The sequence below is a fragment of the Bombyx mori genome, chromosome 21 (genome assembly GCF_030269925.1).
Source record: "Bombyx mori chromosome 21, ASM3026992v2".
Lineage (NCBI taxonomy): Eukaryota > Metazoa > Arthropoda > Insecta > Lepidoptera > Bombycidae > Bombyx > Bombyx mori.
In genome coordinates, this window is record NC_085127.1 from 2,872,492 (window position 1) to 3,093,262 (window position 220,771).

Genomic DNA, 220,771 nt, shown 5'->3' on the forward strand with positions numbered 1-220,771 from the left:
ATTCAATTTTTTGTATATCAAAATATTAAACTTGGAAAAGTTGTTTAATGTAAGGTATACTTCGAATAAATCGAGCTCAAATATGTAATGTTTAAGTAAGTTTAGTGTTGTAATAAAATAAACATTTTTAGTCTCATATAAATTAAATGTTTCGTGCAAACGTCCTCAATGAGAGCCGGACATAGTAGTTGTAATATTGTGGAATAAATAGTATTGAATATATAATTATCATATTTGATATCTGCGTACTCGCGTAGAAAATAAAGACAATATCGAGAAATTGACGAAATCTGTTAATTATAGATACCCTATAACTTTAATATAAGGGAATGTAGATAAATAAAACAGTATCGCCTAGTCATCGATATGATTAATTAAGTATTGACACATTATCATATTGCCAAGGTAGGTAATAGTTTCACGTCGCGACGGTGATATTATTTAACAAGATGAATATGTAAAAGACAATTGACTGCCAATTGTAAATTAATTTTTTATATTATGTAAAGATCGATATTCTTAGATAGTTCGGTAAAATTGTTTTATTAGATTTTTTATACGGTGTGCCAAGTTTTGTCATTTATAATGAAGCAGTTATCTTAAAGGACTCGAACTAATTAGGGGCTAATTTTCGTAACAGGACTTTTGTATTTTGCTTTTGATATGCTCAGTTAGAGATAAACTAATGCTTGCTAAACAAAGGACTGAAGTATCACTTATAATTTACTTCCTGCCTGATGCTGATGCTGTTATTGAAATTCACTTTGTCTTCACTATAGTTTATATTACATTTAAATCACGAATAAATCCTAGAGTACAGGGTAAATTTAGTACACGGATATCTTCTGGTTTATATTTCTCACAATTTTTCACCAAAAATTAATATCTTTGTAACACTAATCAGCACTTTGCCAACATCTTTAGGTAATAATATCGTTGAGGTTTGTGACTTGTTGTGTAAATTACTTAGTGTCACGTTTATTTATATATTTAGACTAGTAGCCTTTTAGGAATATAATTAAGTTCACGATTTTTGTTCATTCGTAACTTTCTTAGATTAGTGTATTGTTTTTTTTTTGGTAATTTAACCTTTTACCTCCTTCGTACCCATTTGTAGGGTAATGTAGCAAACTTAATAATATTAATAATAATAATAAAAATTTCGAGCCGCGTATTTGATATGTCAAAGTAATTCATGATAATGTGTATTAGATTATTACTAAGATAACTGAATAAATTATTGGTGTTTAATTAAATTTCACAGCGAGCAGATAGGAAAACAGGGATGGATATTGTAAAATTATTCTGGGGAAAAAATAATGTTTTGTGTGGAGGTGGGTTCGACTTCGTAATTATAAGTGTTGTTGAATATGAATGGATTTTGGGAATGCATTCACTGTACTAGTTTAGTGAATTATTGAAAAATGTAGCTTAATAAGAGGACATAAGGATGTAGAGAAAGAAGCTCGCTAAAAGGTTGAAAAAGAATTAGCTTTGTCAGTTTCCGGAGACGATACTGACCTTGAGATGGTTGTCGATGGAATTTTCGCGAAGGAATTGTAGGTGACGTAATATTTCTTAACATACACACACACACTTTATTTGATAAAACAATACAAAGTAGGAAAGTGCTATTGCACGCAAAGAAACACACCAATTTAGAATTTAATTATGTACTATTGGATAATGTTTGGTTACATTCACAAGACTTCCGTCATCATCCGAACTCTGTTCTAGATTCTAGACTTCCAGTGGTCATTTCATATTTTGTTGGAACACCACAGAACTGCGAGGATATTTCAAGGATAGGTTAAGTCGATTTGTTGAGTGAACAAGTATGACAAAGGAAGATGTAAGAAACGTCACTAGCGTGTATGTAAAGTATTTGGGGAATTTTTGGGAAATGTGAAATCTTTAAATGCACTTTCTCTTATTTATCTTAAATTATTGTTTAAGAATTTCATAACGAAAAGAATTGTGACAAATGTAGAATATATAAAAAGTGTGCTATTATTAAAATCTTTGAAACTGGAAGAGCTATGTTGATACAACGACCCAAGCAAGACTTGGTAACACGGTAATTAAAAATAATATTACGACTTTTTTTTACAAATACTATATTAACACTTCAAGTTACTATAGACGTAAACAGTTGGCTCAAACTATTGCTTCATTTAAAAAAATGTACGACAGTTTAAAAATCAGTATTATTATCCTAATTTCTGGCTTAATGAAAAAATCAAAATTATGTTCACGAATCGTTCTGAAAATTCACTGTACTTTTATTGATTAAAAACGAAACTAATTATGTAAAGTGTAATTAGTTAAACTGTCGTGTCATATCAATGTTTATGTAAATACTTTTATATATTTAAGTACATAACATTTTATTATAATAACACTGTCAAAGTTCGGAATCTTCACTCACGAACTACTCACCTATGATTTCGGTTTGTTTTATATTCAGTTACTGTCTAAAAGACATGTTCATCTAAAGTTCCGTTGCTGCTTTATTGTTCATACAAAATCTAATTTCCAATTTATGTTTCTAGCTACCTGTTTCTCGTTAATAGCAGGAATCGCGTCAGGATAAATAGCTTAAAGATTTGGGTGATAAACGGGTAAGGAATGTAGTGTCATTTATATTGTCGTAGATAGGCTATGAAAATATTAACAATAATCACAGAGGAGCTAGTGTTTATCGTGATTAAGATAATATGATTTTAGTATTAAGGAAAAATGACTTAGGTTAAATAATTAGCTTTTCAGTGTTTTTAGAGTTAGTCGACATATGGGTTAACTCGATAGCTCGCTGTTAGATAAATTTGTTATGGTTCTATCTGTTTGTTTGTTAGATTCGATATAGTTTTGTTTTATGTTTGTTATCAGGCTTTGTTACAGAACAAGGAATTGTTTTTAATGTTATTTCTTTGTAATATACGTAGTTTTTGGTAACGTTACGATTTTAAGTTTAATTTGAAATCTACTAGCATATTTGGACATTTGGACGAAAGCCCGATTGTCGAAACTGGCGATCCAAAATTTTCTTGGCACCAAAATTATATCGTAACAGTCCTCGAAAAAAAAAACATGGTCGAATATTAGAATTTAAATACAAAGCTCACTTAAATCTCAATTGCAAATAAAACAGGTTTCGCGGTCTAATCGTGAGCTACATTTTCTTTTCACCATATGATCAGCGAAAATTCGAATACTTGATCGTCCGTGAATGACCACGAAAACTATAAATGATAAAATTAAAATGATAAACGCAAAATCGAACCATAAATATTAATCGCGACCCCTAATATCTAACAGTTTTGTTACATTTATTCTTTGCATTAACAATTAAAATTATTTTTACATTTATTTACTATAAATATATTATTTATTCCTTTGGTTTTTAGTGTTTTAAGTTGATAGCAGATTTGTCTACCCCGGGTTCATGGGGTTTCGAACTCATAGTCAGCTATCACATGGCTGTCAATAACTTTAAGGATGAATACACTGGAATGTTGACGTGTACATATAGTCGATCAACATGTTAAGTAATTTTATATAATCGACAAGTTATTTTTCTACATTAATTTCGTGTCTATATTTAATGGTAGTGCCGTAGACGTAGTTGAGATGTTTAATATTAACGTAAGAAGTTCTTATTTGTATTTTATTTTAACTTTTTTTTTTTTTTGTAATTGGTGCGCTTTTGTTACGGATCATAAAAATATTTGAATTTGGCTTTTGCTTGTAACGAATACAGAGATAATTTGTTTTTACGCGGTCATGAAATTTTGAAGTAATTAATATTGTAATAATATTAACAAGAGGATATTTAAATCGTTCTGAAATACCTACATCTTATTTATACCTTACTGATATTTCACAATGTATAATATTAACGAATTGATAGAGTGTGAAGTGTGAACCGTCTTTAATCCAGTTCTGTCTTTTAACCCCAAAACATTCTAAGCTGAATGTTCTTAAATCAAATGAAATAAATAGAAAAACATTCATATTCTCTCCCGTTTAACCTTATCAAAGATGGAACTACCATCACCTCTGATAACGTAACCACTTCTTAACAACCAGCGTTGCGTCGCTCTTTCATTGATATTATTATTTTAAAAGACGCGGTTGACAAAACATATTATAAATAAATGAACGACATCACTCAAGAGTACCAGCTGAAACGTCTTGCGTCATCAGTGAGACGAGTAGAATGCAAATTTTAGGGTAGCAACTCCGTCAAACAGTCGCTTAGACTATTTTGCACAGTAAAATGGCACTTTGAGAAATTCGTTACAGTCTTATCTCTAGATTTGAATATTGTTTATATTATACATACATAATTCTCCGAATTTATAACCAGACTCGTCAGAAGAACTAGATTTCGTTATATTTGTATATTTCTTTTTTTCTTTTTGGTATATTTAAATAGTTCAATCTACCATAGATACAATTCAGTCTTCACAACAAATGTTGGTAACACTTTTACATGGTTTATAGTCGTAATTATGGTATTTTCGATATCGTTAGTGAAGTGTAAAAGCCATTTTTATGATCCGAAATGAATGTTAACGAAGATCCTTGTATAAAAATTAATTCGGTGGTATCTTTGAACGAGAGTAATCCGTAACGCTTTATAATTAGGTTCGATCGAAATGTTATCTAGAATAAATTTAACAAAAAAATAAAATAAAATTATATCACTTTTAACAATTGCTTTCGTGCACATTCTCGTATTCTTTGCCTATTTTTTTATTTTTTTTTTAATTAATCGATTACTTAAATAAATTTCATTATTATGATACTCGTCTTATAAGTAAATATTTAATTAATTAATATGTAAGTTTAGAGATTGCCACATTTAATCGAACGTCTTCCAAAGTGACGTAAGGTATTGTGTTTATTTGCTCATTATTTTAAGTGAAACTTTATTAGTATAGTTAATATTTCCTCTTCTCGTGTTAACGTCCCATATTTTTTCATATGGAGGGTTCAGGTTATGATATTCTGGGTTTTAGATATTTCATGAGGTCAATTATATTTCACGACTGTTACTCGATTAGGGATTTACGTTTTCGATTCTTTATGTTTTTTTTTTTTTTAAATAAGTAATACGTGACGTAGCGATTTATATTATAGATAATAACGTAAACAATAGAAGAGCTCATCCATAGCTTTTGGTTATAATAATAAGCTTTCTCCTTCAGTTTTTTCATAGAACTATAAGATTGGCTACTTTTTAAAAAGAGCTCTGAAGCTCTGAAGAGAATCCGTTGCTGTAGTTGGTGGCTTCCCTGTATTTCTTGGCTGATTTTCATGAGCGGCGGTAATTTAGTAGTTTTGTTTAATTTAGCATAAAATAGTGGAAGGTTTTATACCTTATACCATTTACCTAAAGTTTTCTAGTATTATATACAAAACTCTATCCGTTGGACCTGTTTTTTGTCATGAACAAACATTTTAATTCACTTTGCAATTATTTTCGAAGATAGATTAAAATTTATCGTTTTTATTTATTTTTAAGGCCTGTTAATTTAAATGTCATGACAATCTATTCCCATCCTTTCATATTACTTTTTATCCAGAATTTCAGACACCCGAACTTGTATCCTGTAATTTAATACGTAGCTTTGTTTTGAAGCTATATTATGTCTATAGAATACTTATTAAGGTACTAAATAATATATTTAATCGAACATACTTGTATATATGTAGAGAAAACACGGAAAAATTTGCGTTGAGCTTCCAACACGGTTAGGTGTAAATAAATCTTTTGAATAGTATTCCACTATCTTACTCTGAGACTATCCATTTCAAACATGTTTTTCAACTAAAGAGGGAATTAATCGTGCCAGATTTTTTTGACGTCACAACGTCTTATAATTCGATGGAGCCGGCTGCACGCACGAAAAAACATGACTCATTGAGGCGTTCTATTTAAGGCTTGAAGTGCAAGCGAGAGTGCGCAACGAGCGACAAAGAGGCACAATCGGCCTCCGCGTTCGGCAGCGTTCGACATCTGTCTCTCTCCTACTTGAATGAGCGATGCATCCGCGTGGACAGCTGCTATACATTAATACATTTACATGTTTTCGTCAAGAATAAAGTTCAGTGAAAAGTGAATGTGGTGTCAATTGTCCATACAAAATATCTATCAAACAAATAAAATTAAAATTTTCTTTTGAAAAATGAAACCATTCCATCAGTATTTTCTTATGACGTTGTCACGTTCAACTATCATCGATTTTTTTTAAATAACCTACTTATATTTGAAGAAACAATGTATTTTCGAAGTCGTTTCAGCATTTATTGACTATAATATGAAGTTATTGAAAACAAATTTCTTGTAATATATAATATTTATTTGCTAGTTCCCCTACCACTGTTTCAAAAGGCAATTTGACGACTAAAATCAATTAAATTCAGTAAAAATAAATCATGTACATGATGAACTAAAAATTGGAATCAAATTATTTGGCATGGGTAAATCCCTTTTAACTAAAAAATACTTTATATATAATATGAATATTGCACGTTTTGAATGTTTTCCATTGCCCGTAATTAGCGTAATGCGGTTGTTTTAGTATTCTATTTTGTGCCTTATTTTATTAGACGTTTGATGTAAGTACTTTTTTCGTGTCTGCCACAGTGGGATCAGTGTTAAAAATAATTAATTAATTACTGTTTAATTTTCGGAAGATTATAACAAGCATTCGCCAGGTCATTGATAATATTGCATGTACAATCCAACTAACGACATATATGTATAAAGCTTAAACTAAAATTCAAGTGACTTGTTATCAATCGACTCCTTCTGTAACTATAATAACATCTTACTCCCCAATTTCGCACTAACCATGTATTTTTTCAACATTACCAGCATTACTCCAAAATCTTGAACTTACAAGACTATCAACTACCTTTTACTGAAGAAGGCTACCAAACAGCTTAGCACTGATTCCTCTGCGGCTTAACAATTTAATTACTCATATGTTTTTTTAAATTCCTTAAGCGATTAGTATATTCTGGTCAGTTGAGTAGATACGGCAAGAATGAATTTGTATTTGTCTAGTTTTGTAAGTTTCATTGTGACTATTATGTATTGATTCAAAATGATTGAAATTGAGAAAGGGGCATAAAATTGTTGTGACCTTACTGCTTTTGGTACGTGTTTATCGGGATTTTATGTGAAATAATCTTGTAAATTAACAAGACTCTGTATTAAGCAATAACCACGTAGTGATTTATATAAGTTGTTGTGTTAAAAATTCGAAAAAGTTGGAAGCATTTTTGCGGTTGTATTTAAAAAGGTTAACCTTGATAACTTTGAATCGGTATAATATTTTGATAATAGTTTAATAAGCGTGTTGTCCTTTGTGTTATATTGAAAGCAATGTAAGGTAAGTTTTACTAATATCGTATGTGTTATTATTGTGAACTGGTCGCAACGACATATTATATTTACTGTAGGTTTAAGATCAACGTACTTTTGACTTTCGATCTTGCTGTCATCGATCAGGTATTCCGAAGAACACAAGTCAATAGAGACTTTCAAAAGTACAATGAAAGCTCTCTAAGTGGAAGGCGTAAAGCGTTGTATGCGACTGTTCGTATTAAATTTAGTAGGTAAATTTACGAAATATCTGATCGATGTTTTGCGTCTTAATATAAATATTCTCTATTAATAATATGTTTTGGTTCGATTATGATTTTTATTTTCACCTTTCTAGTCACGAGTAACGACGAATGTTTTGTTGTCATTGGAAATGTTTTTCTAAACAAATAAACATGCGTAAGATATTTAATTTTGTCCAATATGTTTGTTGAAAATAATTAAATATTAATTAAGCAATACCACATAAATTTATTCAGTATCTTATGAGAGGTTGCAACACCAAACTGGGTCCCGTAGTACTTACTATCTATACTATTTTTTACCGGGCCCTTAAATTATGGTTGAAAATCGTATGTCATTGTTAAGGCGTCTGAGCTAATATTATTTTGATGGCTTTCATCGATATAACCAAAATCTATTAATCAAAACTGGACATAATAAAAATTAAGGCTTTGGTACAATTAACGGTAGGCAGCGACTTGGCGCTAGGCAGCAGCTTGGCTCTGCCCCTGGAATTGCTGAAGTCCATGGGCGACGATAACAACTCACTCGACATCAAATGAGCCGTATGCTCGTCTGCCTACGAGGAAAAAAAAAGATAAAAAAAAAAAAATCGTTGGTAAAGATAAATAATTATTCTATTCTAAAGATACATAAACGGAATACGTTTGCTGTCCGTATTTCTTCGAGTTGCGTACACTCTGTCTCAGGTATAATTCTGATAACAGATACTAATTGCTGTGTGGACACAGGTTTATTTTTATTACAAGTAAAATCGGTGCACGAGCCCACCTAGTGGAATAGTTTTCTGACAACACAAACAACAGAACGTGGCACCCACGGAATTTGAAGTCCAAGTTCAATTATGTTCTGTAACTGCGGCCTTAGCCATTAAACCGGAATGGATAAATCCCAGGCCACAGAAATAAGCAAGATTGTGGTACCTACCCGTGCTGAATACGCCATAACAGTAAGTGCAGGTTAAGAGCCCATCTAGTGGAATAATTTTCTGACAACACAGAATGTGGCACCCATGGAACATGAAGTCTAAGTTCAATTATGTTCTGTAACTGCGGCCTTAGCTATTAAACCGGAATAGGTAAATCCTAGGCCACAGAAATAGGCAATATTGTGGTACCTACCCGTGCTGAATACGCCATAACAGTAAGTGCAGGTTAAGAGCCCATCTAGTGGAATAATTTTCTGACAACACAGAATGTGGCACCCATGGAACATGAAGTCTAAGTTCAATTATGTTCTGTAACTGCGGCCTTAGCTATTAAACCGGAATGAGTAAATCCTAGGCCACAGAAATAGGCAATATTGTGGTACCTACCCGTGCTGAATACGCCATAACAATAAGTGCAGGTTAGAGATCCCAATAAGCCTTATTACTGATGGTAGGATCTCTTATGAGTCCGCACCGGTAGGTACCACCACCCTGCCTATTTCTGCCGTGAAGCAGCAATGCGTTTCGGTTTTAAGGGTGGGGCAGCCGTTGTAACTATACTGAGACCTTAGAACTTATATCTCAAGGTGGGTGGCGCATTTACGTTGTGAGTGGCGCATTTACGTTGTAGATGTCTATGGGCTCCAGTAACCACTTAACACCAACTGGACTGTGAGCTCTTCCACCCTAAACAATAAAAATAGCTGGTAAACTCAGAAAACGTTGCTGCCTATTCTCTGATATATCTCTTGGTCGCTTTTTATAGACACCCACGAGAAGAGATCGCGCGATAATATTCTAGAGCTACCCCGTAGAGCCGTTCGATTCTATTCGATGTCGGAGTTAGGTCTAGTTTTACTGGTCCGGTTCTTTTGTCTCACCGTTTTTTCGCGAAACCAATAAAACGCAACAGAAAATCCCAGATTAATAACGAAGAGTGTGGTATTTTTGATATACCTACTCGTAATACGTGGATTTTTATAAAAAAAAATTGAGATTATTAGTAGAATAACATTTCCAATCAAAACAAAAACAATTCGATCGATGAAATGTGACAAAACGCGAACGAACACCATACTAATATTAATGTTTAGCGTATCGATAATAAGAATGAATTCCTATAATATTATTAATTGTAAGTCTATGTAATATGTCATACAATAATAGAGTTTTATTGATATTAATAAAAAAAATATTTAGATTCGCAAATAAAATACCGTACGTTTGCCACGGATTATGATTAAGATTGTGCACTATGCAAAACAGTAAAATATATTCTAGTCTCTAAGTCATAGCTCAATACATTATGAGTTTGTAAAGCTAAACAGTAATGATATAAATTAGCATTTAAGTTTATAAATGTAAGTTCCATTTTGTAATGTTAACATAATAATTATCTAAGGATTAATAAAAATGAGCACTACTATAATTATTATAAATACACTAACGACTTCTCGATGCTAATATTGGAATGTATTATAAACATGAACTATAAATATTAAATGTTACGCGTTAATAATAAAATTGAAGTGTTTTATTTATTCTGCTATCAGAGTCTTGAAATCCTTTTGTTCTAATCTAGTTCGTTCTCACCCACAGAAGTTTTTTAAAGATGCCTACACATAATTATGTTTTTCTAAATTCTAAATCGAGATAGAAATGAATTAATCATCTAGATTAATAAATAAATAAAAAACTCGGGAATTAGAATTAGTTTTATGAATTTGGGTCCTACTTAAGACATTTAAAGAATGATCGGAATTTGAAGGATGATATGTCGTAGCGTTCAGAAAACATAACTTTCATTTCATAGCACGATAGCACGTAGCAAAAATTATCACTGGCTAAAAATTATCATTAATAAAATCTATTTTAAGTCAAGAGCTGCGTAGGCATAAAGTATATATCTCGATCATCCTTATAAAAATCTCTTAATAGTACAAGGAGGGATTTAAGCTAAAATATCAATCCAACCTTCTATTCTTGAGCGAAATTTCTATCGTTAAATGCTATCACATGTAACCTAGGAACAAAATTTTCAGTCAATTACCATTATATTTAATTTCAAGGTATAACAATTTTAACTAAGAAAATAAAATAACAAAACAGATTTAGTCTTTTGTAATTTTAACACAACCAATCACAATATTTTAACACAACCACAATCACAATATTTACTAATTCAAACAAACGATCTCATTGATTTGATGAATTCCTCTTCAAATACAGATAGGTATTCCAGTTTGACGTCTACAATAACACAGTGATCAGAAAATTCAATAATTGTAATTTTGAAAACTCCCATTAATTTTGCATTTAGTTGTCCGTGATCGCGTTACTCTTTAATGAAATAATGGATACGACGAAATCGATATCAGGAGCCATTGTAACAATTACTCCATCAACCCTCAAAGTTATCCTAGATTACTATATAAACCAAATTCTAGACTTCTGTTTAAATAAAACTACTACTGAAAAGGGACCACGGATTTAACCCTGTATCCACTTTCGGCGCTGGAGCGTTATAATAACCTTGAGCTAAGTCCACTAAGGATATAGGGCATTCGTAGATGTCGCAGTTTTGCAGCAGCACTCCTAGTCGATGCGCTGAGTCGTAAACAGCGTGCTCTATTGGCTCCGTTGAAAGCACTTTTGACATTGGTAAACTGAAAAAAGGTTTTTTTTGATTTTCAATTGTTTTAAAATTTGAACAAAGAAGCCGTGTGCGAGAGCGGTTGTGTCCTATGTAAATGTTCTGTGACCCATAGCATTGGAATCAACAGTATTCTATTAATTTCTTAGAGTAGGAAGTAAACATAACACGGCCCAAACTGAGATAAAAGCTTGGCTTTTGTTGCAGGTGAACAATGACTTTTAAACAAAATCAGCTCACACGACTACTTATTAACTGATATAGTTAAGACAATAGTAGCACGAATCCGTACTCAGAATATAACTAGTCAGGTCATAAGTATTGTCACACAGTAAAAACTTTTCTTTTAGAATGCTGGCCACAAAAAAGTTTATTGAATTCGAATTTCGAATTGTTCTTGAAAATAAAAATGTATACTTTTAGAATTTTACTCATTTTTAAATATGGAGTGGACGCTTAAAGAAGACCGTGTTGCAGTTATTGCGTTGCATCGTTGCGGTTACGCGCCAATTCAAATTTTTAACATACTGAAAAATTTGAATATAACCAAAAGATTCGTTTATCGTACCATCAAACGATACAATGAAGACTCTAGTGTAGATGACAGGTCAAGAAGTGGTCGCCCTCGGTCTGTTACGACTCCAGCAGTGATAAAAGCTGTGAAGGCGCGAATTCAAAGAAATCCCGAACGTAAGCAGAAACTGTGGGCCCTTCAGATGGGGTTAAGCAGAACCACGGTGAAAAGGGTGTTAAATGAAGACTTAGGGCTTCGGGCATATCGAAGAAAAACAGGACATCGTTTGAATGCTCGACTAATGGACCTGAGACTGAAGAGATGCCGCGCTTTGTTGAAGCGGTACGCGGGAAAAAAATATCGAGAAATTCTTTTTTCGGATGAAAAAATTTTTACCGTAGAAGAGAGCTACAACAAACAAAATGATAAGGTGTACGCACACAGTAGTGAAGAAGCGAGCAACCGTATTCCGCGTGTCCAACGAGGTCATTTTCCATCCTCGCTCATGGTACGGTAGGGAGTTTCTTATTGAGGCTTAACAGAGGTACATTTTTGTGAGAAAGGTGTAAAAACGAATGCAGTTGTGTATCAAAATACAGTCCTGACGAACCTTGTGGAACCTGTTTCTCATACCATGTTCAATAACAGGCACTGGGTATTCCAATAAGATTCGGCGCCAGCTCATAGAGCGAAGAGCACACAAGACTGGCTGGCGGCGCGTGAAATTGACTTCATCCGGCATGAAGACTGGCCCTCCTCCAGTCCAGATTTGAATCCGTTAGATTACAAGATATGGCAACACTTGGAGGAAAAGGCGTGCTCAAAGCCTCATCCCAATTTGGAGTCACTCAAGACATCCTTGATTAAGGCAGCCGCCGATATTGACATGGACCTCGTTCGTGCTGCGATAGACGACTGGCCGTGCAGATTGAAGGCCTGTATTCAAAATCACGGAGGTCATTTTGAATAAACTTTAGTGTCATAAGAATCTATGTTTTGTTAAGTTCATTTTGGTATATGAATGGTTACATAATGAATAAACTTATTTCAATTATTTTACATTAAACATGTGACAGAATTTATGACCTGACTAGGTATAACTAGTAAAATTATATTAAAATGATCACATGCTCAGTGAGAAAGTGGTTACTGGATCTTTAGATGGAATAGCTCATTAGAATACCAGCCAACAGGAGGGAGGGAAAACTGGAGCTCATAGGCACATATGCTGTTATCTAACTCGAAATAAGAGACCAAGGTATTAATAATTGTGTCGTGAAATGGCTGGCCCACCATTAACGTCAATGATATACTTGTTTTGCGACAGAAATCCGTGTATACTTGGAATCTTATCTTTATGGGATGTAGAAGCTATCACTTCAAATTATGCTTAAAAAAATATATTTATACAACTAAAAAATAATTGAGAATCTATTTTTATTTGAAAATTAGCCAAACGGACTGTCCGTGGCGAGGGTCAATGATTTGACAACACCAATATTTTCGTTAGGTAGGCTTAGCGATACACTATTTGCTTTTAGTGGTGACCAAAACAGACCAGTTAAGGTTTTTACTTACGTAAATAATGCTCTAAACATTTCTTCTATCATGTTCTCTCCATGTGGCACTATCCTCTGTGTTGTTTCACATAACGTTTTCAAAATACAACTGCGACCGTTATAACCCATTCTGTTAAAATGAAAAATCCAAAAATGCAACATTTATCTGGCCAGAACTTTTATAGCAATAAATTACCTCACATCTATCATAAGCCAAAAATCTTCAGAAATTGATAGGCAATGTGGTTTAATTGATTTTTTTTATAGTCACGAACCGTTGTTGATAAAAAACAAATTGTTTTTTTTTTATTTCCTAAAGAATACAATGGGTCGTCTAAAACTGAGTCCTAACCGCTTAGCGAAAATCCAATAAAAAGAAACATTTGTGTCGCTAGAATGTCCAACAATATATTTCAATATGTCGACATATTAATGTTGGCCGTTTTCGTCCATAGTCTCTGAATTACGAAGTAAAATAAAAGACGTTCAGGAACGTAGCATTTTTTTTCTTATCGCTAAGATAAGTAGACCAGCTCACGGTGTTAAGCAGCAGGTGGACCATTTTGGCATGTCAGTAGCCACCGAAGCCCATAGATATCAAAAACATAAATGCCACAACCCACCTTGAGCCATGAGTTCTAAGTGTCAGTTTACAGTAAAATGGCTGACCCACCCTTCAAATCAAAACGCATTATTGTTTCACGAAAAAAGCAGGCAGGGTGGTGGTACAAACCCATTACATAAGTTATTTTTTGCAAGTTTGTTTTTTATTACACGATGTGGTTTCTTTCATCGTGGAAGTGATGAGTCGTGAACGTTTGGTAAATAAGTATTTCAACAGAAAAATCGGTATCTGCCTGCGGGATTCGAACACCGCCACAGCCGCATCCCTGCGCAATGCACTAGGCGTCTTATCCCGCAGACAACGACGACTTCAGATATTTCTGTACTAAATAATTAAAAGCATCCACATGCAACGTATTCCATGGGTACTTACTTATCCATGATAACTTCTAGTTTCTGGTACAGCTCGCGTCGGTTCCTCCTCAAAGCGGCAGGCTTCCTTTGCTTTTTGCGGAAGAACGCTGCAGTTTCTGTTGTATTTGGTAACTCATATGCGATACCCCAGTTGAGGCCAAATGTGAAGGTGCCAGGTGATGAGGATGGTGACGGTTGGCCTATAACACCGACCGTCATGCATCCCGCGCACTGGATACAAGGATCACATTAGTTATATTGAATATTTTCGCCATGAATTATCTTGTTTGATTTCTGCTTTAATTAATGAAACATTTTTCATGATTACCTTCTAAGAGCATCGTGGAGAATAGTATTGGTAGCCTAATAATAAATGAGATGTTTGTTAAAAATAGTAAGATATCATTTTTTTAAATGTTAATTTTCATAGGATGAAATAATATAGAATGTTAAAAAGAAGAGGAAGGCCTAAAAATTTGGAATGGTGGCATCGATTGATTTATGTCTATTAAACTCCTATAAGCAAGTAAGTAATAAATAACTAAGCACTTACGGAAAAAGAAGATCCTTCAGGGAAAGCGATGTAACGTTTTCTTCTAGACAAAACCTTTGAAGATCGTCCCGTATCCACATGTGGTGAAGCGCACGAAATAGTCGCAGAACTCAACAAAAATAAAACGCAAATTTTAATCATCATTGAAATACCCAGATAATACTCATACGAAACAACATCCAACGAACACCTTAGTTCATAATCACACGTCCGAGATTATAATGGATGCAGAAATGGGATTAAGAAAGTGTGTCTATCTTCCGGTAACGGTGCAAGTATTAAATAGTCGTGACTAGTTCGAAACGTGTTAATCGTTTTCAACGAAATCGTGAAAGGTCTGTTATGATGTATTTGTTATACTTTTAAGTGAAATGAAACATTTCTCTATTCGTTTCTGCCCACATATCGACAGTGTCTTTTATGAGATTAGTTATTAAAGTAAGAAAAATTATGATTTTTGCCATAATTTTCAAAGTCCTTAGTATACGAAAAGTCCAAAGTCCTCTTTGCATCTCCATTACTCCAAGTGAAAAACACTGAGCAGCCAAGTTACGATGTCCTTCATGAAATTTTCAAATAAGTGTAACCATGAGATGTGATGCGATTAGCGTATTGGGATGATAATTTACGAGCGACCACCTGCCTATTACTGCGGAGAACGCTCTGACCCGTTGGATAAGCCTTAAAAACTATTAACGATTCGCATCTCTGTCTTTAAATTCCTTTAATTTCCTAAATTGTAAAATAAAGTATAATTTATCCCGCTACATATTATTCAATGAAACTTCAGCTCTGGTATAAGACAAATTTAATAAAAACTGGTTCAACGAAAAGCTTAACCAATCATCCAAAGTTGCTGCTGAACAAAGCCCAAGGATTTCTCAAAGTATCCACATTAGGAGATGGAGCATTATAATATCCTTTGGCCCAATCCACCAGAGATATAGGACAGTTGAACATGGCGTCGCAGTTCTGAAGAAGGACTCCTAAGCGATGTGCTGAATCATAGATGGTGTGTTCGAGAGGCTCCGATGATAAAACTTTAACCATTGGTAATCTGAAATTAAATTCATTAATTTTGTAATTACATGGTATATATAAAGTGAAGTACCTTGTTGGTTTTACTGAAAATAGAGTTTTATAAATCCGCATGGATAGCTGGCAAACAATCTACTTATTCTTGCTATGAAGCATGAGCTTTTGAAAATGGAACAGCCTTTATTTTGACAAGTTAGGGAAATTGACATTTCTACTTGATTGCACACAGTGTATGGCAGAATTATGTGATGCGTAAAGAGAAGATGCATGTGACTAGTAAATGTATGGAAATGGTAGTGCAAGGTAGAAGAGGGGGGAGGTCGACCGAAGAAGACATGGATGGAGTGTGAATGACGATAGGAGAGAGAGAGAGGAGTGAGTGTTGAGATGAAGGCTGAAGAATGGAGAAGAAAAATTAGCTGTGCCGACCCCACCTAGTAGGATAAGGTGGAGAAAAAGAAGAATTTATGGCAGAATTCTCTTTGTGATCCAATTTGGTAACCACTTTAAGTAGATAATGATTATTTCCAACTGATCATCAATTTGCAACAAAAAAATAACGAGAATCAATTTTTTTCTTCAATAGACAAAAAAACAGGTTACATTGAGGCGTTTATACTGTTTTCTCTTTTATGAATTACCTTACCATATATTATATTACATATGTTAAAACTCACGTGAATAGCGAACGGAATACTTCTTCAACCATATTTTCTCCGTGAGGAACTATGCGCTGTGTGGTCTCACACAAAGTCTTTAGTATACATTGTCTACCGCTGTAACCCATGCTGAAAAATCATTAAATGAGTAATAAAATATTCAATGCAATACATTTAATTTGTCTTACAATCCTCGCTAAGGATGCAAGACCGTCGTAAGATTGACAGACTCGAAATGTGATGTTGGAGACGTCTCCTCAGAATTCCGTGGAACGCGCACCCTACCAATGTTTCGATCCTGAAAGAGCTCAATATCAAAGAGAAACTATCGTCAACGACTGTTTGGACTCAAATACGAATCCTCAAGTTCTTCGGGCACATCACTCGTAATGAGGACTCTATTGAACGGTTGGTGGTGCACGGGAAAGTCGAGGGCAAAAGATCTCGCGGACGATCTCCAACACGACGGACCGACCTCATAAAGTCTGTGACTCACTCCAACATAAATGATTGCTCTCACTCTGCGAAACACCATGTCTTGAGACGTTGCATCGCGAGAGCATCGGTATCGCAGGATCCGACGGATACATGACCACGACCACTCTGTCAAGAGTGTACGACTGGGAAGAAAGAATTTAATTTGCGTTATTCTGCCATCTCCACTGTCATATCTATTCCGATTTACAGCAAATCATCATGCCGTCGGTTTCGATAATACACAAGCTATCTATATATAGCGATCAAAAATCTCAAGGATAGTGGACCATGTTTTTTTTTGTTAACGCCTATAAACTTTGAATGTACCTGTCCAAAATAGTCTCAATCTTCTCATACAATTCCCTCCTGCTTCTCCTCTGATGGACAGGTTTCTTGTATTTGTACTTTTGTGTGTAGAAAGCTGTGGTTTCGGTTGCATTGGGCAGCTCATAAGCAATGGCCCAGTTGAGCCCAAAGGTGAACGTGCCGGGGGCTGTCGATGGAGCCGGTTGCCCTATGAGACCCACAGTCATACATCCAGCACACTGAAACACGAAAGTATTCAATGCTGCTAATATCGAGGTCGAGGTTGCTTGCTAAATCAGATGCTAGGAATACTAAATATATCCAGTTATGTATATATAGATTTTAGAATTAAGAAAATAAGTTTTTACTATTTTTTTTCTTATATGGGTAGACGAGCTCACAGCCCACCTGGTGTAAAGTGGTTACTCTACTAAGTGGTGGTGGTGGGAGCTCATAGACATACACACAACTTAAATGCGCCGCCCACCTTGAAATATAAGTTCTAAGGTCTCAAGTTTAGTAACAACGGCTGCCCCACCCTTCAAACCGAAACGCATTACTGCTTCACGGCAGAAATAGGGGGGGTGGTGGTACCTACCCGTGCGGACTCACAAGAGGTCCTACCACCAGTAAAACAGGTATGAAAGAAAAGTTTCGATGCAGATTTTTCATTGCTAATGTGAGTAGACGAAGTAGACGGCCCTTCTTGCAAGATTGATTTTTATTCCACTACGGTAATTCTTGTTTGTGGTATGGTGACATAATATTTACAATAACTTTACCGTTCAGCTACAAGAATATACTAATATATTAAAAACTGCATATGGTATTAAAGTATGATTATTTCAATAAAAAAAATAAAAAAATAAACTATTTTACTTAGCAAAGTCAGTTTCATCATTCGATGAAAGTTTTATTTTCATTACTTACCGAAAAACTGGATCCTTCAGGAAATGCAACATATCTTCTTCTCCTTGACAATAATTTAGATTTAGATGGATAAATTTCATTACAAGCACCTAATATAACGTAACACATCAACATCATAATAATCCCTAGATGTCTTAGAATTATATTCATTTTACAGTTGAATGAAAAAAAAAAAGAAAATCTGAACTCGAATTTAGAAATTTTCCTACTCAATTGTGTTTTTTATTATTCAATTCTTGGTCTTCAAACTGTCTTACAGTTTGAAAGTGGGATAAACACTGGTCAATTACTGCTAACAGTCAAAAAAATGTCACAAAAAAAATCAAGTAGTAACTGTTTCAGATGTATCTGCTAAAAGGTTTATTAGAACAATTTGCTTGTACTCGCGAAGTGTAACGAACTCTCATTGTTCTAAATAATGAAAGGCGTCTGTTTTACTTTCGAATTGTCGTCCTAAATTTAAATTAAATAGAAACTTCAAATTCAAATAATGTTGATTTCGTATCGAAATTTATATTTTTTAAATTATTGTAAACGGAGGAGACTTCATAGATGAGCAAACGGTATTTGTGTAATTCTAAGTCGTACTTTAAGACTACCAATAGATTAGCAGATTGCCAATTTTTAAATTATCCTGAATTTACTAATGATAAAATTAATTAAATTGATCATATCAGTGGTTCCTTCTTTTTTTTTATTTCTTAGATGGGTGGATGAGCTCACACCCACCTGGTGTTAAGTAGTTACTGGAGCCCATAGACATCTACAACTTAAACGCGCCACCCACCTTGAGATATAAGTTCTAAGATCTCGGTATAGTAACAGAAGATATTGGTACGCATGGTAGCTTAAAAATTTACCATTCTACTAGTACTCACGTCAATAAATAAAAATGCGAGTTTAATTGATATTACACGATGTTATGCTCCGTGGAAGTCATTCGTGAACATAACGCGCTAAGTACAACACGTTTTAATCATAATTAAAATAATTTCAATTTACACGAATACCCCGGTCGTCTCATCTCAGACGAAAATCGACCGATTTCCACGACAAGAGTTTCGTTTTACTAAATTTTATTATTAGATTCACGAAAAAAGATGGCGCCTTTGATTAGATATTTTGGCAAACTTGAAAAATATTTTATTTTTTTAAAGCCACAATCACATCGCAGACTCAGACATGTTCCATGAAAGTTTAATGCAGTTCATTTGGAGAAGTGCAATCCTAAAATAGGCATCAATGTAATCCCCCGAGATCGTAGGTCTCCGACCCGAGACCCCTCTTATCCCCACAGTTTTAGCGTCCCGAAGATTTATGAAAAACATATATCACAGCCGTCGACATGTTGTCTTTACCATTGGCTCCCACAATTTTTTTAATGTTTCGATTAAAACTCTACATTTCCTCCAATGATTTAATGGACTATTCTGGGTAAGTCTAGATAGTCAATAGAGTAGAATAAATATTCATAGTATCTAAACAGTAGCTCACGGGCGCAGAACTGTGATGTCAAATGAAAAGATGGCGAACGAAGAATAAAAGACTGAGCTAAATTCATAACAATAATATGGTCACAAATCAACTATGTCTATTGGTGTCTAAACTAAAAACTTCAAATATACTGTCAATTTAATGTGTATTAAGCTAGCAAAAAGAGTTCATGAAGACAATATTTGCATCTATCTAAAGGACACTATTTGGAAAAATGGACGGCTTATTGTTAAGAGAACTCTCATTTGAGAAATATCTAGATTCATTGGAGTAACTAATGTAGTTTCGACGAAGATAAAAGGGAATAAGGTAAATAATAATATAAAATAGTGAACTAAATACTAAACTAACGGACTACCCCAATAATAGATAGGTACCTACTACAAAAAAAGTAGAAAAATACAATGTAATCTTAAATCTTAAATGTTCCAAACCGAGCCAATGGTAAGGGCCTAAACCCATTGGTGTGTAAGACGATAACTATTTTAGGAATTCGTCGCTAAAAAGCTTTCTTGCCATGTTGCCAATTGAAGTAAATATATTATATACTGTATATTGTACGGTATATTGTATACTGTAGCACTGAACAATTTATTCACAAAAATTTAACTTATATACATACATGGCTTTAAAAGAACATTCCCGAAGCAAATTCGAAATTAAGCAACTGTAGGTATCTGTTTAAACCAAGAATGAAATTCATTTAGCTAAGGGTAAATTAAATATCGATTTTTTTTTATTTGAATCAATTTACAATATTTTCTCTAAAAATCACATTAGTGAAGAAATATCTACATTTTAGCGGCCATCTCCAGACAGTGAAGCTAGCTTTACATGTAATACAAAAAATAATTATAAATCTTTAGAGGGTATCATCATCATCATCATTATCCTGCCCTTCTCCCAGTCACCTGGGGTCGGTGCAACATGTTTTCTCTTTCCATACTCTTCTATCATATACCATTTCTTCGTTCACTCCCCTCTTACCGATAACTCCCCTCTTACCCATATGTCGGATAATAATAGTAATACGGGAATCAACTACTAAGAAATACTCGAAAATACGAGCGTAAATATGTGTGTATGAATTTTGTGATATGTGTAGTGCATGTATGAGTGTGATAGATAGCACACGTGTGTTTGCATGTGCGTATGCTGTGTGACTTTGTAACTTTGCTAGTGTGTATGCAGTTGTGGTATACATAGATATGTTTAAACGCAAAAAAATAGAGGTCAAATAACATAAATGGAGCGAAATTTATTAATGGGTTAGAAGTTTCATATTTCGTAGGCAATAAAACCCAAAAGCCTACCAAGCAAAGGCAACTTAGATTTCAACAGTAATAGTCTTTATGATCTGTTTACGGCTCAGAAAAAAACTATCGCCTAAACTCAAAGATGCTTAGTGAAAATGTATCGAATCAAAATTTTCATATTGAAATGAAACTTATTTTAATGTCAACAAGTCTCGTAGAAAAATAATGTTTACACAGTAAATAATATGATCGATATTCGATGCAAATGCGTGTCGTATACTGGCGTTTGATCGATTTTAATGGATAGCCTAGTTCGTGAGGCCGTATCCTTTTTGTGGTCTATGGTACAAGCGGATGTCTTAAATATTTTGATTTATTTCAAACTAGTGTCGAAATTCATTAGCGTATTTTGCTTATAAGAACAAACGATCCAGCTAGGGTCATGAGGCAAGCAAAGCCCGTGAACATAACAACGCTATTGATTCTACGGTCTGATTTAATAAATAAAGCATATAATGCAATAAAGCTTACTATAAAGTCAATGATTATCTAGAAGATTGCACAAAGTGGGAATGAGTTGCTCGCTCCGGGCATTTCAATATTGTAGTAATTGTTACGTTATAATACTCATTGTAAAAAACTCATATTTAAAAAAAAACATGTAATATTAAAAAATTAATAAATAATAATTTATTAAAAAAAAAAAAAAAAAACATGCCCGCTGAGTTTCTTGCCAATTCTTCTCAGGACGGAGGCTAGTTCTTGTGAATTGGCGGTAGTTCTTTTGACGTTCAACAAGTATGTACTTTCATTTATGTTGAATAAAAAATTTTTGATTTGATTTGATTTGATTTGAGGTATTAAGCTAAACTGTAAAGCCATAACTGGCACTCTATGTTTCAAACGAACAAAAATACTTCACAACAGAAGTAGTCAGGACGATTTTATATAATTATGTACTTGTATGGCGCTATCTCCAATCAAACTTAATAATTATTAGGTCGCATTTTCTCATTTTCCGATTTTCCGTTGTAGACGAAACATATGTCAAACAAGAAAGCAAATAAAAAAAAAAAAACAAGCAACTGAAATCAAAAAATACGAAAAATGTAATCGCTTGTCGCTCATACTTACACCACCTCGACCAAGAATCTTCTAGTTCATGTTACGGAATAATATCATTAGAATATTATACTTGATAATATTCCGTTGCAGCACTCACGTGCCTACAAATTTCATTTAAATAAAAATGGACAAATATTAAATCATTGTGGAAAGCTTAAATTGATGGTGATTAATTACCTTACAGTCTACATAGTATTAAATGATTACCGAAATTTAGCTACCTTTTTTCCTACCTATTCTATTAACCTCGAGGGGTCATACTAGATTCACGGGGCCCTAACGATATGAAATCGATACTTCAATCGAATGTTAGAAAGGTTGCCCCCTCTTCAAAAGACAACTCACAACTTTTGCGGTCGCAATACTGCGGTAAAGATAATCAAAGTGGCGTTAATATCTACTTGCGCATGCTTACAATACGTACTACAAGTGAATGCCAGTTGGCGATTGCAATGCGAGTCCAATAATAGTCAGGGAATGCTACCGTCCATTCTTTGAATCTTTTAGACGCCTTTTGCGACATCCATGACAAGAGTTAGGATACTGCCAAACCGAAATCGCTGATATTGTCATGGATTCCATAACTATGTTGGAAGAAGTTATTACATTTAATTGTGGTAGGACCTCTTGTGAAGCAGTAATGCGTTTCGGTTTGAGGGGTGGGGCAGCCGTTGTACTGAGACCTTAGAACTTATATCTCAAGGTGGGTGGCGCATTTACGTTGTAGATGTCTATGGGCTCCAGTAACCACTTGACATCAGGTGGGCTGTGAGCTCGTCCACCCGTCATGGCAATAAAAAAAAAAGATGGGTTCCAAGTCCATAGTCTGTTTCTCACACAGCGCCAGTGGCACATCAATTCAAACTCGTTCAGTTAATCTAAATGAAAACAGTACAACTGAACAAACTGAACCTTAACTTTATTGAATTAAGTTTTAAATTTATTTAATTCAAGTACAAAATCAAGAAACGAGAACGTACAATCATTGGCTTGACTACAAATATCAGGATCCGAAAGTTCGGTGTACGCGATGCCGACTTCTTTGTGGAATTCCTCATCGTGTAGGGGTGCTCTGTAAATAAAGGACAATTTATTGCGAGACGTCATGTGAAGGTGTTAAGGTACAGTTTACGTTGTTCGTGAATTAGTTATTGCTTCGAAATAGCCTCAACAGCGATTTTCTTTGTAGTGTGATCTTCTATATCCCTTTAAATACAAAAACAAATTGAATAATCTTATACCTTTAAACGAGCAATTCTTGTATATTAATATATATGTATATAATCTGAATCTCGGAAACGGCTCCAACAGTTTTCATAAAATTTAGTATACAGGGAATTTCGGGGGCGATAAATCGATCTAGCTACGATTTATTTTCAGAAAATGTTGTTTTATTCGTGTTTTCAATAATCAACTCTTCCCGACATCTATTGGCGAATAATAATACTATTTTTCTTAATTGGGGGCAACTAACCGCTTTAAAGACACAACAAGATGGCGTTATCAAAAAAAAACCGAGCAAAGCTCGGTCATCATCTAGTGATCATAATATTAGGAAATATTTTAATTTATGTACGTAACTTTTGACGAATGTTTCATCGGTTTCCAGTTTTATTACTCAGTCCTCTGGCTTTAAATGCCTATCAGAAGACTGCCGGCCGACCTTGACACAGGCTCAGCTATCAATTGTAAGTATTTTGGTTAATTACTGGTGGTAGGACCTCTTGTGAGTCCGCATGGGAAGGTATCGTTACCCTGCCTACTTCATATACTTCATTTTTTTTTTTTTTTCTACCAAAGCTGATAGCCTTTAGTGGCTATTTCAGCGTAACCGTGGCTAGTAGGTGAGTCCACGGGGCTCAAACCTGACTACGATGCTAACACGAACCCTAGCAAGAGTCGTGCTTCGCAGAATCTACCACCGGATCGGAAACGCGACCCACTGAGAAGATCCGGCGAGAAACTCAGTGGGCTGTGTCTGAGAGTTAATTTACTCGTCGAGCCCTTCGTCGCAAGCGACGGGTTCGACGAGAACGGTGACCGGTGCTTGAAGTACCTACCTAAAAGCACCGTTAGTGGATCGGGAGGATCCGAGATGACGTGTTTTGGGCGACGTCGACTGCTTTCCATTCTGTCCACAGGATCGGAAATGTAGTTACCGGCGGCCACGATGAGAGGGTTCTCGTGTCGTGCCGCTTTATCGAAGTGGGCCGTGAACCAGTAATGCGTTTCGGTTTGAAGGGCGGGGCAGCCGTTGTAACTATATTGAGACCTGAGACTACCTGAGACTCATATCTCAGGTGGGGGGCGGCATTTATGTTATAAATGTCTATGGGCTCCGGTAACCACTTAGGACCAGGTGGGCTATGAGTTAGTCCACCCATCTATGCAATAAAATAAAAAGCATTGCACTATGGGCGTAATCAAGACAGCCAATATACAAAATTACGATTTCGGTCTTGTGTTTCAATGAAGACGGTATTTACGCTGTGAGTATGAACTTCGGTGACCTCTTAGCAGACCACGAGCTCACACATGTCCACTACTTGTTAGTACTGATGGTAGGACCTCTTGTGAGTCCGCACAGATAGGTACCACCGCCCTGCCTATTTCTGCCGTGAAGCAGTAATGCGTTTCGGTTTGAAGGGTGGGGCAGCCGTTGTAACTATACTGAGACCTTAGAACTTATATCTCAAGTGGGTGGTGCATTTACGTTGTAGACGTCTATGGGCTCCAGTTACCAACCAACACCAGGCGGGCTGTGAGCTCGTCCACCCATCTATGCAACAAAAAAAAAAAGGGTTTACATATATTTCGTCAAACATACGTATAAATTTTCAAGTTCAAATTAAAATCGCACTACCTTGCACAATAATATGGCTCCTTTTTTTTTTTTTTTTTTAACGCTGGGGAATCCATTTACGGATACCCGGTCGAGGGGGGTAACGGACCGGGTTATGTCGGACTCCGGCGCCTCTTGAGAGGAAGAAGGGGAGAACAGAAGAGCCGAGGTCCTTCACCTCCCCCAATTTCTCACAGGAGACTACGCCTTGAAAAAGGCGCGCGAAGCACTTGCCCCGCAAAACGACTACCGACTAAACCCCATCGAGCCCCACCACTCCGACTCCACGAAACCCACGGTACCGCACAGTGCGCGCCGAAGGCTCGCCGTCGCCGGCATCCATCCTGTTAATAGGACGTCACTCCATCCCCGGGAAAATCCCGCAGGACGTCGTCTCGGAGACACACCGTGAGCGGTGCACAGGAGCCACCTTGCGCCGCCTCACCACCGGACCAACAGCCGAGTACCGGGCACCCCCGCACCCGGCACCCGACAGCCCCTACGGGAGATGAACGGGAGCTTCGCGCCCGTGCCGCCCACTCCGCCTTCTTCGCTGTGAAGCCGAAGAGGGATCCCACTCCCTTTCGCGCTCCTCAGCCTCATGGAACGCCATGACCAGGTCGCAAAACCTGGTCATGGCCCCCCAAGAATTCTGGTCCTCTAGCATGCGGGCGATGACAGCCCGCAAGGAGAGGTCTCTCCCCAGCACCGCGATGAGGTCTCGCCGCGAGCGCTCCCAACGCGGGCACGCTTCGAGTGCATGCTGAGCGTCATCGTCCGGATGCCCGCACTGGTGGCAACCCGGATGTGGCTCTCTCCTGCAGACCTTCCACAGGTACCTCCCGAAGCAATCATGCCCCGAGAGGACCTGCGTTAAGTGGAAGGAGAGCACGCCGTGTCGTCTATCTGACCATGCCTCCAGCACGGGCACCAGGGCCTCGAGGGTGCGTCGGCGAGTGACTGAAGTTTGGCCAAGCTCCTCCAGCAACCTGGCTCCTACGATATAACTGTATAAGTTGCTACTTATTTTGTATTTACTTGCATATTTTTAGTATTTATTTATATTTGATCGTATGTAAGTCTATCTTGTATTGTATTTATGCACATGTGTATAATATAAGTATATATTTTTTTGTAAGTTTATTAAGATATAGCACTGTCCATGCTAGTTTGAATATTCCTCTCCCTGCAAGGTTGCCTGGAAGAGATTTTTTTATGTCACTGTCTATTATTTGTTTATATGCTTACTCTGTACATGTGGTGTCAAATAAAGAGTTATATTATTACTAGCTGACCCGGCAAACATTATTTTGCCATATATAAGATTTCTAGGGAATTTCTAGTGTAGAAAAAAAAACTAACTTATTGTAAGTTTGTAAGGATGTGGTAAATGAGTGAAAGAGGCATGTAGCGCTGTGAACGATGAGGGAATATATAATAAAAATAACAAAATCTCATTCAACCACATAATATCATTATAATCATTATAACAAAAAAAAAATGTCCAAATAAAAAAAAATATGTTAGGGGTGGACAACCCTAATCACTTAGGGGTATGAAAAATAGATAGTAGCCGATTTCCAGGCTTACTAAATATGCACAAAAAATTTCATGAGAATCGGTCAAGCGGTTTCGGAGGAGTATGGGAACGAACATTGTGACACGAGAATTTTATATATTAGATTATTGTAATAAATAATGATTGAAAACGCTCCGCTTGTGAACTAATCTCACCCCGTTCTGCGTCTGCGGATAATGCGATAATATTAGGGTGTTCCAATGGTTGTAGTTTGAAGGGTTATTGTACTATTTGGACGAAAATTATATCGTTTAAGGCGTCTATATTTTATCCTAGGATTTTCGTTCCGTAATATAAATCTAGCGGAGAGTCCCTTAGGAGATTCTGTTGGATGTTACGTGGGTCAGAATTTAGATGGTGATTTAGTTGTTCTGTATAATGACAGCACAATTCTTACGATATAACTAACTATTACGATATAACTATGAAGTCGTCTAAAAGGATAAGACATCCGGTGCATTGATTTGATTTGATTTGATTTGATTCGTATCGAGCGATGCACCGGTGTTCGAATCCCGCAGGCGGGTACCAATTTTTCTAATGAAATACGTACTTAACAAATGTTTACGATTGACTTCCACGGTGAAGGAATAACATCGTGTAATAAAAATCAAACATTACAATTTCCGTAATCACTGGTGGTAGGACCTTTTTTTTTTTTTTTTTATGATTGAAAGTTCACTGGTGGCCCGAAGGCCTTTCCAGTTTCACCAGGACAGGTGGGCGAGCAAAGGCTCAGCCAAGAGGGGTGGGATTTGCTAACAACTGCCCGAGCGCCTCCGAAGGAGACCTAACAACTCAAGAGCAATTGTTTCGCGAATGAATCTACTACCGGATCGGAATCGCGACCCGCTGAGAAGATCCGGCGAGAAACTCAGCGGGCTGATGCATGGGTTAGGTTGCACGTCGACCTCTTTGTCGAGTTCGACGAGTACGGTTACCGGGGTTCCTAAGCCTGCCCCTAGTATTAGAGCTGAAGGCATCTAATGCAAAGGTTATTGGATCTGATGGATCCGTAAGGACGTGTCTAGGGCGTCGACGGTGACTGGCTCCTGCATGATCAGGATTCGGGGAGTAGTCAGCGGCGGCAAGGTGATTATCATGACGCATAGCCTTATCGAAGTATCGTTCCGACGCTGACTTCATGTATTTCCGAATTGATTCGAGGCCCAGGTCGTCGTGTAGGTCAACGTTCCTCACGAACCACGGAGCCCCGACAGCTAACCTGCAAAAGCGGGATTGTAGGGATTGGAGGGTGTCTATGTGTGTGCGGGCCGCGTGAGCGAACACCACACTCGCGTAAGTCATGACGGGCCTTATGCAAGTTTTGTAAAGTGTCACCTTGTTCCGAAGGGACATTTTACTCCGCTTACAGATCATGGGGTAGAGTCTACCGAGAATAAACGCGGCACGGTCACGGACTGATTTTATATGCGGGCGGAATGTCATCGATGCATCCAGGGTAACGCCCAGGTACTTGACCTTCCTGGCCCAGGGTATGGGTTGTCTAAAGAGAGTAATCGGGGGTGTGAGATTCCTCCTCCTAATTCGGGAGGAAATCCGTGTGGAGCTTCCCCTCTGAAATAGCACCGCAGTACTTTTCGCTGGGTTGATGTCTATGCGCCATTTTCGGAACCACTGTCCTAGGGCTAGGGCTGCGCTCTGAAGCTTCTTCGCGATTAGGGACTTATTTCTACTAGAATAGTAAACAGTCGTGTCGTCGGCGAATAAAGCTAAATGGGTCGGCGGCGACCGGGGAATATCGTTGACGAATAAGCTAAATAGGAGGGGTGAAAGGATAGAGCCTTGCGGGACTCCAGCTGTGAGAGGTCGTGGGGAGGAGCGGGTTCCCTCGACTCGATATCGAAAAGAGCGGTTCGACAAGAAGTCCTGTATGATGAGCACGAGACTATCCGGCACGCCCATGTTGAATAGTTTGAAAATCAAACCATTGTGCCAGACTTTGTCGAACGCTTTTGCGACGTCGAAGAAGAGAGCTCCCGTGTATAACGGTTTTGGTCGATTAAGCCCCACAAGAATGTGCTCCGTGAGGCGGTGCACCTGTTGAACGCATGAGTGATTTGTACGGAATCCGAATTGTTCATCGATGAGAATGCCCTTGGATGAGACGAAATCTCTGAGGCGCTTGTAGAGCAGACGCTCATACAGCTTGCCTAGAGACATGAGGAGGCTAATCGGGCGGTAGCTCGTCGGATGATTTTTTGGTTTACCGGGTTTATGTATGCCGATAACGTCCGCTTCTTTCCACACCGCGGGAAAAATACAGTTCGCCATAGCGGCATTGAAAATAGATGCCAACATCACGATGAGTTGGACGGGTAGAAGTTTAATAACGCGGTTAGATATACCGTCGGAACCGGGAGCCTTGCGAGGACGTAGGTCTTTGATCAAGTCTTTAACTTCCATCGGGGTGACGGGTGGTAACGCATCCGAGAGTGGCAAGGAGGCTCTGCGTTCTACCTCACTGTCTACTAATTCTACATGAACAGGGTCCACGGATTGAGTGCTGGGCGTGCACTGGGTTTGCAATGTATCGGCCAGCAGCTCTGCTTTTTCGTCATCATCAAAGGCCGCGAGTCGGCCTGAGGGGCCTACGAGGGGGGGGCATAGTTACTACCGTATCCGATTTGATAGTACGAGCTAAGCGGTAGTAAGACCTTTGGGAGGGCGCGAGTCCTTCTAAGAAATCAGACCATCTGGCATCTCGGACTTCGGCGATGCGAGACTTTACGTCGCGTTGTAGGGCACGCATTCGAATACGATTTTCCGCGGTAGGATACCTGTCGTAGGCGCGTATCGAGGCGTTCTTAGCTCCTTAGAGCTAAGCTAGCTCCTTAGAGCTAAGAACGCCTCGATACGCGCCTACGACGCCGACGATATTAGGGAACTCCTTAGAGTTCCCTAATATCGTCGGACAATTTGAAGCGGTGAAGGAAGTCCTCCGCTACAACTTGTTTCGATGACCTATCTAATGTCGAGGTGATGTGTGATGTTAAGATGTCTATGGCTTCAGCGGTATCCTGAGGAGACGGGGTAGAGTCCGGGTTTAACGGGAGCGATGGTGGATCAGATTCAGCCAGGCTGATGCCCAGCGTGTGCCAATCCACCACAGTCCTCGTGACGGGAACGGAATCGGGAGCGCGACCGAGCTTCATAACGACGGGACGGTGGTCTGAATCTAATTCTGAAACTATTTCGATCGAGTGTAAGCGCAGAGTTACGTTTTTTAATAACGCTATGTCGAGTATATCCGGGCGATGCGCGATATTTAGCGGGTAGTGAGTCGGGGTTAACGGAGCGACGATATCGAAGGCGAGATCATCGACTAACGCGTCAAGCCGCCTGCCATTCGGGGTTGTGGTGTGTGAGTTCCACCTGATGTGTTTACAATTTAGGTCGCCCGCCAGAATGACAGAGCTCCCCATACCGAGCAGCGCCTCGATATCACTGCTTAGAACGATCTTATCCGGTGGAAGATAAACGGACGCGATAACGATCGGCGCGTGTCCCGTCAGTGAGATTCGGCACACTGATGCTTCGATATTAGCGAGCGCGGGAGGATCGAGCGGGACGCAATGCAGGGCTCTTCTATAGTAAATGACGGTACCACCACCACGGGCAGAGAGCCTGTCGTTCCTGACCATGTTATAGTTCGCGATTTTAGGGTCACGGCGCGCGGGTTTAAGTAGGGTCTCCTGCACTAAAAAGATATCAATTTGATGGTCACGCAAAAAGTCAGAAACCTGATCACGTTGATTTGCGAGACCGTAAGCGTTAAAAAATCCTATCGTCACGGATAGGGGCTTTATTCTACTTATATACGCCATTGATTACCGGCGGAGTGAGGGGAGGACGTACGTATTTAATGACGCGTATACGTCGGCGTATTCCTGCACAACGGCGATAAAGTGTTGTGCAGTGGAGGCAGCGCGAATGGCGTCGCCCAAAGCGTTAACGCGCTCAAAGTTGATCGACTGAAAGAAGTCGATCGCTAAAGCGAGATTTTCGGACGCGGTCGGAGGGCAAGTCGCGGGAGAGGGACGAGTCGCGGGGGCGGGACGAATCGCGGAGGAGGGAGTTGTAGCCGTGTTCGTGTACGGCAGCGGTTTCGCCCAGGCCGAGACACTGGGCACCGCCGCCGGAACGAATGCTGGCTTAGCCTGCGACGCAGAGGGTGCCGAGGCTTTGATGTCTGGGCCGGAAGCTCGGAGGCGGTTTTGGCGGGCGACGCGGCGATTTATTTTCGGGCCTCGGGGGCATCCGCGGTAATTTGCGGGGTGACCCTGTGTTCGACACAGGACGCAGCTAGGCGGTTCCGTCGCGGTTTTTTGATCGCGAGTGCATAGGGCCGTGGCGTGATCGCCTAAACATTTGACGCATCGGGGGCGCGCGTGACAGTTACGGGAAGAGTGCCCATACAATTGACAGTTATGGCACTGGCTAGGAGTGCCTTTTTTATGGGGGGCTTCGACAGCGATACCAGAGAGCCTACAGACGGTCTGTGTGTTAAAGATTTTCTTACCCTCGGGGGTAGGCTGGAGAGCGACTAGAACCATATTATATGGCTCCCTACCGCGACCGGTGTGCATACGGTGCACAGAATTCACTGGTAGGCCTTGTTCGAACAGGTCGACTTTTACGAGCTCTACATCTAACTCTTTAGGGATTCCGCGTATTACAACGCGGAGTTCGCGCTCCTCCTGAAGCGTATAAGTGTGGAAGCTTATACGCTCCTTACGGAGGTAAGAGGTGAGGGTCCTATGGTCATCAGATGAATGCACCTTTATTTGGATGCCGTTCGCGAGGTTACGGGCATTCGTGAAATTGATATTTTTGGCCTTAAGGGCCAGGGAAACTCGATCCCAAGCTGCCTTCTCTTGAAGGATTACCGGAGGAGGGGACTGGGTTTTATTTTGTGCCACCGGACGCGGCGACGGACTGGCACGGGCAACGGGAGTCTGGGGGCGGGGGCGCGACGCGTTCGCAGCTTTGCTAATTTTAGCGGCCGCGGGAGCTCGAGACTCCGCGGCACGCTTCTTACCCTTTTGTACCAGGGTAAATCCATCCGTCGATGAGGCGGGGGCGAGGTCGACCTCCATCTCCGAGTCAGAGTCGGAGGACGAGGAGGCGGGCGCAGGTGACCTACGAGCAGGTGTTTTGGAGGGTGCGACGGAGGCCGCGGATGATCGCACAGCTGGAACGGTGGCCACGGCGGACGACGCAGCAGTTTTACTCGCCAGTATAGGCGACGCGGGAACGGCAGGCACAACGGAGGCTGCGGTGCTCGATGTAGAAGCTTTGCACGCAGGTACAGGCGACGCAGGAGCAGCGAGCCCGGCGAAGTCTTCGAGAGAGCTCGCAGTGTGATTGGCCTTGAAAGCCAGAAACTCTGAGGCGAGCTGTGGATGACGAAGTCGGAGGAATTCCGCGAATACAGCGTCCATGATCGCTGAGTGCCCAGGTGGGGCGGCCCTGGGTCTTGAAAACACTCGCCTTGCGGCGAGGCCCCAACTTCTCGGACCTGAGCGGTTCTATTGAACACAGGTGGCGATGCGGCGCGATTACTATAGGACAAAGAAAAAACACAACAAAATGGAAATAACAAAAAGAAACAAAACAATTAAACACTTCCAGGAAAGCAGTTTGTCGGCAGATGTACCACGAACACAGAAATAACGAAAGGAAACAAAACAAATAAAAACTTCCAGGAAAAACACTTGGTCGGCAGATGTACCACGAACACAGGCCGCGCGAACAATGGCCGGGCTAACAAAAGCCGGGCGAACAAAGGCCGGGCGATCGAGTGGTCGATGGGCACGTCCGCACGTGACGGGTGCCTCTATCGGAATGAGGTAGGACCTCTTGTGAGTCCGCACGCCCCGCTTATTTCGGCCGTGAAGCAGTAATGGGTGCAAGCAGTGGGGCAGCCGTTGCGACTATACTGAGACCTTAGAACTTATATCTCAAGGTGTGTGGCGCATTTACGTTGTAGATGTCTATGGGCTTCAGTAACCACTTAACACCAGGTGGGCTGTGAGCTCGTCCACACGTCTAACTCTGAGTAATTAACATTTGGCGAATGGTATATTGGATTTCCTTTGGTGTCCATTTCTCTAGTTTACTCAACATCAGTTTACGAATCTGTAGTTATACTGAAATATTTATGGAAAATGCATGAAGTTTTTGCAAAATTCTTATTTTATAGTTTATTATTGAAAGTTGATTTCGTTTGAATCGTTCAAAATATTTGTCTATGCTAAAGTTATAAAGCTGAAGTGTTTGTTTGTTTGTTTGGGCGCGTTAATCTCAGGAACTACTGGTCCGATCTGAAAAATTATTTCAGTGTTAGAGAGCCCATTTATTGAGGAAGGCTTATAGGCTATATAGCATCACGGTACAATACAAGTGGAGCACCAATAAAGAATGGTATTCAAAATAGGGGTTTAAATAGCTTCTTAATATTCTATAATTCAAAAATATTTTCACTTTCTTCGTAAATGAAGTGAGGGGTAAAATATAGCGTTATGCCAAAGTTCCACCCGGACGGAGACGCGGGCAAAAGCTAGTTTTAATTAATAAAGAAAATTCAAATGAATCCAACACTGCTTCGTGGTAGTAATAGGTAAGCAGAATAGCACTGCGTACCCGTGCTTCCAATTATTATGCTATACCAATAGTACAAAATATCATGCAACGTTCATTAGTTTTGAAATACCAGCACGATTGGTCATATCTTCTGCAGACGCTCGGAATGCGTCACACCCACCCTGAGAAGGTGCTCTCATGATTTATGATCAACTGCACCCCCGGGAATTTTAAAACAATTTTATTTTTATCTTTAAAATATATGTTTTATCAAGTTCCTTTGTTTCTTAATTTATCTTTTAAGTGCATTAAGACATGGCCCGAGCATTATTTGCAATGAGTTTGGTACTCGTTTCATGATTTTCCAGTAAGGTTGAAGTTTTTATTTGTAACTAGCTGACTCGGCAGACTTCGTAATACCTCAATCGATAAACAAAAGACCTAAACTTTTGTATAAAATAAACTTAAAACTAACAAAAGGAATCCGTCCGTCGGCGGACACATCAAAGGAAAAACAAAATTGTTATTTTTCCAAGCATTTTCATATTTAACTACCTTTTAAACCTTCTCTGGACTTCCACAAATAATTCAAGACCAAAATTAGCCAAATCGGTCCAGCCGTTCTCGAGTTTTAGCGAGACTAACGAACAGCGATTCATTTTTATATACAGAGATATAGAAGATAGAAGATGTAGTTATTTTGTTTATGCAGTATCTTCTCTGTTCACAATGTTCAATACGGAATTAATCCATGTTGCTACGTAACTACTAGCGTACTGCTAAGAGGCGATACGAATTCGCAGGAGTAAGTACCGTAGTATTTACCCCAGCAGCAGCAGTCAAGCGTGTAGGCTTGATGACAGCCATTATACAATACAATCTCATGACCTCATGTCTCAAGGTTGTTGGCGATATTTACGTATTAAATGTATGGACCCGAGTCCCCAAAGCAGCCTAAAGAACAAGACGGCCAGTGCCTGTCTTCAAATCAGCACACAGGTACCAATTATTTCTAATGAAATACATACTTGACAAAATGTTCACGTAAGAATTCCACGGTGAAGGAATAACATCAATAATAATAATCAAGCCCGCCAAAATTAAAATTAGCGTCATTACTGGTGGTAGAGGGTCCTGTGCGCCCGCACGGGTAGGTACCACCACCCTGTCTGCTTCTACCGTGAAGCGGTAATGCGTTTCGGTTCGAAAGGTGAGGCAGACGTCATATTGTAAAAAATGAGACTTAAAATTCATGTCTCAATATGGACACCGGCATTGTCGTGGTTGTTGTCTATGGGCTCCCGTGACCGGTTAACACCAGGCGGGCCGTGAACTCTTCCACCTATCTTAGCAATAATAATAAAAACTTAACTCATGCTTTGTTCAAATTAGTAATACACTCTTCCTCAAGCAAATCTTACTTTTATCAAAACTCAATATGAAGTCGTCAGTGTTGTAATTACTGTGGAAGAAAGTGAAAACAAAGTAAGTACGTAGATATTTAAATTATTATAATACTTTTACACACAACTTCATGAATAAATAAAAGATCTTATCTCAAAACATTACACGCAAATCTAAACTTAATTTCGTATGCAATAAAAACAAATCCCTTCACGAACGCGTGTAATCTTATCTAAATAATTTGTTCCGGCACATTGCTAGCCGTCCCTCAGTGGAGAGGCGCGGGGAGGGAGGTTTCGGCTCGCGGCTGGGAGCGCGGCCGCCGGTCACTTCTCCAAGGACAAGATAAGCGCACGCGCATAAATTGGCAACACAAAACCAATTTTGGCCACGGGAATTTGTAATAATCATTATAGTCATTATAGTAACTTCATTAAGAGAACCAGTAATTTCATTAAAAGAATCTACACACAAAACATTGGTGACCCCGACGTGATTAACGATATCGAAACGCTAAGCAAAGCGCACGGACCTCGGACCCGCTACGACCGCTGCGTGACCTTTACGCACGGAGCGTATGATCGCCGCTCGACGCAATAGAAGGTTCCAGACATCGCGCTATGCAATTTGGAGTGCAGACGGAAGGATCTCAATAAGGACGGCATATTATCCAGCTTGAAGCCCGCCGGTCAGCGAAGTCTACGCGCCGCAGCCACAGCTTAGCCAGGAAGTGCCCAGTCCCTGCCTGTCTGTATGCTTTAAATCTATTATTAAACTTTTTTTATATACATATTTTTTATATTGTTTTGGTTCAGTTCTGTTATATAAGTAACTAAATATGTTTAGGGGCGGTGAATCTGATACTAAATCCCCTTTAGGGAGTGCGCTTTCATTAAACGCACCACAAATCAATATAAATAGCGATTTAAAAGATTTAAACAATAAACGTAGCTCAGTTAAGGGTCGTGTCACCAAATATAAGAATTTTTTGAATGCATTTACTGAAGAGACGTCAATCTCGCGAAGCGATTATTATTTAATCGAACAAAGGATTGAACGCTTCCGAGATATGCTCACAATTTTCGATGACATTCAAGCGCAGATTGAGACCTTAAATTCAGAGGACCTAGATGGTGAATTGGATATTAGAGAAAATATTGAGTCTGACTTTTCTTTACTTATTGCAAAAACGAAGTGTATCTTAGAAAAAAATGCGCCATCTGGATCTCATCATTCTGAATGCAGTTCTCATTCCAATAATTGTAATAATAATCACAATTCCATGGGATTTAAACTACCCGTCATAAAGATTTCAAATTTCGACGGCAGCTACTTTAAATGGTTGGAATTTCGAGACTCATTTTGTTCTCTCATTGATCAAAACAACAAAATTGAACCAATACATAAGTTTTATTATTTAAATTCTTATCTTGAAGGGGAGGCCTCTCGCGTTATCAGCAACCTGGAAATTAGCTCGGCCAACTATAAGGTGGCATGGGAGCTTCTTTGCGAGAGGTATAATAACATCAAGCATCTCAAAAGCCATCATTTGCATGCGTTATGTAACATGCAACAGCAACGCGATTCAGCAAAGAGCTTAAGGTACCTGATTGACAATGTTTCAAAAAATTTACGTGCGTTAAAGACTTTGGGTGAAAAAACCGATACATGGGATTCTTTAGTCATACATTTGGTCTCAGCCAAGCTCGACAGTCCCACTAGTGCTAAATGGGAAGAATTTAAAAATACTTTTAGTGAAAGTCCCTCCTTAAATGACTTCTTTCAGTTTTTAAAAGGCCGTTCGGATGTTCTAGAATCCATACGTCATAATAATAAGCCCGAACGACAAGCCAATACTTTTAAAGGAGAAACAAATTCATCTTTTCATAAATTTGAAAGGTCTCATGCAAAATCCTTTGCAATTTCAGCCTCGCCTGCGTCTTCTTCTGTGGCGTGTGTTCTGTGCAACGGCAGCCATCGCCTGTACGACTGTGATTCGTTCCTTGGAAAGCCGGTTGACGAGCGTATCGCCGATGTGGTGCGGTTGAAGCTGTGCTTCAACTGTCTGCGCAAAGGTCACTCTTCTCGTCAATGCAGGTTACGCCCTTGTTCTTCTTGTAAACAGCGACATAATTCTCTGTTGCACAAGGGTGGTTCTCAGGCTGTAAGTACTTCCGACACACACGCGATCATAACTACAGCAGAAAATGAGGTTGAGGGGGATCATGATGACAATGTCATGAGTATGTCAGTCTCAGTGAACAACCATGTATTGCTTTCGACAGCGTTAATAGAAGTTTATAATTCAAGCTCAAATAAGCGTCTAATAATTCGAGCGCTGCTAGACAGCGGGAGTCAAACATCTTTAATAACCAGTAAGGTAAAAAATGAATTAAACTTGACTCCTCAGCCATCCAGGCTCGCTATTGTAGGTGTAGGTAATCAGCCTTTATCTAATACTATGCAACGTTGTTCTTTAAAGTTGAGGTCAAAGCAAACCGATTTTGAAGCAGATATTTCTTGTTTTGTGCTACCTCAAATTTCAAGTAATTTGCCTAACAGTACATTCGATGCATCAATATGTAGCTTGCCTAGTAACATTAAGTTAGCCGATCCTAATTTTAATCACTCTGCACCAGTAGATATGCTCATAGGTGCTGACTTATTTTGGCATTTAATTGAATCTGATAGATTAGATTTTGGTCCAAATCAACCCACCGCACTAAAATCAAAATTGGGTTGGATATTGTCCGGACCTTTTGTACCAAAAAAAACTAGTAATATTAATAGCGTACAATGTAATCATGTGTCATTTAATTCAGACAAGGATACTGTGTCCAATGATTCACTGCACAATGATTTAAAAAAATTTTGGGAATTAGAGAAAATTCCTACAAAGAAAAATATATTAACTGCCGACGAAATTGAGTGTGAAAATCATTTTAAAAACCATACATACCGTGATGAGGATGGACGTTTCCATGTGAAGCTCCCTCTACTGGCAGAACCAGAATGCTTAGGGAATTCATATAATTTTGCTAAAAAACAATTTTTATCCTTAGAGAAAAGGTTAACACGAGACGCTAATCTAACACAAATGTACTCACATTTTATAAAAGAATATAAAGATTTGGGCCATTTATCAGAGTCTAGTAAATTAATTCCTGAGCAATCATTCTTTATTCCTCATCACCCAATTTTTCGCCCTACTAGTGAATCAACGAAGTTACGCGTAGTTTTTAATGGAAGTTCTAAAACCACTTCTGGTTATTCGTTAAATGATTTACAAGTTGCAGGTCCACATATTCAAGATTCTTTATTTAATATCTTAATCAGGTTTCGTCAGTATACTTATGTACTGTCAGGCGACGTAGAAAAAATGTATAGAATGATTAAGGTGCAAGAGAGTGATCGGGACCTGCAAATGATTTTATGGCGCGATAACAATACAGAGCCAATAAAATCATTTAGACTTAACACCGTCACGTACGGCTTAACAAGTTCAAGCTTTTTAAGCACTCGTTGTTTGTGGCAGCTTGGCGAGGAATGCAGCGATAATAAGATTAAAAAAATTATTCAAAACGATTTTGTAGTCGATGACTTGCTGACCGGAAGTGATAGCAAACACGAGTTAATCTATATAAAAAAATCTGTTGAAAGTGCTCTCGCTGCCGGGTGTTTTAATTTAAGGAAATACCGTTCAAATTTATCGTCACTTTTGGAAAATAATGAAAATACTCAGAAAAATCTTATTATTAGCTCATCATCTCACACGCTGGGTGTAGGTTGGGATCCTAGAAGCGATATAATACATTTTCCTACAAATTATCGCAGCAATGCCAAAATTACTAAGCGTTCTATATTATCTGAATCATGTAAAGTTTTTGATCCTCTTGGAATATTAAGTATTTTTACAATCAAACCTAAAATATTAATACAAAAATTATGGATTGAAAAGGTTGACTGGGACGAACCAGCACCCCAAGAAATCAGGCAGTCATGGCTATTGTTCATTGAAAACATGAAGCATCTTCATTTATTACGCATTCCTAGGCATGTTTTATGTAAGGAACCTAGTCATATTGAATTGCATTGTTTTTGTGATGCTTCACAGGCGGCTTATGCTGCTTGCATCTACTTAAAATCTACAAATGCACAAGGTGACGTCACTGTTAGGCTTTTAAGCGCTAAGGCCAGGGTAGCCAGTGTTAAACCCACGACAATCCCGCGTTTGGAACTGTGTGCTTGTTTGTTGGGCGCGCAGCTCGCAGACGCTGTGGTACACGCCCTGCGCTGTGTAATCGCTCGTAAGGTATACTGGACTGACTCATCGATAGCTTTAGCATGGTTAGGTGCAAGGTACGACAAATTAAAAACCTTTGTTGCTAATAGAGTCGCAATGATTTTAGAGCTAACAAACGACTCGGAATGGCGTCATGTTCCCACTCACCTCAACCCTGCTGATCTAGCTTCACGCGGCGTAGATACAATTAAAAATGATACTTTAGATATATGGTGGACGGGCCCTACCTTTTTAAGTCAGAACGAGTCTGGGTGGCCATCCTACGATTCGAGAAATGTTAACATAAATGAATTGCCAGAAACTAAAGTTCATGTTAGCACAACAAATAAAGGCGTCGATGAAAATAACAAACAACCACTAATTATCGATTTTAGCAAATATTCGAAATTGAAATTCTTGCAACGTACATTCGCCTACATGCAGCGATTTGTTTATAATTGTAGAAACCCACGCAATAAGAAAGTAGGTATTTTACAGCCTGAAGAACTAGCCCGTTCCTTTAGAAAACTCGTTTATTTGGCTCAAGCTGATAGTTTCTCAAAGGAAATAAACCTTCTACGCTCCAAAGGAGTTCTTAACTCAAAAAATTCTTTAATATCACTGAATCCATTTCTGGACAGTGAAGGCATTCTAAGAGTAGGTGGACGTTTAACTTTATCCTCTTATAATTTTGAAAAACGTCACCAAATGCTGCTTCACGCCAAACATTGGCTTACTAAATTACTGTTTCAACAAGAGCACTTGCGTCTTCTACATGCTGGGCCACAGCTATTGCTATATACCGTTAGAGAATCCATTTGGCCCATTGCTGGTCGAGATCTAGCTCGCACCACAACGAGACAATGTGTTAAATGTAGGAGAATTAGTGGTAAGACATTTAATCCTATCATGGGTTCATTACCAGAACAGCGAGTCAATCCCGGTTTTCCCTTTGTTAGTGCAGCTGTCGATTTTGCTGGACCATATTTAATTACCGACAGAAAAGGAAGAGGATGTAAAATTACAAAATGTTATCTTTGCTTATTCGTATGCCTTAAGTATAAATGCTTACATTTGGAAGCTGTAAGCGAGCTGTCTAAGGACGCATTCATTTTAGCTTTACGCCGTTTTATCTCTCGCAGAGGAAAGCCCCATGAATTATTTTGCGACAATGGTCGTAATTTTGTCGGAGCCGCAAGAGAGATAGGTGACTTTTTGAATACCGGTGCTGACGAAGTAGAGGCTTTTTCTTCCGGAGAAGGAATAAAATTTAACTTTCAGCCGGCTTACTCCCCACATTTCGGTGGTCTTGTTGAAGCATGCGTTAAATCGGCAAAATATCATCTCAAGCGCATGTTGGGACAGACTCATTTAACTTTCGAAGAACTGGCTACGCTATTTAGTCAAATTGAGGCGATCTTAAACAGTCGGCCCCTCTGTCCTTTATCCTCAAGTCCAAATGACCTACAGCCTCTTACCCCTGGGCACTTTTTGATAGGCAGACCATTAAATTCATATCCTAATGAAAACTTTGCGGACAGAACCTACAGAACCAGGGACAGATTTCTACGCCTAGAGTTCCTGCGTCGACTGTTTTGGAAGCGGTGGATGCTGGAGTACATAACACAATTGCAAGCCCGACAAAAATGGCGAACTCCTGGCACATCGCTGCAATTGGGGGACTTGGTACTCCTAAAAGAAGAAAACGCTCCTCCCATGCACTGGAAGGTGGGACGAATCACTGCTCTGTTCCCGGGAGAGGACGGAGTTGCTCGGGCGGCGGACGTCCGGACTACTACGGGCACGTACCGGCGTGGCACTCGGTATTTATGTCCATTACTGGATCCAGCAGCGTATTCATTGGAAGCGACAGCTTCCAACGCCCCGGAGGATGTTCCGGCACATTGCTAGCCGTCCCTCAGTGGAGAGGCGCGGGGAGGGAGGTTTCGGCTCGCGGCTGGGAGCGCGGCCGCCGGTCACTTCTCCAAGGACAAGATAAGCGCACGCGCATAAATTGGCAACACAAAACCAATTTTGGCCACGGGAATTTGTAATAATCATTATAGTCATTATAGTAACTTCATTAAGAGAACCAGTAATTTCATTAAAAGAATCTACACACAAAACATAATTCATTTTGCATCGATACAAATGAATGTGAGCATTATTTTAAACGTTTGAAATGCGAAAATCGCATAAACCGACTTAATTTCTCATAAGCAAGAGAGATTCGGTATTTAAAATATGTAATGCAATCAAAACACAGATAAAACTCGAAAGCGAACCTGCGTGAAACGTAACGACACGAGCAGGGAAATTATGAATTAATCCGAGCCCGCTTATTTGTCACGTACACGGATTATATTGCAATTATCGTGGCACGGAACGTTTTGAAGTAGCAAGTCTAAGTCATTAGGAAAGTTTCTAGTTTGATTTTTTTCGAACGCAGCCTAAAAGACCGAACGTGATTTTTCATTTTACAAAAAAAATCATTATTGCATTTTATTGTGGATTTTCCGGCTTTAAATACTAAAAGGTACTAGATGAAAGTACGTTAAAATTAGGAAAAAAAAAAACAAAAAAGTATCCTGAATTTTGAGAATTGTAAGGCAAAACAGGATCGTAAAAAATACATACTATTTTTATCATTTCTCATTATTTTTAGTGATTAATGTGCAAAAAATTTACCTAAGTAAAATAATTTTGAAAATAAATTTTGATGCAGTGAACAAAAATGCTATAATTATATAGCTAAATTTAGCTTACCTATTTAATTGAGATTTTAAAATGGCACACTTAATATTTTTAAAGAAATCTATTACGTATATTTTTTTTTTCAATGAATAATTTGTTGACCGCTTTTTATCAATCAAATTCAATTTTAATAGACTTTTTAAGAACTTTGACCTGTATTGGCCATCTGTTTAAATACCTCATTGAAAACAGACGCATTTTATTTGTATTTCATGAAAACGTGCATTGAATTAACTCTAAGATAAAATTAAATTAGATTATTAACAACTAAGCCTTTATCCTGTACACTTTATTTTGAGTACGTGTTCGTAGATTGAAAATTAAATTGAAACAAGACTTATTCGCGCTTAAACCTAATTACAAATTTACATTGAAGAATTTTCATGCGAACTCTCCGCTTATTAAGACGCAAACCGAAAAGTCGAGAACGTATTCAACAAAAACTACCTAAACGTTAAATTATTAAATTGTATGACGTTTTAAACGCGCTCGGTCCCGCGATTACGATTTGAAAAACTCCGTAAGCAATGACTGAAGTTGTAAGACATTGTGGAAAGAATTCATTCAGAATTACTGAGCGTATTCTGTTAGTAAATAGTTTTTTTTCCTACCTAGCTGAGAGCCTTGAGAGGCTATTTCAGCTTCACCCTAACGTTTGTAGGTGAGCTCGCGGGGCTCAACCGGAGAGTTGCTAACATTGACCCTAGCAAGAGCAGTGCTTCGCAGAATCTACCACCGGATCGGAAACGCGACCCACTGAGAAGAATCGGCGAAAAACTCAGTGGGCTGTGTCTAACTAAGTTGTATTAATTGTAATAATCAAATAAACAATAATCATGATCATTATTTATGTTACAAAGGTATCGGCCCAGAGATAATCGTCTAGGTTTAACGTTAGCTACAATAAATACATTAAGATCTAGATGAAAAAAATAACAAGTCACATACGTGAATACAGCTCTCAAGATGTCATGAACCAAAGATTTCCCCGGTGGTGCTAAATGGGTTTTCGCTTCGCAAATACTTCTGACAACGCAAGCTTTACCATTCATGTTGCGTCTGAAAATGAATAATCCTTTCAGTGAACATTAAATGATCGATCGAAGACGAACATTATGTTAATATATTTTTAAATTGTTTTATTTATTTTAATATAATAATAATAAGTAAAAAACGGGGAACAATCACGCATGGTCACTCGGCCCCAATTTCCCCTGTGTTATGGGTACCAAATTACTATCGGGTCGTCGCGTCCCCTTACTGGGGCGCGGGACAGGCCTCAGGGAAACCCCTCTGCCCGGGCTTGCGACTTCCTGCCTTTTGAGGCAGGAGTGATACACTGGTTGATATTGGTGGGACCGAGTTCTTTCTTAATCTCTCCTTCTTCTTCTTCTGTCTTCCTTCTTCTCTTTTTCTCTTCTCTTCGTTCTTCAGGGGCGGCCGCTTCTCTCCTCTATTATTTTTTTTAGCCGAAGACTGGCACACGCACTTATATAAGTTTAAATATAATATGCATATATAGATAATCAGCATCCAGACAAAGAACAAACAAACCTGTTCATCACAAGAATGTTTGCCAGATGTGGGAATCGAACCCACCACACTCTGCGCAACAATTTCTTAATTGCGCTCCTGCGCTAATTATTGGAACACCGAGTCGGATATTATGTTCATTGTTAATTTTTAGATTTTTTGTCTTAAATTCGTAAAGCTACTGAAAATGTTCATCTAGGAATCTATACTGCCCTTTATTTCACGATAGTCTAAATATCGAAGGACTCTATAACTGTGAAACCGCACGGGTAGGTACCACCACCCTGCCTAATTCTGCCGTGAAGCAGTAATACGTTTCGGTTTGAAGGGTGGGGCAGCCGTTGTAACTATACTGAGATCTTAGAACTTATATCTCAAGGTGGGTTGCAGATGTCTATGGGCTCCGGTAACCACTGTACACCAGGTGGGCAGTGAGCTCGTCCACGCATACAAGCAATGAAAAAAAAGCTTTACTATTATGACATTTTTGTTTGATCTGATGAGTGAACGAGCCCATGGCCTAACCTTTTGGTAGTTGGAAGCTATAACAACATGGTACTCTCAACCCACTTTGGGACATGAGGTCTTTCCTTTAAAATTAGAACCCGTACTTCGGGACAGAATCGATGTGGTTTTGTAATATGTCTTAACACCACTTTGCGTAAAGAACAATGATTAATCATAGAGGTTTTTTTTTGTACAGAGAAAATATTTTATTCGCGGCGTATATGTTTTTTTTTTTATTACCCTTTTAAGCAGACGAGCATAAGGCCCACCTGATGGTGAGTGGTTACCGTCGTCCATGGACTTCAGCAATGCCAGGGGCAGAGCCAAGCTGTGCCTACCGCTTAATACTCTCCACAAGCCTCTTTTAGAGAAGGACATGTCATAGCGTTCGGGAAACATCGTGGAGGGGAACTCATTCCATAGCCGGATCGTACGTGCCAAAAAAGACCTCTGGAAACGCACTGTCGATGAACGCAGCGGTTCCAGATGATATGGATGAACTCTGATCCGATGGCGGGAGGTGCGATGATAAAAAGGAAATGAGAGGATCATCTCAAACAATTCCTCAGAGCACTCCCCATGGAACATACGGTACAAAATACGGAGGGAACCGAATTCCTCCGCAGATCCAGAGGTTCCAAACGATCCGTGAGGATGGGATTATCGACAATCCGAACGACCCTCTTCTGTATGGAGTCAAATGGAAGAAGCTGGTATTTGGGAGCCCCAGCCGAGAGATGGGAGCAGTACTCCACGCGAGGCCGGACTTGTGCTTTATAAAGCAAAAGTCTTTGTAGACTTTTTTTCGTAAAAATGCACGAATACTGAAACTGTGAATATGGAAACGCGCCTTTACAAAGAAAATTCAGTTGGATGCCTACATATTGTTTCCTTGTGTGTATCCTTTTTATTATTTATGTCGCGATTAGATCCGCGAATGAAGAAATCGTTAGCCGCGAATATAGGAGTTGGGTTACATTTTTTTAATTCGCGAATTATGAAAAAGCAAATGAAGGAAGCGGGAATAGGAGCTTTTACTGTACTTTTATATTCATAGGGCGAGTTTTGTAATATCGTTTATGCTATTTAATAACGAATCATTCTGCTGATTTTGATATGCCCTTTTTACGTATCAAGTCCTAATTTGTTACTAAATTTATAACTTATTATAACCTTTATTTATATGCCATCCAAAATATAGGCTGTTCCATCCCATTGAGTTAATTTGAACTGTTGGTAGAAACATGGCATGCTATCACTAAAAGCCATAATATATATTTTACCTTGGATATTAGGGCTTTGGACAAACAATACTTCAACCCTTAGTATCTTTTGTATCATATAGTATATAAACTTACGAATCCAAAGCTCCCTGTAAAGTCTCCCAAAACTCTCGCTTCTGTCTGTGATGAAGTTTTTTTCTGTTATGTGCCAATATGACCTTCGCATCGGGTAGATGATACACAACATCGGCTTCAACCGACATAAACCAACCTGACGGAACGTGGGTCATGAAAGTTTTGACTACTGAGGTGGTCATCTGGAACAAGGTTTCCATTAGAGAACATGAAAATGCTATTAAAACGTCATGTTCTTGAAATAATTATGTGATTATTTCAAACATTTCTAACTTAATTGTGAGTAATTCTTGAAAGTTCCAAATTCCAAATCTGTAGGTACATTTATTCCGAAAACTTAAACGGTGAAAGATTAGCCCACTGAGTTTCTCGCCGGATCTTCTCAGTGGGTCGCGTTTCCGATCCGGTGGTAGATTCTGCGAAGCACTGCTCTTGCTAGGGTCAGTGTTAGCAACTGTCCGGCTGAGCCCCGCGAGCTCACCTACAAACGTTAGGGCGAAGCTGAAATAGCCTCTCAAGGCTATCAGAATAGGCAGGGAGAAAAAAAAAAAAAAAGGTGAAAGATTTTTACTTAAAAAAGTGTGCAAGAAAATATGCTTTGAACTATTCAATGTTGAATGAAATATAGAATCTATTATCAGCAGAACACCATACGAAATACAAATCGTGTCTAGCCTTTTTGTATTTTGGAAAGTAAAGGAATTATCACATTAAGCACGCTTAGCTTTCTTTGTCTTTTAGCACGATAATTGATACTTACAGAAACAGTACTTCCGTCTGGAAATGTAAGATGTCGTCTTTTCCTTATGGATCCCAGAGGATTTTTTATATTAGGGCACTGGTTCACGCTACACAAACCCTTGGCCAAAATTGATAAAAGTACTATGAAGATCAATCGCAAATTCTTCTTCACAATCATTTTTCTTTTCGAATACTCTTGTAATTCTTAGGTTTATTTAATTTCTTTAAACGTATTCCATTTTGGAAATTCGATTCTTCCAATCAATGCAGCTCAGAGCCATAGGGGATCTCAGTTTGATGTGAACGTGAAGTAAAAAATGAAATTTTTTGTGTCTATTTTAGATTATTATTCATTTACACGTAGCACGCAATCATTGCATGAGCTATCTTATGACCTATGTCGAGATTTGTGATAGATTAGTATGGAATACTTTTTTAATCCATTCGAACTTTCCAATTCCATTAATTTGAAAAAATATTTGTTCAGTTTGAAAAAATATTAGCTATATTTAATTATCTTAATAATGTTCCGAAACCAATAAAAGTCTATAAATTAGTTGCAGGTGAATAAACCTATAAATATTTAAAATTAAATATTGAAGTTTCTTCAAAATCAATCAAATCTATTGAACTTAACAGGTTTTTTTATCATCCAGTTCTGAATTTTGACTGAAACTGAACTGAAACTTTATTTTTTACAAATAATGACATATTAAATTAAATAAAAAGGTATTTATTACCTTGAAATACAAAAATGCATCATATTATTATACATTAAGATACTCCATCAGTATCTTTTTGTATCTTTACATAATATTCCACTGTTTTCTACTTCTTACCATCATTTGAATTCATTTGTGGCGGAAAAGTGGTATTTGCCATATTTCATTTAAAAGAATTAGAAAAAACCCCCTTCATATTAAGTAAAGTAGCTTTTATTACGCAATATTGAGATTTTTTCTGCTGGTCAAAACTTTATATAACATTATCGGAAGATTTAGAAGATATGTCATAAAGGTTTTGGTATCAATCCAAATTATGCATACATCTGGCAATTGGTATATCTGTTAACAAAGTGCGAAAATTGAGATCTATCCTTAAAATAAAGTTGTTTTTTTTTAAATTGTTGTTAATGTGTTATAATTAATATAAAAATAAATTAAATTTTCGCATGCCTAAACAGGCGAAATATATGAAGCTATGTCCTATATCTTGTAAACTATATTTCTGGCGAATAAAGATTTTCTTTCTTTCTTTCTTTCTAAATTGGTAGTTGCATATCACAATGTTCAACATATAATTAAAAATAATAACAATAACAACTGGCTCACGGGTTGTTATTTTCAACCATCTACCAGTAATACAGTTGAATCATTACGTGCCAGGGATTTGTTACTTATTATGACTCTTCTTAATTAATCATAGTTAATAGATTAATATACATATAATATATTAATCATATTAATAGCACAAAGATCGAACGGCCGATGGGGCAGAAAGACTTTCGAGTGTAGTCCACGTACTGGCAAGCGCAGCGTCAGACAGCCACCCACCAAATGGAACAACGACCTAGTGAGAATCGATGGGTTACGTTGGATACAGGTGGCAATGGACCGGCCGCCCTGGATATCAGTTGGGGAGGCCTAAGTTCAGCAGTGGACAGTGGGCACGGTGAGATGATGATGATGAAGACGGATATGAAATGAAGTAAAATAAACCCTAACAGAAGAAAAAAAAGTTCCTCCCTACGGCACGTTGCAATAGATATACTACTGCATTATTACGCAAGGACGTACAGATAACGTTAGATAGGTGGCATTGAAGAAAATGATATGGGATGAAGTAAAATAAACAGAAGAAATAAAAAAGTTTCTCCCTACGGCACGTTGCAATAGACATACTACTGGATGTATTACTCAAGGAGGTACAGATAACGTTAGATAGGTGGCAATTAAAAAAAAGGATATGGGAGTAAAATAAACAGAAAAAACAAAAAAGGTTCACCCTACGGCACGTTGCAGTAGACATACTACTGGATGTATTACTCAAGGAGGTACAGATAACGTTAGATAGGCGGCCTTGAAGAAAAGGATATAGGATGAAGTAAAATAAACAGAAGAAACAAAAAAAATCCTCCCTACGGCACGTTGCAATAGACATACTACTGGATGTATTACGCAAGGACGTACAGATAACGTCAGATAGGCGGCCTTGAAGAAAAGGATATGGGATGAAGTAAAATAAACAGAAGAAACAAAAAAGTTCCTCCCTACGGCACGTTGCAATAGACATACTACTGGATGTATTACCCAAGAACGTACAGATAACGTTAGATAGGCGGCCTTGAAGAAAACTGCTAAATCCCAATGCAGCACGATAAGAAGACATGCTACATAATGTGAGATATGGACAAGAAGAAGTTACGAAGGATATCGTAAACAACAACGAGCAATGGATGAATCGCAGCTAGACAGTCGTATTGGTGAAAAATTGCAATCGTCTCCTTGATAACGCTGGAAATCGTTAATACGTACGCGCCCTGACTATAACAATGTAGATATTATTAATTGTTCCGAGTAGATTGAGGCTCTCCTTTCGCTACATTCATTCGCTCGCTCATCAAACCGTTAGTCGATCGCGTTCTCTCAGCCCACCTTCATATCTTCGCAAGTTTTTTTTTTTTTTTTTTTATGTTTGAAGGATTACTGGTGGCCCGGAGGCCTTTCCAGTTTCACCAGGACAGGTGGGCGAGCAAAGGCTCAGCCAGGAGGGGTGGGATTTGCTAACAGCTACCCGAGCGCCTCCGAAGGAGACCTAACAGCTCAAGAGCAGCTGCTTCGCGAATGAATCTACTACCGGATCGGAATCGCGACCCGCTGAGAAGATCCGGCGAGAAACTCAGCGAGCTGATTCATGGGTTAGGTTGCACGGCGAACTCTTTGTCGAGTTCGACGAGTACGGTTACCGAGGTCCCTAAGCCTGCTCCTAGAGCTGAAGGCGTCTAGTGCGAAGGTTATTGGATCTGATGGATCCGTAAGGACGTGTCTAGGGCGTCGACGGTGACTGGCTCCTGCATGATCAGGATTCGGGGAGTAGTCAGCGGCGGCTACGATAAGGCGATTATCATGACGCATAGCCTTATCGAAGTACCGTTCCGACGCTGACTTCATGTATTTCTGTATAGATTCGAGGCCCAGGTCGTCGTGTAGGTCAACGTTCCTCACGAACCACGGAGCTCCGACGGCTAACCTGCAAAAGCGGGATTGTAGAGATTGAAGGGTGTCTATGTGCGTGCGGGCCGCGTGAGCGAACACCACACTCGCGTAAGTCATGACGGGCCTTATGCAAGTTTTGTAAAGTGTCACCTTGTTCCGAAGGGACATTTTACTCCGCTTACAAATCATGGGGTAGAGTCTACCGAGAATAAACGCGGCACGGTCACGGACTGATTTAATATGCGGGCGGAATGTCATCGATGCATCCAGGGTAACGCCCAGGTACTTGACCTTCCTGGCCCAGGGTATGGATTGACTAAAGAGAGTAATCGGGGGTGATCTTCGCAAGTATGTAGGTATTTCGTCTTTGATACTTTTTTTTCTTTTTCGTATCAATCTTGTGAGTGCGGCCATGGTCGTCATTCATACATATACATATATACAATATATATATTTATGGTACTACAAGTACCCAAATAAATGAATTTCCCGAATCATTGTTTCGTCAATTTTTACAAGTATATATATTACAGTGTTGATGATAAAATCAGTCTTAGTTTTCTTTCAAATTCGTGTCGCTCATTTTGAATATCTTTTAGTAGCGTTGGGAGATTCATCGAACGACGATGCAAATCAAAAGCTTTCCAGCCTTGTTTTGTTACTGTCTTAAACCAGTAAGCTTTTGCTAGCTGCGGACGAATATGATCAAGAACCATCAAGATGTTTTTACGTCCCATATCCTTGACTTCAATATCCGTGTATCATCGATACATCCATTGAGTATTTTATCACGCAAAAACGAGATAAAAATCGAATTAAGTGGAACGATATTGTATTGGAAAACTTAAAAATATGTGAACTACTCCTATAACAAACTTTACATGCTTACATATATCGTTCTACATATAATAATATGTAGAATCTAGTCTATATGTAGAACATGATTTGCAGAATATTTCTGACGTAAGCCAATTTTTAAGATTAGGTTTTTGTATTGTTCCTTTATATTTTAGCACGGTACGTGTGAAGTCTCAGTATCTATGTACTAGTTCTCTGTGTGTTTTGCAATCAGAAATTCCTCGGGGATTATTCTGAGGAAAATTTTGAGATGATACAATCATCTCTTTTTTACCACGGTACTACTCGCCAGAGCACACTGCTCTCTAAATATGATTTTAAAACTGTTCTTTGTGGTTAACTAATCGGTTGACTTTGACATTTTCGATATCCATTGTGTTCTTAACTGATTACCATCAGGTGGAGCCAAGCTCGTCTGTCTGCGAAAACAGTTACAAAATACTTATCAATACGAAGTATCCACAGCCTAGTCGGTAAAATATATTAGGTATATATGCTGCAAGCCGTACTCGCCTGCCTCGCTGGGCATTTAAAATTAACATTATTATTTATTGTCATTATTATTAGGGAGTCCAACACTCATATAAATATTAACCTATCCATTTAGTATTCAAGTCAATCGGATGCTTGGTTCAGTAGTTATAGCGGAACATCCGTAAAAACCACTGTAGATTTATATATTGATATAGACAAGTCCTGGGAGACAAACTATATTTTTCAGGTAGGTACCATTCGTCCCACTACTGTCGTGAACTGCCATGCCCTCCAATTCGAAGAACAAAATAGTTATTATCACAAAATATTTTACTGTGTTCTTAAATGAAGCGGATAATAAAATAAAAGTAGCAAGAGAATATCCACACTATTCTGTCGTTGTTAAAGGAATCGTGAGCGTGCCGTGTTCAGTGACCCGGGATGTTGGATCAAAGAATTAGAGCGACTGCCGCGCGCGCTCATTAGCTCCGTCACGAATAGCGCCTTGAAGGAATGTCTCGGTACTGTCGCGCTGTAATATCAACGAATTGGATATACGACTTTGACCTTCTTTTTTTTCCTACCTATGCTGATAGCCTTGAGAGGCTATTTCAGCTTCACCCTAACGTGTAGGTGAGCTCACGGGACTCAAACCGGAGTGTTGCTAACACTGGCCCTAGCAAGAGCAGTGCTTCGCAGAATCTACCACCGGATCGGAAACGCGACCAACTGAGAAGATCCGGCGAGAAACTCAGTGGGCTGTCTATGGGCTAATTCGCTCGTTGAGCCCTTCGTCGCAAGCCACGTGTTCAAAGAGAACGGTGACCGGTGCTTTTAGGTACCACAAGCACCGTCAATGGTTCGAGAGGATCCGTAATGACGTGTTTTGGGTGACGTCGACTGTTATCATTCGCTCTACACGAACGGGCATGTAGTTTCCAGCGACCACGTCAAGTTCTCATGTCGTGCCGCCTTCTCAAAGTGTTGACCTAACAACTTCAACTAAACGGGCAAATTTTGCTCTTGTAATGGTCAAAGATCTTGAAAAATCCGCTCCGCCTCGCCTGCGTTGAGGGTCGTAAAAGTGTCTTTAGAATTCTCTAGAGAATGTCCGAGTATTATAAAATCATACTGCGATCATCAACTAGTATAGGAATTGGGAAAATTATGACAATCTTTCTTTTTCGGGGGAGTCATGTCCAACATAGGCTGATGACAATGTTTTCATATTTTTTTCCTTACCTATTAGCTCGTAGCCTAAGGGGCTATTCCAGTTACGCCCGAACTGGTAGGTAAGCTCACGGACTCAACCTAAGAGAATTTACTGATACTAGTCCTAGCAAGAGCAGTGCTTCACAGAATCTACCACTACATCGGAATCGCAATCTACTGAGAAAATCCGGCGAGAAACTCAATAGGTTGTTTCAACTTGTGTTAAATGCGCTCAGGCAGCTGTTAGCAAATCCCACTCCTCCTGCCTGAGCCCGTGCTCACCCACCTGTCCTGGTGAAACAGGAAAGGCCTTCGGGCCACCAGTAACCTTCTTCTTATAAGGTTTAGCCATTTAAATGGCTTCTTTCCTTAAATAGATCTCTTATTTGACATTAGACTTCCTTAAATGGCCAATCTCACAAAAAGAATAAAAACCACAAAATACAATTTATTCATTTAAATAAAAAGACTTTTCCAACCGACCATACCACAATTTCCACAGTATTGACATTGTACTCCCGCGTTAGAATCTATCAATATTTCGTTTTAAATTCGTACGCCAATAACAGATGTTTGCTTTGAGATGTAAACGAATTCTGAAAATGCTTTATAATTAAAGATTGTTTACACTTACTAATGCCTGCCTTACTAATGCCACGCCCTTCATGCGGCCAATGATCGAAGGCGCTGGCGGGACATTACAAGGAGCAAAATCCTGTCGACATAATATAATGGTCACGACCCTCAGCAGTGAGGAAACGACGCGAGGAGGGGACACTTACTAATAAACTACTTTTTCTTATAACGATTTTTTTAATTTGATTACTAAAGAGTGAGCAACAAAACTAATCATCAATAACTTATTTAATCACAATATAGCGTATTGATGCTAATTAAGGAGAAAGAGAGAGCAAGAGATAGTAGTATTTTATTTATTTATTGCTTAGGTGTGTGGACGAGCTCACAGCCCACCTGGTGTTAAGTGGTTACTGGAGCCCATAGACATCTACAACGTAAATGCGCTACCCACCTTGAGATATAAGTTCTAAGGTCTCAAATATAGTTACAGCGGCTGCCCCACCCTTCAAACCGAAACGCATTACTGCTTCACGGCAGAAATGGGCAGGGTGGTGGTACCTACCCGCGCGGACTCACAAGAGGTCCTACCACCAGTTTTCTTTGATTTTTCACGAGTCGTGGACAAAATTAAAAAAAAATTTACGATTTACCAACCATGACCATCAGTCATGCGTGACCAAGAAAACTATAAAATATTCGAAACGTCATTGACAATAAAAACACGATTTTAATCCTTAAAGTGGTTTAATTAGGTAAGTTGTAATCATCAGATAAATGAAAAGTAACATGTTCTTTGCCAGTGCTTTCTACACTTATTTCGGTTTGACGACGCTTGTAGCTGAAATTAAGTATTGTACTTTTTGACGAAGCATGTTGCTGATAACTCTGTTTCTATAATCTGACGAAGAGTGTTGCGGATAATAATATATTTAAAAAAAGTGTTATTTCATTATCGCGAAAAATAAAGATATCTTTAATGTTTCGGTAAAATCAGTTGATGGACTTAAAAATGTAATACACACAATTTTTGTCTATTTTTAAAAAAAGCCTTTTTTTGTTCCGTATTTACGAAGCATTTTTAGGTATATTCCACTTCGTAGTACGTTTTTAAGCCTGTAAAAATTACATGAAGATTCGTTTAGTAGATCCGGGGATATGCCCGAGCAACGTAACATACGGACAGACAGAAAAATATTTAAAAAATAGCTGGTTTATGTTACACTGGCTCTTTTTTAGTTAACACCTCTCTTATACATCCGATTCTTATTTTTTAATGTAATCTTTTTTAAATATAAATAGAAAAATACACAACAGTTAAGTACCATTATCTACTCTATTTTAAAACCGATATTCTTTTTTTTTTTATAACAATCAACGAGGTTTGAGAATTCTCAATATATTTTTGGTTAACCGTTATGTTTTTTTCTTTAAAAAAAGAGAAATCCTACCATTTGCCTTCATTGTTTTTCAACGTTATTTTTTTTAATAGCTGTTGTCAAGTGTTAGCAATATTTTTCCTTAGTTCTTTTTTTTTTGTTCAGTAATATTGAAAAATTAAAAAAAAAACCTTATTTTTTAAATAACAAAATAAAATTGAAAAAGATAACAAAAGAGAAAATTTTATAAAGAAAATTAAAAATTAAATATTAAAATAATAATTATTATGATAATACTTTGGTCGAATTCTATTTGATCGAATATTGATCATTGACTAACACGAGTTCTAATAAAAACAAAATTACTTTGTAACAACAATTTGTCTATCAATACCGCTCATTTAGAGACAAAACAAAATCCAAAAAGGAAAAAGGACAATCGTTTGGCTTGCTACAAAAACTCGGATCGGACAGTTCGGCGTAAGTGCTTTTTATTTCATCTTGAAAATCTTCATCGTGCAATGGCGCCCTGAAAGTTGTAAATACACAGAAACTTAAGATGTCGTATTAGACAATATCCTTTTTTTGTGGCGGTTGGAAATTGTTCTATCGGCTTTTTTTTTATTGCTTAGATTGGTAGACGAGCTCACAGCGCACCTGGTGTTAAATGGTTACCGAAGCCCATAGACGTCTACAACGTAAATGCACCACCCACCTTGAGATATAAGTTCCAAGGTCTCAGTATAGTTACACCGGCTGCCCCACCCTTCAAACCGAAACGCATTACTGCTTCATGGCAGAAACAGGCACGGTGGTGGTACCTACCCGTGCGGACTCACAAGAGGTCCTACCACTGGTGACCACTTAAGACCAGATGCTCCTTGAGCTGGTACATCCATCTAAGCAAATAAAAGTCTTATCAACTGGCCTTATCAACTGTCTATCTGTTATCAGTTAACTAATGATAAAAATGAGATAAACATACGTGAATACAGCTCTAAGTATATCATGCACCAGTGACTTCCCTGGCACCGCCAACGACGTATCAGCCTCACATACACTACGTAGTATGCATGATCTTCCATTCAAATTTTGGCTAAAAAAAAAACAACCATGGGAAATTACGTTAAGGATCATTTTTAAAGCTTTGCCTGATTTTAATTAAAAGAGGGTAGTGCACGGGAATCCTCCAGCATCTAATTCCACAGAAGGACCCTCACCTTATTTTCTGAGTTAAGTATCGCATTACTCTCTTTTTTTTTTCTCCTACCTATGCTGATAGCCTTGAGAGGCTATTTCAGCTTCACCCTAACGTGTGTAGGTGAGCTCACGGGTCTCAAACCTGAGTGTTGCTAATACTGACCCTAGCAAGAGTAGTGCTTCGCAGAATCTACCACCGGATCGGAAACGCGACCCACTGAGAAGATCCGGCGAAAAACTCAGTGGGCTGTGTCTATGGGTTAATTCGCTCGTCGAGCCCTTCGTCGCAAGCGACGGGTTCCACGAGGACGATGACCGGTGCTTGTGGTGCCTAAAAGCACCGTTGTGGATCGGGAGGATCCGTAATGACGTGCTTTGGGCGACGTCGACTGTTTACCATTCGGTCTACTGGATCGGGTATGTAGTTTCCAGCGGCCACGACAATAGGGTTCTCATGTCGTGCCGCCTTCTCGAAATGGCGCAATGATGCCGACTGTAGATACTTACTGACAGAGTCGAGCTCCAGGTCATCGTGGAGATCCACGTTCCTCAGAAACCATGGTGCTCCGACGGCTATCCTGCAGAATCGGGATTGAATAACCTGAAGGGGCTTCGAGTTGGTGCGGGCCGCGTGAGCGAACACTACGCTTGCATACGTCATGACGGGGCGTATGCAAGTTTTGTAGAGTTACTCTAAACCCCGGCAACCATTCTTATGTCAGGTATTCTTAAAACTGCTTTTTTTCAAATAATAACAAAAAAGAACAGAGCAGACAAAGGTTTGAGAATCTCCGTCAATATACAGAAAGCTTTCATTACAAACGTTGGAGAGCGCTTTCGAAACAAAAAAAAAACCCAAAAGTAAATGCTCGATTTTCGCTTGTTCAAAGCATTGTTCAATTTTTGCGCTGAACGTTACAAACTTTCACTTTAAATGATCACAAACAAGTTCAGTAACGCCGCCCCTGTATCCCGTTATTCTCAACACTACATACAGTCGGGAATTCAACGGGTGAAACTTTCAACAGAAATTCACAACACGCGTTCAACACAACACAAGTTTAAATTTTAAACGGGATCCCATCGGAACCATTGGTTGCAGTTGTTACGAAGTGTAGTCGTATTGGCATATCAAAGAAATGACAAAATACTTAAGCGCGCTTAACAAACACTAAACTACATTACATATTTCAATTTTTCTTGCAAAATTGTAATGAAAAACAAAATAAAAAAATAACACTGTCATCGAACAGAAAATAGAGGATGTGCTTATCTATTGTATTTCACTTTTTATTTGGAGCGAATCCCAATATGACGTCACAATATCTGCACTGGCATTCATAATATTGGGTATAGACTTCTGTTCTTATAAAACCACCATAATATTGCAAACTTTGGCCCAAAGCAATCGTACTTTCTAATGAAAAGTATTGACAGTTGTCATAGAAGTAAACGACCACATATCTCAAAATTGGTAGCGAAATTCACGTTGTAATGTCAATTAGTTTCGTTAGGTACTTAACATCAGCTAGACCTTATCCAACAAACGAATAAAATAGGCCAATAAAAATGTGATCTACTTCTCATGGTCATTGTCGTGGCGTGCAACCTCTTTGACAGGACATAAGACCTACAATGACTAGACATAGACACAGACTAAGACAGAGATTTGAAAATAATTCGAAAAGAAATGGAACGAGGGCGTACGTGACCAGCGGCACGGCAGTTAATTTTTTGACTTCGAAAAAGACGGACAAAAAGACGAAAAAGAACGAATCGACCGTTCTCATATAAGACAACAATAGTACAGACGACCGTTCAACTGATCCTTCGACCGTTCAGTCATCTACTAATATAATGTTTTCTTACAACTCAACAGCATTCTCCAGTCTCTCCCAGAATTCTCGTTTCTGTCTGTAATGATACTTCTTACGGAAGAGTCTGTTCGTTTCATTCATATTTAACATTGGATACATGACGTCAATCTCAATAGCTATATTCCAGCCTGACGGTGCGTGCGTCATAAAGGCTTTCACCAGGGCGATCGTTAGCTGAAAAGAATATGGCAGTTAGTAAAATACACGCGATAATCAATAGTGAGGTTTTGTAGTCGTCGTGGCCTAAAAGATAAGACGTCCGGTGCATTCGTATCGGTGCACCGGTGTTCGAATCCCCCAGTCGGGTACCAATTTTTCTAATGAAATACGTACTTAACAAATGTTCACGATTGACTTCTACGGTGAAGGAATAACATCGTGTAATGAAAATCAACCCGCAAAATTATAATTTGCGTAAATACTGGTGGTAGGACCTCTTGTGAGTCCACACGGGTAGGTACCACCACCCTGCCTATTTTCTGCCGTAAAGCAGTAATGCGTTTCGATTTAAAGGGTGGGGCAGCCGTTGTAACTAAAATATATTGAGACCTTAGAACTTATATCTCAAAGTGGGTGGCGCATTTACGTTGTAGATGTCTATAGGCTCCAGTAATCACTTAACACCATGCGTTTCGGTTTGAAGGGTACGGCAGCCGTTGTACTGTAAAAACTAAGACCTTAGAGCTCATGTCTCAAGGATGGCGGCATTTACGTTGTAGATGTTTATAGGTTTCGGTAACCACTGAACACCAGGTGGGCCGTGAGCTCGTCCAACCATCTAAATCGGGGAGGTTTACGACGAAAGGAAAGAACTTCCACCAAGCTTATCTTGAAAACGTCGTATGCGAGATTCAGGCATCTGTCAAATATCTTGTCATGTGTTGTATGATAGCTACCCGCCACATAATCATTATTATAAAAAATACTTTGGTATCATAAATATAAGCAAAAAGACCGCAAATATGTTGCGATGCAATTTAAATCTGAAATTCATATTGAATGAAATAGGTACGTTGGACTTTTCCAGGATAATGGGTTGCTTGTGTCACTGACTGATCCATAAGATACCAGTCGATTAGTGGATCTATCATCATGAATCAGCGAATGCACTGCCGTATATACTGTAGTACACATGCACGCCCGTTCCCATAGTCATGTCATATACCATGATAAAAAATATCAAATATGTATTTAGCCATTCTTTTGCAAAATATCATGCTGATGCTCTCTACTATTCCAATATGACATCAGTCGCGCTTTAATGGCTATGGATAATCATTATAGCCTGATTGAGTAATTTGCTGTATTAATTTGCGTTTTACTTTGACAATAGAAGCCTTTTTAACACTCCTAAATTAATTTCACTTTTCACTACTTATATTTACTAGCTGTACCCGTCCGCTTCGCTGGGCATTTAAAACTAACATTATTATTTCTCACCCCCACAAAGATTCTCATCATTAAGGCCCCCGCAACTGGTGTAGGGAGTCCAACACTCATATAAATATTAGCCTATCCATTAAGTACTTGTATTTTCTACACGAACACAAGTTTCAAGTCAATCGGAAGTATTTATAACGGAACATCCGTAAAAACCACTGTAGATTTATATATTAGTATAGATGTAACGCAGACCAACTTCAATATGACCGATTAATTGGAAAACTTGCGCACATATCAAGAACTAATAGTAATACTAGTTTTCTACAACTTTCGATCTAATGTCCTGGCAATATAACCAGCCAAAAATATATAATAAGTATTCTTCTGATTATTATTTATTCTTAGTTATTGAACTACATTTTTTAATTGTTTTCCTTTATCAATTACCGATATTTAGAGAACCTAATTAAAGATTAATTATAATAAAATACTTACCACAACACTTGAATGATCCGGAAAAGTAAGATGTCTCTTCTTTCTTATCAAACTTAACGGTGTTTTTGAATTCGCGCAGCTATCCCGCGATTCTAATGATACACATGTCATTATCATTAATAATGCTGACAAGACACATAAATCCTTCATGATTGAAGTCTTAAAACCGAACACAATATCCACGAGTGCTGTGACCAGTCACGGTGGTGTTGTGTCCTCTAGATGGGTTATGTTTACACTAAAACAAGTCGGCTTTGTCACGTGTCTGTATATAAATATTAGAATACATTATAACCGATGTAAGTTTTAGTAGAGACATGTTAAAAAAATTCCGACAAATACCTACCGTAACAAATGTTTGGGTGCAAACAAAATCTATGGAATAGTACTACACGCAGATGACCGTGAATTGGAAAGATGGCGGATAAGATCAATTTCTACTGAGCTCTGATATAGATTGATTGATAAATAATAATGATTTTATTTTTGATCTTCAAAAATCGTTAGAGGAATAAATTTTTGAAAAATAATAATTTTGACATTTACTAACTCAACACTTTTTTTTGCGGAGTAGCAAATGGCCCCATGTTGATTAGCCACTTATGGGCATCAGTAATGCTAGAAGCAAAGCCAAGCCGTTGCCTACCGAGAGCTCTTCTCAAACCTCCAAACACCGTAGAGGGAAATTCATTCTAGAGCTCAGTGAAATCTGCTCCGGCGGCCAGCGGTGCGATGGTCAAAAAGAAGACGAAAAGAGCATCTCAAACAGTTTCTTACAGCAGTCCCCATGGAACATACGGCTTAAAACACAAAGAGAAGAAGTCGTCGTGGCCTAAAGGATAAGACGGCCGGTCTCATTCATATGTAGCGATGCATCGGTGTTCGAATCCCGGCGGCATGTACCAATTTTTCTAATGAAATACGTAAACAATGTTAACAAAACAAATGTTCACGATTGACTTCCACGATGAAGGAATAGCATCGTGTAATAAAAATCAAACCCGCAAAATTATAATTTGCATAATTACTGGTGGTAGGACGTCTTGTGAGTCCGCGGGGGTAGGTACCACCACCATGCATGTTTCTGCCGTGAAGCAGTAATGCGTTTCGGTTTGAAGGGCGGGGCAGCCGTTGTTCTGTTAAAAGTGAGACCTTACAACTCATCTCTTTTTTTATTTTTTTGTTACTTAGATGGGTGGACCAGCTCACAGCCCACCTGGTGTCAAGTGATTACTGGAGCCCATAAACATCTACAACGTAAATGCGCCACCCACCTTGAGATATAAGTTCTAAAGTCTCAGTATAATTACAACGGCTGCGCCACCCCACCCAGGTCTCAAGGGGTGTGCATTTACATTGTAGATGTCCGTGGGCTCCAGTAACCACTTAACACCGGATGGGCAGTGAGCTCGTCCACCCATTTAAAAAATATAAAAAGCGAAGTCCTTCCATAGACCCACAAGTTCTAAACGACCCGTAAGAACTGGCTTATCGACAATCCGAACAGACTTCATCTATTTGAACGCAAATGGTAGTTAGTACCCGGTATTTGGGAGCTCCGGTAAGTACCATGCAAGGCCGGAATAACTATAGTAAGCACTCGCAACATTATTGGCCTAAGATTTCAATTAAAGTAAATAACCAATTAACTTTATCTTGAGTTTTTGTTATCTCAAAATGTGTTCTGTACCTCAGCATTTGAAAGATTTTGTCAACAAATAACTCAATAAACACTAGATTGAATCGTATTTTTAACTCGCATTATTTTTGTTGAGCGTATCTAAATTGTTTCATATATTTATCGGTCTACATTAGGTGATAAAGTTCATGCTAAAGTTATAAAAACGATAACATTAAAAAAAATATGGCAATAACTGTTAAGAAAAATACGAGCATGAACATAAGCCAGTAAATATAATATAACTTTAATTTTATAATATAACAAATCAAAATAATTTCACATAAATCAATTCACACAGTAGAACAAATCTTCCAATGCGCTTGAAGGAGGCACAGTTCCCAAGATACTGGCTACGTTACCTCGTTGGACAGCCAGGCTCACTCTCTGTGCAAAGTGTAACCTCCGTGAAGCGTTTGGAGATTTCTGATAAAAATTTCTTTGTCGGAAAATATTAAATTATGTACATTATTAAAATGAAAATTATATCTAAATCTTAAAGAAAAAAGTATCTCACATTAATTTCTAAAAGCAACATGTTTTGAGTTCAACGACCTTTGCCCTTTGGCTTTTTATGATCCATTACGCAATTGGTTTCTTGAGGTCTAATAAGCGCGATAGCTCATTACGAATTTTGAAAAAAATTACCGTATTAAGTTGTACTTCATTGCTCTCTCATTAAAAATACAACTGCATATCTTTAAAATTTAATAAGTCTTATAATAAACATTTACATGTTAGTCTACTCAGTTGTAGGCACAGCGAATCTACCCTCAAGAATTGACATTATATTTTTTATCTATAAGTCACTAGCGGTGATAAACGTATGGTCTCCCTAATATCTCGACATTGGAGTCATAACATTGCATACACACGATTTCAACTTGTGTGTATTCTATTCTTATTATAAATGTTGAGTCATTCACTGTCTAACTAACATAAGACAGCAGTGAAGAAGAAATAAGACTCATTAACAACAACAACAACAACAGTAGCAAGATCAATATTTGAAGAAATAATTAGCAACCCAGCCTGTCTCCCTTTAGCTTAAGAACTCCGAGACATGATAGTAAATCATGCAAATGCAGCATAATTGGTTCGTCTAGACTATACTGTATAACTTAACGAAGGCAACTATTTGTTCCAAACTGCATAAGTCTGTCTTCTACAATGATACGGCAGTTATTCGTAAAATTACTTATCTTTTTAAATATATTTCTTCTGTGCGTGTGTTTGTCCTCCTCCTAAACGGCTGAACCGGTTTGAACGATTTTATTGTAAGCGTTTGGGTGGCGCCCTGGATGGTTTAAATTCACAAATCAGCCCGGCAGATGACGCTGCAATCGGTGTTTAGATTATTTATCTTTTCTCGAAATAAATTATATAGCAAAATAACGTTTGCCGGGTCACTTAGTACCTTAATATTTTCACTTTACAGTTTTCATGCGTCTTTGTTTACTTAGTGACTTGGAGATGTTATTATAGTGATTCTAATCTTTTTCACTCATATATAATACTAGCGGCCCGCTCCGGTTCCGCTCGGGTCTTTAACAAAAATTTCAACGATATTAAAATTTGACGTTGTTTAATTTTTTTAAGTAAAAGAACATTTATTGCGGCATAACTATAAAAGTTAGACATGTCCTGTCGCGACACTTTTTGTAAATAATAATGTGTTCTACAAAGTCATAGTACATTATTTTATTATATTCTATCATCAATAATTTTCGCGGGGCACGCGATGTAAAGAATATTTTAGGTAATTTTTTTACACCTTGGGTTACATTATTGGAGTTTTAGTAAGGACCCCTAATTTTTTTCAAAAAAGATTGTAGCCTTTGTCACTCGGGAATAGTGTAGCTTCCAAATAGTGAAAGAATTTTTCAAATCGGTTCAGTAGTTTCGTAGCCTATTCAATACAAACAAACAAACAAATCTTTCCTCTTTATAATATTAGTATAGATATTATAATTATGTGAATTTTCGTACGTTTGGATGTGTACTAGTCCATTGCACAAAAACGGCTGTAAGGATTTTCATGATATTTTGCAAATAATATGTAGATAGTGTACTTTTTAGAACCCATATGATACTTTTGTTCCAGTACATGAGCAGAACAGCGCCGGGTACATCTGCTATAGTAAAAATTACAGTATACAGAGAAAATGTGTCCTTTTTCAATGAACCCAAAATTTAGAGCAGATATGGAATGTCTAATGTTAATAATAATAATGATAAAGCCATTTATTCCGAACTACATGCATGATGCAATTTAAGATTTTTGGAGTTATTCATTTTATTTCTTATAATATATCTCGCAGTTCGGTGGGCCTGTAGGCATAGGCCTCCTCCAGCTCTCTCCATTGAGTTCGGTCTTCTGAAGCTCTGGTCCAGTATGGTTCTAGAGTTAGACGGATATCGTCACTCCATCTTGTCTTCGGACGCCCCTGTCTTCTGATATCCCCTCTTGGATACCATAAAGTCACTTGTTTGCTCCATTTTTTTTTTGCAATGTAGCATTTTATGTCCTGTACGACTCCATTTTAGATTTTCTACACGAGTTATTACATCCGTTACTTTTGTCTTTCTTCTTATTTGTCTCTTTGTTGCTTTTTGTTGAGTTGGTCATTAGTTTTTTTTTGCAGCTATGTTTTATGTGCATTGACTTATAACCGTACTTGCTTTTTTCTACAATGTCTTTTAACCATGTGTTCTAGTTTTTTTGAGTCTTCTTCTAGCAGGATAATATCATCTGCAAATCTCAAATGATTAGAGCAGCTTCCATTGATTATGTCAGCGTAGCTATCCCAGTTCAATATTCTAAATGTGTGTTCCAGCACAGCATTAAACAGCTTAGGACATAATGGGTCCCCATGTCTTACGCCTCTGCTTAATGAAAAGGAGTCTCCTTTTAACTCTAATTTAATACTACTTTTACTTTGTAGATGGACTTAATTAGTTCTATATAGATAAACGTTTATATAGATAAACACTGTTTGTTCTTTTAGACTCAGCCAAATAACTTTTTGTTTCTACTGTCAAATGCTTTGGAGTAGTCTATAAAGCAGATATACAATGTCTTCTAGTATTCATTGTATTTTTCCAAAACTTGTTTGATTGTGTGGATGTGGTCTATAGTACTGTAAATCTTTCTGAATCCTGCTGCTTGATCAGTTGGTTTTCGTCTAAGACATTTGTAATTCTTTCTAGAATTACTTTTGCGAAGACTTTGTACACATTTGATATTAGACTAATTGGGGTATAGTTGCCAATGTCATCTTTATCCCCTTTCTTATGGAAGGGGATGATATGTGATTCATTCGATTGTTTTTCGATGATACCTGTTTGCTATAATATCATTGAATAACTTGATTAGGATTGGGCTTATTTCTTCTTTGTTACCTCTAATTAACTCATATGATATATTGTCAGATCCTGAAGCTTTTTCTGGCTTCTGTGACATGATGACTTTCTGTACTTCCTGCAAGAGTATTAATGGTACTTTTTTATGACTCGTACTAGGATCGTTACTGGCGTTCTTTTCTCTGTCGGTGTCATTGTTTCAGTAAAGAGTTCGACAGTAATCTGTAGCAAGACTCTGCTTTTTTCTGCGATTTCTTACTTGTTTGGATCTGTAATTTTTTTAGTTTTGGTATCCATTCCATGTTCTCTTAATTCCTTGAAATATTTTCTGGTTCCCCCTGTTCTTAGAATTTCATCTTCTAGTTTTTTGTTCTTCTTAATTTCCTGTCCTTCCTTATACTTTCCCGCATCTCTTTGCTCAGTTTACGATTTTCTTCAGTATTTGATCTGTCTGTTCATCTTTCATTTTTTTTCAACTATTTTTTTAATAGATAATGTCCAGTGTCAGCTATTCTTTTTGTTTCGTTGATTTATCAAAAAAAAGCAAAAATATTTTAAGTATTTTAACCAGAAATGAAATTTATTCCATATTCCGTTAAAGTTTTTATTTTATTCAGTTCCTTAATTGTCTTTATTAATTTTCTTGTTCAGTAATATTGAAGAATTAAAAAAAACACATGTAATAATTGTTTTAAAATAACAAAATAAATAAAAAAAAAAGAAGAGAATATGTAGTAAATAATATGAATCGAAATGTTAAAGTAATGATTGTTATGCTAAAGTATATTAATTACTATTTATTCTACGGTCGAATTTAAATTACAAGCTTACACGAGCTCTATTTAATAAAAACATAATTACTTTGTTACAATTTATTAATACCGCTCATTTAGAGACAAAACAAAATCCAAAAAGGAAAAAGGACAATCGTTTGGCTTGCTACAAAAACTCGGATCGGACAGTTCGGCGTAAGTGCTTTTTATTTCATCTTGAAAATCTTCATCGTGCAATGGCGCCCTGAAAGTCGCAAATACACAGAAACTTATGATGTCGTATTGGACAATAATCTTTTGACGCTGACAAATTTCTTTGTGGCGAGTGGAAATTGTAAGCCACGCAAGCAGCCCAGTGGGTGTGGGCATTTCCCACATCCACTCTCTTACCTCCACATCTAATTGAGTTATTTAACTAGCGCCTGCCTATCTATTATCAGTTAACTAATAATCAAAATGGGATAAACATACGTGAATACAGCTCTAAGTATATCATGCACCAGTGACTTCCCTGGTACCGCCAACGACGTATCAGCCTCACATACACTACGTAGTATGCACGATCTTCCATTCAAATTGTGGCTAAAAAAAAACAGCCATGAGAAATTTTGTAAAGGATCATTTTTAAGGCCTTACTTGATTTTTACTGTATTCCGTTATTCTCAACACTAAATACAGTCGGAAATTCAACGGGTAGAATTTTCAACAGAAATTCACAACACGTGTTCATAAGTTTAAATTTTAAACAAGATCCCATCGGAATCATTCGTTGCAGTTGTTACGAAGTATAGTCACATTGGCAAATTAAAGAAATGACAAAATCCTTAATCGCCCTTAATAAACACTAATTAATTTCGTCACATATTTCAAATATTCTTTTAAAGATTTTAATGAAAAACAAGATAAGAAAATAACATTGTCATCGAACAGGAAATAGAGAATGTGCTTATCCATTGTATTTCATTTTTTATTTGGAGCGAATACCTGTATGACGTCACTAAATCGGTGCTCGCATTCAAGATATTGTGTATATAGACTTTTATTCTTATAAAATCACCATAATGTTGCATTTGTGCATAGTAATCATACTTTCCAACAAAAAGCGTTAACAATCGTCACACAAGTAAAATTCGACCACATATCATTATATCAAAATTCGTAGCGAAATTCACTTTGTAAGATCAATTAGCTTAGCTTCGGTAAGTAATTAACATCAGCTAGAGCTTATCCAAGAAATGTGAATTACTTCTCTTAATCATCTACTAGTATAATGTTTTCTTACAACTCAACAGCATTCTCCAGTCTCTCCCAGAATTCTCGTTTCTGTCTGTAATGATACTTCTTACGGAAGAGTCTGTTCGTTTCATTCATATTTAACATGGGATACATGACGTCAATCTCAATAGCTATATTCCAGCCTGACGGTGCGTGCGTCATAAAAGCTTTCACCAGGGAAATTGTTAGCTGAAAGGTATATGGCAGTGGGTAAAATGAACTATAAGCAATAGTTAGCTTTGGAGAATCACTAAATGAATTTCGCAACAAACTGCAAAATTTAAGAATCTGTGAACCAGTAATGCTTTTCGGTTTGAAGGGTACGGCAGCCATTGTAGGTACTGTAAAACTGAGACCTTAAAATTCATGTCTCAAGGATAGGGGTATTTATGTTGTAGATGTTTATGGGTTTCGGTAACCACTGAATACAGGTAGGCCGTGAGCTCGTCCAACCATTTAAACAATAAAAAAAACACTGGTATGACTGATAGACCGTGATTATATTATCCACTTTATATTTGAAATTCATATAATCCGTTGGACTTTTCCAGGATAATGGGTTCCTTGTGTCGCTCACTGGTCCATAAGATACATTAAGTCAATTAGTGGATCTATCATCACGAATGCACTGCCGTATGTACTGTAGTATACTTGCTCGTCGTTTCCATAATCACGTCATATACCATGATAAAAACTATCCAATATGTAATTAGCTATTCTTTTGCGAAATTTCATGGTTCACCTCCTCTCTACTGTTCCAATATGAAAGCAATCTGGCTTTAATGGTTATGTACTCTGATAATCATTATAGTCTGAATAGATAGTATGCTATATTTAACTGCTTTTTACTTTGAGAACACAAGCCTTTTTAATGCTCTTAAATTAGATTCACTTGTATCTATATCATACGTAACGAAAACCAACTTCAAAATGTCCGATTCATTGATAGATTTTGTGCACACATCAATAGCTAATAGAAATTGTTTTTTTTCCCTTTAATCTAATACCCTGACTATTATATCCAGGCATAAATATAATGATTAATGTTTCTTTTTATTTATTATTTGTTTGTTTATAAACAATATTTTTTTCACATTTTTCTTAATTGCTTCCTTAAAGAAGCTCATTATTTAGAGACCCTAATTAGAGATTAATTATAATAAAATACTTACCACAACATTTGAATGATCCGGAAAAGTAAGATATCTCTTCTTTCTTATCAAATTTAAGGGTGTCTTTGAATTCGCGCAACTATCCCCCGATTCTAATGATACACAATATGTCAGTATCATTAATAATGCTGATAAGACACATAAACCCTTCATGATTGAAGTTTTAAAACCAAACACAATATCCACGAGTGACCAGTCACGGTGGTGTTGTGTCCTCTAGATGGGTTATGTTTACACTAAAACAAGTCGGCTTTGTCTCGTGTCAATAAAACAAATATTAGAAGTTCAATATAATCGATGTATCTTTTAGTAGAGACATGTTAAAAGTTTTTTGACAAACACCTACCCATAACAAATGTTTGGATGCAAACAAATCTATGGAATAGTACTACACGGATAAGATCAATTTCTACTGAGGTCTGGTATATACTAAAATGATAAATAATAATCGTTTTTTTTTTTTATCTTGAAAAATCAATAGCGGTGATTATTTTTTGGAAAATTGTAATTTTGACATGGCCCTATGTTAATTAGCCACTCCTGGGCATTAGAAATGCTAGAAGCAAAGCCAAGTCGTTACTTACCGAGGACTCTCATCAAACCTCGTTGGAAGAAGGACACGACATAGTGCTCGAAAAATATCGTAGAGCGAATGAAATCCGCTCCGGCGGTAAGCGTTACGATATTAAAAAAGAAGACGAAAAGACCATCTCGAACAGTTCCTTAGAGCTTAAAACACAAAAATAACTGATGTCCTTCCGTAGACCCACAAGTTCCAAACGACCCGTAAGAACAGACTTATCGACAATCCAAACAGACTTCATCTATTTGAACGCAAATGGAAGTACCCGGTATTTGAGAGCTTCAGCCCAAAGCTGGGAGCAGTACTAATACCATGCAAGGCCGGAATAACTATCTATATAGTAAACATTCGCAATATTATTGGCCTAAGATTTCAATTAAAGTAAATAACCAATTTACTTAATTTTGAGTTTTTATCACCTCGACCTACGTTCTGTACCTTAGCATTTGAAAGATGTTGTCAACAAATAGCTAAATAAGCACTAGATTGAATCGTATTTTTAGCTCGCATTATTTTTATTGGGCATATCTAATTTTTTTCATATATTTATCGGTCTACGTTAGGTGATAAAATTCATGCCAAAGTTTCCAAAAACGATGCCATTTAAAAAATGGCAATAACTGATAAGAAAAATACGAGCATTAACATTACATAGTTAATATTTTATGTAGATTATTAAAATAAAATTATACCTGAATATAAAAGAAAAAAGTATCTCACATTCATTTCTAATAGCAACAGTGTTTTAAGTTCAACGGCCTTTGAATCAAATATCGCTTTAACTTGGTCAATACTGTCTGAAGGCTTTTTGTGATCCATTACCAAATTGGTTTCTTAATGTCTAATAAGCGCGATATTTCATTACGAAATTTGAAAAAAATCACCGTATTCTGTTGTAGTTAGTCACTAATTAAAAATACAACTGCCTATATTTAAAATTTAATATGCTTATAATAAACATTTACGTATTAGTCTACTCAGTTGTAGGCACAGCGAATCTAGCCTCAAGTTCCTAACGAATACCTCTTGTAAGTGTCGACTATGGTTCGTAAAATCCATTTTGAAGAAGAAATTTAAATTTAACACATTTCGTTATTACGCCGGTGCTCCTTTAGGAAGCGCTTCCAATCATAATATACTTTTAGAGTTTGCTCTCCAAAATAAAAATACAACATTTTAAACGCATATTCAATACTTGTTTGTCAATATGTGCAGTAAAAAAGGTACGAAAAAATTAATTGTATGCATCATATAAAAAATAAAACTGCAACGAACACAAGTAACAATTTGTTTTAATCATACAATTGCCTTCCGTGCAAGTCTTCGCATTCGGGATACATCTTGTAGCAGTCCCCTCGCGTCCCGTGGGCTATATCGTACTGCTTGTGAATCTCCGAATCGAATTCCCGTCCTTTTGGTAATCTAGAATTATGAACGTTTTTTGAAAGCAAAAGAGAATGAAAAAACCATTTGTTTAACGTCTCCCTAGCTGCTGTAGCAAGAAGTTAATGAAAAATCTGTGGAGACTTGTGCTTTTGTCTGAGGTAGTTCTGTTTGATGTTTATTTTTATACTAGTGGAATTTTTGATGCAAGGCAGCATTGTTTATATCATTAGGTTGAAAAGTTTATGGTGTTAAGAAGAAGTGAATAACATTCAACACTTCAAGGAGTGAGGACGAGGTGTTTTAATATTTAAACTAGATTTCATGAGTGCTTCGCGCTAGAAATAGGCAAAATATCGAAACCTGACTGGAATGAGGAATCATGCGGCCTCTTTCCGTTAAATTTGTTGTCCTTTCTCGAGAGTGGTAGCTTAAATTTTTTATTTATATGGACTATATTTTAATTCCAAGTAACCCTGAAATCGTCTGCCAAACTAATGAAAACATTAAATGTCCTACGTGAAAGTCGCTCTGATAATTTCATCTAAGAATCTTCCTTGTTTCTTCGTAGAGTTTCCAGTTTCACACAATATCCTTAATACACACTGTCTGCCATTCCAACCTAATCTGAAACATTTATGAAAATTGTGATTATTTTAGAAAGTGCATTTTCCTCTGCCAATATTAGTAACACAGAGTTTCCAACTAAGAAGAGAACTGGTAGTTTCTCACAAAATCTCAAATCAATAAGATAAGATCAAAACATATACCCGTTACAAAACCTCGTTGGAGTGCCCGTAAAATAACACAATTCTATTTGATCTCTATACAATACCTTTTCTAAAATAAGGAATAAAATATTTTATTTTATCTGCTTAGTTGGGTAGACGGGCTCACAGCCCACCTGGTGTTAAGTGGTGAGCCCATAAACAACTATGACGTAAATGCGCCACCCACCTTGAGATATAAGTTCTAAGGTCTCAGTATAGTTACAAAGGCTGCCCCAACCTTCAAACCACAATGCGTCACTGCTTCACGGCAAAAATAGGCAGGGTGGTGATACCTACCCGTGCAGACTCACAAGAGCTCCTACCACCAGTAAAAAATCTCTCTCTACTACCATTATCAAATTCTAAGCTGTTCAAAAGTCGAGTGGAATTATGTTTTTAATTAAAATGGATGTTCATATCAAAACATAGCTAGAGGAGTTTATTTAAATAATGATACCCTTGGAAGAATTTTTCCAGTTTTGTGTAAAGAGTTTTCCTTCCTTCCCTATGGAAATCAATCCTGGATTCTGGTATATCGTCTAGAAAGCGAATGTTTTGGCTCTTCTGGTGCATGTCCTTTTTGGAAATCTTTGAATCTTCAAGTAGCTTGCTATCAATACTGCGTTTAGCAAAAGCAGGATTAACGATAAGTCTTCTGAAAAATATTGTAAAATCAAAATATAGTATTCTGATGTGTCTAGTGTATATTCAATTTGAATAAACCTTAGAATGATCTTCTCGTATTAGAAGATTATTTCCTCGTGTTCAACAATTAGTAATCTTAACTGGTTTAATTTCCTAACTTAACTCCCCCGCTAATGCTATCCTGCCTTGCTAAGTCCTAAAACAGCGATTCCCAAGAATACTCGAAATGAATATACTATAAACGATATATTTGTTTCCCTTAAAGAAATAAAAACCTATAATATCATTAAATAGGACGAATCTATTACAAATTCTTACTTACTTACGATACGGTTGCTTGCTAATTACTTTTCCATTTTCGTCCAGATAGTAAATATGTTTCGAAATGTCACTTCTACGATTTCCTTCGTATATTTTCTTGTGTTCTTTGAAGAAAGAAAACAACTCCGGATCATTTGGTAATTCCCAAGCTAGAGCAGCCGTACTTCCAAACCACACAATGTCCCCAACTTGCAGATACCCGTGAGTTTGGGTGCAGAATACTAGAATTAGTATTTTAATACGCTTCGATTAGGGTACATATTTGATTGGGTTAATTGAGCAGTTAACGGTGCTATAATTATGAAAACTAACAGACTTAGTGAAGAATAAAGTTTAATGGTTATTGAAGAAGTCGGTGATTAGCCTAATACACTTTAGATATGGCATCAAGAAGGACTTTACAGGGAAATAGTGCGATTCAAGATTTTACTGCAAAGGAAACTGGCGAGGCACCAACTTTTAAGGCAGCAGAATCTGCGGGGTACAAGTAGCGCAGGATCGGCCATGATGGTTAAACTTAGGGAAGGCATTTATACAAGAGTGTTTTGATTTTGCACAAGATTTTGTATGCTCCCACTGGTGGATAACATCATTTTTTCCATTTTCAGGAAAGCACTCATACATTCCGATTCAAAAATTAATATAATTATAAATATTACTATATTTTTGTAGTGTATTATTGTTAATCTATTGAAATGTGTACATAGCTCAAGTTGGTCAATGATTTCCACTTTGTGTTGTCTATCAACGCCTAATCAAATTCATTATCTCAATCATTTTGTTTTTATTAATTCACTGTATCTACGGCTAATTTTAATACTAAAATCATAATCTTTAGCCTCATTGTTTGACATAATGTGAGTATATTGACTTTCATGTATTCTAAAAATTTGAAAAACCCTTTTCATTATTACTATTTCAACGACCTTCCTATTTATTGTTTATCCATAACACATGTCGAATTGTGAGGAACACTATATTTAATATTTCAAAGATTGATATAAGTTATACCACAATACATAGTCAAAATAAAATTACCCAGCTGAAAGGAACTGCCGTCAGGAAATACTAAATATCTCTTTTTTCTTGATAATATCTTTTCAGACGACGTTTCGTTTAGCGAACTTCCCAAGCTAATAGTAAAAAAACAGACTAGCGTCCACACCAACAAAATCATATACATATTTTTTAATTTTGTTCGCGACATCTGAAATGAAAGGGTTTAAAATTGTAATTAACTCAGCTGAATATGCCTCAAATGACGGTGCTAATTAGTATAAAACTATCATCAACTTGCTCGAAGACCTGTGGAACGATGGACCGATGACATAGTCAGGATGGTGTGTCAGACGTGGATGAGAATGGCGAGCGATCGAACACTATGGCGTAAAAAGGGAGGCCTATGCCTGGCAGTGGGTCTCAAAGGATCAGAACTCTCAGAAGATGTTGACGATGAGCATCAACTGTGACGATCCAATGACATTTTAGGTGAACAGGATAATTGTTGAGATTTCGACATTTCCACACAGTTTTTTGTATTTGTGATTTTTTGTATAAATTTATAATACTTAAATGAATTATGCTATAGGTTGATCAGATAATTTGTAATTTGCACATTAACCAACAGACATCCAAAACCGATTCTGTTCTAAGCAAAGCACCTAAAATTATTGTTCTCATATAATTACTATGATAACCGATTACAGAACAAAAAATCTTAAAATCAATTACATAATGATTCAGTTTAAAATTTAACAAGATATTTAAATAGATATTGAATATTTTTCAAACCTTTACTTTGCTGATACTTGTAAAATTTTAATATTAACCATACTCACTTTTAACTTTCAGCCAACAACAGCCAACAGTTCTGTATACAACAAGTAACCGTACTGGATTCCAGCACAGTATCCAAACAAAGACTGGTCCACGATAGAGAATGTTTAACGTATGTTTCTGGACCCATACAAATTGGAGCCAAACGTATTTGCATATAATTAAGCCGCCGGAACTGGTGTTGTCTCCGCGAACGTGCTAATGAATGAGGAGGTGTCGATGTTCCGTACAATTGCGAGTGTAACCATTTTTAGGGCACGCTTCGACAAACAGACTCATGTTTAATAAAATAGTTCGATTAGTTAATACTTCACTCCAATTTCATAACGAACTAGCTGACCCAGCAGACTTCGTAGTGCCTCAATCGATAAATAAAAGACCTAAACTTTTGTATAAAATAAACTTAAAACAAACAAAAGGAATTCGTTCGACGGGGGACACGTCAAAGGAAAAACAAATTTGTTATATATACCTTTTAAACCTTCTCTGGACTACCACAAATAATTCAACACCAAAATTAGCCAAATCGGTCCAGCCGTTCTCGAATTTTAGCTAGACTAACGAACAGCAATTCATTTATGTATATAGATAGAAAGCAAAGTTTATCACTATTAGAAAGAACAGATACATATTTTGAGGTAGTTAGTTCCATGGAGAGTGCTCTGAGGAATTGTTTGAGATGATACCTTCATCTCGTTTTTACCATCGCACCGCCACCACCGGAATAGAGTTCATCCATACTAGCTGGGGCCACTGCGTTCATCCACAGTGCGATTCCAGAGATCTTTTTTCTAAGTACCATCCGGCTTTGGAATGAGCTCCCGCCCACGGTGTTTTCCGAGCGCTATGACATATCATTCTTCTAACGAGGCTTGTGGAGAGTATTTAACGGTAGGCAGCGGCTTGGCTCTGCCCCTTGGCATTGCTGAAGTCCATGTGCGACGGTAACCACTCACCATCAGGTGTATGCTCATCTGCCTACAAAGGCAATAAAAAAAAGGTAGGTTTTTTATACAGCTTCTATAAATACATATTTGAAATTAACAATTTTAATTATATAAAACCCCAACCGAAATCCCAAATTTATCGATGAATAATCAAAATATCAATTTAGCGATTCCGATTCGGTGGTAGATTCTGAGAAGTGCTGCTCTTGCTAGGGCTAATATTAGAAAATTCTCTCAGGTTGAGCCCGTGAACTTACCTACTCGTCCGCCCGTAGTAGCCCTTTAGACTACCAATGAATAGGTAACAAAAAAAAAACATCAATTCTCAATTAATCTTAAACTAACTTACTAGTTAGGCGTATTGTGAGTCACAAGAAAGTACATATCTCGTAGATTTATTTTTATTGCTTAGATGGGTGGACGAGCTCACAGCCCATCCGATGTTAAGTGGCTACTGGAGCCCATAGACATCTTCAACGTAAATGCGCCACCCACCTTGAGATATAAGTTCTAAGATGTCAAGTATAGTCCGAAACGCATTACTGCTTCACGGCAGAAATAGGCAAGATGGGGGTACCTACCCGTGCGGAGTCACAAGAGGTCCTACCACCAGTAAAAAATTTGCTGCTTGTTTTTGAGTCCTGCGTTCTGTTTAAGTCGGTAAGTCTATCGCTTCTTTCTATGCTTCAAATCATAATATCGAAGACGTCATTTACGGCTACAGTTTTCGGTTATGACTATTAAAAGTAAAAACATTGTAAGCTCCTTGTCTCAAACATGATGATCATATATATACATACGTATGAAATTTGTGAATGTATTTGCACATTTTCTATCATAAAATAAACATTTAAACTAATTTCGGTAGTTTCATTTATTTAACATGGAAATGATTTGATGACATCAGGGAAAAGGTAACAGGATGATATTAATTGCTTGCATGCTTCAAACATTAACATTATTAATTAAAGCACATCAGTATAGTACAAATAATTGATTTATTGCGTTAATTTTAACAAAGCCGAGTTCTTCAGAGATAATCACAATATCTATAAAATATCTATATAATATATATAAAAATGAATTGCTGTTCGTTAGTCTCGCTAAAACTCGAGAACGGCTGAACCGATTTGGATAATTTTGGTCTTGAATTATTTGTGGAAGTCCAGAGAAGGTTTAAAATGTAGATAAATATGAAAATGCTCGGAATTAAATAAAATAACAATTTTGTTTTTCTTTTGTTGTCTCCCCCGTCGGACGGATTCCTTTTGTTTGTTTTAAGTTTATTTTATACAAAAGTTTAGGTCTTTTGTTTATCGATTGAGGCACTACGAAGTCTGCCGGGTCAACTAGTATGTAACAAAGCTGTTTATAATTTCAGTATATTTAAAATTTTCCATCAAAATCTTCACAGTCGGGGTACAAGCTGAGACACTCGTTCGTTGGAGAATGCGCTCTGTCATATTCTTTATGATATTCGTCTTCAAATTCTTTGCCTTTTGGTAGCCTGAAAAAAAAAAAAAATATATTCGTCTAAAAACCAAACATTCAGTTCAGTCCATTGAATTGATTAATAATTCACACGACCGCTGTTAAAAAAAGAACATATATTTAAATTTAACAAATATTATCAAAAGTTTTGATTAAAAACTTTTATTGAATATGCAATTTCGAAAAGGGTACATTTCGCATATTTACGTCAAATACGTTTTTTTATATAGATGTAGTTTTGAGGTTTACCTACTACACTCATTTTATAATAATTCCAGTAATTTTTAATTGCTAATTAACACTAAAATATATCTCAAAAGTTAATATTTTAAATTTTACACTGCTTTAGAAAATAATCAGTTTTTTTCATTGCCTGAACATTTTACATTTTCAGAGATGTGCCGTTTTCGGAATTGCATATTCAATTAGGAAAAAGAAATCCGAGATTCCTGTACTCTTCAGGTGTGTCCCCTGGAGGTCGTAAAGCAAAGTGAGTTAGTTAGGTGATTGAGCATCTTATTCATTCGTCAGCACACACTTAAATCGTCTGAGGGGATTGCTACTAAGCTCACATGACTTCGTTTATCTACTACCATAAAACTGAGGCTTCGACAAGTTTCTAATTGGGTGCCATCACTCAGTTTGTATAATCTTTATAGACAGAACCCATGCGTGGCACTAACATTCTCAACTGCACTGCTCAAACAGTTCATCCATTTTTTTAAACCTGCACATATAGCTAATTTGTTAACAAGTAGGCAATCACTATATATACAGATATAATTTGCGTAATTACTGGTTGTAGGACGTCTTGGCAGTCCGCACGGTTAGGTACCACCGCCCTGCCTATGTCTGCCGTGAACCAGTAATGCGTTTCGGTATAAGGGGTGGGGCAGCAGTTCTACTGTAAAAGCGGTGACTAGAATTTATGTTTTCAGTTTATTGATATCTATGCACTCCGGCGACCACTTAAAGTCACGTGGGCCGTGAGCTCGTTCATCCATCTAAGCAATAAATAAAAAAAATGTAGGTATTTTTTTCTATAGGTTTCTTATACCTTATTTTATCTATTTGGCTCGTAATTGACTTACAATGCTAAATACTGTATTATAATCATTCGTAGCCACACGTTTTTAATATGGTATTTTTTTTTTGTTGCTTAGGTGGTTGGACGAGCTCACAGCCGACCTGGTGTGAAGTGGTTACTGGAGCCCATAGTCATCTACAACGTAAATGCGCCACCCACCTTGAGATATAAGTTCTAATGTCTCAGTATAGTTACAACGGCTGCCCCACCCTTCAAACCGAAACGTATTACTGCTTCACGGCACGAAATAGGCAGGGTGGTGGTACCTACCCGCGCGGACTCACAAGACGTCCTACCACCAGTTACGTAACTAGTTATTTACGTTTTAGAATTTTTAACAGATCGAGGTCTCCTTTTTGGAATATTACATCTACAAAATTTACAAAAGCAATTTGGTAAAATTTAACGCAGTATTTGACTAAAAACAATTTAACAAGATCAACGGATTACGTTCAGTGGACTCTATCAACTAAAACCCTATTCAATTAGCACTGGTATTAATTTAATATTTTCCGTCCGCGAATGTTTATTTAGAAATAGTAGGAAACTATTTGGTCACAAAATGCTCCTGGATCGTAAAACAAAATTGAATTTTTTAATTTACGTATATACCCTAGTCTTTTTTTTTTTTTATACACCCGTCATCACATGGCGTTTCTGTTTCCCCTAACATAGGTCAGAGTCTTTTTACATCCAGTTCGTATTTAGTTTTTTAACTTACACCCTATCCACTCTTCTCCTTCTTAGGGAGATCCTCCTTTTGGCCTACTATTGTTTATTTTATCTTTATTATTATAATTTTTTTTTCTTATTACTAACTACTAACAATATTTCATCTTATTCTAATAAACCCCACCTGTCTTACATATTTCATTATTAATCTATACCCTAGTCTATGTTTGAGGCTCTTGAGGTAGCTTCCTAAAGGCGGACTATCTTGCAGGGGGTCGATCTTCTTGAAAAGACTTACATACATGTGCTCGAGATTCTCAATAATGAGAGAACGACGCCGAAGATGTTTGAGGCCAGACTCCCTTCGTTATTCTTATCACTACATAGTATAAAACAATGTCGCTTTCTCTGTCCCTATATCTGTCTGTCCCTATGTATGCTTAAATCTTTAAAACTACGCAACGGATTTTGATTCGGTTTTTTTTAATAGATAGAGTGATTGAAGAGGAAGGTATATACGTATAATAACAACCATTAAATAGTGGAGAAATACTGTTATCAATAATAAATTACAGTTCCCTAAGCGAAGCGAAGGCGGGTCGCTAGTTTATTATAATTTTTTATTGCGTACATGGTATTTGTAGCGGTAGGCAGCGGCTTGGCTCTGTCCCCGGTATTACTGAAGTCCATGGGTGACGGTAACCACTCACCATCAGGTGGGCCGCTTGCTCGTCTGCCTACACGGGCAATGAAAAAAAAAGATGCCTAACATCTTTACCTAACAACAACATTAAATACAAAAAAAAAGTACTATGGGTGATCTTATCGCTAAGAGCGATCTCTTCCAGACAACCACCAGGTGGATGAGAATCACTTTAGGTAACAAATTACACGCGGTGTACCTATCAATTGAAATATATATTGTACATATATATACATACACATACACATATACATACACATAGATATACATACACACATACAACATGTACCGGGGTTACATACTAGAACATCATTTATCATTATACTCCTCTGGCCATATAGAGCATTCAAGACAAATCGGTAGGATGATAATGCTAATCTACAACGTAAGAAATCTTATCTAGTTCTTGAAATATAATTTCGTGATCTTTTTTTTTATTAAGAAAGTGTAAATCACAAAAGGAAAACTCCACGATGCTTACTGAACGCTAAGGTGCGCTATCCGTGACTTCAAGTGGGCAGTAGAACAGATAACGGCACATAACTTGAAGTCATGTGAACAAATAAACGGCTTGAAAATATTTAGGGCATTGCCAATCTCGAATCTAAGTCACAATGTCTACAAACAACATGTACATACAATAAATAATGCATGAAGCGGTAAATTATAATGTTATGTTCGTTCGCTTGCTCCAAAGTTCGGTGTTAACACAGTTTTTTACTGGTGGTAGAACCTCTTGTGAGTCCGCACGGGTTGATACTACCACCCCGCCTATTTCTGCCGTGAAGCAGTAATGCGTTTCGGCTTGAAGGGTGGGGCAGCTGTTGTAACTATACTGAGACCTTAGAACTTATATCTCAAGGTGGGGGGTGCATTTACGTTATAGATGCGTTTTCAGAGATCTTTTTTGCCACGTACCATCCGGCTTTGGAATGAGCTCCCCTCCACGGTGTTTCCCGAGCGTTATGACCTGTCCTTGTTCAAACGAGGCTTGGCTCTGCCCCTGGCATTGCTGAAGTCCATGGGCGACGGTAACCACTCACCATCAAGTGGGCCGTATGCTCGTCTGCCTACAAGGCTATAAAAAAAAAGATACCTATGGGCTCCGATAACCACTTAACACCAGGTGGGCTGTGAGCTCGTTCACCCATGTAAGCAATAAAAAAAGGCTATGACAGCAAGGAAGGCTACAGTGCAGTTCGACTAATGCCACCCAAAAACCCGAGCATAGCATAAAAGCGTCCTAAGAACTTCCTTCCGACCCAAATAAGAATGATCCAGTAAATAAATAATAATGTATGATGAGTGTACACGTAAACCTAAAGCCTCAAATATTTTACTTTCCAATTAATTTGCTTTGAAATATGTGAGATGAAAAGAACGGTATCCTTACGATACAAGGAAAATATTCCACTCAAAGGACGTATTCTTAAGCCAAATGATATGATTCATGTGAAGATTTATTTGAACTCTCTAACATCAAAGCATTTATTATGAACGTTAAGTATTTTTCCCATATATTTTAATGGAAAAAATACTGAATTATTACACCTTTTAATGCTTTCGTGCTCAATTCTTAGTTAAAGTAAACTTTTCCATCTTTCCTATTATTCGCATATAGTCGTATAAATAAATAGGTGATATCTTGTTGATGGTCTAATTATTATGATGTATCTTATTATAGATTTAAACTCCAGAATGCAAAATGTTTTGGTCTAAGTACGTATTGAACTGTATCTGTTACGCATTTATTATGGTGGTGATGTATTGACGACTAGAAGATATACATAAGCCAAAACTCTGTGACCTGTACAGTAGTACCACACCAACAATTACCGTTTACTAGAGACCGTCACCGTTTTCGTCAAACTCGTCGATTGCGACGAAGAGTTCGACCAGCGAACTAACTAATAGACACAGCCCACTGAGTTTCTCGCCGGATCTTCTCAGTGGGTCGCGATTTCGACGCGGTCGCACTGCTCTTGCTAGAGTTAGTGTTAGCAAATTCTCTCTGGTTGAACCCGTGAGCTCACCTACCCGTCCGGGCGTAATTGGAATAACCTCTTAGGCCACCCGCAAATAGGTAGGAAAAAACAAAAAAAAAAACTTTTGTTACACTTTTGTTAACCGATAACTAGCATGTATTAGTGCAGATTTTCTTAGGAAAAATGGTATTTGGGTGCCATACTAGAACACCGACGCAGTCACGTCGCTTGAGGGACTGTTGGTTTTATTCAATTTTTTTTTATTTAATACATTCAGATAGATGCGCTTCATCCCAAACGCCTTCAAATATTTCTGGTCAATAATATACTCTGGTATATAATAACTTCCATCAGTGGTAGGCGGTAGCTTGGCTCTGCCCCTGGCATTGCTGACGTCCATGAGCTACGATAACTACTTACCATTAGGTGGGCCGTATACTCGTCTACTTGCTAGGCCAATAAAGAAAATATAAAAAATAATAATGGTATGTTATGGTATTCATCATTGAATCAATTTGAAAGCTTTACTGTTGATGAAACATTTAAATATGACATTTACCCTGTCACTAATTAACTCAAACATCATTCTACCGAGTGATACTCGGCACCTCAAATTGTCATTTATAATTGATTGGGAATTATTAGAGACTTTTTCTTTATGCAAACAAACTATACCGATCCTATATATTATTAACCAAATTCTGCATTATCATCCAAAATCCTTGAATTTAATCAGATTCAGCTTTTAAACAGTTCTTGTAACAGAGTCTCGGAAATGTGGCTTATTTGGTACCTTATGTATCAAAGAGTATATTGTTAAAAGACGCTATGTATAAATATACTGTTATATATCTTGTTATGATACATAGAAACTTACGTGTAGATAACCCTTAGGAATTCTTGAAGGAATGTTCCCTGTGTTGAAGAGCTCTTTGCTGATTCGCATAGTTTGTGAAGCACGCATTGTCGGCCGTTTCTCCCGAGTCTGCGAACAGAATTTACTGGTATGAGTCTCGAGAAGTTTTAAAAGTTTAACTTCTACTGGATAGGGTAGTGATTATGACGACAAATTCATATGCTGTTTCAGTCTTTGATAATATCTTTATTTTATACAATATAATATATCGAAAGGTGAAAGGCGATTTGGTTTGAGCGAAGTTTTTGGAACTTTACAGGAGAACTATTTAAAGTTTAAAATTTGAAAAACAAAAATTATAACAAAATAACTTACTCAGCCATTTCAATGAAGTAAACTTAATTGAAGTTCAAATAAAAACTTCGAACTATTGATGGCGATACCAAATAAAACACAACTTTAATTACAATGATAAATATCGCGTATTGGCCGAAATTTCGTTTAAACTAAATAGTTTTTCACCCCTTACCTTAATATATTCCGAAAAATAGGTAGAGTAAGGTGTAAGCTTTTATTTTACTTGAAGAGCAAATGAACTTTTTATTATTGGCTTTGTAGGCAGACGAGCATGCGGCCCACCAGCTGGTTATTCTTTGACGTCAGTAATAGCAGGGGTAAAACCAAGTGACATACCGCTGAGTACTCATCGCAAACCTTGTTTAAAGAAGGACATGTCATAGCGTTCGAGAAACACCGTAGAGAGGTGTCCAGTCCAAAACCGGCTGGTACTTGGCAAAAAAAGATCTCTGGAACGCACTGTAGATGAACGCAGCTATTCCAGATAAACTTAGCCTCGCTAGAGAGTTCGAAAAAAGAATCGCCGTGGAATATACGCCACAAAACACAGTGTGAGCTAATGTCCCTCTGCAGACTCAGAGGTTCCAGACGGTCCACGAGAACGGACTTTTCGACATTATTAGGTGTCCCCGGCCTATAGATGGGAAGCAGGACTCCGCGCGAGGCTTGAACTTTGTAAAACACAAGTCTTTGTCCAGGTATGAAATGGATAAAATCTCTATAATATATTGTTGGGTTGGTTTCAAGTATACTTGGTGGATGACATCGTTCTACCCATTTCAAAGCAATTATTAATCCTGATTTAAAGGTTTTTAGCTATTTATTAATATATAGGTATATATATACATATAACATCAATATTTTGTCTCCGTGTAAATTAAGTGTGATTAAGTCTATGAACTCCGATAACCGCTTAACATGATGATGTCCTTAACTTTGGATTTCCATCTTAGCTCGATAGTAAAAAAGTTTTCACATACGCAGTATACAGTTTTTCTAACTTCTGTAATAGCTCCAATCGACTTTTTCTGTGATATTCTATTGTTATTTCATCCATAAACTCTTTCTTTAGGTAATCTCTGTTTAGTTGTCTTTCATGCAACTGTTTCTTATCTATTCTCGATTTCAGCTTTTCTTTGAATGACATGTTATTTGAATCAACACTTCTCTTCGCAAAAGCGGGATTTACAATGGTTCTCCTGAAATTTAAGATTTTATTTATTTATTTATATTTTGAACTTTTTTTATTCATTAGATAAACGCGTTTGGTCATCTGTTTGAGTTCAACCCCATAGTTTCAGTCACAATTTGTAAGCATAGTATGTACTTTTATCGCAATTAGGTAATGTAATGCCCGGTAAACGGCCATTGGATTTAACAAAACAATACATTTATAGTTATTTAGTTAGTTACTTTACCTTGTGTAAGGCACTTTAGCCAGATAACGTCCATCTTCGTCTAGATACACGATTTTTTTATCATCCTTTCGTCTCTCTAATTTTTCGTGTTCTTTGAAATAGTCAAATATCGCAGTATCCGAAGGCAAAATCCAAGCTAATGCCGCAGTGTTTCCATATAGAAAGATATCACCTATAGGTATCAGGGCTGCTGTTTGGACGCAGAATACTGTAATTAAAACGATAGATTATTATATAAAATTATTTTCTTTGCATACCACTTTCAGAAAAATTGTTTGATTCTAGACCTATGAAATCGATTCTGAAATCGAATCCTGAAAAAAGATACTAATTTTTCATAGTAAATGACTATCACGTGTTCACAATGACATCTAGAGTAACAGCTTAGTTTAGCAGAATCCTACAAAATGTATGAATTTTCACAATTATTTCTGCCGCGTTTTGAATCATGGGATAACCGTAATATTAGGTGGGTGGTATTATTCCGGTCGTAATATCTTCAGTAACCACTTAACAACAAGTAACCTATGATCTGGTCTGTCCAATTAAAATAATGAAAAATAACGAATCGTACTGCAGTGGTCTGCCTGTATATTTTTTTGCTGTACATTAAATATTGTTTTGTTCAGCATACAGGAGACAGAGACAAAACTCATACGTAGCCTAATTGATGTTGACATCGCCCACTGAGTTTCTCGCCGGATCTTCTCAGTGGGTCGCGTTTCCGATCCGGTGGTAGATTCTGCGAAGCACTGCTCTTGCTAGGGCTAGTGCTAGCAACACCCTGGTTTGAGCTCAAGGAGCTCACCCAAATGTTAGGGTGAAGCTGAAATAGCCTCTCAAGCATCATCAGCATAGGTAGGAGAAAAAAAAGGTGACATCCTTCAAACTAAACAGATGACTTCTTCAGGCATGCCTTAAGTTGCAATGGCATTCAATGGCCTTTCCACAGTGTGAATATTTTGCTTGTCTGCCGATCTATTACCAAAGATTTCCCACCAATAAGGACATGTTTCATACGCCACGTATTTCAGTTACGGTAAGTAGACATGCTAAATGAAAGGTATAAAGTAAATATTTAACAAAACAAATCCTACTAAGTGAATACAAGCAAGCATATGACGTTTTTTGTACTAATTAACACTACCTCTGACGTAAAATGACTTTAAAGAAAATATCAACATAGATACATATATACAATTATGTTTTTACTATTTTTCTGTTGTCATAAAAACTTGGCATCAAAAAAGCTAGTCATCGGCTTCTCCCATCGCGTTGTTTTTTTTATATTTTTCTGATAAACCGCGGGTAAAAGACCGCGGGGAAGAAGGCCAATGCTGCAGATTTTCCATCAAGCCAAAGATTTTCCATCAAGCAACCACTTGCTTGCATCAAGCCAAACTCCACAGTTTGCTGGAGCGTTTCCGTTGAAGCCAAGATCCTCATCAGTACCTACGGGAACGACTCGAGGAGGAGGAGGGAATAAATGCTACCCAAAATAATTTTCATGTGTGAACATGAAAAATCCTTACCATTGGGTAAGTGATGCTGATTTGCAAATTTTTTAATGCATAATGAAACCGAAATTGTTAATACATCGTCATTTCACATATTCTTTCATATCTAGGATTTAGGACTGGAGGACCTGAGAGCTTGTAATGTAATCTTAAATTTATATTTTAATTAATTTCTTTATTTTCCGGCATGTGATTTAAATACAAATACTTGATTTATTTTACCACCGAAATTCAGTCTGGACAAAATTAAATAGAAGTATGAAATAATTTTGTATATAAAAATAAGAAAATCTGTCTTGGCCTCTACTGATCCTCTACTAAAATATTTCATATTTGTAGATAATAATTAATTACAATCTAGAATATTCGTTTTAAAAATAAAAATATATTTCAGATAACTTAAGGAGGAAAAACTTTTGCATACATATTCAGGTAAAGAATATGCAAATAGACTGCAGTAAAAGCATTATACATTTCTATGCAAAAGCGAGTACAATGAGTTTTGTGAAACTTTTTGAGTACTAACTTCACGCTTTTAGTTAAGATGCTACCCACCAAGTTGTAAGGAACTGCCTTCTGGAAATACCAAGAACCTTTTGCGCCTCGACAAGACTTTTGTGCTCTCAGAATAGTCATTCTCGCGTATATCTTCACTAAAAACTTCACTAAGCGACAAGATTAACCAGAAAACCACGCCAAACATCATTTTCTTCAGAAGTAAATGAAACTTATTTAACTAGGAACCACAGAATTTGACTGTACAAATTGTAAATTACGAATACTTCGGTTTTTTTTTTCTGTAAAACTAATTCTAAAGCTGTCAGTGACAAAACACAAAACGCACTGCCTCATTCCCTGGCTCATTGTAAAACTTGTGAAGTGCAAAAATGAAACACCAATTAACATCGTCAGTGTCAAATGCTTTACTGTTATTTTTGTGTAACCGATATTTGAATTTTGGTGTTGAAAAAACAATAAACGAAAACTAAAAAAATACAGGTCAAAATATGCGTGTCTTGCCTCTTAAAGCCTTTGTGTATATCTGGCAGTTCTCTTTTAATGGACAATAAAATCAAGCACAGCACTAAATAATTTTATTTTCCGTAAAAATACGTATACAAGAAATCCATTAGTTTTATTTTAATAAAATACATTTAGAGATTCGCCAGTAAAGATACAGATAGTATATTATGTAGAAATAAATTAACTTTTAGAGAAGGTGGCATATTTAATTATCAAAATTAGATAACAAAGTAGACAAATAACATTAGCCAACTAGAAAGTTGTAAAATATACTTAAAAAGGAAATCTGCAAATAATTGCATTAATGTTAGCCTGAACTAGGAATCTAACCGAAATCCGAGGTGCAAGACATAGAACCCACTAGACCTGTGAGGATACAAAATTAGTGTGTAACCAAAAAGGATCTTTGCTTAGATACCTTTAGAATACATGTATACTAAATGCAATTACCATAATTAAAACTGAATCTAAAATAGAAAATAAACAAAATTTAAAACAGGTAAATAGATCGCCTATTGCACACGAGTTGAAAGATATCGCAATGTTAATGTCACCATCCGTCTTAAGACATGAAATTCAAGAACAATTGTACTGTATGGCTGCCATATTCAACAAATCTGACAACATGACTACTTCATCGCAGAAATAGATTGTATAGTGGTACACACACATATGGACTCATAAGGTACATTAATAATCTGTATTTTTTTATTAGTCCTAAATTTGCTTTTCATGGTGATTAACATTTCAGAACGACGGGCGAATGAAGTTAAAAATCGGATACGCAGTGTTGTATATACATATATTATATTCAATAGTTCAACGTAGGATAATTAGCTTCCAGAACAGTTTGGTCACAATCTGGATACAGCTCATCGCAGGATTCTTTCGCATAGTGTGCTGCTTCATATTCTTTTTGAAATTCATCCGAACCTCCCTGTGGTAACCTGAAATGTATTTTATTTTCATAATCGCGTACTTAGATTTCATTACAGATCACATACGGCAATTCCCAAAAAAAAAATTGTAAATACTATTAGCCTTTTTTGATTAAGTAATTCAAAGTCTCAAAGTCCTAGTCGAAGGTTTAATTTTTTTTTTTTTTTTTTTATAACAACTAAGAGGCAAACGAGCAAGACGGGTCACCTGATGGTAAGTGATTCACCGCCGCCCACGGTCACCAGCGTTTGCGCCAGTGCGTTGCCTACCCTTCAGATAAGAATATGCTCTTTTCTTGAATAACCCAATGTCGCAGTTGATAATTAATTGAAAATTCTCTAATGATGTTATTGGTTTTTACACCTTTTACGAGAAAATTAAATTTGTCATTTCCTGTTTGTTTTTTTAATTATTTTCAAAAGAGGTTAGTTTTAAATTAGTCAAAGTTAAAATTTTAAAATAAATAATAATCGCGACGCACGTCAGTAGACTTATCGTGCTGCACATCATATTCCATAAAATAAGTCTTACGTACTATAAGTACATTACACACCAATTAATTTTCTCTCCATGTCTAACAATACCAAGCATCGTCCCTACAGCGATAATTCTTACGTCAGGCGTCAATGAAACTTAATGAAACTTGAGTGTCGATAAAGCTCCATAATAATTCTTACGTGAACACGGCCCTCAGTATCTCCTGTAAGAAAGCTCCTTGGGGATGGTCATTTGTCTTCCCCACTATACATAATGTCTTCAACATGCAGTGTTTGCCATTGGCTCCGAGTCTGGAATTGTTCGGATTTATAAAAGATTTAGTTGATTCACCAGAAACTAGTTCTACATCTTTATGTACTGTTAATGACATTTCTTACTTATATATGTAATTGTGTGTATCCGACGAGCAATTTAAAATTGACGTAGTAGGCACTTGTGAACCAAAATAACAAAAATCGATGACAACATATGAATATATTATTTAGTGAATAAAAATCTCGTGTAGTAGTTTCTTGTGGCCCTATTGAATCTCTCATCTCTATACAGGTTATAAGGCACTTTATGAAGAATGCCTTATAACATTAAGTCTGTTAACTACATATTCAAATTAATATTTCTTACTAGTAAATTCTTAATTTTATTTATAACTAGCTGACCCGGCAAACGTTGTTTTGCCATATATAAGATTTTTAGGGAGTTTCTAGTGTAGAAAAAACAAACTAACTTATTGTAAGTGTGTAAGGATATGGTAGATGAGTGAAAGAGGCATGTAGCGCTGTGAACGATGAAGGAATATAAAAATAACAATACCTCATTCAACCACATAATGTCTCATTATAACAAAAAAAAAAATTGTCAAAAAAATTAAAAATAAATCTTAGGGGTGGACAACCCTTATCACTTAAGGGTATGAAAAATAGATAGTAGCCGATTCTCAGGCTTACTGAATATGCATAAAAAACTTCATGAGAATCGGTCAAGCGGTTTCGGAGGAGTATGGGAACGAACATTGTGACACGAGAATTTTATATATTAGATTATGTTTTACAAAATTTAAATAACAAAGGAAATAAATAGTTCTTTGGAAATAATATCAGAAATTAATGATGATAAAAATATGAGAACGTTTAAAAAAAGAATTGATAAGATTAAATTGAAACTTAAGCTAAAAAAGTATTCAATACCAATATTAACATACCCTTGAAGCATTGTCTCAATTTTCTGGTAGAGCGATACGCGACTGGTCCTGTGGAATTCAACGGTCTGTTGCTCATAGTCGGTGCTATTCAAAATCGCGCGCCTGTTTTTCGAGGCATGCATCTGTTTCCTGTCTATTCCGTATTTCTCTTTTTCTATTTGCGATGCGTCCACGTCGACGCTTCGTTTCGCGAATGCAGGATTCACGATAGCTTTCCTAAAAAGTTCATTTGCGGACAGTATTAGTTTGCGTCGAGCTTTAAAATGCATGCATATTTTTCGTATATTTTCGTGTGGTTTGCGTTTAAAGCTTTTTAAACTCCGCATTAATGTGTATTTTACCATAGCACGTAAATCTAAATAGGAGGTTGGGATGTTTATCGATTTGAATAATTCTAATATATTGGTGAACATATCATATTTTGAAAAACAGTAAAGAACACAAGACACAATTTTTTTTCTCATCATCGCTTACTTCATACAGAAAAAAATAATTATTTATTGATTAGATGGGTAGACTCACAGCCCTCCTGGTGTTAAGTGATTACTGGAGCCCATAAACATCTACAACGTAAATACACCACCCATCTTGAGATATAAGTTCTAAGGTCTCAGTATAGTTACAACGGCTGCCCCGCCCTTCAAACCGAAAGGCATTGCTGCTTCACAGTAGAAATAGGCAGGGTGGTGGTACCTACCCGTGCGGACTCACAAGAGGTCCTACCACCAGTAATTATTTAATTTAAAATCACACAAAAGTGCTTCAAACTCGATAATACTCTTTCTTTCAGAAACCTGTCAACACGATTTGTAATATGAAAAGTTTTTCTTGAGAAATTTGAGTTGATTCAAATTATTTAAGTTTGAATGTATTATATGAATCACGCGTTAAAGCAGTTAACGTGCCTTAAGTTGCTGGGATTCACTCAGATGCCAATATTAAATTACAGCCAAAGTTTTAATCTGTCAATCGACTCGTTAATTATATTATTATGTGAAAGCAAACAGTAACATTCATTTTATTTAAACAGAGAATCTCTTAGGACAAGATAATTAATGATAATTATTAATGATATTATTATTAATGATAGTTTCCTATTTAATACCTCTTGTAGGGCCTTCTGTATATAACTTTTCCATCTTCGTCCGTGTAATACACGACTTTGGAATCCATTCGCCTATGCAAAGGGTCGGCGTGATGATCGAACGGTGAATACGGATCCTGAGGTAATTCCCAGGCTAAGGCCGCTGTGTATCCCCACAGAACAATATCTCCGATCGGTGATACCAATGGAAATGTCGTACAAAATACTGAAACAGGATGTTTTTTTGTTGTGAGATAATAATAAAAAAAATATATTAGATAGATTTTTTACTATAAATGAAGTTTGTAAATTAAAAATCCGCCATACAATCCCCTAATTAAAACGTTACAAGGTCCACTTGCGAAACGATTATTGAATCCTACAGTTTTATAAATCTTTGGACAGGAGGTCTATTATATCGCAATGTACTCTTTAAATAATAATTTTGAGATACATATTGAGCAGAAAAAAAATTCAAAGCCCCAACGCATTAGTATTTAAGTAACAAAACAATTTCCATTTGTAAAATTCAAAATAATAAATAGCAAGCAATATAAACTCATTGACTTTCTCGGACTCACCAAGCTGGAAAGAGCTTCCTTCGGGGAATATGATGAATCTTTTTTTCCTCGACAATATTTCATTTCTTCCATGTAATTCAATTCCACCGCTCTTGTTGACATCTTCAATAATTTGCATTTCCACGGAGTAAACTAATAACAGCAATAACTTGAAAGTCGTCGGGATTGCAACCATTTTGCAAGTAATTCCGTTGAAAATTAGTTTTGGTGGAGCAACACGGGACTACAGTTTGGGATTACAATGCAAGATTATCGGCTTTCGATGAAGTACCGTTAATCACGACCAGTAAATATGAAACTTCTATATGAATTATACAGCCCGATTCAAGTTTGTCACCTCAGGAAAAAAAAGTTTTAAAACTTACAATTCTTTCTTGATAAAAGATTTTTCTTACGGAATTTCGATACTGTTTTAATCGACCCTTTTCAATTATTTATGGACGATATGATATGTCTTTATTAGTAACGTGTAAAGTGAGTATTTTACAGACGCCAATTTGTGTCTAATGGGCCAAATGGATAATATCTGTAACGGATAAGAAAACCTTGAGGTAAGCAACATCATTTGAACATATTCTTCAGCTGTAAACAGGAATTTGGATTGACATCGAGGATATCCGCGACCTTAAGTACAACCAAGCGTAGAAGTGGTGATCTAGACGATGTAATATTCAATCGTTTCATCAATATATATTTATTCAATGGTGTAATTCCGGCAACATATACATTTTTTAGAGAATTTCTTTAGAAGCATTTTCAATTAGCATCGATTGAAAAATTAAGGCTACGACCAATCTGGTGTGATGTGGCTTCTGAAGCTAATAGAAATCGCAACTTGGAATGCTGCAATCCACCTTAAGAAAGAAACTGAAGAAAATTATCTTATCCATCACCCTGTATATGACCTGACAAAAATTTCTGAAAGTGTATTAGGTCGGGCACACGCCGCGATAAACAATACGCCAAATAAAACCTACTTAAAAATAAACAGCTAGTTTCAAAATGTCGTTTTCTATATCACTCCGTTTGTTACACCGTTCTGTACTTTTCTTGGTGCCTATTTTGGGAAAAGTGGGGCGTTCAATAGACACGGAATTGTAGGATTTAAATGTTTTTTTTTTTCTACTAAGTTAGAGCTGCAGATCATTTCCAACGTCTAATGGGCCTTTATATCATTTCAAAATCAAATTATTGTTGCCACTTTTATATTTTCATTAAAGTAGTTGTATTAAATTTCAAGTTACATATTACTTTACAAAGGAGTGAAATTAATTTCATTTTAGTTTCAATAGCGGCTGTTGTCACTTAATTTTACCTTAAAATTTAAATGACATCCAAAATAACACACAGGCTTTGAATCTTTTAGTCAAAAAAGTCAAGTTGTGTAAATAAAAATCTCTATGTAAATTAGATAGATAAGATTGCCCAAATCTGATCCTTATATATTTGAGTTTTGCATCCATTCAAATTTATTAACATTGCTACAATACAATATAACACAATTTAACACGGACCGTTTCTCCATTAAGTCCCCACTTAAACAATTTTCTAGTTTTCAAAAGGTATTTAGTAAATTTTGTTTTAGTAAAAGCAAACTATTATGAACAGAGTTTTCGGGTTAGTTTTACTGTGTTACGTCAGTGCGATAGTGTTCTTCTTGATAACTTCCGGAGAGGCCAACAATACCCACAACAGATTTCGAAGATATCTGAGCTTCAGGAATATATCCCATTTCTTTGTGAGTATATTTTAATTTAGTTTCTTGTTCTATTTACTTTTTTCAATTCACGAAATGATCATGCTGACATATTAATGTTGCTCACTTAACTGCTAGTTATAGAGAGTCTTCTAATCATATTAATATTGTTAATTTTCATTTTTACAGCTCCGTGTGAATTTCAAAGCTAATATGGTGCCGTGGAATCAGCTTTTTGCCCAAGCAGTCGGTTTCCGTGTGAATTGGGATGAGCCACCAGACTCCTTTCATCCTTATCATAGACTTTACAGACGAGACCTTTATCGTCATATGGAAACAGTCTTGGACAGGTATCATATTTAGTTACCCTACAATCGAACTCTAATATAGATTCCCTTGAAAAAAGTGTGGTCCCCACCAAACTTAGTGACATAATGTACCAGTAGATTTAAAAAAAATTTATTCATACGGTAGTGAATACATACGTCTCATGTTCTAGAAATAGTTCACAATCAACTGAATGACATCCTATTACTCAATGAAAACTGTTTATCCATAAACGATTTCTAAGTACTTATATTAAACTGCCTCAACCAACCAGTAGTAACAGTATCCTTTTCACAATGATCTGCTTCTTTCATCTTCGATTTACCAAAACTTTTCTGGTCCAAGGGCGTTTTCTAATTCCGTCCATTGTTACCATTATCCTACTTACTTATACCAAGAATCGATACAATGTACATTCCGAAGGGTATTGAAATTTTTTTGGAGTTTTTCATCTGTTATAGACACTGCGTCATCACGTACTCGACTATAATAAAAACAAAGTGAGCTCAGAACAAGACAAGTGAGAAGATTAGCTTCTATACTAAATTATAATTATCCATCGTTTCAACCGCTTTACAACCAATCATAAAGTCTCATATATTTTGTTTTGGGTATATTTTAAGTCATTATTTACAGGAACGGCCTTAATGGCTTCCATTGCGTGAGACGAGCTATTTGCGAAATGGAAATGATCTCGCAGCCCACCGAAATATATCACAGGATTTTAAAAATGGTTTTTAGGTGAGGTTACAATGAATTTCCAATTCAAATGTTCTTTATTTTCCATTTGAATTTAAAACGAATTTGACCAAAATTTGATAGCAGTATGTATGTGCTATAATATTTACGCATTCTAATACCGTTATTATCTATATTATATATATAAATGAATTGCTGTTCGTTAGTCTCGCTAAAACTCGAGAACGGCTGGACCGATTTGGCTAATTTTAGTCTTGAATGATCTGTGGAAGTCCAGAGAAGGTTTAAAAGGTAAATAAATATGAAAATTTTCGGAATTCAATAAAAATAACAATTTTGTTTTTCCTTTGATGTGTCCCCCGTCAGACGGTTTCCTTTTGTTTGTTTTAAGTTTATTTTATACAAAAGTTTAGGTCTTTTATTTATCGATTGAGGCACTACGAAGTCTACCGGGTTAGCTAGTAACACAATAAAAATGAATGTGATAGGTTCAAATTATTCTAAATCAGATATGAAATTCGTTACAAATCACCAACAATTTTTTTTATTATACAAGCAAATTAGTACAGAAACATTTACTAATATACATTATGAATACAGCAATTTACGGACCTATGATATTTATGAACAGAATAACAAACTTATACCTTAGATATTTAATTTACTAGTAACAAAAAGCTAAAGTACAAATTAGAAAACAAAGTTAGTTGAATTGAAATAAAGAGTTATTTCGTATTGAGTAGCTTTCTCGGTGTGCGTAATCTCTAATATTATCTCTGTCAACCAATTTAGTTGAAACAAACATCAAATATTGGCTCAAGATTATCTTATTACGTCATTGAAATCAGATGGCCAAATTAACTGAACTAGAGGTCCTGCAGTAGTCGAAATTCGACTATACTTAATTGGAATTGTAATTTTATACACTATTATGATTGTATTTTATACATCTATAATCACAAATTTGGCCAAGGCTACACTATAAAAAAATATGAATAAAGACAAACAATATTTAATCTATTCTCAATTTGACAACAGACGTCAAGAACAAAAGTTTGACAATAAATAGTATGCATGCGTGTGTGCGTCAAATACATGGTATGTCGTGTGTGTAATGTTTTCTTTATTGATTTAATGTATCTTTTATGAATTATTTAAAAAAATATATTAGCATTGTGCACTTCTTCTCCATATTCTCTATAAGTGTAGAAAATTTCATACTCCTCCGTCCGCGCAGTTTTCGTAAAAATGGATACAAAGTTTTTGCTTCACGTATTAATATATAGACTATGGTGTATATTAACACAATTCCACAGGTTCCAAGGACATTTTTAGATTTTATTGTAGTTTTCGTTTTATTTGTTACTAGCGACCCGCCCTCGCTTCGCTTCGGAAACTGTAATTTATTATTGATTTTTCCACTATTTAATGGATGTTATTATAAATGCATATAAACCATCCTCTTCAATCACTCTATCTATTAAAAAAAACCGGATTAAAATCGTATCGTTGCGTAGTTTTAAAGATTTAAGCATACATAGGGATATAGGGACAGAGAAAGCGACTTTGTTTTAGACTATGTAGTGATTTAGTTGCAGATTAACAAAAAAATTGTTAGGATTACTAGATTACCTAATTTATGGATATTATCGTGTGAACATATAGCTCGTATAGCTATATAAGCTTTTTCTTTGTAGCTAATAATGAAAGCCGAACTCATGAACGGAGCTGGGTAATCAATCTTACCAAAGCCCGCATATCGTCTTCTCGCATTAAAACTGTATAATCTCAAAACTTACTAATTTTACAGGAGAGTGTTTTAAAGGTTTAACATGTGATATTTTTAATATTAATCATCTTTGCAACATTTATTTTTAATTTTTACCAATTACATTATCTTTCTTTTAAAGTAAGATAAAATTATGTATTAATTTTGTTAATAGTAGTCAAAATAAGGGTGAACCAAAAAAAAAGAACTAAAACTAAATAACGCTCTTTTGGCAGTATCTATGAGAAAAATACTGGTGATACCAAATGATTCAGCATATTAACTCAATTTCGAAGATTTTTGGAAATTGTACACTTTTAATGCAAAAGGACGATATCTCCCTCGTGATTACTGCTGAACATCCTCGAACCTACTCTTCATACTGTCATTGAAATTAGTCCGATCACTCACCGGTCTCACTATTATCCAAATGCCAACGACAAAAACTCACTGTATTTATATTCTACTACTATCTATTTTCTTGTTTCAGGCGTCAATCATCGTCTACAGACAAATGGCACAATAAAACGGAAACAGAATGTCAAAACTCCATAAATTCATGCCCCTTCTCAGTATTAGAAGTGTCGCAGTTCACTGATGTTGCATAAAAATAATTGATAAAGCCCAAAATGATTTTCATTTATTTAATAATCACAAGATTGTATTGTCAACGTTTCCGCATATTTACATCTGTGGTCACAGGAAAAATAGTCATAAGTTTAAAATAATAGGCGCTAATACTAATTACGAGAATAATCTTTATTGATAACTATTTTATCAAAACAATAATATCGTATTAGAGTAATTATATATACGTACAAAACTTTAATATAAGAATACTTCATTATTACAGGCTGGTTAAGACTAAACCGAGGTTTCAACCAGCCATTACTCTTTTACATCAATTATTCGAATTTATTTTATAATTTTTTTATTATTGGTAAACGTGCGGTTATAGGTATTGTCAAAGTAAATTCAGAGCATGTTGCCAGAGTCGGCGAATGACATAAAACTTTTTGCTCGCTAGTCTGATAAGGGCGATTTTTTCCGGTATAGTCTCCTACAGATGTACGGGTCTGATGACTGTCTATACCATAGTATAAAGGAGAAAGATAATTATAGAGTACGTGACTGTTGCGAAAAATGCTGCAGCATGAAATTCACAAGTCCAGTGAAAGGATAGAATGCCAACAGTAATTGAACTGTCTCCCGCATTAAAGTATTTAAATCGCGTATCTAATCAGAAGAACAGGGCGACAGAAGAAGATGAATTTTTTTGGACAGCTATTTATTGATTTATTTATTTAGACACACCAACAGCAATACACACAAAACATTCAAGCTTAAAATTAACATGTATAAAATTAAGTGCTGGTATGTAAGTCAGTTACAGGCATGTAAAACAATCTCTTATAACACACTATGAAATGTTACAGCAATTTTACAAACAGCAGACAAATAGTCTAAATTTAAGTGTTAACAGTACGACAAAAAAATTAATTGAAAATAACATGAAAACAAGAGTTAACTACTTAACATTCTCTCATCAATTATAAACAAAGCAACTGGGATACTAGTTTGTTTTTGAGACCAGGACACGAGTCTGTAAAAATGTATTACATTATATTCCTATTCATCTCTTAATGCACTGATGAGTTCCAAAACGCCCTGTCCTTCGGGGCAGCTGCTATATATCGAAGCGCAGTTGAACATTTGTCTTCCTGCTGTTGCAGCGTCGATATACGGTGACATCATATCCTCCCAGTCCGGATCTGGTTCATCAAACGGAGTTTTACCGTAGTCCGGGCTAAAATTAGACAAGGTTAAGTTAATTCATGAATGGCAAATGGCAATTCTGGTTGTGAGTCCCCACCTCTTCCAATAGGTAGCTACTAAGGCATCTACAGCAAAATGAACAGTATCGTTAACTGAGGGTTAAATTAACGTTACTGCGATCGCCAACGTGGCTTTACTGATAATAAGGCATATTGTAAGCCGGTAGGAGTTTATACCACCAGTCTGCTTGCTTAGATGTGTGGACGAGCTCACAGCCCACCTGGTGTTAAGTGGTTACTGGAGCCCATAGACATCTACAACGTAAATGCGCCACACACCTTGAGATATAGTTCTAAGGTCTCAGTATAGTCACAACGGCTGCCCCACCCTTCAAACCGAAACGCATTACTGCTTCACGGCAGAAACAGGCGGGGCGGTGGTACCTACCCGTGCGGACTCACAAGAGGTCCTACCACCAGTCATTACGCAAATTATAATTTTGCGGGTTTGATTTTTATTGCACGATGTTATTCCTTCACCGTGGAAGTCAATCGTGAACATTTGTTGAGTACGTATTTCATTAGAAAAATTGGTACCCGCCAGCGAGATTCGAACACCGGTGCATCGCTATACACGAATGCACCGGACGTCTTATCCTTTAGGCCACGACGACTTTTGAAATGCTTATATTTACAGCACAATTAAGACCTTGAGTTCATATTTCAGTAGGTAACGGAATTCACGTGGTAATGTCTTTGGATTTCGGTGTCCGTTTTACACCTGGTGAGTCGTACCCCAATTACCCTTCTTTTTTTCTTTTTTTTTTTTGTCAAGAGGAAATCGCCGGACTCCCACCCTCCACTGGGGATGGAGGGTGGGGCATGTCGGAGTCGAACCGACTAAAACCTCCTGTCGCTCAACAACCAACGTCCAACCCTCGCATGAGACAGAACTCATGAAAAGGCAAGGGGAGGAGAGTGAAGCGTTTAGTGCGGAGCACATCTCTCCCATCACCCTCCCCCTCGGGACGCCGGGCCAGCGATCGTCGGCGCCACGACCACCAGCCCTCTCGGTCGGCAGGCTGTCTGAAGCCCGCCTAGATGGCGCCGGTTTGAATAGGTTATCCTACGAAATACCCCGCTGGGTCAGAACTAGCGTGGGTCGAGGATAGCCGGCCTTCCATCACCCGGATGCTCTTGCGTAAAACGCGTGCAGAGCAGCTTGCACGTCGTCTTCTTAGGCCCCCTTCGCCGGGCCCCAGACCGACATATGAGGGGGACCCGAAACACTTAGAGGGCCAGGGCTAGGGCGAGATCCGCCTCCCTGGCCCCCGCTCGACGGCGGCGGGCTTGTGCGTCTCTCACGCGCCCCGCCGCCTCCTTCTGCGAGATGGTGCACTCGCAGAAGTCGAGCATCGCCTTCCACGACTCGTCGTTGCCGAGCATCGATGCCACAACACTCGGCAACGACAAGTCGTTTCCTATTTTTGCGACAAGGACACGGCGCCACCCCTCCCATGCAGGGCAGGCAACGAGCGTGTGCTCCGCCGTGTCCAAGTCGCAACCACAATGGTAACACTCTGCCGTCGGCTCGGCTCCGATCCGGTGCAGGAACTCACCGAAGCAACCATGCCCAGTGAGCACCTGCGTGAGCCGGAAAGTGAGGCGTCCTCTGTCACGATTCACCCAATCCACAAGAATCGGGCGAATCGCCTCGACGGTCCTACGACCAGCCGAAGGATCGGCCAGCCGCCTGGACCATGACTCCAGCACGGACCGCCGAGATTGGGCCCTCCGCGCTCTGACCACACTGGGGCTGGGACGCGCCACGCCCCGGGCACGAAGGTTAGCCCGCCACTGATAGTCAGCGGCGAGCGCCTCCGCCTCCAGGACCCAAGGCGGCGTCCCAGCCAGTACACACGCCGCCTCAAAAGAGATGGTGCGATAACCACGGATGACCCTGACCGCGATGGTGCGTTGCGGCCGTTGCAGCAACTTCGCTACCCCCACGGCCAGGGACTGGCCCCACACGGGTGCCCCGTATAAGGCCATTGACCGCACCACCCCCGTATAGAGACGGCGCGTCACCTGGTCAGGCCCCCCGATGTTGGGAAGAAGCCGGCTTAACGCGCCGGCCACCCCCAACAAACGAGGGACCAGGTGCTGAAAGTGAGCACGGAAGGTCCAACGACTGTCCAGAATGAGGCCGAGGTACTTTAACTGCACCCCGACCCCGATCCGGACGCCTCCAACCACGATATGGGCATCGACAGGTGGCACTCTCCGGGGCCTGTGAAACCACATGGCCTCGGATTTACTGAGCGCCACGTCGAGGCCCAATCTCCTGATTTTGCCGACGACATGCGCTACCCCAGCGGTGGCAAGACGAGCAGACCCTTCTACACAATAAAAAAAAAGGAAATAAAGTAAACTATTAATACTGTTATTATATTTGAAATCCATCACTCTTTCGTTAGTCGATAGTGGCAGCTGAGACGACAGCGACAGATTGTCAATCAGAGCAAGAAAATGAATCGGACCATGCGAAACTAAATAAAGATATCGGCCTTACGTTTAATGGGAATATTAATTATTCGTGAAGACAAATCGAAGATTGGTTTAATGATCATCGGTAAACTAAAAGCCCATAGATACCACAACCTAAATTGGCTTAAGCTTTCGTAGCTATTTTATGACTCTATCTATCTTATGAACACTACTAATGTCTACACATAATCATGGCGTTTGGAAGAGCGCTAAGCTATATCTGGAACCGATTTAAAGTAAAAATCGTGGCAAAAAAACCCGTGGAAGAGTACTGTTTATGAACTGAATACCCTATTTCTCCTTATCATATAAGGTAGAAGTCTGGGTTACATATAAATGCATCATAAGCAGAAGTAGCAAACCTTGTATGCTTGGGAGATGCCAGACAAAATCACTTGCGAGGATTGCTAGATTTTGTTTTGTAAATACAATGATATGGTGTTTCCTTCGGTTTTAGTGAGTCGTAAATAGAATTAAACTACTTTTGAAAGCTATGAATTATTCGAAAAACCAAGATTAAGCCGTAAAGTAGCTTTAATTACAGATCGGCATGTCCACAAATAACTATGAATGTCGCATTTTATGAAAATATTACAAGTGAAGTGTATTTAGATGTTAATTTAGCCCGGTTGTCTGCGCCAGTACTTCACATACGAGCGGGGACTACGAGGTCTGCGGGGGGGTCCAACCACCACCACGGCATCGACGACTCGAGCGGCGAGGACCGAACATACACAGCGACACAGAACACTACTGGAACGATATAGAATCGCACGCGCGACTCGCGGCTAAGATTGCATTAATACTTTATATACAGTCCACAATAAAACCTCAAGAACAAAACCTTTATTTTACTGAGCTACCGAACATAATGGTCCCAAGTGGAAGAAGAGCCGTCTTATAAGTCGCCGTGAAGAATTTTACCAACAAGATTCAATCATTCGGACTTTCTACCCGACCCGCCCGACATTACAACGTAAAAAAGTGTCGTCTTCAAGGATCGAGATTAAAACCGAGTGAGTCCGTTCCATATCCCATCTTTATTTGTCCTCTTATTCCCTAGAAATTTATATAGACTTATTTTGTGCCATACACGTAATTTTTTTCCGCTAACTTGTGTGTAATTTTTTTTTCGCTTGACCTTCACATGACCTGCAGCGTCCCATTGTTCTAGATCGATCACCCGACCGGACCGCATTCCTGAATATCTATTTCCTTATACCTATTGCTACGTTGATATTATTAAATTAATTGCTTTTTTGCTTAACTTATTTTTTTGATTTCTACCTGCTTACTTTTATTTTTTAAATTTATTTCCTTTAGCTTATTGCTTATTATCTTATTGGCTTGCTTGAAAACAAAATGTCCGACGAAAGAATTAAAAAGCTGTTAAAGCTACGTAGCAGTCAGAAAGCGAAGTTAACGCATTTTTCAAATTATATAAACATCGCGAAGTCATATTCATCATTAAGCAATCCGCACCGAATAGAACTACAAAATAGACTTAAGGCTATCGACGAAGCTTACATAGATTTTAATAAATTACAGACTGAAATCGAAACTATTTCAGAAGATGAAGAGAAAGAGTACGCAGAACGGGAGCAGTTTGAGACTGTTTATTTTACAGTCACTGCGCTTGCGCATAGCATGTTGGAACCAACATCCAGTAGTGGGCAAACCAGTTACGGTGGATCCGGGACGATCTCAAATGAAAAGAAAGATTTTTTTCGTCTTCCGGACATCAACCTACCCTCTTTCGATGGAGACTTGCATCACTGGCTCGAGTTCCGAGATATGTATATTTCTCTTATACACGACAATACACGTATTAATGAAATTAGTAAATTCCATTATTTGCGCACGTCTCTGAAGGGAAATGCGTCATCAGTGATTCAAAGCCTAGAATTTACAGCTAATAATTACAAAATTGCATGGGAATTATTAACGGAAAGATACAACAATAAAAAAAATCTTATTAATAATCATATTCAGGCTTTATTCAACGTTGAACAAGTGCAAAAAGATTCATCAAAGTCATTAAGATTTTTAGTAGATATTATTAATAAAAATTTAAGATCACTAAACATCTTGGATCAGCCCACAGACCAATGGGATGTCTTGATTATATTCATGATGAGTAAAAAACTAGATTTTATTTCAAACAGGCAGTGGGAAGAGTTTAAAAGTTCATTAAGTGAGCAACCAACTTTAAAACAATTTATCACATTTTTAAATAACAGAGCAGAATTATTAGAAACACTTAGTAGCAACAAACAACTACACAAAAATCCTCAAACTGACACACAAGTTCATAAATCAAAGTCATTCGCTATAGTTACAAACAATACAAATCAAATAAAACATCCTATCTGTCCACTGTGTAAACAAAATCATTATCTATTCAGTTGCGATGCATTTAGAGCTTTAGACGTTAACTCACGTATTAATAAAGTTTCCACCTACCATAATCTTTGTAAAAATTGTTTACGCACAGGTCATCAAGACAAAAATTGTAGACTTACCCACTGTAAATATTGTAACGCACGTCACAACACTCTCCTTCACCGAGAAGTTGACAAAAATACAACTTCGAACATAAACACAGAAAACATAGTATTGTCTGTACACACAAATTCGTCATCAAACATCCATTCAACTATTGCACCCAATCATCAAACCAATGTATTACTTTCCACAGCGATGGTTAAAGTGATGGACAAGAATGGACGTTGTCACAACGCCCGGGCTCTGCTAGACAACGGCAGTACTTCTAACTTCGTGACCTCCGACCTCTGCGAGAAACTAGGTCTGCCGCGTCATAACACAAACTCAACTGTCATCGGAATCAACAGTAAACTTTCATCTAGTACTAAAATGTGTACATTGTCACTACAAGCTTGTAATGGCAGCTATAAGGCGAGCGTCGATTGCTATATATTGCCAAATATCACTACATCATTGCCTTCAACATTTATATACAAAGAACACATACCCATACCTACCGGAATCGAACTAGCCGACCCCTCTTTTAACGTTCCTTCGGCTATTGATATACTAGTCGGGGCTAGCATCTTTTGGAACATTTTAGGATCAAACACAATAAGCCTAGGTAAACATCAACCCACTTTACGTGAATCCAAACTAGGATGGATTGTGTCTGGCAGTGTTCTTCAACATTCCTCTTATAAAAATACTCACACGCATTGCCACTTCACTCAATCTCTTGAATCTCAGCTTAGTCGGTTCTGGGAGTTAGACTCAGTCTCTTCTAGTCATTCTTTGTCTAAGGAAGAACGAGAATGCGAGGCAATCTTTAGAGAGACAACAAGACGAAATAAAAAAGGTGAGTTTATAGTTACTATTCCTCTTAAACATTCACCTGACGTTTTGGGATATTCATACACAAAAGCAAAATTAAGATTTCTTTCTGTAGAGAGAAAATTACAGCGCGATGAGAAACTGAAGAATGATTATCATAATTTTATGCGTGAGTATATAAATCTTGGGCATATGATACAAAATACACCTCATACACATAAATCAACATCAAACAATCACTCTTCTAACATAACGTCGGACACTCATTCATCGTACATAACAAAAAACGTTCATTCATCGGACAACACATCAAATAACAATCCTTCTAGCATTACGTCAAACATACAATCACATAACACAACATTAAACACATCCATACAACAATCCGAACCATACAACACTTCAAACATAATACCGAAATCTACATCTGAGAATCTGCACGTAACTTCATTTAATAAAAACATAAATAATTACTTACCTCATCATGGAGTGATACGGGAATCCAGCACAACCACTAAACTACGAGTAGTGTTTGATGCATCAGCAGCGACGTCCTCCGGTAAGTCATTTAATGACATACAGCACATTGGCCCTACAGTACAAGACGATCTTCTTTCCATCCTGCTGCGATTCAGGCAACACAAATATGTGGTTACCAGCGATGTGGAGAAAATGTATCGGGCTATACAAGTAGAACCTTCTCAACGTAGTTTACAGCAAATATTATTTAGATTTGATCCGTCAGAACCGTTGCATACTTACATTCTGAACACTGTAACATACGGAACGGCATCCGCTCCCTTCTTAGCTACTCGATGTTTAATTGCTCTTGCTGATGAATGCACAGACCCAGAGACTAAACGAGCAATAGCACATGACTTTTATATGGATGACTATTTGGGAGGGGGTAATTCAATTGAGATGGTAACAAAACTTTGTCGTAATATTATCAATACACTAGACTCAGCAAAATTTAACTTACGTAAATGGCGATCTAATAGTACAAAAATATTGCAAACTATTTCTGAAATTAAGGCAGATAAAGATAAGACGTTAAATTTGAATAACTCTGCGCCGAGCAAAACTCTTGGTCTTCACTGGAACTCTGAATCAGATAACTTCTTCTTTTTGTTAAATTCACATCAGACCTTTAAAGTCACTAAACGCACAATCTTGTCAGAAATTAGTCAGGTTTTCGATCCTTTGGGGCTCGTCGGACCATGCATTGTTGAAGTCAAATTAATAATACAACAGTTATGGAAAACCAAGTCCGACTGGGATGAAGAAGTTCCAATCAACTTAAAAACATCATATTTGAGCTTAATGCAATCACTTCCATCACTTAATAATATAAATATTCCTCGATGGTCCTTTAACGACGACACTGTTACCATCGAAATTCATACGTTCTCAGACGCATCAGAACGCGCTTACGGAGCGAGTTGTTATATTAAAACTATTACAAGTAATGGCAATATTCGCGTTCGCCTTTTAGCTTCTAAGAATAAGATTGCACCCATTAAGTCAAGTACAATACCTCGTCTTGAATTATGCGCGGCCTTATTAGGTACTAGACTATATATAAAAATTATCAAGTCACTCACTGTTCAGTTTGATCGTTCTTACTTCTGGACAGATTCTACTATTGTGCTAGGATGGCTAACCGCACCTTCTAATCGCTTAAAATCGTTCGTTCGAAATAGAATTAATGAAATACATGAAAGTACGAATGGTCACAGCTGGAGCTACGTACCGTCTAAAGAGAACCCAGCAGACCTGGTTTCTCGGGGGGCGAGGGCTGATGTACTCAGCGCATCCAGTCTGTGGTGGATTGGTCCATCTTTTTTACATTCAACACATTCACAATTTCCAGTCAATCCTAACGCACAAACACTAAAAAACCTTCCGGAGATGTCTTTTGTTGTTAACACTACAGAAAATTCAATTGTCATGTTAATGAATAAAATATCAGACTTTTCGAAATTATTAAGAATTACAGCATACATCAAAAGATTTATTTATAATTTAAAAAATAAAAACTCACGGAATACAGATAATAATTTATTATTTACGGAAATATCTTCAGCTCACAATACCTTAATTCGTCTTGCACAGCAGGATACGTTTCCGGAGGAATATCATATTCTCAAATCAAACCAAATTTTGCCCTCGAAAAATAGACTTTTATCTCTTTCTCCTTTTCTCGACTCTGACGACATTATTCGAGTTGGAGGTCGACTCAATAATTCTTTCTACAGTTACGATGTTAAACACCCAATACTCTTGTGCAGTAAACACATTCTTACGAAACTTATTTTTGTTAAACAACACAAAGATTCCCTTCACGCTAACCCTTTACTTCTACTTTCACAAATAAGACAGAAATACTGGCCGCTTGGTGGGAGAAATTTAGCGAAGCGTATAGTAGGCTTATGTATTCGCTGTGTTAGGCAGAAGGCTAAAACTACACAGCCCGTTATGAGCGACTTACCGAGCGATAGGCTGCAGTTAGAATTTCCATTTCTGAATACTGGAATTGATTACGCCGGGCCGGTGATGATTCTCAATCGAAAGGGGCGTGGTGGTAAACTGATAAAATCATATATTTGTGTTTTTATTTGCTTTGCAGTGAAAGCGTTGCATTTGGAGATCGTCTCGGATCTTACCAAGGAGGGCTTCCTTAGCGCACTCGATCGCTTCATTGCCCGTCGAGGGAAACCGCAGAATATTTACTGCGATAATGGAACTTCGTTCGTTGGAGCCTCCAACTATTTAATTCATAATTGTGTTAATGACATCAACAGTCTAGGTATAAGGTTTAAATTTATTCCCGTTTACTCACCTCATTTCGGTGGACTGTGGGAAGCTGCCGTTAAGTCTGTTAAATTTCATTTGGTAAGAATATTGGGTCAATCACACTTAACTTATGAAGAGATGACAACTTGTCTGGCACAGATTGAGTCTATTTTAAATTCTAGACCTCTTACACCGATGTCATCAGATCCATCTGACTTAACCTTCCTTACGCCCGCCCATTTCCTTATTGGTCGGCCACTCACTTCGGTACCATATCCCGACATCACGGAAGCCAACATCACTCGTCTTCAACGTTTCCAACGAGTTGAAAGCCTAAAGCAACATTTTTGGAGGCGATACTCTAATGAATATGTTTCTCTCTTACAACAGAGATACAAATGGAAAAAATCTTCAGGTCAACTGCAGATCGGTGCAATGGTCATTATCAAGGACAAGACATTGCCGCCAATGATGTGGCTTTTGGGACGAATAGTTCGTCTCGTACATGGCAACGACGGCATCGCGAGGGTTGCTGACATTGCAACCACGAAAGGCATACTACGCCGGGCATACAATAACATATGCCCGCTTCCTGTGGACTCCTCGGAGATCCATATTGAAAAAGACGACTCTTCAACGCCGGGGAGGATGTCTGCGCCAGTACTTCACATACGAGCGGGGACTACGAGGTCTGCGGGGGGGTCCAACCACCACCACGGCATCGACGACTCGAGCGGCGAGGACCGAACATACACAGCGACACAGAACACTACTGGAACGATATAGAATCGCACGCGCGACTCGCGGCTAAGATTGCATTAATACTTTATATACAGTCCACAATAAAACCTCAAGAACAAAACCTTTATTTTACTGAGCTACCGAACACCGGTAATTGTAGAATTGACCAAGCCTTGATTAGTAATAAAAAATTGTAATACTTACGTTAGCAAAATGTGTAGGATTTCTCCAACGAATCCTTCGTCTTCCACTGGATATTGAGCTGCTTCACAAATAGCTCGCAGTACGCAATCGAAGCCGTTAAATCCTTTCCTTTCAAATAAAAGTTTTTAACTTAATAAAACCCGAGCAAAACGATGTCCAAAACAAATATCTTTAGAGCAATGAACTTCTTTCACTGATTCAGGATACTGGTTTCTGAACAGCATTGTAAATTATTATTAAAGTTTGTCTGAATGTAAAAATAAACTGATCGCATTAAGATACACTGCTTTCTTGAGATTAAAAACTAGTAGTAGGACCTCTTGTGAGTCCGCACGGGTAGGTACCACCACCCTGCCTATTTCTAACGTGAAGCAGTAATGTTTCCGGTTTGAAGGGTGGGGTAGCCGTTGTAACTATACTTAGAACTTATATCTCAAGGTGGGTGGTGGCATTTACGTTATAGATGTCTATGGGCTCCGGTAATCTGGACTATGAGCTCGTCCACCCATTTATCCAATAAATAAAAATTAAATAAATTATCTATACAAAAACTTGGTGTCAAAATACCTATGTAATCCTTGAACCAATACCACGAAATACCACGAAACGTAATCAATTTACAAATCGATTTCTGGTTTTATTTATGTTGAAGTTATAGACTGAATATAATCGCCCATTTTAGGATTTGAAGACAAGTTACAAAGTCATAAGAACTTACAAATTGTATCGGTATCAGAAATACTCACGCAGTCAAAAGATCAGCGAAAGACTTATAGAAAACATATCTTTCATCTCTCCTGGCGGCTATATCAGCATCTCTCTGTTCTCTTGTAACTTCTTTATAAACATAGTACTGTGACAGTTCCGAAATATTCGCGAATTGAACGTATTGATACTGGAAGTTTGCAGCAAACAGAAGAGCTACGTTGTCTTGCGTCTTAATTGGAGACGAGAAGCCTATCAGTAGCTGTGAATGAAATCGTTTCGACAAGCTTGAGAAAAGAGAGCGGTCTGCGTTCAGATTCGAAGATCGTGGCAGCCATTATACAGTACTACTGCAGACGGACAGACGAATTAAAAGAAGGAAGGAAGGAAGAAGGACGAATTTCACAGATACAAGAAGGATGCTGTATAGACATGCGGTTTCAGTAGCAATTGTATTATACTAATGGTGCACAAGACCGCTTTACAGTAGTAATTGGTTGCGTGGTGGTACTTACCATTGCTAGATCACAATACATCCTACGATCAGTTCTATAAGCGATACTAAATCATTAAACTTATTATTTTATAAAAACTTTTACATTATCGTAAAATCCCTTTTATCTTATGCCAAACAGAATGGCTATGTCCAATATTTGGGAATGATATTAGGAATGAGCAAATGTAATACATAATAAAATAAGCAGTGCAATATTTAAAAATCACCTTATAAGTACCTCCATATGGATATACGAGTGGTAAACTGTTTATTTGCCTCTTCGTTCGTAGCTCATCTTCGATGACGTCATAACCTCCACATTCGATTCGTGGAATTAAAACAGCCAAACACACAATAAATCGAAGCATATTTTCGTATCTGGAAGGATATTTGTTTTTACATTAGGTAATTCTAGCTTTTATTTAGGTAAATTTATTTATTTAGGTAAATAAAAGCTAGAATTAAGACAAGTTTTGCGTGAATTGCGTTTGATAGCAGTTAGAAGAAAACTAAAGCTTCATAGCTTACTTAATCTGCCGGGAAATATACGAATTTCCACATTAATTACTGTTAAATTTTCTTCTCCTGCTCAAAGGAAGTTATCCGTTAGCGCATATGAACTTGCGGGTCGAGTTGAGCTGTGACTTTTCCACTTATCTTAAGGACCCTATTGCATTGTTTTCAATAGGAAACTCTTTACAATATTTTAACTCTGAGGTATTTTAACCCTCCATCAAATGTCTAATTTCATTTTGGAATGAAGGGCATAGCTGGAGTTAAGGAAGCTTAACATTTTCTGAACAACTTGCATTCTTGCATCTTCCAGCAATGAAGAAAATACCAGATTTAAAAAGTTGAATTTAGAATGTGTTAAAAAATGTATAGGATAAACTTTAAAATTGAAGGCGATTAAAATATTATTTCTCTGAGATTTAGCCACTAATTATTTTTATTTCTGCGCCCATAATACGTAACGGATCATAAACCAAATGTTTTCAAAACATTTACTGCTATTGCGTTTTTTTTAGATATTTAAATATTTATTTATTTGGATATTGAAAACATATGGAGATAATGACAATTAACGACAACATAGAATTTAGTAACACCGTTCTCATGGTATTATATTTATTCAAGTTTAGTGACATTTTCAAGATTAAGCTTTGTAAAAGTTTAAAAACGATTCATTCATGAGAGAAAGAACAGACAGTGGATTCGTTTACAGTTTCTATTCTAATAATAACAATAATAACAATCACGCCACGTTAACAGATCCCGTGGTAAGTTCGTAAAGAACTTGTGTTACAGGTACCAGATAACGGAAATAAATGTAAGAATTTTTTTCTACACATACATATATTTAATAGACATCCATAACCCGGGAAAAGACATTTATATTTATCATACAAATATCTTCCCTTGGCGGAATTCGAACCCGCGACCCCCTTGAGTAGTGACCATGTCACTTACCACTACACCAGACGGCCGTCGTATTCTACATATCATCATCATTCTCCTACCCTTCTACCAGTCATCTGGAGTCGGCGCAACCTGTTTTCTCTTTCCATACTCCTCCATCATATACCATCTCTCCCCTCACTCCCTACTTACACATATCGTCTTTCACGCAATCCATCAATTTCTTCTTAGGTCTACCTCTTCCTCTAAAGCCTTCCACATTCATTGTTAAAACTTTCTTAACAACCTCATTGTTATTTCGTCTCATCACATGTCTATACCATCCCAAACAAGCGCTTCTCAACTTCACATCTCGATATTTATCACACATTAGGCGGAGTGCAAATATGGCGTCCGTTGTCCCGCGACCAGGCATGAACCCGAACTGGTTTTGAGTGATGTCACTTTCATCTCGCAATCGCTTCTCTATCACTTTCTCCCAAACATTCATACTATGTGATATAAACTTTATTCCCCGATAATTGCCACAGGCTTGCACATTACCTTTATTTTTGTATATGAGCACCAGTGTACTGGTTACCACTCCGTCAAGATCACTTCTTCTTGCAGCAGTTTATTGAAGAATAAAGTCAACCACTTATATTCGTCTTCTCCCGGTATCTTCGATACTTTATTTATTTATTTATTTAAACACACCAACAGCAATACACACAAAACATTCAAGCTTAAAATTAACAAGTATAAAATTAAGTACTGGTATGTAAGCCAGTTACAGACATGTACAGCAAACTCTTATAACACACTATGACATGATACAACAATTTTACAAACAACGGAAAAATAGGTTAATTTTAAATGAACAGTACGACATAAAAATAAGAATTGAAAATAACATGAAAACAAGAGTTAACCACTTAAAATTATCTCATCACTTATAAACAAAGGAACTTGGATACTAGTTTGTTTTTGAGACCAGGACACGTGTCGTTAAAAATGTCGATGCCGTCCATTGATGCACATATTTGGTTACATTCACTACAAATCTTTGATAAAGGAATATTTAAGGAGGTTTGTTGTACTTGCGGTAGGCAGCGGCTTGGCTCTGCCCCTGCCATTGCTGAAGTCCATGGGCGACGGTAACCACTCACCATCAGGTGGGCCGTATGCTCGTCTGCCTACAAAGGCAATAAAAAAAAACTTGCGGGAATATGGAAAATTTTAATGATAGGATGGCTATACTTCCATTGGTATACCACCTGGTCCTTCCGATTTCCGTTTTTCATACTTCTCACTGCTTCTCTAACTCCATATACGCTGATTTAATTCACAAACCCGCCGTTGTCTGGCTTCCTATTAATCACCCTATTCCAGTCGTTGTCCTCATTCACAAATTTTTCAAAGTATATCTTCCAGCGCTCTGTTATTTCCTCATCTTTCTTTAAAACTTTACCTCTCTCATTTTTCATACATCAACTATTCCACACTTCTATAGTATTTTGTATATTTTTTTAAAAAAAATAATACATATTAACATTTTTCTTTGCCACAAAAATTAGACAATTTTAAATGCATGAACCAACCCTGGGATTCGATTCGAACAGGGTTTTCGGTTAAGTTAAAATATGTGATGCTATATTTCTCTATCTAGAGCATTTCATTGATTGTTTTTGATTCACGAATATGTTCCGAGCATTAGAAGCCAACTTAGATCAAAGGACATTATTATTAACAAATACTTAGTCAATGCAACTTTTTTTATGCGCACATTGTGGGTGAACGCACTCACACTAATTTCAGTCACATAATACTGGGTGGGCCAATATTATCCAATTTAATAACGAAAGTATTCGTTTCCGTTTTGATTGGAAAGAGAAAAGGTGCTGCATAAGCTACATTTAATATATTAATCTTATACCTTGAAGATATCCCCGTTAATTTCAAATTTTCAATAGATGTTGGCCATTAAAGAAAAAAAGAAAGCCGAAAAAAATAATGAAAATGCTTACCTCTTTGGACCCTGGCAACAACTAACGAACATAACATGAGACGTAATGTTCTTAGGAGTAGAATACTGAAGTCGCCAATTAAGTTAATACTCAAATAAATTACCTGATCTGCACTCTCTATGCTACGACACTGCATAAAACTTCAGAACTAGTTGTTTCAACAAAAAGTTCATCTATGTCAATGAAGTATTTCCGTGCTGTATGGTCTGGGCGTCAATGCACTCTTTGCTCCGTTTTCTGCTTATAATTCCATAAGGCTACATGTACATGTGTCTGAACGATGACAGCTCAAGATCTTTACGTAAAGCCTCCAATCTTTAATATAAAGGCGCGTAGCATCGCTGAAAGCAATTTTATGGGATTCACCATCTTTAGATTTACCACACTCTGAATACGTTTACTTTGGTATTGTCATGAAGGTTTGTCCAAAGATTATATTATTTTAATTAAGTGTTGAATTTGCTAGTTGTAAAATTTGCTTGCTACTAGATTAATAAGTTGTAACTAAGATGACCATTACTATTATTGTAAATTAATTTAAATATAATTGAAGTGCCATAAGGCACTCAATTACTTTAATTATATTGCCACAATCAACATAAGTTCTGACTCAATCGATAGAATCTAAGATTATTTTTTTTTACAATTATCTATATCTATATCTATACTTATAATATTATAAAGAGGAAAGATTTGTTTGTTTGTTTGTTTCGAATAGGCTCCGAAACTACTGGACTGATTTGAAAAATTCTTTTTCCATTAGAAGCCGACATTGTCCCTGATGAACATAGGCTACTTTTTTTATTTTTTTTTTTTATTTTTTTTTTTGGTTTTTAATGTTTCCGAAGCGAAGCGAGGGCGGGTCGCTAGTAAATTATAAATTAACTTGCAAATAATAAGATTAGAGAACATGAATATTTATCAAATCATAGTTTACGAGTTCATAATTTAAGTATTTTATTCCTAGGAGCTATATTACTTGATGATTCCAAGCATACATTTGGCGATCTCTTGAAAGTCTCATCAAATAGTTTGTAGCTGTAGCAAATAGTAGAGTTCTCACCCAGGAATTTCGGATTCGATACTGATGTTTAGGAACTATATCCCGCTTCCCATACAGAGTGTTGGAACAACCCAGATTGGTAATGAAATTAGTTAATAATAACGTAATATTAACTAATAGCTACTACCAGCAGCACCTTGGCGATATATTTACTGACAGTCTTTAAACCTCTAACTTTGTTAATGATGTCATTAAGTACAGATTAATTATTACGAGATTTTTTTATCTTTCCTATTGCTGCAGCAGTGCAATCGATTTCGAGGCCAACCTTTTACTATCTTCTTTGAAATATGAGGTCAAATTAGCCGCTGCCTTACCCTTCAAAACGGAATGATGGGCCCTGCAAATGCGGACTTAAATTATACCCCGCAAAATACATGGACATGAAGATAAGCCTTCATTTATTGTAATGTTTAAATATAGCATAATTTTGTACATTCCTTATTATATACGCACAGTGTGTGCACAGGTTTATCTTCGTAAATCCGAGTAGTCATGTGACTGTGCCCACCGAGCGTCGGGCACTAATATGTTTATCCAACAACAAACGTGTTTGTAGAGCTTGTTAACTCTGACGTATTACGTGTGTGGCGATTGCTATCAGTAGACTCGCACATTCTGGAAGAATATTAGACAAAAAAATTCTTTGTTTCGTTTGAATTAACCTAATAATGATGTGCGCTTAAGAACTATGGAACATCAAATGTATTATGTATATTTTTATAAAGAAAAAAATTGTCAAAATGGTGTCAATTAAGTGTTTATAATTAAGCAGTTTTCTGACCATGAATGTTTTAACTTTTAATATCCGACTAAATATTTCGGATATTTACGAACTGGTATTCAACAATAGCAATACCACCACCATCGGTAAGTAATGTTGTAAACGTAATAAGTCCGTTTTTCGAGTCGGCCGACCAAGTGACGCTCAGATCTCGGTTGATTCAACATCACGATGTCCAAAAAATATCTCCTAAGATTATTTGGCTTTCTTTATCTGTTTCCTTACGCATATTGTGCCACTGAAGCTAAACTTCAAAGTGAATCGTTGCAAAGGAATCGAAGACAACTGCTGTTCCCAAATAGCACTTTATTACAGGTTTCAAAAACTTATCTATTTTATAGTATAATGCATAAAAATAGTCTGTAGCTGAGTGCACAAAAGATAGTGATCATGCCCTTATGTTAAGCTTTACCGAAGGCTATAGATGCAGCAACAAATTCCAATTGTAATGTATAATGGCTATGTCACCCTTCATTATTCAATACACCCACAATATGTCCTATCACTGATTATTATGCGAATCTATAAAACTGGTCAACCTGTCCTGCAATATAGCAGCGGTATCAAGTGATCAACGGGCGAGTTATTGCTTAATCCAATTTGTTTTATTTAAAATCTTTTTTCTCTGTCCCACGTGTTTGACTTAGCCAGTAAGTTTCCTACAATATTATTATCTTCTTTTTCCTGTTGATCATTATTTCTAGCACCTTAGAAATAAATATGTACAACCGCCATCATCTAAGTACAAGTTGATTTCAAAGCAATTCTTCTAGTTACGTGACAGATTCAATGTGATATCCTAATTTTGTGCTTATTCATCGGAAAACAAGCGCCATTCTCTATTGATGTTCAATTATTTGGGTCAATACAAATGTGCCTCGTTCGAGTTGATCCGGGCTTCGATTATCTCGATTGTTTCATTCAATTTGAATGTAATTATTTAGCGCGGATCTAAATCGTCGCTCTATTCAAATTTCAATCTATTATAATAATTAATCACCTCACACTGTACAAGTATATACCTACATGTTGTTTCTTTGAGCATAAATTTGAATGCTATTCATGCGTTGAACTAACCTATAGTACATTTTCAAGATTTATATATATTTCAACTGAATACGGAATGAATTATCTTCCACTATGTTTCCTTATAAGCAAGCGACCAAGAGGTAGGAACCCGACCCGTTGGACGGACCAGATTCGTGCAGCCCTTGATACAACAGTGCACGATGCTCTGCACTCAGCTGCAGATAGGAACAGATGGCGGTGTATTATAAAAAACAAACTGTTTCGAGGCCATGACCACGACCCTCAGTAATGAGGAAACCGACGCAAGGAGGAGGAGGAGGATGTTTCCTTATTCTTACAACATATTGTTTGTTTGGCTTTAAAAGATTCCTTAGCAATAGGCAACAGCTTCACTGTTTCCCTGATATTGCTTATGTCCATTGACCAAATAGTATTAGGTGCATAATATTTACATTCCTCTGAAAGTGTACATATAAATTAATTCAGACATCGACCGACTATCGAAACGCACCATAATCATTCATACATGACATAGTATTTTTATTTTTTTATTGCCTAGATGGGTGGAAGAGCTCACAGCCCACCTGATGTTAAGTGGTTATTGGAGCCCATAGACATCCACAACGTAAATGCGCCACCCACCTTGAGATATAAGTTCTAAGGTCTCAAGTTTAGTTACAACGGCTGCCCCACTCTTCAAAACCGAAACGCATTACTGCTTCACGGCAGAAATAGGTAGGCAGGGTGGCGGTGGTGTTGGTGCTACTAATTTTACCTTCTTGGTGCTACGACATAAACCTACGTTGTGGTACCACAGTTAAGATTGATAATAATCGAATGCCTTCGAAATTTATTAAAAGCAAACACAACTACAAACATTATTTATATTTAGCAGATTTATAGAATTGTGTATAAAATTGATATTGCAATAATTATGGCAATGTTACATTTATCTATGTTTTAGATTTTATTATTATTAAAATAAGTATGTATTTTTCGCTAATTATTGATACCCTGTATATATTAATTATTGATATTGATAGTTTTCTACTTAAAACAATAAACTTAAGAATACTATTTAAAATTTAGCTGACGTATTTTTTTTTATTTCCCGATTAGGCAGACGAGTATACGGCCCACCTGATGGTAAGTGGTGACCGTCGCTCATGGACGTCAGCAATTCCAGGGGCAGAGCCAAGCCGCTGCCTACCGTAAAGAAAAATTTAGAACAACACAATTCTCATAATTTTATTTATTTATTTATAATACTTCATTTATTACTAACATGGACGGACTTACATAATCCTTAAAACTCTTTATCAGTCAGTCAAAGTTAGTGCAGAATAAACAATGGTAGGTGCATTGAAATGTAAGTCAAAACACAAACAAAAATTTTATGAAACCACAAAGCCACTTTTTTTCTATTCGATAAAATTCAATTTTTTTTTTTTTTTTATTGCCCTTGTAGGCAGACGAGCATACGGCCCACCTGATGGTGAGTGGTTACCGTTGCCCATGGACTTCAGCAATGCCAGGGGCAGAACCAAGCCGCTGCCTACCGCTTAATACACTCCACAAGCCTCGTTTGAAGAAGGACATGTCATAGCGCTCGGGAAACACCGTGGAGGGGAGCTCATTCCATAGCCGGATGGTACGTGGCAAAAAAGATCTCTGGAAACGCACTGTGGATGAGCGCAGTGGCTCCAGGTAGTACGGATGAACTCTACTCCGGTGGCGGGCGGTGCGATGGTAAAAACGAGATGCCGGTATCATCTCGAACAATTTCTCAGAGCATTCCCCATGGAACATACGGTACAAAATACAGAGGGAACCGAAGTCCCTCCGCAGACCCAGAGGTTCCAAACGATCCGTGAGATTGGGATTATCGACAATCCGAACGGCCCTCCTCTGTATGGAGTGAAGTGTGCCTAAAATATTAATGTACGAATCAAATTTTCAGTTCAACGCCGGCATCGGAACCCCCAGTCCTGTGAAGGATATCAACGTGAACTTCGCCTTTCAAGCTAATTTCCAACTACCATGGAACAGAAGCCAAATTCCAGTCGACATTCTACTAGCCAATTCAGGGTACGACGGACCTTCTAGACAGATCAGAGATATAGACAATATGAATAGTGGTAGTAGCTACGACAATGATGCCCGCCTGTACCACTTCTACAAATATATTGAGGATATGTTGAATAGGTGAGTTTATTTGATTAGGTGATGTTAAGCTACACGTGCACATTCTATCAACTTGCTATCACAGCAAAGTCATCGTGTGTTCATCATTGAAATTATTTTAATTATTTTTATATTTTAACTAGCTTTTGCCCGCGACTTCGGCCGCGTGGAATAGTTCACAAATAATGCTTTATTTTAGAATAAATTTGGTTAGCATAAAAAACGTTATAGTGAGCCAACCTTAACATATAGACATATGCTGTCGCGGACTTTTTTTTAGATCTTTTAAAGGTGAACAATTCTGTCATACATTATTTTAGCGAAACTTTAACCGTTTCTTACCGTTCTTGAAACATTATTGGTGCTCCGCTTTTATTGCTCTTTTTTTTTTTTTATTGCTCTTTTTTTTTTTTTTTTTTTTTTTTTTTTTTTTTTTTTTTTTTTTTTTTTTTTTTTTTTTTTTTTTTTTTTTTTTTTTTTTTTTTTTTTTTGTCAGGAGGAAATCGCCGGACTTCCGCCCTCCCCTGGGGATGAAGGGCGGGGCATGTCGGAGTCGAACTGACTAAAACCTCCTGTCGCTCAACAACCCGCGTCCGAACCTCGCATGAGACAGAACCCATGAAAAGGCAAAGGGGGGAAAGTGAAGCGTTTATCACACATCTCTCCCGTCACCCTCCCCCTCGGGACGCCGGACCGGTGGTCGTCGGCGCCACGACCACCAGCCCTCTCGGTCGGCAGGCTATCCGGAGCCCGCCTAGATGGCGCCGGTTAGAATGGGTTATCCTACGGAATACCCCGCTGGATCAAAACCAGCGTGGGTCGAGGATAGCCGGCCTTCCATCACCCGGATGCTCTTGCGTAAAACGCGTGCAGAGCAGCTTGCACGTCGTCTTCTTAGGCCCCCTTTGCCGGTCCCCAGACCGACGTGTAAAGGGGACCCGAAACACTTAGAGGGCCAGGGCTTGGGCGATATCCGCCTCCCTGGCCCCCGCTCGACGGCGGCGGGCTTGCGCGTCTCTCACGCGCCCCGCCGCCTCCTTCTGCGAGATGGTGCACTCGCAGAAGTCGAGCATCGCCTTCCACGACTCGTCGTCGCCGAGCATCGATGCCACAACACTCGGCAACGACAAGTCGTTTCCTATTTTTGCGACGAGGACACGGCGCCACCCCTCCCATGCGGGGCAGGCAACGAGCGTGTGCTCTGAAGAACCCAAGGCGGCGTCCCAGCCAGTACACACGCCGCCTCGAAGGAGATGGTGCGATAGCCGCGGATGACCCTGACCGCGATGGTGCGTTGCGGCCGTTGCAGCAACTTTGCTACCCCCACGGCCAGGGACTGGCCCCACACGGGCGCCCCGTATAGGGCCATTGACCGCACCACCCCTGTATAGAGACGGCGCGTCACCTGGTCAGGCCCCCCGACGTTGGGCAGAAGCCGGCTTAACGCGCCGGCCACCCCCAACAAACGAGGGACCAGATTCTGAAAGTGAGCACGGAAGGTCCAACGACTGTCTAGAATGAGGCCGAGGTACTTCAACTGCACCCCGACCCCAATACGGACGCCTCCAACCACGATTTGAGCATCGATAGGTGGCACTCTCCGGGGCCTGTGGAACCACATGGCCTCGGATTTACTGAGTGCCACGTCGAGGCCCAATCTCCTGATTTTGCCGACGACATGCGCCACCCCAACGGTAGCAAGACGGGCAGACTCAGCAAAACTCCCCCCCCGGGCCACGACCAACGTGTCGTCTGCGTAGCAGATTACACTCAGGCCCGGGAGGAGGGCACCTCTTAGCACCCAGTCATACCCGATATTCCACAGAAGAGGGCCGAGCACCGACCCCTGTGGAACACCGCGCACGACCGGGAATCGGTGCACGATCCCATCATGTCCGGTACACGTGACCGATCTGTCCTCTAAGTAGGAACCCACCAGCCGGCGAAGGTAGGGGGGCACTCCGTGTCTTTCCAGCGCCCCCCCTATCACGGACCAGGGCAGGGTGTTGAACGCATTGGCGATATCGAGTGATACCGCCAGGGCCACCCCGCCCCTGGAGACGGCCTCTTCCGAGAGGGCCCGCACGCGAAGGATCGCGTCTACGGTTGAGCGGCCCTCTCGGAAGCCATACTGTTCCGCCGACAGATCGGGTCCCACCCCGGCCAGATGCTGGATGATGCGGGCTGCCAGAATACGTTCCAGCAGCTTGCCCACCTCATCCAGCAACACGATGGGACGGTACCCGGCGGCGGTATCCGCCGGGCGCCCCTCCTTTCTCAACAGCACGAGTCTGCCCGTCCTCCACGATGAAGGAAACCGTCCCGACTCGAGGCAGGAGTTGTAAAGCCTCAAGAGTCGGTCCCCCAGGGCACCAAGAGCCAAGCCCCAAACCCGACCATGGACGCCGTCCGGGCCGGGTGCAGTGTCCTTCGCGCACATTTTGCGTACGGCCACACGGAGCTCCGCCCCCGTTATATGGGGCACCTCAGCAGGGACTTCACCGTCGTATTCCGGCGGCGCGTCCATAGCGGGAGCGATAAATCCATCCCGCTCCTGCGGGAACAGCGCCGAGACGATGTCCCGCAGCTGCTGAGGCTGGAGACGCTCCGTGATCGGGGGGGCCCATGGGCGCATTTTATTGCGCACCATATGATAGGGCCGCCCCCACGGATCCTCATCCAGCGTCTCCAAGAGACCCTCCATGTGTTGGTTCTTGGCTCTTCTGATGGCCAGCTGCAATGCCCTCTGCGCGACGCGAAATGCGCCGTGCAGCCGGACCTCTTCCGCCGCGAATGCAACCGGATCATTGCGTCGCGGCAGGCGGCGGCGGCGATGCCTGGCGCACTCGCGCCTCGCCCGAACGCACTCCACGCGGAGTTGCGCAATTTCGGGCGACCACCAGTACGCTTGGCGATTAGGAAGTCGAGGGCCAATCCGGGGCATCGACGCATCACAAATGCGACACATCGTGTCCCGGAACCACCCTGCCTCGCCCTCGACCTCGACCGGGTGTGGACGCATGGGCGCCCACGCCGCCACCATAGAGGCTTCCATCAGGAGCTCCTTATTCAGGCGCTTCAGTGCCCACTTGGGGAATGACCGGGACGCACCATGGGGGTGGTCCCTGTGGACGTCCGCGACTGCGGAGCGGGCGGAGAGATCAAACCGAATATATCGGTGATCTGACAGTGTCTCCGCCCCCTCCAAGACCCTCCAGTCGCGGATACGGCGCGCGATGGCCGGGCTCGCAAACGTAACGTCCACAATAGACTCGCCCTGCCACCGCACGCACGTCGCAACCGAACCTCTATTCAACAAACAGAGGCCGGCCACGTTCGCCCACCTCTCCAGCAGCCTACCACGAGCGTCCGAGCGGGGGGAACCCCATGCGACAGACTTCGCATTGAGGTCCCCCGCGAGAATCACTGGACGGGGAGCGAGGCGGCGAGCAATCGCCCCGATCCCGCCCAGGAAATGCCCGAACTCGACAGTAGGCCTGTTTGGAGAGAAGTACGCCCCGATCACGACGGTCCCTTCCAACTGCACCGCGACGAAACCTTGGCCCCTGGTCACCATCGCCAGGGGGGGGATCGCCGCGTCTCTTCTTATGACTATGGCCGCCAGGCCGCCATCGTCCCCAAACCAGCAATCATTTGCCGGGGGAACGAAGTACGGCTCGGCGACCACAGCCACATCTATGGACCACTCCGCCATGCTCTGAGACAGCATGTCCTGAGCTCTGGCAGAGTGATTCAGATTTCCTTGGAGGAAGCGATAGGTGCGGTCCATTACTGTTGGACTACATCCATCGCCCCCTCCCCTTCACCACTGCCCCCGCCCTCCGGCACCGGCGCCGCAGCGGGGATTACAGCGTTGGCCAGTGCTCCTCTGGCCAACCTTCTGTTTTGCCGACGCTTTGACTTGCGGCGCCGGTTGCGTTCGGTATTATTACCGGACGAAAAGCACGCCTTGCCTCCCGTTCGGTGGCTTGCCCTGCGCCCGGCCGCAGCACACAGAGCGCAATGCGGGGCAGCCGTGCAGGACGCCGCTTTATGTCCCGGCTGGCCGCAGCGGAAACACAGACCACTGCGGTCAACCGAGCTGGTGCACCTGGCGAGGCCGTGTCCGGTGCTAAAGCACCGGAGGCATCGCCAGGCGCGTGGTTCAAGCAAGTGCACGTGGGCCGCTATCCAGCCCACGCGCAGCATGCCCGGATTTCCCGAAGGTCTCCCGGGAGGAGGAGCAGCCAGGGAGGCGGCCGCTTCCACCGGGCAACGCACCCACACCGAGCTGGCCCCGGTATAACCGCGGCGCGGCTCGCCTACTGTAACATTTTCCAGTGCGCATTTGCCCTGGGCAGCGACGGCCGCCGTCACCTCATCCCTGGTGGTGCAGTCGTCCAGGCCGGTTACTCTTAATTCGGCCATTTTTACCGGCCTGTGCACCCGTACCTCCTCCTCAGGCAGGACCATACGGAGCTTCGCCGCCAGACGCTCCGCGATACCGGAACTATCGGCACCGGGACATTCTAGCAGCTTGGCCCCGTTGGCCGTCTGCCTGCAGCGGAGGCCCTCCTCCTCCGCCCCGATCTCGCCCAGGTCAACTGCCGCACGCGCCCGGGCAATGACATCTCTGTATGTCATGCCCTTGGCTTCAGCGGCTGGCAGTAGGGTAAGAACCACTGCCGCCGACCGAGGCGCGCGCGGCAACTTCTTTTTCTTCTTGTTTTTCTTGGCGGCTACAGGCGCTCGACCCTGTTGGGGTGCACCCTGAGCCACCATGGCCACCGGCGCTCTACTCGTTTGAGGAGCTGCCGGTGGGGCCTTTTTGGTACCCCGCCGGGCCACCACGTTCCACCCCTCATCCATATCTGACGGGGGCGGAGGCAGCGGGCGGGACTGGGGTGCTTGTAGTGAGGGCTTCGCGTTAGCGCGACCCCCTCGCTTGGTTCTATCCCGTCCCGGGCCCGACCTGGTGACTGGAGCCCGTACGGGAGCAGGACGAGCGGCCAAAGCACCCGACACCGCCGGCCGCCTAGCGTCAGCCGAGGTAGGGACTTTCGCCTCGAGAGCCGCCAACCTGCCGCCCAGCCTTTCTATTACAGCCTGGATGGTGCGGCTGATGACCTCTTCCAGGCTGAAGTTTGTTGGTTGTAGCGGAGCCAACATCCGTGGCCCCGCGAGTGCTTGCTGTCGCTCGGCAGCGGTCGTCTCCCTAGAGCGCGGCGACGGGAGACGCGGCCTCTGCTGTGCCACACGCGGTGGCGGCAGCACAGGCCATCGGTCGCCAGTCAGCGCCGGGGGACGGGGACCTCGAGGGGCTCCAGCGACCCAAGGCGTCGCTGCGCCATCATTGGGCTGCTGCTGTGCTTGAAGCTGTGCTCGAAGCCTCGAATTCTCCGCCCTCAGCTGCACTACCTGGTCATTGGCAGAAGCAACCGAAGGCAGAACCTTCGAGACTTGCGAGACCACTTCTCGCAGCTTACGGCCAGCGGCTTTGGTCTTGGTGCCGTTGGCCGCATAGGTTTTGATGGTCTTCATGGCCCTGTCTATGACCAAGGCAGGGTCCTGAAGGCCACCCTCTTCCTCCTCCGTCGTCTGCCCGTCCAGTGAGGCGACAGACATCGACACTGATGATGGCGCCGGTGACGGCGCGCCCCTTCTACGGGCGGGTCTTCCTTTAGGGGGCGGCATCTCCTCCGCAGCAGATGCCGCATCGGAGACTACCAGCACTTTCTCCGGCGGGGCATCCGCACCAGAGGACGATGCTGGCTCCCCTACCCCCTCACGAGAGGAAACTCGCCAGGATTTCCTCTTCCGCCTGATCTTCTTGGCGGCTGTCCCTTTCGGATCAACTGTTTCGCCGTCGCTGACGAGCGCAGAACGCGTCGAGCCAGCGCTGGCACACCTCGGTTCGACGGGTTTTCCGCTGCCCGTCGCACAGCCCCCTTCATCATGGCATTCTTTGCCCCCCCCAGAATACGCGGGGCAGCGTGCTCCCACCGAGGTGGAAGCACGGAGGGATTCTCCACCTAAGGTGGTACCCTCCTGGGGTAATTTTTGTTTTAAGTTTGCCATCATTATATTTGTTCCTTTTTATTTAACCAGGGGTCGGTCCCCTGGGACGGTCCTCACGACTGGACTCCCTCCAGCCACTCATCTCATCACCGGACACGTCACAAGCTTAAGATTAGGGCATTTTTTATAGAGGTTCGCATCCTCGCGGCCCCTGCTAGGCAGCGGCCCCCGCCTCCTACTCGGTAGGGATTACGGTATGCTTCTACGAAGCCACGCCGGTAAACCGGTACCCCCCTCTGGAGGGCCTTCCCCTGTAGCCACCAAGAGGCAGCCGGGGACATGACGACCAGCGACCGGAAGGGAGTGCCCTCCGGTTCACTTCTCATCCACGTGGGTCTACCATTACTGACAGACCCACACGTCTGACCACGTTGTGGCCACGCCGGCGTACCGGTACCCCCCTCTGGAGGGCCTTCCCCTTTAACAGCCAGAGAACCGCCGGGGACATGGCCTAGCATACAAGAGGGCTCCAGAAGGGAGCCCTCTTCCCTCTTCACGCACCCTTTGCTTAGCAAAGGTGGGAAAAGGGAACACGGTGTGCAGTCTTCTTAGTTCACGCCACCCCTGTGCAGACAACGCTGCTCCACGGTATCGGGGTGCACGCTTAAGCCCCACCGCCACGACAAGGCGAGACCACGTTGTGTGGGGCCGCTTTTATTGGTCTTAGCATGATGTTACATAGCCTATAGACTTTCTCAATAAATGGGCTATCTAATACTGAAATACTTTTTCAAATCGGCCCAGTAGTTCCTGAGATTAGCGCGTTCAAACAAACAAACTCTTCAGCTTTATAATATTAATATAGATAATCTTACAGGATCGTATCTAATTTCCTATACATCTGTATATTCAACTAATATTTATAGAATATATATAAAGAAATGAATTTGCTAAGTCATCGTAAGTCATCGTCGTTCTAAGCATAATAATATGTTACATAGGTATTAAGTCTTAAGCAAATGTTAGATCCCAGAGGATTTGAACTCTGCCACATCATATCGATACGAGTAACAAGTACATCGGGCATCTTATGGACCAGGCCATAAGAAAGTTAGTAGTAGCTTCAAACTTTGCTGTTTTTGTACTCCAGGGAAGATGTTTGTCTCGGTTCGGGAGATTGCACGTGAAATATCTCAACAATTAACATAGCTTTGAACGTGCATAACAAATATTCGAATTTAAGTGAAATCTAGAGAACATAAACTACGAGAACATAGAATTTAAAAAAAACCTTTTTTTTTGTTTTTTTTTTTTTTATTGCTTAGATATGTGGACGAGCTCATAGCCCACCTGGTGTTAAGTGGTTACTGGAGCCCATAGACATCTACAACGTAAATGCGCCACCCACCTTGAGATATAAGTTCTAAGGTCTCAGTATAGTTACAACGGCTACCCCACCCTTCGAACCGAAACGCATTACTGCTTCACGGCGGAAATAGGCGGGGTGGTGGTACCTACCTGTGCGGACTCCCAAGAGGTCCTACCACCAGTGATTAACGCAAATTATAATTTTGCGGGTTTGATTTTTATTACACGATGTTATTCCTTCACCGTGGAAGTCAATCGTGAACATTTGTTGAGTACGTATTTCATTAGAAATGTACAAACAATTTATCTGATGGCTCTTTTAATGTACGGCTTTTCTTTCTTTATACGGTTTTTAAGCTATTGCATAGCTTTTATCGCAGGCTTTGAGCACGGCGACCGAATCAAGAAATTCCGTAACGAAAATAGAACCTAACACCCTACTCCACCTACCACGTAGCTCGCGATCAACACATTCACACGTTGCGCTTGTGTAGTATTTGTGAATAAGCACGCGGCGTGACGTCGCACTGCATGTGCATCATGAAAAGTCTGCCCATCTCTCTCTCGCGCGGTCTAGCTTATGAGTGTGAACGGGATAGTTAACGTTTTGCTTTTGTTAATGTTTATAAATATAACGTGGTTTTATTTTATTATTGTTTTAAAATTAGATTATTATCGTCTGATTATAATTTCACTGAGTTGATAAAAAATGTTATCCAATAGCTTTACCGCGGCAGTCCCCGAGTGCCACACGTGTTTTTTTTTTCTATTATATTTAACTATGTAAATTTATTACTCTGTTTAGTATAATTCTAATAAAGCATTTCTACTTCTTTCATATTCGGCTTAAAAGTTTATTGAACTCGAAAAACAGTTAACTCCATATTGTGTCAGAGAGTTAGTCCGAGCCCCGGAATCACGACTTTTATATTGACAAGAAAAATGTTTCTGGTGCTAATGTTGCTAATTAGAACTAATCGTAAGGTATTGGGAATAGTCTAGTTTTCAAACCGCTTAGAATCGTAAATGGTGTCCAACAAAATCTCTATTAATTACGAATTAAATATCACAAGATTCCTATAACTAGGAATTTATTTGCCATTTCTTTTTCCCTTTTCTCTCATTCTCATTTTATTTTATTCGAGAAAAATATGTACTATTAGTTTGCAGAATTTAAATAATACCAAACATCGTATCAGTACGATTATATTATATAATCATCATATGTTCATCGTCATATGTATATTATTACCTAAAATGTATACATATAAACTTAAAACTTATATGTTTTTAACTTTTAATTATAGATTTGGACATTGGTTTACCAGACAAAAACGCTCAACGGATTTTGATAAAAGTTCGCGGAAAGTTAATTCTCGTGAAATACTTAGGTGGTGGTAGTACTTACTTACTGGTGGTAGGACCTCTTGTGAGTCCGCACGGGTAGGTACCACCGCCTTGCCTATTTCTGCCGTGAAGTAGTAATGCGTTTCGGCTTGTAGGGTGGGGCAGCCGTTGTAACTATACTGAGACCTTAGAACTTATATCTCAAGGTGTGTGGCGCATTTACGTTGTAGATGTCTATGGGTTCCAGTAACCACTTAACGCCAGGTGGGCTGTGAGCTCGTCCACACATCTAGGCAATAAAAAAAATAAAAAAAAAAACATGGCAAATGCGGGCTGCGACTAATTCTAATACAGCTCATTTATTATTTGTCCGTCTCCTTACTCTTCATTCTTGCACTATCCTTCAAAGTGCATATACTCGCGATGTTTACCTCAGCTTAAACAGCTTTTACTGTGACTTATTACCCATTTGCTATTTATCATGAGAGATCACCAATTATTCGTATTAGTTTTCATCAAGTGAATTCCACATTAACAAAATGGATGAATAATCCTAATGGTCAGGTTAGGTGGTTACCGGAGCCCATAGACATATACAATGTAAATGCCACTCCCCACCTCTAGACATGAGTTCAAAGGTCGTCTCCGTTTTTACAGTACAGTGGCTGCCCCACCCTTCGACTCGAAATGCAACTTTACGGCAGAAATAGGCAGAGTCGTGATACCTAACCGTGCGGACTCACAAAACGTCCTACAACCAGTAAAAACTAATTTTACCAGTAACAATTAATTTTTGACGTCCACTTTTTTGTCGCAATCAACAACGACAAAACAAACAAACGCTTATTACGATTCCCCTTCAACAAGCACATATAAATCACTCCGTGACATTCGGAAAATTGGAATTGACGAAAGTAATTTGCGTGAGAAACGCTTCCGAAAAGTATTGAACTGTCGGTATGCGATAAATCAGCTGAAAGCGATATCTTACCCGAGATCGGCCGCGGGAGTAATATGATAAACAGCGGAATAACTTCAACAATAAAACAAACACAATCAGTATATATTACCGTGCCTTTATTTATCTGCAGTCTTAGATAATTGTTAATTTATAACTTACAAAGTGCGATGCAATTACAATATATGTAGATTGCAATACTGAAATTGGAAAAATCAGATGATCTTACATGAGAAAAGCCTTTTCAGGTGTGAAATCCCGGTTTTCTTGAACCAACTTCTAAATCCCGTCTAGGTATTTACATACAGTTTTTCCACCTATAATGCTTAAGGAGGGGTTTACATTGTATAATCATTATTTATTCATCGAACAGGACTTAGATTAAATTTATAATATCATCTAAATAGAAATAGACAAAGACAAAATGATTCCAAACCTTTTTCTCCTCTATTTGGCTACCGACTTATTGTTTAGTGTATTGTTTAGCTAACGATGAGCTTTAGTGGATCAATATAAATATTCGGTGACCACTAAATGTTTTGTCCACGTTTTCAAGAAAAAGTGTGATGTACCAAACCAATCTGAGTTTGAGGTGTCAATAACTATAATTCAATTTTAACCAACGAACAAACACTACTTAGTTGTTTTAAAAGCCACCCAAAGGACTATTTTAATTTTAATTCGTACCTTTTCTCATTTCAGTTTCGGCTACAACGGAACGGCTTGTGTGAAGAAGACATTATGTCAACTAGGTTCAGAGCCTCTACATTCTGACGACGACGAAGACCTATTGCATGAATTAGCTACGTTTGTTTTAAAGTTAGTACTTTTTCAACAAGATCCTCGCTAAGCATTAAGTGAATATTAGTGGCGAATTATTAGCATAGTATTTAGTATTTATGCAGATATCTATATCTATCGGTGACAGATCCTCACCAGCAAAAATCTCACTGAATATCTTGATATGGGAACAAGACATTTAAAAAAAATCGCGTAGCCTCACAATTCTGCACACGCCGTTATACTACATCAAAACACTTGAAGATGGTAAAGCAAAGGCTCAGCCAGGAGTAATGGGATTTGCTAACAGCTGCTCGAGTGCCTCCAAAGAGGACTACTACTACTCAAAGGCAGCTGCTTCACAAATCTACTACCGGATCGGAATCGCGACCTGCTGAGAAGATCCGACGTGAAACTCAGCGGGCTGATGTTTAGATTAGGTTGCATGTCGAACTCTTTGCCGGGTTCGACGAGTACGGTTACCGGGGTCCCTACTCCTGGTGATAGAGCTACAGGTGTCTAATGCAAAGGTTATTGGATCTGATGTATCCGTAAGGACGTGTCCAGGGCATCGACGGTGACTGGCTCCTACGTGATCAGGATTCGGGGAGTAGTCCACGAACGAACGATAAGGTGGTTATCATGACGCATAGCCTTATCGAAATAACATTCCGACGCATTCATATGTTTTCGTATCGATTCGAGGCCCAGGTCGTCGTGTAAGTTCGTTCCTCACAAACCATGGATCTAAGACGGCAAACCTGCAAAAACAGGACTGTAGAGATTGGAGGGTATCTATGTGCGTGCGGGCCGCGTGAGCGAATACTATATTTGCCTAAATAATGACGGATCGTATACAAGTTTTATAAAGTCTCACCTTATTCCGAAGGGACATTTTACTCCGCTACATATCATGGGGCAGAGTCTGCCGAGAATAAACGCGGCACGGTCGCGGACTGTTTTTATATGCGAATGAAATGTCATGGATGCACCCAGGGTGACTCCCAGGTACTTGACCTTCCTAGCCCAGGGAATAGGTTGGCCGAAGAGGGTGATGGGGGGTGTGGGATTTCTCCTCCTAATGCGGGAGGGAATACGTGTAGAGCTTCCCCTTTGAAATAGCACCGATGTCCTTTTCGCCGGGTTAATGTCTCACCATTTCCGGAAAGGAGAGAGGACGGAGCCTTACGTGACCCCACCCGTGAGCGGTCGCGTGTAAGAGCGGGTTCGTTCGACTCGATATCGAAAAGAGCTGTTCGACAAGAACTCCCGTATGATGAACACGAGACCATCCGGCCCATGTTGAATAGTTTAAAAATCTAACCGTTGTGCCACACTTTGTCGAACGCTTTTGCGACGTCGAAAAAGAGGGCTTCCGTTTAGGACGGTTTTGGTCGGTTAAGCCGATGTGATGAGGCGGTGCACCTGTTATAGGCGAATGATTTGCGCGGAATCCGAATTGTTCATCGATGAGAATGCTCTTGGATGAGGCAAAGTTTCTGAGGCGACATGATGAGGCTAATCGGGCGGTAACTCGTCGGATGATTTTTTGGTTTACCGGTATGCCGAGAACGTCCGCTTCTTTCCACACTACGGGAAAGATACAGTTCGCCATAGCGGCATTGAAAATAGATGCCAACATCAAGATGAGTTGGATGGTAGAAGTTTAATAACGCAGTTAAATATACCGTCGCAACTGGGAGCCTTGCGAGGACAAGGGTCTTTGATTAGGTCTAACTTCTATCTGGGTGACGAAGCAACTTATGTCAATCATCATTATTACTAATATGCCATAAATACCTGTAACAACCATACATAAATGGTTTTATTATTATTATTTTAATTAACTGGAAATGGCATTGTATAATGACTGATAGTAAAATTAGAATACATTTATTTGGCAATTACCGCGCTATGTTATTGTTTATTTTAATGTTATCACAATAATCGTCAAATATATTTATCTTCTTGTTCCAGTCCACGAAACGACTTAATCCATCAATCAGTGCAGCAGAAAGAGATATTCCAGTACATAGAAGCGTATAATCTAGGTCAAAAATCGGAAGATTGCTTGAACAGTTACCAAGAATGCAGCGCGTCTTTTGTCGACCTATTCACTAAACAGCATGACCCATCTTGATTTATACCGTTAAAATATTATTTTTTTAAGCGCCGTAGTTGACTCCATATTTAGCATAATAAATAAAATAGTTTCATTAATCTTTGCCTTTTAATCGATTTTTTTTTGTTTGATGGGTGGACAACCGCACAGCCCACCTGGTGCTAAATGGTTTCTGGAGCCCATAGATATCTACAACGTAAATGCGCCATCTATCTTGAGATATAAGTTCTAAGGTCTCACTATAGTTACAACGGCTACCCCACCCTTCGAACCGAAACGCATTACCGCTTCACGGCGGAAATAGGCGGGGTGGTGGTATCTACCCGTGCGGGCTCCCAAGAGGTCCTACCACCAGTAAAACGATTTAAACTCGAGCTCCAAACAACTTTCACGATAAGGAAATAGCATCTTGTGATATTTACTCCAATCGACATCTTTGGTTGCTTTTTATATAAGACAGACAAACCAATTTTTTCATACTTCAAACTACAAATATTTAGTTTTCTTTATCGAAATAAACATTTAACTATTGTACTTAATTATGTTTTTTATATTATGAGAAATAGCACGTTCAAATAACTGAGCGTTATTGTCAAAATAACGTCAGAACAAAAAAATGGAGCGTTTGCTACTACGAGTACTCATACATTACATGAAATATGCAAAACATTTTTTTTTTTTTTTATTGCTTAGGTGGATGGACGAGCTCACAACCCACCTGGTGTTAAGTGGTTAGTGGAGCCCATAGACATCTACAACGTAAATGTGCCACCCACCTCGATACAAGTTCTAAGGTCTCAGTATAGTTACAACGGCTACCCCACCCTTCGAACCGAAGCGCATTACTGCTTCACGGCGGAAATAGGCGGGGTGGTGGTTTACCTACCCGTGCGGACTCCCAAGAGGTCCTACCACCAGTGATATATGATATATACCACCAGTGATATTATGAAAACATAAAAGTTATGAATAAAGTAATATCATAATTTGAGATAGCTAACGGTGAACGTAATTGTCAGATATAATACGTATTCTCTGGACTTAAAAAACAAAATTTCGATGTACCAAAAAAAATAACCATGCATATATCTTATACCTTTAAACGAGCAATTCTTGTATATATATAATCTGAATCTCGGAAACGGCTCCAAAAATTCTCATAAAATTTAGTATACAGGGGATTTCGGGGGCGATAAATCGATCTAGCTACGATTTATTTTCAGAAAATGTTGTTTTATTCGTGTTTTCAATAATCAACTCTTCCCGACATTTATTGGTGAATAATAATACTATTTTTCTTAATTGAGGGCAACTAACCGATTTAAAGACACAACTAGAGGGCGTTATCAAAAAAAAAAAAAAACCAGCAAAGCTCGGTCATTATCTATTCATTATTTAATTTACTAAATTCAGCTTAAACTGGTTCAATTAGGTCGCATTTAAATAGAAGAAGACCGACAAATATAAATGGATCAATTAAAGCAATTTAATATTCTAAAACCTGATTCCGCTAAATCAATGATTGACGTGGAACATGCAATGTCCATTTCAAAAAGTTATTGAAACGTTTCATGAAGGGTATTTGATTAGGGCAAAATTTATCATCATGTGAGGAGCATAAAGTCACAACATGGCTGGCTTTGTGTCTATTTGCATTTGTCTATTTCTTGGGATCTTGAACCATATAGTATAATTTTAGGTCAATTCTTCTAAGAAGCCTCATAATCAAATGGTCATGAACTTATATAGAGCACATTTCAGCAAATTACAATTTGAAATCGCGATGTACTGAGTGTACTATTAGAATAGAACAGTTATAGAATACCTTGAATTTAATTAATGAGTTTCTGAGTGGTGAGTTCAATAATAGTAGTAAGTTCAATAGTTGTGAATTCAATAATAATGTACAATGTAGATGGCGCGATAACAGCAACAGGTTAAAACAATTTTGAGTTAAAAATTGGCGTTTTAGCGCTGTACGGAAATAACTAGTGCTGAGCGTTATTAATTTCCTCCCCGTTCTGGGAGCTCACAGGCTTTTAAAGTTTTTGTTGTTTATTTTGTTTCCATTATTTCCTCAATAAATTAATTTCGCCATTGTTTTTGGTGTTTTCAGTTTAAATAGTTCTTTCATTTTGTTTACTTATATTTATATTTTTGTAAAGTTGTCTTAATTATTATATTTAGTAATAATTGTCTAATTCGTTTGTATTTTACTAATGTTTAGAATGGTGTTATTTGTTAGTGTGTCCAAAGTAATGCTTCTTTTCTCATTTTTTTCTTGGTTCCTTTAATTCCATTTTAACTGGTTTGCTTGTGAGCCGTGAATAGCAATTTTGTTATTTAGTTATTAACTTTTATGTGACTTGTGAAAAATCAATACTTATAAAAACTGAACACAATGGAGACACCGCGGCTCATCCAAACATGATGATGCATGAACCGAATTATGCTTAATCACTGTAAATAAAATAAAACACTTATTCATAATTGCTTTATTCATACGTTCTACATAATTATTCTCGGTGTCAAGCTCGGATTGGTCGACACGGGAAATAATTTGGGCTGCCGATTTAATTCTAGCACGAGTACTTGTATGCAACAAAATGTCACAATTTGACAAAGGGTAATTGAATTTTTCGTTATCGAATAATTATTGAAAATTAAACAATTATATTATGTTAATGAAAAAACTAAGTGAAAATTCCGAATTTATGCAAAGTATCAACGCCGATTCTCGTGAACGTATCTAAGACAGAGCCCTCGCACTCTGGGAAGATATTTTCGCAATTCCCTCCTGCTTCTCTACCGAGACGCTCTGCGGCATGATATTCGTTGTCGGTATGATGGGAGAGACTGTCTCTTGTTGTCGACGGTCTGAAATGTTTAGTATTTTCAATGAAAAAACCTGTTTTAGCATTAGTTAAATAGTTGAACCCGTTCAGAACCCACCCGGTGTTAAGTGGTTAACGGAGCTCAAAATATGAAGGTTACCTACCACCTATCTCGAGACAAGTTCCAATTATTATAGTGTGATCAAACCGGATACCATCAGTAAATATGCAAATTACTATTTTTGAGTTTGATTTGACACAATGTTAACAACTTTGACACAATATTTATTATTCTTTCATGGTGGAGGTATGAATATTTATTGTTCTTTCATGGTCGTGAATGTCTGTATTTAAATACATATGCCTTTAAAAAAATTTGATGTTACTGTGATAATATATCATTAAGCATAAAAATATGGTGAAACTAGCAAGAGACCTAATTTATAAAAAGACAAAGTACACGTTAATTCAATTTACTATTTATTGTAAATTATTGCCCTTCACGCCAAATGCAAAGCTATATTACTAAATAGTTCCTTTTCGTTCCGGTTGGTAGGTCTTATTGTGAGGTCCGTGCGACCAAATATCAATCAATACCTTGCCTGTTTCTAGTAGTTCTCTCGAAGTAGGCATGCATTTTGGTTTGAAAGATGACATAGCGGTTGTTTAATATTACTGAAACTTCGACTTCAAACCAAAAGGTCGGTGGTAGTCTTTAGGTTGATCATTTAACATGAGGTACGCCGTGAGCTGGCTCATCCATCAATACACTGAAAAACTTAAAAACATGGCACTGTACAACTCTGATTCTGAACTCTGATACCTGTACAACCCACTTCATTACACATTTTGATTGCTATTAAAAAAAAATGTGCTCGTTATTAAAACTGTAACTGTACTTTTAAATGTAAATAAAAGGCGTACTGACTATTCAATGACGTCATCAATTATGTCCCTACAATTAGAAAAGTTTCCGTACATAATACAGCAAATCGCCTACACTAAATAGACCATATTTTTTACCTATTTATAATAGACTAACAATAATTTACTTAGAATTGAAAGGATAAAATAATTTTATTTTCATTTCCACAAGTTATCTCAGTGCATCATTTACGTAAATTTTGTAAGCGCACAATTATCCAGATTATTTTTTAATGAAACGAAAATGCATGCGAACTTCAAAGCAACATAAAATGAAATCACCGAGCTCTAAAATTTAAAGGCACGACTTAAAATTCACGAAAGCCCTTTCAGGAGACTTTCATTCAAATCAAGCACTTACGTGAATAGTATATGTCCAATTTCACCTAGCAAGCCGTTCTCGTGTGTAAAGGGAACCTCGGCAGCCTCGCAGATTGTTCGAAGAAGGCAGGGTCGACCCGTGTACCCGTATCTGAGAATTTTCAATGCACATCCCAATAAAATATTCTGAAGAATTTCCGTACGACTTTAACGGGCTCCAGTGAGAATTTAAATTCGATTGCTGCAGTTTCTGTGCAATGGAGATTTTTAATAGTTTGAAAAGCTTCCTGTGGACCTTTGGCAATGTCAACGTTCTTCATATCAGGCGTGGAGGAGGTGATATCGATACACTGTGCAAGATTTGTGTTTTATTTACTTCGTGCAAGTGATAACTCGGAATTTTTTATGCTCTATGGCTGTATTAATTATTAATAAATAATAGTTTAAAAAATACGCTTTTATAGAAAATCCAATTAAAAAATAGAAAATAAATTTTAATAAATTTGAATTAAAAATAGTGTAAGAAAAAAATATTTTACTGTAAATAAATTTATTTTCTATTTTTTTGTTGGATTTTCTATAAAAGTATTTTTTTTTGTTTTTTTAAACTATTATTTATTTTTTATTTTTTTGTTCAATTTCAATATTTTCAATAAATAAATTTAAATATTGAATTGTCATTGGTCCTTAACAAGTATGCCAAATTTCGAGTTAATTTGAGATGATGATTTAATTTTTCATTTCATACCACATTTCCTGAGTTCAAGACCGAGAAGTAAGACACATCTACTACATCTTTATAAAAAAGTCATTCAACCTAATCCCGACATTCCCACTTTACAATTTCGCTCGAAACACAAATCCGAATTTTGATTTTTAAATGATATAATGTAGCCATAGAGAATGTCATATAGAAAATCAAACATTTTGTGGGATCACTGCAGTACTTATTCTGATCCATTTACTAAGCCAATGCTTGCTTGTAAATCTAATAAGCCATAAAATAAATATAATGTCAAATATAAGGTCAATGAAACCTAATTTCATTAACTCCTATTTTACAATCTACAAAAAAATCAAAGTAAACATAATTTGAAATTATACCCAGCAACACAAGGAAACGAAGTATTAGAAGTACATTTAGCACATGTTCAAATTTACCTCTCCACCATATGCTCCAAAATCTTATAGAAGTCCCATCGATTCATTCTCTGAGGCTCTTCTTCTTCTTCTAAATTATTTTTGTCTATCAACTCCTGTCTTCGTATAGCTTCTTCTAAGGGCAATTCTGTACTATCGTCATCATCAGCATTTAAAATTCCACCTTCAGAATAAATTAAAGATCTCTTGCGTCTGTCATCGAAAGTAATGTCGATCAATGTATTGTTTTCATTATCTGTCTCATCGTCTAAACTATTTTCTTCATCTAAATGTCTTAATGTTTCGATTTCATTATTATCCTCTACAGTAGATGTATCATCATCGGCTATTTTTACGCTCTTATCGGGTGTATCACCATTCATGTCTCTTGATACGGTACTAGCAAATCCGTAAATACGGCTGGTATATTCTGTACTGTTTGTTGGTAAATCATATTGGAATTTGATTACAGTGCCAACGGTTACGGACGCCTCTTTCAAATCGACTGGTATACCGACACCAATGATGAACTAAAATTGAATATAAAAATTATAGAATTTTATTGTGAGGTTTTTTTGTTACATAAAAGAATGAACTAACTTTGTGAACTCTATAAACTCTATTTTGGGTTTAAAATATTTCAACAGATCGTAAGGATCGTGCTTAGTGGCGTGCAATCGGAAAGGTTTTGTCCAGCAGTGAACTGCTATATCCTGATGATGGATATGATGAAACAAATAGTAAGTAATTTAAATGCACACAAAGAAAAATGACAATTTTTTAAAATTCGAATCACTGTGATCACTCACATAAGCACACGCTAGAAATTTCTTTTAATATTTTATTTAAAAAAAAACGTTTACTACTTTTTATGTCGTTAATGACGAACGATATCAAGGCTTAAGCGGTATTAAGCGATTACTAGAGAGTGTAGATGCCACAATGCTAATTCTGCCTATTTCTGCCATGAAGCAGTAATGCGTTTCGGTTTAAAGGATAGAGCAAAACCTTAACCGAAACCTTAAAACCGAACTGATTGTAACCGAAACCTTAAAATTAAACACATGTCTCAAAGTGGGTGGTACCATTTACTGTATTGATGTCTATGGGCTCCGATAACCATTTAACACAGGATAGACCGTGCGCTCGTCCACTCAACTAAGCAATAAAAAAAATTAAAATGTCAAAGTCTCAAACCGTAACATGTGATTGTTACGCGGAAGAATATACATTTGGAACGTTAGAAATTGTGTGCGAACGCATAAAATACGCCCAAACACTACAATAAAAAAAATGTGTGCGTGTACTAGTGTACACACGTAAGAAGTGAAACTTGTTTATGGCCTTATTTTTCGAAAAATGATCTACATGCAACTTTCTAGAAATTGGTTAAATAAAGTTAAATTAGATAAAGTTTAAACAAAAGGATTTTATTATCATAGACATGAATACAAAAAAGTTAAATTAGATAAAGTTTAAACAAAAGGATTTTATTATCATAGACATGAATACAAAACAGATGGCGCGTAACGGAAAAAAGTGACGCGTAACCGAAAAATGTGACGGTAAATTTTTTTCCAACGCCGATAAGGAAGTTTCACTTCAAAAGAAAAACAGAATAAAACAAGGAGATAACCAAGCAAACTCGACTAGAAAATTAACTGATTTTACCGAAACTCTCCTGAGAGAAGAAATACAAAGTGCGCAAATGAAATGAATAAAAAATATACAGCTCAAAAGGCGGACAGAAGCTAATTGCATTCAAATACACGAACAAAAAAGAGCTATGCTTCGTTAAATCCTATCCGTTGTGTAAAGACAACATCATTTGCCTAAGTTAATGTAAATTCTGTAAAAAAAATACCTGAGCTCTCGCTGGGCCTCCGTCCGGGTAGACTAGGTATCTTTTTTGTCGGTTCCCTTCGCTCAGAGACGCGAAGGCAAACAGAAATATAGGCAGGTACATCGTTTCCGCGTGAAGCAACGTCGATGTGTAAATACTGTGTAAGATAAACTGAATGTTTGCTGCGCCTTCCGCTGTCTAAAGAACCGTTATGTTGTTCTAGTGATTTGGACCGTGCTCCGTCGACCCAGTTCCAACTGCCCGGTTTTACTAAATCTCGTACACATTACACCACTAAAGTACGTTTTTACTCTTATAAGTAGGTTAACTTAAATGTTTTAATTTGGATTGATATGGGCGTTTAGAAAAACCCTGTTACGTATTAGGTAAATACGTTCACACATTAAATACGTATAACATATGTGATGAATGCTTTGGTATAAGAAATTGCATACGTGTAATTATGACATTAAATCTCTTAGATTAATCGTTAGATTATTTACAAATAGCATTATAAACGAAGAAGGGCAGGATAATGATGATTGTAAAGTATTTCGAAAAAAAAACAGTTATTAAGTTAAGCTATGCCTGTAGGTAGCGGCTTACCCCCGGTGAAGGTCATGGGGCGACCTGCGAGGGTCGAGGCCGCGCGGCGCGCTATTCAGCACTCTAACGCGCTACCAAGAAGCAATATCTTCCAGATAAAAAGAGCAACCGGTTGGCGCTGTATTGCGTCCCCCGGCCTGACAGGTAGGTTCTGGTCTATAGGGGTATTCCGAAACACCAGCGGCACCGTCTGGGTGGCCCGACGGGCTGCTGTACTGAGACGGCTGACGTTTCAGAACATTCGATTCGCCTCGAAGGCTTCGTCGGCCGGGCGTCCTTGGGGTGAGCTACGCCGTCTGGCTTAGTGTTGACCGCGGTAACCCTCTTACCTCATCCGGGTTCTGACCTCGGAGGGGAATGGACACTTGGACGAAGAGTACAGGGGAGTGGTTTAGTGGGTAGGGTCCCGAAAACATCCTTGGGCGCAAGGTCTCGCAGTCGCGAGCCGAACAGAAATGGACGAAACGATACAAAGGGAACAGATACTATGATTAGCACACGAGTAAAATTCTAGGTTAAGACTTTAAGTTTAAATAGGACGTAACCGAAATGCAAGCTTCAGAAACACCTTTACAGTATACGAGACGACGTCGGAGCCATGCCAGATCTACTGTTACACGAATTCGCTCGTGTTCTTCGTTTTCTCTTGATGTCGCAAATTCTAAAAAAGTTCTGAGTATTTTCTTTACAGATTTTCGGGAGTCGTAGACATAAATAAAACTTTTACGCTTTCATTATGCTATTTCCGATGTTTCAAAAACTTTAAAGAATGTCAGAATTTCATGTCCATACTTTAATATAATATTTAGGTCAATTACATTGGTCAATTATAGAGATACAGACAGATGGACATACGGACGCATAATTTATTTGACCAAAAGATGATATCCTGGTTGTTTTAAAGACGTGCACTGCTGACGTCACTATCGTCGTCACAGGGATGGTCGCTCATGCTTGGCCAAATCCAAAAACAAACTTGTTTATCTGAAGCAGTTTATTACCCTTTTACAATATTTAAGAGGTCTGACTTTTCCGGTGGCCAGACTGTCCCTTGTACTTTCTTTTTGCCTACCCATCTGCCAATAGCTTCAAGGGGTTATACGGGCTTCTCTTTGGTTAATAGGCGAGCTCACAGAGCTCAACCTGAGAGAATTTTTTGACATTTGCCCTAGCAAAAACGGTGCTTTGCTAAATCTACCATCGGGGCGGAATAGTGACCAATTAAGAAGACCCTTGTTCGCCATGGGACGGCCATGTTTATACTAAAATTATGGCCCCAACAAGTAATGTTTGAAACGTTACAAAAATTAGTTGTGGTTAGCTCGAATTTTACGCTTAACAAATCACCTCCAGTGGTCCAAACATTTAGTACCTAATATTCAAAGAATTCAAGCATTTGTCCTCGCACCAATATAATTGATTTGCCTACTAGCTACGAAACACTTAATAGCTAAAAATGGGTATCTTAAATTAATTGAGATCGTATACTGTTAAATCATAATCCTCCTTCAGCTCTATCATAGTTGAATAAATATAAACAGCACGTCAAGCTATTGAAAACTTTAAGCGGTTGCTTCATTAATTCTAAACTTGTGTACTTATGTTATCGAACGTATTTGCGAAAGCGACTGTTGCCCGGGAGCTTACCGCATCAAAGTTCGAAGCATCGACTGCAATTTATCGGAACTGAGACAAAATGAGAAACTGTGGTCATTACCTTTGCATGCTTTCTCTAGTCGGATGTTTGAAAAAGATTCATTGATTACATTCAATATATTCCCTTGTGAGGGGATCCCTTGTGGTTTAACTGAAAACTGGTAAGGTTCAATGTTTTCGTTCCATCTGTTTTTTAAAACCCTTTTAGTAAAGAGTAAAATATATACTATTCTTAAGTTTTTCAATAGACTCGAAGTTAACAAGTTTACAATTTTTTAATTTGAGTATCTGCTCATGGGTGTGCATAATGTACCTGGGGTTTAGGTTTTCTAAAAGGCATTATGATGGTAATTTTAGGTTTTTCTGAAATTGATGTAGCTCGGAGTATGACAGCTTGCTAATCTTTATATATATTTCTTCTGTGCGTGTGTTTGTCACTGAACTCCTAAACGACTGGACCGATTTTAATGAAATTTTCTGTGGACCTTCAGGTGGATTCGAGAATGGTTTTGATTTAAAAATCAGCCCGGCAGGCGGCGCTGCAGTCAGTATCTAGATTATTTATCTTTCCTAGAAATATATATGGCAAAACAACGTTTGCCGGGCCAGCTAGTGACATATGTTTAATCACATAATTTCGATTTTTTTAGGGCATATATATATGAGTAACTGACTTCCACGTTCCTGTAGTTCACTTGTTACTGGATTCCTTAGACAACACAGCGTAAATTACGCCATCCACTTTGAGATGGGTAGTCGAAGTCTCGCTTGCTATAGGTTAGAGCTGTCTCATCCTTCAAACTAGTATGCATGACAACTCGCTCAGACTCATAATACAGAATGTACTAGAACGCTAGTAGAAAATTCTGGAGTATCCAGATCTGACCTTCAGGATTACAACGCAATTAAGTTAGAAACTGACTCTGGTAAACTGTATTTGAAATACAATCTGAGTAATAAATATCCTCTGGAGTTCCAAAAGCACTCCAAATTGACTTTCATTAGACCGGAGCGGTAATTAATAAAATCCCCTCTTAATTTTTCGTGTTTCGCGGCGAAGCCAATTAGTAATTTCAGAAGTAGCATCCATCCCCGTTTGTAAAACAATCCATTTCAATTATTTTACCGAATCATTGTGTGTTTTATACATTTTAATATCTTGATAGGAAAATTAAATCAGCTGTTTTTTTTCTTAAAGTTTTCTTGATATCAAAAATTAAATAACTAAACAACATGCTTGAAATTAAACGGTAAGTCTGCTTAGTTAGATTTGTATTTGTAAAGAGTGAATCAGATAAATTTATTAAGTTCTGTTCTGCTACCAAATTTGGGAAAATACGTTAGCATTGTGATACTCGTCTTCACGAGGTAACGTGGCGGTTGGTAGATTAACAATGGCAACGCTTGAGGTCTTATAGCTTGGCTTCTGATACTACTAGTTTTTCATGAACGAACTCACGGCCTACCTGGCGTGAAGTGGCCACCAAAACCTATACACAACAACCACGTCAACGCCGCCACCCACCTCAAAATATATGTTCTAAGTCAGGTTTTTTACAATACAAGGGCCGCCCCACCCTTCAAATCGAAACGCACTACTGCTTCACGGCAGAAATAGGTTTGTTTTTCATTAAACGTTCTTATTCCTTCACCGTGGAAGTTCATCGTGAAGATATGTCAAGTACCTACGTGTTTCATTAGAAAAATTGATAGGATTCGAACACCGATACGGCTGCATCGCTCAATACGAACGCACCGGGCGTCTTATCCTTTAAGCCACGACGACTTCAAACTACATTTTACAGTACTAAGCTTTTATATTAAACACACAAATCGCCAATTTCCTATAGTTTTGAATTATTATAATATCCAATAATATCACGCAGATTTGGAATCGGGGTTTGACCGGGGCAGAACGAGCGAAATTGGTTTCAAAACTAATTAATTGAATGAATACCACACCTGTGTTGAACGAATCATATGGAACGAACGCTATTCCGATATGTGGTATTCGATACTCAAACATTAAATTCGATATAGTAACTGCGATATTGAACTTTAAAAACGTTTTGAATTATTACCGGATGCGAGAAACTAAAAAGGATAAGAAAAAAAAAATCGACGAGCTAAATTTCGCGGAAGAGATTTTCGGAGCGATAGTACCTCAAAGTATGGCCTAAAACATTTCTCTATAAATATATATTAGGACAACAGTTTGTTATAAAAAAAAGATATCGCAGCGCCAATAAATATGCCGTATTAGACTTTTTCTTTTCTTTTGGACTTTACAACTATATTCAGTTAAATTAAAATATGTTTATTTTTTGAGATACCAGTTGACGTGTGTATTCTGAATTAGCAATCTTACAATTTTATAGGATTGTGGGCTCAGGGAACAATATTCTTATCTATAGTAGAATTATTTTGTCGCTGCAGTTTGGGTCATAAAAAATCGAAGCGGTGAAGCGAGTATTTCCCTCTCTCTTCCACTCACGAGCCTTATGGACGGACATAGTGAAGCGCATTATTGATGTCGATAAGCGCTATCGATAGTGTATTTAGTTTTGTAATTTTGTGGGTTAGTGATAAAAATGAAAGAAAAAATCACTGATCGAACATTTACACCACATATCGCCGCAGCAAGTTAACGAGAACGGCAGAAATTAACACTTTGTAACTTTTCGGGATTTATTCTTATTTCAGTGAAATTTTTTAACACATTGTTGATAACAACACGTCAAAATATTATTATGAATAAATTCTGCCGTTTTGATACAAAACAAAGGAGTAGCCATTGTGTCACTAAAGATATTCAGAGAACGAATGCATAAAAACACATTTCTCTTCAACATAATGTACTATAACTTGCAGGTAATTAAAAATGACTCATAACATAACAATGTCTCACCACTCTTCGTATACCACCCCGCCGCCGTGTACCTGCCTTCGATGATTCATTTGTTTTTATTGATAAAGGCGTTGCGCCCGCGCAACATGCTCACCGCCCTAGCCGGGCTATGTTTTATGACCCAAACTGCAGCGACAAAATAATTCTACTATAATAGCAACAGCACACGTTTCTAGCGTCACACACAGCTCGATTATAATTGGTTGCGAAAAATTGTACAATAATACCAATATAAATAATGCTAATAACAAAATACAGATACAATAATTTCACGAATCGACATCCTCAGCATTGCAGATGCGTGAACAGATATTAAATTGGAGCAGTGTTGTAGATGTCTATCGGCTCCAGAAACCACTTAACACCAGGTGAGCTGTGAGCTTGTCCACCCATCTAAGCAATAAAAAAAATCTAGTATCTCATGGTGCGCGACGACATAACGAAATCTATGAGCATCGGTAATCACCTAATAATTGGCCGGGAGCTAATTTAACCGCCTAGAAGAGGAAAAGCACTAATCCATGCACCAATATCTCGATTATTCTTCCAATTTCCATGTAACTGATCCTTGTTCTTGTTATCTCACATCATACAGTTATCCGAAAGCTTTTGAATAGAGATTAGCCTGAATTCTGAATATAATTTCACTAATAACATAAGTAAACTTGGACGATGAGAAGTCGTGAGCCGGCTTAGCCTAAATTTATTCAGTACAGCATGCACAATCCTGTGATGATGTAGACAAGTGAAGTTATGTCCGTTTTTTGTGTTATTTGGTATGTAATTTTTTAATGAATTATTGTTTGTTTTGTGATATATACTGTGAATGCTCTTGAATATCGATTTATATGATGGGATTGTTGATAATTTTCTTGGTCTAAGCGATCCCGACTATAGTATTGTATAATTAGGTGTGCTTGATCTATCCGATAACTGAGTTACCATTTTTATAATGTCCAACAACTTTCACGATGAAGATATGATGGTTTAATGTCGTGTAATAAAAATCAAACTCACAAATTTTTTTAATACATAAATACCTAATAACTGGTTGTACGAAAAATGTGTAAACCTAAAAAAGAAAACAACCTCAGTCGAATTAGGATAAAAACGATTTTTGCAAAATGTATACATATATAAATATATATGTACTGCCGGTGTCGAGAGATAGATCCCACCTCTTCATTATCGCAATATTTTACTTCCAGCTTGGTGATCCTATTATTGGCATGCGGACACAACGCGATACACAGAAGACAGAAGCGATATCTGTTGTTCACGAAGGACACTCAGTGGGGGGTAAAATATTATATTAAACTATACTGTAATGTTCTTGTTCAAACGTGGCTTTTGGAGAGTACTTAATGGTAGGCAGCGGCTCTGTCCCTGATATTCCTGACGTCCATGGGCGACGATAACCAGTCAACATCAGGTGGGCCGTATGTTCATCCGCCTACCAGAGCAATAAAGTTTTTTTTCCGCTGTGTCTATCCTGGAACATGGACACAATCAAATAGTAATTTTTCTTCACGCTGGTGTCATGAACATGACTATGAGAACCACCGAAGTATGGGAGCGTCGTTCTCTGAGTAGTAAATCAATAAATTGTGGTCGCCAAGAAAATATGCTTTCGTACATAAAGGGTGAAACACTCGTCTTTTAATACAACAAGCAATCTGACCCAACGTCCTTAGGTGATATTTCACATTGTGCTATTTAGGTATTCTAATAAGCATTTCAGAGCAAGTAGGCTTTGGGCTCATTTTTTGTTTTAAATGTTTTACTAAATAAAGTGAGTGAACGTGATTATGATTCTCCGACTATTACATTATTGCTGGAGTCCATAAACATCTCAATTTCAATACCGTAACCCAACTAAAGATCGAAATCTTAATTGAAATTTTACAATTTTCATATTTGAAATATTTCTTTGCAATAAAGAGGTTTTTAATAATAAAATTATCAGCCTAAGCACAGTATTAATTGATATTGCAGTATTACTTGAAATTAGTTTATTAACTTAGAATTCCAGATCATTTGGAGCTACCGAATCTACACTGAGATTCTACGTCATGTCTTTAATACCGTATTTGTTGAGTACTCAGAGATAGTCATAGGCACCACACGCCATTCAAGCAAAATTTCTCTCCTTTATCTAATACCGATCCGTCCATCCATATTGAGCTACTGGAGAACATTTCTCAAACATACTAATAGGTTAAAGAATTAACCATCTTTCTTGTTATTGCCACAGCGCTGTGACATGCATTCGATTCTCCCAACAAGCTTTGTATATATAGTTCAGTGGTCAATTGTCAGTAACCAGTGTCAGCTCGCAACATATACGAACAGTACAAATGTTTTCATTACTACTTTATAATATAAAAATACAGTTCGCTCTTATAATGTTGATCACGTCAATGCGGTTGATGAAAATAAAATTCTCGGAATCATAACTGTTGCTCTGATGCTTGAGGGCGGAAAAATAGATAAAAAATGGTAATTCAAAACAGATTACATCCAATTTTATTTTTCATTTGAATTTCAATGTAATTTCATAAATTTCATAATGAAATTAGATATAAGGTTTTTTAAGCAACAGTAACAGTTTATAAATGATGGAATAGTACATCAAGACTATCAAGACAAGGCTAAGCCATAGGAACACAAATTATGTATTTTGTGGATGGTTGAACACGCCTACGATCCTTTTATTACTACGAGCTTTTATTAAATGGTTTTAAATAATTTCAGGTTTTCGTTACCCTGTCAATACCCCTTCACCCGGAAACAACGGTCAGCGTCGCATGGTTCTTCGAAGCTAATTACTACAATGTTGACAATTCCACCTATTTCGAACCGCTCTTAGGAGATATAAATGTAAGTTTCACATACCGAAAATGGAAGTCTATAGCGTTTCATTGCTTCACTACAGAATTGAACTGGATCCAACCCATGTTTTGCCTTAAGGGCTTACAATATATCGCACTACGAAAACAAACGAAGGCCACTACAGACTGATCTGAACTGACAAATTTAAATTCTAAAAAAAACTCTCTCTCTCTCTTCTTGCCTCAGCAAAAAAACAAAATTCTATATTCACTCTGAAATATTCTATTCTGCAAAAATTTGTAGATTTTCAAATAAAATACCAATAAGAAACCATCTTTTAAAGCTCAATTAGATTTATGATGGTGCTCTTGTTGTATCGGTTTTTTTGCCTACCTATGCTAGTAGCCTCGAGGGATTATAAGCTTCACCAAACGTATAGGCGAGTTAGCGGCGAATTCGCTAAAACTAGCCCTAGGAAGGACAGTGATTCACTAAGTGTATCTAGTATGATTTTTTCCAATACAGGCGAAAATCATTATTGCTTGGAAGCGTCGAATGAGATTTCTGTATTACTTTATGAAAAAAACAATAATTTATCAATTGCAGATCGCAAGGAGCCGTAACGAACGTAATGCCGATTTGATGAGTGATTTCACGAGGCGCAGACTTTATTTCCTCATTGAAAGAGTACTGGAACAGTGAGTATTGTGGAATTATTAATTGGTCGTTTTACTGCCACAGTCATTAAAAATAATAGTTACTGCATTGGCTTTCTGTCCACATAGCAGGTGAAATTGGCTTGCCAGTCTCAATTAATGACCATCTCCTTAAAATCTATTTACTTTGAGAAATCACTCCAGTGTTTAGATGCATACGGTCGGATTTCAATCGAATTTACACATTTCAAAACATAATGCATTATCTGTACAACCAGTTTTACGATAGGTATCTATATCTTTAAATGAGTGTTAGTTCAACGCACGATATTCATCCATAATAATTGAAATCTTAAAATTTAGATTCATTAAATCTATTTTCTCATATTTCTATCAATAATCTATAAAAAAAAAGTTTTTTAAATGTTACGTTTTTTAATTGATAATGGTACTTATCTATTCTTAAATATATTTAATGTATTATTTTATCAAATCAAAATACAGTTTAGCTTAGTAAAACTATAGAACAAATTGAGTTGATCTATAAAGAGAAACAACATTTAAAGCTATTGCTTCATCACTTTTTATGTTTTTTTTATTTCAATATTCAAAAATGCTTTATTATTTCTAATGTTTTATTAGTCAAATTTCCATCTATGTCATCTTTATAACATATTAACCTCTTTTAAGATAAATCGTATAGAAGTTACATATATAATAGGTATATCTAATAATTGTGGTTTAACATGAGACACCAAGAAATGTATACTAATCCATGTGACACCAGAACAGAATATAAATCCTCGAACCGATTTCAGAAATTGTAATAATAAAACTAATATATGGCTACCCAAACTTGAGCTCTACCCGTTTATAAGACCATTTAATTTCACAGACACGACTACAGTGGACGGGCGTGCTTATTGAGGGTCATTTGTGAGAACGGAACTTCCAATCTGTTGCATAGCGGTGTTTTAGGAGATATACTGCATTTGATACTAACGTGAGTTCTTTTCGTATAATTGAAAAATCGAACAGTGACTGGGTGGTCAAACGAGCCTTCGCAGAGTACTCAACAATGGGCAGTGACTTGGCTATACCCTTAGAATTGCTGGCAATATGAGCGATGATAACCATTCACCATGAGGTGTTCAATTTGCTCGTCTGCCTACAAAGACAATAAAGAAATGCAGATATTTACTACTACCAGTAATTTTTACTGGTGGTAGGACCTCTTGTTAGTCCGCACGGATAGGTACCACCACCCTGCCTATTTCTGCCGTGAAGCAGTAATACGTTTCGGTTTGAAGGGCAGGGTAGCCGTGGTATACTTGAAACCTTAGAACTTATATCTCAAGGTGGGTGACGCATTTACGTTGTAGATGTCTATGAGCTCCAGTAACCACATAACACCAGGTGGGCTGTGAGCTCGTCCACCCATCTAAGCAATAAAAAAAATTACAAAATTAGACCTTTATCGGACTACGTGCCCTTACAAAATCAATACTATATAGGACATATTCTTATTTCTAACGCGAAATAGTCGTGATTTGTACAATGATTCTCATTCCTAATGGTCTATTTCACAGTCCTTCCACATCTATGGCCGAAGACAATCTACCCGACTGTTACTATGAAGCCGAATATTATGGTTTGGATGATCGTTGCGAAAAATACACGGAATCGTGCCCATCTAGTCCTTTAGAAGTGATCACGACATTTATTGACCGATTAATATAATAATTTTATTCGTAAGTTGTTTTAGCTGTAAACAAAATTTTAATGCGTGTTTTGGATTTTGCTAAGTGTCATCAATGTACGCTTTCTAGTAATTGGACTATGCTTTTAAAAATAAAACATTGAGATGTAGTCAAATGTGTTATTATACAAATGATTTAAAAGCTTGTTTTTATGTCGATAATATTCATTGTTGTATTGTACCGAAAAGTGTTATAATTAGATTGATTTTTAAGCTATTGCATAGCTTTTATCGCGGGCTTTGATCACGGCGACCGAATCAAGAAATTCCGTAACGATAAATAATAAAACCTAATACCCCACTCATGTATGTAGCTCGCGTTCAACACATTCACACGTTGCGCTTGTGTAGTGTTTGTGAATAAGCGCACGGCGCACTGCAGGCGCATCATGAAAAGTCTGCTCATCTCTCTCTCGCGCGGTCTAGCTTATGAGTGTGAAGGGGACAGTTAAGGTTTTGCTTTTATTAATGTTTATAAATATAGCGCGGTCTCATTTTATTATTGTTTTCATATTAGATTATTATTGTCTGATTATAATTGCATAAGTTGATAAAAAATGCTATGCAATAGCTTTACCGCGGCAGTCCCCGAGTGCCACATGTGTTTTTTTTTTGTATGATATGGTTCTTTCATGTCCTCTTTGTTACCACACTACCCGTTACACACCAAAGAACAATTCATCCATATTAACTAGAACATTTGCGTTCGCCCACGATGCGTTCTAAAAGATCAGGGCACTGGGTACCATTAGACTCTAAAATAAACCGCTATTTTCGAACACTATTTGCACCAACGCTGTTTTTTTTTATTTTTTTATCACTTAGATGGGTGGACGAGCTCACAGCCCACCTGGGGTTAAGTGTTTATTGGAGCCCATAGACATCTACAACGTAAATGCCGCCACCCACCTTGAGATATAAATTCTAAATTCTCAGTATAGTTACAACGGCTGCCCCACCCTTCAAACCGAAACGAATTACTGCTTCACGGCAGCAATAGGCAGGGCGGTGGCATCTACCCGCGCGAACTCACAAGAGGTCCTACCACCAGTAATTATGTCTATGTCATTCTTTAAAGAGATTCGAAGAGTCCTCCGGCTATTGTCGATGTCCGTGATTAGCGGTGATAAGATTGATTGTAAGAGTATCTGTCTGCTATACCACATTTTAAAGTCAACCATCGTTGACAACGTCCAATTTGGAAAACGCCAACTGTTCACAATTTCAGAGCGCCATCCCCGAACAATTAAAGTTTACTAGTTAAACTGAAAGTTAATTAATTCACAGAATGAACCGTGAACAATCTGCGGAGCCAACAACAGACTGTCTCAACTTTGATAATGTAGACATGACAAAACCACGAACTCGAATAAATTAGAGATATGAATTTCGAAAAATGCATTATATAAAATATGAAATGAATTAAACTATTCTTTTTTATCCAGTTCAATAAGATAGATAATCTTACTTTCTACCAGATGCTAAGTGATTATAAAAGTACACGGACATCACAAGTCTCAATACAATTTATTCGGTGCCTTCTTACATACGCAAAAAATATTTTCACTTTTAAATCAAAACCATAAAGTTATTAATTTCTATTTCTTCATTGTAGAAGTTAGTCGTGACCACATGTAAAATCTTCTTGCTACTAATTAACATTGCATAGTGGCCACACCACAAAAGGTTTAATTGATTAGCCAATCATAGTTTAAAAAGTATTAAAGCATACAATTTACTATTTATTATACAATATGTTAATTAAGTGTACTTTTTTTAATTTGAATTCAGTAACAGTAGCACTGCTGAGAAAAATATACAGAGGAAATGTGAAATGCGAAGAATGCAGCGGTGACAGAGTTAAAAAAATGCCTTAAGTTAAATCAAAAGAGTTATAAAATTAATTTATAGTTAGAATTGTGGAACTAAATTACAATTAAATAGACTTTAAGTGCCGTTTCTTTGTTACACAAGGCAAAACTCGCAGTTTTTTTTAAAAATAAATAAACAAATACAATTAGAACTAATCAACATTATATACATAGATTCATAATAATATATACACACTGTTTGTGTGGAATTGTGGAACACCTTGTATAAAATAAAAATATGTGTGTGTGTGTGTGTGTGCAAGTCACACACGGTAGAAGTGAAACTTATATAATATATAAATAATCGCAAGGGTCAACCAGTCCGCAGTGCAATAGAGGAGCCTCACCCTGGGGAAGCTGCCTGCATGATCACGGTATCCCTACGGCAGGTAAGTATCATATAGCCAGAGAAATACGAGAACGTCTATCAACTGTGTTACATCTCATCAACGCGATTCAGGAATTGTTGAATTTACGTCCAGCGACATGTTGTGTTGATAACAAACTAAATAGAAATAAAAGTATCTCAGAGCGCTCTGAGAGCCACGACAGCGTGCATGGACGTCAAAAATACACTGATGAAGTCGGGGACGCGAAATCGTGTGGAGCGCTTCGTGATTTGTCAGCGCCGCTCGGAGCCGCTTCGGCAAGCCAATCGCGGCACACTTATTTTTTCGTTTCGTTTCATTTCGTTTCATCGAGTTTGAAATCACAACGATTCTAAAGAAGTTTTCCTTCAAAAATTTACGAACTATGTATAAATTCTAAAGGGTAAATAGAGCGAGCGGGCGTGGTCTTTTTCAAATGCTTCTTCCATCCAACGGCCGGAACTGGAAGTCGCTGGTCGTTGCTTTTCATGTCTCGATGTTCGATGCTATTGACAGCCGAACTTTGACGTATGAACAATACTATTATTTAATGGGTTTGTATCACAATTTTCAGTATTAACTAGCTTCCGATCTTCCTATAGTAAATCTGTACTAGGGAAGATTTTTTGATGATTATTGGAACGGGAAGGTTAAAATAGGAAAAAGGCCTTTTAATAATGTACACGAATTATATTAGAGTGTGTCTCTCTGTGATCTACACATAACTTTAGAGCGGTGCTTAATTGATTGATTGACAATGCTCATATCGCCAATTTAGGGATAATGGAATTTCGAGAAAAAATTCCTAGAATACTCTTGACTGACCAAGTGGAGCTTAGTAGGTTTTTTTAATGGAAAATTCGTGTTGTTAGGCTAAATAGCCTTTGTTTTAAAAATAAATCGACTATATAATGTTTATAGACTTAGTATCAGATAGTAAATGGATATGTGCAATCCTTATACCGCTCGGTCGATTTAGTTATAGGACCTACAGGCGGGGTAATGTCCGATAAAAGCCATAAGTCTATAACTTGGTCTTCACTCAGCGTTGTGACCGTTGTAACAGGGTATACGCCCAATTACATTCATTTCTCGGTATTAAGGAGTGCTGGTCGGACGAAATAAAACTACCAAACGTGCAATGAAATACATACCACAGTATATATCATTAAAGTCACATATCATTAAATAATAATAAATAAATATATATACTAACAATCACGCCACGTTAACTGGTCCCATGATAAGTTCGTAAAGAACTTGTGTTACAGGTACCAGATAACGGAAATAAATGTAAGATTTTTATTATACACATACATATATTTAATATACATCCATAACCCTGGAAAATACATTTATATTTATCATACAAATATCTTCCCTTGGCGGGATTCGAACCCGCGACCTCCTTGTGTAGTGACCATGTCACTTACCACTACACCAGACGGTGGACATATAACCTCATCGACTGACAAAAATTCATTTCTCCTGTGCATTTCTTGTTCGTCACAGAATTCTCTAGAAACCCGTACACTTTCGATCAAAATTGAATCGCCATAGTTATAGATCGTACATTGTATTATACGAAACAAGACAAAGACAGATCAATTTTGAAATATTGAATATGCTTAAATCTTTAAAACTGCGCAACGGATTTTGATGCGGTTTTTTAATAGATAGAGTGATTGAAGAGGAAGGTTTATATGTATAATAATATCCATTAAATAGTGGAGAAATCAGGGTCGCTAGTATACGTATATATTGATAACGCTGAAACAGCTTTTTAAGTAAACCGGTAATTTTTTTATATTGATAACTAGCTGTCCCGGAAGACTTCGTAGTGCCTCAATCAATAAATAAAAGACCTAAACTTTTGTATAAAATAAACTTAAAACAAACAAAAGGAATCCGTCCGACGGTGGACACATCAAAGGAAAAACAAAATTGTTATTTTTATTCAATTCCGAGCATTTTAATATTTATCTACCTTTTAAACCTTCTCTGGACTTCCACAAATAATTCAAGACCGGTCCAGCCGTTCTCGAGTTTTAGCCAGACTAACGAACAGCAACTCATTTTTATGTATATAGATGCCGAATTTACAGCTTTTTAAGTAAGCCGCAAAAAAAATATTTTACATCAACAAAACCATTATAAAAACCAGACATTTTGCATAAAACGCTGCGAATAATATTGTCGATGTCGAGGTTTTTAACTTCCATTGATATTGCACTGCACAGCACTATTTTAATGAGTCGTTTTACGTTCGATTGGATGAACCGCATTGACTAATAATTTCTTTAGTGATTACTAAATTCATTGTTTGTTGACCGTTTCAATCGATTGCGCATAATCGAACCCTACTACGCGTGTTTCGGAATAGTCCGTTCTGCTAAAAAGATGAGGTCAGAAATGTATACTAGAAAATGTTTTACAAAACCTATTGTGAGTCCGCGCGGGTAGGTACCACCGCCCTGCCTATTTCTGCCGTGAAGCATTAATGCGTTTCGGTTTGAAGGGTGGGGCAGCCGTTGTAACTATATTTGAGACCTTAGAACTTATATCTCAAGGTGGGTGGCGCATTTACGTCGTAGATGTCTATGGGCTCCAGTAACTACTTAACACAAGGTGGGCTGTGAGCTCGTCCACCCATATAGCAATAAAAAAAAAATACTTTCTTCACTAGTTTACAGCGGTTATCTGATACAATCATATACTGGCAATAGTTCCAATCCTAATTTGCCAAGTATGTAATGTGAATATACTGAAAAAATTGAAGAATCAGTGACAGATACGACTTCTCCTAATGAATTAATTACTTACACATGTTCACGAATGGCTTTTCGGTTGAAGAATAACATCGTGTAACAAAAATCTTACCCGCAAACATTAAATTTTGCGTAATTACTGGTGGTAAAGCGTCTAATGAGCCCGCGTGGGTAGGTACAACCACACTGCCTATTTCTACCGCGGAGCAGTAAGCTTCCGATTTGAACGGCGGGGCTGCTGTTGTACAATGAAACTGAGGCATACTCATGCGTCACAGTAAGTGGCGGCAATGACGTTGTTGATGTCAAATAGCCCTTTAACATCAGGTGGACTATCAGCTGGTTCACTCGACCACACCACAAAAAGTCGTAACGCCCATTCGTTACTTCCGCTTCTATTATAAAAACAACTTACTTACTTTACTGGTGGTAGGACCTTCTTTGAGTTCGCATGGGTAGGTACCACCACCCGGCCTATTTCTACCGTGAAAGCAGTAATCCGTTTCGGTTTATATGGGGTAGCCTTTGTAATAATACTGAGAACTCATATCTCAAGCTCCTTAGCGGCATTTACGTTGTAATGTCTTTGGGCTCCGGTAACCACTTAACACCAGGTGGGCTTTGAGCTCATCCATCCATATATGCAATAAAATATCGAAAAACTCCTAACAAGTCTCCAGGTCCCCAATCCCTGGGTCCTAACAGATTTACATATATGAAGACCAAATACTGAAGAATTTACCGAAAAATACTTGTTAAAAAATCAACAAATTCCGCTACAAATCTTTCAGGTAACATAAATAGGGATTAGGAAAATAAAGGTACAAGGTGCGGGGTCAGAGCTGCGTTTGACATCTGAAGGAAAATGTCCCGAATGAATAAGAGGGCTGCTTGTGGAACATTCACAATGAAATAATTCCTGTCGCTTTTTTTAGTTTCTTTAACAGACTTCACACTGTTGTGTTGTAGCCCATCTATGTCTAATACATTCTTCGGGATCATCTTCTTCGACCCGTGTCCACCCAAAGCTGAGTATAGATCTCTTAAAATCCACTCCATTCTTTTCGGCCTCTTACTTCCATCCAGTCCGCATTCAGCCCCTGCCAGCTATTTTGACCAGGTCATCGGTTCACTTCATTGGTTGTCTGCCTTCGCGATCATGATTATATTTAATTAGCGTACCGGTTTTAAAATTTCCACACCGCCCCCAGTCCTCTATTTGGTGGGTTGCTTTTGAAAACTCTGAGGTCAGGATTATGCCCTGCTTGGTGTTCATTGATTACTGCAGTCTTATTTATTTATTTCCTAACTAAAACTGATAGCCTTAAGATGCCATTTCAGCGCAATCCTAAAAACTAGGTGAGCTCACAGGACTCAAACCCGACGACGATGCTAATACTAACCCTAGCAATAGCAGTGCTTCGCAGAATCTTCGGAAACGCGACCTACTGAGAAGATCCGGCGAGAAACTCAGTTGGCTGTGTCTATGGGTTAATTTACTCGCCGAGACCTTCGTCGCTAGCGACGGGTTTGACCAGAACGATGACGGGAACTGGAGTCCATATAGAAAACACAAACGTGTACGTCATCACCTTGGGAGACGAGGGCTAAGAGCTAGTACATGCGGGCACAACATACACCTCACTTACAGAAAATTCACTAGAGAAGTCTCCATAATGTGCAAGACCTTATTGTCGAGTAAATTCCACCTGTTGGAACGAAAACGTTGAACAAGAAGCGACAAGACGACATTCACACAAAAAAAATGTATGTTGTTTTTGACGTTTTAGTGTAGTATTTTTTTTTTCCTACCTAAACTAATAATAGCCTTAAGAGGCTATGTCAGCGTAATGGGGCGAGTAGGTAAGCTCACGGGGCTCAAACCGGGAGTGTTGCTAACACTGGCTCTAGTAAGAGCAATGCTTCGCAGAATCTACCACCGGACCGAAAACACGACCCACTGAGAAAATCCAGCGAGAAACTAAGTGGGTATTTTGAAGGCAATGAGATATAACAATTAAGCGCTTTATTATAATAATAATATGCTCTTATGTACAACGAGAGCATATAATAAAGCGCTCGAGAAGTACAACGCCATCTATTGCTAGACAGCTGAAATTATAGTAGAGATGCGTAGAATGTTCTCGATAATTCTAGGTGCTACTAGATCTTACGATATTCGTTCGACTATTCGGCGATAGATGGCGTTACTCTTACCGGCATATCAATATGTATATAAATAGTTCATAGGCCGGATTAATACATGGACAACTTTTTAACCTTCTTAAATGATATTACCCGACAAACGCCGGGTATGCCTGCTATAATAAATCCGACAGTGCGTTCGCTAGTTCATAACTTTACGTACAAACGAATCTACAAATCGACTCGCTGTTTATAGACCACTGAGCTTCACAGCCTAATCTAGTGGGAAAATGCAACATGTTTCATTCCTTATTTGACTGCAACACAGATTTTATTACTTGCAGTATCCTATTTAAACTTTCATTTAACTATTTAATTGCTTATTAGGAATTACTACTGAAATACTAATTCTAAGTGATTTATGACTAATATTCAGAAATCTATATATATTAATACGTGAAGCAAAAACGTTGTATCCCTTTTTACGTAAATTTCGCGGACGGAGGAGTATGAAATTTTCCACACTTATAGAGAATATAGAGAAGAAGCGCACAATGCTAATATATTTTTTTAAATAATGCATAAAATATACATTAAATCAATAAAGAAAACATTACACACACTACCATGTATTTGACACACAAACGCATTTATTACGCATATATTTATTTATTGTCAAACTTTTGTTCTTGACGTCTGTGGTCAAATTGAGAATAGATTAAATATTGGTTGGTCTTTATTAATATTTTTCTATAGTGTAGTCTTGGCGTTGAAAATACAATCATAATAGTGTACAAACTTACAATTCCAATAAATTATAGTCGAATTTCGACTACTGCGGGACCACTAGTATAATGAAATATTTTAAATCTATTATAGCTCTTTCTGAAACTCGTTTTTAGCGAATGTAAAAATTGATAAAGGCATATTTGTTTAACAAATAAATGGAAAATTTCTCTACTATATCTAACAACAGATTTATGAGTGCTCGTGACCTGTAATATATGTGGTCACTTTCAATTTGTTCTGGGACAATTATCGCCTCAAAAAGCTCATTTCGCAGTAGCCATGCTTGTTCGCACATAACTGTTGTTCAAATATAAGGCATACGACCATTAGTAGTGCACCTTTTGCTGTTTTTATCTTCACTGTGTATTTTTACATATTTAACATGGGCCAACGAGCTTCCGGTGCAGCAGATATTAAGTGGTTATCGAAGTCGGACATCACTGCTTAAATATCGCCACTCACCTTGAGATAAAAGGTCGAAATTCAATGGTATTGTACAACGGTACCCAGCCCATGAATTTCGGCTAATTCGCGGCTCAAATAGGCAGTAAGGTAGTTTCTGCTCGTGTATATTATACGACTTACTACAAGAAATAGCGGTAGGCAACGGCTTGGCTCTACCCCTGGTATTGCTGAAGTGCATGGGTGACGGTAACCACTCACCATCAGGTGGGCTGTGTGCTCATCTGCCTACAAAGGCAATAAAAAAAGAAAAGAAGACTCCTATTTCAACTTCCTCTTTTCCATCTTCTATTTAGTCACTAATTTAGAAACTGGAAAGTATTCTAAATGTTCATAGGGAAAAAATTCTCTTTCCCGGCAAAAAAAGTATGAAATGTTGGATACAGCTGCAAATTTCATAAAAGAAACAGCTTCGCTAACCTTTCTCAGAAATTGGTAATAACAGAACGCAGCAATGACTATTATAAACAGAGATAGCGTCGTTAAATCATCTCACTGCCTCTTTGGCACCTAATGATAGTAATGTCATAGCTTAATATCTACTCGATTGATTTTAACTAAATTTTCCACACACAATTACGTTTAATTCCTCTGGGAGGACATAAAAATCTTATATTAAAATTATGTACCACAAATAAACTCTACAATAACGCAGACATCAACCTAACTTTCTTACGAAAGGTCTCTCTTCCTTACTTTCTTCTTACTTCTTGACTTTCTTCCTACTATTCTTAACTTCCTTCTTTTTTTTTTTTTTTTTTCCTATACTGATAGCCTTGAGAGGCTATTTCAGCTTCACCCTAACGTTTGTAGGTGAGCTCGCGGTTCTCAACCGGAGAGTTGCTAACACTGACCCTAGCAAGAGCAGTGCTTCGCAGAATCTACCACCGGATCGGAAACGCGACCCACTGAGAAGATCCGGCGAGAGGCGGCAGGTTCGACGAGGACGGTGACCGGTGCTTGTGGTGCCTAAAAGCACCGTTAATGGATCGGGAGGATCCGTAATGACGTGCTTTGGGCGACGTCGACGGTTTACCATTCGGTCTACTGGGTCGGGTATGTAATTTCCAGCGGCTACGATGAGAGGGTTCTCATGTCGTGCCGCCTTCTCAAAATGGCGCAGCGATGCCGACTGTAGATACTTACTAAGAGAGTCGAGCTCCAGGTCATCGTGGAGATCCACATTCCTAAGGAACCATGGCGCTCCGACGGCTATCCTGCAGAATCGTGATTGAATTATCTTACGAAAAATACACCCGTCAAACATATCGCAGCTGTCTTAAGCTTAATAGAAAAGTAGAATGCTTCGCAGTAGTAATAGGTGGCTATACGTCTATTAGTCTCCGCTAAGAAATATAGTCGCACATCAATTTAGCGTGTAACCGATAATTTTGTACAGTACTACACCGAGTCAGGGGAGTCGGGTCAGCCTTCAGTAAAGTCAGTCAAAGTGTACAAACACAATCGATGTTTGCCAGCTCTATATTGTTCAGTGAAAATGCAGTGCATCAAGATATTGTTTTCCATGTGAGTATTTCTTTGGTGAAATGGTTCTAGTACTCGTGTATTGGGTTTGGGCTTTATGTTTTTAGCACGAATCGTTTTTTTTTTTTTAAAACATGAATGTATTGAAAATGACGAGGCATCCGTAATGAAAAGAAATCTCGTCAATACATAATTTTCTTTATGGTTTTTTTTTCGTCGATTTTTATATTATTTTTTATACAATTTAATCAGTGTTTATATTTACTTGTTGATGTTTTTTGTTGAAACTATTTGCTGTATTTGTTCCTAATGACAAAGAAATTTATTTATAACCATATATAGGTTAAGTTTCGTTATTGTTCAAAGAGCATTTAAAACTATTGAATTAAAACTTTAAGATTTGTAAAAGCTACAAATAAGAATGCTGTTGTTATAATATATGCTATGATGACTACAATATGAAGCGACCGTCAAATTATCTGCTCATGTGATGATGGCTACGACGGTATAATGGCTTGCAACCCTAACCACTATTGGGGTGAAAGTTTTATTACTAGCTTTGAAAATATTTCTCTGTCTTGCAATATTTGTTATTGTCTTGTATTCATAGACAATCTTGGCTTGGCAAATGTGGTATTTGCCTATCTAATTTTTTTTCAAATAAATTAATGTGTGTTTTTTCAACAGGAGCTTTTTAATCACGTATACCTTCGCTAGTACGAAACAAAAAAGATCCTTGGTATTTCCTCCAACGAGTCTTTACGGGGTAAGCGAAAAATGCTTAAACTATTTTTTTAATCGTTTTAGCCATTCTACTTATTACTAGCCGTATTACTTACTTATTAACCTAATTTATAGTTGCCACGGCTTCCCCGAGTTCATTTGTAGTACAAAAACAATGATACGTAAATTGAATGATAAAAAATACACATGTAATATCAAATTTACGTAACTATCTGTCCTATAATCTGTTTCTACAAATATCCATTGCTATGCTGCTGTATGAGAAATAGATAGATCCATCTACAAACTTTCGCTAGGATTATAACTTTTTTTATCATTATCGTGTATTACCACATTAGTATGCCACTTTCTAGGGAGTTCATTATATACGCCAGGAAACCTAAATATAATATTTCTGAGATGAATAGCCTTCATACCTTCCAACGAAGATCTCTGTGGCATATGTTGAGGCGTTGTGGAGATAAGTTCTAATAAATAAATAGAAAATTTTGATGGCAGAAATATTGGATTATTTTTTTTTGCCCTTGTAGGCAGACGAGCATATGGCACACTTAATGGTGAATGTTCACCGTCACCCATGGACTTCAGCAATGCCAGAGGCAGAGCCAAACCGCTACCTACCTACCTATTCTGAGGTTGTCCTCGAGCACTCTGTTCTACGTATTTTGTTTTTTTTTTGTTTTCAGACGTTCCTCGCGATAGCCGTCCCCATTGACATTCCAGACAAAAACGTGTTTGTCTCTTACAACTTTGAATCGAATTACAGCGTTTTAACGAACATCACGGAAATAGATGAAGTGTTATTCCCTAATTTACCGGTAAGTACATTTTTTTTACCCAAATACCGTAATGTTTTTTTTTGCCTAGATGTGTGGACGAGCTCACAGCCCACCTGGTGTTAAGTGGTTACTGGAACCCATAGACATCTACAACGTGCGCCAAACACCTTGAGATATAAGTTCTAAGGTCTCAGTATAGTTACAACGGCTGTCCCACCCTTCAAACCGAAACGCATTACTGCTTCATGGCAGATATAGGCGGGGCGGTGGTACTTACCCGTGCGGACTCACAAGAGGTACTACCACCAGTAAAAGATGACCTACCACGTTGTTAAGTTGTCTCAAGTTCAGCGATAGTATATGAGGACTGTTTCTTACAGAAGATGAGAGGCTGAAGTTTTTAATGTCTATATTTATTATGCACTAAATCGTGACAATTACACAGATAGGCAATTAATAGATAATTGTACCCATTTAAGGTGGTGAGTTCGAGACAGAGTCGTAGTGTCACAAGAGAACTCGCATACACCGTTCTAGAAACCAGATTCAAAGAGTAAGTTAATAATTAATTGACCAAAGCTAACTTTGAAACATCACTATTGCAAGGAGCAAGGTAGATATAATTTGAGAAGCGTAGATATTATGTTTTGTTTATATTTGCATTTACCTGTTTGTTTTATCTTTTCGTAGGGTACGTGATGTTACAGGGCAGTAATACGTATAATAAATCGGGAAAGTGTGAATTCAAAAGTGAAATTTTGATTTCCTTTTTTTTTATTGCTTAGATAGGTGGACGAGCCCACCTGGTATTAAGTGGTTTCTGGAGCCCATAGACATCTACAACGTAAATGCACCACCCACTTTGAGATATAAGCTCTAAGGTCTCAGTATAGTTACAACAGCTGCTCCACCTTTCAAACCGAAACGCATTACTGCTTCACGGTAGAAATAGGCGAGGTGGTGGTACCTACGCGTGCGGACTCACAAGAGGTACTACCACCTGTAAAATAAGTCCTACCACGTTGTTAAGTTGTTAAGCTGTCTCAAGTTCCGTGATAGTATACGAGCGATAATATATGAGGACTGTTTCTTATTGCTCGGAGCATATAGATATCCCAGCGCGAACACCGCAATCTACTTGGAGACCTGGCATCGAAAGCTAATTTATTAAAGGCTTAAATGAATGAAGAACTTGATAATAATCATAGATTGATCACAGTTTAACCGATTTATTTCTTACCATTTCAGACACGGTATGAACGGCAGGGAATGCATGCTGAGAAACATATGCGAAGCCGCTGAAACTCCTCTACACCATAACGGGTTATTAGGGCACATTATGCATATTGTGTTCACGTGAGTAGTATTCTTTACCATTCGCGAAGCAGTTGCTCTTGAGTTGCTAGGTCTCCTTCGAAGGCGCTTGGGTAGCTGTTAGCAAATCCCGCCCCTTCTGGCTGAGCCTTTACTCGCCCACCTATCCTGGTGAAACTGGAAAGGCCTCCAGGCCACCAGTGATACTTCAATGATTAAAAAAAAAGTTTTTTTTTATCTAGAGAATAATTCGAATTTAAGAAAGTACATTTTAATTTAAATAAATCGTGAATATACGTGCTATTATTTAGAAAAACGAATGAGTTTTGAAATCATACATTTCTACGAGTATTCAGTGATGTTAATTTTGCAACAGGTAGCTATCGTGGAGCAGAAGATTTTGTACAGATGCCTGTATCTCACTAGCAATATTTTCAAAATATCTTTGCTTGTATACAAGTTCCAAATATATACATACAATTACAATATAATATATACGTATATAAGTTTGCTTATAATATATACATTGGGAACGTCGCTCTATAAAGCAAATTCGCCAATTCGGTGGACGGTCTTCCCTTTAACGATTCCCCCAAACTGAGATTTGGATATCTCCCAAATATCTTCTGTTCTGTTATAGCTAGCCCACTACAAACCTTCCTCCCGACCCACTAACGGTGCTATTAGGTACATCAAGCACCGGTCATCGTGCTCGTCGAACCCGTCGCTTACGACGAAGGGCTCGACGAGCATATTAGCCCACAGATACAGCCCACTGAGTTTCTCGCCGGATCTTCTCAGTGGGTCGCGATTCCGATCCGGTGGTAGATTCTGCGAAGCATGGCTCTGCTAGGGTTCGTTTTAGCAACGTCGTCAGGTTTGAGCCCCGTCAGCTCACCTACTAGTTAAGGTTACGCTGAAATATCCTCTCAAGGCTATCAGCTAGAAAAAAAAAACAATTCGTTCGTTGACACACTCTCAATTCCAGGCCATCAGCATCGAAAGATGAAGGTCTAGACGACGTGTACTATGAAGCCGAAGCGGCCGGTCAGAGAGGTGACTGCGACAGATATCTGGACGACTGCCCCCTCAGTCTCTTTGACATGATCACTAGACTCGTGGAAATACATTCATGAAGTAAAATGTAATATTGACTAAGGCATTAAACAAAGTACCTACAACATTAATTCTTTATTTGTTACCTTCACTTTAACTGCTGTAGATAGAGACGAACTCACGAGTGACTGTGTAAATTCGTGTAGAGTATCCGTGTAGTATTTTAGTAGTAGTAGTGTATGTGAGACGTTAGTTCCCGGCTCGGTAGTTTGTTTTAGCCGGTTATCGTCGCGACACACACACTGGGTCTGGACAAACCAATCGATCCCTGGTCGGGGATGGCTACGGAACTTGCCCAGCAAGGTATCCTAGATCCCCGATGTACGTCTAGGATTCAACAAGTTGTGTAAATGCACATACGCACCTGGGACTGCCACACGGAGCTCCTGGACGCGTGCACTGTTCTAGAATCACTAGGCCTTGTTAATGTAATATAATTTAACTTCACCCGCGGTCGTCGATTTCGGTTAAGTTTAAAATGTTCTAGATTCGGTTGCGTGTTGCTCGGCTCCCGTTCGTAATCGATGTGTGTGTGCATGCGATATAGCTTCGCTGTCATTTGATGGATCCGAACGTGGAGATCGATTGGCGTTGTAAAATGTCAGATTTAAAATTTGCCGCGAAGACGGCACATACCGCCCACCAAAATACAAGTTATTGGATTTTCCACTAAGTTAAATGATAAAATGAAAACTAAAGAAATTACTAAAGAAACCTACATCTAAATTAAATTAAAGACAATACAATTTTAATAATTTTAGAATTTTAGTTAATCAGAATAAATAGGTAGGGGAGCTAACTTCGTTAATGGCCTAGTGTAGAATTTGCCATTGGCTGTACGGACAGTGGCAATACGAACCACGCCATCAGGGCTGGCGTGAAGCTTGGAGACACGAGCTAAAGGCCAGTGCAACGGCATTGTACTTTCACTCTTAATCAGTACAACAGAACCATCATTCAAAGTTTCGCCCCTTTCGTTCCACTTTGCTCTCTGAGTTAGGGAATGCAGATACTCGGACTTCCAGCGTTGCCAGAAATGCCGCTGGAAACGTTGAATCAATTGCCAGCGATTCAATCTAGACATCTGATCATCCAACAAGTTAGAATCTGGAACGGCGGTAAGTGGTTCCAGAACCAAGAAATGTCCCGGCGTTAAAACGTTGAAATCGTTAGGATCTGAACTCAAAGAGCAAAGCGGCCGAGAATTTAGCAAAGCTTCGATTTGAACGAAAAGTGTTGTTAACTCTTCGAACGTTAAAGTTTGATTACCTATAATACGATGTAAGTGAGTTTTAGCTGCTTTAATTTGTATTTCCCATACACCTCCGAAATGTGTAGCAGAAGGGGGATTGAATTTAAATTCAATGTTTTGAGACTCAGAAGCAGAATGCATATAAAGATTAAGGATCTTCTGAGCTCCAATAAAATTCGTACCACAATCGGAGTGTATAACATTCACCCTACCGCGTCTCCCAACAAAACGGCGCAGGGCAGCAATAAAGGCTTCGGACGAGAGCTCACTAACCACTTCCAAATGAACTGCTTTGGTACTAAAACATACGAATAGGCACAAATAGGCCTTACCGATTTTGGCACCGCGATGCTTACCGAGTTTGATTTGGAATGGACCTGCGTAGTCCACACCAACAATAGAGAATGGTTTGACTTGATTCACACGAGAAGCCGGCAAGTCACTCATGAATGGTTCCAATAATTTCGGATTAGTTTTATAACACGAAACACATTTTGACAAGCAATGACGAATAGCACGTTTAGAATAGAATACCCAAAACAGCTGCATCAAAAGATATTGTGTCGTTCCCAACCCAGGATGACAATTCTCTTTGTGAATTGCTCGATGATCATGTATGTGAACCTAGAATGACGCGGCAACAGAGCAGGATGCTTATGACTAAACTCAAGACCAGAACGAGACAAACGGCCGCCCACCCTGACAACTCCTTGGTCGTCCAGGAATGGATTGAGTTTTCTCCACGGTTTGGGTAATGGTATACCATTCTCGAGCTTACGAATATCATCCTGAAAGTTGAGAAATTGAATTCGCTTGGTAATCGTCATCAGGGCCTCATGAAGTTCTGCACGACCTAAAAAGGTACCCGGAACACGTGTCTGTTTTTTGTTAACATTTCTGATAAAACGAAGACAATAACCAATAATACGTTGAACCTTACGAATTGATGAAAACCTTTCGAGCAAAGAATCGATAAAGTTAGGTTCATCATTCACGACCAACGAAAAACAGCGTTCCTCGGCAAGCATATCAGTCTCGTTCACCTCGAGACCGGAATTTGAAGGCCATGAAGATGAAGGTTGCCGAAGCCAGTTCGGTCCCGCCCACCATAACTCACTCTGGAGTAGGTCGCTCGGACACATACCGCGGGAAGCTATGTCCGCAGGATTTTCATTAGAGCGCACGTGATTCCAGTGAGTTTCGGGGACAGTTTCTTGGATATGACTAACCCTATTAGCAACAAATGTTTTCCAACGCGAGGAATGGCCACGAATCCCTGACAGAGTTACCGTTGAATCTGACCAAGCAAATGTATCAGAAAGCGGAAGTAACGGTACATACACTTCTTTTACGAATTTGAGCAGGTCAGCGAGCAGAACCGCAGCGCAGAGCTCTAGTCTCGGCAATGAAACTCTCTTAATTGGGGCCACGCGAGACTTAGCATATAAAAGGATACTCCTATGACCATTATGTAAGTAGTCCAGCATGAAGTCCGAATACTGCTGATGAAGGTTTGGACTTGAAAGAAGTCTTCGTTCCAATGAATGGAATCTTCGCAATGTATTTTCACGCGAACCCGGAAACTGTAACTCCCCATTCCTCTGCCTAAACGGCAAAGAAACGATGTACCTTCCAGATGTACCTCGAGCGTGGGTTTCAGTGAAAAGTTTCTCACATTGCTGCTGGTCCGGCGTTAGAACTGATGATTTAGGTATGACCTCCAACTCCCACAGTCTCCTCAATTCCTCATTGAGAGGAGTATCGTGTTCTCTTAGAAAAAAAGAATTTGAGTGTTTTGTCTCATCCCTGCATTTGACACTTCCCATCAGGATCCATCCGAAGATGGTGTTCAAGGCTGAGGGTTCATGAGGACTACCTGAAATATTTCCGGGCAGTAACAACGTTGAAAACATTTCAGCACCGATAAGCAGATCTATTGGTCCAGGCTTATTATAATTCGGATCAGCGAGTCGCAAATTACGTAGGTGTTCGCATGAAGAAAGATCAAGACGAGCAGAGGGCATTTGTGCACAAATAGATGGTAAGATGAGAGCCGTTAAATTAAATAAATTCTTTTGATGAACTCCGAGTTGAAGCTCCACCATTCCAGTCACTGACGTCGACGATTGCCCCAAGCCACAAACATTTCGCAAAGTTTGCTTAGGCTTTAAGCCCAATCGTTCCATAGCTTGATTAGAAATGAAATGTGATTGACTACCAGGGTCGATGAGTGCGCGAAGAGTATGAAAGTGACCAGATGAGTCGCGCACTTCAACGTTAGCAGTAGCCAGCAGAACTACAGAGCTACCATTCATGTTTGTAAAAGCCTGCGTTTGTGGCTCTTGACTAGAAGAAGATAGTGGCAGTCGATTAATCGATACATGACTCTTGGCTACGTCCTCGCGGCCGGTGTCACACAAATCTCGATGGAGAAGCGTGTGATGGTTCTGTCTACAAATTTTACATCTGAAGATAGATTTACAATTTTTTAATTGATGCGAGGCGCGTAAGCAATTGAAACACCATCGATGAAGCTTCGCATGATTGTATCTATCATCTACCGATTTTTGTGAAAATGATTCGCAAGAGACTATAGTGTGCTCACCGTCACAGTACGAGCACTTGAGTGTCGGTGGAGTAGAATTTACTATGGTAGTTGGTGTCAGCATATCCTTAGAATCGTTCTTCTTCGGTGGGGTGTTTGATAAAAAAGTAGAAACCGGTTTTTTATTGAATGAAACGACGTTATGAATCGCAGCAGAACGTGGCTTATCCGGAGCAGGACGATGATGAACAAAGAAGTGGCCATCGCGTATAAGGGCTTCGCATTTGTTTTGTAAAAATCGTTTGAGATCGTTGAAGGCTGGCAACTCAGAATCTGAAAATTGTATTTCAAAAGCACGACGAGTGTTTGAGTCCAGCTTTGAAAGAACTAAGTAGCTAAGTATAAAATCCCAACTGTCAGTTGGCAGGTTTAACCCTTTCAATATCGATAAATTTTCGTTAAACAAATCAAGACTACGTCGAAAGTCAGATGGAGAATTTAATTTTAAATTTACATTAAGTATTTCTTTCCAACAGGTGAAAGCTAAATCACGCTTATTTTGATAACGATCAATCAATGTTTGATAAGCCTCCTGATAGAATTTCCCTTCATAAGGGAAGGAGCGTATGAGTGCCACGGCATCTCCAGACAAACTTGATATTAGATAATGCATACGCTCTGAGTCCGTAAGTGTTGCGTTGTTATGAATGAGGGAGTGGAATACGTCATGGAATTTAGGCCAACCTTTTATTTCACCTGAAAACTGCGGTACAGAAATTTTAGGAAGTTTTATGTTGTGACTTGTTACTTTGGAAGATTCTAGCGAAGTGTTCAATTCACTACCCGTTTTGATAGTCAACTGCCGATATATAGAAAGAATCTCCATATAAATATCATCAAATTCCATGCGAAGCAGGTCCTCAGCTTCCTCATCGCAACTGTCTATCAGTGATATAATGTCACCGTATGCAGCCTCAAAGGCACTAACAACTTTTTTTACTTCCGGAAAACAAGCAAGGAAGGTGTTACATTGTTCCGGATCATATTTAGCCGCTCGGGCAATAACTAAGGTTTTCTTTAATCGATTTAAAGATAAAGTACGCTTCCGTCGCAATACTGGTAGGTCCTGAACCGAAATTTCATCTGTGTCCATCGACCTCGATTTACTTTTCTTAAGTACAGCACACGATACCTTCCGCTTCACGGAATGTGACATTCTTAATCGGAGCTACGATTTTATTTCAATTGAATTCAAAAAAATAAAACAAAAAAATAAAAAATTAGAAAATAAGTACTATGAATATTTGAAGGAAAATGAACGATTAATGTAAAATGTTTTTGTAATGTAAAATGTTTTGTAATTACGCAACCAAAACAAAAGGATAAAACTGCAAGGTCAATAACCCATTTGCAATTGAATAACTCAGGTAAAAGATGACGTATGTGTTCGTATACCTGAGTTGTAAGTATTAGAATAATATCGCAAACACAAAGAACCGTAATCACCAAACGATATTTATAGGTAGGTAGGTAAGTACGGAAACGAAAAATGAATAAAATAAAAACTCGCAAATTAACTTCTTAATTTTGTTGATACGTATTTGATCGTAACAAAACAAGACTGGTTTAGGTTTAGATTTAAATTTAAATGTTTTAAAATTAAACCAAACGTGATATTATTTAAAATCGGTATTAGCACAACAATTATATTTATGAGAATATAACTTTGTACCAAGATACATAATTAACTGATGGGCGAACAATGCAGCGTTATACGTTCAACAAACGAAGACGGAGGGTATCCTCGTAATCTAGAATTATTTATTAGATTCTCTTTTACGTTTAATATAATGAATTTTACAAATTAATGCACTGAAGAGAATGAAGTACATACACCGTTATGTTATTTGATTGTATGCACAGCGTTACGGATTGCAATTAATTTGCACAGTGGATTGATGACGTGATTCGTATTGTCTTAGGCCTAATGAAATTGATCGTAATATAATTAAGAAAGCGGTTAAAAAGTAGTTATGTTAATTAATACTAGTTAAATTTAAGAACTTGTATTTTGCTGTGACGGTAGATTTCCCGGGTTTCGGCACCATAAAATGTATGTGAGACGTTAGTTCCCGGCTCGGTAGTTTGTTTTAGCCGGTTATCGTCGCGACACACACACTGGGTCTGGACAAACCAATCGATCCCTGGTCGGGGATGGCTACGGAACTTGCCCAGCAAGGTATCCTAGGTCCCCGATGTACGTCTAGGATTCAACAAATTGTGTAAATGCACATACGCACCTGGGACTGCCACACGGAGCTCCTGGACGCGTGCACTGTTCTAGAATCACTAGGCCTTGTTAATGTAATATAATTTAACTTCACCCGCGGTCGTCGATTTCGGTTAAGTTTAAAATGTTCTAGATTCGGGTGCGTGTTGCTCGGCTCCCGTTCGTAATCGATGTGTGTGTGCATGCGATATAGCTTCGCTGTCATTTGATGGATCCGAACGTGGAGATCGATTGGCGTTGTAAAATGTCAGATTTAAAATTTGCCGCGAAGACGGCACAAGTAGTTTTTTTTTTCTGTCTCTGTTTTGGAAATAAAAATGGGCTTATTATTATTTATTTACTATCCGTGTAGTATAATGTTCTATTGTAGGACGACTCTGCTGAGAATTACCTTTATTATGCTCTTGGTAGACAATATCTGGTGATATCCGAATGTGACTATATACGTTGTATAATCTATTATAATTATAAGGAAAAAAAATTGCTGATGCTAGGTAATTAAATGAATTAAGTTTAATGCAATTTGGTTCGTAATGATTAGAAGATTATTAATAATATATTCAGTTCTGGATTCAGTTTCTAGGGCGCTATTCTTTGTCTTGTATTATGCTGTAAGATACAACCAAAAAGATCTTGAGTGGCAACCGCGCACCCGAAGACGCTGCGTAGGTGAGCCTCTCATGAAGAGGACCGAAGACCTGCTAAAGGTCGCGGGAATCCGCTGGGTTCAGGCTGCGTAGGACTGGTCATTAGAGAGAGCCTTAGAGGACAGGTAGGCAGCGACTTGGCTCTGCCCCTGGCATTACTGACGTCCATGAGCGACGGTAACCACTTACCATCAGGTGGGCCGTATGCCCGTCTGCCAGCTCGGGCAACAAAAAAAAAACGTATATTGTAGGATATATTGTAAATAAAAGTGCAATGAAAACTTCAAATTTCTTTATTAACGCTAATTTATCAAGATAAATTCATTTATTCAATTACCTTCTTTTTTTATTTTACTTAAAAGCAAATATAAAAGTTTTAAAAACATAATAACAAACAGTTCACAGCCATCAAATTATATTTGCTAGTTTTTATAATTAAATAATACTTGAAAACAAGTTGCACTAAATTCAGAACGTAAACTTATTAATATTTCAATGACATACTTATACTTAAATTATTATTAATTTAATTATATCAATTTACATTTTTTCAATGGCTATCATTCATTATATTGTGTTTCATTATTTTTTTTGTCAACACTATTTACAAAGAACCACTCATTGACTTCTGATTCGTTAACGGCGTTAAATGAAAAAAATCATCTAAATTACCTATCCTATCTCAATACGCTCCTAACAACCACATTGAAATCTATTATACAGATAATTAATTTTTTTTATTGCTTAGATGGATGGACGAGCTCACAGCCCACCTGGTGTTAAGTGGTTACTGGAGCCCATAGACATCTACAACGTAAATGCGCCACCCACCTCGAGATATAAGTTCTAAGGTCTCAGTATAGTTACAACGGCTGCCCCACCCTTCGAACCGAAACGCATTACTGCTTCACGGCGGAAATAGGCGGGGTGGTGGTACCTACCCGTGCGGACTCCTAAGAGGTCCTACCATTAAAACAACAACAACAAAAACGATGAAGAAACGATCCTCATAAGAACTATGCTACATTTAAAACATATTGAGCAGAACTTTTAATTATATTAAATATTCTTTGTTGCGATTTAATTAAACTACGGAAAAACAAAAAGTTTTTTCGATGTGAATTAAACAGTTTTACATTATAATATACAACGGACAATTAGGCTAGTCTAAACCACTGAAGTTTAGACCATAGACCTTTGTCTATGGTCTAAACAAATTTCAATATCAATAATATTTTAAAGAAATACGATTTTTTCATAACATAATATAATGAATCACCGATATTCATGGCTTTAGTTTTCGATTTTCTCAAAGCTTTTATATTTTTCTTTTTTAATGTAATTTCTAAAGACTTACGTAGAAAAAATCTCTAAATTTTTCAAAACTTTATTTTATATCTATATATAACGCTATAGATTATCGAAGATTTTTTATTCTGCGTGAATGCGTTACAAAATCATTTATTTTCTTTATATATTTATTAATTTAATAATAATTTTTAATAATTTTTTACAAGTTTTGGAACGAAGTTCCTTATGGGACGATGCGGAGGGGTACCCTAACCGAGAAAAAACGTCCGTAACGTAAGCGTTAATAAATGTAATTAGTAATGCACACAGTGTACGACTTAACTTTGTAATAACGTACAAAAAATAACATTTTTTTTATAATTATTGACCACGACTCCTCGACTCTTATGCAAACAACCGTGAATGAAGTGTGTGTGTATAAATGGGTTGTTGCGAAACCTCCAGTTTTATTTCCTTTATACCTCGAATAGAACTTAAAATTAATATTTTTATAATAAAGAACTTCGTTCCTATCGGGTGTCCCACGACACCACACATCTTTTTTATTTAATCAATAGACTGAAATACATATCTTCCGTTCGAATTCAACTAATAATTCCAATAGTTTCAATGTCTTTAGGATAGAAAAAGTTGTTTTTCTTCATCGGTATAGATGATATTTGCTGATCGACAGGGACTCTGGTGTCGTATAGAGACGGGGATTGGAAGATTATCCCAAAAGTTCCCACAAAACAAGCTATGGTGAACAGCCAGAGAAAGAAGCGGTCCAGCACCATTGACATGAACTTCCAATCTTCGATGACCTGGTGAAGAGATTACATCTTTTTATTGTTTTTTATTGCTTTGATGGGTGGACGAGCTCACAGCCCACCTGGTAGGCAGCGGCTTGGCTCTGGCCCTGGTATTGCTGAAGTCCATGGGCGACGGTAACCACTCACCATCAGGTGGTCCGTATGCTCGTCTGCCTACAAAAGTAATTAAAAAAAACCTAGTGTTAAGTGGTTACTGGAGCCCATAGACATATACGGCGTAAATGCGCCACCCACCTTGAGATATGAGTTCTAAAAGGTCTCAAGTATAGTTACAACGGTTGCCCCGCCCTTCAAACCGAAACGCATTACTGCTTCACGGCAGAAATAGGCAGGGTGGTGGTATCTACCCGCGCGGACTCACAAGATGTCCTACCACCAGTAAAAACGCAATGCGTCTGAAAAGTAGTGTCTATAAATAAAACACGTAATCAAAGTAAACTGGTGGTGATGCGTATTGTCAACCACGTAGTGATGTCCATGGACTCCTGAAGCAAATCGACTCGACGAGTCGTGAGCTCCATACAACCATCCCGATTAGGACCACAACATGTACCGCTAGCAGAAATCACACAAATACCAATAATGTCTCAAATTATCTTTGATAATGCAGCGTCTACGTTTACTTTGATCATCAGTAAATACATAAGTAAAACATATATATATCTACATATATAGTAAAGACAACTTATAAAGACCATTATGTCTCCGAAGTCTTTATACAGAGACCGCTGGTAAAGTGGCCCGCCATTCTGAATAATGAAGAGGTCGTATCAAGGGACAATTTCCCTTTCAAGATGAACATCTTTTTAACGATCGCCTGAAGAATGTGATTTTCACATTTCGATCGCAACTAAGGCTTGAAACGTTGCAGAAATTAGCAGTTCTATCACAACTATATTAGTAGCATTTTAAAAACTTTAATCATTTTAAATTTTTGTACAACTAAGTACTAGTCGTAGCCCCAAGACTGTCAGCGTTCAACTTATGTATAAAGAAGGAATTATATTTCTTCTGTCACTCTCTCGATTTAAATATCCATTGGTCCATAAAATCACAAACCAGCCAACAAACTGGCTTATTTTTGTATATCTGATATACCTGACGTTATCCGGGTCATAAGTTTTGCCATGATACAAAGTATCCCTTGTGTTCATCCAGAGTACAAACTGTCTGTGTATAGAATTTCACCATAGCTCTATCAGTTTAGTTATTTTTGATGAGTAATGATAGCTTGAAGCAGAGTAGCAAGTAATTATAGCTTGAGCAGAACACCAGTCAGATGGTCAGATCTAGTAAGAGAAGCACTAGGTGGTAGTCTGTACCATGCAATCCATGCTACCCATGACCAAACACTATGGAGGAACTTACGATATCTTCTATATAAATAAAAATGAATTTCTGTTTGTTAGTCTCGCTAAAACTCGAGAACGGCTGGACCGATTTGGCTAATTTTGTTCTTGAATTATTTATGGAAGTCCAGAGAAGGTTTAAAAGGTAGAGAAATATGAAAATGCTCGGAATTAAATAAAAATAACAATTTTGTTTTTCCTTTAATATGTCCCCCGTCGGACGAATTCCTTTTGTTTGTTTTAAGTTAATTTTATACAAAAGTTTAGGTCTTTTATTTATCGATTGAGGCACTACGAAGTCTGCTGGGTCATCTAGTAGATATATAATTATAGCTTTCTCCTTTTTTTTATTACCCTTGTAAGCAGACGAGCATACGGCCCACCTGATGAAAAGTAGTCACCGTCGCTCATGGACGTCAGCAATACAGGCAGAGCCAAGCCGCTGCCTACAAACCCAATATCAATATGGGATTAACGTAATTTAAATATACCAGTTAACTTCTGGAGCATAAACTTCCTCAACAATATCTAGATGAAACAAAATGAAAGATGTTAAGAAAATTTTCAAAGTCTGCATGTTTTAAACCGTTTATTCTAAACACCATCAAGAACAGAATAGGTAACTTTAAGTTTCAGTGAAAATTTCATACGAGAAAATGCAACGAGTTTCTGTATTTTATTACCATAAAATACGCGTTTTCTGACAAAGACATTCCGAAAATGGGGTTCACTTGTGGTTTTATCAGTGTGAGAATTTTGTGTGATGCAACTTTTTTTTCTTTGTCTTTTTCAAGAGTAGCGTTGATTTTTTTTGGTTTTTTTTCTGTATTTACTGCATAGGTCGATGGACGAGCTCCCAACCCACCTTTTTTTAATTGGTTACCGAAGCTCATAGACATCCACGACGTAAATGCCGCCACCCACCTTGAGATATGAGTTCTAAGGTCTCAATGTAGTTACATATAGTTTTATAGTATATTACATATAGTTACCATATAGGTAATGTTAGTTACCGTAGAACTCATGCACATATGTTAAGTATTTTCTTGGGGTTTCAAAATATCAATACCTTTCGAATTAGTAAAACCCTGGCATCATCGCACCGCTAGACATGAAAATGTAATTCTGGAAATGTACTATACTATCAACACTCCATCTTCAATGTAGCGGTGTTTTTTGAGTGCTAAAGCACAACACAACGTTAATACGTATTAAAGGCGTACAAATAGGAACCCGCAGAAGCCAGTCACCGTCGACGCTCTAGACAGGTCCTTACGAAACCATCCGATCCAATAACTCTTGCATTAAACGCCTTCAGCTCTAACACTAGGAGCTGGTTTAGGGACCCCGGTAACCGTACTACCTAACCTACCTACGTGCAACCTAACATAAATATCAGCCCACTGAATTTCGCGCCAGATCTTCTCTGAGTGTGGCGATTCCGATCCGGTAGTAGATTCATTCGGGAACAGCTGCTCTTGAGTTGTTAGGTCTCCTTTGGAGACGCTCGGGCAACTGTTAGCAAATCCCACCCCTCCTGGCTGAGCCATTGTTCGCCCATCTGTCCTAGTGAAACTGGAAAGGCCTCCGAGCCACATCCAATCATTCCTTCATAAAAAAAAAAACATTGGTGTACCAGATGAACCGTGTACCTGCTTATCCATCTCCATCAAAACAATAATGTAAATCTGTAGTACTATTTCAAAATAATAATAATAGCAGTTGTGTTTTAATTAAGATTTTATAATTAAAGCTACTTTTTTGATAACGGGGTCCGATTGTCTGTATCGTCAATGCCCGGGGGACCAACACGGGCGCTACGCAAAAATCTTTTCGGTTTTCGACGTCGTCGGCACTATAAGAGATATATCGCACGATTCACGCATCGACTTTCCTACAAGAGAGAGACGCAGACAAATCGCTCTGAAGAATCCGATTTCGATGGAAAGAATTCTTTTAAAGCTGAAGAATTTGTCTATAAGCTTCACTTCAATTTAAGGCAACACTTTGTTTTTCTCGTACTTCCCGATTGATAGATTTTTCGAGGAAAGTGGAACGTCTGCCTTGACGTAAAGCCTAGTAAATCAATAAGATTGTCTGAGGAGGGATCCTAGTAAAAAAACTATATACTTTCATAAACTCCTTTTTGTATTTATTGCTTAGATCATTGGACGAGCTCACAGCCCATCTGGTGTTAAGTGGTTACTGGAGCCCATAGACATCCACAACGTAAGTACGCCACCCACCTTTAGATATAAGTTCTAAGGTCTCAAGTAATAGTTACAACGGCTTCCCCACCTTTTAAACCGAAACGCATTACTGCTTCACGGCAGAAATAGGCAGGGCGGTGGTACCCACCCGCGCTGACTCACATGAGGTCCTACAACCAGTAATTACGAAAATTATAATATAATTTTGGGGGTTTGATTTTTATTACACGATATTATTCCTTCACCGTGGAAGTCAATCGTGAACATTTGCTGAATACGTATTTCATTAGAAAAATTGGTACCCGCCTGAGATTTGAACACCGGTGCATCGCTTGATACGATTGAACCGGACGTCTTATCCGTTAGGCCACGACGACTTCAATTTAACATTAGATTACTCGTAATATAATATTAAAATAGAGCATTTCAAATCCAAATTAGTCATTTAGTCTGAATTTCTATGATAAACTGATTAAATGATAAGGATTATGATTAGGATAATAATAAAAATCCAAATGTCATTAACGTAAAATTTGAACAGCTAGAAGTTAGTTTGAAATCGACTTCATATTTACTATATAAAACATGGCTCGTAGTAGGTAGTAACAAAGTTTTGTTACTTATCTCGACCGGCAAGTCTCATGTGACAAAGTAAGCTCCCTACATACACGGAACTTGCGACATTTTCTTCCGGTTCCCGTTATCACCACATTACCATTATTTAATATTTTACTAGAAGATTACAAAGCAGTCTATGATTCACCCGTCACTTCCTGTAAAAGCCCTGCTTATGATTCTAAAACCTTAACCGCTTATTCTCGTTTTTACTTTATTCATTGAAAACCGTTGTTTTCAGGGTAGTATTTTGTAAAACATCGCGATTTCTAGAAAAAAATATCAACCAATGCGAGCCTAAACCTAAGTGCGAATAATCTCTGTAAAACGCAAACGTCTCAGGATGCTACGTAAAAAGATAAATTTGATAGTACTTCCAAAAAAGAAATTGCGTTAAGTAATTCTAAAATTGCCTTTTTCTGGTAGTAGGACGTCTTATGAGCAGGCACAGGTATCTACCACCAACTTGTCCATGTCTGCCGTGAAGATCTGATATGCTGTGAAGCTCTAATATCTATAATCTAATAATTTAGATTTGAAGGTTTTGGAGGGGGGGGGTGGGGGGTTGCGACATTAAAGTAATGATGTGTTTGAGCTCAGCTGACTTCTCTGTCACCGAGTAGGTACACGCAATAAACACGAATATTTTCAGAAGTAAACTTTTATGGATGATAATTATAATGTAGTAATGGTATGTGTGAGGACAGGAGTGAATGGAAGAACATAGTCCTAACAAAAGTGCTCCGTAAAGGTCACGACCCTCAGCACTGAGGAATACGACGCACGGAGGAGGAATGGTATGCGTGCAACTTAGTGCACGTGAAAGAAGTGAAACTTCTTTTGTAATCATTTAAAAGAGATAAATCAAAAATAAGTTCACATAAAATGTAGCGAAAATAAACATTCACAAATTCAATGTTTTTTCATGAATGTTTTCTTGGATAGAAAACCCGTTTGCATCGATATTTACAGGCGGCACTCCTGGGGCGTTTCCACGATGTACACTTTCAAAAGTACACCGTCTTTACGTGTCTGTGTTGAACCCATGTTAAACCTTAGGCTGCTTTCAAATGGAATTGTAAGTTGCGTTTTTAATAGGGCTTTGTTAAGAGGATAATAAATTGTCAATTTACAAATCCTAAATCAAGTTTATGCGTCTTTTGTTATCTAAGACAGTTTGATTTTCTCATCCTGATCGGATCATTCTTATAATGCGATATAATCTATACATACATATAAATACAATAAAATTGGAGTGTATGTTTGTAATATTGAAATAACCGCTTTTTACTACATGCATATGAATATACCTATATATACGGTGCACACCAAAATAACATATTTTACAATTTTTGTCTGTCTATCTGTCTGCCTGTTTGTTCCGGCTAATCTCTGGAACGGCTGGATCAATTTTGACGAGAGTTTCACTGATAGGTAGCTGATGATATAAGGAGTAACTTAGGCTACATTTTTTAGACTAGCTTCACCTCGCGGCGACAATAACCGCGGGTAGCATCGCGGGACTCAGCTATCAATAATAAAATTTAATGTTTCCGAAGCGTAGCGAAGGCAGGTCGCTAGTAAATTATTATATAAAAAATTAAAACCTGTGTATACATAAAGACGATATTAAGGATAAATTATGCAATATGATTACTAATTCTCACGCCATCTCACAGCATATGCATTTTGTTGTACACTTTACGATCAATCACACCCCTAAATTTGGAATTTAAAACAATAATTTAAATTCATTATAGACATAATAAGATCTATTTCACACTTCGAACCGAAACATATGACTATGTCGCGGTAGAAATAGGCAAGACACCGGCGAAAAAATTTCATAATTACAAGATTAATGCATAAATTCAGTTTACTGTTTACCTCGTGCATGAACTCAGCCTATGGAATGCGTATGTGTATACAATGCGAATATGACGCGGGACGCGCGTATGTGTGAGTCGTATTAAGCAAATGGTTTTCCGATCAAATGGATTTTGTGTTTAGACGCGATCGCTTTAATGGATCGCGGTCTTCGGTCTCCTGTAATAGTGATTAAATCGGCTTATTTTCATTGACGTATTAACTGATTTCAGGAACTTAGTTATAAAAAATAAAGGTAAGAATGTCGCTATTTTATTTTATTTCTTAGGTGTTTTGACAAGTTCACGGTCTATCTGGTGTTCCTCACTTCAAACCGAAACGCATTACTGCTTCGCGGCAGAAATAGGCAGGGTGGTGGTACCTACCCGCGCGACTCACAAGAGGTCCTACCACCAGTAATTACGTAATTTATTATTTCGCGGATTTGATTTTTATTACACGATGTTATTCCTTCACCGTGGCATTCAATCGTGTACATTTGTTAAGTACGTATTTCATTAGAAAAATTGGTACCCGCCTGCGAGATTCGAACACTGTTGCATCGCTACATACGAATGCACCGGACGTCTTATCCTTTAGGCCTCGACGACTTACTGATTGCATAAGCAACGATAACATCTTGACATCCGATGATCTGTAACCAGTCTGCTTTCGCTGGTAATAAAAGATACATCAAATATATACCTCTAAGTACCTCTAAGTGGTAAACCTGTTCTATCAAGATAAAAGCAAGTATTCCAAGTATAGTATAAGATAAAAGCATGTATTAGTATTGCGAGCAGAAGGCAAACAGTGAAAGAAGCATTTCGCGCCCCAAGATCTGTACCGAATATTAATGGCATTTAAGGTCTGTTTCACTATCGCGACTTTTTCTTATTTTCATGGCTAAAACTTTTTTATTACATATTTAGTTCAGCACGGTAGGTATTTAATGGTTTTTATGAGGCTTAAAGGGAATATTAAAGAGAGATTCAGTGAAAACATACCTACATAGAAATAACAAGGTTTCATAAATAAAAATGCTTTTACGGATTAGTCTCGCGTTTTTTTTTTTAATTATTATTATACATCATACATACATCATGCATATCAACCGTCTGTGACCACAAAAATTGTGGAGTATTTGTAATGTCGGAAATAATATAATGGCAATAATAAACACCTGATTAAAACGTAAAAGTAGTTATAGTTGTACGTAAGACTCTTGAAATCCAATGACAATGTTTTATAATGTATATGTTTGTATGTTTATAAAGGACTAAAAACCAACACTACCTACACTAACTCATGTAAAATTATTAAAAGAGAATAAAGGAACTGAAATCCGAAATATAAACGGAATCATAATTCAAAGACAACAGGAAGCTACCTACGGATTTCATAAAAAAAAAACGGAAGCCGCTATTTTTCAACAAAAAAAATTAGGTACGAATTCTAAGTCACTGCGACAAAAAAAAAGGTGCAAATAGAAAACTTTATACGTCAACAGGAAAAGCAGCAAAAAATCGGTGGGACCTATAAAAATTATCTATTTACGACTCGAGATTAATCCGCTGTGAACCAAAATGTATCAGGGGCGCGTTCCGCGGGGGCGGCTCCGAAATTTATTCGACCTAGGGGTGCTATTTATATCGTCGTTATAAAAATGAAGTGCGGTTATCTTGAAGACGTAAAAACGTGTTCGGAATAACAATTGCAGTCTCAAAATTTCAGTATTTAAGATTCAAGTTAAATTAATAGAAGACATTTAAATTAGTTTCATCCTGACAATGTGGGGTTCTTAACAAATTTATTAAGCAGGTTAAGAGAAAAAACCGAGAAACTCAGCGATCAAAAAATTGTAATACTATCGGTTAGTTCTACTGAGAAGCAGCAAAACTGTTGTCCAAAGATATCATAGCCAATTCCGACATATTTATTAAAAGCAAACTTTAGATGAATTATGCTATCAGTGTAGTCTTATTAGAATGTTTGGAACAAATCCATTTCTTATATTAGGTCAGTCATATTTGAATATAATATATTATTTTTAACAATCAATTAATACTCTTGATAACCAATAATATAAAAATAGAATATAATTGAAACAGATTAACAACGGCAAGAAATAGAAGATTTTCATTCTCTATCTTTGTTTTCAAAGTTTTATTTTTTATTTTTTCTCATATTGATGTAATTGTTTGGGGAGTAGTTTAGATTACCGCTAGAGAGTTTGATATTTCGAAAACTACGAATCCGATCCACGCTAAGTCAGAACACAGAAGAGGCAATAAGGTTAGTTTTCATCTCCATATCTCGTTTCGACACTCCGCCCTCCTGAGGCTTAAGACAAAACGATTGTTCGCCTACCAGATAATGCTCTTTCAGCGTGACAAGTCACGGATTGCCAAATCAATAAAGAAACTCATGGGAAAGTAGAAGATATAACGGATGTAATTACATCATACTGAAGAAACGTAAGCTACTTCTCTAGAAGATCCTAGAGAGATTTTTCTAATGAACAACCGGACATATTAAAATTTAGCATCTAAGGTATTCCGACTCTCCGACTCTAATATCTCTACGAATACGTATCTAATATCTCTATGGTAGGCAGCGGCTTGGCTTTGCCCCTGGCATTGCTGAAGTCCATGGGCGACGGTAACCATCAGGTGGACCGTATGCTCGTCTGCCTACAAGGGCAATAAAAACAAAAAAAAAGAATAAAGACTGCCATAAAAGAACTGAGAGATTGAATCAATTGTTTTAAAATAATACTTTATATTTTATTTTACTGTAATAAAGAAATTGAAAATTGGCAATGCGAACAACAATTCAGCATCGGTCCTCGGGGGTTTCGGAGCAAGAACTGCACTTGTTAGTTTGTTAAATCGGTTAAAATTCGTCGTGGCTTCGTCTCATTCCCCTAGGACCCATCCGAGCCAGCGCAGTCACTTTCATAATAGGATTTCAGCTTTTTTTCCACAAATAGCTTACGCTGGTAGCGACTTAGACGTGACTGTTGTGAATAAAAGCAAATAAATATTTGCGACTAAGCATGCTTACTCAATATAGCTTACATCGTCTAGCTTACATCGTCCGCATGTGACTTTAGGAAACTTAATTGTGCCTAAACCTACAATCTCTCGATTGTGATCATGTATATTGCCTGATTATAAGCTTAGGCCTACGATATCACCATTGTTTTTTGATGTCAACCGAAATTTTGATCAGTTTCTTATTGATCACATACGTCTGACGTATATCTCTCCATCTATTCTAGCGAATTAAGACTTTCCTGTCTAGAAATTAAAATAAATTTATATATTTCTTGTCACTGACGATAAGGATAGAAAATTTGATAAAACAGATTTTGTACTCATCTACTGCCACACAAGATAAAAACTATATATATTTAGAAGCTTTTATCTAGAAAAGTAAAGTTACAATACAACCAGCATCAGTTTAATAAGATGAATTACCGTATTAACCCAAGTAGTGTCACGCCTCTTATAAAGTTTTCCCACACCGGTTTGCAGATTCAAAGCAAAGTATTCCAATGTTTCCTTTAAATGAGGGCTAAATATGTCATAATATCTATCTATCTATAAGCTAATATCCTCCAAGATTGTCACAAAATTCTTGCGAACGGTTTTTGGCTAAAGAGTTCTAGTGACAGGGACAAGACCAGGAATATCCCGGAATATCTCTACAAGTGGCAAACGGTCCGTCTCAATTGAGAAAAAAGTCCGAGATAAGATAAATTTTAAGGGGCTTAGATGAAGATGTTTAGTGCGTCAGATTGCCGACGTACAATTTGGATGTGTTAAATGTCAGATAATAAATATTATAAAGCTTGAAGAGTTTGTTTGTTTGAACGCGCTAATCTCAAGAACTACCGGTCCGATTTATATCATCGATATAACATCACGCTAAGACCAAGGCAGGCGGAGCACCAATAAATAATGTTTCAAAATCGGGGTTTCTTCCCCTTTTGAGAGCTTCCACTGCGTGCGCTACGGAAACGGTTAAAGTTTCGCTAAAGTAATGTATGAGAGAATTGTTCCCCTTTAAAAGATCTAAAAAAAAGTCCGCGACAGCATATATCTATATGTTCAGGTTGGCTCACTATAACGTTTTTTATGCTGACCAAATTTGTTCTAAAATAAAGCATTATATGTGAACTATTCCACGCGGACGAAGTCGCGGGCAAAAGCTAGTGTCAGATATTTCTTAAAACTAAGATCATTTAGCAAAAAAATATATGATATTCCCCAATAAAAAGTCGTGTTTCTCACAAGTAGCACACGAGTTCTGTTAATTTGCCGAACATTAAATGGATTAATAGCAGTAATCGGGAGTTGGGGCGTCTTCGCTGAACGAATCGCGCCTAGGGGAGTTCAATGACAGAGCGAATGCTCACAAAGTGCTTACGCAGGTGGGGTAGTGAAGATAATGGTTAATCAGATATGTTCTGAATTTGCGGTACGCATTACGGTTTGTATCTAACAGCCATGTTTTTTGGAAGGTCTTATGAATATCGATAATTGCAAGCCTCGTCTATAAAAGTATATTTCATGATGCTGTAAAATCGCCTAGTGCTGTTAAGTGGTTACCGGAGCCTATAGACATCTACAACGTAAATGCGGTCACCCACTTTAAGATATGAGTTCTAAAGTCTCAGTATGGGTCAATGGCTGCCTCACCCTTCAAACCCAAATGCATTACTGCTTCACGGCAGAAATAGGCAGGGTGGCTACCCTTGCGGACTCGAAATTATAATTTTGCAGGTTTGATTTTTATTACACGATGTTATACCTTCACCGTGGAAGTCAATCGTGAACATTTGTCAAGTACGTATTTCATTAGAAAAATTGGTACCCGCCAGCGAGATTCGAACACCGTTGCATCATCGTTCGAAACGAATGCACCGGACGTCTTATCCTTTAGGCCACGACGACTTAGACACGTAATTACTCTGTTGATACATAGCCAAAACGATCCCTTGAAAAAAACTGCGGATAACAACTTACGGATGGATAATGATCATACGATTCATAAATCTAAAGCCTCATTAAAAACTTCAAATACAAGAAACAAAAATATAGCGTTATATTAAAAAAGTCGTCTGTAAAATAAAGAAATAAATTCTTATTAAGACAAGCGCAAACTAGAACAGCTCCTTTTAACAATCTTAATGATGCACTTTTATAAGAGTTGACCAAACGTAGGTATGACTTCTTAATCGCCTCTTTGTTCTAAGTATTGTCTCTGACTTACTTAGAAAAACTTAAAAAAAAAAATTATCGTTATTACAATTTTACAAATAAATAATAGTTTAAAAAAATAACAAAATACGCTTTTATAGAATATACAACAAAAAAATAGAAAATAAATTTTAATAAATTTGAATTAAAAATAGTGTAAGAAAAAAATATTTAATTGTAAAAAAGCGTGCCAAATTTCAAGTTAATCCGACGTTTTGAAGGGGGCAAAATCCTGTTCAAAGATTCCGTTACAAACATACATACATACGTTTTTTTTTTTTTTTTATATGATTGAAAGTTTACTGGTGGCCCGAAGGCCTTTCCAGTTTCACCAGGACAGGTGGGCGAGCAAAGGCTCAGCCAAGAGGGGTGGGATTTGCTAACAACTGCCCGAGCGCCTCCGAAGGAGACCTAACAACTCAAGAGCAATTGTTTCGCGAATGAATCTACTACCGGATCGGAATCGCGACCCGCTGAGAAGATCCGGCGAGAAACTCAGCGGGCTGATGCATGGGTTAGGTTGCACGTCGACCTCTTTGTCGAGTTCGACGAGTACGGTTACCGGGGTCCCTAAGTCTGCCCCTAGTATTAGAGCTGAAGGCATCTAATGCAAAGGTTATTGGATCTGATGGATCCGTAAGGACGTGTCTAGGGCGTCGACGGTGACTGGCTCCTGCATGATCAGGATTCGGGGAGTAGTCAGCGGCGGCAACGATAAGGCGATTATCATGACGCATAGCCTTATCGAAGTATCGTTCCGACGCTGACTTCATGTATTTCCGAATTGATTCGAGGCCCAGGTCGTCGTGTAGGTCAACGTTCCTCACGAACCACGGAGCCCCGACAGCTAACCTGCAAAAGCGGGATTGTAGGGATTGGAGGGTGTCTATGTGTGTGCGGGCCGCGTGAGCGAACACCACACTCGCGTAAGTCATGACGGGCCTTATGCAAGTTTTGTAAAGTGTCACCTTGTTCCGAAGGGACATTTTACTCCGCTTACAGATCATGGGGTAGAGTCTACCGAGAATAAACGCGGCACGGTCACGGACTGATTTTATATGCGGGCGGAATGTCATCGATGCATCCAGGGTCACGCCCAGGTACTTGACCTTCCTGGCCCAGGGTATGGGTTGTCTAAAGAGAGTAATCGGGGGTGTGAGATTCCTCCTCCTAATCCGGGAGGAAATCCGTGTGGAGCTTCCCCTCTGAAATAGCACCGCAGTACTTTTCGCTGGGTTGATGTCTATGCGCCATTTTCGGAACCACTGTCCTAGGGCTAGGGCTGCGCTCTGAAGCTTCTTCGCGATTAGGGACTTATTTCTACTAGAATAGTAAACAGTCGTGTCGTCGGCGAATAAAGCTAAATGGGTCGGCGGCGACCGGGGAATATCGTTGACGAATAAGCTAAATAGGAGGGGTGAGAGGACAGAGCCTTGCGGGACTCCAGCTGTGAGAGGTCGTGGGGAGGAGCGGGTTCCCTCGACTCGATATCGAAAAGAGCGGTTCGACAAGAAGTCCCGTATGATGAGCACGAGACTATCCGGCACGCCCATGTTGAATAGTTTGAAAATCAAACCATTGTGCCAGACTTTGTCGAACGCTTTTGCGACGTCGAAGAAGAGAGCTCCCGTGTATAACGGTTTTGGTCGATTAAGCCCCACAAGAATGTGCTCCGTGAGGCGGTGCACCTGTTGAACGCATGAGTGATTTGTACGGAATCCGAATTGTTCATCGATAAGAATGCCCTTGGATGAGACGAAGTCTCTGAGGCGTTTGTAGAGCAGACGCTCATACAGTTTGCCTAGAGACATGAGGAGGCTAATCGGGCGGTAGCTCGTCGGATGATTTTTTGGTTTACCGGGTTTATGTATGCCGATAACGTCCGCTTCTTTCCACACCGCGGGAAAGATACAGTTCGCCATAGCGGTATTGAAAATAGATGCCAACATCACGATGAGTTGGACGGGTAGAAGTTTAATAACGCGGTTGGATATACCGTCGGAACCGGGAGCCTTGCGAGGACGTAGGTCTTTGATCAAGTCTTTAACTTCCATCGGGGTGACGGGTGGTAACGCATCAGAGGGTGGCAAGGAGGCTCTGCGTTCTACCTCACTGTCTACTAATTCTACATGAACAGGGTCCACGGATTGAGTGCTGGGCGTGCACTGGGTTTGCAATGTATCGGCCAGCAGCTCTGCTTTTTCGTCATCATCGAACGCCGCGAGTCGGCCTGAGGGGCCTACGAGGGGGGGCATAGTTACTACCGTATCCGATTTGAGAGTACGAGCTAAGCGGTAGTAAGACCTTTGGGAGGGCGCGAGTCCTTCTAAGAAATCAGACCATCTGGCATCTCGGACTTCGGCGATGCGAGACTTTACGTCGCGTTGTAGGGCACGCATTCGAATACGATTTTCCGCGGTAGGATACCTGTCGTAGGCGCGTATCGAGGCGTTCTTAGCTCTAAGGAGTTCCCTAATATCGTCGGACAATTTGAAGCGGTGAAGGAAGTCCTCCGCTACAACTTGTTTCGATGACCTATCTAATGTCGAGGTGATGTGTGACGTTAAGATGTCTATGGCTTTAGCGGTATCCTGAGGAGACGGGATAGAGTCCGGGTTAAACGGGAGCGATGGTGGATCAGATTCAGCCAGGCTGATGCCCAGCGTGTGCCAATCCACCACAGTCCTCGTGACGGGAACGGAATCGGGAGCGCGACCGAGCTTCATAACGACGGGACGGTGGTCTGAATCTAACTCTGAAACTACTTCGATCGAGTGTAAGCGCAGAGTTACGTTTTTTAATAACGCTATGTCGAGTATATCCGGGCGATGCGCGATATTTAGCGGGTAGTGAGTCGGGGTTAGCGGAGCGACGATATCGAAGGCGAGATCATCGACTAACGCGTCAAGCCGCCTGCCATTCGGGGTTGTGGTGTGTGAGTTCCACCTGATGTGTTTACAATTTAGGTCGCCCGCCAGAATGACAGAGCTCCCCATACCGAGCAGCGCCTCGATATCACTGCTTAGAACGATCTTATCCGGTGGAAGATAAACGGACGCGATAACGATCGGCGCGTGTCCCGTCAGTGAGATTCGGCACACTGATGCTTCGATATTAGCGAGCGCGGGAGGATCGAGCGGGACGCAATGCAGGGCTCTTCTATAGTAAATGACGGTACCACCACCACGGGCAGAGAGCCTGTCGTTCCTGACCATGTTATAGTTCGCGATTTTAGGGTCACGGCGCGCGGGCTTAAGTAGGGTCTCCTGCACTAAAAAGATATCAATTTGGTGGTCACGCAAAAAGTCAGAAACCTGATCACGTTGATTTGCGAGACCGTAAGCGTTAAAAAATCCTATCGTTACGGATAGGGGCTTTATTCTACTTATATACGCCATTGATTACCGGCGGAGTGAGGGGAGGACGTACGTATTTAATGACGCGTATACGTCGGCGTATTCCTGCACAACGGCGATAAAGTGTTGTGCAGTGGAGGCAGCGCGAATGGCGTCGCCCAAAGCGTTAACGCGCTCAAAGTTGATCGACTGAAAGAAGTCGATCGCTAAAGCGAGATTGTCGGACGCGGTCGGAGGGCAAGTCGCGGGAGAGGGACGAGTCGCGGGGGCGGGACGAATCGCGGAGGAGGGAGTTGTAGCCGTGTTCGTGTACGGCAGCGGTTTTGCCCAGGCCGAGACACTGGGCACCGCCGCCGGAACGAACGCTGGCTTAGCCTGCGACGCAGAGGGTGCCGAGGCTTTGATGTCTGGGCCGGAAGCTCGGAGGCGGTTTTGGCGGGCGACGCGGCGATTTATTTTAGGGGCTTGGGGGCAACCACGGTAATTCGCGGGGTGACCCTGTGTTCGACACAGGACGCAGCTAGGCGGTTCCGTCGCGGTTTTTTGGTCGCGAGCGCAGAGGGCCGTGGCGTGATCGCCCAAACACTTAACACATCGGGGGCGCGCGTGACAGTTACGGGAAGAGTGCCCGTACAATTGACAGTTATGGCACTGGCTAGGAGTGCCTTTTTTATGGGGGGCTTCGACAGCGATACCAGAGAGCCTACAGACGGTCTGTGTGTTAAAGATTTTCTTACCCTCGGGGGTAGGCTGGAGAGCGACTAGAACCATATTATATGGCTCCCTACCGCGACCGGTGTGCATACGGTGCACAGAATTCACTGGTAGGCCTTGTTCTAACAGGTCGGCTTTTACGAGCTCTACATCTAACTCTTTAGGGATTCCGCGTATTACAACGCGGAGTTCGCGCTCCTCCTGGAGCGTATACGTATGGAAACTTATACGCTCCTTACGGAGGTAAGAAGAGAGGGCCCTATGGTCGTCGGGTGTTTGAACCTTAATTTGAATGCCGTTCGCGAGGTTACGGGCATTCGTGAAATTTATATTTTTGGCCTTAAGGGCCAGGCAAACTCGATCCCAAGCTGCCTTCTCCTGAAGGATAACCGGGGGAGGGGTCTGGGTTTTATTTTGTGCCACCGGACGCGGCGACGGAGTGGCACGGGCTGGGGGCGCAACGGGAGTCTGAGGGCGGGGGCGCGACGCGTTCACGGCTTTGCTAATTTTAGCGGCCGCGGGAGCTCGAGACTCCGCGGCACGCTTCTTACCCTTCTGTACCAGGGTGAATCCATCCGTCGATGAGGCGGGGGCGAGGTCGACCTCCATGTCCGAGTCAGAGTCGGAGCACGAGGAGGCGGGTGCAGGCGACCTACGAGCAAGTGTAGGTGTTTTAGAGGGCGCGACGGAGGCCGCGGATGATCGCTCAGCTGAAACGATGGTCACGGCGGACGACGCAGCAGTTTTTCTCGCCAGTATAGGCGACACGGGAGCGGCAGGCACGACAGAGGCTGCGGTGCTCAATGCAGAAGCTCTGCACGCAGGTACAGGCGACGCAGGAGCAGCGAGCGCGGCGGAGTCCTCGAGAGGGCTCGCAGTGTGATTGGCCTTGAAGGCCAAAAACTCCGAGGCGAGCTGTGGGTGGCGAAGTCGGAGGAATTCCGCGAATACAGCGTCCATGATCGCTGAGTACCCAGGTGGGGCGGCCCCGGGTCTTGAAAACACTCGCCTTGCGGCGAGGCCCCAACTTCTCGGACCTGAGCGGTTCTATTGAACACAGGTGGCAATGCGGCGCGATTACTACAGGACAAAGAAAAAGCACAACAAAACAGAAATTACGAAAAGAAACAAAACAAATAAATACTTGCAGGAAACCACTTTGTCGGCAGATGTACCACGAACACAGAAACAACAAAAGGAAACAAAACAAATAAAAACTTCCAGAAAGAGCACTTAGTCGGCAGATGTACCACAAACACAGGCCGCGCGAACAATGGCCGGGCTAACAAAAGCCGGGCGAACAAAGACCGGGCGATCGAGTGGACGATGAGCACGTCCGCACGTGACGGGTGCCTCTATCGGAATGACATACATACGTCTGAAGCTAATAAAAGCGTATTAAAAAGAAGTACTTTCATTCTCTAATGTCGGCATTACGGGATAATGTCACTGAATTATGAAACCTGGATCTATGGATAATGTCAATGAGACAACTGTCATTGACGAATGTCAGTTTATTACTGCCATACATACACTAAAATTCCAATGTATTTTTTTATTTGTGCTACCCTACGAACAAATAATAAGGTGCTACCTCCAAACATTTTGTAGGTAAACCGATTTTAATATTTTTTTTCAAGCCGGTGCTTCACACGAGTTTCCATTTAAAAATTTATCACAAGATCTAATCAATAGTTTTTAAGCTATCCTTCCTAATGCATATTGACTTTGATTACATTATTGATATTCTGGTTTTCTAGTATTTAAGGGCGGTTTCTTTTTTGGTCCAAATTTAGTATTATTAATGGTCAAGAACAGTTTTTTTTTATATAATTTATGCCTATATATTATACATGCGTTATGTGTAAAATTTTTCGCAACATTCCACTGCATAGTATATTGCATTAAATCAGAGATTCAGAAATTGTAACTTTGCGTAATTACTTGATGTAGGGGATATTATGAGCCCCCGCATGATTATGTATCGCCATTAGAGCCTATTGTGATTCCTGGAGTTAATATTCCGAGCGGTATTCCGTATCAGATTAATTAACAAGCTCTGATCAGCTTGAACGGTATCTATCCGTCTCTGTCTACTTCATCATCATTCTTTCCTATTACCCTCTGCTGGGGTGTAGGGCTCGAATCAAATTTTTCCACTTATATCGGTCTTGGGCAGTCTGTTCTAGCTCCTCCCACATCATGCCCAAGACCCCTAGCTCCTGCTCCACCGAGCGACGCCAAGTTGTTCTGGGGCGGCCTCTCTTCCTTTTGCCAGACACTTTCCAGGTCAGTGCTCTCTTTGATAGGTGGGTATCGGGCTTTCTCAAAGTGTGACCAATCCAATGCCACTTCTCTGTCTACTTATGTAAAAGAAATCTTTGGAAGCAATTTTCACCGACTTTAAGACGTTTGGTTAACTGAATCATTTGCACTCGATACATGACAGTGCAGATAGCTAGCTATAAATAGCCGATGACGATGCAAATGTTTCTACTCCGTTCTACAATGTACCATAGATTGCCAAAATAAATAAATATATTTTTTTCGGCTTATTATTAAAGCGTGTATTTTAATCATTATTATTAATTAGAATAACACTCGATCCGTGCAAGTCCCTCACTTGAAGTATTCAGGAAGGCATTAAAGGAGCACTATCTATTAATTTAGTATTACTTATATGTATTTATTTTATGTATTTCATTATATATGTACGTGTATGTATATGTTTATGTTATTTATGTGTGTAATTGTGTATGTATATAGTCTGATATATTATGTATTAGTGTTTATTTTTATTATTGTTATTGTCTATTGTATCAATAATTAAATTAATTAGATTGTACTCATCTACCCACTCATGTAAAGCTTTCCTTCTTTGAGAACGGTTAGCTGGTAGATAACTCAATTGTTGAGTTAAGCTCGCCATTTTTTATATCTTATCGCAATTACTGTATTATATTAACTGTGTGTACAAATAAAGAATAAAATAATAAATAATAATAATAAATCCAATTGGCGTCTAAGTCTTGAGAGAGCAACGCGGCACTTCACTCTCGGATATGCTCTGTAAGTCAAAGGTCTGGCAACATGTGGAATATTCTTATCTTTGGACTGGATATCCTAAACGAAAGCCACTTGTAATTATTTTTTACAAAATATATCGAGCTCACAGCCCAACCAGTTTGAAATATGTATAGGGTTTTTCATTCAGTATGGACGCTCGAACTTTGACAGCTCATAGCAGCCATCGTGGTAAAGCAATAGCTATCAAATTTGGCATTAACACATATTTAGTCGTAACATCACACCATGGAATGCTACACGCTCGTCTGGCGGTATCATTGGCCCTTATTTCTTCGAAGATGCGCCAGAAGCCGCGCTCAATGTCAATGGCGACCGATATCGATGATAACAAGCTTTTTGTGGCCTAGAATAGATGGTATGAATCTCACACCATGTGGTTGTGGTGTCATACAAGGTCTTAAGCGTCCCGTACCGCAGGAATGGAAACAATAAAAAGATTAGTGCCGCTGTCAACGTGCTAGACCGCGATCACTACAATTACTATACTTACTGTGCAACTCATCTGTAATACGTCAAACGAGAAAGGGGACATATCGCTTAAATATTTTTCGATTCTCTGTTTGTTATGTGTCGTATGCTAACCGGAGAGAGCGCTAAGGATTATTTTGAAATCACCGTGCTTCAAATTGGGATACTAGCTCTCGATTTCCCGAGCGCTTTAAGGAATATTATCTTCAAAGCTAAAATAGAATCAATGTATGACAGCTTACGACCAGAGAGCGGACGTAATTATACTGAACGAGAGGTCCCGCAGTAGTCGAAATTCGACTATAATTAATTGGAATTGTAAGTTTGTACACAATTATTATTGTATTTTATACTTCTATAATCACAAATTTCGCCAAGACTACACTATAAAAAATATTAACAAAGACAAACAATATTTAATCTATTCTCAATCTGACAACAGACGTCAAGAACAAAAATTTGACAATAAATAGTATGCATGCGTGTGTGCGTCAAATACATGGTATGTAGTGTGTGTAATGTTTTCTTTATTGATTTAATGTATCTTTTATGCATTAATTTTTTTATTAGCATTGTGCACTTCTTCTCTATATTCTCTATAAGTGTGGAAAACTTCATACTCCTCAGTTCGCGCAATTTTCGTAAAAAGGGATACAAAGTTTTTGCTTCGCGTATTAATATATAGATTGTAAAACGAACATTGTACTATGTAACATATTTACGAAAAATACAATACACTTAATGACATGAAAGGATCGTGAATCTCACTCGATTTTAGGCAATTAATCGATATTTTAAGGAGATTCAATCCTATTGAATATTTAAATCTGTAATACCTTCGTCGAAGGCAATTTCGTAAATTACAACTAAGACCTTGTGTTCTCGAATTAATTCGGGGCATTAATCGAACGGGTGCTGTTTTAATGTTTGTTTTTGTTTGACGGTGCTTTGTTTGTTTAAGATTTTGTGATTTAGGGAATTTCTTACTATTATCGATATTATAATTCATCTGATTCTTACGACTATTAAGAATTTTGTTGTATCCTCTATCTATATATTAGTACGTGAAGCAAAAACTTTGTACCCCTTTTTACGAAAATTGCGCGGACGGAGGAGCATGAAATATCTCACGCTCATAGACAATATAGAGAAGGAATGCAAAATGCTAATGTTTTTTTAATTATGTATAAAAATCGGCACGACATGAAAACCCTCTTGTCGTGGCCGCCGGGAATTACATACCCGATCCTGTAGGCCGAATGGTAAATAAACGACGTGGCCCAAAACACGTCATTACGGATCCTCCTGATCCATTAACGGTGCTTTTAGGGACTACAAGCACCGGTCACCGTCCTCGTCGAACCCGTCCCTTGCGACGAAGGGCTCGACGAGCGAATTAACCTATAGACACAGCCCACTGAGTTTCTCGCTGGATCTTCTCAGTGGGTCGCGTTTCCGATCCGGTGGTAGATTCTGCGAAGCACTCCTCTTGCTAAGGCCAGTGTTAACAACACTCTGGTTTGAGCCCCGTGAGCTCACCTACATGATAGGGCGAAGCTGAAATAGCCTCTCAAGGCTATCAGCATAGGTAGGAGAAAAAAAAAATTTAAGGAAGGTAATATGCCTCGCAAAACCACGCTTCTTCCATTCCAATTTCGCGCTAAACGTTCTGAACTCTTTACAGTTCTCAGGAGTTCATGGAGCATAATTTTTCAGCAACGTTAATTACCACGAAATCTCCAAGTATTAAATGTAGTAGGTATAATACTCGTGGTATTGCATACTTTAGAACTTGTATACAGAACCAGAGTTTAATTGTCAAAGTAATTTCAATCATATATACGGATGCAAGTTTTTTTTAATTTATTGAAGCTAGCAATTCACTAGCTGCCAAGATAATTAACGTTTTGTTTAGTTACCAATCACATAAAACTTAAATCCTTTTTCGTCAAAAACTTACCTCATTATCCTTGTCAGCATCTTTAATGTGTTGAGCGATGAATCTGACACTCTTCAGGGCAGCAGCGACTTCAGGCGACAAATGGCGAGGCAGCATATTCTCAGATTCGGTTACTGGTGAACAAATATTTTGGCGAGGATATGTCATGTGAGGTCTTTAAGGAGTATTCTAGTTCAACTGATAAAAAAACCGGTATTACAATTTAAATGAGACAACATCTTGAGATGCTGATGCAGGATTTTGCTTATACCCATAGACGTATACCAGATCGCCAAGCCGAATGTTGATCTGGCTTCGAAGGCAAAACAAATTAAATTGGAAGTCTACAAATAAAATATTTGCCACTACCCCTCAAACGGACAAAACAAGATCAAGTTAATCTTAGATTTGGGCTCGGCACTCACAAGAACATAACATACCTGAAGGTCTCTGGTGTGCGCTGGCTCCCATCATGTCGTCTTCAGGAGCAGGAGACTTGCGGTAATCTCCGTTGTCACATTTCGAATCTCCGAAAGCGTCAGTCAAACTATCTCGACTGTTCAAAAATTGAATTTTAATTCTACCATTGTCAGCATACATAAATTTTCTAAGGATAGTTAGATCTACAATGTGACCTCCATCTTGTCTATTTCCGCCGCCAAGCTATGCGTTCCAGTTTCAAGGCTCTGACAGCTTTTCTATAATGTAATTGGCAATTAACCCTCATGTCTCAAGACAACATTCACGTTATGATATCTATGAAATCCATTTTCACTTAACCCCAGTATTGTTTCTCCCCTCCTTCGAAATTTCATTAATTACTTAATAAACTTTACTTTCCTGCGTATACTCTAGTTACACAGTCGCGTTACTCAAATACACATTTCAATTCGCAAAGTAACATCTTAAATTTTCATTTCCATAATTTCACTTGTAATCTGAAACTTTGTTTTACGGCCAAACATTAAAAAGCATTAAATGGAAGCGTTAAATGCCTAAAGCCTGTTAAGCCCCGGGATTGTGCTTTACTTAGCCATAACTTTAACTTAATGAAACTTAATACTGTTGTTATAGACTTTCGCGAGACATTAAAAGTAAGTAATCAGTACTTTATGAAAGTCAAGGTTAGATGAAAAGATGCTACGTTGAAAATAATGATTAGATTGCTTCCTTCATTGGCTTACGTAGGAAAATCAGTGTTCACAACGCTAACGGACTGACTACCGTGGCAACATAACAAACATATTATATAAAATGTTATAAAAAAAAGGTTTTGTTTTTGTTTTTTCGTTACATTCTTCGATAAATTGTTTTTTTTTTTGTTCGTCGAACTGGATAAGTCTATAAAAAAGAGAGAGAGAAAGAAAGAGAAGATTCCAATCTCAAGCCTACGCGGTATTTCCTTGATGTAGACTGGAGTGGACGCTTAGATGGAAGAGCAATGCAGATGTTTAAGGGATTGAATTCCAAAAGTGGCGTGATGACCCGTTCATTCAACTCCGACCAAAAGAAGACCGAAGCCACAATCGCATCACAATGTCAATATGAGACATTTGCTCACCTCATTTCCAATTCGTTGGTGTATCCATTAGATACGAACGTGTCATCGTAGTCTGGAAGCGAGTACTTCGTCCTCCTCATCATCAAGAGTTTGGGCATCAGCTGAAGGAATAACTTCTTCATCCACGGCGACATTGTGTGCGTTGACGGAGACCTAGTGAGAATAATTTGTAATTTTTTTCATTTTTCATTTCTATTTTTTTTTCCTGCCTAAGCTGATAGCCTTGAGAGGCTATTTCAGCGTAACCTTAGCTAGTAGGTGAGCTCACGGGGCTCAAGCCGGAGTGATGCTAAACACTGACCCTAGCAAGAGCAGTGCTTCGCAGAATCTACCACCGGAACGGAAACGCGACCCACTGAGACGATCCGGCGAGAAACTCCGTGGGATGAGTCTGTGGTTTAATTCACTCGTCGAGCCCTTCATCGCTAGCGACGGGTTCGACGAGGACGGTGAACGGGTTAATTTCTAATAAGGCCATTCACGTTACGCTGTCAATTCAAAATAAGATTTTATTTAACGAGTTATTCATCTATGTAAACTTTTCCTAAAATAACAAAAGCTGTTCAAAGTAACAAGTAAATGCGGAAAGGCGAATCGCCAACGTCCAAGGTACTTCGATGACGTCATGACTTCAAGCATAGCCGCCCGGTGTATCCTAGTCTTATAGCTTGTATAAGACTATATAGGTATTCAAATATTGAAGACAGAAATCTTTTTTTTTAAATTAATATCGAACTTAGCACGTGTCCATGACTGACTTTCATGATGAGAGAGAATGCCGTGTAATAAACATCAAACTTGCAAAATTTGAGTTTGTATAATTAGTGGTCTTATGAGCCCGCACCGATAAGTACCACCAGCCCGCCTATTTTTGCCGTGAAGCAGTAATGCGTTTCAGTTTGAAGGGTGTGGCAGCCGTTGTATTGTAAAACTGAGACCTTAGAACTCATGTGAAGTGAACTCAAGAAGAGTGGCATTTAGACCCCTTAACGCCAGGTGGGCTACGGGCTCATCAAGCCATACAAATAAATAAATAACATTTAAGCACTCTTGAGGGTATGCCGTCATTTCTCTGAAGCAATATTCACGGGCTTAAAATTACAAGTGTCCTTTTTTATATTATTTATTGGCTTAAATTCTATTCCCTTAGTCAACTCTCAATAATTACATACTTTTTTCTACGAATATATTTAATCTGAATTGTAGTGAAATAAAATTAAATAATAATTAAAACTATGCTATGGATTAATCTCTAGTTTATTAGCTTATTATTATGTCCAACATAACCAAACAAAACAAAAAACTGCGCGTATTAAATAAATTTCCCGCGTTTCCGCCAAAAAATCAAACCAATGTCCAATAAAACGCCAGTGTTGCTATATGTAATATAAGAAATAAACGATAATTTTTCTTAATTCGGGACATGAATTTCGTAATCCTTTTTAATTTCATACAAAATCGCACAAGCTATATCGTTTTCTCGCACTTAAAACTGTATAATCTCAAAACTTACTAATTTTACAGGAGAGGGTTTTAAAGGTTAAACCTTTAAAACAGTTTCCCATGATCTGTCTTTTAAAGTAAGATCAAATTATGTATTAATTTTGTTAATAGTAGTCAAAATATAGGTAACCTAAAAAAAACCTTAACTACGCTCTATTGACAGTATTCATGAGATAATACTGGTGATACCAGATGATTATTGCATATTAACTCAATTTCGAATATTTTTTAAAATTGTACACTTTTAATGCGAAAAGACGATATGTGCGGTGATAAAACTCTTAATCTTTTGAATTCTCAGAGTAATATAATAAATACGTCTTGTTCAGAACCGCATCGGGTCGGCATTGCGTCCAGCATTGTTGGCGGTATAAGCGATCGTTTTATGGAAATACAGGCGCGAACGGCATAAATCTATTTCGTCTATTGTGTGTTGTCGACGCGATAACGCTCCGAGTATGTAGTAGGTGAATTATTTACTGCTTTAAATTAAACCCACCAGATGCAAGCCAATGTTGTACGCAGGCTTTCGCTTTAGTCCAAATGTCAGTTTCAATTGAAACGTATTATTGCATCTAGGGTGGGCTCACGCAAAAGTTCTAAAGTGACAACTTTTTTTTTTTATTACTTAGATGGGTGGACGAGCTCACGGCCCACCTGGTGTTAAGTGGTTACTGGAGCCCATGGACATCCACAACGTAAATGCGCCACCCACCTTGAGATATAAGTTCTAAGGTCTCAAGTATAGTTACAACGGCTGCCCTACCCTTCAAACCGAAATGCATTACTGCTTCACGGCAGAAATAGGCAGGGTGGTGGTACCTACCCGTGCGGACTCACAAGACGTCCTACCACCAGTAACTTCTTTTGCATTGTTTTGATTTGAAAAGCAATGAAACGAAAAAGTGACATTAAAAAGAGACGGACTCATAAATTCATAAGATTTAACATGGGAGAAAATAAGATAGGAAGCATTATACAGTGTTTCATATATTCGTTGTTCTCTTTGTGCTCTGCTTCGTACCTAATATTCGTAATTAATACATTCTGAATAAATCTATGTAATATACACGAATAAAATAGGAAATAATTAATAAACTTTATAATATCACTATAATCATTACTAAAACTTACAAATATCCGAAATTTTACATTCGTCTCATTATCTTAAAAACAACATTTTTGAAGGTTTTACTTCTACCACATATGAATTGCACATATGTTTTTAAGCTATTGCATAGCTTTTATCGCGGCGACCGAATCAAGAAATTCCGTAACCGGAAAAAACCTAACACCCCCACTCCGCCTACTAGCGTTACCAGCTCGCGATCAACACATTAACATGTTGCGCTTGTGGAGTGTTTGTGAATAAGCGCGCGGCGTGACAACGCACTGCATACGCATCATGAAAAGTCTGCCCATCTCTCTCTCGCGCGGTCTAGCTTATGAGTGTGAAGGAGACAGTTAATGTTTTGCTTTTGTTAATGTTTATAAATATAGCGTGGCCTTATTTTATTATTATTGTTTTAATAATGCTATGCAATAGCTTTACCATGGGAGTCCCCGATTGCCACACGTTTTTTCCCCTTCATAATGCTTATACGTTTTTACTCAGAATAATGATACCTTATTCATTCGAATAATTCGAATTCCGACATAATCGCATCCTTTCACTATTAACACACCAGACCTCGACGCCGATGTATATATTACAACTCTCACTTCAATAAGCCGAGTCCTGATGAAGTACCGTCAGCAACGAAAGCGATTTGTTTCTTCGTCGGCCTCATGCCGCGAAGCAGTCATGTGTTTCGAATTGTAACGTGTGATTACCGTTATATAATACAATTTATAATTTAATTAATTGTAGGACTTTGACCGCATTTTTCTTACTGTACGCGACAGTCATTCCGTGATGTATATTAATTTCAATTACCACTTAACACCTGATCACCAATTAAGCCAACAAGTTTTTTTTTTTTATTGCTCAGATGAGTAGACGAGCTCACAGCCCACCTGGTGTGAAGTGGTTACTGGTGCCCATAGACATCTACGCTGTAACTGCGCCACCCACCTTGAGATATAAGTTCTAAGGTCTCAGTATAGTTACAACGGCTGCTTCACCCTTCAAACCGAAACGCATTACTGCTTCACGGCAGAAATAGGCACCTACCCGCGCGGACTCACAAGAGGTCCTACCACCAGTAGGTAAAGTTAGCTTAATAAATAATTTCAAATTTAATTTATAAAATACTTTTTGTCTAATTAGTTTCGTTCATTGTACTGTAAAAGGTGTGTTTTGATTTCAATATTTTATCCTATGTTTGTATTTAATCATTTAATTTAAAAAATCCTACCTATTCGATGGTAGCTTAAGAGGCTATTCCCGCTACGCCCAGACGGGTAAGTGAGCTCTCGGGCTCAACCTGAGATAATTTGCTTGCCTTAGCAAGAGCAGTGTTTCGCAGAATCTTCCACCAGATCGGAATCGTGACCCACTGAGAAGATCCGGTGAGAAACACCGCCGTGTCTATGGGTAATACCATAGACGTGCTACTTCCTCACGCTGTCTGCAAGCCGGCGCGCACATAATATATACAGCTTCTACACAACCTTACCTAAAATGCACGTTTAGCACGCAGACAGTCATCCAAACGCTTAGCGACACCAAGATCATTGTGAACAGCAAATATTTTCCTAAAAGTGGTATCGCCAGCGATGTGGGCGGTATTATCTCGGCAAGGAGCAGGAAAAACACCGTCAATGACACCAGGATCGAGATGCTTAATGATATCTACGAGAGAGAAATAAGGAATTTGCTCGCTGCACGACCCGATGCTGCTGCGGGGTTAGGACTTTCGGATGATAACATTAAATTCATCGAGGATCCCGTTTAGATTCGACTATAAAGTTCTAATATTGTATTGTAATTTATTTCGTTCATCACTAGTTGAAGTTCTAATTAAACTAACGAAACAAAAGAACAATGCATCAATTATAAATGATTGATTGATCACACCAGAAATTAAACTAAAACCAATTAATTATTGACATTTCATGTACATTAATTGTAACGATATAAATCAATATGTAGGCTATCTACTTTTAAAATAGAGCACTGTTCTATTGACTGATGTTTTTATATTGGAAAGTAAACATCGCGTCTTTGAGATATGTAATGAGTAAGGATGTTAATTTCTGACATCCTCGATGAATAGAGGCTTAATTTGCCCTCGAAAAACTCTGTCCTCAATCCATTCGTGCAGCCCGCGTCGGACAGCGAGCTATGTTATTTACCTGAAATGCACGTTTACTATGCACACAGTGACCAATACGCTGAGCGAGACGAGTATCATGGTGAATAGAAGATATTTCCCGAGCAATGGGATTGCCAGGGATGTTGGCGGGATGATCTCGGCCAAACCGAGGAAGAACACAGTGAGGGACACCAGGATGGAGATGCAGAGCGAAATCTAGGGAAGAGAAGTCTCTTTTGAGTTACTGTCGCTTAGTAGTGTTAGATTTTGTGCACTGGTTTCATTTAAGTACGATGCGTCAAAAAGTAACCTTCCGGCTAATTCATTCGCTCTCACTCAACAAATATTAGTGTTATTCACAAATTACGTATACTAGTACATAGTTGTGGGTAGATTTAAAAAAACCAGTACCACAAAAATCCGGCCAATCGTGTCAATTGTCTTTCCACTTATCATAAAGTCGCACGTGTTAGACGCGTTTTAATGCCAATCAGTGATCATTTGTTCACTACAAAATTTTCCATGCAAGCTATTCATAAATGTGTTAATTCATAAATCGAAATGTGTAGTTATTCATTCTATACATACTGAATTGTATCTACGGTAAAATTTCGAAAGATATCTCCATTTATTTCGGTCGATGTGTTGAAGGCGTGTATGTACAAAAACAAATCTGTTTCATCTAAAATCTAAGGGACAAGGGAACACAAACTATTTGGTAAAATTTGAAATAGTTTTTTTTTTTAAATCCAATTACACGTAATGAAGAATAAGTTGAGAGGTAAGTAGAATTCACACACATGCGTAGATTTTTTTAGAGGGTTGATCAAAACGAAATTTGTTATAAAATAGTATCAAAACGGGATCAAAACGGAAAATACATTAAACAGAGTAAAAATAGTAAGTACATTAAACAGAAGTAAACGTATATAGATGGCATAACAGATTTATTTTCAATCAGTGGAAAGACAACAATAATTTTGATGACTCTAACACAATCACACAGCCAACTAGCATAATCAAAAAAGACTAAGGATGACTCAAAGATGGATCGTGGAGATAAGAAGGATGACTGTCGATCTAATAAGAACATGCCCTGAATATCCCATTCACGATGTTACATCGAAAGCAAATTTATTTTCAGAAAATGTTTTAACATTCTGTCATTTTCACTAAAAACATTAACAATTTCTTTTCAATATTTTCATTGGATCTATAAATATTTAGAGGGTAGATTGTTAAGTTTTATTCATGACAGAACATTGGTCACTTAATGATTCTAGACACTCGTCACTCAGGGAATAAATAATGTAAGTTCACTGACCTTCTCACCCGAATCCGAGGGTAGATAGAAAACTAAGACGGTCAAAAACGTCAAACCCACACAGGGTATAATCAGGTTGACGGTATAGAACAATGTTTTTCTGCGCATCGTCAGTTTGAATGTTATGTCTGAAATTTAAAATTTTGTCAGATTAAGTCAACAAAAAAAGAAACCCAAAACGGAGGTGTATTTATCAACTACATCTAACTTCTTTTTAAACTTGGAACTTGTTTCATAGTTGATCCAAGCAAAGAGACTTTTCTAGATTTCATGATATTATTTTATATCACATTATTTTTCCATTCTGTTAATGACCAAATGAAATGTGTCCTAAAATAAATAATAGTTTTAAAAAACTAACAAAATACGCTTTTATAGAAAATTCATGGTGCATGGTATCAGTAGCTATAAATATTTTATGAACAGACATGAGTAGAATGGTTATTTTGATAATATCCTGAAAAGCACCCCACGCTTTTTTTACAATAAAATCATTTTTTATTACACTATTTTTAATTCAAATTTATTAAAATTTATTTTCTATTTTTTAGTTGGATTTTCTATAAAAGCGTATTTTGTTCGCGTCTTTAAACTATTATTTATTTTTCATTTTTTAGTTGAATTTCAATTTTTTCAATTATTTTTTTTCAACTTTATTTTAATATTGAATTGTCATCGGTTCTCAATAAGTATACTCAATAAGTGTACCAAATTTCGAGTTAATCCGACGTATTGAAGGGGGTCTAAATCATGTTTAAAAAATTCCGTTACATACTAACATACATACGTCTGAAGCTAATAAAAGCGTGTTAATATAATTTATTGCTTCTAATGAATGTGGTAATTCTCACCAGAAAAAGGCTCGGGGCAACAAGGGTAGTACTCTTCGTTCCTCGTAGCCGGTACTTCAAGTATATCCCACTCGACTGACAAATAAAACTCGCTTAGATCAATACCGACGTGAACTAGACTGCTTCCGGAAGACTGGTCCATATGTTTAAGGTCAACCTGAATATAAAAAAAAATAAGAGGTGAAAATAGTAAAAAGTGGGTAGGTAGGTTGGACTTGTTGTGGACGCATGACTAGGAACCACCACCCTATCTTTTTTTTTATAGCTTTGATGGGTGGACGAGCTCACAACCCACCTGGTGTTAAGTGGTTACTGGAGAGCCCATAGGCATCTAAGACGTAAATGCCGCCACCCACCTTGAGATATAAGTTCTAAGGTCTCAAGTATAGTTAAAACAGCTGCCCCACTCTTCAAACCGAAACGCATTACTGCTTCACGGCAGAAATAGGCAGGGTGGTGGTACCTACCCGTGCGGACTCACAAGAGGTCCTACCACTAGTAATAACGCAAATTATAATTTTGCGGGTTTGATTTTTATTACACGATGTTATTCCTTAACCGTGGAAGTCAATCGTGAACATTTGTTGAGTACGTATTTCATTAGAAAAATTGGTACCCGCCTGGGATTCGAACACTGGTGCATCGCTCAACACGAATGCACCGGACATCTTATCTCTTAGGCCACGACGCCTATTTATACAAAATAGAAATAAGAATACTAGGTACGATTACTGATGATAGAGCATCTACTGGGGCCGCACGGGTAGGTACCACCACCATGTATATACTTTCAGCTTAAAGCTGAAGAAGCCGCTATACTATAGAAATTAGATTTAGAACTCATCGGCATTTAAGTTGTAGATGTCGATAAGCTTCCTTAACTACTCAATACCAGGTCATGACCCCGTCCACCCGTGTAATAAAAAGGTAGAATTGGCTTCAATTCATCCAAAATTTACCTGAGCTCCATTATAGGTCCAAGAACCAAACTTCATGAAGCATGTTTGTTCATCAAATGGAAAGTATTCGACGTTGATCTCGCAGGAGGATTTGTAGATCGCTGGCGGCTTCCAGTTCACTTCGCCGGTGTACTTCAAGGTTGCTTTGGTCATTAAAGTTACCTGAAACAAAATTTGTTAATGGTTACTTATTGCGTTTAGAAAATCGTCGAGTTTCTTGTAAGCGAGGAAATCTATATATATAAAAATGAATTGCTGTTCGCTAGTCTCACTAAAACTCGAGAACGGCTGGACCGATTTGGCTAATTTTGGTCTTGAATTATTTGTGGAAGTCCAGAGAAGGTTTAAAATGTTTAAAATGCTCGGAATTAAATAAAAATAACAATTTTGTTTTTTCTTTGATGTGTCTCCCGTCGGACCGATACATTTTGTTTGTTTTAAGTTTATTTTATACAAAAGTTTAAGTCTTTTAATTATCGATTGAGGCACTATGGAATCCGCCGGGTCAGCTAGTTGTATATGAAAATTTTGATGCTCGATAGCTTAATGGACGAGTACCTAACTGTGTTCGGTTAAGATCATCGAACTATTAGTAAGTATATAAAACCAGGATTATAATTCCAAATAAACGAACTTCATTTGAAACTCACCATTTTTTTTTAAAATATCTTTATGATAACTATAATTTTTTATAAAGCTAAAATTATCCACACTGACCAATCACAACAATGCTAAACACATTCATCGGGTCCTAGTATGATATTTCTACAACACAATAGATACCAGAAACATAATGTATAAACAAAAACTAACCCAGAATTCGAACAAAAATAGTCTATCAAAATATAATAATATGTGATAAGGCGATCGAAATTCAAACTCACTTCATAATTACCATCCCAGTTGTTGTAGAGCACGATGTCGGGCAACCAAATGTGCTCCGACGGTACGTACAGCATTTCCACTCCTCCGTAGTCGTCTGGGTTCCATTGCAATTTATAGTCAAACCATTTCTGAAAAACACGACAGCGAAATTACAATAAGTTCGCAGCCCTTCCTCGTTTAAAACATTAATGTTTTTGTTACCTTGCTTTCTTTAACAGTGTTTATGAGTTTCATGTTTTCAATTCGTGCATAGAACTACAAATTTATACATGAATTGGGTAACAAAGAGTTTTGAAAGCCATTGCATAGGTCAACGGGAAAACTAAGCTAATTTGTAGGTTTACCGATATAAATTCCTTGGCTGCTTTTTTCAATAAATGTTCTCAAAAGAAAATTGTTTTAATAAAACCGTGATTTGACCTCATTGCTCAAGGCGGCCTGCTTAACTAAGACTGGATGGGACGATTTCATTTCTACAACTACAATAAATATCAGCGTCAGAACGCTACTTTGAAAAAGCGGCGCGATACGATAACCCTCTTAGTGTGGCCACCGCGTGTATTATCTATGGCCACCGTTAGGTGATAGCAACTCTCTCAGATAGAGTGCGTGAGGTCACCTACCAGTCAATGTGTAGTTGGAATAGCCCTTTAGGCTACTAGCCAAGAGGTAATAATATAAAGAATATAAAACAAAGATAACCAGTTCGTAGCGTTCTTGCCACTCAAATCAGAACGTGACGAATATTTATTCATTGGTAAATTTTGTTTTCTCTACTATATATTAGTATTAATCTAACAGTCTCACCTGCTCCACCCAAAGGTTAGTAGTCATGACCTGATTTTTCAGGTTAACCTCCATCAGCTGCGAAAGCTTCAGCCCAAGCCTCACTGTCAATATGTCACTGACATTAGTGACGGGTCGAATCAACCGATTGTAGTTGCTAAGTAGATCATCGTAAAGGCGTTTTACATCAGGATTCGCTTCGAGTAGTTTAACAGCTGGAAAAATTAGGCAGTTTGAGAATATCGTGTCTAATATTCAGTGTGAGATTTTTGTAGGTCAATAGAAAAACCCCTTTTGTCATACAAAGGGCTAACGGTGTGATGTCTTTAGTTGGTGATACGTACGAGCGTGCATTAGAACATCGTCCTGCGTACCAGGATATTTACACAGCGAATCAATAATTCCGGCTTCTTAAGCTAGTTAAGTAGTTAGTCCAATGATATTGAGAATCCCATACATTAATTGCGGTAGTACATAATATCTGTGTAAGACTAATGAAACCTCGTCAGACCATCGTCGACAAAAGGCGGTAACATTAAATTGAACCATAAACTGTAGTAATGAAAGTTTTAAGATTACGTAGATGTATGAATGAGCTTACGGCCCACCAAATGTTAAGATGTCACTAACACATCTTGAAGTAGCGACTAGTCTTAAGACATCAAGTGGAAGCCTTAGTTAAATTGTAGCTGGACTGGACCCCGCCCCTTTTAACCGAAACGCCTGACAGCTTCGCGGCAGAATTATGCAGGATCGTGGTAGCCGTGCAGGCTTAGAATACGCTATACCACTGATAGAAACGAATTGAACCGAATTATAAAAAAAAATACCAGTCTTGTTCTTTTTTTTTAGTATTGAACGAGTGCTGGTGGCCTGGAGACCTTTCCAGTTTCACCATTGTCTCATTTTATTGCATTTATAACCACTTATTGTACGAGTGATGTTCCGCAAAAGAAAATTCAACTGCGCCCTACTTTTAAGAGTATGTCACTAATAGATTACGTATATTTAAAGTCAAATTAATGTAAAATTCATCCAAAAACTATTTCCCGATTTATGAGACTGTTGAGATATTATTCCAAATTAAATATTAGCGAATTATAAATAGAAACAGAAGCCAATAGCAATATTGTAATAACAAAATAACATTTGGAAAGCTTTTATGGAATCATGCTTACCTTCAGTGCCCTTATAAACGATCAAGATCAATAAACAAAGTTTGAAATTCATTTTTTTTTTTCTGTTTTAATTACCGAAACATGTTTACACGTATTGCCCACAAAACGTAGGCTATAGAATGAATTTCGTAGTCTCCACAAATCGATACGCTACGCAGACCAAGTACATAAATCTTACAGCGGAATTATTCTGAACTATTCGTTCGTTTGTGTGCCGATAGATGGCGCTGTTATAAAATTATAGTTTTGAAGTCTGTAATAGACATTATTGCTTCTCATCTTGTTAGTATTTTTAATGATTGTATTAAGTGTGGTGTATTTCCTGACTTAATGAAACATAGTAAAGTGATTCCTCTTTTTAAATCTGGTAGTACTGATGACCCCTCTAACTATAGACCTATTTCAGTACTTCCTACGTTGAGTAAAATCTTTGAAAAAATTATTTTGACACAACTTTTAGAACATTTTAAATCAAATAACCTGCTTCATAATAAACAATTCGGGTTTACAAGGGGTCGCTCTACAACTGATGCAGGTGCTTATCTAATCAAAAATATATTTCAATCTTGGGAGGAATCGCATGATTGTCTTGGAATTTTCTGTGACTTATCCAAAGCATTTGACTGTGTTGAACATGAAACATTGGTGAGGAAACTACATCACTATGGTATTAGGGATGGTGCATTGGAACTTATTACTTCCTATTTATCAGGAAGGATACAAACAGTAGATGTGAAAGGAAATAGATCTTCAGGCACCACGTTGAAAATGGGTGTACCTCAGGGTTCCATTTTGGGTCCTTTTTTATTTCTAATATATATAAACGATTTGCCTAGTTTTATTGAGTCCCGACACGAGGTCGTATTATTCGCAGATGATACATCTTTATTATTTAAAATTAAACGACAATTACAAGTCTATGACGAAGTGAATGATGCGATTTCGTGTGTGGTTCATTGGTTCCGTATCAATAACCTATTATTGAATAGTAAGAAAACGAAATGTATTAAATTTACTTTAAAATGTATTAAATCATCTTTAAATGTGAGACAAGTAGATAGTAATGTAATTGTTTCTGAGGAATCATTGGAGCTTGTTGAGTCAACCGTATTTCTTGGTATAACAGTGGACTCCAAACTGCAGTGGGGACCTCATATTCATAAATTGGCGAGTAAGCTTAGCTCTGCAGCATACGCAGTAAAAAAAATTAGAATGTTAACAAATGCGGACACGGCCCGTTTAGTTTACTTTAGTTACTTCCACAGTGTCATGTCCTATGGCATTTTGCTATGGGGCAATGCGGCCGATGTAGAAATGATATTTATTCTGCAGAAAAGAGCTATACGTGCTATTTATAACATGCACTCAAGGGAATCCCTGAGGGAAAAATTTAAAGAAATTAAAGTTCTCACTATGCCATCCCAGTACATCTTTGAAAATTTGATGTATGTTCGTAAACATATTGAGGAGTTTCCTAAGATGTCGGACATACATAATAGAAATACTAGGAACAGACACAAGCTTGTTGTGCCGATGAGTAGGTTACATAAGATACGAAATTCATTCGGGTGTTTGTCTGTGCGCCTGTACAACAAAATCCCACAAGATGTTCAGAACCTACATATACATAGGTTTAAGAAAACTATTAAAGAACATCTGTGCAATAAAGCTTACTATAAAGTCAATGATTATCTAGAAGATTGCACAAAGTGGGAATGAGTTGCTCGCTCCGGGAATTTCAATATTGTAAAATTGTTATGTTATAATTACTTATTGTAATATGAATATTTAAAAAAAAAAAAAATATTTAAAATAAAAATAAAAATCTAATATTAAAAAAAAAAAAAACATGCCCGCTGAGTTTCTTGCCAATTCTTCTCAGGACGGAGGCTAATTCTTGTGAATTGGCGGTAATTCTTTTGACGTTCAACAAGTATGTACTTTCATTTATGTTGAATAAAACTTTTTTTGATTTGATTTGATTTGATTTGATTTGCCCCATAGCCATAGCTGCTTTATAAGACGATTTTGGAATTCGCCGCAGTATAGTCTGTGCATTAAACCACCAAATACAGATCATCAGAGGGCATTTAGTGTTTTTAAAGAGCATTATCAGCCAGTGTAGGTTTTTTATATTTTTATTGCTTAAATGGCTGGACGAGCTCACAGCCCACCTGGTATTAAATGGTTACTGTAGCCCATAGACATCTACAACGTAAATGCCGGCACCTACCTTGCATTATGAGTTCTAAGGTCTCAGTATAGTTACAACGGCTGCCCCACTCTTCAAACCGAAACGCATTACTGCTTCACGGCAGAAATAGGCAGGGTGGTGGTACCTACCCGTGCGGACTCACGAGAGGTCCTACCAGCAGTTAAAACGGTTGGTATATTTCTACCACAATGGTAGTCATGCGCTCCGATTGATAACTGGGACATTTACATTACAATTACTATGGGCTCCTGTAAACATTTAGCACCAATTATATTATTCTATTTGTTTATCTGGTCATCTACTAGAATCAATCTGAATTTATTACTACATTTCTGTTTAATAATATTCAAAAATTCAGACCGGGAGATCAGGGATCTATTTGTTTTGTAATAAAATAAAGTTAATATTTTTTTATTGAGAGTCAACACATTGCGGCACTGGCTTGACTTCTGTTCTTGTGAAACTACATCTTCTTAACTCGAACCTTTGATTTGAAACTTGGGCATAGGCCACAAGCTGTACGGATAGTAGAAAGTGTTGGGAACCCTCCGGACGATTATTACTTTCTCCTGCACCATTTTCAGTTCTGAAATCAAAAGCAAAGAATCTTACTTTTATAAGTCTTCTAAATATTTGTTTTCATATCATCGGGACCGCGTTACGCAATAAATAGCGGCATCCTGGCTATTTCTGACGCGGAGCTGTGTGTGTGTTACGTCCAGCTGTGAATGGCAGAATAGCAGTAAATCCTATTGGATTAACTCCTAAAACTTCAACCTCGGGAACAACGGCACTCGAAATTTGAATAGTACAAAAGATCTGCGGGAAGATACTAATTTAACAAAACGAAAATAATACTACGCGGTTTACTTTACTAAATAACTTATTATTATATAATACTAGCTGACCCGGCAAACGTTGTTTTGCCATATATAAGATTTCTAGGAAATTTCTAGTGTAGAAAAAAAAACTAACTTATTTTAAGTGTGTAAGAATGTGGTAAATGAGTGAAAGAGGCGTGTAGCGCTGTTAACGATTAGGGAGTATAAAAATAACAAAACCTCATTCAACCACACACCTAGGTAATGCCTCATTATAACAAAAAAAATGTCCAAAAAAAAAAAACAAAGTTAGGTGTGGACAACCCTTATTACTTAGGGGTATGAAAAATGGATAGTAATCGATTCTCAGACCTACTGAACATGCATATAAAATTTCATAAAAATCGGTCAAACCGTTTCAGAGGAGTATGATAACTAACATTGTGACATGAGAATTTTATATATAAGATATTTTATATATAAGATATAAAATTCTCGTGTCACGGTGTGCGTGATTGAACTCCTCCGAAACGGCTCAACCGATTTTCGTGAATCTTAGCGTGCATATCGGTCAGGGTTGAGAACCAAACAACATCTATTTTTCATCCCCCTAAATGTTAAGGGTGGTCCACCCCTAAATTTATTTATTAATTTTTTGGACAATTTTTTTTGTTTTTATTTTTTTATGATACAGCATACAAAAATACCCCTCTACGATCAACCCTTATTTTTTATTTGCTAATTAAAAACTTTAATTTTTTTGGCAAGTTTTTCATTTTTATTTTTATTTTGTCATGAATTAAAATAAAAAGATCTTATGTTACTCTCAATTTTTCATCCCTCTATGATCAACCCCTATTTTTTATTTCTTAATTATAAACTTTAATTTTTTTGGCAATAATTTTTTATTTATTTTGTCATGACTTAAAATAAAAAAAAATCATATTACTCTCAATTTTCACTCTTATACGATCAACCCCTATTTTTCCATCCCGATTTTAATTTTTTTTTAATTCTATGCACAGATCTGCAATAAGGTTGCAAGATGGCAATCAAATATATAATATAATATTATTAAATTTAACTATAATACTACCTTTTATTTTCGTTTAAAATCGCGTTTATTGTTTTCGAAGTTTTGTATAAAGTTTCCGTAACAGGTTTCTGGGTAACGGATCAAAATGTATTGGAAACTAAACTCTATCTAAAGACAGCGTCAGAATGTTACTTCCAAAAAGCAACACGCAACAAAATGAATCCCTTATCGTTACCGCCTCTAACTACATATCCAAGCAAGGCGACAGGACAGTGAAAAGCCGCCGTCACTCTGAACACGTCCTCATGGTTCACTCTCGGTGCTTTTAGGCACCCCACCCTACACCAAGAGGACGACCTGCAATCTAGCCCACAGACCATAGATCACTGAGTTTCTCGTCGGATCTTCTTATTAGATCGCGATTCTGATCCGGTGGTGGATTCAGCGGAGCACTGCTCTTGCTAGGGCTAACCGTCCGCCAGTTGTTGGAATAATCCGTCAGGGTATCAACGTTTAGGTAGGAAAAAAACACGAATACAACTAGAAATGAACTTTACCACTAGATTTGATTACAAAAATAAAAAAATAAAAATTAAACAAAATAAAAACAAAAAAACAAATAAAACATTGTTATATATTTTTTTTTTGCTTAGATGGGTGGACGAGCCCACAGCCCACCTGGTGTTACTGGTTACTGGAGCCCATAGACATCTACAACGTAAATGCGCCACCCACCTTGAAATATAAGTTCTAAGGTCCCAGTATGGTTACAACGGTTGCCCCACCCTTCAAACCGAAACGCATTACTGCCTCACGGCAGAAATAGGCGGGGTGGTGATACCTACCGATGCGGACTCACAAGAGGTCCTACCACTAGTAATTACGCAAATTATAATGTTGTGGATTTTATTTTTATTACACGATGTTATTCCTTCACCGTGGAAGTCAATCGTGAACATTTGTCAATACGTATTCCATTAGAAAAATTGGTACGCGCCTGCGGGATTCGAACACCGCTGCGTCGCTCGAAACGAATGCACCGGACGTCTTATCCTTTAGGCCACGACGACTTCCGACTTATTCATGTATTTTTATATAATAATATAAGTACATAATCATTATTATTTTTCCTTACTGCTACCCTACACAAATACTATAATTGTAAATTAATGAAACATTATTTTTAATTCAAACCCAATACGTGTATTTTATGCGTAACTAATTATAATGTTTTTTTTTCTCATTACTACGCTCCAGAAATAAAGTTCAGTTCGTTTGTCAAATACAAAAATGGCACATTCACAAGAGCCCTATTCCCTAGTATAAGTACTTAAACTGCGCGGTAACTATATAATTCGTTCTAAACTAGGAAGCATCGGGACATAATAGCCATATCTTCCTGGTTTCGTATAAGGAAGAGAGCTGCCCACAATGTTTGTGTCAATCAAAGGACTGTTAACCGTTTATTAAGACGTGTTACATGATTCCCGACTATTTGAATAAAGAACAAATATGTCACGTCAGAAGAGTTAACAGTATAACAGTACAGATATGCTACTCTCTCTCTCTCTAATTACACCTATTTCTTTTCTTTTTATTGCACTGGCTGTATTCAATGAATACTGGATCTTAATTTAAATAATTAATTTATTTAAATTTAATATCAAAATTTTTATTTACTATCAAGGTTTGTCTTGAAGATAGAACGCTTGGTTTCGTCGCGATAGATATAGTCAGAGCGACGATACCTACCCTCACGGGCTCATAATACACCCTACTATTATTAGTTATTGCGCCAAATTTCATAAGTTTTGCAGGTTTTATTCTACTACAAGTCTGTCATTCCTTAAACGTGAAAATTATTTTTGAACACGTGCTACATATGTACTCGTTTTTCCTCATAATTTTAGTAGCTGGCTAACCGGATTCGAACACTGACATAATCGCATCTTTATTATGATTGAAGGATTACTGGTGGCCCGGAGCCCTTTCCAGTTTCACCAGGACAGGTAGGCGAGCAAAGGCTCAGTCAGGAGGGATGGGATTAGCTAACAGCTGCCCGAGCTCCTCCGAAAGAGACCTAACAGCTCAAGAGCAGCTGCTTCGCGAATGAATCTACTACCGGATCGGAATCGCGACCCGCTGACAAGATCCGGCGAGAAGCTCAGCGAGCTGATTCATGGGTTAGGTTGCACGGCGAAGTCTTTGTCGAGTTCGACGAGTACGGTTACCGGGGTCCCTAAGCCTGCTCCTAGAATCGAATGCATGTCACAGCGCTGTGGCAATAACAAGAAAGACGGTTAATTCTTTAACCTATTAGCATGTTTGAGAAATGTTCTCCGGTAGCTAAATACTTATAATACTAAAACTAATAACTCAAGAGTTGCTTCGTGAATGATAGTCGCATCTATTGATACAAGTGCTTCTTATCTATTAGGCCACGACGACGTCTTATCCTCATCAAATACTGCACTGTCTCATCATCTTTTCATTTGATTAACTTTAAGACCTTCTCCGCAGTATTGTATCTCATGTGAACCCTAGGTTGATCTCACAGCACGACTTGTCAATTTACCTTAGAAGATTAAGTACCTTTCAAACGAACATTCGCAAAGTGGTTGAGACTAATATCTAATTTTACGTCACAAATAGAGCAACGACGTTCAATTTGATACATACAACCTATTGATCGTGAACTATTCAATGAAAAATGATCCTCTACTTAGATGTCAATAACATTACCAGTACAGTTAGTCCTTCTTTAACACGGTACTTCTACAACACGATAGCGAGATTATTGTTTAAAAAATATTTATAATAGAAAATTACATTATACAACACTACGAACACACAATATAATTATGGAAATAACCGAAATATTACTGCTTATTTTTTATGTATGAAAAAATACATACAGGCATAGTTGAGGTATTTAATTCAGAAAAATTACTATCCTGGCTTCTAGTCGCATATAACATGGTTTCGCACAATACGGGACTTTGTAGGGACGTATCTACCGTGTTATATACCTGTATTTTAAATAAACAACCGCTCGTTCTCATCGCCTTGTTCACGTCAGCGCCGCTTTTTTTTCCTACCTATGCTGATAGCCTTGAGAGGCTATTTCAGCGTAATCTTAACTAGTAGGTGAGCTTACGGGTCTCAAAACTGACGACGTTGCTAACACGAACCCTAGCAAGAGCCGTGCTTCGCAGAATCTACCACTGGATCGGAAACGCAACCCACTGAGAAGAAGGCGAGAAACTCAGTGGGCTTAGCGCCGGCCGCGTTGTGTGCACAAAAGTATTTCTCGAATTTTAAACAGTGTGCTCAGTGCGAGTTGTGTAATGTTCTCGATAGCGTAAAAGTTAACTCATATTTGTATGGAGTTGGAAAGTTTTCCTACGTTTGCCGCTAGGGGCGCGGTTCGAACTGCATACAAATACAAGTTAACTTCTACGCTACCGAAAACGTTAAAAAACTCGTAACTACTTACTAAGTACACTGATTGTGAAACTATTAAGTGGTGATATGAAAATCGACTCGGATGCTATGTAACAGTCGGCGTGTCACCCACATTGACCGATGAGTCGGGGATCGTTCAATTGCACTTACGCTTTGCGGACGGACGCGAAATGCGGAAACGATCATTTTTCACTTGAGACACTATGCATAAAACTGTTGCACTGCATTGTATTAGATACGCGGAAGCGCTTCATTCACATGTGTATTATAACGACATTCTTTATTTATAGATATAGAATCGTTTTTACTACTGTTGGAAACCTAACAAAACGGTATAAAACCTTTTTTATTGTTGTCGTTGTGGTTTTTGACATTACATTTGAATTTTGCATTTTGGAATGTCTTAGTTTTGTCATTCTCTTTTCATCCGTGCTATTGTACGCGATTTATAAAATTGTAAAAATACCTATACAAATTTTATACGTGCAATCCTCGCGAGTTTATTTATCAAATTCCTTGCCCGTCCTAATCATACAGTCCACCACAACTACCACTGAAACTCGTTTGCAGTGTCATCACTATCGCAAAATTTATGATTTATTTTTTCAAGGCTCTTATTTATTTATTTATTTATAACTTCTTATACTATAAAGTATAAAGGCGGACTTAATGCCATAGGCATTCTCTAACAGTCTACCTTAGGGGAGTGCAGAGATGAAGCTTGGTAGGTGTAGTGTGAAGGTGATATTACTGAAACATAATAATATGTGTATATATAACATACATAATATTTATAGATACAAATACTCGTACTTAAATAAATACATATACATAAATATATAGATATACATAAATATATACATATACGTATCATAAATATATACATATAAAAACATATATAAACAAATATTATCAATTAGATGACTCTGCTAACTCTCTGAGAAACAGTTCTCGAACCTTCGTCTTAAACGCTTCACGTGTAGTGGCCGACCTTATTTTCTCTAGCTCTTCTCTAGGCTCTTCTAGTAGATTATGTTTTATATCAACAGCTTCACTGTCAACGTCCATATATATAAAACAGATATAAGTACCTACGAGCCCATTTACCATTTTTAATGTCTTTTACAAGAATCCAGCAATAGAGGAAAATCATTTTTTGTAACAAAATCGTAACAGTCTTTTTATTTCCTTCGTCAGCACCACTACTGAGCATCGTAGTGTACCTACACGCCATTGCACATGACAAAATCGCTTCCACTATTTTAAGCCCTGGTTTGACAGCCACCTTACAGAAATACGTCCACATCTAGGCTTTTCCCTCCATTTGACCCTATAGATTGAAATCTCATTCATTGAGAATAGGTTTGGTAAGAAAATCTTGTCATTTTTTTTTAAAGGGATTTTATGATCTGGTAGCTAAGGCCTTTAAGTCATGTCCTATTTTAATTTATATTCTTATTTTTATGAAAAACTAGCTGATCCGGCAGACTTCGTAGTGCCCCAATCGATAAATAAAAGACCTAAACTTTTGTATAAAATTTAAAAAAAAAACAAAAGGAATCCGTCTGACGGGGGACACATCAAAGGAAAAACAAAATTTATTTAACTTTTAAACCTTCCCTGGACTTCCACAAATCATTCAAGATCAAATTTAGCCAAATCGGTCCAGCGGTTCTCGAGTTTTAGCGAGACTAATGAATAGCAATTCATTTTTATATATCTATATTATAATATGGAGTGAAATGAAATGAAAATATGAAAATGATATGGGATGAAATATAATCTCAGTAAAATGGTAGTCATTTAGATACAGTGATTTTTTCAGTGTACTTTTTGGAGGATCCCGAGAAGTTACGTCCAGCGGCTTTGTTTCATTTTCCCACGTTTGTGCACTTTCACAGATATTAAACAGTAAATTTATTTACCTTTGGTTGAAATGTGTAATAAACCACCGTTATTACACATTTAAACATGAAGAAACACTAAATAAACAAAATAAAACAAATCACACAACTTCACTGCTCGCGTTCGCGCCAAAAAGTCTCTTATGTCATTGACAAACAAATGTTAGAGAGTTAATATATCTTAGTTTTTTTTTTTAAATAAATAAATCTAAAGGAACAGAAAATTTAAACAACAAACTTTCAAATTCTTTATTTTGCTGTGAAGACAACGCATCGTTTAAATCATTCATTACCTTTTATTATTCAAAAATCTTCTATGAACAAAAAGATAAAACTATATTTACTACATAACTTACTTTATTATTTACTATATAACGCTAACGTAACATCTCTTCGTGGCGTCTAAGTCTAAAACAAATTCATTCGTGACCCAAATCCCAACCATTTCACCGTAACGAAGCCCATTCAATATAAAAATCTGTTACAAAGGAAACATAAGTTACGCAATAATGTCGCGTCAGTATTTGAACAGATTACCCTATATACACGATGAAGGATACCTTTGCGCGAATTCGCGGCGTTGTTAATAATAATGTTAATGTTCGAAATCTGAATCCGGTTTGTATATGGGGTGGGCCGTTGTCGTCGGTTACGCACATCCGGTCGCATAAGTGCATTAATGTGGGTCAGAGTGTCGCATGTCGCTCAGATCAAAGATGCCGCGAAAACGTTAGGGTTGAACACATCATTTTAATCCAATTTCTTTTGATATACCATGGCTACAATTTTATACACAAAACAATTGCATTTGCTAATCTAAAAAAATGACAATTTCCCGATGCAAGTTTGAAAGAAAATATATTATGAAATTTCTTTGATCAATGATTTTCTGCGACACAAAGGGTTATTTTGTAAAAAATAGTTTTAGGTTCAAGAGTTTTGAGTGCGTTGATAAGTGAGTGAGACAAAATTAGTACGTACGCCTAATCCAGGAGTATTTAGGGCGTCTTATGAATTCACAAGGGTTGACACCAATGTTCTGCTGCGAAGCTACTCCCGGACGGGTAGATGAGCTCACGGGCTCAACCTGAGAGAATTTTCTAATGCTCTTCGTCGTAATAGAAGAATTCGGTGAGGACGGTGACCGGTGCTTGAGAGGCCTAAAAGCACTGAGAGAGACAAGACATGCTTCGAGCGACGACGGCTTTGCTTTGCCCCGTCGCCTGGGTCGGATAGGTAATAGTAGTAGCGGCAGTCACAATAAGAGGATTATCGTGTCGCGCCGCTTTGTCGAAGTAGCGTTCTGACACTACCTTAAGATACTTACGTATCGGTTCTAAATTTAGATCGTCATGAAGGTCAACGTTTTCACGTAAAACATATTTTCTTTCTGACGTAGATTCGTGAAGTTTCAATCGCATTGTGCGGCCGATTATGCCCCCAATCGATATCGATATTGAATTAACAGTGGACATGTTAAATATCTTATTTTTATTATGGTACTCTGTCAGCCCTAAAACGTAGGGTCTCCAGTTCGCCTAGTTACTGTTTCGGTGTCAATGGACCGTGCATTGAACACAATTACAGGTCGACTGTACGAGCTATCGTACATTGTAACTGAACAGTGAACCGGAGCTTAGCGAATCGTTTATATGTATAAATATAAATATGCATTCTGGATGATATATATAGGACTCTGGCAACTCGTGAACTGTTATGATCACACTTCGGAATATACGGAACGCTGGGAAACGAAAACATAGACGCGATAAACATAAACATTTCAACCAATTGAAGTGAAACCTTCAGAAGTATTCTATCTCACTCCGTCGCAGATTAAATCCTATACATATTTATGTTTATCTCTTTTTAGTGTCGTTTTTTCGTTTCATCGAGTTTCTAATCGCAATAGTGCTAGAGAAATTTTCACTTGAAAAACTTTATCATAGCGGTAAAGTACCCACTGATATCGCTAAGCAGAGTGCTAATTTTTTAGTGCTATTATTGGGAGATCCGGTTCGCCTATTGCTGTGTAGTATAAAGTCCAAATGTTAATTGTACCATGCGTGACTGCTTCGAAGAGATAGACAGGATAATGAGGGGTGCGATGTCACTAACAGGGTGTAGTACGTCAGTAAATGTGCATTTTTTATTCTATCTTCTTCACTGTTAAGTTGTTCAAGAACGATATTGCAGAGGCAGATGACTAATGTACCTTGACTTAAGTTCAAAACAGTGATCTAATATCTTAAAACGAACAATTATGTTAGAATATTATGTTTGAATTTAAATTTATTTCTTGCATCTCGGAAGCGGCTCAAACAATTTGGATAAAGTTTTTATTTTTTTAAGGTTGTCTTTAAAAGTATCCACACAAGATAAAAAAAAATTCCTGATGATTCTGGAAAGGCGTCCGGGCCACAAGCAATTCATCATTCCAAAATAGAAAAGAAACTTTTTTAAAACAAAATTGCAGTTTCTTTTTATGAACCGTTAACTTGGTACCTATTATAAGTTTAGTTGTTACGAAAATTATGTTTAATGAAATTTACTAAAATTACTAGTGTACGGACTTGTCGTAAGGGTGACGGCTTTCACTGCGTGATATCTATGATCTCCGGTAACCATTTAACAACAGATGTGCTAGGAACACGTTCACTATCATTCGCATTTATCAATAAATAAAAACAATAGGTGAATAATGTAGGCCATTGAATGTAGGTAAACGTACTGACAAATAATCATAAGTGCTCACCGTCACTCACTGGCAAGACCAAGGCTGTAGCCAAAAGTTCAATTTAAGATTCACTTTTTAAAAATTAACCCTACAATTTTAGTGTAAAAAAAATTAATAGCAAAAAAAACTATAAAATATATAAACTTATTATTAGAACACCAACTTCGATATCATGAAGTATTCATAAAAAAAAAACTTTAATTGAGTAGGTATCTATGTGTCTTTAACATCATCATAAATTTATTTACCTTTGGTTTGCGAACGTCTAGGGGGCGCCGGCTCAGTCGCGGAATTCGCGAGCAAAACGCAGGCGTAAATAATGGCGGACAACGCGTGCGACATACGTACGAACTTCTATAAGACTGACACGCTCGTTTATTGTGATGAATTATTTATTTATTATTAACTGCGTGTAATCTATGACTGGCAACATGTCAAAATATATATATTATATTTAATCTGTATTATGTATGGATCTTTGTAATTCTAGGCGGGAAATTTTTTGGAGTGTTTGAGCGAGCGAGTTATTTAAATATTTTATTTTATTTTATTGCTTGGTGGTGGATAGGGTGGACGTGCTCACATCTACCCTGATGTTAAGTGATTGCCCATAGACCGCTACTACGTAAGTACCACCATCGACATTGAGACATGGGTTCTAAGTCTCAACTTCACAGTGCAACGGTTGCCCCACCCTTCAAATCGAAACGCATTACTGCTTCACGGCAGAAAAAGGCAGGGTGGTGGTAGCCTACCCGTGCGAGCTTACAACACGCCCTGCCACAAGTCATTACGCAAATTATAATCGTTGTGGGTTTGAATTAAATCCAGCAGTGGACTGCCACGGGCTGATGATGATGATGAATTAAATATTACACGATATTATTCTTTCGTCGTGGAAATCAATCGTGAACATTTGTTATGTACGTATTTCAATAGAAAAATTGCGACCTACCTGCAGGATTCGCACATTGGCACACTCACATCTCTCGATACCGATGCACCAGGCGTCTTGTTGTTTAGGATACGACGACTTCTATCTATGTCGTACATTACTAATTTAGTAGATGGTCATGTTATCATTTCTACGCAAAGCATAAGTCCGTTCTAAAAGTCGGGCTGGACAGTGTGCTAACGAGGATGGCAGCATTTACTTTGTATTAGTTTAGCTCTATTCCAGTGGCAGGCTTAGAGATTGTGACATTATGGGAACATTTCAACCAATTCCTCAAAGCATTCCCAATACGGTGCAAAATTCAGATAACCCTAGAAGGCGATCAGTTGCATTGGGCATTGTAGCAAATGTTTAAATAAAGCTTAAAGAAGAAAGTATTCTAAAGTAAACGGGTTACAAAGTGAATTAAACGTCCCATGAGAATATTTGCGCTCAGGTAATTTGTATTTGCGCTGAGCTTGTTAAAGCTACAGAAATACATTTTAAATCTGTAATTTTGTATGCATGTCGTGAAATCGTTAGCTAAATATTTGTAAAAGTTTGACAAGTTTGATAAGATATCCGGTGCATTCCGGATGACAAATACCAATTTTTCTAGTGAAATACGTACTTTAACAAATGTTCACGATTGACTTCCACGGTGAAGGAATAACATCGTTTAGTAAAAATTTATAATTTGCGGAATTACTGGTGGTAGGACCTCTTGTGAGTCCGCACGGGTACGTACCACCACCCTGCCTATTTCTGCCGTAAAGCAGCTACGCGTTTTGGTTTGAAGGGTGGGGCAGCCGTTGTAACTATACTGAGGCCTTAGAACTTATATCTCAAGGTAGATGGCGGCATTTACGTTGTAGGTGTATATAGGATCCAGTTACCGCTTAACACCAGATGGGCCGTGAGCTCGTCCACCCATTTAAGCAATAAAAAAACATTATATACCTACTTAATTGCCTTGAACTTTTTCTAAGATTTGAGACCTTCGTGATTCTGACCATAGACAATACGCTTAATATTATTCCGACAGACACAAGTCAAAATAAAGGTTATTGAATGAAATTAAACATAATTTGGCGTTTCATAGAAATTTACAAGTTGTTTACATAAAAAGAATGAAAAAGCAAAAATTCGTCGGAACGGTAGCGAAGAAAACATCAAGTGTCCTAAATTCCAATTTGAATAAGGCTTTAGATGAAAGACGAAAACTACAGATAAAATTGCGGGAAGCAACTAACAAACAACATCAGGATATGAGCAGAGCCATTGAGTTGAAAGAAAAAAACATTATTCTTAAGAAACAATTACACGACGCTAGACTTCAAGCTTGCCAATTAAAAAACTGGTTTTAGCAATACAATTGCTTTATTTTTAAATACCAGAAAGAAAAAAGTGTACTGCTTTTGTGGATTTATAATTACGGGCCGGGGAACCAAGCCCTTGTCCAAATAAAATATCTGTTAAAAATATCTGTCCAAATAAAATGTCTGATACAGAAACACAAAAGCATAGCAAATATTGATTTAAAATAATACGCTGCATACCCGTATTGTTAAAAACTTACGTATAATCAAAAATATGTATGTCCCCTGCGAAAACAAAATAAAAAGCTTGGAAAAGTATAATCGAATCATGAGAAAACTAATTTATTTGTCAATACAAAAACGAAACGACGCAAGAATCCAAGCGTTGAGATTGGCTGAAGAAAATTATTATTTACAGAATTGCTTTACGCAAGTTTTGATCGAGATAAACGATTTGCATTGTGATAATAGAATTATATGTATGTAAACGATTTAATAGTGTGGGTACTTATTTATTTTCTGTGGTTCTCTAAAGAAACGCACCGTATTAATATAGTTTCGGATTTAATGCAATATTTATGCCGACAAAAGAAGTCGAATCTTTTAATTTTTTTTTATTGCATAGATGGGTGGACGAGTTATCGGAGCCCATAGACATCTACGACGTAAATTAAAGATGTAAGTTCTAAAGTCTCACTTTTAACAGTAGGTACAACGGATGCTCCACCCTTCAAACCGAAACGCATTACTACTTCGCCGCAGAAATTAAAACTTACGTTGTAATTAATCAAATGAAGGAGTACACTTGGTCCAAACTAGCCAGAAAAATTGAACAGTTTGTTTTTAGGCACTTGAGCCTTGCACAATGCAGTTTAGGACATTAAAACATAGTAAAATTAAAAAATATTTAATGAGTTGACACAAAACAGCAGCTGTTGTTTTCGAGCGCTAATTTTAAAAAGAACAGTTTACGCTCCCTCTTACCCATAGATTATACATTTAATACATAGATTATACACTTAATACATAGATTATACACCTCTTACCTTTTTTTTTTTTAAAGAGATTGTATGACCTGATAACTGAGACCTTTAAGTCATGTCTTATTTTAATGTATATTCTTAATTTTATGAAAAATGATATTATGGAGTGAAATGAAATGAAAATGATTAATTTGAGACATTAATCAACTGGGATGATATTAAATGAGATGATATGAGATGAAATCTAATCTCAGTAAAATGGTGGTCATTTACTAAGATTTTTTCAGTGGACTTTTTGGAGGATTCCGAGAAGTTACGTCCAGCGGCTTTGTTTCATTTTCCCACATTTGTGCACTTTCACAGATATCAAACGGTTAATAAACCACCGTTATTACACATTTAAACCCGAAGAAACACTAAATAGACAAAATAAAACAAATCACACAACTCCACTCATCGCGTTCCCGCCAAAAAGTCACACCTCTTACCTGCTTAAATTTTGAGATAGTTTAAAGGAGAGTGAAAATTTTGAGATAGTCTATGGTTGAAATTACCAGTTGATCTTCTAAATCGAAAAATCTACACTTCGATTAATAAATCTCAGTAAGAGGACACTCTTCAAACCGGAACACATTACAGCTTTGTAGAAGAAATCTTTGAGCCGGTCGTACGTAGGTACCTAGGTACTCATTACATGTCACTCCGCCTCTATATCCTTAGTTTAAGGGATTTTATGACCTGGTAACTAAGACCTTTAAGTCATGTCTTATTTTAATTTATATTCTTATTTTTATGTAAAATGATAATATGGAGTGAAATGAAATGAAATAAGATGATATGATATGAGATGAAATATAATCTCAGTAAAATCGTGGTCATTTACTGAGATTTTTTCAGTGGACTTTTGAGAGGATCCCGAGAAGTTACGTCCAGCGGCTTTGTTTCATTTTCCCAATTTTTTTTTCCTACCTAAGCTGAGAGCCTTGAGAGGCTATATTAGCGTAACCTTAACTAGAAGGTGAGCTCACGGGGCTCAAACCTGACGACGTTGCTAACACGAACCCTAGCAAGAGCCGTGCTTTGCAGAATCTACCACTGGATCGGAAACGCGACCCACTGAGAAGATCTGGCGAGAAACTCAGTGGGCTGTGTCTGGGGGTTAATTTACTCGTCGAACCCGTCGCTTGCGACGAAGGGCCCGACGAAGCCCTTCGTCGCAAGCGACAAGAACGATGACCGGTTTTCCCACATTTGTGCACTTTCACAGCTAATACTTAATAATAATAATAAGCCTTTATTGCTGTTTTACTTACTAATTACTAACTTAATAATAAATTAATTTAAATGCAACTTATAATCAAGTATTCCGTTCGGCGTTCGGTGTGGTTTTCAAAACAGCTTGTCTCTCGACAAAAGCCTCCTCTAAAGATTGCCAATATTCTCTATTTTTGGCCATTCGACTCCAATGCGTTCTAAAAGCTTTGAAAGAAACGGTAGAATGGAAATTGGACGGTATTCTGAAAAGGATGTGGGATTCGGCTTTTTTGGCAATGGTGAAATCTGTGCTTCTTTCCAAGCCTTTGGAAAGATGCCGCTAGATAATGATTCATTCAGGATATGACAAATAATGGGAAGGATTTGGTCTAGGATAGGAAGGATCATATTACGGGCCACACAGTCACTTCCAACAGCATTGGAAGTTATGGATAATATGCTCCGCTTAACATCACAAGCCATTAGGTGATTAAAAACAAATGGAGAACAATTTGGGATCGGAAGAGATAAAATGTGATTTAATGTATTAGATTTAATTGTCCCGTCATAAAGAGATGACGCACAGAAATGTTGATTTAATAAATCAATACTCGAATGTGATAGATGAGAGTCATGTTGTAATTTTCCAATCTCCAGTGATTTAAGAAATTTCCAGACTCTAGCTGGATCACCATTTTCGATAGCACTATGGATATGCTGGCGTTGTGCATCCCTACACACTCTGTTGCAGTGATTGCGGATTCGGTGATAATTTGTACTATTGTCAGGGGTTGTTTTTTTTATATTTTAATTTAGCAGCTGCTTTCCTGGTCAAGAGACTTTTAATTTCATCAGTAAGCCACTGCGCTGGCATATGTTTAATTCTTACTGGTCGGAAGGGTGCGTACTTGCCATATAGATCAGTTAGCTTGGCATTGAACTGATCAACTTTTTCATTGATTGAGGTAGAGCACGTCAAAGCAGTCCAGTCAATGCTGCCAGCATCTTCTCGAAGACTTTCAAGATCCATACCGTTAAAACTGCGCAGCAGAAGAGTTTTTGATTTTGCTTTGGGAGGTCGTACTTTATATGAAACGAAGATAAGATCATGGTATGAGAAAGCGTCAGCTGAAGACTGTCCATGGTCAGCCACGTGGTCACGAGAAGAAACGAAAATAAGATACTTAACTACTCATATAATTATAAATTTATTAAGGGAAGTACTTTAATTACATTTTAAATAAAAACAAAAATAAGGGCACACAAGTATTTAAAATGGGCAAAAAAAGATAAAGGTCAAACAAAATTCAGGCAGAAAAATATTAAATCTTCAGGCAATGAAATACTCCAAAGCAACGACATTAGTGACGATATTACAGAAACTTCAGACATTGTTAATCTGCCGGTCTCTTTCAGTGGAAACTCATGCGACGAATTCAGAAGGCACAACAACCTTCGGAACCATAGTTTTTTTTTTATATCGGTGTAATCAAATCAGCAGTTTTCATAAATTATATGTTACTTCCAACAACAGAAAGCTTTACTTTTGTCCAATAATATTTCACAGACGTGGAAGATGGTTGGTTATTCTTCGGTTCGGTTCGGTTCAGCCACATAACTAGAGCTATAGTGTGCTTCCAACTTCTCTGGCTGGCGGCACAATCTTCGTAACATACGCTTATAATCTGTTCAGTCTCTTCATTACTTTTATTTTCGTTTAAAATCGTGTTTGTTGTTTTCGAAGTTTCGATTACAGTTTCCGGAACAGTTTTCTTGGTAACGGATCATAATGTATTGGAAACTAAAGTATCTCAAGACAGCGTCAGAACGTTACGTCTAAAAAGCAACACGCAACATAATGACGGTAACTGTACTGAGGCCTTAGAACTCATATCTAAAGGTAGGTGGCGCATTTACGTTGTAGATGTCTATGGGCTCCAGTAACCACTTAACACCAGGTGGGCTCGTCCACTCATCTAAGCAATAAAAAAAACGAGTTAAGTGGTTACTAGAGCCCATAGACATCTACAGCGTAAATGTGCCACCCGCCTTGAGATACAAGTTCTAAGGTCTCAGTATAGCAAAGGCTGCTCCACCCTTCAAACCGAAACGCATTACTGCTTCACGGCAGAAATAGGCGGGAAGGTGGGACCTACCCGTGCGGGCTTACAAGTGGTCCTACCACCAGGATATTATACCGTTTTTTTTTTTTTTTTTTTCCTACCTAAGCTGATAGCCCTAGCGGCTATGTCAGCGTAACCCTAACTTTAGTAGGTGAGCTCACGGGGCTCAAACCTGACGATGTTGCTAACACGAACCCTAGCAAGAGTCGTGCTTCGCAGAATCTACCACCGGATCGGAAACGCGACCCACTGAGAAGATCCGGCGAGAAACTCAGTGGGCTGTGTCTGAGAGTTAATTTACTTGTCGAGCCCTTCGTCGCAAGCGACGGGTTCGACGAGAACGGTGACCGGTGCTGGAAGTACCTAAAAGCACCGTTAGTGGATCGGGAGGATCCGAGATGACGTGTTTTGGGCGACGTCGACTGCTTTCCATTCTGTCCGCAGGATCGGGAATGTAGTTACCGGCGGCCACGATGAAAGGGTTCTCGTGTCGTGCCGCTTTATCGAAGTGGCGTATGGACGCCGACTGCAGATACTTACTGATGGACTCTAAGTCCAGGTCGTCATGGAGGTCGACATTCCTGACGAACCACGGGGCTCCGACGGCTATCCTGCAAAAACGGGATTGAATGACTTGGAATGATTTTAAGTGTATGCGGGCCGCGTGAGCGAACACTACACTTGCATAGGTCATGACGGGGCGTATGCAAGTTTTGTAGAGTGTCACCTTATTTCTAAGGGACATTTTACTTCGCCTACATATCATCGGGTAGAGACGTCCTAGAATGAAGGCGGCACGGTCGCGTACCGTCTTGATGTGGGGGCGGAATGTCATCCTACTGGTACACCAGTAAGTATATAATACTAAGAGAGGTGTGGTATTGTATTTCCGTAGATAGTTTCTTACCAAAATACAAATAAAACGGTAATAAATAAGATGTAAAAGTACGGCAGATAAAATATGGACTTTTTTATATTTACTTTTATATTTTTATAAATATTTACTGGTGGTAGGATCTCTTGTGAGTCCGCACGGGTAGGTACCACCGCCCTGCCTATTTCTGCCGTGAAGCAGTAATGCGTTTCGGATTGAAGGGTGGGGCAGCCGTTGTAACAATTTTTTTTTATTGCTTTGATGGGTGGACGATCTCACAGCCTACCTGGTGTTAAGTGGTTACTGGAGCCCATAGACATCCACAACTTAATGCGCCACCCACCTTGAGATACAAGTTCTAAGGTCTCAAGTATAGCAAAGGCTGCTCCACCCTTCAAACCGAAACGCATTACTGCTTCACGGCAGAAATAGGCGGGGAGGTGGTACCTACCCGTGCTGGCTTACAAGTGGTCCTACCACCAGTAATTACGCAAATTATAATTTTGCGGGTTTCATTTTTATTACACGATGTTATTCCTTCACCGTGGAAGTCAATCGTGAACATTTGTTGAGTACGTATTTCATTAGAAAAATTGATAACCGCCTGCGGGATTCGACCACCCGTGCATCGCTTCAACGCGAATGCACCGGACGCCTTATCCGTTAGGCCACGACGACTACAAAACTATACAAACTATACTAATATATGAGACTTTAGAACTTGTATCTCAAGTTGGGTGGCGCGTCTACGTTGTAGATGTCTATGGGCTCCAGTAACCACTTGACACCAGGTGGACTGTGAGCTCGTCCGCGCATCTAAGCAAAAAAAAAAAAAAAATTTGTAGGTAGGTATGTAGGCAGTCACTTACTTTGAAGCCTTTTCGCCTCATATTTCTACACGTGTATTCAACAGATTGTTAGTCAAAAAGTGTAAAACCACACACACCACGTCTGAAATAGTCTTTCTTTTCTTCTCAGTCGTACACTTCTAGCGGAGTGATCGTGGTTATGTATGTCTTATTTAGATATTTCCTTAACTCTCATGGGAAAATAGTACCAGTG

At 38.4% G+C, this 220,771-nt stretch overlaps 14 protein-coding genes and 2 long non-coding RNA genes across 24 annotated transcripts; 7 read left to right on the forward strand and 9 right to left on the reverse strand.

Moving 5' to 3' along the window:
• Nucleotides 1-10,821: 10,821 nt before the first annotated feature.
• On the reverse strand, nt 10,822-15,014 carry LOC101745282 (uncharacterized). Its single transcript, XM_012689902.4, has 4 exons — nt 14,828-15,014; nt 14,294-14,505; nt 13,316-13,426; nt 10,822-11,236 (listed from the first exon to the last, which is right to left on the reverse strand). Exons 1-4 carry the CDS (start codon nt 14,969-14,971, stop codon nt 11,026-11,028), a joined length of 678 nt encoding a protein of 225 aa, XP_012545356.3. The 5' UTR covers nt 14,972-15,014; the 3' UTR covers nt 10,822-11,025.
• A 606-nt stretch (nt 15,015-15,620) lies between these two features.
• Nucleotides 15,621-18,516, reverse strand: LOC110385097 (uncharacterized). The gene is made up of 4 exons (XM_021347648.3): nt 18,238-18,516; nt 17,329-17,546; nt 16,543-16,653; nt 15,621-15,884 (listed from the first exon to the last, which is right to left on the reverse strand). The coding sequence occupies exons 1-4, from the start codon at nt 18,385-18,387 to the stop codon at nt 15,671-15,673; spliced, it is 693 nt and encodes a 230-aa protein (XP_021203323.1). The 5' UTR covers nt 18,388-18,516; the 3' UTR covers nt 15,621-15,670.
• A 4,494-nt stretch (nt 18,517-23,010) lies between these two features.
• Nucleotides 23,011-59,707, reverse strand: LOC101743025 (uncharacterized). Its single transcript, XR_009975905.1, has 7 exons — nt 58,388-59,707; nt 56,502-56,683; nt 54,418-54,528; nt 45,738-53,961; nt 44,978-45,159; nt 42,528-42,638; nt 23,011-23,184 (listed from the first exon to the last, which is right to left on the reverse strand). It is a non-coding gene; the product is annotated as an uncharacterized LOC101743025 (long non-coding RNA).
• Nucleotides 34,790-37,091, forward strand: LOC101745563 (uncharacterized). 2 transcript variants are annotated; one of them, XR_009975909.1, is made up of 3 exons: nt 34,790-35,294; nt 35,980-36,145; nt 36,472-37,091. It is a non-coding gene; the product is annotated as an uncharacterized LOC101745563 (long non-coding RNA). The 2 variants fall into 2 exon arrangements; XR_009975908.1 differs by having other exon boundaries at nt 34,790-35,290.
• LOC134198714 (uncharacterized) lies at nt 37,326-40,917 on the forward strand. Its single transcript, XM_062674610.1, has one exon. The coding sequence runs from the start codon at nt 37,641-37,643 to the stop codon at nt 40,734-40,736; it is 3,096 nt and encodes a 1,031-aa protein (XP_062530594.1). The 5' UTR covers nt 37,326-37,640; the 3' UTR covers nt 40,737-40,917.
• A 4,578-nt stretch (nt 59,708-64,285) lies between the features above and the next one.
• On the reverse strand, nt 64,286-67,216 carry LOC101743172 (uncharacterized). Its single transcript, XM_021347623.3, has 4 exons — nt 66,649-67,216; nt 65,484-65,665; nt 64,673-64,783; nt 64,286-64,445 (listed from the first exon to the last, which is right to left on the reverse strand). The coding sequence occupies exons 1-4, from the start codon at nt 66,799-66,801 to the stop codon at nt 64,304-64,306; spliced, it is 588 nt and encodes a 195-aa protein (XP_021203298.1). The 5' UTR covers nt 66,802-67,216; the 3' UTR covers nt 64,286-64,303.
• Nucleotides 67,217-68,505: 1,289 nt separating this feature from the next.
• On the reverse strand, nt 68,506-85,018 carry LOC105841558 (uncharacterized). The gene is made up of 8 exons (XM_062674792.1): nt 83,775-85,018; nt 81,703-81,910; nt 81,265-81,483; nt 79,949-80,056; nt 74,524-74,640; nt 69,842-70,039; nt 69,134-69,241; nt 68,506-68,653 (listed from the first exon to the last, which is right to left on the reverse strand). Exons 1-8 carry the CDS (start codon nt 83,923-83,925, stop codon nt 68,524-68,526), a joined length of 1,239 nt encoding a protein of 412 aa, XP_062530776.1. The 5' UTR covers nt 83,926-85,018; the 3' UTR covers nt 68,506-68,523.
• Nucleotides 85,019-85,025: 7 nt separating this feature from the next.
• Nucleotides 85,026-88,717, reverse strand: LOC101745712 (uncharacterized). Its single transcript, XM_062674793.1, has 5 exons — nt 88,468-88,717; nt 87,983-88,187; nt 86,878-87,093; nt 85,859-85,969; nt 85,026-85,189 (listed from the first exon to the last, which is right to left on the reverse strand). The coding sequence occupies exons 1-5, from the start codon at nt 88,715-88,717 to the stop codon at nt 85,054-85,056; spliced, it is 918 nt and encodes a 305-aa protein (XP_062530777.1). The 3' UTR covers nt 85,026-85,053.
• A 140-nt stretch (nt 88,718-88,857) lies between these two features.
• LOC105841555 (uncharacterized) lies at nt 88,858-93,662 on the forward strand. Its single transcript, XM_012689893.4, has 4 exons — nt 88,858-90,280; nt 90,428-90,588; nt 91,202-91,306; nt 93,523-93,662. Exons 1-4 carry the CDS (start codon nt 90,143-90,145, stop codon nt 93,638-93,640), a joined length of 522 nt encoding a protein of 173 aa, XP_012545347.1. The 5' UTR covers nt 88,858-90,142; the 3' UTR covers nt 93,641-93,662.
• Nucleotides 93,651-111,443, reverse strand: LOC101745862 (uncharacterized). Its single transcript, XM_062674640.1, has 7 exons — nt 111,299-111,443; nt 110,559-110,720; nt 109,040-109,380; nt 105,842-105,992; nt 105,160-105,380; nt 104,414-104,521; nt 93,651-94,839 (listed from the first exon to the last, which is right to left on the reverse strand). The coding sequence occupies exons 3-7, from the start codon at nt 109,069-109,071 to the stop codon at nt 94,662-94,664; spliced, it is 690 nt and encodes a 229-aa protein (XP_062530624.1). The 5' UTR covers nt 109,072-109,380; nt 110,559-110,720; nt 111,299-111,443; the 3' UTR covers nt 93,651-94,661.
• Nucleotides 97,879-104,370, forward strand: LOC119630114 (uncharacterized). Its single transcript, XM_062674600.1, has 2 exons — nt 97,879-98,370; nt 98,903-104,370. The coding sequence occupies exon 2, from the start codon at nt 99,002-99,004 to the stop codon at nt 104,252-104,254; it is 5,253 nt and encodes a 1,750-aa protein (XP_062530584.1). The 5' UTR covers nt 97,879-98,370; nt 98,903-99,001; the 3' UTR covers nt 104,255-104,370.
• On the forward strand, nt 110,999-126,790 carry LOC134200836 (uncharacterized). Its single transcript, XM_062674643.1, has 4 exons — nt 110,999-111,201; nt 113,876-114,120; nt 124,493-124,609; nt 126,548-126,790. Exons 1-4 carry the CDS (start codon nt 111,058-111,060, stop codon nt 126,708-126,710), a joined length of 669 nt encoding a protein of 222 aa, XP_062530627.1. The 5' UTR covers nt 110,999-111,057; the 3' UTR covers nt 126,711-126,790.
• Nucleotides 126,791-129,171: 2,381 nt separating this feature from the next.
• LOC101743257 (uncharacterized) lies at nt 129,172-164,277 on the reverse strand. 3 transcript variants are annotated; one of them, XM_012689923.4, is made up of 6 exons: nt 164,110-164,270; nt 158,377-158,564; nt 133,776-133,911; nt 131,933-132,441; nt 130,812-130,922; nt 129,172-129,569 (listed from the first exon to the last, which is right to left on the reverse strand). In XM_012689923.4, exons 3-6 carry the CDS (start codon nt 133,875-133,877, stop codon nt 129,386-129,388), a joined length of 906 nt encoding a protein of 301 aa, XP_012545377.1. In that variant the 5' UTR covers nt 133,878-133,911; nt 158,377-158,564; nt 164,110-164,270; the 3' UTR covers nt 129,172-129,385. The 3 variants fall into 3 exon arrangements, with proteins under 3 accessions (XP_012545377.1, XP_062530616.1, XP_037874420.1); XM_062674632.1 differs by having other exon boundaries at nt 133,776-133,952; nt 158,373-158,520; nt 164,110-164,263; XM_038018492.2 differs by lacking the exon at nt 158,377-158,564 and having other exon boundaries at nt 164,110-164,277.
• LOC105841556 (uncharacterized) lies at nt 139,549-144,281 on the forward strand. Its single transcript, XM_038018493.2, has 6 exons — nt 139,549-139,700; nt 140,133-140,223; nt 141,679-141,804; nt 142,363-142,454; nt 143,308-143,415; nt 144,002-144,281. Exons 1-6 carry the CDS (start codon nt 139,678-139,680, stop codon nt 144,150-144,152), a joined length of 591 nt encoding a protein of 196 aa, XP_037874421.1. The 5' UTR covers nt 139,549-139,677; the 3' UTR covers nt 144,153-144,281.
• LOC101745998 (uncharacterized) lies at nt 153,938-158,079 on the forward strand. The gene is made up of 6 exons (XM_038018494.2): nt 153,938-154,101; nt 154,747-154,825; nt 155,490-155,621; nt 156,062-156,135; nt 156,831-156,938; nt 157,885-158,079. Exons 1-6 carry the CDS (start codon nt 154,073-154,075, stop codon nt 158,030-158,032), a joined length of 570 nt encoding a protein of 189 aa, XP_037874422.1. The 5' UTR covers nt 153,938-154,072; the 3' UTR covers nt 158,033-158,079.
• A 744-nt stretch (nt 164,278-165,021) lies between the features above and the next one.
• On the reverse strand, nt 165,022-212,632 carry nAChRa8 (nicotinic acetylcholine receptor subunit alpha 8). 6 transcript variants are annotated; one of them, XM_062674529.1, is made up of 12 exons: nt 212,471-212,632; nt 202,744-202,845; nt 198,888-199,081; nt 198,080-198,208; nt 197,196-197,357; nt 196,237-196,393; nt 195,386-195,513; nt 193,423-193,598; nt 189,302-189,454; nt 188,181-188,296; nt 187,762-187,874; nt 165,022-166,860 (listed from the first exon to the last, which is right to left on the reverse strand). In XM_062674529.1, the coding sequence occupies exons 1-12, from the start codon at nt 212,562-212,564 to the stop codon at nt 166,642-166,644; spliced, it is 1,743 nt and encodes a 580-aa protein (XP_062530513.1). In that variant the 5' UTR covers nt 212,565-212,632; the 3' UTR covers nt 165,022-166,641.
• Between the last annotated feature and the right edge of the window lie 8,139 nt (nt 212,633-220,771).

Excerpts from the sequence above, each read along its gene's own strand:
- LOC110385097 (XM_021347648.3), bottom strand. The coding sequence starts at position 18,387 with ATGAATATAATTCTAAGACATCTAGGGATTATTATGATGTTGATGTGT. Across the intron at positions 17,547-18,237 it reads CTGAAGGATCCAGTTTTTCG|TGTGCTGGATGTATGACTGT; the intron begins GTAAGTAATGAA and ends TTCGTGTTTCAG. Across the intron at positions 15,885-16,542 it reads GTATTCCGTTCGCTATTCAC|ATTACCAATGGTTAAAGTTT; the intron begins GTGAGTTTTAAC and ends ATTTAATTTCAG.
- LOC101745712 (XM_062674793.1), bottom strand. The coding sequence starts at position 88,717 with ATGGTTGCAATCCCGACGACTTTCAAGTTATTGCTGTTATTAGTTTAC. Across the intron at positions 88,188-88,467 it reads TTACAAATGGAAATTGTTTT|TATTTTGTACGACATTTCCA; the intron begins GTTACTTAAATA and ends ATCCTGTTTCAG. Across the intron at positions 85,190-85,858 it reads ATACTGAGGGCCGTGTTCAC|GTTACCACAGGGAGGTTCGG; the intron begins GTAAGAATTATT and ends AATACATTTCAG.
- nAChRa8 (XM_062674529.1), bottom strand. The coding sequence starts at position 212,564 with ATGTCGCACGCGTTGTCCGCCATTATTTACGCCTGCGTTTTGCTCGCG. Across the intron at positions 195,514-196,236 it reads TTGCCCCGAGCCTTTTTCTG|ACATAACATTCAAACTGACG; the intron begins GTGAGAATTACC and ends TTTAAATTTCAG. Across the intron at positions 189,455-193,422 it reads GTGCTAAACGTGCATTTTAG|GTCTCCGTCAACGCACACAA; the intron begins GTAAGGTTGTGT and ends TATTCTCACTAG.
- LOC105841555 (XM_012689893.4), top strand. The coding sequence starts at position 90,143 with ATGAACAGAGTTTTCGGGTTAGTTTTACTGTGTTACGTCAGTGCGATA. Across the intron at positions 90,281-90,427 it reads GGAATATATCCCATTTCTTT|CTCCGTGTGAATTTCAAAGC; the intron begins GTGAGTATATTT and ends TCATTTTTACAG. Across the intron at positions 90,589-91,201 it reads ATGGAAACAGTCTTGGACAG|GAACGGCCTTAATGGCTTCC; the intron begins GTATCATATTTA and ends CATTATTTACAG.
- LOC101743172 (XM_021347623.3), bottom strand. The coding sequence starts at position 66,801 with ATGAAGGGTTTATGTGTCTTATCAGCATTATTAATGATACTGACATAT. Across the intron at positions 64,784-65,483 it reads CTGGAGAATGCTGTTGAGTT|CCACAATTTGAATGGAAGAT; the intron begins GTAAGAAAACAT and ends GTTTTTTTTTAG. Across the intron at positions 64,446-64,672 it reads ATACTTAGAGCTGTATTCAC|GGCGCCATTGCACGATGAAG; the intron begins GTATGTTTATCC and ends TGCGACTTTCAG.
- LOC134200836 (XM_062674643.1), top strand. The coding sequence starts at position 111,058 with ATGTCCAAAAAATATCTCCTAAGATTATTTGGCTTTCTTTATCTGTTT. Across the intron at positions 111,202-113,875 it reads CAAATAGCACTTTATTACAG|TTCAACGCCGGCATCGGAAC; the intron begins GTTTCAAAAACT and ends TCAAATTTTCAG. Across the intron at positions 124,610-126,547 it reads TTAGCTACGTTTGTTTTAAA|TCCACGAAACGACTTAATCC; the intron begins GTTAGTACTTTT and ends TTCTTGTTCCAG.
- LOC134198714 (XM_062674610.1), top strand. The coding sequence starts at position 37,641 with ATGTACTCACATTTTATAAAAGAATATAAAGATTTGGGCCATTTATCA.
- LOC105841556 (XM_038018493.2), top strand. The coding sequence starts at position 139,678 with ATGTCCGTTTTTTGTGTTATTTG. Across the intron at positions 139,701-140,132 it reads TCCGTTTTTTGTGTTATTTG|CTTGGTGATCCTATTATTGG; the intron begins GTATGTAATTTT and ends TTTTACTTCCAG. Across the intron at positions 143,416-144,001 it reads ATACTGCATTTGATACTAAC|TCCTTCCACATCTATGGCCG; the intron begins GTGAGTTCTTTT and ends TCTATTTCACAG.
- LOC101745862 (XM_062674640.1), bottom strand. The coding sequence starts at position 109,071 with ATGTTCGTTAGTTGTTGCCAGGGTCCAAAGAG. Across the intron at positions 105,381-105,841 it reads CATATGGAGGTACTTATAAG|CTACTGATAGGCTTCTCGTC; the intron begins GTGATTTTTAAA and ends TTTCATTCACAG. Across the intron at positions 104,522-105,159 it reads TTCGCTGATCTTTTGACTGC|GAAAGGATTTAACGGCTTCG; the intron begins GTGAGTATTTCT and ends TTTATTTGAAAG.
- LOC101743257 (XM_038018492.2), bottom strand. The coding sequence starts at position 133,877 with ATGTACCTGCCTATATTTCTGTTTGCCTTCGCGTCTCTGAGCGAAGGG. Across the intron at positions 130,923-131,932 it reads TTGGAGCATATGGTGGAGAG|ATACGGGTACACGGGTCGAC; the intron begins GTAAATTTGAAC and ends GAAAATTCTCAG. Across the intron at positions 129,570-130,811 it reads ATTGGACATATACTATTCAC|ACCGTCGACAACAAGAGACA; the intron begins GTAAGTGCTTGA and ends TAAACATTTCAG.
- LOC101745282 (XM_012689902.4), bottom strand. The coding sequence starts at position 14,971 with ATGATGATTAAAATTTGCGTTTTATTTTTGTTGAGTTCTGCGACTATT. Across the intron at positions 13,427-14,293 it reads CTAGAAGTTATCATGGATAA|AATGGGTTATAACGGTCGCA; the intron begins GTAAGTACCCAT and ends TCATTTTAACAG. Across the intron at positions 11,237-13,315 it reads ATGTTTAGAGCATTATTTAC|TTTACCAATGTCAAAAGTGC; the intron begins GTAAGTAAAAAC and ends ACCTTTTTTCAG.
- LOC105841558 (XM_062674792.1), bottom strand. The coding sequence starts at position 83,925 with ATGATGTTTGGCGTGGTTTTCTGGTTAATCTTGTCGCTTAGTGAAGTT. Across the intron at positions 81,484-81,702 it reads GCTAAAGTGCCTTACACAAG|GAGAACCATTGTAAATCCCG; the intron begins GTAAAGTAACTA and ends CTTAAATTTCAG. Across the intron at positions 68,654-69,133 it reads ATTATCAGAGCGACTTTCAC|ATTACCAAAAGGACGGGAAT; the intron begins GTAGGACATTTA and ends TCATAATTCTAG.
- LOC101745998 (XM_038018494.2), top strand. The coding sequence starts at position 154,073 with ATGCAGTGCATCAAGATATTGTTTTCCAT. Across the intron at positions 155,622-156,061 it reads TGTTATTCCCTAATTTACCG|GTGGTGAGTTCGAGACAGAG; the intron begins GTAAGTACATTT and ends TACCCATTTAAG. Across the intron at positions 156,136-156,830 it reads CTAGAAACCAGATTCAAAGA|ACACGGTATGAACGGCAGGG; the intron begins GTAAGTTAATAA and ends TTACCATTTCAG.
- LOC119630114 (XM_062674600.1), top strand. The coding sequence starts at position 99,002 with ATGTTGGAACCAACATCCAGTAGTGGGCAAACCAGTTACGGTGGATCC.